We start from the raw sequence: 288,358 nt of genomic DNA on the forward strand, positions 1-288,358 counted from the left end.
TGTTGTTTCATCTAATTTGTGAGTTGTCACAGCACAACACTGAATAATGTGAACGTCATTATGAGTATTGAAGCAAAAAATGTAAAAACGAATGATACCTTACTAAGTAAGCTGTTACTTTTATAATGCAGTTACCTTTAGTAGCTCAGTTTCTGAAAATTGTTTTTAATTATTGCTTCTGTGCATACATTACCCAAAATGCAACGTGATCACTGAAAGTGTTGTTTGAGATATAAATATGCTAGCACCAGCTACGTAGCACTAGCCTTAAGAAGAGACAAATTCAGTTCACTTATCAGACTTAAGCTTCCTCTGAAGACACAAAATGCCTGAGTAAATGACTTTACATCTGCAGCTCAAACAAAGACATTAATGCTCCTGTGAGGAACTTTTAAGTTTGTGTAAATTTCGGCGAAAGCTGTGAACATAGTAGCATGTCTTATCTCTTTGCTGAATTTGTCAAGTGGTGTATAAGAAGGTATTTATGATGGAAAATCTTGTCCTACATTTTTCCACAGTCAAAGCTGTTCTCCAGAGCAAAGATTCACAGCTTTGTTCCGGAGAATGTCAAAAAAAGACTGCTTGTTAGGTTTTCTATTATCACCTCATCTGACAGCCCATCCCGTCCCCAAGCAATTTAACCCATTCAATTATAATATAGAGATACAAATTCTTCATGCTGGTGGTTGCTGTTGTAGATCTTAAAAAAAGCATTTTTAGTTATCAGTCTGTGTCATAATCAACTATAATCTCCCAACAGGAGCTCTGAATACAGCTCACATCAGAAAAGAGAAGAAAATATGAGATGGTTGTGACTCCACGAGCTGTGCAGCGATGAAGTCCACACAGTGTTGATGGTGGAGAGCTGAAGAGCACTGTCTGAAGATTTGGATGGATGAGGTGTGGTGCAGGACTTTGCTGAGCTCAGGAGAAGGACCCACAGATGCTCGTAAGAGATGAACGAGTAGGAGGAGGAGGTTTGCATCAATCTGTCACTGACATGACAAAGGAGAGCAGAGAAGAGAGGAAGAGTTTAAGCAGGAATGACTGCTTCATAGAGGTTGTCGGGGGGGGAAAATAGTGATAACCTGCTTAAATATCTGGCCTTTGATGGTAAGTTAGAGATTGGTTTGCTTTAGCGCAGATTTTCCCCCCGTTCTTCTTCCTTGTCTCTTCGCCTGATTCTTTCCCTCTCCTCATTGTTTTCCTTTCTGCGTCTCTGCGTTCCCCCTTTCTCGCCTCTCCTCTAAGACTTTTCCCTATTTGACACCTTGCAGAGCGAGTCGAGCTTCCTTCTCATCTGAACAGCGAGATACTCATACCTGCTTTGCTCACATTCTCAGGTTTTCCATTAGCAGCTCCGTCTGGAGTCAAAAATGTATTTCTTGAGGAATGCATCCTGACCTTCTGTGATGTCAAGAAGCATGAACATCACAATAGAAAGCTCTGAGCTTTTGAAGGTTGATGCAACTTAAAGACTTTTCTCATTAAAATGATTTTGCAAAGATTAAATGACCTTCTACTACCTGCATCCAATTTGCAAATAAATGTCTCACTTGTTGCATGTTCACATAAGTTGAAAGAAAGCTAGTGCCGGAGTCCTTGGTGTGTCAGGGCCTTTACATATTCAGGAGTTTGCAAGAGTTCTAATTGCATTTTAAAACATGTATTTTCAATTATGAATGTATTTTTCTTTGATTGGATATTCCCTTAGACTGAGAAGCTTTTAATGAACATTTTTTATTTACACGAAATGTATATCTCAAGATAAACACTTTTCCTTTCCCACTGAAAGTAGAACTATATTGAACAGTCTGTGCACTAACTTTCTAGTTTTACTAAGTTTTAATGTAGATTTCCTTTAACTGTTTAGAGAAATTGCAAACAATTGAAGCAATGCATTCCTATCTATTATACTCTTGTATGTCTAAATATTGACGTAGTTCCAATAGACATCAACATAAACCCCCTACAGTGTGTGCTTGAAGTTATTTAGACCAAACAGTTTTTGAATGAGGCTTTAAACATGTTTGTTTCCGCTGCTTTAGACTTACGAGTATTTTGGAGCTGGCATCAAGAGAACGCTCAAAGAATTGCAACATTTGTACACTTCCACATTTACTTTGCATACCATACCATGCATCCATGTTCACTGCATCTGCTACACTGAGGAACTAACCAGAAATGGAAAAAGTGACAGAAACGGTAGAGAGCCATTCCTCTTAAAGCAATGAACATCTTGACTGTCTTGACCTCATTAACCGAAACTGTAAATCAGCATACAGGGTCTCCATGGACAGTGTATACCGCAGATCAATAGAGCACAATCTACTGCACTGACCTTTGACATGGAAATGGCCCAGAGATGATTTGGCTTGTGTTTCTTTAAAGCCTTTTATAACCAAAAAAGTATTCTCTTCAGTTTTAAAAGACTGTTGATTCTCCTTGAATTGTACACTTAGCATAGAAACTAACCACCCATGGAGGTTAGCAAAAAATAAAGTCTAATTTGAAGCAAGAAGGACCGATGACCGACCTAAATACTCACAATTACCTCTTAAAGCAACGAAAACACACATTTGGTTTAGTGTTGCTTCAGTAAAATGTTGGCTGTATTAATTATTGTATATTATACTATTATTAAATCTACTGAAATGTGATGTATATGAACGCTTTTCCCAACACAATGAATTCTTCATCTTGTTTCTCTTGGAGTACATCTCTATAATGAATTCAATGGATGTTCCCCACTTTATTGGCAATGCTTTAAGAACATCTCTTTCAACATCAGAGATAATCAATGTAAAACAATGAGGTGACAGGTCAAAGGTCAGCCAATCAATAAGAATTTTCTCAATCACTGATTCTTTGTGCTTTCCTTACTGAGCTCTATTTAACGAAGCAATAGAGCCATTAAACCGCCGTAAGTCTTTCTTTAAGGGCGCTTTTTCCTACCAGAAAGTGGAAGAGATTTCTGTTGAAAACCTAGTTTGTCTTGTTCATTACTGCAATTTCCTTCTCTCCTCATTGGGGAAATAACACGACTGCAGCTGAGTGCCCACAAAGTAGCAGTGAAGGCTGTAGAGAATTGATTTGATGAGGTTTGAATTGTGACTCGGTTGTTTACAAGCTGTTTGTTTTCACAGTAAAGAGGAGAGGAGTGATGTATCGGGAGCTGTCAGTTGTGACCTAAAAAAGCAGCTAAAAGTGCACATCAGGGGGAAAATAATCTAAACAGTTTACTCAATGGAAAAGCTTCTTATTTTAAAGTAATAAACAAAACAAATCCATCCGTTTTTTTAAATAATATAGACATTTTACATGCAGAATTACTAATATTTTAATCCATGGAAAACTCCATATAACCTTGTTTGCTTCTATATGAGTAGAAAATGTTTCCTTTTAAATGGAGAGTCAGTAGCTTTCTCCTAAAAAAAATAAAGACTTATGCAAAGGTAATTATGCCCAATCACTTATTGGCTGGCTGACAGCCGCCTCTACATCCTGAGGAGGCTGAGGTCCTTTAACATCTGCAGGATGATGCTGTTCTATGAGTCTGTGGTGGACAGTGCCATCCTGTTTAATGTGGCGTGCTGGGGCAGCAGACTGAGGGCGGCAGACTAATTCACAAGGCCAGCGACATAGTGGGGGTGAAGTTTGACTCTCTAACGACAGTGTCAGAAAGGGAGAATGCCCTCAAAGCTGCTTGGACCCATTATGTGCTCGTCAGGCACAAGAGCACATTCCCCCGAAGTACAACAGAGGGTCGCAGGAGGTCATTCCTACCTGTGGCCATCAAACTCTACAACTCCTCCCTTTAGGAGTCCCACACTCAGACACTGGACTCTTTAATTTAACAATGTGCACTCTGTACAGTGACATTGGGTAACAGTTGACTTTTGACATTGATCTGACACAGAAGGGAAGAAACTCCTGAGAGTAAATAGACATGGGGTAATCAAAAACAGATGAGACTAATGACACAGGTGAAGACTATGAGGAGGGCAATCAACACTGAAGGGAAACACACAGAGGCAGGAATAAAAGACAAGACACAAAGGACAACTAACAAAATCATGAAATACTGAAGACAAAGAGAACTCAAAAATCAACTTGCACATTTAATGTAATTAAGTAAACTGTGGGTCACAAAGTGCTTCATCAACAAAACACAACACACAGATAAAATATCAGAAACAAAAGAGGAGCTCATGATAAAATCCTCTCATGACCAGTTGTTTTCGGAAATAAAAACTGAGCTGCACCTCATCCTCTGTATGTGACGTATTCACCACATGCCCGAAGTGAAAACTTTGTCCTCGCTGGGAGGGATAATTTATCCCCTCGCCGTGACCTTTCACATGTCAGGGTTAAAAGGTTAATGCCACATCATAACTCAGTTCGGTCTGAGGCGCTGAAGGCACTCTGAAGGGGACAGAAGAGAAAGAGACGGGGAATAAACTAAGAGGGGGGGGGGGGGGCAGTACTGAGAGGCATGGATGAGAAGTTGTCGGGGTCAGGGGCTCTGCCTTAACCTCAATGGAATAAAGTATGAAAATAAAGATAGATTAACATACGAGTCATTTGAACAAATGGTGATGGTGAGAAGAGTGCCAGGTAATGATTAATAGAGATGTATGTGTCAGACTTTTAAAGCTACAGTAGGCAAGATTGTTTCACTATTTTATGTTTTTTACAAAAAGGACCATTGCAAATCACTAACAATATTAAATGTGTGTGTCTAATCTGTATTTGTGAGCAGTCGCCCATTTGTATTTATTTATTTTTAAAACTCACTTGTTTTGAATTAAACAACCAATCATTGTCAGCAAGCACGTATCTCACACACAAAGCCAATCACAACATCTCTGCATGAACTAGCATCTTCAAGCATCTACTTATGTTGCGTCAGCCGAGCAACCGCCAGTGTTGATAAATGGAGTCAAAGGATAAGTGCCACAAAATTGCAGTTCTTCCAGTGTCCACTCAAGGCTAGGTCGGAAAGCCTCTGAAGTCCCATTAACTCCCCTGTTAAAACGACGTCACAGTAAAGATAAACACATTCACAGCCCGGTTGATAAACGGTGAATATATATCTTACATCGGGCTTGAAGCGGTCTTGTTAAATTCTTGGTTTCATATCATGGAAATATTGTGCGATTTTTGGACTCTGCCGATATCCTGAGATGACTCCAACATACTTTAAGTTTACCTCATGATATGAAACTTTTAATGTTTAATATCCACGTTTAATGTTGACATCCAGCATTTTAACTCTATGTTTGAGTTAAAAAATGGGAATCAGAATTACAAGTCCACTTTATGCTGCGATCAAGTGAACATGTCTTGGGGTTTTCTTGTCAAAATGCTTCACTCAATCCCCTCACCTCCCTGTCAAGTGGCAAATCTAACCAGCTCACCTTTGCAGTTGCCTCATTGGCTGATAGATAAATCCTAAAAAAAATAATGCAATCCTTATTGTAACTAAAAATTCCACATATTACTTTACCAAAACCACATATCTCCAACCTTGTATCTGGGTTTCTGTGTAACTTAAGTGGCCATGATTTTAAATGAAGGAATTAGAGTAAACGGAGAAGTCCAGGAACTTGAGTTTCCCATGTGTATTTCTGGTCGATGCCCATCCTGATCTCTACAAGTGCATTCAAGACTTTTCAACAAATAGGTAGCTTTTGTTTGACATACAGAATTAGAAGATAAGACATTATTTACAACAAATACTGTACATCCAGATTAGGGTTCCTGAAATAACAGTGTTTGTGGGCAAGCGTGTGCATGAGGTTGTATGAACATGTCTGTCTGCTCTCATTAATTTTAGCTGGAGGCCTACTTGTGGCGAAGCGTTGTTTCTGACACTGATAAGAGTTTATCGGGTGAGAAGTCTGTTTGGGAGTCAAATGCTGCTGTTATAACCAGCTGTTTTTAACGCCTTGCTGTTTTGGCCTGAGGCTTCAGACACAAGAGAAAAGACAGAAAATAGGCCCTGCTGGAGAGACATAAAGAAAAAAAAGGTATGATAAGTGAGCAATGGGGGGTGGGGGGAGCAGAAAGCTGAACTCTACTATACAGTTTAAGTCCTGCTCAGCAGGGAACCAGGTGTCTGAGGATGTTGGAAGATTGTGCACACTGTTGTCAGTATTCTGTTGTCGCCTGCTGTGTTTCATGCAACCGTTAGCTCGGGACAGAAAGGACAAAAACTCATGGGCAAATTGTTGATTTGAATGAATTGGTATTTCTTTTTGAAAACTAGTCATTTATATTTTGACTTAATCCCACTATCTCCCCCTCTTGGTAAAGGAACACAAGCGGCTCACCTAGAGCGTGCCTGAGGAAGGGAAGCAGGCTTTGGTTGCCACGGCAACCAACAGGCAAGCGGCTAGACTTTGCATTTAGGTGGACCTCAGCAGAAAAGGATGCATGTGTGTATTCCCCCAAGGCTGGGCTTCCCATGGCCAAAGAAAAGACAATTAATCTTCATGTCCTTTGGAAATCTGAAAAAAATCAATTAGATACATTTTCTTTCCTGCAAAGGTGTATCTCAATTTGCTATGAATCAATGCCAGAAATGCACATAGGAAAACAAATGTCGTCGTAAAATGTAGATTTTATTTTGAAAAAAAAATACCAGTGCTAGGAAGAAGCAGCTTGTACATGTCATAAGGAAGATAAATTACAATATTTTATCCATGGGAGTTTGCATGATATATAGTCACTCATGCATGAGGTAATGACCCTAACATTGGCATTTTGTTTGTAATTTTCTAGACCAATATTGTTTATAGGCTATCCCAAATGGTTCCTGTGACATTTGCACAAGCATTTCACTGGCTTCCCTCTAAACCAACATCAATGGAGGGTAGGCATTTGATTTTTTTTCCTCTGGTCAGAAGTCGATATGAGCTTCCACCTGACTTTGTTCCATTTTTCTTATAATTCAATTAGTATATATCTGTTAAATATGTTTTACTTTATAAATAATTACCAGGAAGGATATGTGTACTGTACATAATTCAAAACAAAACCTCTTTTTTTTTTAATAATGAACTCTTTGAGCTCTTATTGACAAGAATGGCATTTTAAGTTTAAGTAAATTGTTAAGAATGAAGTTTGAAGGAAAAGAACATAAGGAAGAAACAAACTAATAAAACACAGCAAAAGATCAAAACTCATACTCAAAAGGTATGCATGGTTAAAAATATGGAAAGCAGTTGGGCAAGAAAAGTCAGATAACTTCATGGTTGATTTTAGCATGCAATGTGCATATGGAAAAAGGAATGGAAAGTCCAAAGGCATCTTAGGAGGAAGGATGAGGGCTAATGAAAGTAACCACAAACTTAAAGCTTGGAGCTTAGAGCATAGAGGATCTGGGGATGCAAGCTTACCAAAAAGGGGAACCAAGGAGAGGATTTTAACATACTGTATTTTAGAAATAAAGTATCATATAACATTGGAAAATTAGGTTTGGCTACAGCTATAAAAGGTAAATAGCTGTATCAAACTTACAATGTATAAAATGTTGCTGCTATGAGGGGTAAGGGATAACAATGAGATGTTCTACAGTTGCCACTGTTATTTTTAGAAATACTGAGGGATAACAACAAATAAGCACTTGTCATACTTATTGTTCTGGTTTAATTTTACATATTGTATAAAACAAGTTGCTAGCAATTTATGGTATCCCCCATCAACTGTTCTAAATCACACCTTCAGTGTAACACCAACCCAACCAACCCGTCCTCCCCTTAAGGTGTGAACAAACACCTCTGCTGATGTCATACCACCACTGCACATACCCAATGAAGAGTACAACTGGAGATATTTTCAGCTGTACTCTGCAACAAGAGCCCCAGCTGGCTGACAGCAAACACTGAGACACAATAAGCCAAATGGGAAATTACATTACAACAGCTAAGTTATGCAAATTCCAGGACTGGGATTTAGTATCCAATTCTGTTAGATTGGTCTCGTTTTTCAGGCTCCTAATATTGTGTCTGGTATTCTGCACATAGCTGTCACTATGCACTTGCACAACTCGTGCAAGGTCATCACATACATCGTAAAGAGAAATTCAAGTGAACATACTATTGGTCATCCATGACCCTAATGGCTTCAAATCAATTTAATTTCACCACAAAGACTTTCACACTGAGACAATGAATGATTGTGTTCCTTCTTTTTTTGAAAGGCTGAATAGATTACACTATAGCCTGTAAATAATGTTGCCTTTAGCTAAACATGGATGACAGTTGACGGATTTTGTGATACAAACACTTAAGGTCACTGACAAAGTCACTGAGTCATCTGACTCCGGGACAGTTGGAGTGCTGCCAGTCTTTTTTATTGTCTCTCTTGTTTCTCTGCATGTTTGGCGGCATGCTACATGTTTTAATACATCTCCTACAAGAAAGTGCTGGCCATATTTAAGGGGCACCTCACCCGATTAACACATAATTCTTTGTTTAAAAAAAAACATGTGACTGCTACCTTAGCATCAGCACCATATAACAGGGACGCTTAAAAGTCATTATTAGTCTTTAGATACCGTTTTGGTTTAATTACATGTCACCATGATTCCATTTTGTTGCATGCTGTAATAGAACCAGTTGAACCTTGTCAAGACTAAGGTGACTAAAGCAATAAAGATAGTGATTTAAATGTATGCAGACAATCATGCTGATTAAGAAGGATAAATGTTAATGGTTTGCTGATCCCAATCTTGGTGATTCCACCAACTAGTTGAAGGTTCTATCAATCCCAGAAGTATCTCATCATTCATGTTACATTTTTAGACATTTCCAACGAGAAACTGTGCACAATGGATAAATGGGCATATTGGTTATTTCATTACATTTCTTAGATAAAATTTTCATTGTTAAATTTAAACCTATTTTAGAAACCTGCTTTAAGCTATTAGCATAAATATAAGACGAAGGTAAAAGAGGATGTCATCAAATTAAAGTACAGAACACTGGAACAGTTAGTGGGCTTGTTTTTGCTTGAGCATCTTCCCTCATCATCACTTCTACAGAAGAAAGGACAGTATGGAGGAAAGACTGTGACATACGACCTTGGTTTGTGTTCACATCTTAATGTTTTATTCATGCGATTACGTCTAACCCTGGTAGTCATTAACGAGAGTTCTTAATTAGCAACCTGGAGATGTCGGAGAACAGTCCTGTGCTTCACAAAGTGCTGAGGCCAGCAAGAGGAAAGTCCCTGTACCCTTTTATTCTTTATATCAATACGATTCAGTACAGTATGTGGTCCTTTATCTAATGTTATCAGACTGACCTCAGCACACAGTTTGACTGCAGAACCACTGATAGGAATGTACAGTACAACATTTCAATCAGATATTTTCACTTATCAGCATAAGGGCTGTCAAGAAAAGGGACAGGCCTTAATCATGTCTGAGGTGTGTATGAGGAAAACTGCTATACCTGAACTGTTCTGTAAAAGTGTTAATTACTTTACCCAATTATGCACCAACTATGCTCAAATAAAATCCATTACATGTAATGGTGCTTTCATCTTCATACCATTTTTGCATACTTTATCCACTTTTACACTGAGTTCAAGCAAGATACGTCACCCATTTTATCATTTTGTTAGACAGAATGGTAGAGTCTGCCTTGAAGAAAAAAGCCAAGATAGAAACAGGGCAAGGTAAATGGGGACAAGTCTTGGAAGGATTATGATGAGTATCATTTAAGTGTACAACACACCCATAGTAAACATCCAACTCAATGAAGAAGAAGAATGTGGAACAACATCTGCATTAAATGTTAAAAGAGATTTGGGGGGGGGGTTTGCATGTTTTTACAATGAGAGACATTCTCTTAGGTGGTAACGCTGTTAACAAACTTCACACGTTCATTGCTGGTTTTTATTAGTGTGTGAAGTTTGGCATGTATCATCATGTTGTCATGGTGACCCCTGAGTAGTCTTCCTCTTATCTCTTTTTTTTTTTTCCCCTGGTGTGACATGACAGGTGTGAGGTTGCTAAAACTTGTTCTGAAGTCGTCACTATTCAGTGTAAATGTTGTTCACTGGCTGTTTGAGGGGAGGTGGTGCTACCATAAGGTGATTCTGGGCTCAAATTGTCAAACACGTTTTGGCTTTCCCCTGCTGATTTCTGTGTCGTTACGTATTTCAGACAGGCTGATCAAATATTTATAATCTGACAAATGACAACCATATTATCACTGTAACTGTATGTCTTTTTATGACTTCCTGTTGATCAAACTGTGAGGTCTGTGTATATTTGGCCAAACAGCCGAAGTACTGACTATATTACAGTAGCTGTAAGCTATTTCATAACCTTTGCACTGTCTGTGTGTGGGAGTTTATTTGGCAGCTCTGATCTCAGAACGCAGCCAGAAGTCCAAGTCCTTTATTTATATTGGTCCAGTATCTTCTTTTTCCCCTTCTGGCTTACTAAATGTACATTGATGAAGTCTACTTTAATTAGACAGCTCTGCAAAAAGCATTTTATGTCATTTAAGTCAACATTTTCCCCGACTGCCCTCTTGCTTCATACTTTGAATTCTAATGCATACTTTTTGATTTACCTTCAAAGCTTGTCAGAACACCTCTTTAGACATCCTACTTGTAGTCTGTGTATTTTTCTTCTTATTTTCTGTGCTTGTTTAATATTACAATGAAGTCTTCAAAATTCTTTCATCTGTTGCTCATCTGTCCAGGTAACCATATGAATGTGGTTAGTCTGCCCTGATTGACCCCACCTGTGTCTCATTATTCCCTGATTGTGTCTCCTCAATCTCTGTGTGTACTCCCTAGTGTGTTTTCCCAGTCAGTATCTTAATGTATGACCTTTATCTGCTCCACTGGATTTGTTTGCCTGTCTGTTTTGACTCTCTGTGTATGGAGCCAATAAACCTGTCCGACTGTAGGCTACTTTGAAAGAAAGACACTTTAAATGATTCAAATGCACCACTCCACAGGGGCAGAGGGTGCCTCTCTGAAAAAAAGTAACCTATTGAAATAAGCCGAAACCAAATATTAGTTACATAATAATAATAATAATACATTTTATTTAATGGCGCCTTTCAAGCCACCCAAGGTCGCCTTACAGTGGATAAAAACAATACATTAGGTTAAAACCAAACATAAAAACAAACAAAAGACAGGTGTAGTGTGGAGTGAACAGTTACAGTGAGTATGCCAGTTTAAACAGGTGGGTTTTGAGTTGGGATTTAAAGGTGGAGATGGACTCTGACTGTCGTATGTGGGGGGGGAGGGAGTTCCAAAGTCTGGGTGCCGAGCAGCTGAAGGCTCGGGCACCCATGGTACTGAGGCGTGGTGTGGGGATGACTAGCAGTCCAGCAGAGGTTGAGCGGAGGGTGCGTGAGGGGCTGTAGTGATGGAGGAGGTCGCAGAGGTAAGTGGGGGCTAGCTGGTGAGGAACTTTGTAAGTGAGGAGGAGGTTTTTATAGTTGATGCGAAATTGTACAGGGAGCCAGTGAAGTTGAATGCGAATGGGGGTGATATGATCAGATGATGTGGTGCGAGTAATGATCCGGGCGGCAGAGTTCTGGATGAGTTGCAGTCTGTTGATGAGTTTGGCGGGGAGTCCAGTGAGGAGGGCATTGCAATAGTCGATGCGGGAAGTGACAAATGAGTGAACTAGGATTTCGGTGCTGGACTGGGACAGTGATGGGCGGAGTCTAGAAATGTTACGGAGGTGGAAGAGGGCAGTCCGGGTGATGTTTCTAATGTGGGGAGCAAATGAGAGGGTGCTGTCCAGAATGACGCCGAGGCTTTTGACTTGGGGGGAGAAGGGTACAGGGAAACCGTTGATGATGATGGGTGGTACTGGGGTGTGTTGTGAGTTGGTGAGGGTGGGTTTGGAACCGATGAGCAGGGCCTCGGTTTTGTTGCCGTTGAGTTTTAGGAAGTTCCTGCTCATCCAGTTCCGAATGTCTTCCATGCAGGTGATGAGGGAGGTGGGAGGGGTGGTGGCAGTGGGTTTGGAGGAGATGTAGACCTGTGTGTCGTCGGCGTAACAGTGAAAGTGGATCCCATGATGGCGGAGGATTGTGCCCAGAGGGAGGAGGTAGATGATGAAGAGTAATGGACCCAAGACTGACCCCTGGGGAACACCCAGTGAAACACCCGAACACCCAGACTTGTGGTCCCTTATTTGCACAAATTGTTGGCGGTCAGTGAGGTATGATGTGAACCAGCGGAGTGCAGCACCAGTGATCCCAATGCCAGCCAGGCGGTCCAGGAGTAATGTGTGGGAAATAGTGTCGAATGCTGCGCTGAGGTCGAGGAGGATGAGTATGGTCAGAAGTCCGGAGTCAGCTGCACAGAGGAGGTCATTGGTGATTTTGACTAGGGCCGTTTCAGTGCTGTGTTTTGGATTTATAATATATTTTCTAGCCTTTCATTTCTTACACCATCAAATGTTAAATGTTGATTAATAACAACGCCTGCAGCACAGGTGAGTACACGGGTCTGTGGGAAGTGGAGTGTCGGGGGTATGGGCTAAGACGGATTTGGATTCAGATCTTTATTCTCAAACAATGCCTCAATCAGATATTTACTTCCCTTCATCAGTTTTCATAATTATTTGAATTTGAATTTGTGCGCGTGTGTGTGTTTCTGTGCGTCTTCTGGAAAATGCAGATACAGTTAATTTGGTATTTAAACATTTGGAAGTTTGGCCTGCAAAAGTAAAATGCATATTTGATGTGACCATTGAGAGTTCAGTCAAACATCTGCAAAAATCTGATTACAAATATGATCCATAAAAGTTTCGAAAGTGTTAGACATCCAACACTGAATAAACCTCCGATTAGGTCTCTCAGAGGAGACAGAAGAACCAAAATCGGATTGAAAACTGTAAATTTTTCCACTCGTGAATAACAAACAGTCAGCCTTTCATAGCAATGTTGACTGACCCCTTATTTGTTCTCAAAGACAAGAATCACTACATGATTTCTTTATTGTTTGAGCTCTGGATAATTATTGAACTTAACTCCCCTCTGGCGATGCTCAACAACCTTTCGACTATAATAATGAACGACCAGCAAAATGATCAACTGCAGACAAGTCTTAACACCCGTCAGTCAGCCAGTAATCACCCATGCTCGTCAATATTCTGCCTGCGGACGACACTAATGCCGGGTGTAAACATGCGAACAGCTGCTGTGTGACTTTCCCAATGATAAGTTCACAGATTTATTGGCTTATTTGGAATACATATTAAAAGAAAACCACGCATAATTTAAAGCCCAAATCAGAAGCATTTATAGAACTACGAAATTACAACTTTCTGCAGTGTAAATGTATTTACTCTACTGACATTTGTTCTCCCTTTCAGCCTGGAAATATAGCTGGTGTGTTGAAATAACCTAGATGGATTGCCAGTTGACTCTTACCGTTTACTTTACCAGTGCTCTCCAGGGTCGGACATTTTCTCACAGATGGACCATGATGTAAATCTAAATATGTTAGGTTGATACTAACACATTCTGGAAAATGCCATTAAATGGCTAACAAAATTAGCATTGTGATTTATTATTATTTTTTGTTTGCCCCTGTTCAAATAAATAAATAAACAGTGTACAATATACATTAACCTCAAAAAGGAGAGATGCATTGTAAAAGGTTGTAGCACTTGTGCTAATTTCCACCTGCAGTCCCTGGGCAGGCTGTTGTTAACATACAAAGTATGTACACTCCAAAGCATTACATTGCATTTAAAACTAGACAATTGCTGCAGAAATTGTGAGGGTGGTTGCCGTGTGTGTGTCTGTGTATGCGTTTGTGTGTGAGACTGCAGTAAGAGTGTTTAACTGTAGTCAGCTAACAGCTAAAGGCCGGAAACACCACACATGATGAGAGATCGGGCCAAAACAATCCTGGATTGTGGGAGGAGTAGCGCGGCCCGTTTTGAGGATATAATAAGCGGAATAATAACTAGAAAATTTGCATTTCCCTGCGGAAAATGCGTGTGAATGCTTCCTGCTGAAATGTTGCGGAAACACTGCTGAATGAAGAAAAATCAGCAGAAAAAGAGGAAAATTAGCAGAAGATGAAGAAAAAGTGGAACAAGTAGAAGAAGAGGAAATAGCAGAAGAAAAGTGGAAGAAGAGGAAATAGCAGAAGAAAAGTGGAAGAAGAGGAAATAGCAGAAGAAAAGGGGAAGAAGAGGAAATAGCAGAAGAAAAGTGGAAGAAGAAAAACAGTAGTAAAAGGAGAAAAGGAAGTAGAAGAAAGTGAAAGTATCTGTACAAGAACAAGAAATAGTGATAGAATAAAATGTAGTAAAAGAAGTGGAAGCAGAAAAAGAAGTAAAAGCAGAAGAACAAGAGGTAGAAGAAGAGGAAATAGCAGAAGAAAAGTGGAAGAAGAAAAACAGTAGTAAAAGGAAGTAGAAGAAATTGAAAGTATCTGTACAAGAACAGGACACATCAGACATGTCACTCGCAGGAGCTGGGGATCGAACCCTCAACCTTCCGATTGAGGGGCGACGACTCTACCAACTGAACCACAGCCTCCAACCATGAAAAATAGCATTTACAGTATAAAGTTCAATGCATGTGTGTGCGTGTGTGGAGGGGAGGGTGTTTGTGTGTAAGTGCAATCAAGAGCAACTGCATTCAGCTGGCAGCTTCGACTGAGAAAATGGGGGAACATCTCCCTATTCAGTGCTCATTTTAAGGGGTAAAATGAAGAGTTCGCGGCTGAATGATGATTTTATGAGCACGAGCAGAGATAGCTGAACGCGTTGATGTAATTTTTATGTCTGGCATCCAAGAAATGTTGGAACTACAGCGATTTAAAAACGTAGTCAATTTTTCTTTCATTTGACATTTTTCGTTTCTTTTAACATTATCGCAGATGGAGAGTTTTTTGGACCACCTGCCGCTTTGAAGGTCACAGTGTCCAAACCGTAGCTCCGTTTGTCCTGAAATCTTAATGTGAGCGAGAGGACAAGTTTTCCTACGTTTTGAGGGTAAATTTAGTCATGTGGTGTGAAAATTGTGGTCGCTAGAGCAATTTGTTCGGGAGATTTTGAAATAATCTCACAACTCTGCCGCACTCTTGCGATGATGTCACGCACTCTAGCTCTGAACATTCCACCACATACACACCCATTCAAAAACGTGGAAGACAGCAAAAAACATCACAAAACAGTTGGAAGTATAGTTTAAAAAGTATAAAAGATAGCAAAACAATGTAAATGTAGTAAAAGTAGTGGAGAAACGTGTGAACGTTTTAAAGTAAAAATGAAGTCTCTACGTGGAACACAGCAAAAGTTATAAGGCTGAGAAAAAGGTGGAACAGTGGAAAAAAATCCCATTCATTTCAATGGGGAAAAAATTTGTGAAAATTTGTGGAAAAAGTGAAATAACTTAAAAAGTAAAAGTAGTAAAAACGTGAAAAGTCATAGCCATCATGAGCAGAAAAAGCTGAACAGTATGATAGTTGAACGGTGAAAGTAGCACAAACGGTGCAAAAGTAGAAGAGCGGCAAAAAACGTACGGAAGTAGAAGAATCGGAACTAGACAATTTGCATTTCCCTGCGGAAAATGCGTGTGAATGCTTCCTGCTGAAATGTTGCGGAAACACTGCTGAATGAAGAAGAATTAGCAGAAGATGAAGAAAAACTGGAAGAAGAGGAAATAGCAGAAGACAAATAGAAGACAAAGAGTAAAAGTAGAACGAGAAGCTGAATAAGTTAAATTATCTGTAGAAGAACAAGAAATAGTAATGGAAGAAGAAGATGTAGTAAAAGCAGGAACACAAGAAGCAGAAGAAGAGGAAATAGCAGAAAAAGACAGAAGCAAAACTCAAACAAGAAGCAGAAGAAGTTATCTGCAGAAGAACAAGAAATAGTAATGGAAGAAGAAGATGTAACAAAAGCAGAAAACAAGAAGCAGAAGAGGAAATAGCAGAAAAAGACAGCAGCAAAACTAAAACAAGAAGCAGAAGAAGTAAAAGTATCTGCAGAAGAAGAAGAAATAGTAATGGAAGAAGAAGATGTAGCAAAAGCAGAAATACGAGAAGGAGAAGAAGAGGAAATAGCAGAAAAAGACAGTAGCAAAACTAAAACAAGAAGCAGAAGAAGTAAAAGTATCTGCAGAAGAACAAGAAATAGTAATAGAAGATGTTGCAAAAGCAGAAATACAAAAAGCAGAAGAAGGGGAAATAGCAGAAAAAGACTGTGGCAAAACTAAAACAAGAAGCAAAAGTATCTGCAGAAGAACATTGGACATGTTGCTCGCAGGAGCTGGGGATTGAACCCTCAACCTTCCGATCAAGGGGCGACGACTCTACCAACTGAGCCACAGCCACCAATCATGAAGAAAAGCATTTACAGTATAAAGTTCAATGCATGTGTGTGCGTGTGTGGAGGGGAGGGTGTTTGTGTGTGTAAGTGCAATCAAGAGCAACTGCATTCAGCTGGCAGCTTCGACTGAGAAAATGGGGGAACATCTCCCTATTCAGTGCTCATTTTAAGGGGTAAAATGTTTTTGAGGGTAAATTTAGTCATGTGGTGTGAAAATTGTGGTCGCTAGAGCAATTTGTTCGCGAGATTTTGAAATAATCTCACATCTCTGCCGCACTCTAAGCGATGATGTCACGCACTCTAGCTCTGAACATTCCACCACATAGACACCCATTCAAAAAGGGAGAAAACTGTAAAAAACATCACCAAACATTTGGAGGTATAGTTTAAAAAGTATAAAAGATAGCAAAACAATGTAAATGTAGCAAAAGTAGCAGAAGAACGTGTGAACGTTTTAAAGCAAAAAGGAAGTCTCTACGTTGAACAGAGCAAAAGTTATGAGGCTGAGAAGAAGGTTGAAAAGCTGAAACGTTTCCCATTCATTTCAATGGGGCAGAATTTTCTGGAAAAAGTGAAATAACTTAAAAAGTAAAAGTAGTAAAAACGCGAAAAGTCATAGCCATAATGAGCAGAAAAAGCTGAACAGTATGATAGTTGAACGGTGAAAGTAGCAGAAACGGTTGAAGAGCAGAAGCGAAGCAAAAAACGCACGGAAGTGGAATAATAATAATAAAGATTTGGATAACAATAGTGTGAATGCTTGAAGCATTCACACTAATAATAAAGAACTGGATAACAATAGTGTGAATGCTTTCAAGCATTCACACTAATAATATTAACAATTGTAGTAGTGTGGTTTGCCTTTCAGGCAACCACCCTAAATATCGACAATAGCAGTAGTGTGGTTTGCCTTTCAGGCAACCACCCTAACAATTGTAGTAGTGTGGTTTGCCTTTCAGGCAACCACCCTAACTATCTCATACACACTAATTACATTTCTGGATAAAAGGTGGTACTATCTATCACGAAAAGAGGTACTAACTATCACATACACAAAAGATTAAGGAAACAATCTTTTTGACTGAAAATACCCTACAAACAAACTTACTTAAAGGCAAATGTTTCCTAAATGCTGTGGAGACAAACTTTAAAAAACTGCCAAATTTTGCACGTGTAGCCTACTTTGAATACTAATTTAATAAATGTTATTCAGAGAGGGTGCCGTTTATTTTGTATAATTAAGTTTTCAAAGACATCCCACTCTGCTTGACTTGTGGTCATATTTGGAAGTAAAAGAACAACAACAATAGAATAAGAATTTGTTGTTGTTTTTTGTTGGTCTAATTAAAATAAAATATGATCGTTATCAGTTACAATCTCACTGCCTTAACAACTAAGCTTGTCTGCAGAAGACATTGATGGTTCATCTGGACACAGCGTGATGGAATAAAATCTTTGTTTTGGGGCATTTCGTGAGCCATTGTTGAAAGCTTGATTCTTTTCTGAACAAAAATAAAGTATCCAACTGTTGTTGAATAACATGATGCTGTGGGTTTTGTTTCCTCCTGTCTTTCTCAATAGTTTGACTCACCAGTCACATTACAATCTTCTGTGCTCTTGTGTGACTCATCCCATCTCTGCAGCAGAATGAGTTTCATCCATCTGTTCAGAAATGCCAGCCGAGTGTCAGACTGCCAGCAGCTGCATCAGTCTGCAGAGAAGAATGAGACATCTATAGCTTCTGTTCTTTTTTTATTTTTGACCGGAAGTAATAGATCAAAAACAAACACTGGACATCTAGGAAGCCAATCACAACCATTGGTACCACAATACCAGGACAAAGGACAAAGGGGCAGAAAGCAAGCTTGCATAATAAGTATTCAAAGAGAATAGCAGACTGATTTGTACTGAAAGATGAATTCATTAGCATCCAAAAGGGTTTCTCGACGTGACTGTGAGTCACTTTGGGAGTGTCCTCAGGTAAATCGCTTTCTTATTGTTTAAAGATGAACTTGGCCAAGGTGAGAGGGAGCCCCAGCTCAGGGACGCATCCTAAACATTTTAACAGCTCGGCACGCACAGAAGACTTCTAATGAGGAGGGAGACTGCTGAGTCATTGCTTCTCGTAGTCTGTGTCACTTTGCCTGGCTTCCAGCTCAGTTTCTTCCTCTGCAGCATTTCATGATGTGGCAGAGATATATTTTTTTCCTAATTGTTTTGGCTGTCAGTATTGTTCGGTTAGTATTTGGCACAATGTGTGTTTATTGATTTTTGGAAAATTGATTCTTTGGTTTGGCCATTTCAAGAAACGTTTTGTTTGTAATCTTATATTCCAAGAAATCTGTGAAAGTCAAGTCAGGTTTATTTGTGTGGCAGGTTTAAAAAAGTGCAGCTGACCAACGTGCTTTTCAGACAATGCATTAAAACGTGCATAAAATGAAGGAGAACAATTATAAGAATCCTGTATATACACGTGCACATATACATACATGTACACACACACATAACACAAAAAATAGTTTGAGTATTTGTGTTTGGTCGATTATTTTTTTTTGAAACAAGGCTTCTTGGCAATACATATTTTACCATTGGAAAGTATGTTTATTTCCCACAATGTACATTTGGCAATCAGTAGATTTTGTAGTGGAATTTGCTAGTTGAAGAAGCAAAAGAATTATATGATACACACATGTGCCACGCTTGTTTGTTCTGTTTGTTACTTGTAGTTTGGCTTATGATGGTTGTTTGTTTGATTGAGTTTCATTGATTAACTTGATGTTGCTTTGTTAAATAAATTCTATTATATTTTACAAAGTCGTTGTTTGTGATCACTGTGAATTTGCTTTGTGACTTAGGCTGGGTGAAAGGGCTTTGTGTTCGGATTTCACACCTTCAATTAAATACAGATTATTAATTATTAATGATATTGGTATTTAATTAAATAATTTGAGACTGATATTGGTAATATTTTGGTTGTTCCCTGTTTACAGGGTGGTGCCCCGAGGTTTATTAAACGCAGTTTAATAACAATTATTGATTTAGATTAATAATTAAATAAACTTAATTATTAATTTATTTTGACAATCAAATTTTACTTCATAAAACCCAACATAGCAGTTGGTCAGGTATTCGCTCCTGAAAATTCCCAACACAGTCGCTTGTATCTTGTTCTTTTCGGTCATGACCCAAAGCTCATGACCGTATGTGAAGGTATGAACGAAGATCGACTGGTAAATCGAGAGCCTCGCCTTTCAGCTCAGCTCATACATCACCACAACGGACCGATACAACGACCGCATGACTGCAGGCGCTGCACCGATCTGTCTGTCGATCTCCCTCTCTATCCTCCCCCCACTCCTGAACAAGACCCCGATATACTTAAACTCCTCCACCTGGGGCAAGGACTCCCCACCGACCCGGAAAGGGCAAGTCACCTTTTCCAGTCGGTGTATGTATGAGCATGTAAAAAGTCGGACAGATAGAATTCCTCGTTGGGAAGATCGTTCTTTGTAATGAACACTGTACAGCACCTGCAACGGCATCTGTCAATGTAAGGACCATGTTACCAATGGCAAAACGAGGAGCAGACAATAAAAGGTAGATTCCTCCACCACGCTCTCAATCAATATTGCAATAACAAAAGATGACATCTAGGCTAGTCGGGAATCATGAATCATGGGGTTTCTCTATGCTACATGATGATTAATGTGAGGAAAACATGTTGAAATATGGATTAAATTAAAATGAAATAATCCATTATTTAAACACAATAAAAAGGATGTTCTGTAAACAAGCATTAATGAGGTGAATGCCTGCTAGACATCCCTTCCCCCAGCAGAGTATAGAGGTCCCCTCTTAGACATGTAGATGTCAATCAAGCCGGCAAGTCCCCTCTTAAAAAAAAAAAAAAAAAAAAAAAAAAAAAACTTTGAAATAATATTGTGGTTAAAGACATCATAAGTAAATGTGGTTTTACTTTTTGGTATTTTTAAAATGATCAGAAAGACAAGGCCACACTCGTAAAGTTTAGAATGATAGTCCCCCTTATAGTAATCTGTTTGTGGGTGTGTGTGTGTGTGTGTCTGCGGTGAATGCAGTGATACAGAATTAATGACAGGCGTTTATCTACCTAGAATGAACCATGTCCATCGCCCTCCCCTCAGCCTGCAGCTCACCAACAATGTGTGAGCGTTTGTGTGTCTATATGTAAGTGTTTGTGTAATTAAAGTTTTCTTTTTTTGTACTCTATTGTCAAACAATGGTGTGACAGTGTTAGATAATGGATAGCTTCATGACTTAAATAAAAATAAGTGTCTTCTAGATCTTGTACACTTGTTTGTGTGGTGGTTTATGATCTGTGTTTTGTTGTGATAATGATCCAAAGTCCTCTTGGGGCTACAGACAAGACATTTGTCTTTAACCTGAAGCAACAGCATCTGCAGTCTCAAAAAAAAAAAGTTGTTCTCATATTGAATATCCCAGGGACTAAGCAAAAGATTTGCCCAAAAGCAGTAAAAAATGAATAACATGCAAATCATAGATATTAATTCATTACATGCAGAGCTTTTTAGGATGAGAAAAAAAACATATTTTAGCAGTGAAGGGGTGGGGGATGTCTGAAGCCATGAGGAGGGGTGCACCTTGGACTGGTTTCCAGTCAATCACATGGGTAAAGAGAATACCAGTTGACACCTTTTTTGCAGTGATGCCTAATGGGATAGAAATGAGTTTTTCCCCAAATGAATTCGTAGCCACTTGTTTAAATATATGCGATGAGCATGCTATTTGCTTTGAAGTTTAAGTAGGGTGCATTTAACCCCCTGCATGTGTTTGGTTAATTAGACTACATTTGCACAGGTTAAGGGGGCTAAAAGCTGCACACTGTGTATCAGGCCCTGATGGTGGAAGAACAATGCTACACATTAAGACACAGAACGTAAGCACACTGTGTTAGTAATACGAGTTTTGAAACAGAGCTAAAGACTGATCAGATAGCAATGGATAATGATACACACTTCATGGTGATATCAGTTGTCAGATCTATCCTTTCTATTACACAGTCTTAACACACCAGCAAAGAAAGCTAAGTGGTAGCGCTGAGACACAAATAGTTATCATTAAATGTAAAAATCACATTGAATTTCCTTGTAAAGGAAACAAAGTAATTCATATGCACGTACTCTGAGCCCAGATAGAAGCGCTTGCTCAGTACAGAAGTATTTATCTCTCTGGCCTGCAGACAGTCATATTGATTACAGTTTGGATGAAATGGATTCCCTCATTACTGGGCTATTGACAGCAGTACCAGGACATTACATTAACAACTGCTAATGCTTGTGTTCCCATCCATCTTGTAATGCATTTATCTGTGTTGTTAAAAACACATTGATGTCAGAGATGCTATAGAACTTGCCAAAAGGAACAAATAGGTGCTTGTGTGCCAGGTTGTAGAGCTATTGGGTCAGCACAATATAAGCACTCTGAGGATCACTGAGCTGTCGAGGCCCTTTTTTCTCTCTCACTTTCAGACTGCAGACATAGAGTCACTCAGAATGGTGAGAGGTGTCATTGATCAATTTAAATGCCGTAAAATGTCTGACTTCAGTAAACTGTGTTCCCTCTGTACAATGTAAAACTTAAATGATATCTATTTTCAACTGACACAGCATCTGGGGGGGGGGGGGGGGGGGGGTAGTGAATTGAAGGTCCTGATTGGTCAAATGAGGTGTCATGGTTAGTTAAACTGTCTGGGGACTCACGACAGTCTTGGGACTGTGATCAGTTCATGCGAGTCTGATAAAAGCCACGTTTAAAAAGTAGAGTGAACAGTTCACTGTTTGTTCTTGTTTCCAGCAGGATGGCCATGTTGTTGAGTTTCAAGCGTCAAACTCAATGAAGTTCTCCCTATCCATGTCGCCTAGCATTATTTATTAGGATTTACAATTGTCATACATTTGTATGTCATATTGTAGCTTCACAAAGCATACATGTTGAAACTGAAATGACATTGAAAATGTAACAAAAATGTAAATCAGCTTCAACGTTTCCGAGATTTCTCAGTTCCTATTAGAGTCCTAATATGCCATAAATGTATGAGCTGTTTTCTAATGCAGGAAAGGATTATTAGTTTTCTAGAAATGGAGAAATATTAAAGTGACACACACACACTTTTAGATGCTGACATTGTAAACAAACAGCCACCAGCAATGTACTGATATTGATTGCTTACAGCAGACTCAGTTGCAGTGATGAGTCATTCAGGAGTCAAACCAGGGTGGGAACCCAACATTAATCCACCAGAGCAACAATTCCCAAGTCTATCAGTTTGAAATGGGATTGTACGGCTATGGTGGAGGGAGAAACCGGGATTGTGTGGAGCTGAAGCTGCACCCCCACTGGCCTTCAGTCAGTCTGTTTAAATAGCAGGGAGGCTGAGCCCATCCATCACCATGGGAATCTCATTTCCACCATGTGTCCAATGTAAATGAACAGCGCTTCCAATCAGGGGGCTGTTGTTTTGCCAATAGTGGCAGAGGAGCAGGAGAATGTTAGCTCATCCGTCTTGGCTTTGAGTAAACAAAGCGCTGCTCTGATGAGGGGCTCAATTCACATTTGCATAGTTGAGCTGAGATCTCAGTCACTGTATGCCATTTCGTTTTTTTTGTATGAAAACAATACAGCAGTTTTTCTTCTTGTGCATCTCAAACATTTAGAAACGGAGCGACTGAAGGGTGAAAGTTGAAAGAAGATGGATGTATTACACTGGTGTAGCCCTGCACCAGGAAACCCCAAGAAGAACCATTGGAACTGGAACGCTCTAAAACAAAGCTTTTTTTCCCAAACCTAACGAGTTTTTAGCAACATTATGCAAGGTTATATATTTGTGAACTTTAAAAAAAGACCTGCAGGTTACCTACAGATCACATATTCAAATGGACATTTTGAGAGCAGAAATAAACATGCACGGCCTTGTAAAGAAAATAGTTGTAGTCTGAAAAATATTATCAGCACACACCGAACAGGGGTGAACTTCTTTTTATAACTTACCTATTTAGATTTGATGAAGGATATGAGTAATGCATCATTTCAGTAGGGAAATGACAGATCTGACTGCAAGTGGCTGTGTGTTGGCTGTTAGTCAGGAGGCTTCAGGCCCAAGTCGTCACTGCAGCTCTTTGGCTGTCTTTATGTTTACCGGAAGTTTGAAAGAGTCAGCATTTCAAAAATGGCAACTGAACAGGCCTTTAGAAATCAAGGTGAAAACAACTCACGCTTCCTCCATGTTTATTTAGTACAATGCTTAAATCCCCATGTGTTGTTTCTCTACCATTCGTTTAAAAGTCTGTTGACATTTTATCATATATAACAGCATGCAAAATCAGGTATTTTGTTAGATATTAGCCTAAATGTCTCTGATGCGATAGAGTAAAATTCAGCAGATAGCTTAAGCAGATAAGTGAAACTGGTGGGAAGCTATCCCTGTGTTTGGAGCGTGCAGCATGTGTTTAGAATCATTTCCATGACCTGCAGGTTTCATTTGCACTGACTTTCTTGAGAACAATAGGGGACTTACTTCTCTCTGCATCTCTCTCTCTCTCTCTTTCCTCATCATGCTCCCAATGCTGCAGAGCAGCGTCACAGATTGTGATCTGATTCCTTAAACACCGTCCTGCTCATATATCCTCTCACACACACACACAGAGTTTAAAGTGTTGCTGCTGAGGGATCTAGACTGGAGAATTGCAAGACAGTGGCGGCCCCGGCTGACACTGAAGGATGAGAAAGCAATAAAGCCACTGAGACACTTTTTCATTCTCTCTCTCTCTCCGTCTGTCTCTCACACAGATACACAACACGTAACTATATTGGATTTTTGTCTCAGCCTTTTGCCCACTCGTGCACAATACTAGCAAACTCTTAAAGGGTTACCATGATTCTCTGAAGTATTTTAGCGATGGAAGAGATGGTAACAGATATATATTAAGTAAGTAAGAAGAGAAAAAACTAAGCTTCAGTCTTCCTTGCAGGTTAACATCCACACTAAATGTGGTTACATAATGCTCTGGTTGATATGCCAGTTTAACCTGACACAGTTAACTAATATCTCCAACCTTATAGATTAAAACATTGCCTAAACTGCATCAGGTTGCCAGTCTTTCATGTACTGTCGTTTACTTCAGGGTCATAGAGCAGCATTAGGTAGTAGTCACTGATCGGAGCTCGAGCCCCAACTTGTGATGGCTACAAGCTCTGGTGTGCTTGGTAGTTTGAAAGCAAACCCAACCAAATGAAAAATTCAACAGTCTTGCAACTTAACCGCCCATCAGCAAAAGTGACCTTGGTTGTTAAAATAATTTATTTTTAATGGTGCAGGGAAGTTTTTTGTACAGTACACTACATGCAGGACAAAAAGTGCAGGGTATCCATATTTTGAAGTGCAAAAGCTCAGTGTCAGAAAGAGAGAGTCCCTCCTGTGGCAGAAGCAGATGAGCTTGCAGGAGATTGTTTGTTTTGTCTGATTTATTTCTGCCTTGATCCAACACAGCAAGAAAAAAAAAAAAAACATTATACCCTGCACTTGAGGATTGAAAACAGAACATCATTCATTGTTGTAGAGTGTATTTCACCATGAAGAGTTTTAATCATTTTTAATTACATAACTAGTATAATTTTTACTGACAAATGTCATGTGGGATTACAACTCACACCACGATTGGCATTAATAGTACAAATAAGATATGCATGTTACAGGTTAGGAAGAACCAGCTTACATTTTAATATAGTCAGACTCTTGATTTCACAACCAGTTACAGTACACATGTCCCTATGTCCCAGTGTGTGATGTCAGTAATTGCTCTAATCATTTCTTGATAATACGTCTTCAGTGTTGCCTTTTCTATTGTCAGGGGGTGCCACTTATAGCCCTGAGCTACTAGAATGAAGATTAGCCTTTGCCAGGAATAATCTCTCAATGGAGAGCTAATGAAGTAAGAGGCTGAAGTGCTTTGTTGAATCTATGTGTGTGTGCGCTGCGAGGTTTCTCACACGTCGATTTTAATGTTCTATGTGAAGGATGGATAAGATGGGGGGAGGCCCCAGTGGGCAGTGACTGGGAAGCTGGGTTAAACATTAAACATGTTTCCTTTTTTTAATTGGCAGAAAAGATGAGACTAGTGGGGATGTCATCATGTTTGTGTTTTTTTTAGGCACAAATGAAAGTTTCGTTCTTTGAATGATGCCGATTAATTTAAACCATCAAGTACCAATGACATACTGGCACGCAATGATCCATAATTATTCAGTTGCCATGAAATCACTGCTCACTCATTTGTAAAATATTTCAGGAAAGGTCTGTCGAACAAGATTCACGTGTTAGCATCTGATCTTTGTTTGGTCATTGACCTCCAGTTATGTGCGTATTAACTCAGTCTGTCGTCCTTGTCTAAAAACTTTTCTGTAGGGCCACATCATGGGTCATCATGGAATACATTAGCTTGAGAAGCCAAAACTTGTAGCTGTGTGTAAAAAGGGGCACCTGTTTGAGGAAATTGGCGTCAAAACCATGGTGACTCTTTTTTTAATCGCGCTTTTGTCAAGTCAATTGTATCTTTTTGTTGTGTCTTGGTTTAGCTTGCTCCCACATTATGCAATATTATGCCTTTTTTGGGGTTTATACATCTATTATGTGCCTAATAAAGAACATTCACTATTGTTAATGTTTGAAAAAAGTGTCTGTTTTCATGTACTGCCGCTCCATGCAGGCTCTCTCCTCTGCCTGTATTTCTAGCGCTCAGAATCCCCAATGAAGAGAAATTTTTTTTTTTTTTAAAAGGGTACCCATGTGTATCAAGCCAATCTGCTCTCTCTGAATTGGTCAGTTGTTCTGCTTTGTTCGCGGATATGTCCCGCCCCTTTTACCATATTGGGAATGCTACAGTCAGTCCGAGTACATTTTCAATGAGGGGGTCTAGAGACCTAATGTTTAATGCAGCTATTGCTACTGCTAACCGGAGGACGTAGGAGAAGCAGCGTATACGCAGAATTAGATTTTTTTTACAATAGATGTGCCTAAACATGCACAATACACCTGGAAAATCAACTAAAACTCAATTTAAACCAGGAAAGGCACAATATGTGACCTTTAAAGCTTGTAACCCACATTCAAACTGTCTCAATACCAGTGGGTTAATATGGACTCTCAAGTCAGGCGGCTTCTTTTGAGTTATTCAGGAGACTTTCTTGATGCTCTTTTTTTTTTTTTGATGAGCTCAAATCACAAATACATGTTCAATCTTCTTCAATTGTTGTTCAAGATTCAGAGGTTAAAACCTTCCTCTTTAGTCAAAGCTTGTGGCTTTTCAGCAGCCACATCGTGCGATCTAAACTGTCTTTTGGGCATTCATCTGATCAATTCTTTTTTGAAATGCTAAACCATTAAAGACACAGTATGTAGACTACGCCTCCAGGGGCTGTCAATCAATTATACAATAACGAAAGATGACATGTCGAGTCTTGCGGGAATCATGGGACCACACCTCAGTTATGCTGTTGTTTTGAGATATTAAGCATGTTGAATAAAGACATTTGAAGAGGAATTACCCTGTTCATACTTTTATTCATGAAACAGAAAAACCCAATAAGCCTTGTTAACACAAAAGGATCACACAAACAAGTGGCAACATGAGGGTAGAAACACCGATTAAAGACACTGACAATCATGGATTAACAAGACGTATGGTGGGTTCAATCGGAGTGGGACTTAAACACAAACCATATAACATTAGGGGCAGGATTTAGAAGACAGACACTGGATGATTTCAAATACCAATAGTATTTACTAAAGTGGACAAAAGGGCAGTGTGCCAGAAAAACAACAACATACATGTACTGATTCAGGGAAAAATCTACAGTATGCATCAGACCAGTCTCCCTTGCGTATTGTTTCCTATACTGCAAACTGCCAGGTCAGAGATCAAAATGATGGACAGTGACAGCCATCATGACAGAAAATAATCACAATCAGACCCAATTATATTTTTTTGATTTTCAAAGTTCAATATAAATCATTCGTCAGATTTTTTTAGGATGTAAGTGAATGCTACACTGTAGCAGCCTTTGCCGTCAGCTGGGCTGTTGTTTACCTCTGCATTATAGAAACCAGTTTCTGCAGTTGTTTTCAAAAGCACATACTCCATACCATTGAACTCAGAATGCAGCATTTACAGCTGTTACTTTAACAGTAGTATGTACTGTAGGAAGATTGACAGTCAGTGGTTATTTTGCAGTATGCCAGGCTAAGCTTTGGCAGTCTAACAGTTGTTGTCTAACAACTGTATGCATGCTAATCTGCTTAGCACTGTTGGCCTATCTCATAGAGCTTTACTGCGATTAATGGAGAGATGGTAGCATTACTTTTTTCCTTCTTATACGTCATGCCAAGACTGTTTATCTGATGATGGGTTTGTCAATGGAAACACTTAGAACGCCCTGTAGCATTAGTGTTTCAGAATCGTTTTTTTATGTTGCCAAGTACATTGACATAAGGAATTTGCCTTGGTGTAAAAACAGTTAACATGCGAATAAGGCTAAATAGCAAGTACTTAAATAAAATAGAATATAAGAAATAGTTACTGATATATAAAATAGAATTTAAAAAACATCAAATATAGAGAATAAAAACAAACAAACTGGACTTTAAATTTATTTCCTCTCATCCACCCATAGTACCGTGAGTGTTAATGTAACGTATAAAAAAACAAAAAAAAAACAGTTTCAGCCTTCATATTACGGTAATGTTTCCTGACTGTGGGGCTGATGAGAGTCTGTGTTATGTGGGAGGAGGGCAGAGAAAAGGGTGGAATAGGAACCCTTCTCAATACAGTGCTGAGAGAGCAAGTAATTAAAAAAAAAAAATATATATAGAAACATACAGGAATGAAGTCAGAATATCTGTGCCTGGGTAAAATATGCCGTCTTATGTGCCTTTCTAAAACCGTTCTGAAAATGTTTTTCAGGAATTATATGATCTTTTTTTTTTATTTGCAATGTGCAAGTATTTAAATGCATTGATTGTTATTCTAAGAACTATGGCTGGTGATTACAGTAGTTTAAAGTATTAAATGCCTGGTAGCTTATCAGGGTAGACTTCTGATACAAAGTTGTCTTTCACCCTCCTGCTCAACAGTCCCACTCACATGGAATACATTTAATGACACTCCATTAAGCTGAGAAGCTGACTTGCATCATAGCTGGCTGCTCGCTCTGAAGACATGATGAGCGGAAGGAGCACGCCACATCTCATATTGCATAATGCAAAGTGATGTCACTATTATGCAGTCCAGTATGAGGTATATTCAGAATACAAAATGGCACAGTGGATCATGTTGACTCTCAGTTTATTTGTATCACAAAAAAAATCCTGTTTCCCAGCCAACTTGGAGCAGGGCGCCTGAAGTGACTACTGGGAAATGAGTTTTCACAATCCAGGATTAGTGGACCCAGTAACTGAGACTAAACCAGTGGAAGCACTCATAATCCCATCACGGCATGGGAGGAGGGTTTAGGTCTGTTACCATCGTGACGTGGCTCTGCTAGCCAGAAGTTGTTCACGACTCAGCAGATAATTATGTAAGAACAAGCAGGCTCAATGAGGCAGAAGGGAGCGTCCTTCTGTGTGTGTGCGTGCACACATGCCAGTGATTTGATGGACTCGTGCACAGGATGCATGCCCACATTTAGCTTGACTATTTGCCTCACTGCTTCTTGCTCACTTATGACTGCCCATTCATAACAGCAAGAGATACAAACAAAGATGATTTTAGATGACTTCAAACTGCCCACTTCTCCAGTTCTCTTTGCCAAAAACAAAAATAGGCCCTCAGCCTCGGGCTGGCAGTGGGATGGCAAAGCAAACTCATGACTTACTTAGACTGTAAAATAAAGTAGAATTGAATCAATCTCATAAGAATTAGCGTGGCTCAGTTCACCATTATAACATTATATTGAGTTTTCTATCCAATCATGTAAACAAGCCATTAGGGTTTATGCATTTTTAATACAAGTTATGATGTTTATGATTTTTATAAAACACTGGGGCTGTATGGTGGTGCAGTTGCTAGCACTGATGCCTCACAGTGAGGAGGTTTCTGGTTTGAATCCCTTTCACACAGGAGCTTTTCTGTGTGAAGTTTCCATCTTCCCCCCAGTGCATATGTGGGTTTCCTCCAGGTACTCCTGCTTGCGGGAGTGCACCCTGCCTCCCGCCCAATGACGGTTGGAATCTGGAAAATCATTGATTGGAGGATCGGGCACAAATCTGAGAAATGGCCATGTATTAAAATGGTTATTTACTTCTGGTACTTCACGAGCAAAGCCTCAATTAGACACTTGAAAAACTGCAGGATCTTGCGTTTGCATATTGGTTTCCTTCACTACTCCCACCCCTTTACACCTCCACAACATTTAGAATGAAGGCGAAACATCACAGGGACCTAAATATTGCACCTTGAAACAAGGCAGATTTCAGAATAGCTGATTCAAGCTTAAAATGTGAAAGTCCAAAACACTTATAGCCTTACTCTGTCTGCTGTCTGTCCTCTCAGCGACTAAGATGAATACCAGGAGGCCTTTAACTGAGTTATTAGAAATCCTAAAATCTGTATGAGGGCATTAGGGCGTTATTAGACGAGGGGGCCAGAGTGAGACAGACGAGCATGGTGACTCACCAGAACAGACATTCACCAACGAACTGGGACATGCTCGCTGGCATGCTGACAGAAACACCAGGAGCCCAACACTGCTGCATTGCAGAGTGAGGCTATGGATACTGTATATACACTGTATGTGTAGGTGAGAGGGAGAGTTTGTGTTATGCTTACAGTGAAACACATTAATAAAAAAAGAAATCCCTCCATTGTGTCTGTGTGGGAGAGGGGAGGAGGGAGGCAGTTAGAGAGACTGATGGGACGAGCTAAGGTACATTATGATGCGTGTATTTACAGTGTGTGTGTGTACTGTATGAGCCCTGCGTAGGTGGCTCCTATTCAAATTTGTTTGATCCTTTGCCATCACAGCTGATAAATAATGGGAGACCATTTCCTTTGGCAGCCAGCCAGCCATCTGTTCCCCGTGCGCACACACACAAAAGAGAAATGCACATATACCACTGCTTTAATTGAATAAAATAAATAAAGGACATCTGATAATATAATATGCATACTATTCACAAAACACATAGCAAGTAATGTTATTGAGGCGCACCATAAATAAAGTGTGCAGCAACAGAGCAGAGAGCGCTCGCCATAAACAACCAGCAAACAAACGGCAGCAGTGGATTCAGACCTGATCACAGGGCTGCCTTGTGATACTGGGGCCATTACTGACAGTGAAGTTTTTGAAGTCTTGTAATTTGACACATTTAGTGCATAAAATATTAAAGAGGTCCCAGATTATACTTTTTTTTTCTGGTTAACATGCTCTTTAGTGTGGTTTCCAGGTGTCTTGTCCAGGTGTGCATGTTTAGGCACATCTATTTGCAACAAATTCAAAGATTCTCTTACCTCTGCCTGTTAGCTGTATATATATATATATACCCCAAAAAGGGCATAATATGGGACCTTTAAGCAACTTTACTTAATTTTTATCAGAAACAAAAAGTAGGGAAAACCAGTAAGCGTGCGCTCAGTATAGCTCATTTATGGCCTGTGTCCACAGACAGCGCTGGCAGTGCTTGCCTTCAATACGAAACACATGTACATCTGCGTTTCCATGCGCAAAAATCCCTTGGCGTCAGCTGTTTTTTGTCGCTGCGCTCACAGCCCTCTTAGTCGAAAACAGTTTACATTTTGGAACAACTCTCTTCGCCTCTCGCTCACTGACCAATCGGATTCAAGACATGGCTGGACAGACAACATCAGGCAAGGTGTTGAGATCAATGTATGAAATTATACCCGTCTACATATCCTGTAAAGACCAATCAGGACGATCTGAAATGAGGCAGTCAGGTGAATGGAGGACACCCTGTGTGTCGCGACCCAGCCTTACCCTTTCCCAATCTGCTGCCCCTGTCGCCTCAGCAAGCTGAACAGCGATACAACTAAATGTATCGGGCAGTAATGGACCCAATCGCAGCGCGACAGAAAACTGGCATATATACAGTCACACACACTAATTTATAGCATCAGTTGATACAAATGCAAACACGGGTAATAAAGGTCCAAAACGAGCAATGTCTCTGATAGCTGGCTGGTAAATGTCGCCACTGATGGCGCAGGAAAACAGTCCAGAGCTGATCATGCAGAACAAACAGGAAGACTCACTTCAAACTGACAAAACAGGTAATCCACACTCAGCCCAGAAAACAGGCAAACAGGAACCATAAGACACTGAAGCAACAGTCGTGCTCGGGGACAGAAGGTTGAGGTAATTACCGGGGTTTTGACAGAGGAGGCGAGTCCAAGGCAGGCAGGGTCGGTACCAGGAGATCAGTCCAAGGGGAAACGCTGGAAAGACAGGCATGAAGGCGATGATCTGGCAATGACAATGTTTGGAGCAGCAGCTTATGTAGTGGTTTAATTACTAATCAGCTGCAGCTGAGTGAGCTGATGAGCTGAGTGAGCTGATGAGGTGGGTGTGTCTGACAGGTATAATGAGGGAAGACAGTGTGAATGGAGTACTCAGAGGCAGAACAGAGCTGTGACACCAAAGTTGTGTAATTTAGACAACTTGATGTTTGCTGGGGATGCACTGGATGAGACCTTTTTTTGATGGGGAAACAAGGATTCACCGGTTGGCTGCTTTTAATACGAATGTATTTGATGTACTGCTGTGACGTTATCTCCGAAGAATGCTGTGTGTGTGTGCTCTGTGGGACATAGCCTGTAGGTGTGCCTCTGACAGTATTTCTGGATGCTGTTGCTTAGCTCAGTGGTTCCCAACCAATTTCCTTGGCGCCCCTTGGAGTGTCTTATCATTGAGTTAATTGATGGAACTATTTGTCCTTCACACTTTGAATAACAATTTATTCAGAGATAGGACCAGCTTCATCCTTTTTCTCACACATTAGATCTGCATGATGGTAAACTTGTAAATGAAATGAAACTCTCCTTTTACAATACAACTCACACCGATGGCAGTGTGTGTTTAAGTTCACATAATAAGAAAATGAATAGACGTATTGGATATGACAGCTGCACTTTACGGAAAATTGATTTTCTTTCCCTGTGGTTTGACCGATTTGCCTGGCTTGGAGGAGATCGATATCACAAATGACTTAATCCTGCAGACCCCCCCACCACACAGGTCGCCAAATGAGGGTAAACAATAGGCTTGAGGAATTCATCTATTGTGTGTGGCTGGGTCAACGACCTCAGTTCGAAAGCTGCATTGAATGACTACTGTCTTGTTTTTACTCAGATCAGTACTGCAGCATCACTTGCACACAGCATCTGTGAGCTTTTTCACCCATACATGTCACGACTTTTGGGACTTGAAAGTAATTTCTTGCTCTTTCAGTTTCAACTTGTTGACATAAACAGCAGCATTAAACTCTGGCCTTTGGATAGCGCTGAAGTCACTTCCTGCCGCCCATCTGGAGCTCTCCCTTGTGACATGACGTCGTCTGAAAACATCCTATAATCAATATAATGAGAGGGATTTCTTCATGCACACACTCATTTAATTTATTAAAAAGATTGTCTGTAGTTATTTTCATAACTACAAAAAGTATTACTTTTATATTTATACCAAGGGAGACTATGAGTCCTGAACTATTTTGAAGAAAACAGGCAAATCTACATTATTAGAGATTAGCTGAAATGTGTTCAACTGTAAAATTGGCAAAAGTACATAGTTTACAGATGAATTCATCTCTACTACAACTTGTCAATGCTTTGTTTGCTGTTACTTTTTTTATATGCCTCATACAACACAAATACAAGACAAATTAACACAATTGACTGAAGTTGTGTTAAGATAGAGCCTGTGTCTGGATGTGGTTAGCCTAGCTTAATCTGAAATCAAATGAGGGGAAGAAACAACAACCAGGTTTACAAAATGACACAATCTTTACCCTGAACAGGCAAACTATTTTAGCTATTTTAAAAATGTCTCATCTCAATCGAAGACAGCGACCAAGTAAAGATAAATTTTTCAGCCTACAAAACACAAGAACACGCAAAATAAAGACTCAATGAGCAATCTGCAAAGGAGTCATTTTTACATAAAGACACTTTATTAGCTTATACGTACATCTCTGGTTATAATAATTAGTTATATAATACCAAGAAGTCAAAAATAATAACTGTAGTTATATATTTATAAAACTAAGCAGATATACTACTCTTGACCTTTAAAAACATAATATGTCTTTGATAATATATCATAGTTCTTGTATTGATGAATCAGTCACAAAATCTAGAAAAGAAACTCACAGGATGAAGAGGTTATAGATCATGGATTCAGGATAAATGTTATGTCTGTATGTGTATATCATTGTGAGCCACTGTCTGTGTGTGTTATGTCTCATTTTCCACACATCCAGATATCTCGACAAGATTAACACATCCTAATTATTTCATTGAAGAGAGTATATTCTGTGAATACTCGGCTCTGAAATGGCAAGTAAACATTTAAGGATAAGTTACTGCTCATATTTTTGAAAGGACAGACATCTCTGGAGATGTCATTAGCACTGATGCTAATCCTGCTGAATCTAAGCTTAGCTGTCACTAATCATATCCGCTGTGTTGGCTCTCTGATGGATACTGAAAAACAACATTTTCAATATCAACTTTGAGTTTGTTTTGTCATAGTCAGTTTTTGTTTTGTTTATTTGTCTGACCTTGGATTGTTTGTGTGGTTATGGTTTCAGTGAATTCTAGTTTCTGCTTCAAAACAAAGTACAAAACAGAGTTCAGGGAGAAAGGACCTCTTCAGGATTTCTTCAGCTTGAGTATGATATGTGTATGCTTATGTGTCACTCAAAAATGTTTCAAACTCGGATTTTTGAGGCATAATGGCATTCGAGTTTCACGGAGTACCAACAGACCAAACAGCAGAAAATACTTTTTTTAGTCTGAAATACTTGTGAGAAATAAGATCTGAATAAACTTTGGGCTGCATGTCTGAATAAAGATCATTCATTTGGGTGGGGGTGTGTGCTGAGGGACAGCTTTGTTTTATGTTATATAGCACCTGCCCATCAGTCAAATCAGCTTTGTCTGGATACCTGGGAGTGTGGAAAATGACAAACACACACAGCACCATATATACTGTATGACTGAACGCTGACACAAGGTTAAGTTTACTATAACACTGTTGGTATAGGAACGGACCTTTCCACAAAATCTGAAAAAGCAGGAAATTAGTGAACAGTTTCTCCATACTGGATAGGAAAATATGAATATTTTCCCAAAACACACCCTTACAGTATATGTTCTCTCTGTAACCCTACAATGTACAGCACCCTAGTTGAATGCCTGATAACAACACAGAAGCTACACCGACTTCTGAATATGGCAACTGTGACACGTTTACTTCTCTGTTAGCTTATTCCTATCTAGAGGTAAATGCTAGCTGTGCTGGTAACTCCTGTTTCAAATTTGATTCATGAAAATATCCCCATTGTTTTATTTCCACCCAGACAGTATGCTCAGAGAAAAGCCTGGAAGTTTCTTTAAAGAATAATTTGTCTTCATCACAACTTGTGACTCATTTTGAACACTTGTAGTAACATTGTACTCATCAAGTCATTTGTTGATTTTATTTGTCAAATATTTGACTGCATCTGAAAAAATTGGTAAAAAGGCTATTAAAGTTAGATGTATAAAATGTCACATATAACTGTCAGGGATAATGCAACATTGAGAATGAACTTTCTCCACGTTTTTTGCTTGAAAATCAAACAATTATTAAATAATGAAAAAAAGTTAGTAATTTGCCTTTGATTTGTTTGAACTCTAGTTAATAAAAGCAAAAAAGTCCAAGAGGGTAATAAACACGAGACCTAGATAGTCAAATTGTCCACCATTATGGCGTAATGCTTGTTTTACATTTTGCAATAATACCTTTCCAATCTGTTTAAAAAAATAATCTTTGATATCCACAAACTGCTGAAAGGTAGGGCAAAGTATAGCCACTACGAAATAACACCACACACTTTGATTTTTGATGCTCAGATGATGGTTTTCTCAATCGAGACATTTGTTTTAAAAAATCTGTAAAGCCAATGACTTGAACCCACTGAGTGTATGCGGTCCTGAAATACAGTATGTGGTTTTGTCAGACCAATGCAACGGGACAACTAATTCATTAACGGACATGTGCACAGCTATGATAACTGGGATATGCACCGTCAATACCAATGCAAGTGTAAGCCTCGTGTGCAACTTGGCCCACCACCAAATGCACGCAACCTGACGTGATCAAAAACGTGCCCCCTTGATTGTGTATTGAAAGCTCTCACTATGCAGCGTTCTGAGATACAAAGTGAAGACAGATCAGGCTAACAGCTTATATCAGCTCCATTTTTAGGCCATAATCATGCATTTAAACTGCCCATTATGTACTTTTTAGACTCGGAGGAATCAGATGGAAATTGTCTTGCAGACAGACTGCTAAACTTCTCCCCCAAACAGACTCTGTCTTGTATGCAATTAATATTCAAGACTCTACGCCAAGAAAAAGTACTAATGTTGAAATGAAACTAAAGTCAAAGATTACCACGTCAAAGCTTAAAATACACCAAGAGCTGAAAATATTTTGAAAAAACCAAGACAACTGTTAATGTATCATCTCCAGCCTCAATCTTAACTCCTGAATACTTCATGGATTGGCTCCCAAATCAATTGGTTGATATAATAGAGCTAAACTACTTTGTTTATAGCCTGTCTGATCGGCTAACCTCTTGTGTTTCTTACCCAGTTGGACTTTGTTGCATCTATGTTGCTGTTTTCCCAAATTTTTGAGTTCAGTGTTACCACAAATGCAAGAAAAACAACAGCGACCACTGCTAAACAAAACATCAATATTTTTGCTTTCTTTTGTTAGCAACTTATTTTGTGCTTTTATTTCAGGGACACAAATGTGTTTGTTAAAGTAGTTACCATTGTCTCTTGGTTGGGCATTAGGTTTGAATATTCACGGGTGTTGTAGTTGTGTAGAGTGGCTGTAACCTCCAATGTTGGCGTGAGAAGATACTCTTCCATGTTTAGTTTCATTCATCCAAAAGGTGTCTGTCTTTCCAAAGAGGTAGGACTATTTTGTTGGCAACTTCTCGGCTGTCTTTTTTTTATCTTCTCCTCTTCATTTTGGCAATGCAGGGATGAGCCTCTGCCTGTCCGAACAATGACATTCTGTCTTTTCTGGTGGTCCACAGTAAATGCATAGCAGCAGCAACAGCAGCAGAAAACAGGGCAAAGACTGTTTCAGAGGTTCTTCCTCTTTGTTTCCTTCTTGCACATATCTGCATTCTCATTCTTCACTGCTTGACTTATAATTCCATGATCATTTATCCATCCAGTTATGCATCGATTGAATCGTCTATCCATCCTGCTAATAACCCTCTCCTTCTCTCTCCAGGGCTTGTGTTGTCAAAGCAGCATCTGATCAAGAGGCATGTCATGGTCAGGAGGCATCAAAGCTGAAAGACAAGAAAGGAATGGTGAAACTGCTGCATGCAGATGCATGTATTTGCGTGTGTCTCTTTGTCTGTGTGTGTGTGTTGAGCCTGTGCTCAGCAGAATGCCAGGATCTGTCGTCTCCAGGTAAAGATGGAGACTGATTTATTCCACCATTAGGAACTGCTTCATCATTAAATATTAAGCCAGCGCCATCACTCACCCTGCGGCCAGTGCATTAAAGCAGGGGTCACACCAGGCTGACCTCTCATACTCTCACGCGCACAAACCTACACAAACCTACACACACACACACACACACAGACACACACACATTTGCCTTTTTCCTTACTGCACGCCACATTCAACAAAAAATTGCTTTTTGTGTCAGGTCAGTAGACACCACTGAGGACATTTGGCTCATATCCTCAGGGGATTCTGGGAATTTGAGTTTTTTCCAACCAAGCATACTAGTTGTAGTTCTGGCGGCACAAAATGGCCCAACACCTCCCTGAGACACTATCACTGTTTTTTTTTCTTTATCTTTTACAGATACATATATTTGAAATCAGATTTTCAGTGATGTTGTGGTTGACTTTGCTATTTTCAAACACTATCTATACTGCTCTAAGAAATACAGTGTCTTGCTGCAGCAGGAAGTGAATGAACAATAAATCTTTGTTGAACACAGAGAATTATGCCTGCCAAGCAACAAAGAGAGAAAGCAGTTTGTATAGAGAGCACATACCTTCCTCGAGGGTTGATGGAGAATGAAACAGAGCTACATAAATATTGGACTCACACTCGGCAGGAGGACACAGAGTGAGACAATTCATTCCTAGGTTAGTTAGGTCTAATCATGTCTGAGAAAAACTGTGATAATAATGTTCAACGTTAGTAACAATATGAGATATGATAAGTAAAAAAAAACATGCCAATTAGCTATATAATCCACTGCAATAATGTAGATAGGTTGTTCTTGATGTTTCCTTATTGACTCTAAAACATGGACATAGTCTCAGTGATGTCACCCATTGGTCTTTTTTTTTTTATTTCTGCTGTAAAAAGGGACTGCAGGTTGTTGCAATGGCCATGGTTTTAAACTCGAGGTTATCAAAGAGTTTATCTGAAATGGTACATTTCAGCTGTTGTCTCTTTAAGGCCCCCCTCCTGATGTGCCTACTTATCCTCCGGCCAGCTCTGTTTGCAGTCAAGGGAGAACTTGAGTGAGCTTCTGGGTGGGAGTGTCTTTGACAGAGCTGTCTGGTAGGGCATCTACTGTGCTCTAATACATCGACAGAACATGATGTCAGTTTCTGACAAACTCTTGCAAAGTTCTTGTAACACTGTATGTTCAGAGCAGCAGGAAACAACGTCTGGGGATTGTGCTAACTGTGTATCTTTTATTTAAAAAAAATGCTGCTGAGGTTAGTATGGAGAGCCAACATTGTAACATGGTAAATATGTCTTTAAAGATGGACCATAAGAATAGCTTTAAACTTTCAATTGAAATACTGTACATTCAATAGCAATAAATACTAGGTGACAACATTGCGAATATTTCACTTTGTGGCTTTTTTGGGCCAATATGAAATTTTAGTTATCTTACAAAATGTGTGTTTTTTGAATGCGTGTGTTCTTGTGACTCACCTGTCCCAGAGCTGTACACTTCTACAGGAGTTGGTGCAGCAACCAGCCGAAATCAGAGCTGCAAAGACACACATAGAAAATAATTAATAATAAAAACTGTGGCAGCACTGTGTGAGTATATTATGAGTGGCTGTTTGAGTAATCACCTTAGCCAAATTTCTTTCAGATATTCCCAACACGCTCACAGTAAAAGGTGGATCTCCTCACTCTGATCTGCTTCACTGACTCTACAGCACAACACTTTCTCTTTCTGTCAATCCACTCTAATGCCTGTCTTGGATTGGCAGCCACTGGCAGCACTTCCTGTTACCCATCATCCTCTCCTGTCGGTTCATTTTGTGACAGTTACTATAAATATGTCAGCATGTCTGAATCTGTTCTTGCTGCAAAATGTCTTTTTGAAATGCTATGCCTTCAGCTAAGAGAGGAGCATGATTTGGAAATAAATGATTTTAAAAGTGAACTGTCAATTAAAAATGCGTCTGCCATGATGACAAGGACGGAGTGGAAGCTGATTTTTAATCTGTCTCCAGTTGTGACCTTTACAGTATCACAGCAGCACCTTCCGCTGAATAATGTGGCAGGTCTTAGAAAAGGAGCCAAACACGCCAAACAGTGTCACTTCATACCACACACATGATTACACTGTCATCTAAGTATCTTGTGATTTCTGCTGTTTCACTGCCAGCAGCAGTTTTTGTGACCTCAGAGGGAGACATGAGTGTCAGCCGAACACTTCTGTGTTTTACACATCCCACAAAGATTTCTATTAACGTCCATATGCAATGGGAAATGTATATTTGATTTATTCAGACTGGATTTATGATGCTTCTGCTGTTTCCCAGCAGGAGTCTTCTCTTTTTGTCAGATTTATGCATATATGGATACACCATGGATTACCATAGAGTGTTTTCTGTGAGCCATATGTCATGTTTACAACAGGGATAGGCTCTAGTTTAGGGATGGTCCTAGCAACTCATTTCTCAGCCGATAAAATACAATTAAATGGTAAAATGTTTGCATATCTGAGTAAATGGTAAATTCTTAAAATTAAGAAAATCCTCAGAAAACAGAAGAAAAATTGAAGAAAAGTACAGTCTTGATCCTGAAGTGGCACATTTAATTCACGTTACCTTTTGGATATTGTCTTTATGTTTGAAAATTTATAATTTAAAACTTTTCCCTAAATTTTAAGATTTGTTCTTTTCTGAACTCTAAGAAATCATTTTAGCAGAAACTTGAGGTGAACACACTGCATTAGACTAACCAGCTGCTTCCACCAGTTTACCACGCTTTGACTCCAGGCCTGCGGTACATGTTGTCCAACTCCAAGTGAGCATGTGGCGCAGCAGCTGGAGAGGAAGGGAGGCTGACCACTGAATGTGGTCATTTATCAACCATCAAACACAGCTTTAACCACGTGTGTGTGTGTGTGTGTGCGTGTGTGCATATGGGTGTGTGAGAAAGAGAGAGAGAGAGAGAGTGAAGGAGTAGGATATCCTAATTCAAGCAAACTCAGATAAATCTTCGGATCAACCTGCTTAGCTCCACCTCTGTAGAACAGTCACACTGCCCTCGATCTTATGTTGACCTGTTTACGCCTCTTGTGTTGTCTCAGTGGGCCAGGCTGTCAAAGACACACACTCACACGCACAAACACACGCGCACACAAACGGGCAAAGAAGCACAGGCCTCTGGGTTTGTTCACAGCTGTGTTCTCTGACTCGCTTCAATGCTCCTCGCTGTGTGTCAGAGTGATGGACAGAGGAAGGAAGAGACAGGGAAAGAGAGGAGTGTGGGGAAGCAAAAGAATGGAGGGTAGTAGGTTGTGTCTTTATGTGTGTGTGCCTCTTTTCATGATAATTCTTTGTCTTCCTTTCCTTTTGTTGAGAAGAGACAAACCTAAAAGAAGAGAGACGGAGGATCTCTTTGAACAGGAGAACAGACCTCCTGTCCACCATCAAAGTGAAGACACACACACACACACACACACACACACACACACACACACAAAAGGTGGTGCAGGGACACAGCGGCAGCTTTTCTGAATTCAAAAAGAGTCTAATTTCTGTTGTGCACAATCATAACCGCCTACGCTAAAATACACGCACACACATGCAGGCTGAATACATAGCACATAAAGAAGGCTTTTAGCAGACACCTGGGCACTTGTATTTTACATTTCTTCTACAAAGAGATGCTAATATGTGTGAGTTCATGCGTGTACTTATGTGTACACGTGTGTGATGGGCAGTGTTCTAAAATCTGAGCTCCATTTAAATGCAAAATGTTTCCGTGTTGTGTGGTAATAATAGGAGAAAAGGGCTTCAAAGCTGACTGGAGCTGAATTGCCAGGGAAGCAGCTGTTGGCCTAGTTAGACGGCCTGTCCTTAACACATGCAGGACCTCTGATCGCACACATACACACAGTGGAAGAGACACACACACACACACACACACACACACCCAGCCTCAAATAAGACAAATTCAAACACAATGACACACAAGCGGCACTCGCCCTCGCCCACACAAGCTGCCATACTCATCACACTTTGCCACAGACCTTTGCTGACCTCTCTGCCTGTGTCATCACTGAGTGTGTGTTTGTGTGTGTGTCACTTGCAACAGTTAGACTCTTGTGAAAGTCTGTCTCCCTGGTTATGCTGCTCTATAGCCTCCCATAATCCACCAAGGCCCTCAGGTCAACATTAATGACTTTCCTGCTCAATATCCCAAGGCTCCGCCACCTTCCTGACCCACTTGATCATAAAAAGAGGCGTCACATTACATGTAATATACAATAAACCTGCAGCAGGCAATATCTTTATGTTGAATTCAGCCAACACCATAAAACAAGAAGCTGAAAAAGAGAGGAGTCTCATTTCAACAGGGATACTAAAGATTTCCTGTGTGCTCCAAATTATGGTTTCTTATAAGGTTAGTAGAGATGAAACAACACTTTAAAATACAATCTAAAATGTATACAAATATAGACAATGGCAAAAAATATATAATGCAATACTGGGAGTGCTTTCTGCTGTTAGCGTGCATTTTTTGACGTTAGTTTCTTCTTCAGGCTTTGCTGAAGAAGAAAAGCCTCTCAGGATTTTGAGGTTTAAAATACCTGTTGTTTGAAAGCAGGTGTAGACGCGAGCTGACTAGATAACGGAATAGACAAACGATTTTTCCAAATCTGATTCAAACCACATTCGCAGGTGTTTTCGAATGCGATTCAAATCGGATTCCTACAGTTCAGATCCAATTCAATGTGAATGTCTCGGTCGCCTCAATGTGTCTACTGCGCCACTCGCAACGTGACACCATCGACCACAACAACACCAACGTAGATCGGGCAAGCCGTAAGTTACTTCAAGGCGCATTATATGGTGGAAGAAAACAGCAAAACAACAGTGGTGTTTCTTACTGTGTGGCAGAGCTGATTGTAGACTCTAAACAGAGAGGTTGACAATGTCGCACAATAAGACAAAACCTAATGAGTGAAGGAGGCAGCAGTAGTTCAGCCACTCCCATGTTCTGTACGATCAGAAAACCATCTCCGTTAGGGGCTGGTGGATTCAAAGAGATTTAGACTGCAGTTTCTGGGTTTAAGAAAAACCGGATTACAACATACCATAGGTCCATTTTTGATTAAATTATTTGCTGAAAGTTTCTTAAAATTGGATCAAGTCATCCCTTAACCTGCAGCAATATACAGCCATGTCTTGGCTGGTTGCTCAAATTATCTACTTGAATAATACCAAAACAGAACTTTGTAGGTTAATAAATTACGAATCAGGTTATCATTACAATGGTGATGTGCGCATGTGCAATGTCATATCGCATGACGTACAATTTCAACAATGTGACCTGAAGCTCATTTATGTGAGGCTGACTTAAAATGAGGGTATTTCCGCTATTGTTCTGTTCGAAATGGTCTCTTTTTTTGTTTTAAAAAAATCACAAAATTGCATCCATCCATCCACAACCTATTCTGCTTTTCCCATTCAGGGTTGTGGGGGCTTGGGTCTAATGGCGTGGTACACCCTGGACTGGCCACCAGTCGATCACAGAGCTGACACACAGAGAAGGATAACCAGCGACATTTACATTCACACCTACGGGCGACTTCAGAGTCAGCAACAAAACCAACAAGCATGTCTCTGGACTGAGGGAGGACGCCGTGGTACCTGGAGAGAACCCATGCATGCACGGGGCGAACAACCTCCATATATATACTTTATTCAAGTTTTGTTCAGCCCTAATGAGTAGATATGGATTTTTGCATGGGGACTATTTGACAGCAGGGACTGATGATGATGAATACACTACCTGGAGGCTTTTGGTGTCATACAAAGGACAAACTGGTCTCAAATCCCCAAACTTTGTAATAATGACACATTTCCAACTCATGCCAGAGGTTACTTTTAAAAATATCAGAAAAGCAAGTTAAAGGCAATCATAATATGGTAAAGTAAGGAGTGAGGTACGAGAAACCAGGCCTTGCATCACCTGCTTGCAGTTTTCTACATGTAGTAACTGAGGTTGTTGTAGCAGCTGAGGTGTGTGAAAAAAACAGTAAAGTAGACTGTGATGGTGGCTTCCCTGACACTTACACAAATAAATGTTTTCCTGTACCACAGAGCCTACAAACACACATGTTCAAGACTAAGAAAGTATCAAGCCCAGCCAATGGCTTTGTTACATTTATAAATGTTCTCCTACAATCCATATAATGTTGTGGCTTTATGCATTAGGCTAATAATTAGGACCACAAATTAACACAAGCGATGTTAACTTACCTCAGACTGGCATCTAAAGAGACAAGAGTTTATACTCAAAGGCTGAATAGCTTGAAACCAAAACATAACTGCTATATGAACCTTCAGACAAAGTTGCTGACAAGAGCAAAAACATTTGACACTGGGGGTGGAGATGAAATGTATCACAGTGAGTGCTTGAGTCCACTGAGGATCATCATTCGTCTCTCTCCTCACAATATGGCTTGAAATAGTCTCGTATGGACCGAGTTAAACTGAGGTGAATAAGTCCCACTGGAGAATTCATGAATGTAAACCATAAACACAAACAAAGTGAGCCGGAAAATGAAGCGTCATGTCATGAATATATGCTGTATATATATATATATATATATATATATATACATATATATATACAGTTGTGTGCGAAAGTCAGGGCACCCCTTTAAAAACAGCATATTTTATATATTTAAAAATTTATATTCATATTTATTGTCTCTCTGGTATATGGGAAATAAAGGCAATATTGTCAGGAAACATTAATGCATAGTTACATTTTATTTTATAAATTGAACAAAATTACAAAAATGAAAAACATAATTTTGGCATGTGCAAAAGTCGGGGCACTCTACAGCATCAGTACCTTCAGTACTTAGTAACACCCCCTCTGGCAGATATCACAGCTTGTAAACGCTTTTTATAGCCAACAACAAGTTTCTGGATTCTATTATTTGGGATTTTTCCCCATTCTTCCTTGCAAAAGGCTTCCAGTTCTGCAATATTCTTAGGACGTCTTGCATGCACAGCTCTTTTAAGATCTACCCACAGATTTTCGATGATGTTTAAGTCGGGAGACTGTGAAGGCCATTCCAAAACCTTCAGCTTGCGTTTCTTGAGGTAGTCCATGGTGGATTTGGAGGTATGTTTAGGATCATTATCCTGTTGTAGAAGCCATCCTCTTTTCAGCTTTAGCTTTTTTACAGATGCTGTGATATTTGCCTCCAGAATTTGCTGGTATTTAATTGAATCCATTCTTCCCTCCACCCGAGCAATGTTTCCTGTCCCACTGGCTGCAACACAACCCCAAAGCATGATGGATCCACCCCCATATTTAACAGTTGGCAAGGTGTTCTTTTCATGAAATGCTGCTCCTTTTTTTCTCCAAACATACCTTTGCTTATTGTGGCCAAAGAGTTCTATTTTAACTTCATCAGTCCACAGCACTTGTTTCCAAAAGTCATCAGGCTTCTGTAGATGTTCTGTTGCATATTTTTGACGTTGTATTTTATGATGAGGTCGTAGATAAGGTTTTTTTCTGCAGACTCTTCCATGAAGGTCTTGTTTGTGCAAGTATCGGCGCACAGTGGAAGGGTGCACCACCACTCCTGAGTCTGCTAAATCTTCCTGGAGGTCTTTTGAAGTCAAATGTGGGTTTTGGTTTACCTTTCTGACCAGACTACGAGCTGTTCTCTCCGAGAGTTTCCTTGGTTTTCCAGATCTCTTCTTGACCTCCACAGTTCCCCTCACCTGCCATCTCTTAATTATGCCTCGCACTGTGGAAACTGCAAGCTGAAAACGCTTTGCTATCTTCTTGTAGCCCTCCCCGGCATTGTGGGCATCAATTACTTTCATTTTTTCTGTCTTACACAGCTTCTTAGAGGAACCCATGGTTGCTGAGTGTTTGTACAAGGTTTGTGGAGTCGCCGTATTTAAGAAACCCTCAAATTGGCACCAGCTGGCACTCCCTAATGACAATTGTTGACACATGCTTCAGGACCAATGAGCTGGTAGAGGTCTGAGCTTGTAAAAAGAATCTGACACTTTGAAACTCTCAGGGTGCCCCGACTTTTGCACATGCCAAAATTATGTTTTTAATTTTTGTAATTTTGTTCAATTTATAAAATAAAATGTAACTATGCATTAATGTTTCCTGACAATATTGTCTTTTTTCCCATATACCAGAGAGACAGTAAATATGAATATAAATTTTTAAATATATAAAATATGCTGTTTTTAAAGGGGTGCCCTGACTTTCGCACACAACTATATATATATATAGGCAACCAGTCAATTGCTGGTTGGGAGCTGGTCGGGAGCTGTATATTGGCACTCATTGCCCCTTGTATGTAATAAGCCCTACAAACGAGCAGGCTGAAATTTGGCCCGACTCCAAAAAATTCTTGCACGACTCAAATCAGCCAAAAATTGGGGAAAAATCTCAGTGTATGCCCGCCTTAAGCTGGATCAAATGATCTATCTTCTAATTGAGAGTGTGCCCTTCCTCTAAACCACAGAGACTCTTTTTACATATATGATTGTAACCTTCTGCAAACACACTTGAAAGGGTAATATTTTGATGCAGGTAAGAGGTGGTGAGGTTTCGATTGGAAGATAAAAACACTAGGAGGCACAAAGTATTGACCTGTTTGACAGCTGATTTTGCTGTTGCCTAGCAACAAAAGAAGGACACTTTTCGGCTTTGGCACTTCTTGTCAAACTTACCTGCCACACTTTGTGTGATAGTGATGTTGTAAACTATCCTCATGTCAAAGGCCTTGTATGCTCATATTACTGTGAAATACTTGCACTGAGTATGGGGTGGTTTCATCTGTTTTTCAAGAGAGAAACACGATTCATTCATTCTCCATGCAGCTCATTCATCTGTGCTTAGCGCTGACACACCTACAACACAGAAGCTCACTGACAGTAAGAGCAGGAAGTACAAGGTGTGCGAACCCTTCCCCCACACGTCCCTGTTTCACCGCTTTCCCACTTCAGCCAGGCTCCGAAGACGAGCCTCAAAAATACCCTGACGCTATGCAGAGTCTGAACCCTAGAGAATAAAGTAAACACACACAGGAACATACGCAGATGCATCCACTCGCTCTCTGCCTGTCACTCACACCCTCTGCTTGTGCCTCCATCTCTGAGGGGGCTGCAGGCGGCGCAGGGAGCAGATGCAGGTGTATTTAACCCTTTCAGGCCACAGTTACATCATGTTCCAGGACAATTATCTCTACATTAAGCACACATGGCAACAACACAGGCCATGTCATCGGAAAAATTAAAGAGGAAGTATTTTCTGATGTTTCACTTTTATTATAAACTTTCTCAAAATCCATAAAAAATATGTTTCTCCTCATATTCCTACTGCAGCACATACGTAAGGTCAACATGTCAATTACTTAAAAAAAGGCAGAAATAAACTCTCAGTTGGAAACTTTTTATGATGTTAAAACAAGTTGATATATCGTGTCTGTCCGACTAAAACTGGACTTTAAAAAAAATGTTAAGCCGACTGAAATGATACTGCAGCTATGTGCAGATTAACTCTTGCATATAATACACCTACATTGATGCATTTGATTGACGTGTACCGAGCTTTGACCTAAAAGTCGAACAATATGAATATTTAGTAGTCCAGTTCAATGACAAGCTATAAATACAATACGCTGGACTTAATTCAGAAACGGGTTTTATTGCCACGTGCAAGAAATGTTCTTGATGTATGATGCAAAAATGGTTAAAAAGGGAAAAGGGAGCCAAAATAGCAAGCAATTACATATACAATAGAATTTAAAAATGTTAAAACTGCAGTAGGAACAGGTTAGTGTTTTTTTGTGTGTTTCTTAACCAGTTGATGTGTGTGTGACTAAAATCTGTCTTTAGAGCAGAGGAGTGGCAATAAGGAGAATACGATTAGTATTGAGGGGGGAATAAAGAACTAAAATGATGTGAGAAGAAAGAAGGTGTGTGTGTGTGTGTGTGTGTGTGTGCGGGGGGGGGGGGGGGGTGGCGTGCTTCAAGAGTTACTCACTGTGCTTCCTGAAAGACACGGCGACCTTCAGCTTGGCTCACAGCTGTTATGACACATCACCAAGGTAAATACTCACTATTTTTCACACACACACACACACACACTCACAGCCGTCGTCAACCTGCGTCACACACACTGTGGTCCCACAGTCTTTTCAGTAACATTTAATCCAAAAAATCTCCGAGGTGAAGTACGCTGGCATTTTCTGTCTCTCTTGGTAAAATAAGGACACTCTGTCTTCTGCCTGAAATCACACAGTTTCATATTGAGACACATGCAATTTCATTTCCGGTTTTCTATCACAGACATACACAGAAACACCAGTTGTCTCTAGCTAAGGGAACAGATTGTATGGAGGGTTAGCTGGCCTTGAGGGTCATGAACGTCTGTCCCAATCTAGCCTGCCAGGGATTCAAACCGGGATACGAGCCAGTGAACTGTCCCTTTATTCTGCCCTATTGGACCTTCATACTTACAAACCAATGTTGCATGAGTGAACACACGCACATAGTGGAGAAGAGATGAGATCAGATGTGAGTTTAATGATGCCCACGGGGGAAATTTCATTATTGCTGCAGAGGATTTGAAATACAACTCTGAGGGGAATTAATAAACTGGGGAAGAGAATTAGATGAGGTGAAAATATGAAATCAGCATCGACCCTTTTCCCAGCTTATTTGTACATAATTTGCACAACTCATTTTCCATGCCAATTTATCCAATTATCACATTTCAAGCATTGCTTTACCACCATTGGAATTTAATTGGTGTGATTCCAATGCTTGTTTTCACACACGTTAACTGCACAGCTTTAGTGTCTGAGACTAAGTGAGCCTTGATGCTTCATTCATTTTGCAAAGTTATTCGAGTTTCATTAAAGAGGATGGATGTCATGAAATATCAAACTATCCTTTCTGGTAAGTTGCAGTTCTGCGTGATGCTACTCCAACTGAAGAGAGAAGAAGGTCAGTATTTGATGTCCTAATAGCTAAAGGCCCTTGCTTTTGAAATATTTTCATCCGTCCTTGGGTTTCCAAAATGTTCCATTTGAACATCTTTATCGGCCCTGTTGACGAATATCAGCCCATCAGAAAATAATGTGGCATGCATGGATGTCAGTGACGATTTTTGTCTGGTGCAATGCATCAACTTTATGGTGGCGAGCTGGTTCAGCTAAGTGCTGATTCAGAGGAGATGTTTCATACCGTGCAGAAGAAGAAGTCACCTGCTGGACAAATTCTGATTGGTTTTCATGGTCAAAATTGAAACGAATGTGACAGTGTGTTTGCACTGTCTCTGGAAAGGATCTGCTACGTGCAGTTGGGAGACATTTTCAAGATGAGGGGCTACTAACAACCATTCAGTGCATCTCTATTGTTACTCAAAATATCCTTTCTGTCACATCAGAATCCAATGTTATAAACATTTCCACAGCACTGTAAAAAGACAGTAGTGTAAAACACACTAATCTGAGTTTGCTTAACTGTAAAAACTGCTATCGGACTATTCTTTCCAGTTACTTCTTAGATGTAATTATTGTGAATATTTCCTACACCTTGCTCATTGCTTCTCTGTAGCACGCTCTACAAGGGTTGGCCTCGCCAGGCGTAGGGCGAAATGGGTAGCGAAGCAACTCTTGAAAATGGATTGGCCACACGTTAAACCGTATACTCAAGGATATAAAATCGATGAGACACTTAAGTCTAAACATTTCACGTTGATATGATGAGTGTATATAGAAAAGGTAACTAAATTTCTGTTTGTGATTTAGTGACCATTTCGTTTCAATCAGGCATGACAAAGAAGGGTTGAGATCCATTGAATATGCTCAAGAAGAGAGGAAAAGGTGTTTGATGAAGACTTGGTAAAAAAATAATAATAATTACCGTAAATTCCGGACTATAAGCCGCTACTTTTTTCTCACACTTCGAGCACTGCGGCTTCTACTCCGGTGTGGCTTATTTATGGATTTTTTATGGGGGACAATGAGCTTCTGCAAAAAAAAAACTTTTGACTTCGTCACGTCGGATCTTAATATCAGTCATTTTGCGCTTCATGCACGCACCCTCATCATGGAAAACACACGGAGAAATGCATATGATGTAGCTTTCAAGTTAAAGGCGATCGACCTGGCTGTCAAAGAAGCTAACAGAGCTGCTGCACGTTAAGATGACACTGACAGCGACAACAGAGACTGAGGAAGTGAGTAATGAAGTCATTCTGAGGCAGTGAATGGATGGACTTTTTCTTGTGAAATATATTACGGTCATCTTTTTCATCAGCCGTGTTACAGACACCGTCGGCTAGGCTTCGTATTGTAACGGTTCATGTTGTAAAGTCAGTAGTTGATAATGTGTTCATAATTCCGATTATGTGGAGAGTCAGTGAATGCACCAGCGAGAACGTGTTGAGTGGCTGTATGAGAGAACGCTGGGGGAGAGAGTTGGATTGTTACGGCAAGTTATGTGTTGCTCTCTGCTGTAAACGGCGTGGTCACGGCCGACAGTGATCGGGTTATTAAAAGTTATTATTTGAACGCTCTCGTCGTCCTTTAACGTCCGTACGGACGCTACAGTATTTGCGGATGTTACCGGTAGCCTACGTCTGTGTAAATAGCTCTTGTTATAGCGTGGACACCTGCGGCTTATAATCAAGTGCGGCTTATATATGTACAAATACATTTATTTACTTATTTTTAGCCGGTGCGGCTTATATCCAGGTGCGCTCAATAGTACGGAATTTACGGTAATTTAAAAATAATTCACAACATGTCAAATAATTTGAGAAAGCTAATAGCTGTGTGCACATTGTGCGGTCTGCATCTGTGCCATCGTGAAGTTCTGCTGCCTTTGTGCCCTTGAACTTATATATTATATCTACAACACCATGATGTTGGTGACCCAGTGATTTCACATTACATTAAGATATTGCAGAAGCCCGAGGGGAGCTTCACATAATGTACACACTCAGTTATGGAAACACAGAGTGCTGCAACGTTACATGTGCCACCTTCTTCACCCCAATACAACTATCGATGTCTAAGCACCAGATGTTACGGACAGGTACTCTTGATTAGTCCAAACAGCAGTAAGACATGAACTATAATGCACATTTCCTTACATACATAGTTCATGTTTGTGCAAGTCATTTCATCATCACGATACAGATCAATGTATTTTCATGCACATTGCTTTTGTGCAGGTCCGTGACTCTGATGTAGTTCTGGGGAGTTGTACTAGTATCTCACCGGTAAACACATCATGGTCACATTGTAATTCTAGGAGTTTAAAAGCTCCATCAAATAGTTACAAATACAGATTGCTCCAAAGTATTGCAGAAAAAGACAGACAACCTCAATGAAATTACATAAGCCATTCAATAAAGATTGTCCATCTTGGAATCCAGACTTTCTCCCTTCAAACTCAGCCTCCTCACTGTCAGACTACTATCTAAATCCTGAAGGACAAAATCCTTGTCTCTTATTATAGCATGATTGAAAAGATATCATTTGGAATGTGGTGGGGGAACGAGATGTCTCCGAGGAACTTAAATAAATCTCCCATCCCTGGCAAATTAGGATCATTTGATTATTGAGGGATATAGCTTTGGAGTCTTTGTGGTGATTCAATTTAAACAGCTAAAGTCTTTTAGCGGGGGCTTCGATGTAGAGTTAAAAACCAACCCACGGAGACAGGAATCGATTATGGAGGAAAGGTCAGCAATGAATCATTACCTTTGAAAATGATTTGCGTTTATTGTTTGTATTCTCCTCATGACCAAAAAATATTAAAACGTTTCTTAAAGGATATAAGAACCCTAAGAGCATAAACTATGTGTGTGTCTCGTTTTTGCATGCATCTATTGTATTAGGTCAAATGTGAAGGTGAAAATACCAAAGTGAAACTTGAAAGTAAAAAAAACAGCATTGCAAGACTGAAGAAGAACCAGCATGTCAGAGTCAGAGACAGACAATAACGAGAGAAAAACAGAGCTCATTGTGTGAGATATCTCTTGCTTGGTATTTTGTCTAGATTCAGTGAATTGGTAACATCTAGACAGAACATATCACAGGAGTGAAGATTTTATTTTTCCTCTACCTTCAACTTAGATTATAGGTTATACATCGTTCAACGCCTCCAATAAAATATTTGATCAAATAAAACCTTGTATAAATTACTCTGCATGAACTTTAAAAATCAGACATATTCTGCCTCATGAATGTGATGTAACCTATTTCGTGCTTCCCCCTGCTTTTAAAGGTTGAGTGTCATAAGATATGTTGGTTATGCTCCACCTCTATATAAGCAAAATAGATTGATTGGTGGGTATAAGGCTGTGCGGGCTAAAAATGGAAGTGTTAACTTAACTTTTGCCCCAGAGAGCTGGTGATATCTGCACTGCCTTTGACTGATGTTACATACTGACCATGCTTCATCTTGTTCTCCTGTCCTCTACTGATGTCTTTGTTCTTGTCTTTTTACATTGTGTTTGTCTATTGATGCATTTTATTTAGTGAAATAGGACAGTGCAGTGCTTATAAATATCACCATTACAAATCTATGTAAATGTGCTTGAATTTGCTAAATAGCTAAACGCTATGAGCACAAAAGCTGGGTCGATCAAAAGAGTGATCAAAAGATTGTTCAACCACATTAAAATGGATAATTTCTGTCAGATCCTAAAGGTCTGGCTGATACGACTGGCGACTCAGGAGGCGTACATGATGAGTGCTTTGTCAAACTGTCACTGGGAATGTTTCTATCGCAGAAAGTGTTTCAGTGCAAAATGATTTATAAAGTATGTTTGATTTCAAGTAAACTCAATGTTCTTCCAAGTGTGCACAGCGAGGTCTGTAGATTATGTAGAGCACTGGGTCCCGAAGGGAGTGATGCAGCACTCTGGGGTGTGTTGCGATTTTGCTCAGAGTGCCACAAGGTATGTTCATTACCATTTTGTACTGCAATAAGATTTGTTTTTGTGTTCAATTAAAATTCTAATTCAACAGATGTCCATGGTGTCATTTTAGTTCAGAAAGTAGCTCTTGTATGATTGATGTTAGCATGTGGAATTACCGTATATGGAAAATGTACATCAGTGGTTCTCAAACTATGGTACACGTACCACTGGTGGTACGTGGGCTCTGTCCAGTCGTATGCAAAGGAATCTCCACAATGTAAAAAAAAACTATTTCAGCATAAAACAACTTGTTTTGTTGTAGCCTACTCTTATGTGATCTGTCTTGTATCTATTAGCTTTGTATTTATATCAAATGTGGTCCCCCTCTGAATCAAAATAGTTTTTGCAACAAACAACTTTAATCAGCATGAACATTTTTTAAACGAAGCATGAGAAGCTTCCGTTTTGATGAATTTACAAGAGAGTACAGACGGTGGACCTTATCGCTTCCTGTCTCTTGCTTTCTGAAGCCAATGTGATTCTGTTCTATTTTGTTATCTTATCTCTCTGCAGGAGTCCAGAAGTAAAGGAGTTTTGCTGTGTTGAACGCAGAACCTTATAATAGAGGTCCTCTTGTGGGTATAAAGTTATAGTCTTTATTGTTAAAGAGGCAAGTGTCAGAGTTGTTTGGAGTTTAGGTCGCAGTTCTAGGACTAGCCCTTAGATGGCCTACAGTGTGGGTACCAACAGCCAACAATAAATAATATTCTTTTATGAATACATTTTCCTGCTGGATGAAATGTGCTTAGACATAGGACTACACTGTATTTTAACGACTTCCATAATGGTGGTACTTGAAGAAGCAAATATTTTCAGAGGTGGTACGCAATTTAAAAAGTTTGACAACTACTAATGTATAAAAGGGAAATGAAAGTAAAAATATACTCTGTTTAATGATAGGGGTACAACTGTGTTCATGCATGACAAATAGATTGAATGGGGTGTTGTGTTTGAATCCAACCTCTCCAACCAATGCTGATGAAGGCCTTGTGCCGAAACGCGTCCGTTGCTGTGGTTTTGCTGTTCTTACGCGGATAAAGGAAACCTGAAGGACATTTGTGTGCTGTCTTTTCTGTCTCTTTCAAATCCAACCTATCTCCTACCGTATGCTGAATGTCATTCCCACACTCTGCTCCCAACATTTCCTGTTGTTAGTGTCACATTTCAGTCTTCTGTGACCACAGCAAAATTATCTTTAAACGTGTAAAAGCTGCCCATCATTTAGTGACGACAGTCAGACAGTAAGAGGTAATAACACAGATACCTACATGAATAATGGACATTTCTTTGAAATGTTAGGATTATATCTTAAATAGAGGGCAAAGTAAAGAAGGATCTTCTTAAGTGGTTCAATTGGTCTGAAAATCCAAATGTGTTTGTACTTAGGTTTATCTAAGTGACAGCAAAAAAGCTGCAGGTGTTTAGAAGTATGTGGATTATGTTTATTAATAGCAGCATCAGTGATATTCTGTGTGCCCCCTTGAGTGGAATTCTGTGATTGACTGTGAGCATCTTCAGTTCACCAGGAGGACACTTTCTGCTTATGCACAGTAATTTGATCTCAGGCCAGCCTGACAAAAACTGCTGTGTTTTCAGTTGCACCTCGGACACTCACACACACACACACACACACACACTCACACACACACACACACACACACACACACACACACACACACACACACACACACACACACAGAATCTAATGAACACACATGAACACATTCATGCAGGCCATCTGTTGCAGTGAACACTGGACCTGACCCTTTTAAACAAACAACAGTGCTCCAAAATGCAAGCACTATTTGCACTTATACCGCACACGCCTTTTTACTCCTCTACACACATGCAAACACACACACAAACACAGGCACACACAGATAGCCAATAATTAATTAAGGCAGGTAATCTTGCAACTGCGCACAATGTGAGGGTTCAGCAAAGGTCTGGTGCCAGTCAAATCCATGTGGTGCCACATCAGTGAAACTGTGTAAAGTGTGTTTAAACAGAAACAGTTCATTTCTCTGGGACTTTAGGCTCAGCAGTAAAGGTAATCAGAGGCCATTGTGGAGGATTATGCCTGTTTTAGTCTGGGTCCATTAGCAGATGAATGATGACAAAAGAGGTCTTTCTCATCTCCTTAATCGCCTGTCAAAGTGATACTGCCTGGGTGTGATGTAAGAGCCACAAATCCTCTGAGCCATTTGCTAAAATTTTAGATAGGAAGGGATGTAATGAAATAAGAGCTATTTCTTTATAAATCACAAGCGTTTGGTGACCTCACTTTGCCTGCTCACTGAGGCTCAGAGATGTGCAGCTTTTGTAGCTGTGGGCAACAGACACAAACCTAATCAGTGACAAAGGCAGAAAGAAAAAGGAAATGAATTCCTCTAAAACTCCTTTCTTCTGGGGTTTGGCAACCTTTTTCTTTTTTTTTTTACAAATGTTGAGAGAAAAATAGACTTTTGCTTAATTGACTTATTGCACTCTCTCAGAGAAAGTAATCATGGGAATAAAACAGCCAATCAGACAGAGGTTTGTTAGCTAAGGATGAACATGGAAGGAGAGATGAGCAGGATGGGAAATTTAGATAATGAAGAAGGTGAGCTTCCCAAACAACAACAATACCAAGAAGAATAGCCAAAAGCTACAAAGATTGCTGAGGTCCAAGCACATTGCAAACATTTTGATGTTCCTATTCAACTGACTGTAGGAAACACTGTTTTACTCCAGATCGTCATGGCAGGATGACAAAAGGACAAGATTTAAAAATAATATATATATCGTTTTGGGTTTTTTAAGAGCGGAATATCTTTGGGCTAAAATTCAGGGGAATTGGAGATTAGAATATTGCAGTTTAAAAAAACCCAAACTTTATTGTGAAGATTTAATTTGTGTGCAAATTCTGTGACTCATCAACACAACAAACAGCCGCTCATGAAAGTAAATCCTTGGAAACTAAACAGCACAAGAGATGAAAGAGAGCGAGACACGGGGAAAGGAAAGGGGAGTTGATGGATATGAAAGAAGAGGAAATGACAGGAGGAGGAGACAAGAGTGAGAGGAGGAGGTTTTGAGGAGGATGGAAAATGTCAGCGTGTGGATGGAAGAACACAGAGCCGCCCTCCCTCAAACAGTCAGGATCTCTGGAGGGCACAAATTACATTCTAGTTTGACACCAAAGCAGCCGAGGTTCACGCTGTGCTTCAACACACCCGAAATACACACACACAGAGACACACACTCCTCGCAAATCACACTCATTTCAGTCTGGAGCAGACAAATTCAATTAGACCAGCGTGGACTAAATGGGCTTATCTGAACCGCGCAAGCTTGTTACATGGAGCCCTTTATCAGCTCTTTGTGTGTGTGTGTGCATGCATGTGCGTGCGTGCGTGCGTGTGTGCGTGCGTGCGTGTGTGTGTGTGTGTGTGTGCGTGTGTGTGCGTGTGCGTCCAGAAAACCAGAACTGGCATGAGACCACACAGTGTGTCAAATCTCAAGCACTAATTGAAATCCATGACTGCAGAATGATTCTGTCCATTAACACATCACAGCTAACTGACAGACAGACTGAGGAGTTCGACAGCAGGGCTCAGAATACAGATAACCCCTCTTCTTGGTAAGAGGGCCATGATGGTGCCAAAACACCATCATGGCTGGTTGTAGATGTTAAAGATGCACGATGCATTCATACAAAAGATTGTACGGTTAAAGTTGCTTTAGCACAAATACAAATACTGAATACGCCTCATTGGAATAAAAGCATGATCAATGTCATGCAGACTGTGTTCACTCGTTTCTTCTTGTACCCATCAACAGTGACAAACGAGAGGTTTTTAAGACTCTTATGTCGATTTTGACGTTTGCACGAAAGGCACAAGATTTTTACCTACATATGCGTTAAACCCATTCTCTGTTATATTAGACATTCCCAAGAGACAGTTCCAGAAGTCATTTGGTGAAGACAGTAAGTTTTACATAGTGTTGCAGTGAAGAGCCTGTTCAAATAAATCAACCAAGGCCACATTTTGAAGGCATTTGTTTTGATACACGTTGGCAGCCACGAAGAGCCTCTCATATAGTAACTGCACTTCAAAATGCCATTTAAAACAATTGACATCGCAAGCTTGACTACTGTTTCAGAAAGGGACAGCTGCAATTCTCCCTGTTGAAAGCAATCCCAGCCAGAATAATTTAGCCTACAGGGCACTAACTTTTAACATATGAAACAACTTGAATGCTACAAACTTGACAAACATAATATCTCTAAAATGAAATGATTTTATAAAGAACATAAATGTTAAGAAAAAGGATTGTTTCTTCTGTTAAAATTACTGCAGTCTGCAAACTGCTAATTATGTTAGCCCAATAATGGAGATTTCTATGTTGTACGAGCATCAAGCTAAAGCACGAAGAAGAATATCCTGGTCAATCTCTGGGAAACTGTAGCCCCCTTGGAGACTAATGCACCAGCTGCCTCTGAGTTAAGGCATAATTCTGCCAAGGAATGAACTATATAGATAATAGTAGCAGCATTCATTATATCCCACATTGCACATTATGTTTTTCCCCTTTTAATTAAATGGTATTAAGTGGTGCATGTTAACTGCTATGCATGCATGATGATCTTGATAAGGATTAAGACTGTTTCAGTCTGGGTCAAAACACTTTTTTTTTTTGCAGTTGTACATTGTTCACACAATAAGTGTCAAGTGTTTAAAAAAGGACCACCTCAGGTCCACTTAAAAGCAGGATAAACAAGCTGCCTGAATTGCCGAAATTCATCCTTCTCCAAAAACAGTCTTTTTACTCACAGCTTGATACTGTATATGTGAGGGTGTTGAATTCCCCTCACATCAGTTTATATATCCTCAGACTTTATTTAAATTTGCTGAAAAAGCATATTCACTGTTCATAAAAAAAAACTGCTCTCTCCAGTTTCACAGCAGTGACAGAGAGGTGATGATATTGCAAAGAGCTGCAGACACACTCAAATGACTCCTCTTCCTCGTGGCATGGGACGAACAGTCACAGAGAGTCACAACCTATCACACCTTCACCCATTTAATGAGCACCCTCACTGTGTTATGGTGCCCATCCTCTCGTCCCCCTAAGGCCAAGTTGTTAGACTTTAAGAGTGTGTCAGGGTACTGTGTGTATACTATAATGGCCTCTTTGCAAGACCATGTGTTTTTGCTGCTGTCAGTGGAATCGAATGTGAATTAAAGTGTTGGTTTCTTAATAAGCCATAAATGTCTGTGTTTATGTGCATGTGTGTGTGTGTGTCTCTGTGTGTGTGTGTGGGTGGGTGTGTGCTATACAGTATGTGGGTATGTGTGTCATTAGCTCTGCCAATGCAAGCTTCAATCAAGAGAGATGTTGGGCTCCAAATGAAGCGAGGAGAATCTTCTGTTGTCCTCCTCTTTTACGAACAAAGAAAAATCAACAGTCTTTATACTGGAGCCTGCTTTGGGTTCGGGCTGCGTGAGAAGCCTAATGAGTTTTGCACGCTAATTCTCCCAATCTGATTCAGCACATATCCTCGGCGGGCTGGCAACAGCATCAGCTGAGCTCAGGAGAACAGTGTCAAAAAGAGGCAAACTAGACATTCAGCAGGGGTGCTGCAAAATAGAATGCTGAATTTGTCGGCATGTTGCCTGCAATATATAAGGGAAAGTGACTCTTCGCTTTCCCAGACAATTTTTTCAATTGTAAAACACGTGTGGAAGTTTTTTGGGGGGAGTTTTGTTTCACATTGGTCATCTTGGTTGTCATGGGTAAGTGGTCATAAAAGCTCTGTCTCTGATTCATCTATCGTTAGCCTTTCTCATTATGATGATAAAATGAAACCAAACCTCTTAAATCATGCAGAAATGGAGAGGCATGTACAATGCTGCCTTTTGTGAGTCTCATGCAGCCACAACTAGAGAGTGAGGTGTAGTTTTGGGAATGTGTCAGATTTTAAGCCTCGCTCATGCTGTGAAACAACTTTTACATAGAGTGTGTGTAAAGTAGGTAAATTAACATCTATGGACCAGATGGTGCAGAGAAAATACTTATTAACAATTACAGACTGTCCCAAAAGAAAACTGCCTGTCAGCAAGCGTTTTTTTCTGCACCAGCTGAAAAGCAAAGGCTTCACTTACAGTCGGGAAACACACTCCAATTTGTTTTCTATGGTCTGCCAATCATACTGTGCATGTTTGTCTTCAAATTCCTTTTTTTAAATTGACAAGTGATGGTAACATCACATTCAGTCTCACAGCTGTCGTTTGTTGTGTTGGCCTGTTGTCCAGCTTAACAAACATCTCCATCCACAAAAATGAATTGGAGCATATCTCCGGGCACCATTTTCATTTATTAGCAAGCTAATCTTCTCTGCTCTGGTATCATCACAATGGCACACGCTAAAGGCTAGCAAATGTCTTTGCATTTCTGTGATATGCAAGTTTAACCCCACATATCTTTTATGATAAATTACTTTCAGACTGGACTTTTTCTGGACACAGCCGACATGATGCATGTAACTCCAAGTGAGTTGAACTATTGCAGCTTAACCGGTGTGTTTAGGCTGTGTCTAGGTGTGCGAGTAGTGTAATTCAATTAAAATAACCTTATTTGTCCCCGGGATGCAATTAAAGGTCACACAGAGCAGTAAATGAACGACAGTGCAGGTAGACTAAAATTTGACCAAAGTTAAAGTGTCAACAAAAGAATAAAGTTTCAGAATGTGAGTTAAAAACCAAATGTTACTAGGATAATGGTATGGAAAAAAAAAAAAAAAAACTTGAGTCATCGTATTCATCTCTAATTCACAGACTCACAGAAAAACAGCCACATAGCAAACTCTATTTAAAAACTGCAGATACAATATGAGTCTTAAACTCGAGCAACCTAGGAGAGACAGAGACGGTCTACTTCGTGAAGTATGCACGAAACACAAATTGAACAAAATGAACTTGGGGGGAAGTCAAATATAAAACAGAAAAAAGGTCCATTAGCAAATGGACTGGAATGACATTAGCTAAATGGGGCTCGAACCAAAACCTTCTGATTGAGAGAAGGTCGACTCTCCCACTGAACCACAGCCACCCTTCATGAATGGACAAACTTCCTCTTAATCCCATTCAGAACTTGACAGACCGCCTGAGGTCCCCATTTATTGATATTACCAATGCTACTATAAAAAGGAAAATCACACAGAGCCTTTTCAATTATTTAGCACACAAAGGCGGCAGTGCAGAATGACCACTGAAGGTAATGACCTCGATTTGTAAAAGTGCCGGCCTTTGATGGAGGCAGCTTAATGAAGATTTACACCGGCTGTGTGCAGGGCAGCAACAAGATCTGCAGAGCAGCGAAGAAAAGGTATTACATGCTGCGGCTACGGTCCGGAGGCAGGGGACGTTAACAGGAAGGAAATGGAAGCAGAATGAATGAAAGTTAGAGGAGATGGATGAGGCTGAGAGGGAAGATGAGACTGGACCTGGGAGGACCCAAGGAGAGCGACAGGCTGAAGAGAGTGTTCAGGATTACAGACACATTCAGGGTAGATAAACGGGATTGTGTAAATTAATATAAATAGTTGGATTAACTGTTTGAATTCAAACAAAAAAAGAAAAAAAAACAGATTTTGAAAAGCAGTCAGTTGCAGGTTCTGTAAACTTACAAGTAGATATTGATTATTTTTTTCTACCAACAGTCCAGAACTAAAGGATTGTAAAATCAAAATCAAACTAAAGAGCAAATCTTAACATTTGAGGAGTTCGCCCCAGCAAATGTGTTTTGCTTAAGGGTCACATATCGCATTTTTTAACAAGTTTAAATAATGAAATTAAATTTTTGATTCTGTATTTTGATGACGTCTGTTAACCTATCTATTTCAGTGCTGCTCAGAACAAGTTGTTTCTGTGTCTGTAGCTTTAAATGCAAATGAGCTGTGTTTAACCACGCCCCTTTGGAAGGGTTTGGGTGGCTTCGGCTTTCCTGCATCATGCCTCATTGTTTACAAGGGAGAAGGCAGACTCAAAGGGCAGAACAAATACCAAGATGTGGGTGTGTCACCCATCTGGGGGAGGGGTTACTTCCCTTTGTGATGTCATGAAGGGAAAATCTCCATACAGCGCCTGTGAGAACATTTTCTGAAAACTGGAGCAGGCAAAAGAGAATAGACTTTTTCCATAAGTGGGGGTTTGATGACAGGCCACGGACACACAGTTAGAAAAACATGGTAACATGTGTTTTGCATAACTTGTGACCTTTGGTAAACAAGTTGCGTGCTCATGAAATGTTTTGAATAATTGTATGGGTTTCTATCAATTGTTTGGATAATAATGATTGTAAGTCAAAATAATAAGCCTGTGAATACATTTCATAACAGACAGGACTTAAATATAACAGAAACATTGGACATTATCATTTTAGCAGGAGGACAGAAATATCTTTGCTCTGTAATACCCCTCTATTATGTGCTCAATGGAGAGGTTAATACACTGTCAGATGCAATGGTTCATTAACACTGCAGCCTGTGCAAACTGTTTGTTTCTACTCAACTATTCCAACCATTTGTTAAGCAGCCAGGCATTTTTACCACCTTCATTATTTTTCATTGTGTAAGGCTGCCTAAGAGCTTTGTGGAAATGTTCTTTTCGTCATCATTATAACAATCTCACTTCACCTGGAAGGCTAATTCATAGACAGTGACACATCTCATTATAGTAGATTAAGTTGAATGTTTCGGCCACCCACAGTTCCCTTGAAAATGTTAATTTTGTCCTTCGTAGCCACTTTTCCAGCTCCATGACGTACAACATTGAAATGCAACCATTCAAATCCAAACTGTTCCCTGTGTCAGCAGAAATCTGAGTCATCTGCTCCTTTATGAATCAGCGTTTCACTGATCTGTTTTCTTGCAAGCGGGTCAGTGTGTAATGTAAAGCCAAAAAATTCAAAAGAGGATTTACTGAACTTTAAAACACAGAGTCTGTTATATTTGTCATTTAGATGTATCTGAGTGTGCGGTATAGTACAACCAGCCACCATTGTTTCCTGGTAGCAGCTGAGTCAGCAATACTGCAAGCTACAAAACTATTTCCTATGGCATCAGCTGTACAAAGAGCACTTCTACTCAGCACTATAGAAATCATTACTGCAGCCATAGTACAGCAACAACACAGTCATATTACAGGAAAGAGCAATAGATAAACACAGCCTGTGATGCATAGTGAAATATAAAGGCATGTGGCCGTAACTGTGGCCGAGTGTTAATCATAACAAGGAGTTTCAGTTTGCTGACTTCTCAACAAAAAATTGTCAGCTCAAGCCATTAATTGACCGTCACGTCGTCCCTTCGTATATTTTATTTCCAAGTATGAGACAGACTATTTAACAACGTTAACTTCAATATGATACTGTTTTCGATACCAAAGAAACAAAAATATAGAAGCCCTGGGGGCACTGGTGGTCAAGTGATTAGCTGACGTTCCAGAAACGGACATATGTGTGTTTAAGGCGTAATTCTCAAACCCATGAGGAGAATGCACATCACTGCAGTATGTCCAGGGTACATCCTTGTGATGTGCATTTATTTACTAATCAATCAAACTACATCACAAGATCTACGAGAGCTCCGTTTAAGAAAGCTTGGCCTGAAACACTGCAGAGATGTTTAGCAGATTTCTGGACAGATGTTGAGGGTATTCCCTCCACCTATTAACCTATGAACACTGATCAACAATCACTCTTAGTCGACCGATGGCTAGGTCAAGTTTTTGACAACAGTCCTGATTATAATATCACATTAACTTAATGTCGAACTCTATCTTCCTGCTATGTGTTCTTAGCTACTGTGCAGTCAGCAGCTGGTTGATTTATGCTCGACTGTTTTGTGAGTGCACATTTGGTTTTTCCCAACAGGGAGCTCTGCAGTATAACAGCCCCTTTAAGCACTGCATACAGCATAAAGCATCACATATGAACAGCCAATGCTCATACACAAAAACCTGCATGAACACAGAAACACAGAACGCAGATACACCACTCTTACCATGTTTAGTCCATATGACTTCATTCCTGAGTTGGAGAACTGTAAATTGCTTCAGGGATTTTGTTGCTGTTTCATTGTTTTTTTTTTCTTTGTGAGCTAACACGGTATGCAGAATGGGAACCAGTTCATAACTTTGACACCGGTCCATAGATAGGTTTGTAGTATGTTTTACCTTTGATAACTCAGGGTACTAATTCACTCAACATTTTAACGTTAAAACACCTCTATGGAAGGGAAACTTTCCAAAAGTCTGCCCATCTGGATGCTATTCAGAAAAATGATTAAATACAAGGACAGAATGTTAAATCTCAACTGCATAGATGATTTGAAACATCATTCTATAGTTCAACATATCGTCTGTACTGGTATTGTGGCCCCTTGAGAATGAAATTGGATCGAGAGATGAGCACCCATATTTTATACCCTTCTGTGTGACAACAGCCTGGAGTTTATTCACTTCAGTTCCCCAGTTCAAAGGATGGGTAAAGAGTCGAGATGCTCCCTAATCAGGGATGCTCATGAGGACAACATGTTTATGTGTCGTACTCAAAGTTAACACTCAGAAAAAACCCCAGAAAGAAACAACCAGAACCACCTCAAGGGAGCTCTTTGGAAAATGTGAAAGCAAACAAATGAAGCCAGGCTCAAAAGCAGAGTAAATGTATTCCACGTCTCCTTTGTCTTTTCAGAGCATGACGTGTGTCCCTCTGCTGTCAGAAAGCAGCCTTTTATAGCCTTTCAATATGAACATTTCAGACGGGTTGAGTAACTGTCACACGTGAGCTAATTAGAATGTGAAGACAGCTACACACACTGCATCCATTAAGCACATGTTCACACATGTTAAAGACTCTCTTTCATGTGTTTTTAAAAACAGTCTATCTTCACTTGCTTTCCTAAAATGTGACTGTGATGTATGTGTGTGGCACAGGACACACATCTAAGTTACCTGTGTGACCTGTACACCTTGGAGAGGTACATCGACCACAATCCCCTGCTTACAAACACATGCAGATGAGTACACATCTCCCTCACTCTCTCACCTCTGATGCGACATATAGTGAATCCTTATGGGCTGTCTGTGGTTGTGTGTGTGCTTATCTGCATGTGTTTGATTCTAAGTCCAGCTGCAATGCATTGCTGGGTCAAAGCTTACTTGAGCCCCCTTTGTGTGTGGTGAACTTGACCTTGAGTTGCCTTCTGAACATTAATACAAGGTCATCAATGATGTGGCTCAAAGCAGACAGGCTTACCCAACCTATCAAGTATTTACACACACTTTAGATCTATGTGACATTTCATGTGCGTAAAATCAGCAAACAGCCGCGTACACCCATCAGTGTAACTCTGGCAAGGACTTGGGATATGTATTGAAAATATCTGAAGAAGCAAATTACCCTGAAAATGCCCCAGTCGGAGACACATGAAACAGAAGGGGTTTTAGCATATTCTTTTATAGGAACAAAATACCAGAGAACGTCTCTATCTCTGTTTCTCTGCAAAGCCTGCGATTGTATTTAGACACTCAACAGCTAAATTAATATGTGTGCAAGGTGTACACTGAGTGGAGACTGTCCACTGATTGATTGGACTACAGCATTCTCTACACAGACAGAAAAATAAAACTACAACAATCTGTTTTTCAAATGTTCTGAAAGTGTCGCTAGAAAAAGCTTTACTGAGAACAGGACAGATGTGAGGTCACAGCAACCCTTTCACTTAAAACATCAATATTATCGGCTAATGCAACAAAATGAGACAATAATAATGGCCTGAAATGTAATTTCTACAACAGTCTTTTGACCTTTAACCTTTTGGGTTAAAACAGGTCAAAGGGGCACAGCATGGCTCAATCCATATAGGGATTTTCGACCTGGTGGGTCTTTCTAGTAGTCCCAGTACAGAAGTTGGGGCCTGGTTGCAGGAGAGGTACCAGTTCTCTTTCTGAGCAAAGCGCACAGGTGCCCTGAGGCAAAGTACCAAGCCCCCAAACTGCTCATTGTGCTTTTTTGTGTCAAGCCTCATTAAACCTCATGTTAAAAATGTGCATTTCAACAACAGAATTAAATGTGTTCACAGCCTGGTAAAAAAGTGTTTTAGTCATAATTGTTTCCTTATTCATACAGTACCCAGTGTTCAGGGGGAGAATTCACATGTGATTCATATTTGATTTTACGGTTGGTTAAGAGTTATCCATCCATCTGCTTAACTAGCTACGTGGCTGTCTTAACTGACAGGTGGGCATGTTCTCTTTGCTTGTTGCTACATTGCTCGAAAGTTAGGTAGAGATATATACTACTTCAGCTGTGACTAAGACTATGTTTAATACCATATGTCCATTAGTGCATGTCCATAGTGTTATGTTTGTGTGTGGATAAAGAGTTAAAGACAAACTTTCTCTTCTGGATTGATGAAGTATGTTGAAGAAGTCTCATCTGTTCATGTATTAGAGGTCATCATGAATGTTTTCTGTAACTTGAAACCTACTGTACATGTATTCTCATGATGCCATGTTCATGAGAATCGGATGAAAATGATGGAAAACTGTAAAATATAAGCTCTCGGGCCAGGAGTGTTGGTGTACTGTAGGTTGTTGTGTGACACAGGCACTAAAAAATATCTGCTTGTGATTTTACAGTGAGGTTGTGTACGGGATCTTTTTTATTTTGTCTGGGCCTGGGCACGATGACTTAATAATGTGTCTGATGGGTACATGTGAACCTATGATGAGTTTGGATTATTTAAGTGTTACTGTATAAACTCTTTCGACAGCTGAGCGTGACAATTGTTGCCGGACAGCAGCAACAAAGACTGAGCATGTTAAGGGTGGCAAAAGGATTAAGGCGCTATAGTCCATCCTTGGTGATATGGTAAGAAAAGAAAGTGTCTGCAAAGTAGCTGCCATCCCTTTTTTCATTCAACTGAATTGTATTTAATTTCTGGAAAAGCCTCTTAAAATACACACCTATCTGTATGTAATCTTTATAGACAACAGTGTAAACTGTGTCCTATAATAAATGTTCCTGAGAGGAACAGTGTAATCATTCAAACTGATGTTCTTGCTGTATTGTGCAATGGGGTATAAACAGTTATGAATTGAAATACAAGAAAAGAGTTACCCTGTGCCTACCGTTGTACAGACTCTGGTGGTGGGGGGTCATCTCGTCTCCTGCTGCCGCCCTCCTCTGACCTCCATCCCTGCTGGGGGAGCCACTGCTATACCTCCCGTGCTCCCCACCAGGGCTGTGCTGATAGTGATGGTGGTGCCTTATGGACTCAGGGCTACCCACAATCACCCGTCCTTTCCGAAGATGCTCAGGTGTCACCATGGCTGCATGTTTGACCTCGGGACTCCCACAGCCGCCCCCTGCCATGTGAACCTGCCTGTGTCTCTGACTCAGCTCCGGGCTGGACTTGGCTGATCCCTTCCCACAGCCTGGTGATGCCTGTCCTGACATTAAGAGCTGTTTCTGGGCGAGTAAGTCAGAGCTGCAGGGTTGGTGGTGGGACTCGCAAGGTAGTCTGGTGGGGGACTTGTGTTTCTCTGGGCTGTGACCTCTTAGTCCACGAGGATCCAAGTTGGTGAGGGATCCCCCACGGGGACGGCAAGACTGAGGGAAGGTGTGGTACTCTGGGGTGGAGCTATGTCTCCTTCCTGTGGAATCACACACCTCCCCAGGTTTGTGGTGGTGCTCTGTGGAGCCACACCTTGACCCAGATCCGGGCATGGTGTTGGAACCCATTGGAGGGGGTTTAAGGTGGGGGTTATCAGGGCTATCGGTACTCCCTGCGCTAGAGGTGCTGCTCCCATCACCGACGTCCCGTAGCAGGCCAGGTCCCGGGACACCTCCACCCACAGACAAGCTGCTCTGACTGTCAGTGGAGCTCCTGCGGCCAGGGCCTGCCTGCCCAACCCCGCCCCCTCCCGTCACAGCCGCAGCCCTCTCCTCCTCCAGCATTAAACACACCTCCTTTAGCTCCAGGTTCTCCCGGATCACCTCTATCTGCCGCTGCTCCAGCTCCTTCAGCTTCTGCAGGTAGATGGCCACCTCCTTTCTCATCAGCCCGGCGCTGTAGCGTCCCAAACGCTGCCACTCCCGAGACACCTTCTTCCCTTTCTGACGGTCATCGTCTAGGAAGCAGCATAGGTCCCGCAGCTCCTGGTTATCCTCCTGCAGCTTCTGGTTCACATCCTGGTTTACAAAAGAACACACACACACACACACACACACACACACACACACACACACACACACAAAGTAGCACAGTTAGGGATTACACGCATAATGCTTTTGGGAGTGATAATTCTATAAGGAGAAAAAAATTTAGCCACCATGCGTTTTGTGTTTGAGCTAACATTAGTTGATTAAAAGAACATTAAAACCATTTTGATTACTGTTTGATTGCTTGTTCAGTAAAATACCATCAGCTTAAATATCTTTACGTTTTCACTTATGATGAGCTGAAACAAACCATTCAAAAATTGGCACACTTGGCTCTCAGGTATCAAAGACATTGAATGTTCAACTTGTGCTTAAAAATGGCTTTTGTTATACAGCCAGATGCCTGTTAAAATGAATTTGAAGGGCCAAGTCCTCCATTCGTCTTACAATAACATACAACAGATTGTTTTACGTTTTGGTTGAACCTAAATTATACTTTTGACTAATGACACAGCAGTATGGTCACAGACTGTCAAGATTTTATTAAGTATATTTTAAGTAAAAATTACCTAGATCACGTTGCTAAGGCTGCTAGACCTTTCATGGAAATTCAATAACATGTTTGCATCTAGCTAACAAACTAAGATATGCTAGTCTGCTGGTAAGAAATTACACCCTCCCTGAAGAATAATGCACCAGCCACCACTGATCAATGCATCAATGAGTTCAGCTCTAGTTCAATAAGAGTTCCACGCAGTCTTGTTTTCTGAACAATGAAAAGTGATTTGTATGAATTCACGTCTAAGTCTGCCTGATAAATACACAAAATATAATCATAAACAATGTATACATTTGTAATGACATGCAGACAAAGAGACAACTTGAATCTTTAAAATTGTATATATATTTGTTCATAATGTCTCAGCAGTCGTCGGAGTTGCGGTCCATTGAAATCTCTGACTTTTCTTGGTGAAATAAACATTCAATATGCAATATGTCCTAAAGTAATCGTCAAAAAATGACTGTGACTTACATATGCTGAAAGTGTTGCAGAACTTGTGATTGTCATCTAGTTATTTATAAGATATAAATATTAGGGCATTAATTTATTAATTTATCTGAATATGAAATCATCTATCATAACTAATGTAGTTTTGAATCACTATTTAATTCTGTCAATCCCGTATGCAACAGGTTTATGATTATGAGTATTGAGTACTTAACTGGCAAGCATGCTCTAAATTTCAACAAAACGCGCCAGATCCAAATCAGCTCAGTCACACCAGCCTAAATACACCAGAGTTAAAACCCAGGGGAAACTCCGACAACGATTTCAGGTGGATTCAGGTGTTCCCACTCATCTCACCTTCAAACTCCGGATCTCGTTCAGGTGCTGTTGGAGTCTCCGGTTCACCTCCCGCATCAGATTTCCGTGCTCCACAATAACGCCCCTCTTCTCCGCCTCTGCCCTCCGCAGGCGCCGCACCAGCTCCTCTTTGCCCCACTTCAGCAGCTCCTCGTCGGTTATTTTGGAGATGTCGTCCGCCGGACCCTCTGCGCTTTTGGGCAGCTGCTGCTGCTGTGCGCCTTTCTCCATCCTTTTGAACTCCAGTGGAGGTTGCAGGAAAAAAAGTACTGTGTTTGCTAAATTTGTGCTAACAAGACACCAAGCCCTCCCAATACACCCGGGACACTCTGATCCAACACGACTCGGGTTCCCCCCACCCACCCTCCTTATGCCATTGGAATCACATCGCTCTCATTAAGGCTGCGCCTCTCTCCCACGCCCATGCTGCAGCTCCGTATCCACCCGGTGATCTGCTGCTTTATCCCCGCTGTTAGAGCATCGCCCTGCACGCCGCTGTGTCTCCGGCTGAGCCTTTAGTCGGCTTGGCGGGGCGGTTTCTCTCCAGGTGCATGCCGGCCGCCTTGCGCACTCCCGCAGCTCAGTGCGCACTACTGCCGTCCGACAGCAGGGGAGGAGGACAGAGGCAGGAAGAGGAGGAGGAGGACTGCAAGGAGAGGCTGCAGGTGCACAGCCAGGAGAGCCAGGATGCTTAGGTGCGATAGTAAGGAGAACAGACTCTCTCTCTCTCCTCTCTCACACTCAATCCTACACCCGCTCTTCCTCCAGACGCCTCTTTGTGTCATTGCGCCATCTGCTGTTTAAGTTCTTACAAACTACTACTTCCACGATGCCTTGACATTACCACTTCTATGTCCATTCTAACTCATCGATAAGATGCAACCATGAACTGTTCTGTCTGTTATGAATATCCGTAAACAGTTTATCTGGGTGTTAGTTCCATCTGTTGCAAGTCATTTCATTTTTATTTTTTTATTCTACTTATTTGGGTTAGGGTTAATTACATTGTTTGGATCAATCGACACTCAGGCTACTCAAATATATGTTCAAAAACCCTGTAAAAATGAGATTTTCAAAATATCTCCCCTTAAAATTAGGTCAGTAGCCTACCTCTGAGATGTAGTTAATTTAGCCTGTAGAGTTGCATGGAAATAGAAATAAAGCAGTAGTTATCTAAATGCTTGGTTGTGGTTTAATTTCAAGCCTAAACAGAGACTGGCACGTGTAGGTTGATGTGAAAAACGGTTTATTAAACAAAGAGAGGATAAAAGAAAAGTTAGTGGAGCCAGGGAGCTGCTGGCCTGTAGAATTATCTTGGAGATTAGACAAGGATGAAACAACCCAGACACTGAGACTGATAAAGCAATGAAGCACACCAGAATACACGAGTACTTAAAAAAAAAAAAAAAGTAAAGTTAAAGACTAAAATCTCAAGAGCCACATAAACAAAGTAGGCAGCGCAACAACATTAGATTAGTTGCTACAGGAAACATAAAGAGAGTACTCAAGAGCACTACTGAACAAGAAGGAATTATCTGACAGAGTAGCAGAGAGAAGACCAGGGCCCATATTCAGAAAGCCTCTTAAGAACTAAAAGTTGCTCCTAGTGACACATATTCTACAAACTTTCCCTCAAAGTTCAGACTAGATCCTTGTAAAGATGAAAGCTATTAACTTAGCATCTTAGCCCATAAGGCGTCAAACTGTTAGGAGTGCTGAAGAGAACTTCTAACAGCCGTCAGACTTTCTCAGGCTGAGAAGAAAAGAGACAAAGGTTCTCTCTTCACTTATTTTGGACTCATAGCTGGACCGAACAGACTTAAAATGATTTGTGCAGACATTTCGATAAATCAATCACTTTTTTCAGTACAAAGTGAGACATGTATGTTGAGTTTCTCAACGTGCACTCACCTCCACATGTGTATCTAATCACTAATTAAGGCTCTTTACCTGCTGATGTAACGATCAGCAGGTGAAGAAGCTGCTGCACAAGTGGGCAGGTGATTTCAAACGTCTTGTAGGCTGTTAACTTTTAATGGACGACTTACAAGCGATCAGATTCCTGTTAATTTCACAGTGTTCATTATTTCACAGTGCATGACTAAATTCTGTGATTGACTTTTTTGGGGGGATAAACCGATCACAGCTTCTGTGATATATAGTGCCTAGCAACGAGGTCAACCACACTTCACAAAGATAGACGTTTCTGTCTCTACCTCACTCAAAGTTGGTCTGAGATTGTTCCTAAATCCCTCCTTCAAAATCTTCGATATTATTTTTTAAGCTACATAAGTAGCTCTCAGAGAGGATTCCATTTATAGACAATAAGTTGAAAGAAAACAGCAATTACAATGGGCAGATCGGTTTACAGATAAAGTGCATAGTCGTGATCACAGATTAGAAACACAGGCACTGTCCAATTGTCTCGTGTTTTTTGTCTTTTAAGTTTGAGCCGAAGGCTTCAAGTGATGAAGCGATGAGGTTTAAGTAATTCTGGAGAAATTTCCAAACAGAGGGAGCAACAAAACTGAATGCTCTTTTTCCGAGCTCAGTGCAGACACATGGAACAGACAGTTTAAAAACATTGCAGCAACACAAGGCATATTGGCTTCTGGTTCTTTGAATGTATTCACATAAATAAGAAGCAACCACACCAAGAAGAGCTTTATAACTAAGACTCAGCCAGTATACACTTTCATCTACAAGGATGAATTAGGATAAATCTCTACAAGAGATTTAGTGTACAAGTCACAGTGATGGGTAAAGCGTCTAAAGCCATTCTCAAATCTCAACACAGTGATACACTGTGGTATCTAATGACTGTAAACATTTGGCCGAGGCATCCATACAGCACATCTTTATAATCCAACACAGGAAAAAGGGTTGATGACACAAGAAGTGTCCTCGCTCCGAGGGAAAAGCAGGATTCATTTCTATAATAAAATCCTAACTTTATCTGCATGAACTCAAGAGCTTGTGCAACAGATGTTGATTTTCAGAATTTTTGTGAATATGCGTTCTAAGGAAAATATTGAACTGGAACCCAGTTACAGGAAAGAAAAATAATTCTTTATTTAATCAAAAAGGTATATATTTACTAAATTAAATTTTAAAAAAAAAGTCCAATGAAAATTCCCAAACTGGGAGTCACTAGGAAGCAGAGGTAAGGTCAAAATCTGACAATGAGCCAACACATAACACAAAGGTCCTTTCTGAAAAGCTCAGTTCAGTTTGCAGTGTGGACTTTCTGAATGAATCCTCATTTTATGGATCCACCTCAATACACTGAACATTTCAGAATGGATGCTAACTTCCAGGTTTTGTGATGTATGGATCAGATGCATCCTTTCAGGAAATGAATTGTATTTTACCACCCACCAATCCGTTTTTAATCTAGAATTAAAATCCCTCCTGACATCACTGCTTTTAATTAACAACAAAAATGTATCAAATGTCTGCATTACTATAAAAACCTTTCCCCGTCTGTGTAAATAACGATTATTTAAGTTTCTTTATTGGTTTACTCCACTTTATATATTTTATATTACTGTTACATTCCCCAGATTTCTGGTTGTGGAGAGCAACAATAATTAATAAACTTGGATCATTAAAAATAGAGACTGTGATCAAAATTTAGTCATAATAATAAATCAGTAACAAAAAACAAACTCTGTCGAATATTAGCCGACAAACGGACGTGAATCTAAAAACAAGAAACCAACAACTAAACTCCAGAACAAAGCAATGGCGACGCTTTTCACGAAGATGAACAGCTTTCACTCCTGCAGCATGAAGATCCAGCCGCACTGCACTTTTCCTCCTGCTGCATGCAGGGCCTGATTAACACAGGTGAGACCAATTAGCCACTCACTGAGAGAGCTGGGCGGAACAGCTACCAGTAACAGAGAGCGAGGGGAGAGACATTCATTCAGAACTTTCCTGTATGAACTGCATGTTATTTTATTATTTAATCGGTGTTTTACTTCTCACCTGTGCGCCGACGCGAGTGGCCGCACATTCAGTATATCTATCTAAAAAAAAAAACTAAAAAAAAAAACTTGAATTTCCCTCGGGATCAATAAAGTATCTATCTATCTATCTATCTATCTATCTATCTATCTATCTATCTATCTATCTATCTATCTATCTATCTATCTATCTATCTATCTATCTATCTATCTATCTATCTATCTATCTATCTATCTATCTATCTATCTATCTATCTATCTATCTATCTATCTATCTATCTATCTATCTATCTATCTATCTATCTATCTATCTATCTATCTATCTATCTATCATTTACTTTGTGATATATATATATATATGCTTGATTAAAGCTTTAATAATGCATGCGGCTGGTTTGGGTAATGCAAATGACACCACACCTCCGCACAAGGGGTAATCAAACACAATCAAAATGAGAGGGAAACACACAGAGGCAGGAAGAAATACAAGAATGAAAGAAGAACTCACTACTAAATAAACACTAAGCTGTTAAAGAAGTGGTTCTTACTGTGTAATGTGAATGTTCAGGGACATGTTGTGAACACATAAAGAAAAACAAAAGATAGAGAGTGACACTACAGATTACTGAGAGTGTTGACAATGACGCTAATCATGTCTGAGATGATTTCCTGTTAATCACTGACTGTACACCCTCCAGTGTAAACCAGCCTGGATATATCAGTGCATGTGCAATAAACTAAGATATCAGTCAGAAAAAATCAAATCAAGTATCATTGGCAAAAGAACTGAGTGTGAAGATATTGAGGGAAAACAAACAATGACGGAGTGTCCTTTTGACCTGATAAACTGATACATCTGCATCATCACTCTTTTAAAATCAGGCGCACTGTGTCTGCAGAATTACTTTGAAGAGCTGCTGGAAGGATGGAGGAACCACTGTTCCTGCTGGTCTCTCTTCTCCTGGTGTGGCTCTGCAGTGGGCAAGAGCTTTGTCATGACAAAAATTGTCCTCACTTCACATCTGTTGAAAAAAACAATGTAAGTTTGAAAGCAATTTTTTTTGCACACACATAAACGCATATTATGCTCAGTGTGCTCTTTTTCCAGAGTGTAGAAAAAACTGTTTCTGTTGTCTGCAGGATTATGAGGAGCGTTTGTATGAGGCCACTGATTGGCTCACCACCAAGGTAGAACATAATGATTTATTTGCGGCACATTTGAAGCTGAAGGACTACTACAAGAGACAGACTGAAGCAGGTGCGTCGACATCCACAAAATACTTCTACAGAGGCAAAGTTATGTGATACTCATAGATGATTTGAACAGAATACCATCACTATTCATATGCTTTGATTATAAATGATACATGGGGATAATAAAATAGCCATTAGAAAAAAAACAGCTTTATTTTTTCATGCTCAAGAAAAATGAACAAATACAAGAATCAATCAGTCTTTATTTGTGTAGTAACAAGTGTAATCTAAAGAAACTGTAACAAAAGAGCTGGCCTACATCTTACTCCTTTTTATATTATTTGCAAAAACCAAACATGAATCCACAAGGAACACAGAACATAGTAACGTCTTACACATGCACAGCACACATTAACAAAGATCTGAGATGTACTTCTTTTACCAAAGGGGGCGACATCATCGACACAAAAGGTTCCCCTCAAGAGCTTTAAATGTCCTTTAAATGTTCCATGAATCTTCTAAAAAATATGTTTGACAATGAACGAGGAGGAAGGCCTTGGCTTGTTCCGTTTGCTTGGCAAATTACTGAGAGACCCAGAACTCAATGAGCTGCCCTCATCGGTTGCTAAAAAGCAGATGTTAATTGTCTGTGAGGCAGACACATCTGGCTGTAGATGTTCTTCCTGAAATATTTACAATTGAAGTCAGTCTTGACAAGTATTAGCTGTTTTACTTGTTATTTAATGTATTTCAATGTATTCATATGTATTTTTTTAAAGCACTGCAAGTTGTTTGTCTGAAACTTTGTTTCCTGTGCGGCTGTCTGTCTCGACCAGGACATTTTGGAAAAACTTCCTGGTTAAATAGATGTTAAATAAAAAATACTCAATGACATTTTTGTGAAAGTACAGTATGTTAAAAGTTCATTGTATAGTTTTTTTTTTTTGATCATTTCGAACCCTGGTTGTCTCATCCAGGTTTTAAGTTCCCTGTTGACTGTTGGCCAGTAATGGTCACAGAAGATTCAAATGGCAGCAACCTGTCCTGGTTTGTTCCTCCTCGCACAAGGAAACCTGAAATTCCTGACGCATTAGCCACACTGCAGACCAGACCAGCTGGGACTGTCTATGTCAGGTAACTGTGATCTTTCACTTTTTTGCTCAGGGTTTGTATACATGTTAATTAAAAGTACTTTGGTACAGTAACTAAACTACCGAAGAGAAATGTAACAAAAGTGACACACAGCTACATCATAACTAACTATATTTGATCTTCACTGGGGTCAAAATTAAATCTGTTTAAGAAAGGAGATTCAAGCTTTTAGAAAATGTTGCTTATCAATATTACATTCAAGCTACACAAAACAAAGAAGAAAATATTCCTAAAGATCTCACTTAATGAGGACTATGACTACATTTTTGATGTTCATTGTTCTCTTCTCTTGTTGTTTTTTTACATGACGTAAAGGGTCTTCAGCGGTATGCCAAGCTTGGAGAAGGCTGAAGAAAACAAAAAGTTGCTTCGTAAAGCCTTGGATTATGCTAAGAAAGATTATGATCACCACAGCTGCTCTGGAGCTACCTATGAACCGCTTTTATATCCTGTTCACCACAATGAGATCTGGATCAACGCTGCCAACATTAATCAAACTAAATCATTTGTACATTAAGTAAGGAAAGTGGCTCTAGAGTCTTTTGGGCCCATAGGCAAAAATCAGTGTGTTGGTCCTGAAACCAGCATCATCATCACCATTCTGTTCTCCAGTCTCCCATGACTTACTCCTCCTTCCATTTTTTCCTGTTAATTTTTTCTCTCTTATAAAAACACAATTTCTCTTGAACTGCTCTTCTTCATTGACTTTCATTGACAAACTTTGGTTTCACAGCAATAATGCATGCAACGCTTAGCAGGGCAATGATGGGTGAGGGCTGTCAGATTGGGCCCCCTTAGGGAGGTTTCCTCCTGTCAATACAAAATGTGCACATTTATGGCCACTGCTGTAGTTTAAAGTTTGTGAGCCCTCAGAGTCCAAACTCATTAACCTACAATTCTTGATATTCTGTTTCGCTGTCCTTCACCAGTCCACACGAGGTCACTGTCTGTTCAATTCCATATGCGATTCCAAATATTTACAGTGAGTCAGGAAAATACACATTTTAAATAATTGAGTGAAAGCATAGTTCACAGTGTTACACAACAAATAAATCTTTAAAAGCTATATAACAGTGGTGAGATGTTAATGTGAAATATCCTGTCAATGCTTGAGAGCCTTTTGTCAACCATAACCAAGCATGCCAAATCATCTCGTTTTTAATGCAAATTTTATAAAACATAATATATTTAAAATTCTTTTCAGACTTGTTTTTAATTGTCATTGTTGTCCCCTTTTTTTTTTTGGTGAAACATCTTAAAACAGAGAAGAGAATAAATAAGGAGAGAAACGGGGGAAGTGTGTCATACTTTCCTGTTTTTCAACAGTAATATTTTTTTTAAAAATCTTTCAAAAATGAGAAGGGAGCTGTAGAATCTTCTAGTACATTAAGTTATAATTAAATATACCAAACAATGTCAAGTCACAGCTCAGTGGGTTGTGATGTCTAACATTGAACACACGATGGTGCTGTAGGCTTGGCTAATGTAACTTTGTTTACCTTTAAAAACATACAAAGTGCTTTGACAGACAGCAAGGAAGATATATTTTTTATATAATTTTTGTTTTCCTACAAATGCAGATAAATCCAAATAATCAAATCGTCCCATATTTTGGTGGGCTGACAATGTTTGGGGGAATGTTCACTCAATGCTTAAAGCCAAAAAAGTGCTTCACGAGATTAGATGTGTATTAGAGTATAGATTTTACTTTACTAGAAGCTGTATCCCATTGACTATAGACACCTATAATTCACTAAGCAGACACTTTTTTCCCAATGCGACGTGCATCAGAGAGTACAACACAAGTAAGGATCTAAATCCCTCTAAGGGTATTGAGTGTGTGAGTACAGGCAGGTTATTGCGTTGTCATTTGGAGTATGAGTCATTGCAATAATCCTTCAGAATCTGCAGAAAGCCCTGGATGAAGTGTTTTCTGTGCAGCTACAGCTCTAAAGCAGGTTTCTATAAGGGAACCGGAAGTAACCTTGAACCAGGGCAACATAACAGTGAACCTCACCGCAAGACCCTCAACCACTTACAGGACTCACTCTGTCACCACAGCAACCGATTCTAGTGGGAAGGTAGTGCGTAATCACAAGCTAGAGTAAAGGTAGAAGAGCATAACTGACTCCGACTTCATAACCGCTTACTTGCCCATCTCTCGTTTTACATGCCTAACTTCAAACAACCCCTATATGTGATCTCAAAGCCATAACAACTTTGCAGCAATAGTCAATAAATCAATCGTCATAGAATGCATACAAACTCCAGGAATGATCTATAGTTAGTAAAATGCAATAAAGGGATGTGAATTCACATCGATGGTGAAGAAGATGAATGAAAGGAGCTCAATATTTCAAGTCCTCATCGTATTTTCTAGGAGACACTTGACTAACTATAAACCCTGTGAAGGTATTTTTGTTCAACCCTTATGTCCGTCGCAGCAGTAAAGATAAACCTGTTACTCAGATATTATTAGTAGCATTATTATAAGACCGTATAGCAGGCTCTGTTGCTTTGTCCACCACTTCCCCGATGTTATTTTTACTTCATGTCTTGCATCGGGAGACGCCCCCTGCACCTCCTCCTCCCACCTGAGACGGATAGTCACCAGCTGTGAGGTGTGTCAGCAGCAAGATCAGGGAGATTTTAGGTGCAGTCTTTCTGAGTACATATGTGGAATAATTTGATTCAGTAAACAACCATATTGAGGACCAAAAAGTGTTCTTGGTTATATGAACAACGGATTATGGTTTAAGAGGGGAACGGTCTAAATGATTTTTGAAAAAAATAAGTTCCTTTAGCAATACTATAAATATTATGTTGAAAATCTTGAAATATTCTAAATTAAGCTCGCCACACACAATAATTTTTTCAACTTTTTTTTTAAAACATGGGAGACCACAGACAAATAGTTTCAAATGATGTTATAATCTTCTGAACACACAAACACTAGACCACTCAGCAAGTCTGTGAGACCACACACCTGCAATCATGTATGGATATGTGCGTGTATGTCGGCGCTTGGGTTTTTTTGTGTGTAAGTTTCCCCTTATAGGCCGAGGTACCTGAAAAGAGAAGTCGTCAGCCCTTAAAGGAAAGATCCTCCAAGCTTTTTAGAAGTCCCTGTTTGTGTGTACATGCACGTGTTTCTTTGCGAGAGCCCTTAGAGGACATGTAGCTACATCTTACACAATACTCCAGTTTCCTTTGATAAAGAAGAATTTTTATCTGTTTTCTCAAGATCACAAGTTATTTTTCTCGCTCTCTCAGGATCGCAATTGTTTTCTTGTCATAACCAATAAATTACAGTTGTGTTCTGTACTACAAACAGAAACAGTCAGTACATTTATATGATGCTGATAAAGTCAATCAATCAATTCATTCAATTTCTTGGATTCAAACTAAAACACATAGACAATGGGGTCATCTTACTGTTGCAACCTCATACCCAAACTGTGCTAGGTGCCTTGTTCACAATTCCCATGTCAGGCTTTGATCTGAAATGAACTCCGTAGAAGAAAGCCAGGAATAGAACAAGATAAATAAATGAACATGGTGAGTGCCATAGCAAGAACTATGCATTTTTGGATATTGGAGGAGACACCGTTTACGTCGTGTCTGCTGAAGTATTTAGCATACTAAATGCATGGATGGATGGCAATTTGAAAAATTAGCCTGTGATGTGGTTTGGTGTTCGATCCCCAGCTCCTTGGGAAAAACACTGAACCCCATTTGCTCCCACTGCAAAGCAAGCAGCTCATGGAATGAATGGAATAGTACTGTTGTGCAGCTGGGCACTTAATGTAGCAGCTTCTGCCATCAGTGTATGAATGTGGTGTGAATGGGTGAATGTGACACGTAATGAAAAAGCACGCTAACAATCTTTCATGTCTCTGGGAGCAAATTTGTGGTGCAATTTTGTCTTTGGCAGTGGAAGCAGTGCATCAGATGGTGCTGGAGGAGGTGAAGATGGAGTCAGTGATGGAGGTGTAGGAATGCACTATCAATGACTTTGGGAGGTTGAATTTCTTCAGCTGCTGCAAGAATACATCATCTGCTCTGCTTTCTTGGTGAGCAATCTGCCGTTTGTTTGTCTTGAGATCCAGGGTGAACATGAGTTTAAGGATGGAGGTGTAGTAATTTATGAAATTCATAATTATGTCCACTATATTTGGAGTAGATCAATGAGTTCCCCCAAACAGATCATCCATCCATCTATCTATCTATCTATCTATCTATCTATCTATCTATCTATCTATCTATCTATCTATCTATCTATCTATCTATCTATCTATCTATCTATCTATCTATCTATCTATCTATCTATCTATCTATACATGGCTATGGAACAAGACTTGTTTGGATGCATTTGTCTTTCCAGTGATACTAGACAGCCTTTACACTGGACATTCAGCACTTGAAATGATCCTAAAGCAGTTTATGTCACTGATGTCACATTGTAAATGTACAGTGTTGATGTGGACCCGCAAGGATTATAAAGCATTAGTTTGCCCACACTGGCTTTTGTGCAGGATTAGTCAAGTCACTTGTGTGGTAGGGCAGATTTTCTCAGTCATACATCATACTGTACCCCCCCCCCCCCCACGCACACACACACACACACACACACACACACACACCTTCTGCTCTGTCCCCCTCTCCCTCTTAGTATATGTCCATCTCACTGCCATGTGCACACACACACTACTGTAACACACAGTTCTCTTCCTCTGAATGTACATTACAAACACAACTCGTGTTTGAAATGTAATGTAAAAAAAAAAAACGTGCTGTGCTATACATACGTACACACAGATGATATTATACATATATGACTGTGTGTGTATAAGAGAGGCAGAGAGAGAAATAGTGTGTGTGATAGCAGGTGTGTTACACAGCCAATGAACTTTTAATTGTATGTTGCAGAGAACATTACAGGTATGTGCACCCACATATTCATACATAAGCAGCTCGTACATTCTGTACATTTCTACAGGCATACATAGAGTTTTTACATATTTAAACTATATTAAAGATATGTCCGTATTTAGCATCCTTCCCTCCTCATAGCAACAGAAATCATTCAGCTATGCATTCTTGGTTGTACTGCTGGGATTATGAGAACGCTAATATAAGTGTGTGTGATCGCTATGGCAAAAGAAGACCTAATGTATGTATCACTTCTTTATGATCACATTGATTCACCTTCTACCAGCTGGAGCACAAGATCCCTGATTTTCCAATACTTGATGCATCTTTGAAAAAAAAAAAAAAGGAAAGGCCTGGATCAACACTGAACATTTATAAACACCTGGAGATGTCAGAGTCGCTGGAAGCTGCCATGCAGTTTGTGTCGGTGATGTGTTTGAGAAAGTGCGTAACCCACAGTTTGTCCTCCTGCTGCGTTTTGGCTCATTCCTCTGCAGTCTGTTATGAAGCTGTTGTCACGTTGTATTAGAAGAGGATATAGGAAGGGTCACCCAGACAGATTTGCCTGACAGTAAATGAGATGATTTATTCAAACAACTTCTTTTTTTTCTGGCAACTCTTCATCCTGTTTGTCCAGGTGTCTCATCCAGATGGCAGATTTCAACTTGCTGTCCCATGTGAGCTAGAAAAAAGAATTACATTAACTCAGTTTTCCCAATTAAGCCCTTAAAAAACAAGATAAAAAGGGCAATGAGATTTCAAAGCAGAATTACATATTTTTCATCTCTAGTGTAGATAGATAGATAGATAGATAGATAGATAGATAGATAGATAGATAGATAGATAGATAGATAGATAGATAGATAGATAGATAGATAGATAGATAGATAGATAGATAGATAGATAGATAGATAGATAGATAGATAGATAGATAGATAGATAGATACTTTATTGATCCCGAAGGAAATTCAAGTTTTTTATTTTTTATTTTTTATTTTTTAGATAGATAATAGTGTAGATCTAAAAGCCCCCTCCCACATGGAAATGTCTTGGGTTTTCACTATTTGTTTTTAAGAAACAAAGAGGCCCAAAAAGTCGCTAAATACATCAAGAACTGAGTAGTTGGAGACACTGCTAACTGTCACCTGTAGGTTCATAGGGAAAAAAGTTGTGGATGGATCTTGTCAGTCAAGCATGATAAAACTTTGACCAATGCCACGAGGAACTGTCATCACCTGGCTCGTGGGTAGTGACAAACAATGGAGTCAAAATTTTGCAACAAAAACCAATAATTTATTACACACCTGCAGCAAGCTCATTTTCTTTACCTGTTACTTGGTTGACCTAACCTTAGTTTGATGCATCATTTCTAGTATAGCAACTGCCATTAATGGGCTTCAAAACTCTCCTCAGACTCAATGGGTAAGGTCACTCAGACCAAGTCAGTGTTTTATACAGTCTTTAGTTTATACTTGATGCTTCCCTGCATCTTTTAATGCATGCATAATTCAAGACTATTTTTAGTGACAATATGCAAAGCACTTCATGCTCATTAAAAATCGAAAAGCATGCTTCAAGCTAACTTATCTTCAGTATCATTGCAATGTTTCACCAATTTCTCTTCAATGTCAGTAAAATGTATTGGAAAAATCAAACTGAACTGAATTGGATCTTAAAATTGCTCTTAAATCACACTAAAAACACTCTTTTGATTTTATTCCTTGCCCTTCACATCTCCTCTCCTCAGTGCTTGACTTTGTTGTCCTTCATCGCACCTGCTTTTTCATTTCGTTTGGCTCTTTGTCCTCTGAATGACTTTGTAAACAGATCTCTTCTAAAAATAGAAGAAGAAGAATCAACCCGTCACAACTGGAATAGCCCAGAGAGTAGAGGCATTAGTGTTGTGGAGAATCCCCAAAGGGAAAGCCTAGCTTCAGAGCAGAGCTGGAGAAAAGCAGAGCAGCCACAAACACTATTGATCTGCCAGGAGGACCAAGTACTCCTCTAGAGTACACAGACACATGACACAGAGAGCCGAATGTCCTCCTGGTGTCCACTGGTTGAAGAAAACGTGTCTAACATTGTTTTCCTATAACCTGTACAGTATACAGTGGGTTTCTGAAACAGCAGTACACAATATTAATCGATACAAGAAAACATCTTAGACATATTTTATACAAAAGGGGGAAGAGACAGAACAGGGGGACTATGTTAGTAAAACATACACTCAAAAATAAAAGAAGAATGCTTAAACAAAATATATAAGATGACATGACTATCAATAAATCAATATTCTATTGTTTTGATGAGCAGTGACAAATGAAACGTTTTGATCTAAATGTTATTAGAAGGTTTCAGATATTTCATGCGTAACAATAGAATGCTGCTTCTCCGTGTTTAGATTTCACTCTTGGGACATTTATCTATACTTTATCTATACTAATGCTTTTGATTTAATCCTAAAAGCCAAGCCAGGGACAGGGGTCGCAAAAAAAAAAAAGCATTACAAACCTGTTTGCAGGTTGTGTGTGTGTGTGTGTGTGTGTGTGTGTGTGCATATTAGTGGGTTGAGGGGAAAAAACGTGAATCTGCACTCTTTCCAAGTATACCACTTGTGTGCACTCAGGGTCTACCTTTCCCCATGTGTCTGCCTGTAAGCATGTGTCTGTTTCCACTGTGTGTGTTTGTGAGTGTGTGTTAACATGTGTGCACACATCTGTGTGAATATAAACATAAAACCTGAACAAAAAAACTGCATAATCTTCTTAAAGAGGACAGGATTATTCATCCAGAGGGCAGGCAGGACTTGTTTCCGCTGTGAACAAGCTGTAACTTCAGTGTACACTGTTATACACTGTGGTAGAAACCCAAGATTTAATAAAAGAATGTAGTTCATCTGAGGTTAATACAGCTCAATGGTAGCTCTGAACAGAAACCAAAGTTGGAATATTCTCCAGTGACAAATAGAAGTTTTGTTTGCATTGCATAAATATAACACAAAAAAAGACTCACCGAATAAAACAAACAAGCTGATAATAATACTTCTTGGCTCTTATCATAAGTTGAGCTAAAATTATAAAATTCTGTCAGTTAAAGGGAACATATTATGAAAAATATTTATTTAGGTAACCTGAGTGTCTATTGGCCCACAGAATTTGAAATAAACTCGTCCAGTCCGTTGTTTCTTGTCTGCACAAGACTTTCAACACAGAGAAAATTGCTTCGTTTCAAATTTTCTCAACTTGTGACATCACAAGTTGTATTATGGTAAAAAAAAAAATAAAAAAAATTGCCCTTTCCTGGTATCCCCACTCATGGACTCCACTCCCAGCCTGTAGAGAAACCTTTTTGCACAGGCCATTTTTATCTTCACTACAGAGGAGTGATGTCTACTGGGAAAACTCAGTAGGGGCTCATTGCATTAAAAGAGACACACACTGAAATGGAGTTTCTGAGAGAGCTGTTTATATAGGGTCACAAACCTCCTCTGGTACACAGCACAGATGTTTATTTTAGAACCCAGGGGACTGTTTGAAAAGGGGAGAAAGGGTATATAATATGTCCCCTTTAATTTAATTATCTTCTTAAACAATGTATCCTTGGGGAATAAAGACAGTTGAACTAAATAATGTCCAATAAGTCAGGGCTATTGGGCCAATGGCATCACAACCTTGACAACAACAAGCGTTTGGTTCGGCTGCCTTTGAATACCACTTTCTTTGAAAGTGAGCATGCAGGTCTGAATTAAGTAAATTGATTTACCTGGTTGTATCAATAGAAGACCACAGCTCCAAACACAATGAGATTACTAATGGAGTACCACAAGGATCAATGTTCAGACTGTTACTTTTTCATTCTGACTCGTAACCCCTGGGTGATGTCATCAGGAGGCATGGCATCTCTTTCCACAGCTATGCTGATGACACTCAGCTCTATGTGCCTGTGTCTCCCAATGACTCAGGACAAATTGACTCGATTTAAAAACCTGAATGCTGGAATGTTGTTCAGCTGGACTAGTACAAAACTGAAGTTTTAATTATTATGTGATCTTTTCTTCTAAACTTCAATTTCAAATTCAGCTGCAGGGTGTGACAACATTTTACCATGTGAACATCATTGCCATTTTCCTTTCTCTACGCCAAGCAGAGACTAATGTACAATTTCATAACTAACAGGCTAGACTACTGTAACGCTCTCTTTTCTGGTTTAATAAAAGTACAAAAAAAAAAAATTAGCAACAGTTAATAAAAAACTCCTCTGCAGGAATGTCGACAAAGTCCAAAGGGAGAGCACACGACTGGTTGGCAGCGAGTTTCTCTGATGGTGTTAGAATTAAAGCAATATTAAATGTATAAAACACTACATAGCCTTGCACTAGACTCATGAGTCTTCACCTTTGGAATAGACAAATGGAAGGAGCACTTTTCTGTCATTTCTGTCATTAAGACATGGGGTTGTTTATCGTGAATATTTGTGTGGTTTATGGTCCAACAGTGTTTAAGTCAGCAGGGGTGGGACAGGCCACTGTTGTGAGACACACTATGCATTTCAAACACGTCTAATCAGCCTTTTGTGAGAAAGGAAAAATCCTTTTAACTGTTCCAACCAAATCCCTGATGATCAAAAGAGGCAAAGAGAAGCTTCAATGGTCTGTGCAAAAAGGAATAAACATGGAATCCTGGAATGATTTACAGGACAATGCCTGGACTAACAACACATCAAAGGTAGGTGTAACATCGACACACATTGCACTACAAACACTGTGTGTGCACGTATGTGTGTGTGCAAGATTTTGTGAGTGTTTCTATGTGATAGTTCCGTGAGAGAGAGAGAGAGCAATCATTATGTGTGATTTAGACGGAGGCAAAACTGAAATTTACGATGTACTTCTGATCTTATTCTCTTCATGTTTTCACTTTAAATCCGAGAGGCAAACAAACCAATGTGGTCTGAAACCATGACTTAGAGGTAGGAGAGGAGACAGCTTCAAAGTGCTTCATCTGTGAAACAGTGTTGATTCATGCTGTATATTTTGAGAGAATAACACAGTCACATAAAAAGACAGTGTAAAGTGCATGAACAAATTGACATGCGATGATCACCAGTTAATGTTACAGGAGTTAGACTTGAGGTGCTTTTTCTGTTTATTAAAGGCCCCGGACCTGTGGAACTACTTTCTCTGAAATAGTAAGGCAAAGAACTTGTCACATGATGCCAACTGGACGACGTCGTTTAGATCCGAGCCTTCCATAATGTTTACCCACCTGCAGCCACTTGCCATCAATTTTGAAAGCGCTGAATTTAACTTCTTTGATTTGGTTTCCTCCACAGGTCTGTGGCGGCTCACACACTCCAAAGTGCTCTGCCGACGCTTTTCCTCGCTAGCATCTGTTATCGCATAGGTGGAAGCTTAAACTCAAAGTAACTCTGGGATATTTACATTTCATTTGACATGAGGTGCATATTACTTTCAACTTGTTAATTGGGTTTTTTTAAGTGAAAGTCAAAGGCACAGCATTATCATTTTGTTTCTATCACTGCAGTAGCAGGAAGATGCTGCAGTGGCTTAACTACGGACCACCAAAAGGGACAAAACAGAATGTGATCAAAGACAATCTGTGTGCCCGTCTGTTGCTTTACCTCTACTAGGAAGAAAAAAGTCGGAAGGACACATTATTATAGGCTCAATGAACTATCATTTTTAACAATTATAATCATGATTAATACATTCAAGAAGTATAAATATTTCTTCAAATGTTTTAAAACAATGTTTAGAAAATGTCAAGAAGATTTCATACATTCAAGAACATACTGAATAATGAGCAGGGGGAAAAAATACATTTCATAAACGTTTCTGTAACTTAACAACTTTGAGATGTTTTTGTAATTTTTTAGTTCTTCTTTAAAGTCACTTACTTTTATTCATGTATTTTTTATGTTTCAGGGGACGTTTTATGCCTCTATTAGAGAGACAGGGTAGGAGATAGAGAGTGGGAAATGACATGCGAGAAATTCAATTCCAGGACTCCCACTTGGAGGACCACAGAATCCTTACATGGGGTGCGTATTTTAAACATAAGGCGAGCGGCGCCCTATCATTTTCTGTGTTCATTAAGTATTTTTGGTAGAATATAATGAGTCTCCAAAGAATCTGAAGAAAAATCAAATTTGCAAATCATGAATTTGAAACTTGATTTGCACAGTTTCCATAATTATGCACACTGATTTCCTAACCGTGGGCACGGTTTCGTAAACAGATTTGCATTGTCTTCTCAGGTTTGTACACTGCTGTTTAATGCAAAGGGACATAGACTGTATTAAACTTCAAGGAAACACGCTATGACATGAAACAAATTATGAAAATGTTGAAGGAACTATAAGGGACATTGGCCTCATGCTGCACAGAAGCAGAGCAAATAGTTTTTAAAGACCACATGTGAAACACAAAATGCAGCTCTGTTTGGAGAGTTTACTCAAAGGATGGAGGGTAAAAATCCCTCGCTGACTCCTAATCCTGCACACTCGATATGTCATTGTCATTGTCTCCAATCACGGCTGTCAGACGCTATTGCTCAGGATGAGGATTATGCTCAATCCGTCATGAAGGAAGTATGTGTGTGCGTGCGTGTGTGTGTAAAAGCATGGGCCAAGGGGCTGTGGGTATAATCTGGGAGCTCATTCGCTAATGCCGCACTGCTTTCTATCCCTCCAGTTTCCGTCCTTCCTGTGATGTCATCATTACAGTACGACACCTCTGAAGGAAAGAAATAAAAGGGATTTTTGCAAACACCTTAAGAATAACATAAGACAGATCAGTGCAGGCAGAAAATGTGTTTCACAGCACAATAAAGCTTAACATGACCGCTTCATATCAGAGGACTGTCTCAGGAGCCTAACTGTTGCACTGACACTATTGTTTCCGTGTTTCCTATTGCTGTTCAGCCCCTGCAATAAAAGCTTGTCTGTTGTTTCACTATAGAGGGGTCAGAGGGGTTGACCTTGGACCCCAATCATCTGGAGTGCCTGTAAGTGTATGAGTGTGTTGTCAAGGTTGAAAGATCAATCTCATTGTTTTTAACGGTAATGCATATATGAGCATTCTCTTTCAAAACGGCTTTTGTGAAACCATCATTACACAGAATTTCCTCATCATAGCTGCACTTTAAATCCCCAGAGAGTCATTTTCTACAAATCAACTCTGACTCTAATTGAAATAAAAAGGACAACAGTCCATTGCTTATCTACGCAACCAATTGATGACATTTTTAAAACTCCAGAATAATAACGTGACAATGTTAAGATTACTGAGATTTACAACAAAAGAAATGGGCAAGTCATCAGGCTACAAGTAAATTGGGATTTTATGACTGGGATTCATGAGGAAAAATGATGAGTAATTTCAAAATGTTATCATTCATTATAAGTGTAAATACTGTAAAATAAGCATTTCATAAATGGATTCATTTATGGGTTAAAAAGTTCCACTATCACTGATCCCTCCAATCAGAAACAAACATGATAGGGGCTTTTGTAAATTGTCTGAACACTGGACACTATTGTTTTTCTCCAAATAATCTCTGAGTGACAGAAAAAACAAACAAACAAAAAAAACACCAACTGTGTCTTCCTCCACTCATGTCACTTCAATTCGTACAGATCAGTCTAACTTCATGTATTTCACTGACAAGTAGCCTTGGTGAGATGAAATGCTCTTCATTTCAGACCCAGGTGGCATCCCCTGTACACAAGCATGTGTACACAAACAAGCACGTGTACACACACAAGCACGTACACCTCCTTCATCTTTCTCCAGATCTGAATCACAAAGTGACAAACATGGGTCCGGAAAAAACGTGCTTCTTGAACATCTACGCCGTCGCCGAGAAACCCATCTCCTGTCCGGGGTCGTAAAGCCAAGAGGTCCGCCCCCTTACACTGAAAACAGATGAGACGCACTTATCACTAAGTGGAAGTTGGATTTCAAAATAAGAGCACACAATTGTACACTGATTCGAAATAAGCTTTTTCACCGTTCGATGAGAAAAATGTATTTAGATCTAGGCCTTCATTATTCTTATACAGTGAATGGTTTTCACGTCTGCATGCTGTGCATATTGCCCACATCAATATCTTCCTATTATTCCTATAACAGGACTTTTAGCATTTGGTAAATAACTACAATTATCTTCATGTCTGAATAATTCAGATTCTATCTATTCTAAAATAATATGCCATGATTACTATAGCCCAATTAATGAGTTTCACTCTCAGCTGTTTGATTATTTCTGTATTATTTCCCACATTTCAAACTAAAGGCAGTAAGAATTATATATTTTTACCTTAAATAGATGAGGAATTTTGTGGTTTTGATATAACTATGATAATAAAGACAACATTATTGACACATTTATTTAATAGGTTTTTTTTGCATGTTATTTAAAGACTTGCAATGTTACACAGATTTGGACTTAACATATGCAGCTGTGACATTAATACAAGGCTTTATTTTAATTTGTGTAAGGTTACTGAGAATTCACGACATGACAAATAAATCTCAGAGATATTTTTTGTCATGAATTATAAAATATTGCCGTCTGTTTTAACCTTGGTGCATGCAATAGGCTGGAAGCTAAACGACCGTGATTTGTTTTGAAACGAAACACCGGAAGTCGTACTCTTTACACTGTGGTTAACTTTACAAAGCCATCGACGAGCTCGTCATATCACCTCTCGTCGAGGAACTTGCGCGCTCACACAGCACATCTCTCCATCTCTTCGTCCACGCTTCAGTTTCTCATACCTTTGCGCCACCACCGGGGGGTTCCCTCCACGCTCGCGGAGAGAAGAGCGCCATGGCCCGCGTGGTGGTTGAAGGGATGCCGGAGACGGCCGTCGGAGGAGGAATGATGCTGAACCGACGGACGAGCAAAGCCCGGCGGAGAAAGCGAAAGGAGTTGTTCGCCTTCCAGATGTGCTTCGCGGGGGTACTGCTGGGGCTCGTCGTGGGGTTCCAGTCTCTGGCACAGAAAGCAGGTGAGGGGCAGTTTACACGTCTCTGTGTGTCACTGTCAACCAACATCAAATAGATGTTAATGTAGCCTATTAAAAAAAAACAAAAAACAAAAAAAAAAACAGCTTTCTTCAGGAGTTTGTGACAAGCAGGAACAACAGGCACTTTGGATCAGAGAGGGTGGTTGTGTCTATTTAGGCTATACGTTTGCTCATATATGCTTTTACAACATTTTGAATTCCAACATCAAAAATCACGCCTGTCCCTCCTTCTGTGATGCTTTTAGTGTGGGCATGTTCAGGTAATGTGTGGAAGAAAATAGCATTTGCATTATTTTCAAATATAGAATTTTGAATGTCACTCCACTTGAGCAACGATGATATTGATTAATGAACAACACAGGCACTTACATGAAGTATACACAAAAGTGATTGCTTCAGCTACAGTAAGTACAGTACCGAGTCTTAAAAGTCCTCAGTGAACAAGCTGTTTAAGATGTAAAACACAATAGATTCCCTTGAACTAAGCTCACATAAATCAGATTGATTTCCTTGTTTGGCTGAAGCTTGTCCTGTATTGATGCACACACATTAACAATCACTGTAAAAAAAAAACCCACAACAACAACAACGTGCCTTCTTGGAGCTCAACATCTGTAACTAATAATCCCCTGGAAATGGTAGTGTACTGTGCTGCTCTGCGTGCATGCATTACTTAACAGAAATCTACTTTTTTTCAACCATTTCCTCTGAGCTCCAGTAGGTTAAGAATAAGCTGCGTGTAAGATGTGTACTTCTTGTTACATGTCTTATTTCTAATTCTGTGAAAAAAAAAAAAAAAAGATGCCAAATCAATTCAATGAGTTCAGCATTCTTTTAACTGGAAATAGAATTGAAATAGCATGCTGGCAAGTTTAACAGGGATTTTTTTATTATGGACTGGAATAATCTAGTGGAGCTCATCAGCCATGTGGTGTCAGTTGCAACATTTGAACCGTTTGTACACAAGCTTGATCCAGACTTTTTTTTTTTTTTTGCGGAAGATTGCCAAAGTTGAGCTCAGTGAATGTTTTGGTGTCCTTTGCCAAATCGGTATAAATGGTCAAGTCAGCAGCCGAGTATGTTAGTGACTCAATTCAGCACCGGTGATGTCATTATGTCAATAAAACATCTGTTGCAGCTGTATCGGAACACTCCAAACACCAGATTTGTTGTGTATTAGTTTTTTTAATTGAGTGCTGACTGTTCATGAAGTTAGAAGTGTTATGTGTGGAAGCTTTTTACCTTGTGTGGCTACATAAAAGATGAGACTAACAGAGGCCGTGTGAGGCAACCTGCTCTCAAGTAGGTCTGCACGACATGGACGAAGAATCAAAGCTTGATATTTTTTAACTGAATCATGATACACAATATACATATAGATGTTTTCAGGTAAATGGCGATACATGGCCTATATGTCAATATGTTTTTATCAGCAAAAACAAAGTTAGTTCTAAGTCATAGAAAAATAAATTACACGTCTGTGAAGAAGTTAAGATTTAAACCTCATTTTCTGCAGTAAAAATACAAACAACTGTGTTTTCTTCATGCATGCATGCATGCTTTTTTTGCTTCATGAGGCCGATCAGGGTGATGATGCAGACAGACAGGAGAAACAGACAAAGTGTCAGCTGTAAAGAGGAAACATATCTGGTTATTCCAAAGAAATATATTGATATATCTTGATTTATTTATCAAGCCCTAGTCTCAGGGCAGATTGTAAAATTGTTAAAGAATTACAACATATTCAATCTCATAACAATTCTTATTGTATTTTATTATAAAACACAGTTTCTCCCTTTTGGAATTTGCTGCGTTTTACTAAAAAAGGAAAGCTACCTACAGCGGGTCAGCATTTTTCTCAGTAAATATATTTCCGATGGGGATGAAATGTTCACCACATGTCAGCCACAACCCAAGTAACCAACACAAAGAAATCAAAACAGGTTTGTCCTTAAAACGTTCTGTGTAATGAAGTGAAATGAAAGTGGGGATAAATATTGAACACAAAAGGAAGAGCAAAAAGCATGGGAAGCCAAGAAACCTGAAATCAGTATAGGAAGCCATCCTGCCCCCTATCAGTGCAAATAACTATCAGCGGGATTAGTCCTAATTGATGGCCAATAATAAGGTTTCTCATTACCAAGGTGTGAAAGCTGTCCCAAGACCTTCACAAGCTTATTGTAGCAAAACATAAGGATGGCATTGGTTAGAGGAAGTGGAAAGAACATCATTACACCATTAACCGGCCGCGACCAAGTGCTCCTCGAAACATTTCTGACAGAAAAGACAAAGAATAATTAGAAAAGTTGTCCAAGAACCAAGAACCGCTCGCGGAGAGCTTGAGAAAGAAGTGGAATCAGCAGGTACAGTTTCAAAGAAAACAGTAATGCACTCAACCGCCATGGCCTTTATGGACGCTCACCATGCAAGACACGTGTGGAAGCTCGTTAAACTTTGCTGCACAACACTCTGAGGTACTGGGATAATATAATCTGCTCACATGGCACTCATTGGCTGTCATAGCATACACCATGTTTGGAGGAGAAATGGCCCTGCACATCACCCTTAAATACCCCATACAGTACCAACAGTGAAGTTTGGAGGTGGGAGCATCATGGTGAGGAGCATCTGGCGCTGGCAGACTTCATATAATAGAAGGAAGGATGAATGGAGAAATGTACCAATGCATTCTTGATCTGCTGCCATTCACCAGGATGCTAAAGATGAAACGATTGTGAACATTCTCAGCAAGACAATGATGCCAAACACACAGCCAAAGAAACTCTCAACTGGTTTCAGAGAAAGGAAATAAAGCTGTTCCAATATCCGAGTCAATCACCCGACTTGAATCCAACTGAAAATCTCTGGAAAGAAATGGAGGTCCGAGTTCATAGAAGATGCCCTCGGAACCTTCAAGATTTGAAGACAGCTTGTGTGGAAGAATGATCAACAATCACAGCTGAGCAAAATGTGTGACTAGTCCTATCCTGCCACGAGGTCAGGATGGAATGCACCAATCAAATGCCTCCTTTTTTCTCCTTGTTCAAACTTTACCCATGCCATGCACCAGCCCACAGTCAAAGGATGTCCCTGCCATTATTTTTGTTGCATTTAGTTTAATCAGCATGTTTTTTTATATCCCTGAATGAGATTTGGGATAAGGCAGTTGATGCAGAACCATAAGCTTAGATGGTTAGATTCAAAGGAGTCCCAGGAGGAAGATGTGAAAAAGGTCTGAGGAGATGCTACTTTCAATTCTGGTAAATTTTTCAGAATTACCAACCATGCATCTAAGTTGTCTAAACCAACAAAGCTGACCATTTATTCACCAAACTTATCTGGCATTACCTTGAACTATGAATTTCATTAACACCTGTCTCCTTAAATGGCCTTGTCTTGTGATACCATTAATCATGTTTAAACGATTCAAAGAGGTACAATCATTTCCTGATACTTGTCCCAAAATCAAACTGCTAAATACTATTTGGTTCTGGCTGTAAAGATGCACGTGTTAATGGTGACAGATGAACTCAGCCCAAAGACATTACAGTCCACTTTCTTGCTTTTTTTCCTCCAGAGCTTTCAATCACATCTCATGTTACAAGTACAGTTCGCTATATCTCTATGGCAACTGTTAAAGCGGCATGTTCAGCTGTGAGAGCTCTGATCAGGGCGCTCCATGTCGAAAGACGTGGAGTCATGACGTAAGATCCCTTTCCTATGGTACATACTATAATTAGTCCAATGCAGAGCTCTATATTGTCACTGAGAAATAAATCATTTCCTGTGTAGAAGTGATAAAAGTGCAAGGACACCAGTGAGCCTTTACAGACGGATGGCTCGATGAGGAAGGCTCACTGGAACCAGACTGATTTTGAAATGGTTTTTTTCAGTACTGTGGCAAAATTAAAGGTTTAAAGGACCATCTCTTGAGAATCTGAGACTTCAGTCAGATTAAAATCTTAATCGAAGATTGAGTGCCTGATTCCCAATAGGATTGCTTTGCTTTCGCTGCTGCTAAGTCTGTGCCAATAAGTCAAAAAGACAGTGACACATTTTTAACAAAAAACACTCAAACACCCCCGAAATTCACAGAAGAATAAACACTGTCTATTTGCAGCGATGCTCTTTGGTTGGAATTCCATGAAGCACTTATTATTTTACAGAAAAATGTACCCCTCTCTATCCAAAGTCTCCTTGCAAATAATTTCTAGGTGGTCATTGCACCACAGTTTAAGAGATGTCATGTGACAACTTGCCCGTAATCAGGAAAACGATTCCGTAGACGTATGACTTCAAAATAAATGATCTAGATTTATGTTTTATGCCTTTTATGTAGAAATCCAGAAATCCCAGGGGGAGAATGAGGTGGGAAAGGCGCCACAGGGCAGATTCAAACTCAGACTACCCGCTTGGGGACTGTAGCCTCAGAACATGGGCTGTGCAAACTAATCACTTGGTCACCAGTGCCTCTGGCATGTCTTTTTTTAATATATTCAAAGGTTAAGTTATTGCGGAGCTGCCGGCCAAACTTCATCCACATGTGTGGCGAGGTCTAACGCCGTCGTGCAAGAGTTGTTTCGTCTTTCAGTAGTCCTTGCTTGCTTCTTTTATTGGTTTGTTTTAAATGTTGACACTCAGACAAGCTTTCTAAGTCTGTTCATGGGGCCTTAGGCAAAACTGAACCCTCCAACCGGCGTCCAGCAGGACAGCAAGAGTGAGATCTGTCAGATGGGAACCCCCTTAGGTAGGTTTCCTGTGGTTGCTAAATTTGCACATGTTTGTCTGCTGCTTTTGGGGCCATTAAAAAGTCTAAGGGCCCCAAGTTGTTTCCTGCATTGCCTGTTGACAAGCAGCACCTCCGCTGCTCTCACAAAACACTTTCCCCTCCCCTTCTAGCTAATGATCCTCAAGACAGCGCAATGAGTGCAGGTGCTGATAGATCCTCACAAATAAGAGCAAACTGCATGGAGCAAGAACACTTCATGGGCTTGTTTGTGCCTGAATCTCATTAGAGATATATACGCTTTGGGTAGTAGACCTTGAGACAGAGTGAAGATCACAGATAGGGTTTAATTTAATATTACATTTATGGTGATATTACTGACTGCCCCTGTTGACTTTAATAGGGGAATGTGGATTTAAATATTAGAAATTAGATCATAAATGGCTGACTAGATTCTATAATAAATTATAAATTATACTCATCACAGTCAAAAACCAAAGGTAATCAAAGTTGCAAAGCGGTGATTATAAACTTTAGTAGCTTCGATTCAAAAATGAACATTATGAATCAAATTTTGAAAGCAACCCTGACCACCTCTGCCACTAAAGACCTGTTACAGTGAAATCATTACAGCACATCATTAGACTGCACTGTCAGCGCTGACCTCCCAAGATGGAGAAATGTGTTCTGACTCGGGTGCTAATTGACAGCATTTTCACATGGGAGACCCAGACCTCCTGTCATATCGGTAAGAGTTTCCCCTCGGGCCACACCGAGGCTTCCAGGGTCTTGGATGCACACGCACACACACACACACACATTCATGTGTGGAGGTGTGTGTGTAGTCATCCTTGTCTTGGCTGCTCTGCAGACAGGCACGTGGATTTACCCGCACCTCTTCTCGTTTCTCTTTGTCCTCCATCTGTCCTTGTTGCAAAAAACAACCCTCGAAGCTTCATCCGTCAATCCGTCCATGTATACCTTCTGAAAACACAAGGAAAAAGCGAGACTCTGGACAAAAGCTCTAGAAAGGAGGATTACTTGTGCAAACACATGTTGCTTTCACTCGAGGTTTTAATATCATTGAGCTCGATCTGTGACAAACCTAAAGCACGTTTGAACAGGGCAGACAAATGGTTATGCTATAAGGAAGGGACTAATGGCTGTTGCTTGTATATCTGGTATATAGCATTAGTCTCCAGATGATCTGATTACATAACTTAAAGCTCTTGTTGGTGGATCCCCTTCTCTTCGCACGCTACCACAGAACAGGAGTGGGGGGGGGGGGAGGCAGACGGAGCACTTTGCGCTGACAAAGCCCCGGGACACGGTGCTGAATTAGACAAAAAGTAAAAGAGACATGAGTGGAGGGAAAAAGATGAGGGGGGTGATGTGAAGAGAGAAGTGGGACCAAGTGAGGACAGCAGTAGCAGTGATGGATCAAGGAGATGCTGAAGGAATTAGACTAAAGGGGAGGGAGGTAGATGTAGTGGTTCAGATGGAGTCCAAGGTGGCGGGCGGAAGGAAAGTAAAAGAATGGGGGACACGTCAAGGTGCTTAAAGTGACGATAAAAGAAAGGGAAGGCAGGAAGCAAGTGGAGAAAAAGGACGACAGATGGAGAAAGGTCGAGTTCAATGGAGATGGCAATGAAGACTGGGATTTGAAGTTTGTCTTCCATCAGTGTGTATGTCTCTGTGGAGAGCACGGCCTTTTCTTAAACAGTCCAAACTAATCATTCATTCAGCTGCTGTTTTACTAATGACTGCATCAGTTTACAAAACCCATTTTCGTGGATCAACCACTGACTGTATGAAACATGGACTCAGTGACAGCACCCATTGGTGTCGAAAGAGGACTGTTGAAGGCCATCAATTGCAGTTGCCATATAGGAAATGTTGTCTCAAATGAACTTTTGGTCAACCCAGTGACAGGGAAAGAGCTGAGCTGAAACTGGTCTCTATATCATGGTTTAGTATTGTTTTAGTTTTAGTTTTTTACCATGACACAGCCACAGGTTGCACTTTTGCATTGGCTTGAGACAGCATTTAGAACAGCTTGAGTGAATGAACAGAACAAAAACACAATTGAAATAACAAAAGGAAGCTGCTCAACAACAACAGTCTCAAAAATAAATCCACTGTAAAGAATGGCAGAGTGGGTAACCTTTACGTCATGATGACCTTTAACCAGGCAGGAAATCTTCCATTGCTTTTGTCTTGACATATGTTTTTTTTTCTTGTTTTGTAACATGATGTTTACTTGGGTGTAATATAACCTGAAAGAATACTCATAAAATACAGAGGGTCCACCAGCGCTGGTTTTAAGAGGTGCAAAACACAAGTTGTAAGAAACAAAAAAAAAAAACACTCAGAGAATAGTCAAAATTAAGCAAAAAACGACTAAACAAGGATTCACAGTGTCCGCGAGTAATCAGTGTCAAATATTTTTGCCGAGCGTGGCCAATCTAATGTCAACGTCCATGTGATTACATGCCAGTTTAACCTGGCACAGCATACATCTTTATCTTCCTTTTCTAGATCCAAATGCTTCCAAAGTAAACAGTAAACTAGCTGTTAAACAGACGTACCTGTTAGCATTATGGCAGTATGGGAGTTGCTATCAATCCAGACACAGCCCCATCTAGTGGCAGCTGGCTGCTTAGAAACAACAATTAACTGGGACTGCAGGCCTGTATGAATAAAAATATGTTTTTTCAACTACTAACTCTGGTACCAACTAGCGAGGATGAAGGCGTGTAATCATGAAGCTAATTGTTCACATCAAGCGGAAAAACTGCGCTCAGCGTCAAAGACGTTACCGTCCAGCTCGCTGAACGCTCACAAACTGTTCCCTCTTTTTGCAGTTTACATTTCCAAGATGCGGCTGGTGGGTGGAGTGGACAGATTTTGCAATTTGCGTTAATGTTTTCATTTCAGGAGTGCAGCGCATGGTAGAAAGGGGCTTATGTTTTTTAACATGTACGTGTTTGTCAGCACGTCGTAGCGCCATTAAGAGACATAAACAAGGCTGTAACCTTCAAAAACAGAGAGACATCTGCTTGGAACACTCTGTCACTATTCATGCCTTTCTACCTCCAGCTCTTTAGCGCTCGCCTCATACCTACGCTGCCATCATCAAACACACACACACACACACTCATGCACAGTGTACACACACCTCCACACAGGTCTGTGTCTAATTCAGCTGCATCTGGGTCAGCCTGTGTGATCAGAGAGCAACACTCCCCCCCCCATCTGAGACAGACACAAACAACCTCTCCTTTTTCCGTCCATTCCTCCCTCCTCTGTACTCTCTCAGTCCGCCCCTCCATCTACGCTCTCACCTCGTCCCTATCTCCCTCCATTTTAGTGGCACTCTGCTGTCATTTTGGTATTTCCCCCTCTAGCTGTAACCTGCGTGCCCTTCGCAGCTCCTCAGCCGTGCAGCAGCTCCACTTTTCCTCTCCTTGGCTTGTCTTATCCAGCCTTGCTCACTGCTCTTGTCTGTTTCATCAGCATGCTGTTTGGTAAGCATGTTGCTCAAGCGCAGACTATAGTTCAGTTATTCATTTGTGGTTTTGAATCATTCCATCCTGATGTCGTCTTCATCACGAGCTACCACTAGCTTGACTTTCTGCCTCCAGTCGGGCTCTGCCCACGTCACCACTGTGTACAAACACAAAAAGGCTTCAAATTTAACTTAAAAATTAGTCATTTAAGTGGTGGCACTAATGGCTTAGCGGTTAGGTACTGAGGCAATGTCCATTAAGCAGGTGAACCAGGTTCAAGTCCATTCTGCAGCTCCTTTTTCACATGTGCTTGTCTACTCTATCCACTGTCCTATCTGACTTAAAGACAACAAGCGCGTGAATAAATCTTTATGCAAAGAATGACTTTACTATGTGAAATTACATGTGACTCTAAACAACATTATCTTTCATTTCCTATGTCCCCATGCCCAAAAGAAGTCCAATATTCACTTTCCTTTTAGCTCTGTTTTGGTCTACACCAACTAAACATGATGATTACTGCTACATGCTCCACTACAATATGTTTGACGATGAATCACTGAAGTGGTTTTTACACGGAAATTAGATTGACGGTGCTGAAACTAAACCAAAACTAACACAATGTGGATAATTAGATCAAAACAATGTACCTGTGTAAAATGTACGGACAAGGATGTCTAAAAAGGGACGGGAATCAATCGAGTCAATAGAAGAAGTAAATGTCCCTTTAAACAAAGAAGAGCAAAAAGAGATAAATAGCTAAAGTTAAAGAAGGAATGTTTAATAAACTACCACAGCAGACTAAAATAATCATTTCAGTACAAAATTAAACATTTTAAAATCCTTCTTAGTGTCTAAAAATGTGCTTTGATTTAGCATTGTGCTTTTATCTGAAAATAAAGGTATTTACTGATAATTGTTTCCCCTCATAATGCTGGGAATGAAACATTCTGCTTATTTTGTACTTTTAATGTTTGTAATAATATCCTATTGAGGTGTTTAAGAAAGTCTTAACAAGTCTTTCAAAGATATGTTCCTTTGATTCAAGATGTTTTTCTTACTCAGGCTTTACTTTCTGCAGTGGATGCTCCACAGTTACATCATTCTCTGTGGGTGTTTTCAGGTATTATAAAAATGAAAATCTGCACGATTTCAGCTTCATCCAATCAGGTAAAACCAATTCAAGTTACGTATACTCAAGGAGAAAAAAGTGCACCGCTGTGAGTCTATACATGTGTGATTGAACAGACAGGCAAACATGAGAGCATCACACAGATTAACCTCTCCACTCTGCTGCGAGTGACTGTGCTAAGCACGGATGAACTGACCTTCATATGCGCTCGTGTGCAATTTAATACATTACACATCGTGGTTATTCCACACACAGCCTTTTCAGAGTGTTCCTCACAGGAGACATTACTGTGCAATGTGCTGCAGCGATTTCAAGAGGGCACGGTAACTACACGACGGAAGGGAAATGTGTGCGCGCGCGCAAATCTGTGAATGAAACAGCCAGAACATGAGGTGCAAATGGCCTGCTGGTGTTCATCAGGGACTACAATATATGGATCTCTCTCTCTCTATGTCTCATTTGCTTTTTATCGATGCGACTTTATTCTCTCTCCCTCTCTCCCTTTTATCCCGCTCTCTTTTGTCACCCTTGTCAGTTCTCTGTTACACAGCCCTCTTGATCTGATGGCCGTGCAGCACTTCATTATTGGAGCTCCTTTTTGTGAGCTTTGTGACAGCGGGTCCCGGTTTTGATAGACGGCTGTGTGTTATTGTAACAAGCTGAGCACCTAATGGGCCTTGTCTGAGAATCATACTGTCCTCTTCTCTGACTGAATGATGGACAAAAACACATTCAATCAGGTCAAGTAAAGCACTGTTTAAAGTATTGGCTGTGATCACTTCTTCTGCAAATCTGAATGGGTTGAGAAGATGAAATGCTACACATGACAATTGTTTCAATAAGTGACGTGACATCTGTGAAATAAATCCAAAAGCGGTCTGATTCTGGAGGTTTCACAAAGACGAAAAAGGTTCAAACCTCCTTGCTATGTGACGATCTCTATTCCTTTGAGTGAAGTTTACAGGGTGCAGTTTATCTTCAGCTGTGTTGCTCTTTTACTGCCATCTATTTGTCACTCGAAGGAGTTGTATTCCTACTAGCTGCAGTACATTTGTTAAGCTCTCAGCCGCCGGTGAAAGTTGTTAAGTAGACAGATCTCTGTCCTTCGAGTCAGCCTGCTCACCTCCACTGGTCAATCGTGGATTTTAATTGAGGGATCTTTCTGTCAAATCACAAGCTGTGCTTACTGAACTCTACCACTGTTTGCTTTATATGCTCCACTACGAGCTCATGACAGAAAACGGATGGTACAAAGTGGCACTGCCAGCCTCGACAGCGTCGAAATACAGAATAAAGTGGAATGAATTTTCAGTTGGGTCATGATGCGTGCAGTGTGTGATGGTGTGGGTTCCTGCTGATGACACACGTTCGCATGATATCGATTTCAATTTGAAAAAAACAAAACAAAAACATGGCTGATTCTGAATTTTGTGGAAAACAACTACAGCACCCACAATCCTTGAGCCTAACAGCGACGTCTCTGATTGTTTTACCCTTTAGAAATTTCCCTGCAAAAAAGATGTATGTGGAGTGATGGTCTGAGTTAGAAAGAAACATGCTAAACTGTTTTTTTTTTTTCGGGTCTCATTGGGATTGCATTGGATTGTGGGATGTGTAGTTAATTCAGTCCCCCAAAATGTATTGACATTGTCCTTTTGCCTTTTCCTTGTTTTCTGATTTTTTTTGCGCTGAATCAAATGTTTTAGAGTCAGAAGTATTCAGTCGCTGGTTGGCTTGTTTCCTGGATAGATGTTTTGAAGAACGAGGATTTTCTGAAGTATTAATGGAGGACTTTAATAGGGAAATATAACTGGCCACTGGTGCACAACACCTACCATATAGGACTATAAACATGAACATGGTATTAGTATGAGTTGGTCTGTCAAACGGGGGGTCTACAGGGTCTGCAGACTGGCTGTAAAATGCCATTGTGAGCTGGATGAAATGTCAGCACTTAACTTTGTTCACTCTCTTTTTTTAAACAATGTACCTTTGGCAGACCAATGAGCTGCAGGTGTGAGTCACTCAAAGCCTCCATTCTCACCATTGTATGACTGTGTGGGTGACAGAGCCACACTTTTGTAATAGAGGAGCAGGCATTAACACTGCAGGAGGCCCCTGAACACACGCTCATACAGACACGTGCACTCAAAGCTCTCCGACACATGTTGATTGCTCTTGATTTGTCGCCTTCAAACAAGAAATTATACTGATGGATAACGCTCATATTTTTTATTAGATGTATTTTTTACATCACATCTACATTTGTAGAGCCGTTACCGTAGACTGTAAGTCTGTAACTGAAGGGAGCTTCTGAGTCTTTGCTTCATCTGCAACTACTGTCTCAGCCTAACTTTTAGTCAACCTAAAGACAGGCTGAGAACTGGAGGTCAGTCAGGTTTGAAGTCTCTTGACAAACTGTTACATCGAACACTCCTCTTGTGTTGTGAAAAAATACCCCCCCCCCCCCCCCCCCAAAAAAAAAGATAAATAAAATGAGTGCGTAAGGCCCCATTTGTTTAAAACACATTTTTTTTAAAAAGGCTTTCTGGAATGGGTTTTTGACTCCCAGTGCTTCTGCAGGCAGCCTCAAGCGAACACTCGATGAACTGCTGCATTTTTCTCTGAGTGAAATGAAGGAATCATTTATTGTCCGTCTGTTGGATACTGGCTGGGAGGTCTGAGGTAAGAGAGCTGCTTTCTGGTGTTTCACTCTTCAGTGTAACCTCAGTCAGAGGCAGTGGAGCAGCAGAGGTGAGGTCGTGGAATATACAAAACTTTAGGTATAGAAATCTGGACACTGTGAAAAGATGAGATTATTAAAGCAAACCTTATGTTTAGAAAACCAATCCTGGCTCCAGATACCACAGTGGGTAAACGGACACTCTGACGTCAAATGGAAGACTGATGCTGTGGAGTGTGTAGATAGGTTGATTGCCAATGAGCAGCAGGTTTGCAGGCTGGATTAGTGGCAAGGTGTGTGGATCCACACCCAGCTCTCTCACACACACACACACACACACACACACACACACACACACACACACAGGACAAGCAAGAAAAATGTTCTGTGTGGCCCATAAAAGTCACTCAGAATGTTTCTCACAATTTGCAGCATAAACACAAACAGTTTCTCCCAGGCCAACTAATGAGGTTATCACAAGACTCCTGTTGATTCCATGAAAGTCCCTACCTATGTTTAATTTAATCCTGTATATAAATAATAAATCCACAGCAGAGTGGATCCGGTGTGAAACATCATGAGTCGACTGCATGACACTTTGAACTGCGGGGAAAGACTCGGGATTGCATGCAGCAGCTCGGTGTGTTGGATCATGTGGTGACGCCGCTCCGTCAGTCTGCTGGGAGTCAGGACACTGTGATGTACAGCCGCTTGCATTTCAAAGCAGAATGAGGAGAAGGTAATGGTTACATAAGCAAGCCGGGAATCATTTCACACTGTTCTCTGAATTATGAGACAGAGAGGCAGAGAAGAGGAGCGTGTCGAGTGTGTACATGTGTGCACTTCACATAAAACATTCTGGTGTTGAGCTGATAATGAAGTGGCCACTTGGCTCACCCGGCAGCAGCCGAATCTCTCTTTGCTTTCAGGCTGCATTAGTTCCACATCGTACAACAGTTAGAGGTGAGCAGTATGACTTGAAATATCAATCACAGTATTTGTTTTGCTTTATTCCGTTAAAGGTTAAAATGAAAAATGATAGCCCACCTGAATGTGAATGTTCCCTCACTATGACCTTCTTTCTCCCTCTCAAACAAACTTGCGATGCCTCATTTCACTCGTATGTGTGCATGAGACCAGAGACAGACATGAAAGGTCGCTGTGTGATCATTTACTGTTGCAGCTTGGAACTGAATCTGTGTGGTTGGAAGTTTCGTTTCGCTTCTGTGTAAAGTTGCTGATGAAGACCCAGTTCCTGAAATGGTCCCTTTACTGATGACATAGTAAGCAGGAAGTGGAACTGCGAAGAGTTTGCTGGAAAATATTGTTGTTGTTTTTTATCACTTAATAACTGGGCTTTAGAGTAGCTGACGAATCCGAGCTGCAGCCAGCTTCTTAAAATCATCTCGGACTGAAGACAAACAAGTCATCAGTTGAAACACAACATTTTTCAGCAAGCAGACACTAAACACTGACACCCGCTCTGACACAGGCGGTGCAGTTTGATCAGTGAGCGTTTAGGTGTGACTGTTTTTTGCTCTTAAAACAATCAGAAGACCTTGGGACTCAATCTGAGCTGACACAAATCAGTTCGCTCCTTCTTTTATTGACCCGCCACTGCAGCTGCCAGTGTTGCCTCGTGTATGAGATAGATGGATGGAAGGATGGACAGACAGATCCATACTTTATTGATCCCGAGGGAATTTCAAGACAGTATGTGATGGTACTGAAACCGGTTTGCAGTTGGATAACTACATCTGATTGGACCAAAGGCATGCCATGAGTGCTGATATCACTGAGATGTTACATTTTTCCTTTCACTCTTTCTTTTCGTTTTTTTAATCATCATGCAAGAAATAAGAATTTTGTCTTCTGCATTCTCATTCAACATGATATCCCAATCACCCTGAATTCACCGGCAAAGCGTTTCTTTTTGTTTGTTTTTTTCTTAGTATTCAGTGTCTTTTTTCTGTTGCTTTCAATGGGTAGTGAGTGTAACAGCAGAAAGCAGATGGCGGGATAAAAAGCGGGGGGCACACGGCCCACTTTAGGAACCACAGGACTACACAATGACATCTAGTACAGTCAGGTATACAGTATTAGATTAATATAGAACCTGGCCGATTAATTAGAAGGACAATAATTTTGGCAGATGTTAAGATATCAAGTGTTCATGTGTGCACCGATAATGCCAGTTTATTTCACCAGACACACCTTTCATTTGAGTATCTATACTATATGGACTACAACAAGCGCGATCACTCTGCAGTGTCATGCTGTGATGCACGCATGTAGAGTGATTAGCTTGTTTTCAATATATATCTTTGATTACTGTATTTTAAGGGTCAACCAATAACCGTGTATATATCTGTCTCTACAGATCGAATGTAAGTACAAGAAAGATAACAGCCCAAAAAATCCAACATCAGTCAGGCCCTGTTTCAAGCTCAAGTCCATTTACCTTTCACCAAGTCCATGTTATGTTATAGTAAAGAGACACACACACACACACACACACACACACACACTCGTGATTAAAGGCTTGTTTTGATGGATGAGCAAATCTAAACAAGGGTCACCGGGTTTGTCTTTGGGCTCTGTTCTGTATTAGATCAAGCTGTGATGAAACATTAGGAGCTATTTTCTATCTCTCACTGTTGCTGTGTCTCTCTCTCTCTCTCTCCGTCCCTTTCTCTCTCATTTTCTCTCGCTCCCTTGCTCCCCAAATATGCCTTGGCTAATTCATCACCCAGCCAAAAGCCTATTTTAGCAACCCGCCATGTGTATTCTGGGATCCTCGCACAGCTCGGAGAGACAGATGAAAGCAAGAAGAGTTGAGGAGAGGTCCATCCCTGAGGAGGAGTGTGACCATTGTTTAAGATTCTGTAGACCTTCTGTTGTCTTTTACCTCTCTTTCCTTTCCCTTCTGCGTCCATGTCGTTTCATCTTTTCTCTTTTTCAATTCTAACCTCATGTTCCTTCTCAGTGTCTGTTTTATTGTTATACAGATTGCTGGTCTTCACAATCGACAAAAGGCTCATTTGAGGCTTAGCACTATCATCCATTGTTGAAATCTCCAGTTGTTTTCAGGGACTGGATTCCAGGCTCCAAAGCAAAGTCCATCCAAAGCAATAAGCTGAGTTTTTAAAGGTCAAAAGTTGTTTTTCAGTACAAAACTTTTTCTCCTAAATGTTTTTTTTCTGGGTGTTGGACATGCTTTCTTTGTAATCACCATCTTCATTTGTCAAGTGCCTCATTTCTGTGAGTGCATTTAGAAATACATTTGAACTTTACCACTTTACAATGATACAATAATAGACATTTATCTATATTATAATAATAATATTTAATATATGTGTCACTGTACTAGACTTTATACTTTGATATGATATTATCCAAAGACATGGAAACTTGTTTTGATAGCACAGGGACTAAAATAGAAGTCCTTGGCACCCAGTATTGACTAATTGCTGCTTTTAAAAAACAAAATGTTAAATCACAAGACAGGTGTCTTAGAGAGGAATGAATCCTTCAAAAATTGTAGGCAAACTCGTGCACAAAAATTGCAAATACAAATTGGCTACATCTTTGTCGTTCTTGGACAATTAGGACACTTGTAGAAGTGTGACTGCAAATTTTAATTTATTTTTCCTTGCACCTGTCATTTATTTAATTTTTTAAAGTTTTGGTATCTATCATTACAAAAATAGAGATTTTTAAACAGGTGGTATTTCAAAGACATATACAGTAGGCTCATTAAAATGGACTCAAAGTGGACTAGGATGTCATACACATCTAGTCTAAAAACTTTTCAAAGATCAGAGGAAATGGCAACTAAATTTCCCCATGGTCTGATCGTCTAATCTGATGTTCTGCAGAAGATTGAAAAGGAAATAAACAAATCATGCCTTTCTGCTGACTTTTAGACCTTGCAGGTAAATATAAAAGTATGGTAAAAGTCTTTTTTTCAGACATATGATTGTAGAGCTCAGCAAAAAGCTACAATACCTCACACCTCTCCATTACATTCTACTGGAGTCTGTCCCTGGACATTGGAGATATTCCGACAGTATTACTTACGTTAACATCTAGTAATTAATGTTCATGCTGTATTTGGGATCATACACTTTGGTGTTTATATTCAGTTGTTTCTTTAGTTAAGTTGTCAGAGATTTTGTAAAAATGATTTTGCTACGTCAGAAACTTGCTGTTGAACAATTCTGTGATGAATTGATGGCTGTTGATGGAAGCGGGCAAGCAAAAATTCTCCCCAAACTGAACAGCCTCTGCATTTTTTTATACGCTACTCTACTAGGAACGTGGTGAAACTAAGATAAATATAGAAGATGTTTTGGAAAAATGGAGAGATTAGAACACAGAAAGGTTGTAGAGTTGGCTAAACACTGAAGCTTCAGTGTCCAAGACATAGCAACCCGGATGTGCATCAAGTCTAGGGGGAGAAGGGGACAGGGCCCGAGACTTCTTCATCCAATGTTTTGAATTTCCAGTACCTATTTAAAATGCTTCACATCAGAGTTCTCTCTTAAGGCATTGTTATAGCCAGGATCTTATCTTTGCTCAACTGCAAGGTTGGACTGCTTTCAGTCTTTTTCTTTATTTATTGAATGCTCAATGTAACGCCTATTCTTTGTTCATTTCAACTTGAAGCAACTGTGTCTGAAAGTGCCATGACAACAGCGGGTATGCCTGTTTGATGCATCTTCCCCCTCATATCAAGACAGATGATGAAAGGGAGACTTTTTGACAGGGTAAAGCTGTGCACCTCCAGCAGCACAGGATTATCTGTTATGATATGGCTTGCAAGCTAATTTCTAGCCGAGTGAATGTGCATGAACGAGAGGGAGAGCGTTAGTGTTTTCATTTGAGCCCTATATGAGAGTCTAGGAGTTTTGAATGGAAACTTTATTGACAATTGTCAATGCTATAGTAACAATTGTACTTGTACGATTGTAACACATACAATGTGAGCCCTCAGGTTGGACTTGACAGCGGGACTGTACAGTGTGAGCACATGAGCTCCTGTTGTACATCCTAAACATTTTACTTGTACAGTGTGAGATGACGTTCGACCTCGACTTCGAAAACAATCTTACGTGAATGCCTAATGTGGGCCTTATACGTCCCACAGACGTTTCAAGGGATTTCAAAGTCGCAGACAAATTTCCAAGCAGAATGTAAATCTTGAGCTGTTTTAAGGCAGTCTTTAGGTGTTTAAAAATTGTAGTTCCACCCATAGTTCAAACATTTCTAAATTCATTTTTCCTTCCTTGGAGACAGCCTGCTACTACCTTACATGTACTGACCTGTCTCTAACCTGAAGTCCTATGACTTAGAAGAAGGAAAATACCATGTTTAACCAGTATTCTCTCCGGATGCTCGAGTTGGCACTTGTTGGCTGATGATGACACAGCCAGATGTGTGATTGAGCTTTCCATGCAGCACTTAGCCTGCAGGGCCCTTCTGTTACCAAGACCAATGCAAACACAATCACAATGCTATTCAGCTACATTTAGCTGGGCCACAGGAACCCAGTATGCTTTTAATTACTCCTATCAGATTAATCACACTGTCAGATGAGTCTGAATGAAATGGAACAATCTGTGTTTGTGTGAGTGAGTGTGTGTGTGTCTATCAGTGTGCCTGTCTGTGTGTGTCAGACAGTCGGGGAGAAGCCTATTATAGTAGAGATTAGAAAAGCCCTTTTCTATTGAAAAGACAAATATGCTGGGGATATTAATCTCCTCACTGGAAGGATAATGAGTGAAACTGTCTTCTTATCTTCGGCCTGCTCTTTAGTGAGAGAACGCACTGTTTAACAGGCAGTCTGGCTGCCAGAAGCCATGATATTAAAGTCTGGATGTTATGTACTAAATGACAGGAGAATAGACTTTGAGAAATAGACTTACTGAGGCATTCAGAACTCCATCAACATGTAGAAGTTGTCCAAGAAGTCTCAACATTAGATTGAGCAACAACACGTTGGTTGTCTCCAACTCAACCACAATGCAGACAGGTGCTCCATGATGTTTAAAGATAGGCAAACAGAACCATTGTCTTCGACAGCCTTCAAGGCCTATCAAACATCCGAACAAAAAAACCCTCCTAAGATAAAAAAGAGTGAGTCTGCACACCAGAAGAAGCTCCATTTAAAAGACATTTATATGGACATATCACCACATGTAACATCTCAATGTAAATGGACACACCTCCAGGTATATCCAACCCCTGAAGTCCCCTGACAGGTCATGTGATACAAAACCAGGAACAATATACATAATGCATATATTTTCATATGCTTAAAAATGCAAATGCAGACACTACAAATACACATATGTGAATACAATTTCAGCAGGAAAAAGCATACAGGGACTTGGATTAGGACGAATTGATGTCACAGCACTGTGTGTCTTACAACAGTGCAGGTGAATTTAAAAACCTTTGGTGGGCGCCAAAGTACACCAAACCAAATTCCGACATGATGCCGCTGAGAGAGCAGAAATAGGGGAGGTACAGCACGCTTGGTGTAGTGTGAGCTGTGTTGATCATACCGCCGTCGTGTTCTTTGGGGTTATGCAGGAAAACAATCTTTGTAGAGTGGTGGAGGATTTGTAGACGTGCGTCAAGACCGCCAGACTCTCAGGTAATACTTGTCCTGTTTGAATGGAGCTTTGAACTCGTACCTGTAGAGAACATGAAATACTCCTGACCGCCTTTAATCATGTTGAGTTTCTTTCAATAAGATGTAGGCCTAGAACACACACACACACACACACACACACACACACACACAGTGATCCCCATAGTCTTCCCAGAGTCCATTTTTGGACGATTTAGTCAAATACACCCAGATTACATAACTATCTTATCTGAAGTAATTTATGCGTTTAACAGACAATTTGTGCTGAACCTGTGTGTGTGTGTGTGTATGTGTGTGTTTTTGTGTGTCTGGTCTCTACACATAAAACATCTCCACGGCTGTAATCTTCCCCTCTCTCACATCCACACACTCTTCTTCTTTGCCGGTCTCGAGCTCGTCCATTATTCTGTGTGTTTTGCAGTGAAGAGCAGGATTGATGTGTTTATAGAGAGGAAGTGAAATCTCTTCAGAAAGTGGACGTGGAGGCTTTTCTGCATCATATGTTGATGTGACTGACACGGGGAACATGACACTTATGTAATGCATTCACACACTGTGCCATAGGTGACATCACAGGGACATCCTGTGGGTTATTACATGTGACATGTATACTGGATGAGCTGCTCATCCAAAGAGACGTGGATCTCCTCGGGGGCCGGGGAGAAAGGAGAGATTTGGTTCACTCGTCTGAAGGAAAGGTCAGAGGAGTCAAACAAAAATAGAATCAGAATCCGAGTAAAAATAACTTGGTATCCACATTTGTCTCCAAATGTCAGTGTTTCCTAAATGTGAAACTTCTCTGGCTCTTTCCATGATAACAATCCTTTTTGCTTCTTCAATGATTATCCCCTTCGTACCTGTGTAGATAATGAGTCTTTTAGTCCTTCTTTCACTTATATGACGTTTAGGAATATACGCCTATGTGTTGGAAATACGTAAAAGGTCAATGGACTTGAGCTCTATTTAAGTCTTCTGACTAGACGTGGATGATATGACTAAATATGTTACCACGATAAAAACGTTCATATCAGTCAATGTTGAGGATTTTCACGATGAACGTTAAATCAGACATTCTTTCAAATTAAAAAGCTGATTTTTGCTCCTGAGTGAAAGTGGAAGAAACCTGTTGGTTAATTATGGTGTCATTATTCTTTTTTGTCAAACTAGAATTTAACAGGGTCATGTCACCATCATAAGCCCAGAGCTGGAAACGCTGCTTTCAATGACACAAATCATTCTTGTAAAACTCGTTATTATTGCAACATGTTAGCGTTAGCCCAACATCCCACAGACCGGGATGGTTAACGACTCGTAACTGGGTCAACGACTCGGCTAACCACTCTCATGTGAGTCATCCTTGAGATCATTAGCATGCAAATGATCCACAGAGGCTCTGTCCACCAGTCAACGGTAGAAGTGAAGAAGCCTTTCGGAGGAGCTGTAAAACATCTTTACTATCTTCAACCAAGTCCAGTTGCCCTTGGATCAAGCTCTGAAGACTCCATGACCTAGATTACTGAGGACCTACAAAGACAACGTCATCTTTCTATTTCATGGCACGTATGCTTACACAGTCTTGAGACAGCTTGCCAGTTTATTTGAGTCTATTGTGGTGACAGTGCAGAAGGTACTACAGCCTGATGGTAGATAAGAACTCATCCCTAATCCTTCTCCAGGTGAAATCAGAATCTTGACAGATTCCCTGCAGGCACAAACACATGATAGTACATGCCTTGGATTTGCTGCAGGTAGTTTCATCATGACAACCAGTAAAAAAGTTTGAAAAAGAGAAATAGAGCCAATGGAGTGAACCCCCTTAAAAAACATTGGGCTGACATATACACATTTGAAAGATATAGAAACAATACAAATATATCCTCCAACATTTAAGAAATAATGGTAATGGAAATTGATTGGTATCGATTGTCTGCCAAGGATTCCATCTCAGTTTCATTCCCCATCCAGTCAGGCAAACTGTTGCTCTCCGTAAGTAGAGCTGTGTGAGGAGGACGTCACGTCGAACCTGGGTTCGTCAAAAAATAAAAAAGTTACACAGGTAAAACAGATTGACAGTGAATGTGTCATTTCTCAGTCTCAGTTAACTGTTCTCTTACTAATGGCCGATAGAACGCGACTGAATTAAGTGAAAAACTTACATGCTGCCCCTTTAATTGTAAAAAAAAACAATTTCCCTTTTTCACAGCATTCATATGTTTCCCAAAGAGAAAGAAAGAGGTCCACTGTCCATATTATGTCCATGTTAAAACACTGATTGAGATGCAGTGATCCTGTCAGGTGAACACTGAAGCTTCCCAGGCCTTGGTTCAGTGTTTTTTCTGCTGCGGCCGATGTGATTCTGCTCTCTCCTGCTTCTGCTGCGTCTTGATAACGAGCCTCTCTACACAAGGCTCACCTGTTACGACAATGGAGATGCAAGAGAAACTTTTTTTTTTTTTTAAGACAGAAGTTTTCCGGAAGTCTCAATTAAGAAATAATGAAACGCTTATTGCAAATCCGTATTTACAAAATGTTGGCACAGTTCATTAATTTGTGTAAAATCTGTGCGCTGGCTACAGTTTGCAAATACGTTCGCTCAGTGTCGTCTGGACTTTGGCAATTATTTGTCAGCATCTAAGCGCTCGCTTGCTCTCTCTCTCTCTCTCTTTATCTCTCCCTCACCTTCGATGGTGCACGAGTGCCTGTCGTCTATCCCGACCTCTCTTCAAACAAGATGGGGAAAAAAACAACAGAGAATAATCACATTCTGGATCATCTTTAAATATCATATTGTCTGACATTCTTCAGAGGGCACACAATAAACACACTGTCATACTCAATTGTGTAACAGCAACAAATACAATAGGCTACATTTGTAGCTGTTAGCTTTAGACATTCTGCAGGGCAGGAATAGAGCAGAAAAACCATAAACCTCTAGTGCAAATGTATTTGAAAGTGTTCTCTTGAATGCTTTCTTCATTGTGTGTCTGATGAACACTGAGAGACATTTGAAGAACCCACAAAAGAGGACAAAAAGGAGGATTAGGATTACAAAGTTGTGCAGAAAATGAACAAATTGGTGCATTCAAATTGATCAGACTGCAGGAAGCGACATGTTTGATTCTTGACTCCAGACACCGTTTTATTCTGTTTAAAGTTGATCTGAAAAGAAAAATCGGGAGTCTCACATTTTCCCAAAGATGGTGCAGTCGTACTGCAGAGTTCAGACAAGTGTGGACAGGAGGGGCGTGATGATGGTTGTGTCCCCACCACTTCATGCCTGGGTCACGTCTTCAGACGGAAAGAGAGATGAGAATGTGAGGATAAGAGAAAGTCTCTCAGATGACTGCACCCTCACACTCACAGCGGGAACGGCATCTGATAGTGTCATCTAATGAGACTATTAACGAGCTGTCACATTCATTACGCAACAGTTATAGAATCTCTTTGACAACATCTTGGACTTTAATTTCACTGAATCTTCTCCACTCACTTATTCGATGACGTAAGAAAATACACACATGAAAACACTGTACACGTGAGAAGATTCATCTAACTCCTCTCGGACATCATCTGCAGAGATGTATACTGTCTTTCTTTAAGACACAAGGGGCCCGTGTCATCTGAACTCACTCAAAGTCATATTGATTTATTGATGGTAAATCACACAGCAGGTCTGAGCTGTGTGTGTGTGCGTGTGAGGTGTACAGTTCACAGCAGTCTTCTCACTTTTACGCCGCTCTTGCTCTTAACCATGGAGTGGATGTAGCTGAGCACACAGATAGTGTGTCTCTGAATTTTGGTTGGCAGTGTGACAGTCGGGATTTGCCACAGCACATTGACTGCTTGACTATGTGGAAAAGTAAATTCTGCACGAGGAAGTGCTGCCACAGAGAGCTGAAACTTCCGCTGCTTTGGCAGGAGTAGACTTTGATTTTATTCATGTCTACACATAGAAAAAAGTTCAGTGTTTCTGAAGTTGAAATCAGAGGCCTCAACTGGTGAATAAATGCATGGTGTGATGGTGCAAGGTTTAAGGTTACATTCACACTGCAGGAAAGAGTGACCCCAGAAGTGTCTTCTTTTTTTTTTTTTTTTTTTTTTTTTTTGCACATAGGCGATGTGCTTCAGATCCAGTTCTTGTTTTCTGACATTTTGAAGGACACACGTGACACGTCACATGGGATCTGAACTTTTCAAATCCGGTTTGGTCCAGTTTCATTTTCCATACGTGATCTTTTACAATGCGAGCCCTGTCTGAACAGTCGGTCGGAATACATGGACGTCATTCGTCAGAGTTGATCACCGAGGGGAGGAATGGGAGCTTATACTATGATTACCCAGGCTTTCATAAGCAGACCGTCAAAAATATTCAAGTCAGAGTAATCGATGATTTTAGAAAAAAAAAAACATGATCAAGACAGCTGCAGTGAAAAATGTAGAGAGAAGAAAAGACAGGAAAACAAAGTCAATGACTGTGACTGTGCTAATGAAGTGCCATATCGATGTGATCTAATAATTCCAGTTTCTTCCCCTTAACTCTTTTCTCATTTGGTGTTTCTGACAGTCAAAGACGTGGGCCAATAGTTCAGCTGCTGATCTCATGGTATAAGGAGCGCTGTGAGCCTTATAAAGATATAGAGCGTAGTTGAAAGCAGTACGCTTATTTCTTATTGGTACAAAACATAAAAGGCTTCATGCTTTGTTTAGTCCCTGCTGTCGGATGAGCACTGTAAAGCTTTTACACATATTTCACCGTGACAAGGGTTTCGTCAGTCTCTCTCTCTCTCTCTTTCTCTCTCTCTCTCTCTCCCCTAATCAGCTCACAGACCTCTAATAAATAAAAGGTCGGATATAAAAATCCTCTAGACTTAGCTGAGCGTGCCGGTGTCGTCTGTGTGGGAATCACTGCAGCTTGTTCGGAATGCAGAGAGAAATGGGACGTGAATCACCATCATGTAAACTTGAGATCCCATTCAGGTGAGAACTCGGATCATGATTTCTTCACGATTAATCAGCCCTCGCTGGGTTGCACTCTCGATCATCAATGCTGCAACTCCCACTGGAATTATCACCGTAAATTAATCTTTTTTTAAAATGATTTCCATGTTGTGGCTGGATTAACAACCAGCATGTTTTTATATAATTAAATATTATCATGAATAATACAAACAATTCTGTTTTAGATGCAAATTATTGAAGTTCCTTGTGTGAAAGCTGCAAGTTACATTCCCTCTGTTTGGATACTGTTGTTGTCATTATAAGCAGTAACTGTATTTATTGTGTACACTTGTGGCTGTGCTGCTAATTGTGAGTTGGGACATCAAAATTCTGACCTGCACTCCCAACATCAAACACAAAAGATGAGTTAGATCAGCAGAGGGCCTTGTGCACAGTGCTTTTTTAATGAGTACTAATATTGTGCATGTACATTGAAGTATGTTTAATGTATAGATTGTGTAATATCACATACAAAAGAGTAACCTAGATAGTGCATGTCCAATGATGAGAGGCCAAGGATGTTGGCATCACGTGTCCTATGTTGTATAGTAGGAGTGCATGGTGAGAAGCACATGCTCATGGCCTGATTCTGTTCTCTCCAGGGGACAAGGTTGTGGCTCGCTATCACACATGTACACACACACACACACACACACACACACACACACACACACACACACACACACAGGCACACACACATTTGTGAAATACACACTGTGCATGGTATGCATAGAAAAATACAGTGCCTCACCAATCCTAACGATTCACATGTGTCCTCATTGGCAGAGAATGTGCACCAACGTATGCACCCTCACACACACACACACACACACACACACACACACACACACACACACACAGACATGCCTGCCTGCCAAGGGACACTAATGAAGATGAAGTAGCTAATTAAACATGACAGTGAGGAGCGATGAGAAAGCATGGCATGTGACGTTATGGGGGCGGCTTGGACCTATAGACATTGGCCGATATGTGATACTGTGTTAATGAGAGGTGGATCGACGGCAGGAGAAATATGTATCGAAGTATATCATCTTGTGGAATGTATTTGTGGCCCATTCCACCAAACCCCAGAGTGTTTAAGATTCCCTGAGGTATACCTTTTTATATATACACACACACACACACACACACACACACACACACACACACACACACATCACACACACACACACACACACTCACACACACACTCACACACACACATATCACACACACACATATCACACACACACACACACACACACACACACACACTCACACACACACTCACACACACACACACACACACACACACATATCACACACACACACACACACACACACACACTCACACACACACACACACACACACACACACATATCACACACACACATTGCTGGCCTAGATCTATGCACATGTATGATTCCTCCAGGTACAGTAGCCCGTACTCTGTGAAATCTGAAGGGAAATTCATCCACACACAGAAAATGTACACTCACTTAACCTATTTTTTTTTCCACATTTGTCTTGATGTTATTATCTTTTTCTCTCACTTCCTTGGACTGACCTTGTGTTCTACTTATTTCACATGAGCAAAGGATCAAGTGACTGCTTGTAACATGAAAGGAGCAGACCAATGAGAGTCCAGTGCCGAGCTTACAGCTTCCTTCAGCTCTACGCAGTCTCTTGCCATCTTTCAGCTTCCCTGTTTTGGTTGTTCTTCTCAGAGCATTAATGTTTGGTGAGGATTCATAGACGTGGCAACCAGTCAATCACCAGCCACGCTACAAAACAAGGAGCATGACAGACCTTCACTGACCCACTAACTTTTGTGAAACTGTTTCAATGCTTGTTTCAAAAGTGAAGGGGCTGATGGACAATTGAGTACTTAGAGAACATCCTTTAACAAAAAGTTCTGTTGTTTGACATGGGACTCCAGATTATTTCTTTCAGGAATATACAGATATTCCATTTCAAGACACTGTTCCATGGACCAGAGTTGGTGTGGTGTGGATTTTGAGTCAGCAGAAACATTAGGATACCCTATTAAAGGACCTATGTTTGGACCTTAGTGAAAATAGTGAAAACGAATGGGCAAAACAGACCTGATTAAGAAAATATGACGAAGTATCCAAATACATGGTGTTTTTATCACAGCAGCACGTACAGCAACAATACGGCAGCTTCAAGTAGCAATTCCCGCTTCCTTACGCAGCGGTCTTTGACGTAACATCTGATGTTTCCACTGCAATGATGAAGAAGGTGCGTCTGTCATGGCGGCCGCAAAAAGACACGTCCCCTTTCAACTATGGAATTAGAGATTTCTCTGGCTTTGATATCTATTGGAAACATTTAAGGTAATGTATGTACTCAACAAAAACTATACAGTTTAACAAATACTTAGTCCACTTTTAATTAAGTTAGATATATGAGTGTAACATTAAACATAATTTAAGTTTAAAAATCACCACTACCAGGGTAAAAATGAAAGCCAATCAAAGGTCCTTTTTGAGAGTTCTGTTGGCTGAAAGCTTGTCTTGGATCTGTTACAGACAGAATTCATTACAAACGTTTGAGGGAGAAAAATGTTCAGTTCTGAAAAAGGAGTCAGCAGTAGTCTTGAAACATTCAAAAAGAAGGAACATGACAACCTTCTGTCCTCCTTTACTCTTCCAACCACGTCGATCATCTTGGCTCACATTTTTCTCCGTCATGTAAAACTGCCATGAAAGAAATTCCTTTGTCTGCCGATGCGTTTGTGACGCACTCTGTGTAAGTGTGCTAATAGTGGGTAACGCATGGGTGTGTGTGTCTGTTGCGTGTGTGCGAGTGTGTTACTCAGTGTTATGTCATGCATCTCCCTGGGTCTTAATCATGACGTCACGTCACCATGGCAACCACGGCATCAATGATGCATTCTGCTTCACTGGACCACAAGCAGACCTACAACACTCAACAAGGTCTGCTTGTGATTGCGTGTGTTTGTGCGTGTGCACACAACTCACACAGACGACGTGTGTGAGTCTCTGTGCTTTTTGTGTGTATTATAGAGCAAAGACTTGAAGGAATGACCGCAGATAGGGAGGATTCCTGTGGAGAGTGTTGGCTGTTTCAAACTGTACAATTGTCAGTTTTTCTCCAATGTCATATACGTACGCACAAACAAGCACGCTGGCACATACACACACATACACAGACTCTTTGGCTCTGGGGAAGAGCATACAGTATGGGGGAGAAAGGCGTCACAGCTGTGGAGAATCTTGCCGATGATGCATCTCGGCAGATTTCACCCTTCAGTTCTCTTCATAGAAAAATATGGTGAGCATGTGCAGTTATGGATTGTGTTGCACGTTTCTTTTCAAAGGCGACATCAAGAGTGATTCACCTTGCATTGCATCTGGTGTTGGAAATGATTTCATTTGTTTTCGGTTCTAAGATTGCAAACTCTGAAATTATTGATGACAAGCACAGATGTGGGAGAAATGAGGCAGCCATGATGCCCATGTGTACAGTAATAGGCGAATGAGTAAGATTTTCCCTTAAAAAGAATTTATATAGTGAGCACAAATAAAAACACTATTGCCATAAAGCTCTCTATCTCACTGAACAACACTGGAGCAAGAGTCATGTCCTAGACGTGTTATAAATAGCAAGACCAATTAATCAGCCATCCAAAATGATCGGATCCAGTGACTATCAGTGTCGGCTAATTTGACCACAGATATTACTAGATTTATTTTCCAGTCAAATAGCATTTAATATTAGAGCTGACTGAAACGATTATTTGTCAAACCGCTACTTTTTTCTCACACTTCGAGCACTGCGGCTTCTACTCCGGTGCGGCTTATTTATGGATTTTTTATGGGGGACAATGAGCTTGTGCCGCAAAAACATTTTTCCTCGTCACATCGGATCTTAATATCAGTCATTTTGCGCTTCATGCACGCACCCTCATCATGGAAAACACACGGAGAAATGCATATGATGCAGCTTTCAAGTTAAAGGCGATCGACCTGGCTGTCAAAGAAGCTAACAGAGCTGCTGCACGTTAAGATGACACTGACAGCGACAACAGAGACTGAGGAAGTGAGTAATGAAGTCATTCTGAGGCAGTGAATGGATGGACTTTTTCTTGTGAAATGTATTACAGTAATCTTTTTCTTCAGCCGTGTTACAGACACTGTTTGATAAAGGATTTCCACTAGGCTTCGTATTTGCGGATGTTACCGGTAGTACTGTAGCGTCCGTACGGACGTTAAAGGACGACGAGAGCGTTCAAATAATAACTTTTAATAACCTGGTCACTGTCGGCCGTGACCACGCCGTTTACAGCAGAGAACAACACATAACTTGCCGCAACAATCCAACTCTCTCCCCCAGCGTTCTCTCATACAGCCACTCAACACGTTCTCGCTGGTGCATTCACTGACTCTCCACATAATCGGAATTATGAACACATTATCAACTACTGACTTTACAACATGAACCGTTACAGTACGCATTTAATTAAAAGTTAAACAAATGTTTTTATGTCACGTCTTTCTGTGTAAATAGCTCTGTTATAACGTGGACACCTGCGGCTTATAATCAAGTGCGGCTTATATATGTACAAATATTTTTTTTAACTTATTTTTAGCCGGTGCGGCTTATATCCAGGTGCGCTCAATAGTCCGGAATTTACGGTATACATTTTTCAGTCATCGATTATTTCACATCACTTGATCAGTGCAACTATTCACACAACACGTTTTGCTGCCATCCTGACACAGAGCTCCCGGATGTTTTCTCACCTCTACACCTCCACACTGCAAAAAACTTAACATTCATGTCTAAAAGTGGGGTCTTAAAAAGGATTTCAGTATAACACTGTTTTTATCACAAAGAATCACCTCCAAAGACCTGAACTCTGTTTTCAGTGTCAATAGCAGCCTGAACCGCTTTGTGTCTGTCACACCACTAACAATGTTACGCTTAAGGAAATGTGTTTGTGTTCACATCCATAAGCTAAGCACATACTACGTCAAGCTCCAAGCATCACTCCAACGCGTCCTGTTCAAGCTCCCTGCTGGCTTTATTTTTCTTCTCTCCGCGACGTCGCTGTTTTGCAGAATGATGCAAACAGTGTGCCTTTTGATAAATATAGCCGAGCGCTGTGTTATTTATAGAAGACCCTGTCATGCTCTTTACCTAAGTCAGGGCCTGTTGCATGGTGGGAGAGGAGATGGGTCGGAGGTGGGGCGCTTGAGGAGACTGTGACCCAGATGACTGAGCTGGAATGATTGGCCCGGCGGTGCTCAGCGTGCTGCCGTACTAATGCTCCCGCAGGAACATAATGACACAAGATGCATGTCTCATCTGCCTTTGTTCTGCAGGGAGAGCGGAGCTTTGGAGGGTTCAGAGACGTCGATTATTGTTGGAACTAAGAGCTGCTGGGACATTTCCAGTGAGCATTAAAATACTGTAAGAATAAAAAAAAGGTTACGTTGGTATGTCGGAAAACAAGACGTATAGAGATGCTTGGTCCTTTTTTTTTAAATATAAAAAACAGAGTTCGTTGAATATATGCGATGTGTTCAAGGCCATTTAACAACCCAGCTGCCCTCATCATTTTGTTGCGCGAGTATTGTCTTTACCAAACTCTCTGAACCTTTTGTCTGACTCTCATAGGATACCATGTCTCAAACTCCATGGTGAATGAGGAGGCGAGATGGGAGAGTCGTCACCTACTACAAGAAGTCTACGACAACGAATCCAAGCTCTTCACTGAGCCTGAAAAAAACTGTACTGAACCAGGTAAGAAGAGCTAGAATGCTTCTTTTTTTTTCTTTTTTTAAATATAAGAGAAAAGCCACCACAGGAACATGTTGGGTGGTTTGAAGTCACACCATGTGTGGGGAAAGAAAGGAGGAGGAATTCTTCTCTGAATCTCCAAATGAAAACACGTGTGTGAGAACAAATGATACTTGATACTGTAGTGTGCTACTGTGAAGCTTCACATCTCTCCTGTGGCCAAAGCTCAAGACTTGATAGTGTAACTGTATTCTAATCTGCATGATTTCCTGTATATCATTCCTGGTTTCATTCTTTCACGGACCTTGCTAAAGAGGATTCATCACAATTATTTAACTCCCTCTGTACATACATGAGTCATGAACTGGGTAATGTCTTTTCTAAAGAGGTCCGAGATTATTAAATTTGTATTTTAGGTCAGTGTCAGTTGTTCATTGTGTTGGATATTTGAACCCAAACCCTGACTCCTCTTGAAGTCTCCTGGTTCCTAATGTGGTATTTAGCATTTGGTTATTCTACTTATTCCATATATGAATGTTAATGGTGTTTGCACTGCCATTAAATGATACGGTTTACTGATTGTAAATGCACTGTATGTTATATTTGTTGACACATGTGGATCAGGAGTGTTTCATAGGCGACATGTTCTGAGTGACAGCGACTTCTTTCAGCTTATGTGTCACTCAGAGTCTGACAAATGTTTCAGATGGTTCCCTCCCTGTTGAGCAGTTAGCCCTGCCCACTCAGGATTGCTGTTCGTAAAGGCAAGATGTCATTGCTGGAGTACAACTTAATGAAAACCAAAGAAAAGACTTTGGCAGTGTTGTTTTAGTCTGAGAGACAGACGTTTAAGAGGCGTGAGACATTGACTGGGTTGAAAGTTGCACATTTTATCTTCAGACTTGGAGATATGTTCTGAAGTGACGGCATGTTGTTTGGAGTTTTATGCTTGTATGTAATCTAAATGACATTTTACTCAGCTGATAGATGGCTGATAGAACTGTCTCATAAGTCATGGTATTCCTCTGGGAAGCAAACTGGTACCACCAATTATGTTATTTTAGAAGTTCCTTCACAGATTGTGATTTTGATAATCAGATATATTATCACTCAAATGTAAGAAAACATTGGCAAAATATTTACTATGAAATGATGAATTATTTGGCTTTCACTTCATGATTATTTTTCTGAGTAAGCCATTAACCTGGAGTCATTGCTATTTCGTTTTTCATTACGGTAGAATTTTCCTTTTTTAAAATGTATCTGGTTCTTGAATTTGTAGGGTAAGGTAAGGATCCTGTGGGGATCTCTGACACCCCACTTTCACTTCACCTTTGCACACACACACACACACACACACACCACTCTCATGGCTTGGGAGATCTGGCAACAGAGGAGCTGAGCTGTAGATGAAAAATGAACAGCACTCCCTCTGGTGAAAAGAGAGAGAGAGAAAGTGAGGGGGAAGTTGACATGACGATGAAAGCTGATGAAAAAACACAAACTTTCTCCCAGGTATGAATTCTTTCTGCTCCTCTCGAGCCTGAGAGGCTGCCAGCATCGCTGCGTGTGTGTGTGTGTGTGTGTGTGTGTGTGTCTGCTCCTCTGTGTGTACCAAAAGCTCTCATGCCGTATGTTTGTTTTCTCTGTGGGCTCGTCTGTGTGAGTGTGTGTGTTTTTTCCCTGTGGCTCGGAGTGCATGAGTGTTTTCCATGTGGGATCCTGGGGCTTTACAAGCCTGACGTCCTGCCAAGCATTCTCTTGATCTCATCGTAAACAAACCGCCCCCATCTAATGCACGCATGCACTCCCATGTAAATTTGTGCACACATGCTCCACCCGCCTGCAGTTTGAGGATGCAGAGATCCTGCAGTCTGACTGAATCAGTAGGACGAGTTGTGTTTAGCGCATAGTTTATAGCTGGTTTCTGTTTAATTACGTGTTTGCCTCCTGAAACAATAATTACCTTAATCGGGATTGTTCTTGCTTTCTTGCACTAAAAGGAGTCTTCATAACTCACTCCTCACGCCTCGCTCACTATCTCTCTGTCTCTGTTGTCCTTCATCTGTTTAGCTCTTTTTTTCCTTTAGAGAGCTTGCTGTCTGTTGCTTTTTTTAAATGTTCTTTCTGTCTCTCTCTCTCTCTCTCTCTCTGTCTGTCTCCCTCTCTCTCTCTCTCTCTCTCTCTCTCTGTCTCTCTCTCTCTCTCTGACTCTCTCTCTCCTGGGTCTCTTTCATGTGAAGATACAATCACCAGTTCAATTTCGGATCACAGAGCATCCCCGTCGTGCACAAAGTCAGAAAAGTGTCTGCCCACATACGGCACTAAAAACATACGAAACACAGAGTAGACTGAGAAGATAAATGCACGTCTTTTGGATGCTGATGATATGGTAAAATGTGCATGAGGTTATCTCTCGTGTGTTACATTGCTCTCCAAAAAGTGAGAATTTCTGCCATGGTGGTTAATTGGATTTGTTTTGTTTGCATGACTTTCTGCAAGATTAGATCCAAAACCAAATGGCAATGTCTCAAAATAAAAAGATTAGCTTCGGCTTGTGTTAGGTTGAATCACTTGATAAACAAGTCACTTTTTAATCCTCTTTTGCAGAGAAAAAAAAAGTGTAAATGGAGTGGATTGGAAAATGTTAGACATACAGTTTTTCACTGTTTATTTCAAAGCATAAAAAAACAAACAAAAAAATTGGGAATAAGGGAAGTTTAATATTTGCTGTATTTGCTCAGGATCCCATCATGAGGGCGAAGCAGCCTTTGCAATTTGTGTCAGCAACAGTTTTGGGAAATGGCATTGGTCCTATTTTTAGTGGCTTCCACTTGACAGCCTCGCTGCAGATACGCAACAATGAAGCTATAACACGTGACGGCACATTCCCCAAAATAATGTAGCTCCTTCTGCTGTCGGCTCGGGCCAGCTGGGGTCTGCGACACTTCCTCAAGTGAACAAATCAATTGAACCGCAGAGCTGGATTCAGCCTCTTTGATGGAGGTATGTGCCTCACTCTTAAGATCTATGTGAACAGTATATTATCAGCCTTTTGGCTCAGATATGAAATATGGTAAATGACTTTAGCGTCTGATCTGTAGATTGTTTAGTAGAACTAAGTTCAACATGTGTTTGTTTTTCTAATACTTCCCTGCCTTTCACCAGAACTTGAATGGGAAACATGACTTCATAATAAATGGACACAAGCACATACAATGTTGGGTATGGCTTAATCATTGGTTTATCAACGTTTGTCTAAGAGCTTGTTTTCTCCTGACAGGCTCAGATTGTTAATCTTGGTGTCTGACAAGACTATGGAAATTATTGCAATAATCATCGCTTTAGCTATAGGTAATATATATATATATATATATATATATATATATATATATATATATATATATATATATAAATATATAGGACCATCTTCCCCTGCAGATGTTGTTTCTTTGTAGTTATGTGATTTTTGTGGGGGTAGAAACCCCCCCAAAATTAACCCATTTAGCCCATTGTCTGCATGTCTGCATATTTAGGTCATATTGCCACTTATTGAGGAATTGATCAAGACTTGACTCCATACAATAAGACTCCTTAGACTCATGTTGATGAACGTTTCTACATCAGATGAACACTGCAGGAGACATGATTCAACATCACACTTGTGGTTTGGCGTCATGCTCAAACTTAACTGCCAGACGCTTCCAAAGACTCTGCATATATTCAAAAGGAAGACTGAAAAAGAATCATTATCAGGGTTGCCTCACATCGACCCACCTAGAATAATCTATGACGTCGAGGAGCCTGGAGCGAACAACAAGTCTTCCCAAACATCCCTGCAGATATCAGGAAGAGCTGCCTGACATCAGCAACAGTGAATTAACATTACACACAAGTCATCACAGAAATTCTACAACACCACTCATGGTTGGTTAATCTTTAAGTAGGGACAAGGTGTATCAAGTAGACCAGCACCTTCTGTGTTCAAACCTACACCTGTCTAACCTCTGCATTGTCAGTACAGGTGTTAGCACAGTGGCTAAAACAACAACGACTTGGACAAATGAATCCATAGAGTGACTGAGCAATAAATCCCAGCAATGCTTCAAAAAATGTTTTTTAGACTTGTCAACTACTTGGATATACATGTCGCATTTCGACATCTGAAATGATTGTCTTGCTTAAGTGGTCATGTTATGCCAAAGTAACCCATAGTTAATCTGCTATGGTATCGAACAGATGAAAGCCACTTCTTGCGTTGGAGAACATTACACCAGTTGTGGTTCTTTTGGTCATTAATTAGACTTATGGTTACATTTACATTTTCTCAAAACCCCTGTTTTTACAATTAAACCTATCCTTTTTTTTTTTTTTTTTTTTTTTAAAGATTTATTTTTGGCGTTTTTATGCCTTTATTATAGAGGGAGGAAAGTGGATAGAGTCGGAAAGGGGGAGAGAGTGGGGAGAGACATGCGGGAAATGGGCCACAGGCCGGACGCGAACTCGGGCCGCCCGCGCGCGAGGACTGAGCCTCAATACATGGGATCGCGCGCACTGCCGCTGCGCCACCGGCGACCCCACAATTAAACCTATCCTGTTAGATTAAGCCGGCTAAGAGGACATCCCAGGTGCTTGGAGAATGATTGTAGTTGTAGAAAGCAAATTGACAAAGCAGTAGATCATTTAATTAAGATGTCAAAGTTTACTTCTTTCAGTTTTACCTGCTTTGATCACCTTTATAGTTGAACATTAACACTGACAGCTTTCCCTACCACATCTGAGACACAGTCAGCGTTTGGTCTTAAACTGCCTCTCAGTGCTCACAGCTGCAGACAGAGCTGAGAAAAGTCTCCTCTAATCCATCAAAAGAAATGTTTGTATACATTTCTATGGCGCTGACTGTCTCTGCAGCACTCTGCCTGTGTTGTAATTGGTCGGATCAATGACACTTACTTCCTCTCATCTCGGCACACACAGGATACAGACAGCACGATCGTATCCATACCCCCAAAAAAACGAAGGACAACAAACGTACACAGACAGGCTGTGAAAGGCGAATAGACACTGGAGGCCATATATATATATATATATATATATATATATATATATATATATATATATATATATCATATATCATATACAAACACACATACATTGTTTGTCTTTGTCTTGTTGGCTCATGTTTGGCATTGCTGCAACTTTTTTTTTTTTTGGTCATTTTCCATCCCTCTAAGGTCACGCAAACACACACACACTTTTGCAAACACACACACACGCACCCATCCTGCTATGATTACGCATTATAGCAGTGGAGTGTGTTGGATTAGAGATAATCATGTTTACAATAGCCGACTTTCTCCTCTCCGCTCATGCACTGCAAACAACAACCTCTGCCTCATTACAATGTGGGAATTTATTTTCTGTTGGCGCGTGTGCATGTGTGTGTGTGTGTGTGTGTGTGTGAGTGTGTGTGTGTGTGTGTGTCTGTGTGTGTACGGTGGAAGCAGTGACCTCGGTCTGTCGTTTCCCTCCGAGACTCTTATCTCTTCTGATTTTGTTCAATCTCACCTCATCATAAGAAGCAGGGCAGACAGACATGGGGATCTGTGAATGTGTTCAGCAGACTCTTGAGCTGCTTTATCATTTACACTGTCGCTCATTCACATCCATCAAATGTTAATCAACCATTAATAATGATGTGTGGCAGTGTAATTAAATTCATGTTACACTTGTGACAAACTCACTCTGCTAGTTTAATTTACTGCAATTTGTATTTAAAACGTTGAATAATCGACATCAGTGTTTGTCTGCAGACTGTCAGCTCTCGAGTTTTAGTCTTGCTCTTTGACGTCAATGTTTAACACTGTGTCCTAACAGCGTGCTAGCGTCAGATTATTTCAGTACATTGGATTATATGAAATAACATTGAACACTTTTTGTTCATGCTTCAGCCATTAAATATGAAAATTAGAACAAACCACTTATCTGCTTGGTGTGTGTTGTCCAATCCAAGAGTTCCTCCTGGAGGTTTGATTAAACTGGTACCTTGATGGGTTTCAGTGACCCTAATGTTCTTGTGATGGACTTCTGGCAGATTTTCACAACATTTTAAACATTTTTTTTTTAAATAAATGAGATTATTATTATTGGTTGGCATATTTTGTGACTCTTTTCTTATCCATCAACAGGCTAAAACTCACCGGTTTTACTAAACAAATTATATATTGATTATTATTAATATTTTACTGTCATAAAAATACAGAAGATATTCTTTTCTTCCTCCAGTAAGGGCACTCCACACACTTTCTTCTAGTACTTTAGTACCATCCAAATGGTTAGCTTGCAACAACTGATATGTGCAACAACAATATACCATCTCCAATCCATATTTGATCATACGAGGTTGAAAAAAAAAGCCATAATACATTTTGAGTAGCATCAAGCACAAGGCTTTTGGGTGACCTCTGATCTCATACTGTACAGCAATAAGCATCGAGTAGGATAGGGAACATTTTCAAAGCATGTTTAAGTTCCCATTGGAGCAACCTTTTGTTCCATTTGACCTCATAGCACCATCTGCAGACTTGAACTGTGTCTGTTTCCGATCATAAACCATAAAAGTTTGTTGTTTGTTCCTTTCAACACATCCACATTACTGTATGTGCTTTAATGAACCAAAGTTGCTGCTGCATTTAGGGGCTGCCATTAGGGCTTAAGATGTTTACATTTGGATTTTATACGAGGTTCTTATTGTTATGTCCTACTGCAGATTCACCTCATCCCTCAAATAGTTTTATAAAGAACACAGGAGAAACCACACTATGGAGATTTACAGCATTGCTTGATAAACAGCATGTGCACTGCAGGTTTCTCTAACATGCAGCTAATTACCAGCTTAATGGGACCATTTTCTCTTTTTTCCATGACTGCACACTGAGACAAAGTGAACCTTAAAGGCAGAGTGAGAGTCTTTTTGGAGACCGTTTTGGCAGAGGAAACTCCAATGTGTTCAAATCGGATTCCTGAAAGCATTTAGAGCCTTAGGAACTTGTCATAAACAATAACAAAAAAAGGAAAACAACAAGAGATGGTAGGATTAAGATAAGTAAACCACATCATCCATTACATCTCATGGAATGAAGATTTGCCTTTGGCGTTTTGGCAAACCAGATAAAACACTTGGCCAATATCAACTTAAATACATAAACTACATTTTCAGCAGCAGAGCTTCTCATAATCCTCTGAGCTCGGGGGATTGCATTATGTCTCAGTCTTTGTACTGTTAAGTGTTGCATTTTAAAGGTGGAGTATTGGGGGAAAAAACAAGTCGGAAAGTACCGTTTTGGCTGATTCTGGCATTTTAACCATGTTATCATGAGTTTGAGTCATTTGAAATGTCCCCTTCCTAGATAAACTGAATTGAATGGTAAACCATCATCCTAGCTGGGGGAACAGTAATGGTTGGTTTCCATTGATTACGTTCAGACTGTTCTCTCAATCATTGAATGGATTGCCATGTCATTAAAAAGAATCCTAAAACACTATGGGGGATGTTGATTTTATTTTATCGAATGGCATTCCCATGAGCATCAGCTGTACTTCATACAGCATATTACGAACGAGTTAAAGAAAGATTAGTAAAAATGGTAAACATATATCAGGCGGCTGTGGCAAAGCTGGAAGAGTCGGCCATCTCTCAACTGGAAGGTCGGGGTTCGAACAGCAGCTCTTACAGCCACATATCCGATGTGTCTATTAGTAAGACACTTAACCCCAAGTTGCTCCCACCGCTGAATTGGCACCTTATGATTAGTTAATTGAGATGAGCACTTAACATAGCATCCTCAGCCATCAGGTTCGAATGGATGTGAATGTGTAGGTTTGACCTGTGGGGTGCAAACACTTTTAATAATTATAAGACTAGAAAAGCACTATACAAGCTCAAGTCCATTTACCACAATGAGCTTACAGTGGCTGGCTGTTCTCTTGGTGTCATTCAGAGAAACTTTGGATCTACCATTGGGTCTCCTCCAGGTTGGGCGTGCCCGGAAAACCTCCTAATAGAGGTGTCCAGGAGGCATCCTTATCACATCTCCTGATGTGTATTGCTGCTTATTGTCAGAAGCTTTCTTGACTGTGTTGATTCCTGTCTTGGTCAGGAAACTCTTGAAAACCAATAGTGACTGTGACCATTATGGGATGCCTCACAATGACTCTGAGTGGTGATGCGATATATGTCAAAGTGATTACTTGAAGGTAAATACCTAAATTGATGTCAGATGAAAATATAGGGGTAAGGATTTTAGTTTGACAGAATAATGTTCACTACTTCTTCCCATCCAATGTTGAGAGAACTTAAACAATTGTGTCCTTCATTAACCTACGGATTCTGCAGTAATGTCACGGTGCAGCATTCTCATCTCATCAGATGCAGGAAATACTTTCTGATTCCAGAGTTGAAACATCTACAGCTTTATTTTTTAAGTCAAGTCCCTGCATCAGATTTCGTTAGACATTATAGTCCGCCCTTGTCCTTCCTAGCTGTTGCTGTTGTGTTGCCTGTGGTGGTCGCAGGACAGAAGAACAAACAGGTTGTGAAAGGCAGGCAGGTCATGTACCCCCATGTGTGTGGAGCCCCGTGGTTATAGCTCTGAACACAGACTGTGGGTGTAGGCAGGGAGAGAGGGCACGATGCCAGCTCCATGTAGGGCGAAAGATCGTGTGCTGATGTGGGGACGATTAAATGTGTCTCGCCCTCATGTGGGTGTGTATGTAAGTGTACCTTTGTGTGTGTGTGTGTGTGTGTGTGTGTTTGTGATTATATGAGAATGTTTACCAAGTTTTCCCCTCCTTACCCGTACTCCATCTGTCACTCCAGGAAAGCTCACTCGTCATGTCAGATTCTGTGGGCCAGCTGGAAGGGTGTGTGTGTGTGTGTGTGTGTGTGTGTTTGTTGGTGGTGGAGGGGTCGTCTGATTTCTGTCACTTCACATCGCATTGTTTCCTGTGAAGAAATCCCACCAGCACGAATCAGTCTGATGACTGAAAGAGGAGATTTGAGACATCTTAAGCGAGGAGAACATAAAAATGTACATTCTGTGATACCCAATGCCCTCCACAACACATCCCTTTGCAGCGTTTGAACTGTCAAACAATAGAAAAACAAAGACTGACCAAGGTAAAAAAAAAAAAAAAAAAGATATGCCCTGCAGAGCTCAAGTGTGCTGTGAAATACAGACGTGTTGAGCTCTCTTCTGTTGATTTACTGGCATAAAACAAAGGCATGAAACGCAACTCTGAAAACGAATATTGCAACAATCAAATATACACTACAACAAAATATTGTAGAGTAAACAAAGAGAATTAAAACTCTCTCTGGATTTGTTGTGCTTGTTGTTTCTTCAGCCTGTTTATGTTTCACTCAGAGGCTCATACCTGTACCTGTTTTTATTCAAAGAGCTCCTTCCCTTTCTAAACATTATTCCTGCCACCACATGGGGGAAGAGAGACGGCCCCGCCCCCTCACACAAGCTGTTTCTATAGCAACTATAGCAGAGTCATCGGACGAGTACAACGTAAAGGACTGTGTCCGACCAGTGTTTTGATTGAGAAAAGAAAAAGATATTCATAGTTACCCGTTTTGTCCTCAACAAGAACATGTAGAAAACACAGGCACATAAAGTCAGACAGCAGAAACATCATAAAAGTGTTCAATACAATGAGTAACATCAACAATACATAAACCATTCATAAAACCAAAATAAAACCCGGCATCAGTCATCAGGGTCGTCGTTCGAGGTCAGTGGTTTGATGTCCTGAGTTATAAAATACTTAAAACCTGTTGGACTTAATCTTTGGTAATCTGATTGTCTGAGGGCAGATGCTAAACTCACCAAAGAGAGGAGGTGGAGGACACTGCAGGAAACCTTGAGCTTTAGTTGTTGCTCTCTTACTAACAGTGACAGACAGATCAGGTTATTTTATCCCAATTCAAAAGATAAATTCCAACAATTCTTGTCTACTATTGAGAGATGACTGAACCAGATGATGTAGCCAAAAGGTAAGGACAGACTTCAGCATGGAGCAGCTTTTATGTCTGAGCATCCCCTACATTTACACCCTGTAGAGCTCAGGTGTGCTGATGTAAACCAGCAGAGCTCAGGTGTGCTAACGTTAATTTAAAAAAAAAAAAAAAAAAATGTTTTGGCTACTGTTCTTGGCAGCAGAGTTTTCCTACAGGAAAAATAATATTCAGCCACATTGTGCAAGCCTGAAGTTGATTAAATCAGCAAATAGAGCTTTAGACTGAAGCTGGACAGATAATACCACCAGTTAAGGCATTATCTATCAAGCATACCTTCAATAATGTAACAAGAACTTTTTGACTAATGGCCTGTACTGATCTCTACTAGTTCACCTTACTCATGAGCAGCCTGAGTGACTTATATAGAAGTACTTTGTCATATTTTGGTCATATGGACTGAAAGAGTGGGTCGTATCTCTAGCAGAAGGTTAGGGGTTCGATCCCCAGCTCCTGCAGCTACATGTCTGATGTGTCCTTGGGTAAGACAATGAACCCGGTATATATGCATGTGTATGGATGGCATTAGTTACTTCTGGCGTTCACTTACAACAGCAGCCTCTGCCATCAGTGTGTGAAAGTGTTGGTGTGACCTGCGGCGTAAACACACTTTGAGCAGTCAGAAGGTTAGAAGAATAGTGCTAAACAAGATCAAGGCCATTTCCCATTTCCCATGATGAGCTTACAGTGGCTGGCTTTGGGGTTCATGTGGTGTCACTTCGACAAACAAAACAAGAGAAAAAGCAGAAAAGCAACATGCTGTGATGGAAAGCATCAACGCGCTCACCTGCAGAATCCTTCAACTGTGAGATTTTTTAAAAACGTTTTGGCAGTATGTGGCTTCATCCTCGTGGTCACAGCTGTGCTTTTCTGCATAATGGTGTAATATTATGAATAGTCTGCCACTGCATTGACTTTTCTTCTGCATGGGGAAATGTTAACACACACAAACCCAACCTCAGACACATATGGAGATTAACGCTTAAATGTCATATTACTCAGCGGTGTAATGGTGAGATCAGCTTCATATAAGAGGTGTCGGATTTATCAGCATCTCTGAGGTGTGTGTGTGTGTGTGTCTGTGTGTGTGTGTGTGTGTGTGTGTGTGTGTGTTTAACTGCATGTCTGCTTGCTTATTTTCGATCATCGAGCAGAATCTGGTTTCGGAGCCCCGAGCTGCTCTCTGCTCTGTCTTCTGCTGAACCAGGTCGTCCAGCAGAGAAAGTGTCTGGTAAATGTTATAGAAGCTATTTAAGTGTGGCTGTGATTAAAAGGGTTTTCTATGTATACTCACTTTCTAATTCATTTGCTTTTCAACCACAACATAGAACACCTGTATAAGAAGTGAGAGTTGTGCATTTCTTTTAAATCTTGAAAATAAAAATAGATGTGAGAAAAAAAAATCTACTTTAGGATATGATTAATTCAATTTATTCAACATGTGATTCATAAGAAATATCAAATTATAAGAAGTTTGTACATTTTGGCAAATACCAAAAATTGGATTCATTTTTAAAAGTCTTCCCCATTAGTCACTTTGCAAATTAAAGCAATTAATTTCAAACAGTTAAAAAAAGACATGGCAAACACCTTGTGTTTAAGGTATCTACATGGACTGAATATTGGAACTGGACTGAAGCTAAACCTTGATTTCATTAGTCAAAAAAGTATGCAATCTATGTGAACAGCATCAATAATTTAAAAATGAATACATAAATAAAAGTGTTAATTTTCTTGATTGGTCACATTCATAAAGTTCTGCAGAAAGAAAAACAAATTAATGCATAAATTATTGTTTAAAGAAAGCAGGAAAAAAAAGAGAATCATTTTTTATTGCCAAGTACATTTACATAAATGAGGAATTTGTCTTGGTGTATTGGTGCAAAAAACAAACAAACAAACAAAAAAACAGTTAACATGGCTAAAATAATATTTGGTGAAATGTTTGGTGCTTAGGATTCAGAGCCTTTACCTGATGGAGCGCGCTCCTTCTGTCAAATAACAAATGTGTCTTTGACTCAAAGTGCTGCCTATCAGCTGATTCCACTAGAATCAATAAATAAAAGTAATAGAAAACACACCACATATAAACAGAAAATACCAATGCAAGAGCATAGGGTGCACATTACCCATGTTGCACAATTCTGCAAAAACAGAGCATGATAGGCAAGAGAATGTAAAGACATGGAACCCCATGACATTGCTGCACAGACCACACAAAAGAGTTTCTACAGTAGTTCAGTTTACATCGGAGGACTCTGTATCGTATACTGGAGGATGTGAGAGGGGTCAAACAACACTCTCTGTGAAAGTCTGAGAACAGACTGCTCACGTATTGGCCGTAGTCCTCTCTGTCACCTTCAAGCTTAGATTTGAACTGAACACAGAGAAAATCGTACCACGCTGACTTCCTGTACCTGAGGATACTCTCCAACATGGCCCGATGAAACAACAGTGTGGATCCGGAAACTAAAATCCCATTAATTTTCTCTGTAGGAGATTTGATTATGAGCCCTGATGTCATAACCATCCAAGGTAGACTGACCAGGAGCGAGCAGAGTGTGAAATGACACTTTATGCCCCTGTAGGAGGCACACATTTGTAAGATATCAACCTCATTTAAAGAAAACGAGATTTAATCTCTATATCGGGGCAAGAAACTACTCTACCCACAATCATAGTGTCACAGCGGCGTGACTCTGATTGGTTGAGCTTGCTGTTACCTTTTCTTTTCCATTTTGTGAAGCACCTTGTAAAAAAAGTTACACTTAAGAAGGAGTGATAAATGTTGTGCGATGCGTAGTTTCTCTATGCCCTTTTGGCACAGAACGAAATGCACTATGGTCTCAAGTGTTGGGGCAGCTGGTGGTCTTAGTTCCAGACGTTAATCTTTTGATTTAAAGGTTTTGTATAACATTGATGGAGGGTTTGAATGGGGAAATCTATACTGGAACCAGAGCCACCTTAAATGTGGGCAGGCAACAATCCCAATTTAATCCCACATCGTTACTCACTACCTCTTAAGATGCAATCATTTTTGACACTTTATATTTAAAGTAGCTCAGGGTATTCTGATTATAATGTGTTTGATCTCATTCTATGATATCATCTGGGATATTGATTTCCACCCACCCTGAATACAATGTAGCGTGAGATGAGCTCGTTAATATCCACTTACGGTGGATATAAGCACGTGATTTCATTTAACACTCTGTGACGTTGATTGACATGATACAATTAATAACCATTTTCAATAGCAGCATGTCGGTTTGAGCGTCCAGTGTGACTGATGGATGACAGCAGCGATGGATGTCCAGAGGCTGAATTCATGCTAAATGAAGGAAAGGTTGCAGAAATGGAAATGTGAGTGATCACAATGATGTCGAACCCCACAGAGGGTTGGGGTGGTGATAACCCCCCCACCCCCATGTACACACACCAGCTCCACGCATGAAATGTATACACACTATACTAGCACACTCTGGTAGTGCATCAGTGATTGGCTTTTCTCTCCTCCACCGAGAAAAAAGAAATCGATGTTAATTGACTGTCGCTGTGTTTTAAGAAGACATCTCACTGTTTGAAAAAGATGAATGTCCTCGGCTGTGATGTGACTCTCTGTGCAGTGTTTGTGTGCTCTCTGCAAGGTCAAAGGTAGGAGTTTGTCCCTCGAGTTCTTCGACGAGACACACGTTCGTTTCATCCTCGTCAAGTGAATACACCACCTCGGCCTATCCCGACCTCCAGACCTGCACATGCAAACGCAACAGAGTTTCTCTTATCAGTGTGTCATCCTCTGAGGAAATTACAGAGGAGCTGAACATCCCCTGTGACTTTGATCAGTTATTAGTGACCATACACAAACCTTCAACTGTAGGATGACCTTTGACCTTCTTTGTTTCACAGCACTTCTTTCAACGAGAACAAAAAACAAAGCTTGTTGGTTATGGTGACAGTTTTTCAATAAGCCTTATATTCTTATCCTTAAACACCATAACTGAAGCAGAAGCTTCTCAAAGGGCTTTGTTGGTTTAAGGTGCACTATGGAGATCACCGTAGTGCACCTTCAAGCTTGTCAAAATGTGTACACCCTGTTTTGTTGACATTATTTTAAAACAATATAATCTGTAATCTTTCCCTCAGTTTGATCATTTTTTATGCACAATTTTAAAGGTTTTGAACGTTTCTCTCGGGCTCATTACAAGATCCAAGATGTAAACCTAAACTGTGCAAACCATGCAGACAGTGAACTGTTTCTCACTCTCAAACAGTTGCACAGACCCGGTATGGAGTTGTCTTTACGGACTCACTCTTAAGTTTTGTTTTCATTTTCGCCGCTCTGGAGCAAAGAGGAGGGGGAGATGCGTCTGTGTGGGAGCATGAACTGCAGCATGAATAAACACGTACGCCCGGTTGTCCGACGTCTTTGCTTTCCTTCAAGATCTAAGATTGTTATATTGCGTTGTGTTGGGGGGGATTTCTCTCGTTTCTTAATCTTCTGCTAATCACATCCCTGAGACTTGTCCAATTAGCCAGGTTGAGTAAAAACAAGGACACACACTGCTGTAATTATACCACATTATTACGAGCAGACTCTTAAACTAAGAGTGGAATTCCCCTTTAACACCAGGATTGTGTTACAGACATAGCAGATGCCCTCACAGCCCCACAGATCTGCAGCCAGCAAAACAAACTCTCATGGGAGAGCAGAAACATGGCACCCACACTGTTACCTGGCATACTACTCTGTGTGTGTGTGTGTGTGTGTGTGTGTGTGTGTGTGCACATGCGATAGAGGTGTGTGCACTCTTTGAGTCCATTCTGCAGCTCAGGCAAATCAGCAAATTTTTCGCTGTTAGGAATAGACCCACCTCTCCTTGCTGCCATGGCAACCAGTGAACTGTGTGACCTGCCAGTGGATTTTGTGTATTTGTGTGTCTGTGTGTGTGTGTGTGTGTGCGTGCGCGTGTGCTCATACAGTTGTGTGTGATTTACAAAACCGCAGAATTAGCTGGAAGAGGACACACACCATGTCCAAATCGTAATTCAATATTGCAGCTTTTCTAATCTCTGTCCCTGAGCATGTCAGCTTCATACCTGCAAACACCCACCTCCCCTCTCGCTCTCTTTGCACCACACTTGACAGCTTCCTGCCAGTGCACAATGCCAGTTTCTTGGCATACCAGAGGCTTTGCAGAAGTTCTTGGCTGTCTCTGGTGTCTCCGCGTGCCGCTCTGCATTCCTCAGCTCTGCAGGGGATGTTTACATTTCAAAACTCTTCTAGTGGAAACTAAAGATCTGGAGTGACTCAGTGGGTAGGAAGAGAGAGGGGGGGATGAAAGCAAGAATAGTGAACAGAATAGAGAGATTAAGTCACACAGATTTACTTGGATGTTTCTTTTTGGAAATAATACTTGTTACACTGCTTGCATAGATTCTCTCTCTCTGGTTTAATGACGTATATATTTGCATGACAATAAAAAAGGAAGTGCTGTTGCCTCACAGCAAGAAGGTTCCTGGTTCGAATCCCCTTCAGATAGGGCCTCTCTGATTGGAGCATGTTCTCCTCGTGCCTGCACGGTTTACTCCGGCTTCCTCCCACAGTCCAAAGAAAATGCTCGCTAAGTCAACTGGTGACTCTAAAACCAGCTGTGGGTGTGAATGTGACTGTGAGTGTGGTTGGTTGTCTGTCTCCATGTCAGCCATGTGATTGACTGGCGAACAGTCTAAGGTGTGGCCCGCCTCTCGGCCAATGACAGCTGGGGTTGGTTTCAGCCCACCTGCAACCCGAAACTGGAAAAGTGGAATTGATAATGGATGGCTGGATAACAATCTTACTGCAGCTATATGACTAATTATCCATCAATATTGTACATTAAATGAGCAGCTAATGGGGATCCTAATACAACAATAAAAACAATACAATTCATTTAGCTGATGCTTTGATCCAAAGCGCCTGTGTTACCTATAATATCGTTCAACCAGAAAGACTATGCTGCTGCTGCTCCAAACTTGACCTCTCTGAAAAATTAACTTCTGCAGACACATCAGCATCTTTTCTTCTGCCGATTTATCACGTTGGTTTGAGAGAGGAGCTAAAATTTGAACAAACCCAAGTGACCTCTTTTCACCTGTCAGTGCGCATCAGAGCACGGGGAGGCGACGGGCAAGAACACAAAAGGGCACTAGAGCGCAGACATTCACTTGCATGTAGAGCAGCGTTCATGTTGTAATTTCTAGTTTGTAAAGGCAACCTGACGAGCCCTTTATCAGACGTTAACATGACGGGATGGGTAAAGTGATCTTTTAAAGGTGTATTATGGAGTTTTTACACTTAAATCTGTAAATTCAATCTTCATTTGTATAGCGTCAGGTGTTATCTCGAGACACTTTACAAAAGCAGGTAAAGGACCTTACTGTTTGTCTGTTAACATTAACAAAAGAGCAGGTAAACAGACCATGCTCATTGTTATGTTTACAAAAAGCAGGTAAAGGACCTTACTGATGGCTATATTACAAGAGCCCAGCTTAATCCGTCATAGCGTGGCAAGAAAAAAAAACTTCCCTTTAACAGGCAGAAATCTTCAGCAGACCCGGGCTCATGACGGAACAGCCATCTGCTAAACTATGCTGGGCTTGAAAATGGGATGGGGGAGATGGGATAAGATGCAGAAAGAAGGGTATTATATAATGGGGGGTGGGGGGGGGGGGGGGGGGGGGGGGGGGGGTTGTTTGGGCAGGCCATCCTCAACAGTCCCAAGGAACCTAAGAGAGCTCAGGAGCTCCCAGAAAAAGGAGAAGTTGGTAAATTAAAGAAACATGGACTAACTCTGTTATATTGTTTCTGTTCGTTGAGTACTTACGTTACCTCAAATATGTCTAACACTTCAAAGCCAGAGAAATACTCCATTTTATCGTTGTAATGGTTGTCTTTTGTGGAAGCCGCCGTGACGGATCCGACATATTTATTGTTGCCATGGAAACTTTGCATGTCACGTCAAAGACTGCTCGTCTTGAATGAGGTAAACTGGGGGTTAATTCTCATCGGGGGTGGGGTTTAAGAGCAACTCACTTCTGCCAGCCTCAACATCATCTTGTCATGATTTAGTTTTGATTTCCTGTCTTGTCTTTAGTTCTCATGTTTAACCCGAGTGTTTCCCTGTGTGTGTTTTCTGATTTATATTTAGTAGTCTTTAGTGTGTTTCCCTTTATCCTTGTGTCCTTCTATGTTGTCTGTAAGCTTGTTTCCTGTGTTACTTGTGTTTTAAGGTTCTCAGTTTGGTGTTTAATGTTTCTTAGTCTAGTGTTTCTTGTCTTATTTTGTATTATCTGGTTTTGGTTGTGTTTTCGGTGTCAGGTTTTACTTTGTCGTTGTCCTCAGTGTTCTGGTCTTGTGTTCTTTGCTCTCTGTTTCCCTCCTGACTTGATTACCCTGATTGTCCTCACCTGTCTGATTAGTCTCACCTGTGTCTGATTACCCCATCGGTTCATTGTCCTTTGTGTCCTGAAGCCTGCAGTGGAATATGTGGATGTTCTCTGTTCCTCGTTTTTGGATTTAGTTTTGAGTTAAGTTTTTGGCCTTTTATTTTGAATAAATCTTTTTGTTTTTCTGCATCTGGGTCCTCCTCCTTGTTTTCTACCTGTCATACGCCCATGAATCGTGACACATCTTCTCTTTTTGGTTTGATTGAGAGCCCCCTGGTGGTGGAAGCTACATACTGTGAGTTTAGTATAATTTTTGTATGTTAATCAATATAATTCATAATTTGTAGTCAGTGTCTCTGTGGTCGTTACTTCTTAAAAACTTAACATTGCACTTAATTTTTAATTTTTCAAATGCGATGTCCTTAATATTAAGTTAATGATTTAATTAATTCCTGATATTAAATATAATATTTCCTGTTAAGTACTGTAGTTCATGGATGAGGAAGTGAACAGAAACTGTCTGTAAGTTGTTCTGCATGCATCAGGCTGCATCAGTAAACAATCCAGCAGCATTGCTGCCTTGTTTTACCTGCCTCGTGAACTTTATAAAGTCCTTCTGAGCTCTTCCCTCTGCTGTGATTCGTCCAAACAGCTTCTTATGACAGCTCTCCTCTCTTTCTCCTCCTCTCTGCTTCTCCTCTTCACTCATCGGCGCTCCTCTTTACTCATTATCTTCTCCTCTCCTCAGCTCCCCTCGCCTCCTCTCATCCATTCTCTAACTTGGTTTATTTTTGGAGTCTATGCTCAAATGTCTTTCATGCTCTAAATCAGTATGCTGTCTGCACTTTTTTTTCCCACAATGTTATTGCAGTATTGCGGTTGTCATCCATTTGAGGCCAGAAATGGAGGATTTGGAAGGATACAGCTCAGCAGAGACATGCAGACAGACACAACCTGCATATCTTTACCTTATGTAGTTCCTGTAACGAAGGATGTTCCCAGGTGACTAATTAGTTGGTGAAATTGTGTGTCGAATTTTGTTCAATCTTAGACATACCGACTAATCTCAAGGAAACAGTCAAAATCAAGCTCAACTTATATTAAGGGCAGGTAAACGATGGAATTTAGTTTGCTGATATTGGCTAACGTTAGCAGTGCTACCACCGCTAGCATCCCTGCGGGCTAACCTCCACATACCTCTGCTAAATGTGGTCACACACTTCAGCAGTTGATATGCCTATTTTTTTATTTGATATATTTTGCAAAATTCTGGTTTGCAATTTGTTATTATAGAGACATGCTTCTCACACACACACACACACACACACACACACACAGGCACGAGCAGGACCTGTGGACATGCATTAATGGAGCGATGTCAGAGTGTGGCGGCTGCCACAGGGGAATAAATGCGAGAGATAAGGAAGTGCACAGTCATACATCACATATTAGTGACCTTTCCTGGGTTTACAGAGTGATGTCATGAGTTTCAAAAGAGAGAGGATGTCAGGGACTGAAAAGAACATGAAGTAATATGAGTGTGTGTGATGGGATTAATATCAGGCCCATCTGTTTCTATAGGCTGCCAAGTGTATGATAAAGTACAGGCTAATGTGTGTGAACAGTCAATGTGGACGGACAATACATGTTGCCATCAGTTTGGGCGGGGCTGCGGCTTTTAGGAGCTCTCCGGACGGTAATGGCATAAAGAGGATAGTGAGCTCCATGTCAGAGGGCACATGCTAAAGAGAGGGCATATGTAATCTCCCTGTTGGTCAGTGGGAGGATTGTGCGGTTGATTTCATGGTATTAACTCATGAGCAGAGCATGGAGAGAGAGACGGCACAGGACTCGACAACATGCAGCAGAAGCTAAAAGGTTAGAAAAGAGATGCGATGAGAGTTGGATGTAAATAACTGTTTATATAATGTTCCAAAACTGAATCTTACTAATGTTATGTCGTATTCTGGCTTCAGTGTCTCGTAGTAGTGGATGTCAGTATAACCCATTATTGTACAAACTCAAAGTATGCTATTAGAGTAATTACAAATAAACTTTACAGAGACATGTTTTCCATTATCAAAGAGGAATGTTCTCTTAATTAGGGTTCCATTTCTTGTAATTACACAGACACATGATTATGAGGTACTAACTTGTAATTAAGACATACAGGAAAAAATGAAGCTGCATTTTCTTTTTGTTTGTGTGTAAGTGCTCAGGAAGATGTTATAATCACATGGTTAACCAAGCACCAGACTTCCTCCAGACATCATACTGTACATAAATACACCTCCCCTCCCCCGTCGCGAGCTAGAGCCGATCCCAGCTGTCATTGGGCGAGAGGCGGGTCACACCCCGGACTGTTCACCAGTCAATCACAGGGCTGACATATGGAGACTGACACGCGGTCACACTCACATTCACACCTACGGGTGATTTCCAGTCACCAGTTAAGCTAACGAGCTTGTCTCTGGACTGTGAGAGGAAGAAAGGCTCATTTCATAATTTATATTCCCCTCTTAACTAAAGTGGATGGAATATAGGGTATGCTTTTGGGCGTCTGCAAGGATCAATGCATATCCAACCTCACCTACAAGGGTGGTCACATAGTCCGTGCACAAAACAAATAAAAAGAAGGCGATGACCAAAATGTCAAAGTTAAGGGTAAATGTTTGATTCATTGATTGAGTAGATGAAAGAAAAACTTGAGCTCAAACTTCAACCTGTTTAACCAGCTTGCACCCCAATGCAAATTTGAAGCAGCCTTAAGGCTGGTTCACACGGCAGGATTTTAAAATTGTCGGCCGATTTCCCAAGTCTTAGAGACCACACACACGGCGAAGAATAATTCAAGTCTTCATAGTGTTGGTCATGCAGTGCGTGGTGTGCAGCCACATGGCAACGAACCGATTTCACTTGCGAACGTCCCCCGATCAGACGGGAAATCTCGCCAAACCTCTTGAGATCAAATGTGATTCCAAAGTCAAGAAACGGACAAAGAGTTTGAATTTTATTTTATTTTATTTTTTCAATTTAAAAGAAGAGGCCTTGGTCAAGTGGAGACAACGGGAGCATGGACTGTACTTGCTACATGTTGATATGGAGGTGAGTTGTTGTTGTTTTGCACCCGGTGTTTCCTCGCCACTACGTCACCTCGCTTTCTGATTGGCTACGCGTCACAGTCAACAGGCTCGTGCTCGTTTTCCCTTCGGGAGAAAACACCACACAAGATGAGAAATCGGGGCCCAAACAATCCAACATGTTGAACATCCCCGATTTGAGATCGGAGTGGTCCCGACATTCTTCCGATCAGACGAGAGCAGTCTTAACACACCACACATGGCAGGATTATTTTACAAGATTATTTTATGATAATCGGGGCGTCTTTAAGATTATCGGAAGGGGAGAATCAGGGCCAAAATCGGCCTCATTATCCTGCCGTGTGAACCAGCTTTTAGATTGTAACAGGACGTCTGCCTGTTGCGGACACATTTGAACATGAAAAAAGCTCTTGCATATGTGAATGATGTATATTTTTGGGAACTAGAAGAATGAGTCTGTTAATGAAACTTTAAATGACACCTACTAAGCACTTAACATTCTCATTATGATATTTTTACAAAAAGCAAAGATTAGCAAAACTTTTTGCTCGACACGATGACTCCTGTACTTCTGGTCCTAGCAAGAGCATCCATGTTGAAAATATTTGTCAAGTAATGTCTGCACATAGAGAGCCGCAGTATCATGACATAATGACAGCTACATCATGCATGTGGCGAATGTATGTGTTCAGCTGTTACCATGGCACCTATAGACTGAGGCTTAGTGGCTTCATTGAAGAGGGTGAGGGCATTTCTCGCTGCCAAAATTACACGACAAACATCGGGACGTGCCGTAGACATGGAGACACTCCATTCACCCTGTTGAAAGATAAATAATAATGCACATGATCATTTTCCACAGTTAGAACACTTTCACATGTGCAATCATCAATAATGTAATAATCTCTCTGCCTCTTTTTTTTTTTTTTTGTTAATGTTCTATATATCTGCAGATCTGTTTCTCTATCACTCACAAAAAAGTCTGTGGTTCTGTGAGAAGCTGCAGAGGGAAACCTCGGCAGCAGAGCATTAACACCACTTATTAGCACAGCAACAAGTGATGAAGCAGTACTGGCCAACCTGAGTCACTGTGTGCGTGTGTGTGTGTGTGTGTCTCTGTGTGTGTGTGTGTGTGTGTGTGTGTGTGTGTGTGTGTGTGCGTGCGTGTGTGTGATGCGTTTACAGCTCAGTACTTTCAATAAGAATACACAATCGAAACCAAAATGGATAAGTTCTTTCTCTCGCTCCTCACAGTTTGTAATCTAACACACAGATACTGAAGCCACATCAAACACAACTCTTGTGGTTTAAAAAGAAACACAGATCAGCAACATCTCCAGAAAGTGAAATAAAACTTTAATGAAAGCAAAAAGTATTAACAAAAAAATGCTGCTTGAGCTTACTCTAAAATAACAGATTTGCTGCACAGAAAAATGGATGCAAAATCTGAAAGAAAAGACAAAGTTTGCTTAAAATCCGGCATCTGGTCAAATTAATATCCCGTTTGTACGTGTGTTTGGATGCTTCATGCTAAAATTGTAATCGCTGATATGGCCACATCCTGGTTAACCATGGAAACAGGAGGTGCAAACACACCTGGAGCAGCTGCATCTGGCAGACATACATCATTGGAACACTTTGTTTGTCTGTTTACGCTGCAGCCAAACAAACTCAACATGATGCTGGCTCAATCAACAGCTCACTTCCTCCTCTCCATTTCTCCGGTTCCAAAATGCATCAGATGTCCCCTCACAGGCAGACAGAATGACAACAGAGGAGCAAAGAGGTTTAACAAATAAATAAAATAAGACAATAAATAGAAGTCCAAATTAGGATTGTAGCGGTCTAAATCCATTTGTGATTCTACTACTTTTTAAATTGTGATATATTCATGAAAATCTCATCTTTTTAATTCCAATTTTAGTGGTTACTTTACTTCCGGTTTGGATACAATCCCGCTTTCATTTTGAAATAAAGTTATGAACTTCCGGTAGATCCAAGGTTACTAATTAACTGAACCACGGAAAAAATAATTAATTACAGATGAAAAAGTAAAAGTAATCAGCTAAAGGGAGCGGTGTCAAAGGGAAGTTCTTATCATCACACAGTGGATGTTGTATTTGACGTTTCAACTGACCTGTCTGTTATTTTCAGATAAAGCTTCTGCTAAGTGAAATGCAGAATTGTATTTTGAAGTCAAATGAGCCATTCAAAGGCTCAGATTGGTCGGTCTTTACAGGGAGACACTGCGGTGGTTCACCATTGGTGGAGGCAACATAGCACATAAAAAATGTGATAAAAAAAAAGGGAATACCTGAATCTCATCACTGTGAATGTGTTCACATTGACTGTTTTTTTTTTTTTATGAACGAATACTGACTTGAACAAATTGATTCAGCAGCTGAAAGAAAAACCATGAAAGGATCCTCTTCACTCAGTCAGTCACCTCTTCTTCTTTGTTTCCAAAGACTGTCTTACAAGCCTTTCATTTAGCAAGTATTCCACCTCCGCAAATGTGTTTGTAATTAAGCAGCAGGCTCACACTCACATGCTGTCAGAGCAACGATTACACCGGCTCAGTGGATTGTAAATGAGAAGTCCAGCTACAGACTGCCATTATTTTTTCTATTTGTTTTCTATTGTCGGTCCTCAGCTTGAAACGTACTGCATAAATGACTCATACTGTCGAGGAATACAATTTATAATTTGTAATTCACTACCTGTCTCCTGACTATGACGGACACATGGACATGTGACTGCAGCAGCTGGGGATTGATACCCAGCATTCTGGTTGGGACTTTACCATCTGATCCACAGCTTCCATATACAGTTGGGGGATTACAGACTGGAGTCTCTCAGACCAAGAATAAAGGACGAGAGAAAAAACAAGCCTATCAGCAAAAGAAGTCTTCACCTACAACTTCTTCAAGTTTTATTTCTCAGGGAATTAATGGCTGAATGTGCAACATTTTACAAACCAATACAGCCAAAATGTAGTAAAACATGACTGTCTACAATGAGTTTGACACCTGAGTCCCGCTGTCCGAGCTCTTACTACACCGTGTTCACATGGACGGGACAGCCAGCCGGCTCATTCCCTTGCATATCTAAGTGTTTCATTGAGGGACTAGAGAACAGAAGACCAACATACTGTATTTACTGCTTCTTTAAAAGTCACATGAGCGTTTTTAGATTATGGTCATTTCGTGTAAATTTACATGCAATGTGAAGCCACGAGCTAACTCAAGACATTAGCTAACATTAGCCTGCTCGCACAAGAATGAAGCTCAAGTTGTTTTCATGGTGGTGCTCAAAGGGTGACATCTTCTGGATCAACAAAGTTTTTTTTTAAGGAATTATTTCAGGAAAGCTGTAAAATGTATGTCTTCTGTATCACTGTCCAAATGACTGACAGATTATTTGTGTTTTGTTTTAGTAGACATTACTTTAAAAATAACACTTTTGTAAGTTTCAGGTCATTTGGATAGAAAAAGGAAAAATAGAAAATATGGTCAGTAGATACTTAGGCGGCTGTACCTAAGTATCTATACCCAGGAGGTCTTCCCAGGTATGTCTAAAATATGTGAAGTAAATTGGTAGTACTTAGACCTCTGTTGTTCAGACTCAGATGTCTCCTCTAAGCAGCCTTAAGGATGACTGCTTTTATTGGTTGTCAAGGATCAGCTTAACTAGGACCTTATGTCTTCACCATTCTGATGAATGCATTCTTTTAACATCTCAGTCCTGAGCATTTTTTTCTCCTTCAAATTGAACAAAGCCGTCTTTAATTAATGAGAACATTCACCACTCACTCTACTCTAACATGTGATTTTTCTTCAACTGCAAGAAGGGTCTCCTGACTATTAAATGACCTTACATGATGGACACAGAGATAACCACTGGTATGATGTCATTCCTGTAAATGAATTGTGTTGTTATTCTCAATGTTTAACATTTCATATTCTAACAAATGGGCTGCACGGTGGTAAAGTTGGCTAGCGTTGTTGCTTCACAGTAGGGAGGTTCCTGGTTCAGATCCCGACAGTGTGACAGGAGCCTTTCTGTGTGGAGTTTTCAATTTATGTGGGTTCTCTCCGGATACTCCAGCTTCCTCTCACAGTCCAAAGACAAGCTTGTTAGGTTGATTGGTGACTCTAAGTTGCTGGTAGGTGTGACTGGAGTGTGGCTGGTTGTTTGTTTCTGTGATTGACTGGCAAACAGTCCACGGTTTACCCCACTGCTTAACCATTAACAGCTGTGAACAGCTCCAGAACCCCGGCAACGCCTAATTGGAAAAGTGGTATCGACAATGAATGGATGGATGGATTGCTCCATGTATCTTCAGAATAAAAATGTACCATCCATCCAGGCTAGTTATATTGTCAGTATGTGGCAAACAGTTGGATAGAAGTTATTTGCAACTTGACAGGCATTCAAGAAGCAGTCATTGTAGTTCTTTTTATATTTCCACTCCTGTAACACATGCAGGCTGTTTCATCATGTAGTTGAGACCTGCTGTAAATGGACAAATGTACCTTTAAAGATAACTTCAGACACATTTTAGATGGAACATGGATTAAAAATAAAGATCAAAAACATTTTGGGACTGAAAAGATGACAGAAAATGCTGAAAGGACCAGAAAACTAAATGAAGAAATCCATTGAACCCATACGATACACATTCTGTCATCCACAGGTGAGAATGTAAATAAACATCATATTGATTTTTCTCTCCTGTATAATGTAAGTCCCAGGTCAGTGCAGGTCATAATCTGATTTCTTGCTGCCCACGTTTGCTGCCTCACTGATTAAATGCCAGTATTACCATGTAACCTTTAGCTGGAAAGTCAGTCACCCACACACACACACACACACACACAACCAACAAGTTTGCAGTGTGTGCATCTGTCCATTGGCAACACAAAACAGCTCTCCCTGTCATTCATCGGCCTCAGTTGGAACACACAGACCGGAAAACACACATCTACCCTCCATCCTTCTATCCCTTTTTCTATCTCCCTGTTCACATACAATTGCCTGTTGAGCCAGAGGTGACCCCGTGAAACAATAAATCTCCCCTCTGTGTTCCATTTATTTCCTTTCTCCTCCTGCTATCGCTTCACTTGGCTCCAGAAGTTGGTAATAGACACATTCCCATGAATATAACATCTCCCTCGGGGGGGAGACGACACATTGTGTTCGCTCTGCGCCCGCACAGAACAGACACAGAGGGAGTGACTATTTCTGCTAGGGCTCGTTAAAAGCCTGTCATAGCGGTCAGCTTGTCATGGCGGAGAGAAGAAAGTGATTGAGCGGGAATGTATCCTCACAACCAAAGACAGAAGTTGTTTATCTTTGAAATTAAACTCAAAAAGCTAATAAATCACATGTCATAAGAACTAGAGTTGGGACAACACGTCAACACAACATATTCATGTCGATGAATTTATGTTGTCAATTACGTTGACGCGTCGTCCCAAACAACTTTTTTGCACTTCTGAATCTGCTTTATATTTTTAGCACAGGTTACTGCTCGGGATAGAGCTGCTTAAGGCTTCACTTGAAATACCTTCAGTAACCAGTCAATAACAGCCTCCATTATTACCTAGAAAGTTGCATTACAGGTAAATTATTGTTTGACTTAATTTGTACATTGTAATGCTAGCTAAAACAAGGACAATGTCCGCAATCTGTGTCTTCTAGCCAATAACATGTTTTTCCATGTTGCATGATACTTCGCGAGCGAATGATAATGTCTTCATATTTGTAAGATATTTGAGAAGAATGTGCAAATGTTGAGAGGAACTGAAGTTTTCAGTTTCCTTTCAGTGAAAGGAAAGAAATATTAAAGATATGTTATTTAATCTACATTGTGACAGTGGAAAAAAAATACAGGTAACTGAAATTGGTACCATTAAAGAATAGACAAAGCTGTTCAACTTTTTCCAAGAGCCAGGCCAAAAATAGAAACAGATATAAAACTTCATCCAAGAAATAAGCTCCATGCTAACGAGCAGGGCAGTTCTGGGGTGTGCTGCCCTGCTACTGTAGCTGAGGGGTTTGGCTTGTGTGAACATCACACCCATTGAGTCACCTCTGGTGCTAATTGTGGCCTCAGGCTTCAGAGAAACCATTTATGGAGGATCATGGTGGAGGACGGCTCAACCTGCACTGCTGCTTCTCCTCCTCACTTCTCTTTTTTTCTTAGCTCTGTTTATCAACTTTTTATTAACCAGCACTCCTTTCTACCTTGCGTTTTTAAAAAGCCTTCATGAAGACATGTTTATCTGTTTTCATTAAACACTGATGATCGTGGCTGATTTGCAGGGAAGTGTTGTTGATAGAGCCGACCTTGCGTCGTGCTTTCCCCTTGTTTTCTTGATTTTTTTTTCACGTTTTATACCTCTGATGAATGTCCGACGTGTTAGGTAATACCACCCACTTATTCGTAAGCACTTGTGGCAGAAAATAAATGTAACCACATGCTGCAGTGTGTGCGCGTAGTTGCATGCTTTCTTATGCACTCAACTGTTCAACACGAGCAGGCCAAAGGTTCTAGCATTTTATATCCTTACATCCTATTTTCCTCATGTATGAGTTGCTGTATGTGCTGTGCTGACTGTGTCTGTCATAAGCCTCTCAGTCCAGAGCATAAAAACATGAGGCGAGGATATTTTGATCCACACAAAGAACATAGATACATGACAGTGACAGAAAGTTACTTCTGCTTTTGGTCAAACCTCATTGCATTCAGAAGCCATCTTTAGAATGAGGACAGATGAGGTAGTGTACCGCCTCTCTCACTGATGGTGGCTGTAAAAACTCCTTTTTATAATGTTTTTAAGCCGTCATTTTAAGCTTCAGTTTTCTGATGAAAACAGAGGGGCTGTGGATTAGTGAGTCGGCGGTCCTTCAAACAGCAGGTTAGGTGTTCAATCTCCAGCTCCTGCAGTCATATATTTCCTCAGGCAAAACACTTAACCCCAAGTTTTTCCCACTGCATCATGTAAAAAGCGCTTTGAGTGCAATACAAGCATTTATTAATGAGGCCATTACTGTTTCAGTCTCTCAACATACCATGAAATCACATCTCTTGTTCAGTCTGCTTTAGAATCACACAGATCATCCTTCAAGGTTCAACTACAAAAGCACACAGCACTTCTCACTGTGGAGCTACAGTAATAGTTCGGTTTGGCTAACTTGTGCTTTGGCTTGCGCATGCTAATCTAACTACTCAACTGTGCTGCCTGTATGCTAGCGCTAGCTCGCACATCATCGTTTGCTCACAGCCAGACTGTAGGCTTTGTCTGTGGTTACCTTTAGCTGTTGTTAGCACCAGCTCAATACTATAAGCATCTGTCTGACCACAACTTTGGACCGATTGTGGTCAGAATCAGCCTTAATGGCCAGGTATGCTTACACACACAAGTGAAACAGTCAACACTAGGGAATAAATGAAAACTAAAACAAGAACTAGAAATCTAAACTCTGAAATATAACTGAACAAGACAGAACCATGACAGTCTGTACCCAAACCTTATGTGTGTGTTAGCTTGCGCAAGTTATTTTATGTGTTGTGTTGTTTGTTTTCTCTTCTGTTGCTGTTCATTTACTGACCTGTAAAGTAAACTGAGACTCTCCCAGGGGCAGCATAATTTAAAGTTCAAGCTGAAGTTGAAAAAGAGAAAACTCCTAATACAGAAACAAACAAAAAATGAAAAAGCCAAAAATATTATCATTTCACAGACGATTGTTTCAATGGTATAATAGCACAGGTGTGTTGTATTTTTTTCTCACAGCACTATCTCTCTATACATATTTGTGTGTGATATGTGATTCCATGCATCTCAACAGATGCTGAGCACGCTTTTGTCAGAGATGGGGGGGAAAGCCATCTGTCATCTGCATAAAGCAGCTTCTTTTCTGCTGCTCTTAAAACACAGCGGCCTTTGGAGATCCCTTTAATGATGTATAGGATTATTCTCTCTCTCTCTCTCTCTCTCTCTCTCTCTCTCTCTCTCTCTTTCTGGGAGTCTTTGTCTCTATTTGAGCTGCAGAGCTCTTACGTAACTCTTTGTGGCATTACGTAAGTGTTGGGGGTGGCAGCAGCCTGAGTTGGGGTTGGGGGGTCGACTGTTGTTTCTCTGCCCCTGGAGTGACGAGCTGTCCGTCTCTGCTCGGGTCAATCCACATTGATCTCACACAGCTCAGGGATTTGACAAGTAAATGTGTGTACATTTGTGTGTCTGTGTGTGTGTATCTCGGGCTTAAGCTTTGGCTTTGTATCATTCTCATGAATATCCAAAACTGCAGCAATAATTTATCATACAAAATTTACAGTATTTATTGATGAACATTTAGTACTTGAACAGTACTTAAACATGTGTTTAATGAGCGCATAGTTTTTTGGGTAAACAAGTCAGTCTGCCTAAACAAGGACCAGGATTGGTTTATCCAAAACAACAAAAGAAATAAAATGAAGGAATCCGTTTTTGTTTGTTTGTTTGTTTTGTAGTACACAGGTAATGTTTGCTGTTTTTTCCCACTTGATATCCCAGACAAGCCCCCATTTGTTAGAACCAGCTCATCGAGGCTATAACAGACAAGGGAAGCTCCACACAGTAAACATGCTTTTTTAGGTTTTATTGTATTCAATGACAAACCTTGATATGACAGAAGGTTGTCTGTCTTGGCTGTCTAAAGAGAGAGAGAAAGAAAGCTGTGAAAGCCTGGTGTATGTATTCTTCCACTCAGGTGCAATCACAGGTAGGTGGATGACCCCATCCACCTACCTGTAATTGCACCTGAGGAACCAGTAGGCATGACATTAGCACCCACCATAGGAAGCCAAAACTCAAAAAACACAAAACAACAAGAGCAGTACCAAGCAGAACACCGTGGCCAGGGCTGTCACACACTCAAGAAATATTATCTGAAGACTTGTAATTATTTCATCAAATCTGTCAAGCCATATCTGTGCAGCAGCTTACAAACAAATGTGATACATGTATGGATAGCAATAGATATCCATGATTACAAGCAGTAAAAATAACAATAAAAATGCATTTAAGCAATACCACAAAATGTCGCAACGGCGCTTGTATAATTATGGGAGGGGGCGTGGCTTTTGAGGGAGAATAAAGGGGAGATGGTTGGTGTTGAAGGAACACTGAGGTTTTGTTATTTTTAAAGTCATGCTGATCTTTAAAAATTACCAACCCTGCCTATATATAAGTAAATAAAACAAAATAGAATAAAATAAAACATTAAAAGTAATTGTAAAATAATCACACAATTAATATTATACAATTTAGAGACTCTGAAATATTATTTGTTTGAGTTTAATATAAAAAGTGTTGAAATGTTATGTCAACATGTTCTTTACGTGATTTGCATCAAAGCTTTTAATTTAAAATCTGTGTGCCAGGTTAATCTCCTTGGTAGACCAACGCAGGCTGATAAGACCCCTTCTATGACCCCAATTATTTGGGCATTAACTCTTTGGCTCTACTATTAGCTTTTTCATACTAGTTGAGTTTCATCCCTCTTATTGGTTCATGAGTTCTGATTCATTCTGCCCCTGCTAGAAATGAGATTAAATAAAGGCCAACTTCCATTAAGATATTTCCTCATGAGGAAATATTTCTGGAAAGCTGGACACACAGAACTGCCTCTGGAAAAGTCATAAAAATACAAATAAAGAAACCTGTTAACAAAGCAGCACATTAATCACAACCACAAGTACACAAGTTAATCATTTTCAACATGCAACACAGTGCCAGAATCTTTTTGCCATTGGTGTAGAAGATTTGGCATGGTTTTTAACGCTCATCTTACAAATGCATGTTCCTTTGAAATGTAGCAATTTGTGTTTAAAAGGGAAAAAAAACAGGCTTTCTGAAGCTATATGAAGCATTGCCCAGACACATTGTTAGAACAAAGAAATAATCTACCAAACACAAATGTCCTTACATTTTGTGCAAATGTTTTAGTTTGTTAACTAGTCCAAGCTACCAAACACTAGGGTTTCTGTTTATTAAAGGTTGCATAATATAGACTATATTGTTACCAAATACTTGACCTTCAGTTATCTGATGTTAACCACATTTTTAAGTGCCACATGTCTAAAATCTGCGTGTTTGCTCGCAGCTGACAGCTAACTGAACTGCTGATTTTGCACTTTGGGCTCACCCAGGGGGGGAAGATAAAGGTGAAAGACATACTGTAAGTTTGAACCTTGACATACACATGTAGAACCTTAGACAGAGGTATCATCTCTGAATTAATTATTATTGAGCCATGGAGCAACTTTCTAACTTTTAAAAACAGTGTTTGTTTTCACATTGCTACTTACAAGGCATCTGCAAACCAGCAACAATAGTTGCCGCTCAGATATCAGATATTTATGTTGTCTGGTGGATTGTAGAAACTTTTATGATAAGCTAGATATGTATGTCAACAAAAAATCTATAATTATTGTATAAAAATGACATTTTCTTGGGAGGGTTTATCTTCGTCCATGCATTTTGTAAACTTTATACTTTGTCAGGAACTTAACAACATCATGTGACAGGAAATATTCAGAAACTTGTTTTTTTCATCTTAAAACTGTTTTCTAAGGTGTCTACTTGCATACAATTGATATATTAAACGTTTTTTATACTTAGCTCTATTTTAGTAAGTGGAGTTGAGAATGCATGCACCACAGCAACTATTGTTGTTGCTGCAGTCTGCACTTAAACAGACAAAATGTCAGCAGACTCAGATTATACCTTAATGCATCCGTTCCTGTAAATCTTTTTTTTCTCTAAATCTGCAGATTATGCAACTCTTTAGTCTTTCTCTCTTTATGACATTCCCTTTTTTATACAGAATACTTAACAAGATTTGTAGAGTAAGAGAGGGTGACGTCAACACAGTGAGGATGTTGGGCCCATTCAGACCAGCAGTAGCAGCCATATGGGTTTATTTAATCCTAAATCAGGATGGATGCTCACATAGAGCTGATTGTTTTTGATTTGACGAAGCATTTTGACATTTACATTTCAAGTGCTTAGCCGAAGCTTTTATCCACTGTGTCAGAGGACAACATAAACATAAATCCTGTGTGACATCTGTACAATGCACGCAGCATGCATAGCATGTAACCAAAGCCACTAGAGGGTCAACAGTACAACAGTGAACAAATGGACCTCATAGAGGAGGAGCAGGTGCCACTAGTGAAAATGATGATACACAAATGTAATGTCAAGTTACTTACAATAACATTCTTCCCTTTTAAATAAGTTGTTCCTGCGTGACTGGTCTTCAACCTACTTAAAAGAGAACATGTTGGTTTCACTCCACTGGCTCAAAGTTTCTGCTCCCAGTCAAATCTAAAACTCCGCTGCTTGCTTTTAAATCTATACTCCCTTCCGCCCGCTAAGCTCTGCCAATAAAAAAAGGCGTCTGATCCGTTCTTCACAACAGAACCTAAATCTACAACTAAACTCGCCTCTTCTGTCGCCCCCCCGTGGTGGAATGAAAAACCAAACTGCATTCAATCTACAGAGTCCCTTTGCACCTTTAAGAAAAAAACCCTCCTGAAAAACAAACTTCGGCACTTGTGCATGATATGAGGGGCAGGGCTTTTGAGGGAGAGGGGTTGGTTGCAGAAGGAGCACTGAGGGAATGCTACTTTTAAAAGCTAGTTTTTGAAAATGACCAACCCTGCCTTTATTTTTTAAAGCATAAAAAAGGACACTGATTACTTAAGGACACTAAATTTATACATATTGTATAATAGTACAAATTGTACAATTTGTTCATTTTCATTAAAGATACAATAAAGGAGAGGTATGAAAGTGTGTCTAGATTATTAAAACGTGTTAGCCAGTCTTCTCCTGGGAAGGCGTTTAGATCAGTGCAAGGTTTAGGTGTAAGGAAGGTTTGTCACTAAAGTCCTGCCTACATAAAGTGAAAGACATACACACTTAGAATTACACACACTCACACACGCCACACATCTCTGGTAGGCATCCAGTTGGCCTGTATCCACACCGGCACTGGTTCAGTGAGCCTCTAATCTGTGAATTAAAGCACAAAGACTCCTCAGATGCTCCAGAAGAACGAGTCACGACAGCAGACCAGGACTGTTGTTGTGGTTATTTTTGGGGCTGTGGAGTTGGCTGAAGACACGTCTCATCAGTATGCACAGAGACCTCTGTGTATGTGTGGTGACAGTGTGTATTTGGGTTTTTGTCATTTTAAGGAGGAATACAATATTTGTCAGATGTGAGACGATACAGAGACTGAACTTAATTGTTTTCTTCCCTCCATCCTGTGACTCTGTTTGGATCCATGTTTTGTTCCTGTGTGTGTGTGTGTGTGTGTGTGTGTGTGTGTGTTTGTGTATTTCACTTAAAGAAACTCGAGCAGTTACTTTCTCACAGATTATTTCCAACAGCAAAGAAAATAGGAAAGATGATAGGCACATTTCTAACCGACTGACTCATTTCTAACTTTCCTACATGAGCTAAACTCCTGAAAATCTTCCGACATTTTCCTCCTAGTTCCCTTGTAAAATATCTGCCTGAAGTTGAGATGAGCCAATAAGGGAATGTAGCAGGTAACAGTATGGAACATTCAGTGCAAGGAAACGGGTGAGATTGGGGTTTGGTGGTGACGTTTTGCTGTTTTTGACTGTTTCATTGCTCATATTAGTTGTCGTTATATTGTTTTCTTCTACTATCTGTCTGTTTTGTGGAAACATCCTCATGATTGTTGTTGTGATAAAAACCTAAAAAAGAAGGTCAGAGCTGTGAAGGACTCCTCCTGTTGCTCCCCACGCTCGCTCTGACCAACTGCCCACCCTCCTGACTCAAACAGCACACTGTGTGTGTCCGACAACAGACTATCTCCCTCTGTGATTGAAGGTCACTTCCTGAAAATATCAGAGCCTGAATGTCCTCAAATTATCAAGAAAATGTCACATTTGAAAGAGGCTTATGTTTGACATCTGTGGTGTTCAGGTGATGCTGTTATAGAACCGGACTAAGTTAAGAGCAGAAGTTTTCGCCGTTGTTGTTGTTGGACAATCCCTAAACCCAAGGCACTTGTGTCCTAATGAAAGGATAAGTATCCCCCTATATGCTCTACTGATAAGTTACATAATCTACCTCATCACATTTCTACCTTCATCAGTCCAAGGCTCCTTTTTTTCTGAGCGAGCTATTTACATCCCCAAAACTACCTACCCCATGGCCCTTATTGGCCCCTACTACTGAACCCTGACTGACATAACCAGGCAATCATAGAACAGATCAATCCTCTGTAATTGTGTATTTGAAAAATGTCAGGAGGTACAAATGGTCACAGCGTGGACACACAAGCATGTGATAGTCTAACAGATTGTGAAGCTAAACATTTTTACATCTGGTTATTTTGTCCTGACCTGTCCCCCAGCTTGATGTCCTCAACCTGGGTCTCACTATGTGTGCTAATGTGTGCATTTAGTCCACTTAATGACTAAACATGCTCAGCATCGCTAATTTCCACCGGAATTACCAGCTGTAGAAACTAACTATGTATATTTGTATTAATTCAGGCATGAAAAGCCGGTCAAATGATGTGTGTTAGCCTCTGCCTCAAGGTGGGGCGGTAGTTCTGTTTAAAGAGCATATTGCAGGTTAAAAAAATTTTTTAATTAATATTTTATATAGTCTGTTAATGGCTGTAAAATAAGTAGGTTATTTTTTTAATATGTTCTACAACACATAAGTGCTCTAATTTAGAGGAGAAAGTGGCTGTTTTAGCATAGCCGTTTAGAACGTGCTTTTTTTTCAACAACGCGTCATATGACGTAACATGAGGGAGTCCCGTTCTCTGACTCTGCTTTGATCGGCTTTATGCGTCCGTGTATGAATGAATGAATGAAGCCTTTATTGCCCCTGGGGGAACTTGTCTTGCACCGAGAGCATCAAACACTTTACAAACAAACATTTAGAAGGCAGCACAAAAGAATTAAAGCACAAAAAAACAGGCTAAAACATGATTAAAGAGGAGTAATGATACGTGGTAGTGAGTGAGAACAGACAGGATGCCTCCCTGCTATAGTTTGTAACTTGAGCGGCGCACATTCAGGTGCACAGTGTAAGTGGCTTGATTATTCATAGTGTGTTTTGGTGAATTATTCTCACAACCTCAGAAACGATCGAACAGACACGTTGAATATTTCGGCATCAGACACAAAAACGTTTCCTTATTAATGATTTAAATCTCTGGCTGTTTAACATAAAATATTATATACGCAGACAGAAAGCGTTTAATGATTTGATCTGCTGGAATCCTCTGTATATTCTCTAGTGTGAGCGTAATAGACACCGGACAGTCTGTTTTAATATATGTAGTCATACGATTTATTATAAATCCAACTCTGTTACAAGAGAGCGCGTGTGTGTGTGTGCGCGTGTGTGTGTGTGTGTGTGTGTGTGTGTGTTTGTGTGTGTGCGCAGTGGGGAAAGACGGAACGCGCAGTTTGGAAACGAAACGAAACACAACCTTTACTTCTGTCGGTCCTTTATCCCATTAAAACTTTAAACTTTTTGTAGTAGCCTAATATATGTGCACGCATTAAACTGTGGAGTGTGTGTGTGTGTGTGTGTGTGTGTGTGTGTGTGTGTGTGTGTGTGTGTTTGTGTGTGCGCAGTGGGAAAAGACGGAACGCGCGGTTTGGAAACAAACAGAAACACAAGCTTTACGTCGGTCCTCTATCCAATTAAAACTTTAAACTTTTTGTAGTAGCCTAATATATGTGCACGCATTAAACTGTGGAGTGTGTGCGCTGTTGTGCATGTTTGTGTGGATTACGTGCGCCGTGATCCTGCACCATACACTGTATTTTCTATAACAACGTGAGCACTGGGCTGCATGAGGAATAAACAATTAAGACATGGTGCTGCATTTGCACAGGCCGTGTAATCGGGTTCTATGTCTGTCTGTCTGTCTCTCTCTCTCTCTCTCTCTCTCTCTCTCGCTCTCTCTCTCGCGCGCGCACAGCGCGGCACCGTAATACGTTGTACAGATTTGCCGTTTTTACAAGCAGCTCCCATACAATGTAAAGGTGAATGATCGTCACTTGCACCTTCTACAAATAGTTTTTTAATTGATTGAATGTGATTACAAACTTTACATATGCTGATGTGAACACAGCACTCGCCCATATATGGCGAGCTGACACCTGTCACTCAGCAGGACGCCTGCTCCGGGTCTCTCCTCACACCACAGCTTCACTTCTCTCCTGAGGCCGTTATTCCTTTAATCCTGCCTGTTTCTGCTCTCTATCACATCTAACAGGTTCAGAATAATAAGCCAGTGGACCATTATATGTAAAGGAATACATGTCTTCTTCCTCTTTATTGACGGGAGTGACACTCGGATCCATGATTTTCTATGTTAAACAGACGGGGATTCAGCGGGACTCCCTTATGTTACGTCACAGCCGAATGCGGAAGTAAAAAGCAAAGACGTGCGAAAACGTACTAAAACGTCTCCAGGAGACCCTGTGGGTTATTAATTTCAGAATTTCTTTAAAAACAGTATTGTTAACGTATTTTCCTATGATTAGTTAAGTTTTGTCTTTAACCTGCAATATGCGCTTTAAAGGGCCTGCTCTCCCTGCTCTACTACCCTGATGTAAAGCAGTTCAGGCGACCAGATTACCTCTCAAAAAGGCATTGGATAGCCTAGCATGTTATGTTGTGCACCACAGGTACAGAGACTTTAATTTAAATTAATCAAATTATTCATAACAGCAGCAACACATCATGTCATCATTTAAAAAAAAAAGATTTATGTACAGTAGGCCTTTATTGTCAGTGGCAATTCTACAGTCTCTCGGGGCTCTTGGGAAAAATCAATTTGCAGGGACCTCCAGCTAGCTTTCATCACCATCATGCCTGGAGTGTCCTGACAATTACTCCTCTTCCTCTTTTGTCCTGTTTCTTTTTTTTTTTCTCTCCAAAAGACCTATAATTCTTCCTTTTCATCGGTTGACTTCATTGACAAACTTTTGTCTGCACACCAATGATGCAATCAACGTATCGCACGGGAAGAGAGTAAGCGCCATCAGATGGTGACCCGTAAGGGAGGTTTCCTACTGTTGTTGGAAAAAATGCACTTTTTGGGCCAATTGCTTTTGTTCAAGTGTGTGAGTCCCCAGGGGGTCCACTGGTCAGTTGCCTGCCTTGCCTGTTGACAAGCAGTGTCTCTGTTTATTGTAGAGACAGCGGATAGAGATAGTGGGGAATGGCATGGAGGAAAGGAACCCGGGTTGGCCACTTTGAGGACTGTGGCCTCCATACAGAGTGTACGCACACAAATCACCGGGCTACCAGCGCCCCATCACGATTTTGTCTCAGTTTTCATTTCCCTTCCTACCACTTTTATATCTCCCCCCACCTCTCTCTCTCTCTCTCTCTCTCTGCGCTGCTGTCACATCCTATGAGCCGGCAGGCCCGTGTTGTGTTTTGGCCACACAGGGCAGGCTGAGGCTGAAGCCGCCTGACTCACAACCTCACGGCTGTTGAGAGACAGAATGTCACTGCACATTGGGCTGCCTTCATGTTACACTGGCTGCAAACAAACATACAGAGGGAAAGTACACACACGCAGATACAACACACTTAGAGCTAGCCAAGCAGATCTGAAATACACACACACGTAGACACACATGTTGGGCAGAGGCTATTTTTAGCCTGGCCAGTCGTGTGCAGACTCATATGCAACAGCAAATGCACATGATGGCTGTGAATAAATGTGTGTCATATTTTGATTGGCCGTGCTGTCTGACAGTGATGGATTCATGTTGTCACCTCTGTCAGGTTGAGGATGGAGGAACAGAGTGGTGTCAAAGTGATATCTCACTCCCGGCTGCTTCACATTGAACATGTGCAAATCACTTGATTCAAACTGCAACACGTGTCTTCCTTTTGTTCAGGTGTTGGGCAGAGCACTGCAGGGCCATGCTACCTGACCATGACTGAAGCCAAATCATTTCTCATTTGGTCCATGAAAATGAAGTTTGAACAAACGCTTAAATAGGGCAACGATACCAAGCAGTTTCTTTCATGACAGCAGCATTCAACATCCTGTGAGCTTCAAATAACTTCACTTCTCTCATACATTATTTGACTTTTTACCGTCAACTAATGAATGGACTTTAGCTTGTATAGCTCACAGCACAAAGCTCGTTTTACAACGAATGTCACATTTATCCATACACATACGGATGGTAGAGGATGCTATGTGACCTCCAGGAAAAAAGTGCTTTAGATTCATGCATGAATGGATGGATAGATCAGTATGGTTTACAATGTAAAGTCCAGTCAAGCAGTTTTGTGCTGCTTAAGCTGTTCATGTCTTTTTCTTTCCTTTGCCTTGGGATGTTTATATATATTTGGCATTAAGAGAGCTTAATTGAAGATCACTCACAGGCAAAAGCTGTTAAAAGTCAAAAGATAAAACAAACGGATCATAAGAAATGTGGCTCCGTTTATGCTGCCTTGTCTTGTGTATGTATCTTTGGATCAGGACTATTCATGCCCTACTTTTCATCCTGTGCCTTCTTACTGGATATTAAATTCAGTTGTCCATTTGACTCAAGTTTGTTCAGGTGACCTTGATTACGTTCTTCTTGTTTATTTATTTGTTCTGTTTGTTTGATTGAATGAGTCCCTCAGGAAATCTTCCTCTCTCATCTGAAGTTCATTTTTTCTTATTTGGATTTGTGTGTGTGTTTTTTCTCTGCAGCAATCCACGAGTTCCCCAGGGATTATTTCACCAACCAGGAGCGCGTTGATGGAGCAGTGGGCCTGCACGTCCTCTGTGTGAGTCTCACCTGCAGCACTGTTTTAAATACACACTGTTAGTAGAAGGTTCCAGTGTTAGTTATGTAGCCCTTGCTTTCTTCATGTGGGAATGTTCAAACGTATTATACAACATTGTGAGGCATTACAAAACGCTTCTGTGGAGGATATAAGCAAGCTGAAGTTCCAAAAAAGTGTATTCATTCAACTGGGATTTAATGACACATATTATGTAAAAAGTTTTTCTGACACGAATATGTTTTATGAGATTTTCCTTTTATGACATCACAAAGGGCAGTAGCCCCTCCCCCTGGTGGGTGACACTCCCACAGGTGTTTGTTTTGCCCTCTGAGTTGGCCTTCTCACCATAAATGATCAATCATGATACGAGAATAATAAAATAATAATATGTATAATAATATAATATGAGACCTTCAAAGCCTGCTTTATGCAACAATTAGCCAGCAATATGAACATATATAAACACAACACATGACAATGCTTTTTTTTACTGCTGTGAAAAAACTCACTTGTTATCATATGATGTTATAATCAACAAAGCATGGTGCCCCCTCATCCAGTCACATATAGCTAGACGTCTCTTAATGTCTGTGCACGTTGAACCTCAACGGGAATACAGGGGCTGTGTTGAAATGTGGTTCAGTATTTCAGATTTTGGATTTTTATTGCTTTAAATTCTTAACATTATTAATGTTTCTTCACATAACAATCCAGTAAATCATGGATTTTGAAGAAGTCTTTCATGCAGGGATGTTATAGGAAAGTCTTCCTCATACAATAACCTAAACTAGCTATAATTGTCTGGGCTGCCTGGAAATATTATGTTGACTGGATTTGAGCTGGTAAGTTGGCATAAAGTTGTATTCAATAATAAGACACTCACATTCCTTCTGGTCAAATTTAACTATGTGTAATCCTTCAATAACAAGACACATATTTCTTAGTGAGTGTTTTAGTCAACACTTTGCCAGGTTGCAGCTATAAATTAAACAGGATTAAAACCAAAGACCTACTGACTGTGAGGCGTGAACATGGTGCATGTTTTTAGTTTACTATAAAAGAAAACAGCACCGGTAAATGGTTTATGGACTTTGAGTGGTTGACTAGAAAAGCTTTTCTTTTCACCATAGGTCACACTTCATTCACACCCATCCACACACAGATGGCAGAGACTGCTATGCAACGTTTGTGTCTGCATTAACTAATCCACTCGCACACGTTCACATGCTGCTGACGAAGCAGCTGCAGCAATTTGGGGTAAACAAGATGTGGCCGTAGAAGCTGTGGATCAAACCCACAACCTTCCGGATGAGAGACGACCGACTCTACCACTGAGCCACAGCCGCCCCACATCGTAAACTTCAACTTGCCTTTGTAACAGATTAAAAGATAATTAAATGTATCAATCTGTATAAAACTGGTAATGACAGAAATAGATTTTGCAAGGCGCGGAGGACCTGGCTCTGCATTCCAAAGTCTGGGAGCTTTGGCCTGGTAATCACCATGGGTTTTTAGGTTTGCATGAGGAACAGAGAGCAGTAGTGCTTTTGACCTGAGGGGTTGAGTTGTCTGATGGGAGTAAATGATATGAGCCAGATTATCTTGAGCCTGGCCGTGTAGGGATCTGTAAGTAAGTCTGAATTTAAACTGGATTTTGAACGTAACAGGGGAGCCAGTGAATGGATTTAAGTACAGGAGTGATGTGGGACCTTTCGTTTGGCCTTTTTAGTTACTCTGGCTACAGCCTTTTGTCCTGAGTGCAAACTAAGAGAGGTGAAGAATGATGTGACAGTAATAAATGAGCGTTTCAATCTCTGTTCTCCGATCTCAGTTTACTTATGTTGTAGATGGAATAAACATGATTTGGTGAGATGTTTAATGTGAAGTTCTGTCGGCATGAAATTATTAAATCAATCGAATGTTGTTCGTGAAATCTGTTAAAAGAGGTAAACAAATCCAAACACAATTAAAAAGTAGTAGCCTTCCAATGTTAGAAAGATCTTTAAATGAAGGTTCCTGTGCTCACCAACTGAGAGAAGAACCTGTTATAGCAGTCCACAGCAAAACCTCCACCATGCCCTGACAGACGGGGAGTCCCAATGAAAGAACAGTATGAGGGGCACACATCTTTTGAATGAATGGATTCCATGTCTCTTTGCCAGGTTTCAGTCAGGAAAAGGAAGGTCAACCTTTCCCTTGTACAAAGTAATTTAAGATGTTTTATTTATTTCATTTTATAAACTTCATTAATCGCTGAGAGTTCACACTCTGTTATTATAGAGACATGCTTCTCACACACACACACACATAGGCCTGAATCACACACATGCACAAGCAGGACCTGTGGACATGCATTAATGGAGAGGCACCCACTGGAAGCTCCCCTCGAGCTGGTGGGGGTTCGGTGCATTCGGTACCTCGGCAGTTCTCGAGAAGTGGTCTGGCACCTCTCCAGCTACCAGACCAACTTCTATATTTTGGTGCCTTATTCACAGTCTGTACATTAATGAGACACACCGTAATAGATGCCTTGGTCCTGGTAACTATAACAGAAACTGTAACTCATTTTGGCTGTGTAGCTGTAGAGGACCTTTAATGAGGTTGATGTAAGAGCTTGCAACCCTCAAAACTGTGAAAGGTTTTCTTATTTTTGTAGTGACATTTTTTTCAAGTTGTCCAAAATCGTTGAGCTCCAGTGACAAAGTAGGTCAGAAATAAGCAGTTTTAATGTTATTTGCTCAGATTTACTGATTAGTTTTTGAATTATTTTATAAAATCTTGTGACTTTTATGCAAGACAATTTGTCGTAGCTTTCCTCCAATCGTGGATTGCTAGCTGGTGTAAATAAACTAACTGGCAAACTGTCATTTAAGTTAGAGATTAAAAGTAATACAAATCTCTCAGCAGTAAAAGGTGTTTGTTGTTTTCAATTGAGATTATACTGTTGACCATTTATAGCTTTAAATGGAGTAACCATCAGAAGTCTTTAACCATATTCCTACACATTCATAGACCACCAACAAAGCAGCGGGGGCAGTTCGGGGTTAAGTGTCTTAGGACACATTGGACATGTTGCTACAGGAGCTGGGGATCGAACCCCAAACCCTGGTTGAGAACTCAACCAACTGAACCACAGCAGCCCCATTAGACACTGGTGTGCTCTTTTTCTACAACTGCAACCTTATTTTGTCTGTTCAGAATATTTCCCTTTCATTTTTTTAAATCTTAATTCAGAATCATTTAGGTTAAAGTGAGAGTTGGACAATGTGAAGGCGAGAGAAAGAAGCTTTTACTTTCCATGAAATATTAGCCAAATATTAAACTGTTGATTTTCAACAGTGAGCAGGATGACTCTCGTTTGTGTTTTGGTGTTCAGAGCAGTGAGTTCTCTCACATTGTTCATTTACAGTTTGTACAAAATACGCACGAAAAGATATTTCTGTATATGCCTACAGCCCACACACATAACAAATCCATATTTAACTCCTGCCTGTCTCTATTATAAACCTGTGATGGACTCAGAAGTATGGGGGAAATATGAGGCACAGTCGTACTTTATGAAACACACACATACACCACAAACAGCATACATTAAAGTGTAGCCGCCCACTGAGCCTTGCTGCCAGGGCGCTGTAATGCAGAAGTGTTTGGCAGATGTTGAGCAGAGGCTTATGTGTAATGCTAGGACACTCTGACAGACTGTCTAAAGATTCAGACACCAAACAAAGGTTACGTAACTCCCCAAAATTATATTGAAGCCGGTTATGCTCACCTGGAAACTGCACTCATGTAAACAGAATGTACTGATGGCAAAGAAACAATTTGAGACATGGGGTTCATTTGATTGTTGACCCTAAGCATTGTTTTATTGTGTTTTACCCCTTCCATCGATGTGATACCTGATGATATCTTTACAAAAACTGCATTTGTATTCTGAAAAAAGAAGCTTGACCTGGCCCTTATCACAGCTCCTTAATAAAGAGCAACAATTTATACTGTACCCTCCCAGGGTATGCATTTATTTACAGCTGTAATGCACCTGCTGTTACTTCTGCTCTATGTTATATATAACTCCTCTGAGAGCTTGATTATGGACTTTTAGTCCGACAGCCAGCTGTGTTAGCTTGTATGTAGAGAATAGAAAGTTATTATGCAGCAAGCTAAGCGAACATACAAATTGGAGTCGAGCATGCTACTATTATTGCAGTAATTACCAGAATTGCTCATGTTCTCCAAAGAAGGTTGTTTGAATTAAATGATATCCATGATGTTATTTCATGTATAAACTTAAAATGAAGAGAGAACTTGTGAAAAGTTACTTTTTCCTGTCTTTATTTTCCAGAAGCAAAATCCTGTATTACATTAAGAGCAGGCTTTTCATAGCTTTATTCTATTGGTTTAAATAAATGTGTCATGCCTAGGTGACACCTTGCTATAAGCTTCGTTTATAGCCTATTCTTAAAAGCAGAGAGGGTGTCAGCCTCTTGGCCCCTGTTGATTCCAAAAGAGAGATGCCTGGTAACTGACTGTAGCACTTTTAGAAACAGCAGGTATCACATGAAGGCCTGCATCCTGGGAGTGTAATGTTCTAAAGGCAATATGGCACTATGAGCTCCTTAAGTTAACGTGGTGCCTAACCATTAAGGGCTTTTTAAGTGAGAACCATTAACATAATATTCTAGATTGTATTTGGAGCCAATACAGAGACCCTAATATAGATGTAATGTCCTAGTCCAAACCAGTACTAGGGTTGCAATAGGAGGTGGAAAGTTTCAGGTAAATGTCTTGAAATGTGACGTTAAGCTTGGGAATTTTGGCAATATTCCAAATCCAACACTCTCCAATATAAATTCCATAAATGGGATTTGATGTGAATATTAAGGGTAATTTAACTAAACCGTATCAGATCCAAGTACAAGTATTTCATGAAGTTTTGTCCTAAGCAGACCTCCATGCAAAATAATACAATATAAAACAGATTTACATAACGTTTTAAAAATACATTACCCCATAATAACCTACTTCACTTCATATGTTCCAAGGGATTAAATATGTGGTTTCAGTGGTCTTGATCTCGGGGCTCAAAGTGAGGTACAGGGTTCTAGAAATCTTGAGTGCTCAGTGCATGTAGGGGGCGTGGCCTCACTAGCCCTGCAGTAAGCAGTGTGTTTTAATGTTGTTTTAATCAAGATCATACTAAAAAATATTTCCCAACTGTATTTTAAGTTCCCTTTTAAGGGATTTAGTAAATTCTTGGCTTATTCCCCTTGATTGCCATGAATTCCCGTTAATTCCCATGGAAAGACTCCCAGAAAATTCCCAGAATTTTGCAACGCTAATCAGTACACTTGCTGTAGCATTTTTGGTCTTTTCTATTCCGGCTCGCCTGTATTGTTTTTTCATTGTGCCTTGTAACCTGCGCACCCCTTACATATAGTCTCATAGCCATCAAACAGACACATGAAGAGGTCTCTGCCTTATTTGAAAATGTAGCGCGCTGTCTGCAAACATAACGACTTTCCCGAAAGAATAAAGTTCACTTTTGTATTGGTTTATTTTTGTGTCCAATTGATTTCACTACTCAATTCTTCTTTTAGCGCTTGTCAGGTAAACAAAAGTCGAATCAATGATTCGGCTGTAAACAGAAAATGGATTACCAATGTTTTTTGCCGGGGTTGTTTTGGCAAGTCGCAGATGTATTGTTCCTCACCATTGTGTGTGTATGTGTGTGTGTGTGTGTCTATATTTGTCTATGTCTTTGGCCCCTGCAGGCAGTCTACATGTTCTATGCCCTGGCTTTGGTGTGTGATGACTACTTTGTCCCCTCGCTGGAGAAGATATGTGAGGTAAAAAACACCCCAGGTTATAAATGCACTTCAACTGAGGTTACATCAGCTCACAGAAACTCTCAAAGTAATGCTCTCTCTCTCTCTCTCTCTCTCTCTCTCTCTCTTTTCTCACCCAGCGTGTTCAGCTGAGTGAGGACGTTGCAGGAGCTACCTTCATGGCAGCGGGCAGCTCAGCTCCCGAGCTGTTCACCTCTGTCATAGGTGAGACACACACATGCTCCCTGTCAGAGCCCGAAATGTAACAACGACGCAAAATGTAACAAACCCATAATATTATAACTGTGCAATAATGTAACAACATGCTGAGCCCACAACATAAGAACTTTTTGCCAAAAATGTAACATGTTCTTACATTATGAGGAGGAAAATATGTTGTCTGCCCCAAAATGTAATAACAAAAAAAAATGACTGTTTTGGGCTTAATATTTTGATTCATTATCGACCAGTTTTAACATTTTGGGTTTGTCACATTGTTTTTTATCACATTTTCGGGTAGTTGTTACATTTCGGGCTCTAACACACCCTCACACACACAACCTCTCCTGCTGGATATGGTCTGTTCTCAAATAAACACAAAAAAAAGTTAACATATTTTGAAACAGCTTTGATTTTCCTGCCCAATCTGCAGTCGGTTCATCGTTTTTCTAAACACAATTAGCACATCTGTCTGATGTGGAAAACATGAACATGTTTTCACAGGTCCAGTTGTCAAATTTATCTTTGAATACAAGCTAATGAAATGACAACATTTTGGATCTTTCTTTGTTATTGCACTCTGAATGATGTCATATCTAGAAATATGGGTTATTGCAATGCATGGCTGTTATGTATTCTCAAGATTGCAAGATGAGTGTTTTAGAAAGGGATGCAGTAATAAATAAAGCAATGTGTCCTTATGGCCTCTCCTGGGGGGTTACGTCCTTTAACCGGAGCTTAAAGTAGTTGAAGATGTCAAAGCTTACTATCGGAACAAATAAAACTCTCTCTTTGGACACACCTCCTTCAGCATCACTCAGCTTCCTGCTTCTCATGACACGAGACAGACAGAGTACGAAAACAAGACTGGTCCGTCAAGTGACGATAAGCATCTGCAAGCTGAAAGAAGTGTGATTCTGCTACTGCAGACAAAGAGCTGAGAACAACAAACCCAAAGGGTGTTTGCCTTCACTCTCTTGTTTTAAAGATATCAACCTGAAACTATAAATGAATAAACAAATCTATCCAGCGACCATAAGCAGCCATTTTGGATCAGCCGGCTCCTTGACTGCACTCCCACCATGTCAACACCAAACAGGATGAAGCCTGAATGTTGCAGTAAACAAATGGTCAGGCTCTGTGTTTGTGTATCCGCTGTGCAGGAGTTTTCATCACTAAAGGTGACGTCGGGGTCGGCACCATCGTGGGCTCGGCAGTGTTCAACATCCTCTGCATTATTGGAGTGTGTGGGATATTCGCTGTGCAGGTAAAGTACAGACTGTGTTGACTGGTCTGTCATTTCAACATCCTTTCAAACCATGAGCAACTCTACAGTGTCCCCCTGTAGTCTCTCAAAAAACATGTAAACAGTTGTCCAGTCCAAATCACCATCACCCTTATACAGTAAACATGACTTTTTACTGTTCACTTTATTTAAATACATAACATGTTTTTTTTGGTTTTTTGGTTTTTTTCGTGGTTGACTCAATGTTGTTACTTTTGATTTACCAGAAGGTAGGGCTTTCCTTTGTTTCAAAATAAAAGCATAGCTGAATTTAAACAGCAAGTTAAGGACTCTCGCTTAAGACACTAAAACATTTAAAAAAATGCCGGTAATGCAGGTAACTATTTCCTATTTGTGATTAATCATGATTGAAACAAGTTGTTGTATGAGAGCTCTAGTATTCATCCGTGCAAACAATGACAGTAAAAGCTCCAACTAAACTCTAATAAATGGAGAAATGGCTACATGAATGTATAGAGCAGATAAATGTTACAAAGTGTGTTGACCTTTTTTGTGTCTCAAACTAATAAATAATCTGCAGTTTTCAGTTCATACATCACATTAAAAACCTTAACTCTCTCTGTAGGCATTTGTTTTGCAGCACCGGAGAGCGAATGTTATCCATCCTGTTCACTGCTGTAATCCCACAAGGAAAACGAGAAACATTACTTGAAAGATTTTTTTTCCTAGTTAGATTACATGTTATGTAAGGCCAAAACAGACACGCACACACGCTCACTCACTGAGCTCAGTTTATCTTGTTTGTGGTGCGCAGCAGCAACTACCTTGTGGGATGTGTTACTCAAGAGGACAAAAAATAAGTTTCAGCTCGGCCTTACTCCTTTGTCTCTCTCTCTCTCTCTCTCTCTCTCTCTCTCTCTCTCTCTCTCTCTCTCTCTCTCTCTCTCTCTCTCTCTCTCTCTCTCTCTCTCTCTCTCTCTCTCTCTCTCTCTCTCTCTCTCTCTCTCTCTCTCTCTCTCTCTCTCTCTCTCTCTCTCTCTCTCTCTCTCTCCTCTCTCTCCCGCAGACAATACGTCTCTCCCGCTGGCCTCTGATGAGAGATTCTGTCTACTACACCTTATCTATCTCTGCTCTTATCGTGGTAAGGGAAAAAAGTCATGATACATCATGTTACATACTTCTACCTTATAAGGGCCACATTAAGCAAACGTAGTAAGATTCTAATTCATATTTAACAATATATAACTAACTTACTATGAACAAGCAGTCATTAGGAGGTGTTGAGGGTTGTTACATATATCCAGGTAGAATAAGGTACGAATAAGTGCTCATGACTAAAAAGCAGCCAGTATGCTACTATTAGCATGCTAATTAGCATCCAGTAAAAGGTAAAGGGTTGTGGCCTTGTTTTAAAGTGTTACCAAGGTATTTGGGGGAATAGGTGCAGTCTTCTAGAACATAAATAACAGCCCTTGTGTACCGATGTTTTCCAGAATGTAGGATTTCAACAGCTGAATGGATTACATGTTGATGAAGTCAATGATTTTCACTTCTCTTTCATTCCTCTGTTTTTATTACAGTTCATATACGACGAGAAAGTGGTCTGGTAAGCCTATTCCTTTTCAGTATTGACCTTTTGAAATGAATTCACTGAGTAACGTTGTAAAATAATTCCAATGGTTGTTTTAACTAAACTGTGATTTCCAGGTGGGAAGCTCTCACGTTGATCCTGATGTACTTCGTCTACATTTTAATCATGAAGTAAGCGCACAGATTTACTTCTCTGACAACACAGTGAAAACATGCTGCGGCTTTTTCTTAAACAGTCATTAACATAATGGGGATACTTATATACTCCCCAGACTATTGAACGCTTTTAACCTGCGAAGGGAAAGTCTGACGTTCAGTCAAAAAGCTATCTTTAAACTGTGTTACATTAGTACTTATGTGAAGCAATCCATTGCTGCTATTCTTGTTTTCATATTAAAGGTTTTGCAAAGAACAATCATACAGAGGTTTTTTTTGTAACTACCTTAGCTACAAGAAAAATGTTGTGGTCTGTGGAATCCATTGTGTGTATTATATTTCATAACCACATGCATTTTACTTGACGTATGTTTCAGGTGTAACTCCCATGTTGTTCGTTTTCTGGAGAGGCGGAAGAAGAACTCGTCTGGTTTGAGGAATGGAGCTGCCAGTAACGCTGAATTAGACGACGGCTGTGATGCTACGGCTGTTCTGCTAAAGAAAGGTACATTTGGGGGGTGGGGGTTAACAGAGATTTAAGAGCCATATGGAGAAACTGAGGATGTATAAACTAGTTTTTGACACAAAAATCTACCTGAGGCTCCTTTCCCACGTGTTGTTCCCCACTCTCTCTCCCCGATTTCCAACTCTCTCCACTGTCTTATCTTTGAAGTGCTGTCTAAAAAAACTAAGAAAGGAAGCAGCCGCCTAAGTACCTTACTTAGATTTATTGATGCAAAATGTGTCCTCAAATCATTCAATCAATCAGTCATTTTAATTCCAGCTCAAACATATTAGTTATTTTTGTCTTCTAAAGTCAGTCAGTGTTTTACTTTTTTTTTTTTATTCTACAATGGTCTGTTTCACTTACACTTTGTATTTTCTATTTTGAGATTTCACATCCAATCTTAAGTACAGAGTAGAATGATTAGCTGTAAAACATTGTCCTGTGTTTTATCACTGTAAAGAGTGTTAACATCCTGCTATACACTCCATATATGTATAAGTTTCTCACAAAGATATTAGTTATAAAATACAGGGGAACGACTTGTTCTCTTCCACTCATAGATGTGTGTGTTATAACATGTCTCTGTATATATGTGTGTGTGTGTGTGTGTGTGTGTGTGTGTGTGGGTGGGTGTGTGTGTCCCACAGCGAACCACCACAGGAAGCCTTCAGTGCTGATGGTGGACGAGCTGTTGTCAGCGTATCCCCACCAGCTCTCCTTCTCTGAGGCCGGCATGAGAATCATGATCACCAGCCACTTCTCCCCGAGAACTCGCCTCACCATGGCCTCGCGAATGCTCATCACCGAGGTAAGGATTCACACATGTGCTCTAAAACTGCACCTTTGATTGGAAAAAAACAAGACAATTGCTGTCATTTCCAATTTGTGGTAGACTGCAATGTGTATTTCTCAGAGGGGAAAGGTGTTCCAGACGGCTTCTTTAACTAGGTAGAGGCACAGCGTAGAGGCCACAGCCTGCAAATCAACTTTCAGTGTTCTTGTGCATTTCCCAAAGGACTGGTCAAGATGTAGACACCTAGGTCAAAATTACAATTCATCATTTGGCATTTCACACTTGTGGATTAAATAGAGTCTCTTTAATTCACACAAAGCCACGTTGTTGCAGCTGAATTCACTCTCTCCCTCCTCTTTGGTCCTTTTCAAATAACGTGTCCCTGCTCTGGCATACAAACAGTTGATTTGATTTAGGATCCCATGCTGTATATGCGAGAGATTTTTGGAAATATTGCACATTTCTCTGGGTTTCAGAATTGTACCGTTGTCAGTGCTAACTCCACTCACAGTTCAGCGAGTTTTCCTCATAGACATAATCCTTTACAGGGAACCATTCAGATCATTATTTCTTAAACTTGTTTACAAGCTGTAATCCGTTTTGGAATGAGATTTCCATGAACACAGTATATGAAAAACAGACAATGACAAAGTGATGATCCAGCAGACAGCTCTGCTAGGTAGCTTAGCTAACGCCTAGCTTTACAGACAACATAAGATAATCTGTAGTCTTAATGATGGCTGTTTACGTTCAAAGCATCTAGGGAAGTAAGGGGGAGAATTGCAATCAGTGACAACCCACTGCAAACCCACTGTTTCCACAAACCCACTTGATCGATCCACAGATCAAGTTGGTAGGCACATGACCTCCAGAACAGCCCGTTTACATTGTTGAAGTAGATGCTAACAGGGCTACCTCCAGCCTGTATGGGCAGAAATGTATGGTAACTCTAATCTAATAGAAACTTTGAAACAATGATATCATGTTTTTTTTCAAGCTGACAGTTTCCAGCTGTCATTTTCAATCTGCACCTGCCAAGGTTTCTTTGTTTTGTTGTCCGTCACAGAAGCACAGCCGAGGCGAAGTTATTGCCTATTCTCTATTCTCTTCACTCTTTTTTTTTTGCTGCACTTGAAATAAAAAAAGACACTCTTTTACATTGACAATGTTTTTTTAATAATGATAAAAAAAAAACATGTTTGGCCCTAGATTTACAAACTTAACAAAGAGCCACTGAATCTGTTGTGAAAGCCATGAAGTTAGTCAACGTTTGATTTTCTAACATCATCAATCAGATTCTAAAAGTTTTTTTCAGAATCGATCATTGTGTTTTCCTTTTGTCCTTAAACTATCCCACCAATCACATGTGAACACAGTTACTAACATACGTTGGATTGGACTGAGTAATTGTCTTACCCTAAGATAGAAAGGGAAAAAAAATCCAATAACCAGTGTCGCTTCTACACTAAAACTAGTTCTCAATTCAGATTTTGAAGGTGAAAGGTGTCAGGCATTTTCAGGCTATGTCCAGCATGAACACGCTGTGTGTGTGTGTGTGTGTGTGTGTGTGTGTGTGTGTGTGTGTGTGTGTGTGTGTGTGTGTTCACAGAGGCAGCGTCTGATCAACACACGGACTTTGACCAACGGTGACTCTGATGTCCCAGTGAAAGGAGGAAGTAGGCGGGGCATAGAAAATGGCCTGTCTGGAGCAGAGAGGGCTGTCAGTGGTCGCCATGACGACCGAGAGGGAGGCAACGAGACAGAGAACGAGGACAACGAGAACAACGAGAATGATGAAGAGGAAGAGGAGGATGATGGAGAGGGACCATTGGTTCCCTTCCAGTGCCCAGGTACCTTCTGGAAACAGCTCTGTGTTGACATGTTATCTCTCTCTCCTTTAATGCTTCACAGTTCACAGTGTGTGATGTCATTGTCATCACTCCCACTGGCTGAATTTTGGATGGATACATTTCCGGCTGCGTTTGTGTCATCCTCCATCTTGCCTTATTAAAATACTCTTTCATTCGTTTGTGTCACACTTTGCAATGATACACATCCTGTTGATCAGATGCTGTAACTACACGTATATTACTCATGCATGCAATTCAAATGCATCTGTTATCTGCATAAACAATGGAGTAAAAATGTTTTTACATTTTAAAGCTACAAAGTGGGAAATAGAAAACTAGTCTGGTCATCGATAGACAACAAAGTTTACTGTCAGAGGACGTAATTATCTGTCTCTTTGCTCTTCTTTCTGTTTACTAGGACAATATATCTCAGTCTTGACACTGTGTCTTGCGCTGTCTGTTTTTTCACAGCCGGTGCATGCAACAAGCTAAAGTGGCTTCTAGCCTGGCCTCTGTGCCTGCTGCTGTACTTCACCGTCCCTAACTGCTCCAAGCCCCGCTGGGAGAACTGGTTCATGCTGTCCTTCGTAGCCTCCACCCTGTGGATCGCCGGCTTTTCCTACATCATGGTCTGGATGGTAAGAGATGAATAGAGGCAAACCATGTCGAGAGATATAAAAGACACTTTTTGATCTTAAACGATGATATGTTGGGCCCGAGATTAAGATGAAGATTTAGTAAAGATAAAACCCTTTTCCAAATGATGCTCCACGGCCCGAGCCTTTGTGATTTTACTCTTTTATACCAACCAAGAAAACCATAAGGAAACTTTATCAGAGGGACACATTGAAGATCTGACAATAAACTGACAACAAGAGGGGATGGAACACTGACACTAAATAGACACAGGCGTAATAAATCACAGGTGAAGACAATCAGGGTGAATCAGGGGAGAGAAACCAGAGAAATGGAGGGAGATCAAACAATAAACACTGGTCACAAGAAATACAAAACTAAACAATTTGAAATGTTTAATGCGGCAGCAGAACACAGTTTGTGTTTGGCATCGAGACTCCTACATCAACACTCCTCACGGATTATTTTACATGCAGAAATTTGAGGAGTGATGACATCCGGAGAAAAATAAATTAAAATACAGTCGAATGAAATTACACATTTCTGTGCCCTGTAGTCATTCATACCCAAAAGCATGCAAAGAAGAGCTTATGGATAGATAAGGTTTGTAAATGCAAAAACCAATCCCCTTTGAAGGTTCCCTCTGGAGTTTCAGAATACTGAGCTCGTCTCCGTATGAGTGTCTCTCCTCATTCTGTTTATCTCTTGCTTTATAAGATGGCACGTCGTGTCACACGAGGACACAAAACTCTCTGTGCGTCTGTTCTGTCAGGTAACAGTGATAGGCTTCACGCTCGGTATCCCAGATGTCATCATGGGCATTACCTTCCTGGCAGCCGGCACCAGTGTCCCCGACTGCATGGCCAGCCTGATAGTGGCAAGACAAGGTAATCACTCTCACATGAAATGACAGGCTACAGTTGTCATTTTACACAAACAAACACACACAGACACAGAGATGGAAGATAAACAACAGAATGAAAGTGGAGCCACGATCCGAGAGGGGAGGAGACGACAGCGATAGAGATGGGGTGGAAAGCAGTGATGGGGGGGGGGGGACAAAGATTGTGGGCCTGTTATGTTTTTTTTTCTCTGTCCCTCATCCATCCGCTTGGTGAGGCAGTAAAAGAAGACAACCCAACAGGGTCCCTTTCCATCCTTTCATCTGTGTTTATTCTTGCTCCTGTCATCAAATATTTAAACGCCACTGTCTGTGTGTGGGGGCTCGCTTGGAAACTCACCACCACAGTTTACTCCTCTATCCTTTGCTTTGTTGCTTTACCACCTTCTGTGGGCGTCAAATGGAAAGATAGCTCTACTGATCGTCCCACCTATGTTTTAACCTGTTGCCGTTTCATCCCACGACTTCTTGTGCATTCATTGCCTACTTGTTTTATTTATCTCTCTGCACCTTCCTCTGTCTTTCTCTGTTCTTTCTCACCTCTCGTTATAAGCTGGGGTTTTGGGGGTTTTTTGGTGTTTTTTTTTTTGCTTTTGTAACGTTTACACTCTGTGGGTCTGCTCAGGAATGGGAGACATGGCGGTGTCCAACTCCATCGGCAGTAACGTGTTTGACATCTTGGTGGGCCTCGGTCTCCCGTGGGCCCTGCAGACTCTGGCTATCAACTATGGCTCTGATGTAAGTACTGTACCACACTCCTTCTCCTTCTCGGGTTCACACTGGAACATGTACAGTAAATGTCACACCTAAAGGCAGCTTACTCTATCCAGTGGTCGTGCTAATAAATACCTTTATTTCGAAAACACAGAGAACAAAAACAGGTACCTCCAACGACATATTTGGACTTTCTTTCACTTTCAGCAGTTACACAGGACCTAGATGGAGGTGATATACCAGCTCTCTGTTCTTACATTTAAGAAACACCACATCAGCCACAATTCAATAGTTTTCACGTGACGTCACACACTTATGGAACTGTCCACCTGGCAGGCAAGTCTTCTTAGTGCTGTATGCTACTAAAGTTGTCACCCACATGTTGTTTTTTTTCATAAAATATCTATTGCACTGTCCGACTTAGGACACTGACATGGGTTGTATTTCTACAGAACTGAATGTGAGAAAGAATCCCCAGAGAGGAGGAGATTGTACTAAGCTTATTCTTATGGACAGTTAACAATCCTGTGCTGCAGCTCCGCGGCGTGTTCAGTGGTGATTGCTACGTCCCTATGATCTCTATGGCCTTTCAAGCCTTCACACCGTTCCTGTGAATGAGAGCTATTAATATGCCAAACACAAAACGCGATGCAAGTGTGCTTCAAATGACAGCATTATGACAGTCTGCAGGAGTCAACGTGGGCATTTTGCAGCTGCGTAGGCACCTTTAAAAATAACAGGTATGCATAACACCTCCAATAAGCTGATTCAAACGTCTCTATGGTAGGGTCAGAACAGCATGCTTTGATTCCAACAACCACATGTTGGCTCCTTAAAATAAACAAATCCACATCAAATCGCCCCCATACAACTCTTTGTCATCTGGGTCACACACACAAAAACACAGAAACACCATTTCAATGCACTTTATTGAAGCTATACTAGGGAGCTAGTTTTTTAGCTGTGAAGCACTCGTAAGGCTTTAAAGGCGTAGAGCTTTGGGGAGTGGAAAGCATCAAGTTTTCATAGGTAAACTTATTTGAACTTAAGTCCCAGCTCTTACATGTCTACTCAGAGCAGTCAGCTCTGCAAAAAGGTTCTTACCAATCAACATCTCTAGAGTCAGTGTGTGCAGCCATGGGGTTTGTGCATTCTGCATCTTTATCTCTGCTGAATACAGACTACAGGAAGTAGTTACTCTGTAATCATACTGGAAAGTTCTTCAAATGCTTTATTTGAGACTTGGTTCTGACAGTATTGCGGTTTAATGCTGTCTCCCCCATAACAACAGGGGTTTTATCCTTAAAACACTGACAAGCTTCTCCATCCATTCATTTATTATCCAACACCCTGCACCATTACTCTTTCATTCTTAACACAAAGTGCTCTTAATCCATCTGTTCCCACTCACCTGTCAAATGTTGAGAAGCCTAATGACACTTTATGACAGTCTGTCTTATTTGCCCAGGAAGTGAGATCTTTTTTTCTTTACCCATTGCTTCAGAGCTGAATTAAGTTTTCTTTTGGAAATTACATCTGATAATAGCTACATTTAGCTACATCAGTACATTTAAAAGTGATCTTGATGAACACTGATTTAATGTCAGTCTTTCTTTAATGCTTTTATCACTTGGGGCTTTTTTTAGGCAAACTGGGAACCACAAGCAATTTCACACACACCATCATCTCTTAATGTGAAATCCTCATTCACGTCTAAAGTTAAAAAAAAAAGAAAAAGTTCCGTCAAACTGTGTTTTTCAACTCAGCCCTCATTTTGCGGCTGAACAGATAAGATGCATATCATTTCTCCTCTACTTGAAGTTTTTGTTTTGTGTTTGAACACAGCAGCTAAAAGCAAAAGAAAAGGAAGATGGTGTGATTGAAACATAAAAGATTCCCTGTGGCGTATTTGAGATTGTAAAACCAGCAGCCTTTATAAGTCTCCCCACAAACGGCAGATACCCAGCATCAATTTGAACACAAGATAGAAATCGACAAGTGTTTGTGAAAAAAAGCATGACCGGAGACTGTCATGGAAGATGGTGAACAACGCTACCAAAATTTATCGACAAAAAAAAACGTAAGATTTGTGCTTTAGTCTTCTAAAGAAAAAACTCGGTGGAATTCAAGCGCTCTTAGCTAAATTGCTGTTATTTGTTCGTTCATCTGAAATGAGTTAATTGGTAGTTTTTGAACAGAAGCGTAATTGTCAGTGACCTAAAGTACCTCAGAGACGTACAGTAGTTTCACTGCGATGTACAGCATACTCGCTCACTTCCTGCAGTCGATGTTTGGCAAGACCCAAAGTTGTTTCAACTGCTTCGCCGGTTGCGTATGAATGTTTACAAATGGGATTAGTTACTTCTGATGGTCACTTTACATAGCAGCGTCTGTCATGAGTGTGTGAATGTGCAGGTGTGACATGTGGCGTAAAAGTGCTCAAGTCCATTTACCATTTAAGCTGTGTACTCAAAGAAACCACTTTAGTGATGTAGTTTGATTCATCGCTAAAGGGCATTGTCTGATATTTATTAAGGCCAAAGTGCATTTACAAAAATGACATTTCCAATTCCAACTCACCTCTTCTTCACCGTCTTTATTGCATTCAGAGGGAGCAATAAAACCTGCCAAATATCTGTCAACCCGTTTGTTCTCTTGACTTTTACTTGAAATGTTGAATAATGCTGAACCTTCCATTGCTTGTGTGTGCCCAGTCTTACACAATGTCCTTTAGAAATCCTGCTGCCATGTGCTGAACATGTTCTATTTAATATCCAAGATGGCCGTCACTGTTAGTGAGAAGTAGCCCATGGATATCCTATCCTTGTTGTCAAAGCACTTTGAGTAGTCAAAAGACTGAACCAGCGCTATACAAGCTCAAGTCCATTTACCATTCCCTGATCTGGCGAGCTAAATTAGAATTAAATAATGTTTTGTGTTAGTTTGTGTAGGACACGAAAGTCATGTGACCCAGCTGTAATCGACTGACAGTCTGCTGAATTAGTGCTTCTCATCACTCAGTAACCAATCACATCTCATTGTCACAACAAGGCGGTCCATTTAACCACGACTTCCTTCTCACTGGTCCCTGCCACACCGATGCTGCTCACACTGGATAACTGCTGCTGGCTCAGTTTTGCCTCCACCAACACCACAGCCTCCTCCTTTTCTAGCCTTAAGCTTTTGGAGCATCAGCGCCAAGTTCAACACTGTTTCTGTTTAATATATGATGAGTGTTCCCGACTGACTTGATTTGATTGAATATGTTTTGATTTAGCTGTTTCCAAATCACTAACTTGCTGAGATTAAATAGTCATAATTACATTTTTTTGAGTTGTACATTTATTGTGTCTTTGCTCCTTTTTTATTCTTTATTGAGAATTCAAACTACTGACGGATTATGTCGACGCGTTTTTCTTGTTGTAGATCAAACTCAACAGCAAAGGACTGATCTTCTCTGTCGGCCTCCTGCTGGCCTCCGTGTTTATGACTGTGAGTACACAACAACATGTCAGATTTCAGAGTTCTCTCTACATGTTTGTCTCAATCCGTCTATTGATCTGTTTGTCTGCCCGTCTCTCTACCTTCTTGCTCATCCTGTCTTCCTCTTTCCTCCAGGTCCTGGGAGTTCACCTGAACAAGTGGACATTGGACAAGCGTTTGGGCTTCATGTGTCTCTTACTCTACGCGGTCTTCCTGTGTTTCTCCTGCCTCATCGAGTACAACATCTTTACCTTCGTCAACCTGCCGACCTGCCGTGACGAATGAGACACACAAACACGGTCACATACACACACACTGATGCACACACTCGCATGAGAAGTGGCGGTTGCGAGGAAGGGACGTGAAGTGAGGCATTAAATAGATGATGGTATTTGATGGTAGAATGAGAACAAGAAGGTCAAATTCTTAAAATGTGTAAAACAGCAGAAATGATTTTGTGAGAAATTTTTTTTTCCTGCTTTCATTTCTTTTGTGAGACGAGATCTGGTTCTGCTCTTTTTCTTTTTCGTCTTGATCTCCGTCTTTCTGCACAGTGCAATATGAAGCTGCTCTGGTGTTTGCTCACAACCAGAGTGTGGCATTGATTTCGGGCGCAGAGATAGAAATGACTGACTGTTTCGAAGCCTTCCCAAAGGACTGCACTGAGGACAACAACAACAAACACTTGTTTACCGACTACTGCTTGCTTCTGACGCGAGGACCTTTTTTTTTTTTCCCCACAGTGTTTCGGTGTGAAAGATGTATTGTTTACCAGCTGCTAAACCTTTCCTGAGAGGAAAGAGGAATCATATAGATATTGAGAGTTATATATTGATAAAAGCTATGATGTAAAGGGATCAGGAGGGGGGAGGGAGGGAGTGTCGTGTGGTGTGGTGTTGGAGATAATGAGCATTCATTTCAGACAAGAACGTAATTTGGCACATTTTGTCCCACTCCATTGTCTTGTTGTGACTTTTTCCAATAATGTTCACAGCACTTTCAGACATACAGCAAATCAGAACTGCACAATCTCGTCCTACGACCACAGGATTATCCAGTCCCCCTTTTTATAAATTAACTGGAATAGCCTCACAGCTGTAGCTTCTGTCTTTTGTACTGAGAGTTTATTAGATTTATGGAGAGTTTGTATTTCTTTTCTCTTGTGTAAATAGCCCACCTGTGTAAATACCCCCAGATGTGATATGTATTATTTATTCATGTCAAACGCACATTTCTCCTCTGGAGGTCACAAAACACCCAGGCAGGTTTTATTTATGGATCCAGGGGTAGCTTAAGTCCACGCCTAAGACCACCTATACAGAAGACCACTGGTGTTGAAGCAAGCACAAATTTTCTCCTCTGGAGCTGGATTTAATTTATAACGTGTTTTAGTTTTGTGACAATGTTAAATTAAAGTCAAACTTGCACTGAAGAGCTTAAACAGGCTTCACAGGGAGACCGGAAGTGTTCCTCCTCCTAATGCACGCTGATTACAAGGACGGCCTCCTTGTAAAATGAAGCAGTGTTTGTGAGTTTATGGTAGTGATGATTTAAGATGTTGTGTTTCAGCAGGTTGTCATGGGTTCATGCACTGCTGATTTTTTTTTTTTATTTTTTTTTTGCAAAGAAACTGACCAAATAGACTTAAAAACAGTGGCAGCATTATGATCAGCCAAGCAAGTTGGACGAGGCTGTCCTCAGTGTTGGATGGATGTCCTGGGTTCTTACTCCTTTGTCGTCCCAAAGAGGGAGTGAGACATGTTAGTTGTGTTACTGTAGGAGTAGAGTAAAGATGCAATATAAAGCATCAGGACTTTAGTCCCAGCTCTGAATATTTAAAAGTTGGGATGTTTATTTTTTTCCAGGAGTTCTTTGTATTTTGTAATGCCTAATGTCTAACTTTTGTCCAGCTATGGTAGGTTTGTGGTACATAAATATTCCTACTAGTTTTTAGAAGCATGTACAACGTGGTTTGTGAATCCTACATGACGATTTTTTTTTTAATTTGAAATTTACGAGCGACAATGCACGCCAGGGAAGTCACATTTTTCCTCAAAGACTTCCGCCCCTGCAGAAGTTACCGTTCGTCCTTCAGGGCTGGTTGATTCTCACACAGAATGCATCCAAATGTCAGCTTTTCCTCCACAAAGGTTCATTTGAAATGTCAAGTGCCCCACTCTCTTTTCCTGTTGAGGGAATGCAAGGGTCGAAACAAAGTCGAACTTCTTTTGCAGGTATATTTAATTTATTGATCAGACATATAAGATATCAAATCTGAGAGGTATTGTTGTTTGAATGTACAAATAATTAATGTGCTTTTGTGTTTATATTTCATACCTATTTATTTCTTTTAGTGACACAGGTAGAGAACTCTGTGCTATGACCGGGAAACAGGGTTTACATGTCTTTTGAATCTTATGTGATGCAATAATAATATGACCTTACAAATATGTAAATATGCTTTAACGATCAAAGATGAATTTATAAGAGTTTAAAAAGATGTATTCAAATTGTAAATTAAGTTTTCTCTATATGTGACACTGTAAGAGCTCGTCATTCCAGATGAAATTATTTATTAATGACTTTACAACAAATCCAAACTGGACTGTTATGAACATAATGAGCCCATCAGCATGGCCAGCACTACCACACGGCACCATCAGATTACCAGTTAGCAGAATTACTGAAAGCATCATGCTGTTAATGTTTGGCTGCAGTTAGGAAATACCATGCAGTGAACAAAGACGGACATTTTTACAAATTCATGATTTAAGGTCCCGTCTTTCTCACTATTTCACAAAACACGTCCCTGAAGAAATGAAGTAACGTGAAAGTCGCCTGATTCTAATTGATGTTAAGATTTAATATTCTGAGACAGGGAACAAACAAACGAAAAGTAAGAAATGTATGACGGAACAAAGTGAAGGAACAAGACAATCTTATGTTTAACAGGACTTCATAGACTTATTACACATTTTTTTCAAGTCACATAGCGACCCAATAAAATGGGCTCCACGACGCGTCCCACAAGTGGAGAACTAATGGTCTAGATCATGGTGTGACTTTTTATTAACTTCTGTAGAAAAGAATAAACAATAGATTTAATGTGAAAAATAGTTAGCAAAACAATTATGACATTTGAACTCACAAGCTTTACTTACTAAACTGAGATTTTACAAATTAAACATGAGATTGTATGTCAAATTTAGGATAAAAAAAAAAAGAAGCAATCATATCTCTGACTTAGTGTCACATATTTTACAGTAAATATCTAAATAATCATTTCACCTTAACTTAAAACATTTAAAGGTAGGGTTGGTCTAATCATACTGGTAAAACGATCTTTAGACCCCAGCAGCAGGAAGCACATTAAATGTGACTGGTGTTAAGCACAGGGAGATAACGAGGCATTTGATTGGTACTTTACATCTGGACCTTAAGGCACTGATAGGTGGGAGTTTGTACAGGTCCTTTTTTTCTGAGCACATGATTAATTTTGACTTATACTAGAGGAAAGGACCACTGTCATTGTTAGACATAACTGCTTACTAATGTTACCTTTCAAAGCTTGCAAACTTTACATAATTACCAAGTTTTAAAACACCTTGGTGTTTTAAATGTTCCCAAACGTCTTGTTCTTCCTATGGCTGAAATACTGCCATTCCTTCTCATAACTGTTACTATGACAACTGATAGTGCGGAGCCCCTGAAGTCCCCAAAAATGTCTTGTGCACACAAGATATTGATTTTTTTTTTTAACTTTTTGGGACTTCAGGGGCTCAGTACTACCAGTTGTCATGGTAGCAGTTCTGAAAATGTATGGCATTTAATTATTTAGTTAATAACTTGTGCGCATAAGATTTTTCTCTTTTCTTTTTTTGGACGCCGCATGATAGATCAACCAATGTTATATTTATTTTCTAAATCTCCATTCATTATTTTGTGCTTGGGAAAAGATGTTTTTTTTATTTTTCATTTTTACATATTCCTCTGACCTTTTCCCCTCAAACTGGAAATGATCTTGTCTAATTATCCATATAAAACCAACAACAGTTTCCAGGGATTTTCCTTTCTCAGAATCTACAATTACACATCATTCTTTGTGAGAAGACATATGGTTAATTAAACAGTGTTATTTCAATTTGAACTGTTCCAAAATCACAATGACTGTTGGTCAGCTGTTAACATCAACATGGGACCTTTAAATGTGTGTATTGTAGTATTGCTGGCACTAACTAGTCTCTATGACTAGGATCAGGTCTTGATAGGTTGACTAATAGAGCAATGAAGTCTTTCTGTCGGACATGATAATCACTGACTACATGGCACAGATTGTCATCTAATTGCTTCAGTTTTATCAATATCTTTACAATCCAGGGCATTTTTTCTCCAGTTTTTTCATATTGTGCACTTTATTGTTTTACAACTGACTATATATAAATTATTTGGTTCATTACCTTCTGTGCTGCTATTCACAACATGGACCTAACACCTGAACATGGGGGTACCATGTCCTTAAAACCAATCAAACAACCACAAAAAAAAACGCTCACATTGATAAGTAAAGAAGCATCTTGTAGAGGAGATTTCTTATAAATTTGTGATATTCACATGGGTGATATTGCTAGTGTACAAATGTATATAGATAGGTGTAAATGTATTTATATATTTTTTGTCTCAATCTGTATATCTGTTGAATATATTTTCATAGATACTAGGTCTCCCTTGTATTCCCTTTGTTTTGATGTGTTTGAGACCTCTGAAACTAATGTCCTTTGTTTACTCGCATGGAGATATTTCAATATGATGAATTATTTATGGGAAATCTTAATGTCATTCGGGATGAGAGTCCATTGTGTTTTAGATGGCACTGGATTAAGTTCAAACTGGATGTCCTAGATGACTGCATGCTGTTGCTAGCATAGGATATTCGAGAGTGAGAGTGTTTGCAGACGATACAATTTTCTTCGTGTCCAAGCGTTACCTCTTTCTACACAAGAAACTTTTCAATAGAATGGTTTACTTTGTGTTTAAGTGTTTCAAATGTACTTTTAGAGATAACTATGCTACCTGAGCATTAATAAAGTTGTCTTTGTTTAAGGTAATAAAAGCCTTGTTTGTTTTTTCTTGAATCTGTGTACTCATAAATTCATGCGGAAAGTTGTCCATAAAAAGGATCTTGTACTTCACAAAAGTAATGTGATTTGCTAATGTTTGAAATTATAATAGCATCCTAGCTGCATGGAAAACATGCTGCACTCTATACTTCTGAATGTCAGGCAGTGTGAGTGGAAATAATTTAACAATCAATTGTAGATTTGTCCGTTGAAACTGAAATATAGCTTTAAATGCAGGAATCTATGTGTGTGTGTGTCTGTGTGTTTGTTAGTTGTGTTTCTACACAACCATTCATCCGATGGACGTCAGACTTGGTGGCTGGATTGATGGGGACCCAAGGAAGTGCAGTGCTGATTGTGAAGTTCAGATGAGCTCATATTGTTGCTAAAACGTTTCAAATAGTGTTGCTGTGGCGCATTATGATGGAATCAAAACCTACTGGAAAATCAGTACGAGTGGAACCAACACATGTTGATGCACAGAAGGAGACTCGCCCGAGGCAATGATATTTAGGTCACTGAGCGGACTGGACGAGATATTTCAACGTGAGTTTACCTTTTTATTTTGCTAAGTGGAGGCTACCTTTATCATTAAATACGGTCAATAAACAACACATGGTGCACGTGCAGAAGGAGACAATGTTATTTATGTACACACTAGCTAAACATAAACACATGTCGGTTTAAATTCCTTGTTTAAAAGCTCATTTTGGCACCATGGCTGAACAACATGTTGCCCTTAGCCAATCCTGACCAGCCACAATCTCACCAAACACATTACAAACAAGCACACACTCCACAGGTAGTGCACTCGTTTCTTTCAACAGAAACACTGACCCTTCACAAAATGACACATCCCCAGTCTGCTGAGCTCACAGACATTAAATACCATGTTACCTATTCACTTGGGCCAATCAGAGAGGAGCTTCAATCAGTGCCAGTTTCACTCCAGGTGTAATTAATCTCACCTCCCCTGGAGTTAATGAGACTCAAGCAGCGTGACGAATCAAATTTAAAAAAAAAAACAAACGCCCTTTCTTAGGTCCAAACGTATCAAAGAAAAATAAAACCTAAATATTCAGTTGTCTTTCATCATAGATAAGAAAAAAACATGTTTAATTCACAAATTCGTTTGACTCATTTTAAGTACTTTTAGTGAAAGAAACACAGACATTGACTCTTGAGCTAAAGGAATGTGCACCTTCCTCAGCCTAGAACATCAAAATCTATCAAACTCATTTTTGCACTGGAGATGGCATGCCCCATAACAAGCTCAAAAAAGGCATGGATTCTCTGAGCAGCTCCGTCAGTGACAGACTGCTCCACCTGCTGTATTTTAATAAGCTACTGCAGGAAGTACTCTCTGGCTGCGCTCTTCAGTGGATACTCAGCGACCTCAGACAATCATCCAGTACACAACTAAACTTTTCTTATTACAATCATTGTATTCTAAGATATACACTTTGCAGACAGCACTGTTAGAAAGAAAACTATTGCAGCAAAAACTAAGACTTTAGAGAGTGAAATCATCCTTCTTGTATATTTTCCTTTTTTTTTGGGATGGCAAAAGTAGTATTTTGGTTTTATATACATAAAATAAAGTTCCGTGTTCCTATCAGATTCACCCAGCACAAGCTTTGGATTTCATTATTTAAATCCTCATCTTGTCATTTTCTGGATATTTTGTTTCCAAACATCAGGTTCAGGTTACTTTATTTGTGCCCCTAGTTACATGTGGTTGCAGGGCGAGTCACTTAATAAAAGAGACAATACATAAAACATACAAAGTGCCAATGCACAGTATATGGGTACAAGTGCAGTGGTGCATACAGTGCACAGGTTCCAACCGTAAAGTTGATAGAACAAGTTTATCCGTAAAAGTTACAGAGCCGAGAACACAAAACCAAGCATGATGACAGCATCCCAGCCTGCGATCTCCGTCCCTCCAATTCTAAGTCAGTAAATTCTGTGTGATTTCAATATTTGAGTCTTGAATGTATTAATTTCACTGACAAAGTACGGTGGACGACAGGGTTTGTGGCTTTGAAAGAGTATTTTAAATGGTCACAATAATGATCATTTAGTTGATAAAATTAATCTAAAAAACATTTAGTTTTTTTTTTTTTAAATCTCATTTTTATTTAGCAGTGAGAGGTTTATTTGTGTTGAGTCATAAAATGAGAAGAGTTTCTGCAACGAGTGCGGTCAGCAGCAGAACGCTATGGGGTGAAAATGTGGGCTGTAAGCACCCTCTAGTGGTGAAACACAGAAACAAGTGTTGACAGAAGAACCAAGTCAGGCATGCGATTTCATTTCCAACATTTATTAAGTGCAAAAGGATATATATGAAATCATTCAATGACACATCATAAACTGTTTGCCTGGATGAAGTTGATATCTTGACACTGTAAAGAATAGTACAGACACGGAAAAGCCATCTGTGAAAAATCCCCGCACAGAGACACATAAATACTCAGCTTGCTAAATCAATGAAAAGTTATTTTTCTGAAAACATCACACCATGAGTCGATTCAAGCTGGGAAAACTTGGCACCCAGATAAACACATGTTGAGCTTGTCACCCGTTGCATCCAGACGATACATGATGTCATCCTGCGACACAACCGCCTTGAAAAAAAAACCTCGGATTCGCTTAGAAGGGGATTCCACTCATTTAGATCAGGGTCCTCGGTTTGAGAACTACAACACTACTTCGAAGAACGTGATGTGTCAGACGTTTCCTCGGACTTTCACAATTCATTCTATCCCTGTACAGCTGGCTTCTGTTATTTAATCAGACCAGAAAGAACACACTGGCGCCATTGCAGCCCGTCTTTCAGCTCAAATGAACACCCAGAATACGATGAAGGACCCGGATGAAAATAAATACTGGAATTCCCTTTTAAGCAGCAGAGCTTTTCGCTACCCTCTTCAACTTCACTTTACATACCTCACCACACTTTAAAACAGGAATGAATGGAGTGTTACAGTTCAAGACAGTCATTAAACAGCATATAGACTTGATTTTGAAACGGCTGGTATCTTGACATGACACTTTCCAATGTTTGATTTGTTGACTGTCCTGTCGTCTGCATCGCTGACTGAACCTGTCTCAGTAACATCTCTTCTCCTGTACACAGAGTCCTCACATACTTTAGTCTTTCTGAGTATCTACGAGCCGTACAGCACGTTCCTGTGTGTGTGACCTCAGACCAGCATTGAAGTCCACAAAACCTGTTTAGATTAAAACCGACCATATACGTACATTTTATAAAAACCTTTATCATTCGTCAGTAGTACAAAGACTTGTCTGTAATTGGAATATGGCAGCTAGTCACAGTTGTTCCTCGGCCACATCATGTCAATCTGAATGTGAAAGGCACCCATAAACAAGCAATAGATCATGTAAGACAATATCTTTGATATCACCAGGATAATCAGTAAACATGAATGAATGTTACGTTTTCTAAACACTGGCAGACGAGCCTGTTTCTAAAATTACACTGTAAGACAAAACTACATGCAAGAAGGTTTTTTTTTTGTACACATTCTGAAAAGTTCATCTTTTAGTTGTGACATAAAAAAAGGCAGTATCATACATGATAATCTTCCACTGATAATGCCAGGGTCTACCTGCATACATGCAGCTGAGTGCAGAGGACGTTCTGCGTGTTGAAGGCAGAGGAGAAAACGAGGCTGTGGTTGTAAACACTGGCCCGGTCACCACAGCAGCATAGATTTGATGGAAAAGTACAATTTTATGACACCCACTTCCCATTTCAAGACACAAGAGAGAAGGAGGCAGTTCGGGTCTCGTGTTCCAACAACTATGGAAAGAAGAAACTTCTCGTCTCCTTGGCTCCACAGTTTTGTTTTGTTTTCCCGTTTTTTTTTCCAACAGATTTCTACTTCTGCAAACTCTTTAAATTACATTATAATTTAAAGAGTGTGGGAACTCTCATGGGTTGGTAATGTTGTCATATTATGAGTAAATACATAGACAGCCTTTCTGTTTTTACACACTGCTACATCTCTTGTTAGATATTTTCCATCAAACTCTTATTTCCCCTGACGAGTTTCTCTTCTTTTTAATATTTGCATAAAGTTGCTTGTGGAAGATATCAAATTGCAATATTCACCAGCCACCACTAGGTGTCACTAAAAACACAAAAAAAACATATTCACTATCAGAAGGATTAACAGTTTCAAACCAAACACAAAATATAAAATACAGTTTACCAGCAACTGTAACACACAAGTCTTAGTTATATCTATCACCTACATAAAATATCTGTTTCATATCTAAAGTGATTGATCAGAAACGAGTGAGATGAGATCATGTTTACACTAAGAACAGCTGACCCTGAATCAGCACCATGACACCAGTATTAAGGCAGGACTGTCAACACATTGTCGTGTTTATGTCATCTTTACACTTAATATTACCTCCCACATCTCTCTCTAAACCTTGTGTTTAGATGTTAAGAGCTGTGTTTGATGCCAAATCGAGACGCAAGGAAGTAAAAAAAAAAAAAAAAAAAAGCTCCATCTTTCTCACTTCCTTCCTTCCTTCCTTTTTTCTTTTCCTCTTTCACGTGTCTGTCAGACAAAACATTCCAGCGAGGGGATGTTGACTGAGACGACACGTGTCATCCAAAAGGAGAAGTCAGGCTTTGTAAAAACTGGCACGATGTGGCGTTCAGCCCAGTGGAAGCTCGTCGACGTGCCGGCTCTTTAAGGTCTAATCGAAATAAAGGGCGATGCTGTCACAACTTGGAGGACAAAGACCCCATTCACACTCTCAGTCATATTGATATGGAGTTCCCATTGAGGTGACTGGGCGGCAGGCTGAGGCTCAGATGGGGACTGAGGCCGAGGCTGAGATTTGGCCGGAGGGAGGGGTCCAACAGCTCCACGTCGAGGTCGTTCAAATTGTCCCTGTGGTCAGAGGTCGCAGCGAGGTCGTTCAAGTTGGGTGTAGTATCGAGTGGAGCTGATGATGAGGTGTCGCTGCCGGCCACACGGCGGAACACAAAGTGGAAGGGAGTGGCCTGCGAGCGGCTGTGGAGCTCAGCCTTGATCTTTTGAGGGTGTGTGTCGGGCGCCAGCTGCTGGCTGCTGCCTTCCATCAGCAGGAACAGGCCGTAGTTCTCAGGATCGGACACTTTGAACTTATGAGCGCACAGCTGACAGACCTCCTCCACCGTGGCGTACGGCCGGACCTGCAGAGTCTTGGCAGTACAGCCGCTGTCCAGCTCCTGCAGCGCCACCCTCAGGTAGTTCTGAAGAACAGCAGGGAGAGAAATACAAGCTCTGTCAGTCACTGAACATGATCTCTGCGCAGCCTGAGAAGTGATGAAGACATAGGAGGACAACCCTCCAAGGTCTCTTATCACATTATGGGACTGTGTCCACACACAGCGCAGTGATTGTTGTTCAATGAAAACAAAAGTGGAGTTCTGTATTTTCAGCGCTCCGCACCCTGAGCACAAAAAAAACCCATCCTCGCCAACATTGTTTAGTGTCGCCGCGCTCAAACGGCTTAATGTCGCTTCACCCTCAATGACCAATCAGAATGGGGCGGGACATTAGACTTTGCCAACAACAATGGCAAAGGAGATGCTAGTCTGACTCGTCTTTTCGAGGGAACCGTTTCCAGGTCGGGCAACAGCTGAGGCCTGGACACGACTCGTACGCACTGTTTTCACCTTTGCTTGCTAATCAATCTTTAAATTAAAGCAAATATTAACAACACAACTCGAATTAAAGTCATGAGCGCTGTCTGTGGACACAAGCCTTAAAATCTGTTCATTTAAACCAGTTAACTAAATAAGCCAAAGGCTGCAACAGCTTTAACTGCAGCAGGTTAACCTTTCTGGGAAAGTGCCCTTGAGCAAAGTATGCACTGTAAAAAAGTTGTTTTCTCCCCATAAGGAGCTAAACTTGTTCTTCGAACACATAAGAGAAGAGATGGACTTTTTGTTAGGATAGATTTGTTTTCCATCTCTTCACACAGCATAAAGTCAGACAGCAGAGAGACGGAGGACAGTTCCAAGGGAATGTCTCCGCTAACACCCACTCGTCTTTTTACCTGGAAGTCATCAAACGATGGAGCAGATCGCTGCATGGTGCGTCGGCGGTGCCACTGGTGGAGTGTGTCCCGGGTTTCGGAGCTCAGCACTCTGGCTGCCTGCTCCTCCTGGAAGTTTTTGATCAGGGACATGGCTCCGTAGGCGCTGGTCAGGTAGTAGCCACCTGGAAATCAATAAACAGAAGCGAGACTGTCAACAATGCGTGCATATCACAACTATTCCCCCACACTCTCCTTAGTGTTTTTACTGAAAGAAGGTTTATATGGGGATTGTTGAAGCAAACAGACCTTCTCCATGGAGCAGTGAGGGGTCCAGCAGCTCCATCATGTACAGTATTTCGTTGTCCAGCTGGGGCATGTCACACTGAGCCAACACGTAGGTCAGCATGGGCAGGAAGTCATCGGCACCGTACAGACGACCTGCGAGGCAGAGAGATCACAGACGTTAGGACCTTTTGACTTCATCAGTCGTGACTGTTTCTCCCACATGACCCTGCTGCTGCTCCCACGTTCACCTGAATTGTCCTCCATGATGGTGTAGATGAGTTTGCAGACTCGCAGCAACATGGTGACCTTCTTCTCAGGGGAGTACAGCTTACTCATGTTGTGGAACTTGTGCTTGATCTTCTCTATGGCCACGGGGTCCGGGGGCAGCGTGTCGGCCACGCCCATTTCCTGAGGCTGCCTGGCCTTGGCCAATGACAGGTTCTCCTTCAGCTCCTGCCACTCACCATTACGCACCTGGAACTCCCGCAGGGCTGCGCTCACTATCGGTTTGAGGGGCTTCAGGACGCATTTGTGCATGGCCTTTTCCAGAACTTGGTCTGAGGAGAAAACAAACAGTTTGTGTTTACAGTCTGGAATGATTTTTTTTTCCTTTTGGGGGGGGGGGGAGGCAGTTATTTCAGATCGAGTAGGAAAACTTTTGATGATACTTTAAATGAGGTTGGAGTGTGATTGAAATGCAGCTTAGATGCGTGTCCTCTGCATCTTTTGTTGGGCCAATCAGCATCTTCTTTAAAAGGTATTTTAAGTCACTCACGCATCACTGTATGCGTGAGTGATGCAGAGATTGTATACCAATCTCTGATGCGTGAGATTGGTATACTTAAGAGCTAATAGAAACCCCTGTGTGTCTTGTGCCGATGTTGAGAAACACGAATAAAGCAGAGGAGGAAGACGATGACTAACCAATCGAATCTGCGATGCAGCTGTAAACAAAGCAGTACAACTGAACTCTGATCTCCTGGACACAGACGTGGACGTAGTGGAAGGAAACACTCTGGCCCTCCTGTGTTAGTCTGCTATCTGCAGGATGACTAAATACAAGCCTCAGATAACAGCCTGCTGGATGTGAATCTCTTCAACAGTCCCACCTCTGACAACGTGCACATTCGTCTTTATGTCTGCTGAAGTGTCTCTGTTCTATAGCCTGTTTGTCTACTTGTCCACTGGGAGTTTATTCTGAAGTCGTTTCATTGCAGAGCAAACATCCCATCGAGGTTTCATTCCTGAACTGTGTTGTTTTGGATTCTTGAGACAAAAGCAAATTAGTCAGGAACTCCAAAGCTGCGTTGACACTGCAGCGTGAAGTCCATCAGGCTCCCGTGTGCGTCAGATCAGAGAGTGAACAGCACAAGTTACGTGAAATCGGATCTTTTCAAATCCGATTTGGGCCTTCGTACAGGCCAAAGATAAAAATCAATGTGAAGAGCCAAACAGAAACAATGAATCCGATGTGAGCGAAAACATCAGAACTGAGCATCGAGGCTTCCCGGAAACTGCCACGCTCAGATCCCGTCCTGTTTCCTGTTTTCTACAAACCAAAGAGTTTAGTATCCGCCATCTTTAAACCTCAGGACCGTTCAGGACACTCTAGGCCATGACTGTGTTGGTCCTGAACAGAGCAGCCCGGGTGTGCATTCACAAATCTACAGTGTCAACATGACTTTTTACAAGCTCAGCTCGTGCAGTCTGACTAACACCAACCATGATATCATAATACAGACAGGATGGACGCAGAGAGGGGAGGGGGGGGGGGGGGGGCAAACCACAGCACTGCTGAATAAGGAGCATGTGTGAGTGTGTGTTTGTTGCTGACTTTCCTCCAGAAAAGGGTGAAGTCAGCAGATTTTCAGCTGAGCACATTAGCAGACACAGATTTGACTTTTCCACCACAGTTGGCTGAAGTTCAGCATCCATCAGTCTGTCAGAAAAGAAGGAGCTGTTGAATTCCTTTCCTGCAAATGTTTTAATTCTTTTTTGTTTTACCATGAAGTTCCAGAGCTCGGGTCAGACCACCGACTGTTTTTGTTCGTAGAGTCTAAAGTCTTTGAATACGGGGATTTAAAGGACATTTCTGGTTTTCAAAGGAATCATGGTGTAGTCGAGATCCGTCTGTCTCAGGAGCACAAACCACTTGTCGAGGCACATTCAGGCCGAGCCCCTTTTAACCCCCCGAGGATAAATTACAACCATTCCAGCGGGGTTGCACTTCCTGCCTGAAGTCACCTACTGAAGCCAAATGGTTTGATCCAACATTTGTACTGAAAACACGATTCAAACTGATCCCATGCTCCTGAATGACACGACACACATTACTGCCACAGGGCCACAGGGCTTTCTCACTTCCTCATTCAAAGACTGCAGACTGACTAACAGTGGCACTAAGTAGGGCACCGAGCATCAGCACGATGAGAGCTGTTTCTTTTGTTTTTCTTCCACCCGCTTTAATTAAAGGTAAAGACTGGGTGGATTTGTTTTTCACTACCTTGTTTCAGTATCGCAGGGACGATGCTTTCCTTAGCCTCATAATCACAAGTTATTTTGGGTGAAAAACACAACCTGTCTGTTGCAGACAGTGAATTCATTTTGTTTGGATGTTCTCTGAGACAACCTGAAAGTGCTGCTGTCGACGTGTGGTTTACATGAGAAGTCAACCCAAAAGACTTTGGTTCAGAAGTTCTTTCACACAAAGTCATTCTGCGCTGAGATTCCTGGCAAACCGGTTCAAGGTTAACACCAAATCCTTGACATAACGTCTCAGTGTGGTTACAACACACATCAGAGCCTAAAAACACTCTTTCACTGCTTTCAGGGTGATAGTTTTTCTTTTTCACACAATGTAACAAACATTCATTGGGGGCCCCTCCAACCAGCGTTCATCACCATGCCGTCTGCTCTCTCCTCTTCTCACCTACTCTTCTTTTTCCTGCGTCTACTTTCATTGATGAACTTTGGTTTTCCCCAACACACACGCATCCACCGAAGGGCCTGGAGAGGGAGCCGCCTGAGTCTACTGCCATTACTAAATGTGCACATTTCAAACCCCTGCTGTTTGTCATCCCCTTGGAGGCCCCCGGTGGTCTGGGGTCCGAAGCACTTTCCTGCCAGACAAACAGATTTTTCTTTTACTTGTATTGATTGACAGCAGGTAAGTTTGTGCCAACCTTCTCCAACTGTGGGCCAGATGTACAGACATTCAAACGATCCCGCTCGAAGCAGAGCAGTGAGTCTATCAGACCTGAGCTAGTGTGACCGTCTTTACCCTGTGGTCATTTGTTTTCCACGCTTCACAGGAACAGCCACAAGTGGTGGCTGACCCTTCTTGGACGTCTATGTCCTGTCCTGGCTCCAAAGTGAAATAGCTTTAAAGCATCACCTCTACAAAAACACAAAAGAGTGCTCGGGCAACTTATCAGCTAAGGACGGCCAAAACAGACGCAAACAAAGTCTCGCACTTCCCACAAACAGGGCGTCTTCCCGCTTGGTATAAACATCCTCCCACCCAACATCCTCCCTGTTGTCCTTGACAGTAGCACAAGGACACGTTATCACTGAAGTTGTAATCTTCACTCACTTCTACCCTTTGCATATGGCCCCCTGCTGTGATGTCCAAGGCTGAAGACACTGATGCTTTAACTCTTGATTTTGGTGTCTGTTTGTTTTTAGCCATCTGAAGTTTGGTGCCACTTTTAAAAGCTACAAAGAGAGGCATGTCAACAAGTGTGTCTCCTTGTAGTTAAGAATAGACTGACGTTATCTGGAGGAGTGTGTCTATCTGTCATGTCACTGAGCTCTCCTCCTGAGACACAGATTGTTGACTTCCTGCGACAATGATAAACACCATCAAAATAACCCGAGTAGCTATCTTTAGATCTCACAAACGAGAAGGCCGAGGGAAAAATGTTCACAAGTCAAAACTGGTTTGTTGTCTTAAATACAGATCGTATCATGTGCCGTGTGTGGTAATGAATATTATGGAACATCCATCTATTATCTTTACTGCTTTTCTTCTTCGGGGGTTGCAGCGGGGCTGGAGCCGATCCCAGCCGTCATTGGACGAGAGGCAGGCTCCACCCTATGGCTGACCTGTCAATCACAGCCACACACATTCATACCTACAGGACGTTTAGAGTCAGCAGCTGACCTAACGAGAGTGTGTTCGAAGTGCAGGAGGACGTCGGAGTGCCCACTGCGGTGGTCATTTAGTCTTGTTTGTTTTTGTTTTGTTTTTTTATGAAGAGGAGTTGCTCATGGTCACAAGAACTCCTTATTGCCTTGTTGAAGGCCTTGTTGAAGAGAGTATCACCCCCCCCCCCCCCCCCCCCCCCCCCCCCCCCCCCCCCCAGTGGTGGCAGGGCTAATGGTTGGAAAGGGAGGGGTTCACTCGAAGTGAAACATCAACAAGCTGAAGGAAGCATCATTATTAAGGGGTTATAAGAAATGCTGAGATTAACACTTCAGAATCCTATTAATGACAAAATAAATGAAAGTCAGCCATCATCCTGAGAGAGCAGTGTCTGGTTTCTTTGAATGAATAAAAAAACATCCAGCAGGATTCCACATCGTGACGAGATCAGCGTTTACAATGAGCCTTTAATGAGGAGAAACGCTTCTTTGTAATGTAAGCATCTTTTCCTGACATGTGAGGGGGCTTTAAGGCTCCAATCTGAGACGTCTTCGCTCGAGGTCTCGGCTCATGAACACTCTGTGAAGCACTGCGAATGAAGCTTCATGACGCTGGCTTGTGTTGGCTGTGGGATGAAAACAAGGAACTCTATTCTGCCCCTTACCACTGTGGCCCCTTACCCCCCCCCCCCCTCTGAACATCCTGAGCCCAAACACACACATGGCTGCGTTACTGGCTGGGTTGTTGAGTGAGTGCAAGACAACAACAACAACAACAACAACAACAACAACAACAACAACAACAACAACAGGAATCACAACAGAAGTATTTCTTATATTTGAAAGGACGAGTGTCCAATCTGAAAACATTGTCTTTTCATTCTGTCCACTCTGAATTGTGATCATTTGCTTAGATTGTATTACTCGTCTTGTATTAAAGAGCTGATTCCTCTGAAGTGAACATACTGAGTGCCTTTTATGATAGTTCATTTAAGCATGGCACATTACTTTAAAGACAGAGGCTCCAAAGAAGTGCATAAATGAAGAAGGTATGCAAATCAAGTGCCGCAAGGGGCTCGTCTCGATCCTCTCACTCTGATTGGAGCTTCGCTTTAAAGGACAGAGTTGTTTCGACTTCCATTCTACAACTTGGCAGACCGTCATGCATCTGGGCTTCTGAGTTTCACGTAAAAAAAAAAAAAAAAAAAAGCCCACTGAAGCTGCCACAACAAAATATTGTGCAACTATTCCAAGAACTCACTCTGCAGCTCAGAACTCATCCCTTTGAAAAACAGACCATTCAAGGAAGAAGAAGAGAGAGAGAAAAAAAAAGGAAGGGGGATGGGTTAACAGCACATGGGACATATAAACATAAATACTGCTGCTGCCTTTCAAACGTCTCCCTTTTCCTTCAGGCGTTGTAAAACGACAGGAACACGTACACCCCGGCTCTTTTGCTTTCTAAGCACCGTCTGATTAACTGGAGCTTTTACAGTTATTCATAAATGTCTGCACTTCCATAGTTTAAATCATCTCACTTCCTGTGGTCCTTCATCGTATTTAGATTCTTTTTTTAGAAATACTCAGTTATAGAAAATATCCAGAGCTCATCATATACAAGCTGTGTTCCTCAGATTTTATTTTTGATTTTCACTGAGGTTTTCCTGATGTTTGGTCCTACGGTATCCCTCATGGGACAGTTTGAATTTACCTTCCTTTTTTTTTGCAAACAAGGATGCATTCATCAAATGTTAAACATACAGTTGACGTTTCAACCTTCCAGTTACTCTTTACAGGGGAATGACCAATGTATCACACCATAAACTGACATTGCCATAATGACAATGATCCAGTAAGTTTAGTATAACCATCAAACATTTAAAGATGGCTAACCTCAGGGGGGGTTCAATAGAAGCCTCTCTGAGAGGTCTCAACATTATATGATGGCTTTTGATACATGAGGATGACGAGTATCATAATTACAGAGCTCTGGTTCCAGACCAGCAGAAACACAAACATCTGAGATACAACGCTCTTTATGCTCTCTGTTTACATGTCGCTCTGTCCAAAGTCAAAGCCAGCTTGACAAGCTTGGCCTTCCTTACTCACAGACAGCTGTTCCAGCAGGTGTGTGTGCCCGTATCTGCCTTCATGGGTGTGTTTGGTTTCACCCTCATGTTGAAGTCTATTGTTCATATATGAAATAAAGGGTGGCTATAAATGGTATCAGTGAAAGGAAAATGCTAATATTTGCACTGCATTGTAATAGACTGACACATAGTTTGAAATGGTGGGACTGATAAAACTCACCTGGTCCTCTTTTTGGTTTCTAAACTGATACTGTCCTTAAAGCACACAGCACGACAGCAAACAACATTATCCTGAGGGCTGTGGCTTTTCCAGGATGTATACACATTAACAAACATGCGCTCATCCAACTGCAAACACGTGAGGAGAACTTTTTCCAATGTCCTCACTTCAGAAAAAATGAAGTGAAACTGCTGTGCCGGCACTAAAAGTGCCTTTTTGTGACATAGCCTTTCCATCTAGAATGACATTTCTCCATTGAAACATCCCTCATTCACACTTCCTAAAAGCAGTCGCCCCATTATTTGTCAAAAACATACAAGCTGACTCCGACCTCCCTTCAGGTGAAGTTCAGGAAGAGGTCAAGATGCCAACAAGGTAGAAATGTTGAGCTGGAGCAATCCCCATCCTGTCGACAGTTTGGAAAACTTTGCTCACAGACACAAGCATCTAACTGATCCCCAACTTAAACATACACAGGATACTGTGCAGACTATGAAGAAAAGCTGGAAGAAGTATTTCTGTAGGCGCTTACCGATCTGGTCTTCAGGAATGAGGCTCTCAATCGGAGGCTCGAGCTCGGAGCTCTGTCGCAGGTAGCTCTTCATCTGAGTGATAAACTGGCGGAGAGTCTGCAGCAGCTCCAGTCCAGAGGCGTAGCCCTGCCAGGCCTGGGTCCCTGCTCCCTCCCCCATGTAGCTCAGGTAGTCCTGCACCAGGCAACCGAAATATGTGCCTCTGTCCCTTGACAATTCCACCACCTTGCGTATCGCCCTCTTCTCGGGCGTCAGCAGCGAGTTGAAAACGCCGCTCATCTTGCGTAGGTGTCCTTTCAGGGCTTTCTGCAAGACCAAAGCGCCCGCACTGGGGCGACGTTTTGTGCGGTGGCCAGGTGGCACCATGGTGAGGTCCTGGTCTTGGTCCTGGTCGCTCTCCAGGCTGACGCCATAGTCAGGCTCCTCCTCATCGTCATCATCGTCATCGTCGTCATCCTCCTCCATACTGCAGTAAGGTAGGTGGGATGGTGGGATGGAGAGGGGGAGATGGGTGTTGAAGTCGGCTATGGTTGGGGGGCTGGGGTCATGAAGAGGAGGGAGGAAAAAGGCCGAACACTGGGAAAAATCGAGGGAGTCAGAGGAATCTGTGGAGAGGCTCATGTCACTCAACCGCTGGCCACCGCCGCTACCTTCCTCGCCTTTTTCTTCTTCGCCTCCGGTCAGTTCTGCCCTCTTACGAGCCGCCAACAGGGACGGGTCTGAAGGACTGCTGGCGTCCTGCTCTGGGGTTTTGGAGGAGCTTTGCTGAGACAGCCTTGCCCTTAAGAGGGCCTTCTCAATCGTTTCTTCCTCGAGCGCCAAGTGGCACTGAGCATCCTCCAAACTGGATGATGGTGAGGCTTTCGTACGACGAGGAGAGGAGGAGAGAGACGACAGAGAAATGGGCAGGGACGGCCGGGGGATGGAAATAGGGGAGCTGATGCTGAGTCTCTTGGGCGGGGAGGAAGAGGGGCTGATGCTTAGAGAGGAGCCCAGACGAGAAAGGAGGCTGCTGCCCCTCTCCCTCTCCTCCGCCTTGTCCTTCGGGACTTTGATCCAGGGGATCTTCTCCGGCATGCTGCGCTGACGGGGAAGAAGGCCTGAGCGGTGCTGTGCAAATTGAGGAGGGGGTGGACGAGGAGGTGGGGACCGTGGAATGTTGTCTGGAGCGCTCTGCTTTTGATCGCTGCTGCTGGTTTCACTGGTATCCTCCTTTACCTTCTTGTTACTGCTCTCCAAGTCGCTTTGACCTGACTGGAAACTGCCACTGTGCTCTGAGCTACAGACCGGAGAACATTGTTGGATTTCACCGTTGTTGGTTTCCTGACTGTTGCCAACAGGCTCCTCCCTCAGGCCAGAGGGATTTGAAGCAGTGATGCGGTCTCCCTCCGGCTGGTGAACCTTTATGAAGAGGGGATTGATGAAGCAAAGAGCCCCATTGGACTGGCAGCACTCAAGCTCAGATGGGGTACGAGTTCGAAGCCGAGGGCTTTCTGGGGAGGTCGTTATGGAGACTGGTCTCGGCGAAGGGGGCGGCGGTCTGCTGGGAGCAGCTAATGCTGCCGAGGACGCTGACACCTTTCTCCTGTGGCAAAACTGAGCCTCCCAGAAACCTGCAGGACACAGTGACAGAAATATTCTTACCATACAGTTTATATTCGAGAATGTCTGACACATACTTTAGGCTCAAGGTTAATTATGTCTTAACAAAAATTGAGCCACATAAAGAAGTGAGGTCAGCCTTTGCTTGGCCAAACCTGTCTTAAAGAGTCTAAATGACTTAAAGAGCCTTCCAGCATTCAGACAACTGGAAGGCAAAACTTCCTCTTCGGTCCAGTCATACGGTCATTGTTTACAGTTTTTGTTTACTGATAGATGATGGTTTCACTGGTTCAAAAATGCCAGGCCTACGAGTTCTGCATTCATATGCAGATATATTTTCTCTCTCTGTGTGTTTCTCTGTGTCTCTCTCTCCGTCTCTCTCTCTCTCTCCGTCTCTCTTTATTATTCTGCAGATTCCTACCGGTCAAAGCAATGACAACTGTGATCTTTATGTGAAGCATTACTAACAAACGGTTGCTCTGTGAATGTCAGATCACTGACTGTATGAACAAATGTTTAGAGGTTTTAATGAAGTTCTCAGCAAAAATTCATATTTTAGCACCAGAACTTTTTTTGTTTGTTTTACCAACAATGAAACATGTCAGTGTTCAGCTAAACCTCTCCTGAGTTCTTTGTATAGATCAAATTAAACAGTGCTTCTCCAGAGTAATGACAGCAAAATGAACTCTGAAAATGATACCTACTGCACTCATCTAAATGATACCTAATGCACTCATCTAAATGATACCTAATGCATTCATCTAAATGATACCTACTGCACTCATCTAAATGATACCTAATGCATTCATCTATTCCAAACAACACAATTCCACTCCTGCTATAACGTCTCCAACAGAACCACTTAAAGCCACTTTGTTCTCAATCAAAGCTGATTGCTTTTTAAATCTTTGAGGATAAGTAGAATGCATTTCTCAAGCAAATGAGATACAAGAAGAAAAAAAAACATGATTGAAAACATATAATGAAGTGTTTGTTAAAGCTGCCAAGCCGTACCAGACAGCGCAAAACAAGACAGACAAGCACCAGCAGAAACAATACCACATGAAGAATAGCAGTGCCAGACACAGGGCAGCTCCTTCACACGACTACACAACTGAAGTGAAAGGGCAACAATACTCACTGTGATCCTCAATAAACACAGAAGAAGTGCCGAGAGCCCGGCTGGTCCCAGTGAGGACAGGTTGCCGTTTCTGCACAAGCTGAAACTCGACTGGCTCGCTCGTGCTCAATCTGTGTTATGACTCACTCCTGCTAATGTGTGTGTGTGTGGGCGGGCTGTTGGCTCAGAATTCCCGCCTCCATCCCTCCCTTCCAGTTAAATTTGCCTGGTCTGACTCTCTGTCCCCATTGTTCTCCCTCTGACACGCAGTCTCTGACATACTTCGATTGAACTTGATCTTCACTCCATCTCTCTCTTTTCTTTTGACATGTCATCATTTTGTGTTACTTTTTCTTAGTGTTTTAGTTTTCACTGTTTTTCAGGATTTCCAGGATTAGCTCTTTTTTTGTGATTCTGTAGCTTCAAAAAACTACTTTAGAATTGAGAAAGAATTATAGACAGCATGTTCACACAAGTACAAGCACAACAAAAAAAAAGCTGCTGTGAAATGTTTCCGCACGCACACACACACACACACACACACACACACAGAAGTCAGAAGAAGACACACTGATGTCAGAAGAGAGGAAGGCGAGGCTAAGTTGGGGGCAACTTGTTGAGAGATACAGCAGCTGAAGTGTAGCTAAACATAGAAAGAGTAGGGGGAAAAGCGGATCCGTCGCTCCACAATGTACGGAGCCTATAGTCCTCCAAACGCAAGTCATTCCCCACTCTCTCTTCAGTTTCCTACTCTATCTACTGTCCTATGAAATGGAAAGTCCCCTTGTTTCATCAGAGGTTTTAGAGTAATTAGAGTCGGGGCAGTAGATTCGGCCTTGCTTTGACTGACACTTTAATCTTCTTCACATGGGCCACCTGTGTTACTATAAATAGCAAACAGGAAAGAAGGACAACATGCATGTTGTTCAAAGGGTGGCTCATCTTTGCATGGTTTCATGAAAAACCTTCTCCCAGCAGTCTTTAATGTTTTTCCTTCTTCTGGCTGATGTTTTCCAGACATCACGAGACTTTTTGAGACCACATAGTAAAAAATGGAACTGTTCATTTCTATCAGCTCGCAATCCTTTGCAGGAAATGGTCTCTGGAAGCTTCATCTGATGCTCAGGTTGAAAGTAAATAACAGCTCAACCTTTGAATTTACATGAATACAATTTGAGCCTCTGACAACTTTCACTTCAAAGACAAAGAAAGGAGAGGAGGGACATTTGAATCTTTAGAGATGCACCAGTCCGACCCGCTTGTCAATTCTTTCATAAACTCAAAGTATCTGCATCCAAATCCTTCATATAGTCACTCATTTATTTCAGGTGGGTGTACAGAAAATTTCTTTGATTTGCCAGTAGCACAGTGGTGAATCTGACCTGTGACTCCTTTTTCTGCACATCATTCCCCCGCTCCATTTGTCTCTCTCTCTTCCCATTTTCTGAGTCTGTCATATCTCAAAAAAAAAAAGTCATAAAACGACCAAAAATAAACTTCAGGAATAATTAGTCTAAAAGATACTGTGAACTAAGGAGACGTATGGCGTAAAAGAATAACAAACGCCAAATCAAGTTCTATGTAAAATGTGACACAAAAGATGACGCAATGTCTCCAGAGCCTGACTGTCATTACAGCTGAGCCACACAGCAGGTAATATGAGACGGTGAGGACGTCAGAAGACGGTGCATTCGTCTCATCTCAACCGCTCATTTATGTTTGAATGTACGTCAGAAAGGTCTCTAAGACCAACTATTCACTGCTGCACAATTAACTTCACAGACACAAAACCCGCCATTGTGTCACCTCGCTAAACAGGAAGGCTCTTATGAATGAATGAAAGAGAGACTTTGAGGAATACAAGAGAGGAAAGAATAGAGTCATTTATGTTGGAGACCACATTAAAGACAAGGTTTCATCAAATCATTGTGTGTCTTCCGGGATATTTAAAAGGGTTTGTCCCGCTGAGGGACACTGGGAGTCTGGTCGAGTCATTCTGAGTACACATGATAGCTCGGATGAGTCAAAGAAACAGTAAATGAATGCACAGAGATGTCACCATGAGCGGGTTTAGAAAAGGGAAGTTCTGTGGATGATGAGTCCAACAACACCTACACATTTTTGAAACTTCTATTTTTGTCTCAGCTATTTAAGTTAGAATTTTTTTTTTTTTTGAAAATGAGGCACAAGTTTCATTAACGTCTGCTCTTTAAAAAAAAAAAAACGGAATTATTGTGTTACCACATTCTTCTGAGAATAATGTGTCAGATAAAATGAATCAAAAAGTTCACATTTTGTGCAAGACTGTGCCTTTCACAACTGTGAGGGTGAAACAATACTCCAGAGGAGCCCAGCTATTGGCTGACTCCATGCCCAGCTGAGCCGTGCAGATCTGGGCCTGGAAGACGCTTGTGTCCCTGGGGCTGAGTCATTAAGCACTGGCATGCCAGTTAATGCTCAGAGCAGAGGGAAATGTGGTCGAGATGGGCTTTACGAGTGTCACGCCTCAGGAAAAAAACCCAGTTTTTTTTTTCTTTTTTACACACAACAGATGGGCCCAATGGAAAACATGCGACTGAATCTGCAAGAAGCTGAGGGAAGAGCAAACATCTCTTCACTCAGCTGGAGATGTTTCCCTGCTGATGCAATGAGGTAGATTTAAAACAAACATAACTCACACACACAAACCTACTCAGTGGTGATTTTGCTGTCTGTTGGGGCCACAGGCACCCTACAAGCTGTCTTTATCACCACGTCTGTCACTCCTCTTCCTCTTTCATCCTGTTCATGTTATCTCTCCTATAGACGGATAATTCTTCATTTTTCTTGCTTTACCGTCATCGAAAAACGTTGGTTTTCACAGCAATAATGCCCACATGGCATCGAGAGTGAATGCCTTTAAATGGGGCTCTCATAGGGAGGTTTCTTACTGTATTGCAAAACGTGCAACACTTTGGGCGGCTGCTGAGGTTTCAAGTTTGTGGGCCCTCAGGGGCCACCAAATGATCTGGGACCCCAAGCAGTTACCTTGCCTGGTGACGAGCAGCCCCTCTGGACCTTCTGTGTTTTTCCTTTGTGCTTTCCATGGATTAGAGGCTCATCTCATTCTGATGATGTCTTCATCTCTTTGACCTACTTAACTTTATTTTGATTACAACTTGTTTTCAGACAACCTTGTCATTTCGTAGATATATGTAAAATATTTGTCCTCTTTTTTTGTGCATACTCTGTGGCTTTCTGCTGCAATAGAACCTCGAAAGGTCGCTCTTCGTATCTCACCTTCAACCTGCCTAAGATTCCCATAATTGCATGCTTGACCCCCAAATAGGTATTCCAAAGAGAGAACAACAAACCTGCTCCAAGTTTAGCAACCTCCTCGAGGTCAGCAGAAGTTCGGGCAGATGCAATGGCCTCTGGAAGCTTCAATGTGAACGGCAGCACATCCCTAAGAAAGAGAGAAAAGGAGAAAGACTCGGTCAACAGACAAAGAATAGAGGAGTAGAAGAGAGTCGGAGTTACTGAGAAACTAATGCTTACAGTGTGTGAGTCACTGAGTTGGGCAAGAGGAGCGTGGCTGGGACTGGGTGTGTGGTGTTGGCTGAACCATATTTTCAACCACACGTTCAGAAGGTCATATGCACCGCCTGCTTTTTAACTTCAAGGCTTTGACATGCTTTCAAACGTTTCTGTCAAGTGAACCTAGATAATCAAAGCCGAAAAACACCCTGATTGATTTAGCTTCATAAAAAAGCACCGGGAAGCTTTGTGGACCAAAGTGCTTTACTGTCAATCTCTGAACCACTTGGCTATGAAGTCAAAACAAATACCTGATAACTGATAGCATTCTGTTAAAATGAGGAAATGAATGATATTTGCGGTGATTTTCCATCCATGCTATCGGGGACAGGTGATGTAACTGTGCCTCGAATAACAATGTTGCACTTCTTGACTTTGTTTCCTCATCTTGATTTCCTTGTCAGTGTTGTTCTTACTCCTTAATGTACGTCGCTTTGAATAAAAAGTTTCTGCTGAATGAATGGCTGGTATTTGTTGTGTGGGATTCAGCCCCTCCTCGCTCCCCACTTTGAAAGCAAGGGGGGAAAGGGGTGATTTCCAGCGAGCCTCGACGTCACCTTTTGTTATTGTAGTCTGGAATGAGAGCACCTGAATCTACATATTGTATCTTTCTTTAGTACCTGTCTCAAAGAAGGAAACCACTGAAGGATATTTTTGGTACTTTCTTCTTCGTGTTAGTTATAACCTCTCACTTTGTAAACTTAAGACACTTTGCCAACCACAATGTAGCTGCAGTGCATCCATTAATTAATAAGTACAGAATAAAAGTATTTGAATGTGCAGAAATACAAATGAATATGTTCGTAGCTATTTCTGATAAACATGTGTTAAGGTGAAAAGGGCTTCAGATGACTTACTGTCATTACCAGTCTTTCTCTTGTGATGAACTCACCTGCTGATGCAGCAAAAAGCGACCAGACGGAAGAGGTCTGCGAAGCTCAGGCCCGATCCCTCCAGAGAGAACGCTGCAGGAGCAGAGATCAGCATGATCACGACACGTCAAACTCCCTCAAGCGTCCCCGGACAATTATCAAACACATTACAAACTACAACATGGAATCACTACACAGCCATACATCATGTTTCTACTTGTTTCACTCGCAAAGGGAAAAGAGGAAAAAGCTGAAGTACAAGTGTCAGGGCACCCAACATATCAAACTGTTGCTCCGTTTGTGAGATCTCCTGCTTTAAAACAGACCACAGACAGTATCACACAGCCTAACACAATAAAAACTACAAGAAATAAAGTCTGACTTTAAAAAAAGAGGACCTATTTAGTAGAAAGAACCAAATGGAATCTTGGCAGTAGCTGGTGCATTGAATTCAAAGTGCTTGTATAGGGAGGAGGATGCTGTGAGAGCAGAACCATTAATGTGTCCGGGAAGTTCCACTTGAGCCCTTTACATGCAGCCTTTTCTCTAAAGTGCTGTAACAGAGCTTAGCGGTCAGCTGGTCTTTGTACTTTGACATGGATCCTACGACGGCCTAATGTTGGTCTCCCAGTCACTGAATTTATATCAGCGTTGTGGGAGCATGGCACAGCAGGGGGCTCCACATACACACAGTCAAACAAACACACAGCACTGCGCCTCTGTTACTACTACAGGAATGATGATCTTTGTCTCCCCCCATCACGCCTCTGTAACATTCAGATTAAAGGTGAAACATCTCAGGAGCGTAAAAAGAAACGGCTGAAAGCAGCAGTCTGAACAGGGCTTCAGGTTCTGTTAGCTTTGCAGTAAGCAGCTTGTTTGGTGCTAGACTGTGATCATCTTCAGCATTTAAGGAACCAATTGAACGTAGGAGTGCCTTTTTTTTTTCTTGGGCGTGAATATTAGCCCGTTCAAACTGAATGGTAACATTGTGTTAGCGGTTACTGAGGGAAAGAAGAGAGTCTGTCTTTGGTTGTTGGCAGGTTCGTCTTTTATATTTCATATTTATAGCTGACATCATTCTCAAGATACCCGAGTGGCTGGGTGTGTGCTTTGCTAATAGCATGGCCAGATTACATTTGTAATCCTTCCAGTTGAAGATGCCCAGAAAACCTTGAAAGATGTGCATGAAAGGCAGACAGGGAGCTGAACATGAGGCCGACACAGTGAGAACTACAACCTCTGAGGGACCTGATCTACTGAGGGAGTTTCACTGGAACCCCAGAGAAAAATGAAATCAGGTTTTGTATCCATGTGGCCAAATCTTAAACTAATTCCTGTAGAATAAAGGAGATGATCCCATACCTATAATTAAAGGCCATGTGCTTGAGTCAGTGAAAACCTATTCTCAGAGTCTTAAACTTTAGCATGAAGCCTGGATTCATTGTGTTATTGTTCTCTACAGGTGCTAGGGGAGACGTCACTGTGGCTTCAGCCTGCACCTTTAGTCATTAGTCAGCAGTAGAGGCTGTGAAGGCTGCCAGAGGCAATGATTCACAAGCATGAAGAAATTCTCTCTTGGCAAGCTTTTGGAAATTGCAGTTTGGAGCTGACAGAGACAAATACCAGCACGCACAGGTACAACATGAGGGCGAAACAATCAGAAGAGTGTCTTTACGGAAAATCCCTGCTTTTCAGCTCACTAAAAAAAAAGAACCCAAAGACAAAAAGACACATTGAACACTTGAGTTCTTCACACAATTATTTGATTTGGGCGATTGAAGGGGCAGAATTCACTTTGAATGAGAAGTCTGCAGGTCACCATACATCTCGAAAAACAGCTTCACTTAACACTTCTCAAAGTATCTTGTACATTTCACGGCACGATGCCACCACTTGTTATTGTTTATTATTATTTATTCAATTATTGTAAACTTGCTCATAGATGTTTTTTTGTTTTTACTTTCATGCTATTGATGCCATTTATATTCCCTGTTTTCCTGTGATTTTGGAGCTGCTGTAACAATCAGTGTTCCCCTTATTCTTTATCCTTTACCTAGTTTAGCTTCATAAAAAAGCACCGGGAAGCTTTGTAGATAAAAGTGCTTTACTGTCAATCTCTGAACTGCTTGGCTATTTGGCAAAACAAATACCTGATAACTGATAGCATTCAGTTGAAATGAGGAAATGAATGATATTTGCTGTGATGTGGGACAGGTGATATAACTGTGCCTGCAATAACAATGTTGCACTTCTTGACTTTGTTTCCTCATCTTTATTTTATTGTTGGTGGAACAGGAACTTATAAGAAGGTAGCAGGACATGAGGCTGAGAAAATGGCAGACGGAGCAGTCGAGTCCAACACTACGATGACAGTTAGTGCCTTTGTCTCACTGCTCCCAGCAGACCACCGCATCTGCATCGAGTCTTTACCAGCCAACCTTTGACATTGGTTTGAAGTTTCCTTTCCCTCCTACTTCCCTGTTTGTACTTTTGTGTATTAAACTTATTTCTTGTTTATTTACCACCTTGCTGTACTTAGTTACTGCTGATGAGCTGTCAGCTTCACCAAACAGCACCACCGTCCTCATTTTAATGTTTTATTCTTGGTGAGTCCAAATAAGGACAAATCTGAGAAACAATCCTTAAAAGTAAAAAATATATTTGATTGTTTGACAGAGCTGATTCTCCTGAAACAAATAAATTCAATCCAAACCTTTTTGAATATAAACATGAGGCCCGGGGAATGTTGGAGTTTCCATTCATCTTGCTCAAATAACAATTCATTACATTTTGAATCCAACAGCTGCATGTGTTTATAATGTATTTAGACTGTAAGTGGGTCAGAAGGATTAAGGCCTGAATCATAATTGCAGGTTGCTGCACATGCTCGTGTGACCACATCAAAAACTTTCTCAGGAAAAAAAAATAAAAAGAAAGAGAAGCTGCATATTTAAAGTAGCCCGGCAATTCCACGAAGAGATCTTTGCCAATTCTGGTCCATGCCAAAAAACCATCACAAAATAAATATATGATGATAACCTGTTGCCTTTTTTCAACTTGCGTGTTGCTTGAGGGTGACCTTGAAACCTTTGATTGCTAGCTTTATTAAGTATAAGAGAAGACAGATTATGCAAATGAAGGATCAGGAAGTTTTCAGATACTTACTGTACTGACTCTCCTTCACAGGAAAGTCTTTGATGGGTACTTCAGAGTCTTTGTCCATGCGCACTGATATTACTTTCCTCTGCAGGCTGGTTGACTTCCTCACCACAAATGTCTGAAAAACATCCAGTTAGAATATTTACTTCTGTGTGTATTTGACCTGAATCATTCTGCATGAACATAAACTGACTCAAATGCCTTTTGTGAAGGATGTGAAATATATTTCAAACTGCTCATGCTCACACACAAAGCCCTCCAACACCTGGCTCCCCCCGGCCTGACTGAGCTCCTCCACTCCACTCGCGCAGAACAAACTATCAATACTTGGGGGACGGAGCCTTCTCCATTGCTGCTCCCCACCCTCTGGAACTCCCACCCGAAAAACATTCCAGACTCCTCGACACTCACCTCCTTCAAGAAATCTTTCAAAACTCACCTCTTCAACATCGCTTACAATAACTAAGTCACATGCTTCCTGCTTACATCCTTACATTAATGTTTACATAAACGTTTATGTTTTGTTTATTGATTGTTGTTTGTTTTTTTGTCAAAGCATCTTTGGGTATTTAGAAAGGCGCTATGTAAAACAAATGCATTATTAATATAATTATTATTATTATTATTATTATTATTATTATTATTATTATAAGGCAAGGAAAGTCAAAAGGAGAGCCCGACTGATTAATCGGCCTGCTGATAATATCAGCTGATATTAGCATATCTAGTGACTATCAGTGTCAGCTAATGTTATCTAATTAATTAATATCAAATATAGACTGTATATTAAATATGACAGCTCTGCACTGACCCCGGTGGGTTGGCTCTGCAGTAAACGTGTGGCATGCTGGTGGTTAAGTCCCAGCTGCAGCCACACAGCATGTGTGTGCACCAGTCTGTCCAGGACACTGAGCCTCCGATGGAGCGAGTCATAGCCCGAGTCTCTCGCCCCAGCCTGTCCTGAACCAATCCCAGCACGCGGCGAAGCCGGCAGGAAGAGACCTCCCACCTCTTCAGCCAGCCTGAAAACAAGACGAGACACAAGAAAATGCACTGAATTTATATCCAAACATTTTCACACAATGACAGGCTAATGTAGCATGGCAGGATGGGGTATTACAAAAAAATCTACCTCCCCACTTTTACAGCTATTTAGTGATGCTAAGAAACAGAGAGTGAAGCATTTCATTTCCTAATAATATCTGACATCTGGTTTGTGTTTGTTCTTTAGTGCTCATGTTTTAAAGGTGTGTTCCTGCTCAATTAAAAGTGATTATTCCCCCTCAGCTTCAAATCAGCTGCCAGAGGAGACACATTTATAATAGACTTCTCTTATTTGTATTCTCCCTTTCCTTCTCTTCATTCACACTGATTTAGACTTCATGTATGCTTTTCATTTGATTACACTCATCTTTCAGAGCCCTGTTTTTAGTTTTCAGTCACCTTGCTTCACTTTGTTGGAGCTGTACTTTCACAATCCCTTTCTTGTTTTTTAGATTTACTGTTTTGAATTTCAAATCTTTCACTGCGCTCGGCTTGCCGTGCTTCTCAATCATCTCATGAAGTTATTTTGATTCTTTAGAAAAGCTATAAACCAACTCTTGGATTATTAGGTCTTTACCAAAATCAGACTGTATTTAAAGGGACAATGTGGGACTGTCTGATCCAGTAGGTGTCGCCCTTGAGCACCATGTATAGAAAATACTCTGTCTTTTAATGTTTTAAGCTGCATGATGGCAACTGATGTGTCTCTGTCTGGTCACCACGTCACACAGTACGAGCGCCCTCTGCTGGTAGTCATAGGGAACAGCAAGACCTTAAATCAAAAGGCTCCACTGGCCCAGACATGAAAAAGTGTGTGTGTGAGGAACGCTTGATCATGTCAACAATCATGACCACCGTTAATATTTGACTGATATCAAGACCACCAATATTAAAGATGATGACTGGTCGATTTAAACATCTGGATCACTTGCATTTATCAAATGTTAACAGTCAACACTTTGAAAAACAAAAAATACATGAAAAAAAAAAAACAGGTGAAACATGTAGATCAAAATATAAAGAAATATGATAAACATGTTCTTGAGGCACTAATTAAGTACTGAACCTGTGAAAAGTCAACCACGCATGATAAAACCTGTTGGACCAAACAAACAGCACAGCATCGTAATGACAAATGTCATTAAAATTCAATGACCTGCAGTGCATGTGCACACACACACTTCCTCTTCACACAGTCAACATTCATTCTCACTCACCCGAGGAGAGGATCAGTCGTGTTGTCTCCTTCTGACTGCTCGCTCTTTTTCCCCATCTCCTTCTTCAGGGTGCCTATTTCCCACGCAAATGAGTCAATGAGCTACAAAGAGACACAAAGAACGACGTGGTGACCGGACGGAAAGCAGAAGGTCACATACAAGGTCAAAATGAACATGAGCGTCTCTGGAGTCAGGTCTTTCTCAGCCTCCAGAAGTGTTTGTAGAGGCTCTTATTTCTGCAAGCTTCAAGTAGTCTGTGTGTGTGTGTGTGTGTGTGTGTGTGTGTGTGTGTGTGTGTGTGTGTGTAAACATTTCACAGCAGCTTTTTTTGTTGTGCTTGTACTTGTGTGAACATGCTGTCTATAATTCTTTCTCAATTCTAAAGTAGTTTTTTGAAGCTACAGAATCACAAAAAAAGAGCTAATCCTGGAAATCCTGAAAAACAGTGAAAACTAAAACACTAAGAAAAAGTAACACAAAATGATGACATGTCAAAAGAAAAGAGTGTGTGGAGTGTGTGTGGCTGCAACACAATGTACCCGCTGCCTGACCATTTCCTATTGACCACACTGAGTTACTAAAGAGGAACACGGGGAGGAAACACAGTCATCACAGTTCAGTAAGTTGTAAAATGTGCCGTCTAAATGTTAGAGGTGTGCGAGTGTGCTTCAAACAAATGGAACTTCCTGTTAATGTGGGCCCGTAATACCAGTTCAAGTTGTGTTTGAAGGAACAATGTGAGGAGCAAAAGTGTCCTTTGCTCCAGCTCTCAGTGCCGGTGTCCTCGCTTCCTATTGGAGGTCTAAATAAGCAGAGAGTACGTTAGTGTCGCTGGTGAGATTCGTGCTTCTCACTCACTGTAGAGAAGAGTCCGGACTCAGAGAGAAATCAAGCTCTGTCAACTTCTCTCTGTGTCTCTGTGTAAAATGTCTCACATTCTGCCTTCCAGCTGATAGTGGCACTGCTCTCCAGTCCCCTCGACCCATGTATCCAAACGGGAGTCTTACAGTGAGCATGAGTCGAGTACTGCAGCACATGGATGGGATTAGTATGTGAAATGTTTCTTTCTACCACCTGTACGTCAGTGTGAGAGTGTTAAACGATGATCAATGAAATTGAAGAGTGTGAGCTTTGGGATGGTTGTTATTGTGTTGCATTAAAATATTAAATGAGTCGAGAAGCTGTTGTAAATGTTAATGTTTCAATGAGTGCAGCAAATATCATGAGACATTTCAACTGTTTTAAAGTGTTAAGATTTGACCGGACAGAGCAACCTTTAGAATTTAATATTAAAAAAATGCGTTTCATTTTTTCATTTGACGTCTTGACGATCCTGGCGGAGTGCCTGCTTATTCAACTTGTTCTTGAAGTTGCGGCGCCGTGTGTCATGCACAGATGAGCGCCACACCCCACCCAGTGGAGACGCACTAATTGGTTCTGCTGCCATGACATCACAACAGGTGTCTGATAAACACTGAAGTACAGACAACCAACCCGACAGGGATCCGAAGTTTAAAAGTATATTTTCAGAATAGACTGGGTGCAGGTACGATAAAGACATGCAGACTCCACCTCCTCAGCAAAACAGCCAAAATAACCTCGACCTGATTCTGTATGACATGAAATCTGATCCATTACTTCTTGATTGAAAAACAGTTTTGTCTGCACTGTAAACTGGTACACCAGTTACTCCTGAGTTGCATCAACAGATCTCAGGAAGCTGCTAATCATGTTATTTAAAACCAAATCCTTTGGACTATAAATGATCGAGCTTTATAAAGTCAATCTTCTTCTACATTTCCGTCTTAACTTCTGGTAATGGAAATAGTTTGAGGGTTTTTTTTTCTTGACTTTGGTTTATTCTGGTGGTGTCTTTTGTTTCATTTCCCAGTTATCCGTCTAGTTGGGTAATTCATCTGTTGGCTAACATCAGATCAGCTCCAGGAATCAATCAGCTCAGCTGTTTAAGAGGAAATCAAAACACCCTGACTCACTGATTCAGAATGATTGAAGCACATTGGGAATGAAGACGGAGCAGCACTGGACACAATCACAGCTGAGTTTAATAATGCCTCCAGTTCTTTTCCTGAAGTCACCATGTAATCAATGTGCTGCATGTGTAAACCTTAACCCAAAAATTCTACAAAGAGTCAGAGGAACAGGCTTTTAAAACTGTGACAGCACAATGTTAAAATCAACTGATAACAAACCTTCATATCTCAAACAGAGAATTTGACTTCTTAGTTTTTTTTAGAAATGTGCTGAGTGTCCATGAGTTGTACATTTTTTCAGAGCATAAACAAAAGAGTGAAACACTTGAAGGCAGCTGAGCAGACTTCTGAGGTCGGCAGCCTCAGACCAGCTCGCTGTACTTCAGTCAATGTTGAGGTCAAAGAGCGATCATGGAACCTCGGCTCAGCAAAAATCTTCACTACCTTTCTGCTATTTAAGCCAGCCTTAAAATGCTTTTCTCCAGACTCGCCTTTCTTTCGCTGACAGATCATTCTCCCAGAGCTCTGACTTTAACTCTCCTGTCGCGGTGATAACTGGTCTCACATCCAGCAAACAGAGGGGAGTCCTAAACCACCGTGTCCTTAAAGCCGCCTCTGTTCTCGGGTTAAAAAACAACAACGGAACATTCTGGACTGAGATCGAAACTCAGGAGGAGGATACACTGCAGAATTTCAACACAGCCCGTTTCCTGTATGTCTGATCATGGTGAGGTCACTTGGTGGTGACTCCTGAACCTTTAACTTCTCTTCAAGGTCCCTGAGAGGACATTTGTTTTGCACTCAGTTAAAACCATAAAACGTAGCCAGAACAGAAGCATGCAGTACTGATATTATTCTATTCTATGTCCAATATTATTATTATTATTTTAGCTTTATTCCCCATGTTAACAGATTTTTGCACCAAGACAAATTCCTCATAGATGTAAATAAAAAAAAAATTCTGATTCATTTCATGTCCATTAACCTGCTGAACATTTTTTTTTTTACCCATAGTACCTTTATAACACTGGAGTGTTCTCTACGTTGAGATTCTTAAACTTACTGATCATCGGCTTCTATTTATAGTTTAAAAAGGAAGTCTGCCCCTTACTTACTCGCTAATCACAAGGTATTTCAATATCGTTTGGACAAACCTGTCTTATTGTACCTAAGGTGGCGTTTAGTGGGACGTGTGATCTCTGAACTCTCTGCTGTGAGGTGTGGTCACGCCACGTGTGTTTAAGGCCAAGGTCTATAATTATGACAGGCTGTAGATAAACAGCAAGAGCAACACTACACTATATTGTGACAGGGAGCAGCTAAGAACAACTTATCAAGCCGAGTGGCTTTTTTTAAACTGCTCCACTAAACAGATACTGTAAAAGGCTAAATCAATGTCATGCTTTGAAATCTGTTCAACACTTGCTGTTTATACAATGATACTTTCTTTAAACTCCCAGAGTTTTCACAGTACAAAGACGTCTTTCTCCTTGGACAACACAACCAGAATAACTTGGCCTGTTGACACTTTTGGAACCAGAGGGTCAGAGGTCAAGACAATGTGGAGGGAACTTCTTCATTGTCTCTTCTGATATTAAACTGAACCATTTCCCACTTTAGTGAGGTTATGAATGGGATCAGATGGTGGAGAGGGACTATGCTTAACGGTAAGTAGGGGTAACAAGTGGCAGCTGTGATTGCAGGCTCGGTAACCTTGACTTCTCTAACATGACCAAGTTTATAAAAAAAAATTATGATCGATTACACTGAAGCACAGTTTGCAGCAAAACACTTCAGAGGGTGAAGTGAGTTGAACTGATTTTTACTCTTCTTCATGTCGGGGTTCAAGTAATCAACCCACTTTAAATTATGTGTTTTATTTGAATGCTGTATTTTTCATTATCATATATGCTGATACATTTGATTATGTTAATATTAACATATTTTGATGCACTTGTATCATTTTCTTTATACAAATAAATACTGCAGGAAGAAGATGCTGTTTTTTGTGATTACAAATGTTCAAAGCAGCTTGATTTGAATTTTAGGATAATTCATTCAAACACCTGATGAGTTAATCAATTTCATCATCCTCATCGGTCAATTGTCATAATCTCATCATGAATGTCAGTCATGACAAGTGAGCTTGTGCTCCTCAAACCTGTCTGAGGCACGAATGACATTTCATTTACAAGAATAATCGGAGCTCGACTTGGTCAATTCCTTTAAACGTCTCTGCTCGACAAAGCAGGAGACGCTGAGTTTGGAGAAAAGCAGCAGAGATGAAAGGCCTGGCAGGTAAAGCACAGAGCTCCACCTCTCTCTCTCTCTCTGTAATCTTTTCCAGGAGCCTGTGATCGGTGTGGAGACACACAGGTACTTATCGGGGTTGTACCTTGAAGAAGCTGCCTCTCTTCTCCTGCTTGCAGGGCGGACTGATGCTGCTGGTGGACATGATGTCTTCTGATGTGCTGAGTTCTCTCTCTGGGCCGAACTGTCTGTGAAGGAACGAGAAGATTAGAGCTACACAAACAAACCAGGAAGTTCATGTTGTCTACTTAAGATCAGTCTAAATGACATGAAGACAGTTTGTTTTTCTCCCACTTCGGACATAATAAAAGAATGGTTGTTACATGATAATAACTATTAAAATAGTCAAAACAACAAAACTAACAACGCTGGACACTGTTTGTGCATTTAAGGGGATCAAAGCGATAAATCTGTCTCTACAGATAACAGAGATCTCACAAAGACATTACACAATCAATAACAGATTTTTTTCAGCCCCAACATCGACATCAGTGTCGGCCCCAAAAATGCAGGGCCCATCAGGCCCAACAGTTCAGTCTGTATAAATGTAAAGAGAATATAAAACATTTTACACAATCTATTTTACTGACAGTTTGTCCTTTTTAGTATCCTGCTTATTTCTATTGAATAAAGTGTTTTGGTTTGCCTCTCTTTTTAACCATTTGGACTTTTTCATCTGAATGTCTCTGTAATTTGTATTAAATGTTTTCATTTAATCCTTTTTACTTCTCTTTTGTCATCCACTGAGTTTAAGTCTTTTCTTTGGATTGGTGTGTTATGACTGAGTTCAGTGCTACTGTCATTAGAGGACAAGCACAAACTCTCTCTAATACATTTCTGATGATGTTTATTTATTCTTCCAGAGCAGCGTGTACAGGCTGTGACTCTTGAGCTGGTCTAAAATGTGACGCTGAACGATTATGTTGTTCTCTAACCAGCTCACCACTTTGAGTTTTCAGAAACTTACAAGACGTTTAAAGTGTGATGACGTCGACTGAGCACTTTTTCATTGTTGCACAATTCAGACAAAATGTACGTGTTTCAAAACTGTGGATTTTAGCATTTGGTATCACAGCATGTGATTTAAAAGACTCACTGTAACATGTCACTTGTTTAAAAGCACTTAAACTGAATGTAAGTCAAAAGGCTATTCTTCATCTGCTGTTCCATACCGGGACAATAAAAGGTCAGGATGACTTGAAATAGGTCACTTAGGGTCAAATCAACAAAGTCGCTTTCGTCCATCATTGTAGTTTGTTGTCATGAGGAAGTCATTTTTACTTTACAGAATGGATTGGATTTAATGTGAAGGAGAACCCATCAGCTGGAGTCCTCTTACATCCTCCCCCTGCTGATAGCATAAAGAAGCTAACCTGCCCCAACAGGAAACTGTCCCCTTTGTTGTCTTTGATGGAGTTCTTAGAGCCGACTCACACTTGTGGTTCATTCACAGCAGAGAGGAACAACACATACATATCCACACACAGGCATGCCTGACCTACATGTTGTGGATTCTGTTTCCGAGTTGATGTGAGCCAGCTGTGTGAAGGCATGCAAACACCTCCCAGAAGTCCCATTTAACAAAGACACATGGGAATGAACCGCCTCAGCATCCATAACAACAAATTCCTCTCTGTGCTGTCAGACACATCCACAACAACACGGGAACAGAAGACTGTTGTGAAAGCATAAATCTCAGGGCTATTGTTAGACTGATTGGAGAGCTTTTTTGACTTTGAGACACTCGGAAGGAAATGTGCTCGACAAAACATGTGCTGTTAGCTCACTGTTGGAATGCTTTAGATCTCAGAGCCAGATATGTGCTCTGAGCATGTCCTATACATGTGCTGGCAGCACTCACTTTCACTTAGATCCAGATAATCTACTGTATACTCCATGCTGCAAGCATGTGTGTCTGAAAAGATGAAATCCAAAGATCTGAAGAGATTCTGTCTCTGGACACCACAGAAAAGCCTAGAAGAGGAGTTTTCCATTCTATCGTTGTGTCATTTTTTTCTAACCTTTATTTATTCAGGAGAAATCCCGTTGAGGTTCAAAACCTCTTTTTCAAGGGAGTCCTGCAAAAGTTAGATTCAAAACATACAGACAGTAATAAAAAATATTTTTAAAAAACAGTAACAAGCAGAGGAGGTGGTCTCATGTGTTCAGCCTGGATTTAAAGGCATTCAAAGCACAGTTATGGTCAAGTCTTTTTGCAGCCGTGTGGATGGTGCGTCGGTGGAATGGGGTTTTGGGATGAGGGGTGGGTTCTTCTGCTAGCAGAGGGAGTAACAGACCCCAATCGAGATGAGTGTAAAAGCAGGAGTCAGCAGGGTGGGTAAAGTGCTGCTTGTGTTTGTGTGTGCTATGTTGCATGCTGTGTTCATTTACAAACGTGACAGGTAATTCAATGTGAAAAGCACTTAGGGTAAGGGTACTCCTCAAAGATCAGCCCACCAGGTCCAAGACTCTGCAGGACTCTTCAGTGGGGGGCTTGATTTCACTCATTAACAGTTTCCCTGTCAATGATTCAGTTCAATCTCATATCACTTGTCTATGACTGAAATAATAACTTCAAGCTTCCCCACAAAGACGTAACTGCATGTCATAAAATAGTCAAGTGCTGCCTTCTCCTTGCAGAAATAACCAAAACTTTGTTGTGCTAGCCTTTAGCGTTCAGCTGTGCTCATCTCAAGATGACCTGAAAATCACCAAACGTACTGCGATGGAGAAACATAGCAGGGCTTGGAATTTCAAGCCAAGATGCTCTGAGCCCTCAGCTTGCAACTTTGAGGAATAGTTGAAAGAATCTAACTGCGGGTGTATGGATGTGAGAGAAGGCTGAGCTTAACTCCAAGAGTCAAGAAAGCTACCGATCTGTAATCTCTTCAACTATTGACATGTGGAAATCAAAGGACAGCAGTGCTCTCCGTTTGATCAAACAACAGTACAACAGGCCTAAAGAGTTTAGCTTTAGGGCACGCTCACACTCGGCCCACACCGTGTTGAAGCACGCTTGCCCCTCCCCCCCCTGCACTCACACTGCTCCAGGACTGACCTGGCCTGAGCACGGTCACCTCTTGTACATGATGTTGATCACAAAGCCTGCTTAGTTTAAGACAGGTAGAATAAAAAAATAGAAAGTTCGAGTCTGCACACTGGAGAAGAACACAGAGAACATGACGGTGCATCATAGCCTCGTGGCTGACAGCCATGACACTGAGATTTCTCGATAATGGAGCTGGGGATCTTCAAGGCTGTACTTCATGTGTACGTTGTGTCCCCGTGCTTGTGCGAGCCACTATTCTGTGCCAAAGCATGCCTCTTCCAACTGTGCCAGGGCCAAGGGAGTGTAGCATGCCTTGAGCACGGAACAGAGCACTCACACTAGTAGAAGAAAGTGGACTTTGAGGGTGAGAGCATGCCTCGGCATGGTACAGAGTGCATAGTGCGAGTGTGCACAGGAGGAGATGGCTGGACTACACTTGTGTGTTTGCGACTAGCACGTGTGTGTGCATACACATTTTAGAAGCAAATGATTTTGAAAGAAGAAAAAAAAGCAGCAGAAAGCGTGTAACCTTGCTGCTCTTTATGTCCTGTCTCTATCACTGCCCCCCTCTTCCTCTTCACATCCCTGGTGGGGCTCTGTGGGGCTCTGTAGGGCCAATCCCCCCACCTCCCTCTTTGTCAAAACAAAGACGTGCTGTGAGCTTTTGGGGTTGTTTTGCCCAGAGCACAACTTGTGTTTGTGCATCACTCACAATCTTGCCGTCACACTTGTGCACAGTCCAGGCCTATAGTAAACAGGAAGGCCCCTGTGGTTTTCAGGCGAGGAAAAACAAACACTATACTTCCAGTTGTCGAGTAATAAACAAAACTGCCCACGACACAGACACAAGTGAAACCATTTCTAAAGGGCTATTTGTTCTCTACAATTTAAGTACAGTCAAAGCTTAACATGGGAAAAAGAAGGGTGTCTGTTTGGATTTATCAGATTTATCAGAGAAAACTTTTCATATGCAGTCTTTACAACCCTTTTAAACGTTCACTATCTGTCTTTAGCCAAACATGGAGGATCTCTTTAATGAGTGGCAGCATAAAACCAACATGTATTCAAGCATTGCCATGTTGTGAAAGGAGAGTTAGGATCCTGTAAGTGCTGTCTCTTTCTAACAAAAGGAAAACCACAAACAAGAATTTAAGCTAAAGCAAAAAGGCACTGCCTGATTCTAAAATCCTGACCCTACTGGATTCTCTCTTCCACTGACCTGCCATCCAAATGTACAGTCACTTCTCAGTCACTCTGCTCTGGTCCTAACTATGCTCAAATATTGATGCTGATAACACGCTGTCGCCTTAGAAGTGTTAGCATAAAGCAATCAGCATATAAGCATTAACCATCCCCAAAACCAAAAGGTATATCAAATAAGACGAAGGTAAGATGAAGAAGCTAAGCTATGACGTTCATATGAAGTTTTACCGCTGCTTTCATGTTTTTCTCTGTTTGCCTCCATCAGCATGAACATAACTCACAGAAACTCCTCTGTGCTGTTTATTCACCTGCTATGTCCATGTGTGCGTCACTGAGTCCAATGTTTTCAAACAGTCTTTAGAGAGCTGGTGTTTTTTTCCGTTATAATCCTGTCGTACAGAACACACACCACTTTCTGAGCCTCACCTCTGGGACAGGAAGTTACTCACAGGGGTTTCCCTTTCAGAGAAAGAGAGGATTTTTGCCCCGTTTCCACACAGCAGTCCGGTACGGATCGGTACAGTTTGGTATGGTTGGGTGCTGAAGCAGTGTGCATGAGGGGATATGGAGGTTAAATAACTTCTCTTTTTTTATTTTTTTTATTTGACCACCATTAAAAGATATTTGCCAAAAGTTCTTTCAGACTTCATGTTTTCTAAACAGTTGTCTCAAACAGGATTTAAAAAGATGAACGCCCACCAAGTGCCAAATGTGCAACATCCACCATAGTTACTAAATGTTTATTCCAAAATATTCATGTAGTCAACCAAAATATGCGGTTATGACCTTGAAACTGTCTCTTGCTCCTCTGCTGTCTACATGTCCACACACACACACACACACTCACACTCACACTCACACAGTTTATTATATGGGCCATCACCCTCATACAGCTAGCGAGTTTAACCATTAGTCAAAGTAAACCTGCCAAATGATTTATTTTATTATGGCTAATGAGAAATGCACTTGGATGACTGATTCTTTCATCCACTTGCCAGCCGGGTCTGGGAGTCCAAAAGGACATTTCAGACGCTTCATGAAAACAGACAAGAAGAAAGGAGAGTACACTGAAAAGCAGTAATCCAAAAGGAAACGGGTTGTTTAGTCCTCTTTCGAAATGGCCAAACACAATAGAGTGAAAGGAAAAATCTCAGACACATTTCTTCTTAATCTGCTGCCTTCAATCAGAAGTCCAGGATGTGTTGGGAACTACAGAGCACAAGCTGGAAAAAGCTGAAAAGCTGAAATGAGACCTCCTGAGCCAGTCGACGGCCACCATTCCTGAGCACCTCTCTGCCGCCTGAGAGGATTTCCTGTGGGCCGTGGTTACACTGGGAGATGGAGGGATTGGATGCTAACTCTTTAGCTTCTTTGGAGAAGAAGTGTCACACATTTCCTCTTACAGCAGCTGGGTGTGTCTGTGCAGAGTTTTATTACATGGAAAAACCAACCACACTAGTGAGAAAAGGCATGCGTATCTTGACTGACAGTGGAGGGAGTTCCCTGCAGCCGCAGCTATCGTAGCATTGCCCTGCTGCACATTTCACGCTGCAGGTCTCCAAGCCAAAGCCTAAAGCATGTCAATAAAAAAATGCTGAACTACACTTGGTGGGGGAAAAAACATACTTCAATAAGAAGAAGCCCAAATTAAGCTTGACTCTTCTCACATAAAACTCAACGAAACATTCAATCTGCAAAGTGTTCAACACATCAGACTTTGCACCATTGAAAAGGAACAATATGATAAGGCAATGATAATACCTGATAATAGGTTCTGTCCAAATAAATCTCTGCATGCTGAGCTCAGAAACATAGTGACTAACCTTCAACGTTACTTAACTATGCTCATCATAAGAAATGCAGGCTGGTGTATGTGAAAGTGAAAAGGTACAGAAACAAAAGTTTGTCGGTGCACGTCTGCAGGCTTTGCTGAGAGAGACAGTCAGACTTAATCCTCCAGTAATCATGTTTTAAACTGCTGCTTGTGTTTCCCTCGTACGTTTAATACACTTCACTGTGTCTTTTAACGAAGATCAGCAGGAATACAAGTTTCATCATTTTAATCAAGTAACTCCACACCTTGATTGATGTTTACAATTTCATGCTTTTTAAGCACTGATACCTCCAAATTGATGATGATATGAGTCTTTTATCAGTCAAGTTACAGCGGCAGGAAAACGTGTTTTTTAATAGGAAGAAACAAGAATCCTGATGACCATACAACAATCAGATGGAGGGTCTGTGGGGGCTTTCTCCACGATCCAGTTATGTTTTTTATGTTCCTTTCTTCTCAGAGGTCAGAGTCATTGGCAACATGTTGGATGTTTGGAAACATCCTGTGGCCAAAAAAGGTTATTTGGTAAAAAGAAAAATCCCACCAAAAAAATCAACCTCTCCGGCTCCTGGCTAAAAAGCTACTCTTTGTGCAACAACAGAGACATATCTGACTCTTTGGATGATGTTGGTTCTTAATCAAATTGTTTGAAGTGTCAATTTGCTTTGTAAAGATAAAAAGTTTGGACTATGACCTTAGGGCAAGCAAAGTTCCTACAACAACATTTCCCTTTATGTTCCTGTGTCTGCCGTCGCATTGTTCACATCACGGCCCCTCACCAGAGCATCTCCCCATGACCTGGCTTGACTCATGCCTCCATCCTCAGCGTGTTGAAAGAGCTGAACTTTCAGGAGCTGGGGAAACAGCACCCACTCTGCAGAATCAAAGCACTCTTGAATTCCTGACGGCTGACTCAGGTTTGAGGAAGAAAAACAGTGCTAGTCTGAGTTGTCCCCAACACTGAGCGCTAAGCACATTAGCAGATTGTTGAGCAGATTGAAAAAACAGTGTTTGGGTCACAGCCAGCATCAGGAAACACACCGGCTCTATTTTCTGTTTCCTCCATGAAAACTGAACACTGAAGGGAGATATGCAACTTGCGAGTAATGTTGTGGTCATAGGTACGGTTACAGTGTGGGAACCCTGACAATGCCTGGCAGCGGCTTTTAAACAGCAGCCGACTTGCCAAGCAAACAATAGATGACACACCAATCTGTGAGCTGGAAGCATTTAGGGGCTAAAGAAAGCCAAGCTTCGAGCTACCAGCTGCAAAACTCCACTGCTGACAGACAAGTGGATTTCAAGGCTGAGCTGAAATATCACACTCCATCAACAGATGCTCCAGGCCAAGGAAAACTTTAGAGATACGCTTTGTTAATGACATGACAATCTAGAGCTTGTTACCTTGTTATTGAGGAATTCCTACTATGCTATAGATCATCTTTTCTCATCCTCATTGTTGATATTAAAAGGACAAAAAAACCACCTTAGCTCAAAAACTGAAATTACAAATCTATATCTGCATCTATCTCTACAGATCAACACAGATCTATGAAAGATATATATTGATCAGATGGGGTTTTTTTCTCTCCCCACTTTCCATACCAGCACTAAAGAAATCCTTCAGCTGTCTGCTGCTCTTCACACAGATGTATGTGTCAACTAAGGTCTACAGACCTACATGACAATATCTTCTGTTTCTGGACTTTCTTAATGGGCTACATCGCAATATAAAAACACGTTTTTGTTCCGAGGCTGATGTTTATTAGTGTGTTTTTTAATGATATTACATTATTTGAATAAGCTTAACAGCATGTGCCTAAATTTGTGATGAAATAATCACCTCCAGGGACAGTGGGGGTCTCCAATCGCTGGCACCCAGTGAGCTGAAAAGTTTGGGAGTCCCTGTAGCCTCTTTGAGTGTAATATAGAACCGTTTAATATTCAAGTCGTCCTGCATCCACCTACCATGGCGAGGCTACAGTCCGAAGCTGAACTGAATATTACTATGTAAACCAATGGACAAATAATCATTTCCCTCTTGGGCATCTTCATGCGTCATTGTTGCGATTCAAGATAAAACGCTGACGTCGCGCGACAGGTGGCGATCATTTCAAACAACGCGTTTCACAGGATTCCTCACACATCGTAGGCTACAGAATGGAAGACCGAACTGTTCACTTTTATCAAAAACAGACAGCTAATTGAAAGTCAACTAACCATAACCGACACAAAGGATAGCCCACCTACCTTTCACGGAGGGAGTTTTAATCCACTTTTGCCATAGGAAAAAGTCAACTGCCGCGACGTGTTAGGAAAAAAGATATTCCAATCATAGTTCCAAGGCGAATCCTGCTCATCATTGAACTAATTTGCAAATATAAATGGACATGACTTAACGTTTTATAATAAAAAAAACACGTAATGAACTCTGTAATACACCGGCTGAATCCATGGTCCTTAACTTCTGAGGAGCCGCTGGTTGGCTGCGTTTTTCCTTGTTGAAATGTTCCACAAAGGGGTTAGACTTCCGTTATAGTTTTCAAAATAAAACATATACACGTTGCACTGTACTATGAAACACATCTTACTGTGAAAAATAACAAGGTGAAGAGCATTCTGATGTAAAATTAATAGATAAACAAAAAACTGGGCTGTGCTGCCATGTTTGGGGGATTATTGTATACACAGGGGAGGGGGACAGCGGGTGTGTAGGCGTATTGTAACTAATGTCTATCTATCTATCTATCTATCTATCTATCATGTGCTTTGCTCCAAGAGTAAAAGCATAGTAAACTCTATAAATTGTACCAATAGATTTACTTTGATGATACTGAGGGAAATCCAAAGTATCAAACAAAAAGAGAAGTTAGAAGGATGGAAACAAATTATACATACATATGTAGTGTTGGCTGGACAATTAAATACTTCATAATTTATTGGCCTGAAGTTTAAATGCGACTTTATTATGTCCTAATAGTTTCTAATCGTCAAAATGCAAGTCAGGCAACTGCTTGGGGCCGCCCTATCTGACAGCTCTCCCTCTTGTTGTTCAGCTGTTTGTTGTATTCCTTTATTTTGAAGGTAACGGTACATTTCTTCCGGATATTTCGTAATTTTGCCGAATACTTTACAATTCCAACTTCTTCCCCTTACAGCTCCGCAGAGGAACACAAACAAACCCTGCTTCTACTTTCAAATCACGTGTTCCATTCTGCGGAATGTTATAGGTCCCCGTCGAAAGACTCGAGTATCGCCAGTTCAGAGGAAAAACAAAACACATACGGTGTTGTGTGAGTAAAACATTTTTGGGATCACAGTGAGGAGTATTTCAAATCTGAAAATATTTTACTTGAAAGAAAGGATAACTTAGTGACTGAAATCTCGTAAGTGGATCAAGGATTTAATTGAGGACATGCTTATTTTCTCTAAAACTTTGTTTATTATAAATGTAATGTACATCTGTGTTCAAACATCACGTACTTAAAGCTAGTATTTCAGATAATCTACTCGCTACAAGTATGCAAGTGTATGATAAACTTATTGAATAATAGTAGTAGTAGTTAAAATTCATTGTGGTCAGTGGTTAATCTTTTGCAATGTCACCAATCAAGACAAGAGAAGCACTTTTGAAAACAAGAATCAGCAGTGTCTCCATTCAAGGTGATCTGATTGAAGTTTGTGAATTCTGAAGTTGTCTTCATATTCTATTTGCCAATGGAACCATCCCAACAAGTAGCACTTACCTCATTCCAAAGTACATGGCTCAAGTCAGGTCCATATCATAGACACAACATGATTCCTTGCAAGCCCTTTTTTATGGCAGCCCTTTCAACCAAACTCCACATTCGTTCTAAGTATCAATGGTCTTGATAATTGGTCGTTTACAATTGGAATACCTGTACATGGAGAAAGCCATCAAGTGAAAAAATGCAATGCATGCATAAAAGGTCACATCAGTGTGTCAACAAACCAAAGTTAGTGTTTATGTTAGCGTAACAATAATGACCAGAGCTAATTATTGCTATTCAAACTGTATGGCATTTAATTGCTACTGATATAACCCGAGTAAACCTTCAGCCAGTCATGCAAAAAGATTTATTTGTTATAGAATCAGTTTCGTAGGCTGATGTAGAACGTCTACTGAAACTTGTTGAGAAAAAAATACTTTGACCAGCTCAGGGATGATGTGTCCACTCTCGGGCGGCTGTGGCTCAGTTGGTAGAGTCGTCGCCCCTCAATCGGAAGGTTGAGGGTTCGATCCCCAGCTCCTACGAGCAACATGTCCGATGTGTCCTTGGGCAAGACACTTAACTCCAAATTGCTCCCCCTGCTGCGTCTGGGGCGTATGAATGTGGCGTGAATGTATAGATACTGGATGGGCTACATATCCAGCCCATCAGTGTGAATGGGTGTGAATGGGTAGGTGTGATGGGTAGGTGTAAAAGCGCTTTGAGTAGTCGGAAGATTAGAAAAGCGCTATACAAGCTCAAGTCCATTTACCATTTACTTTGAAGCTCTTTTCACATCCAAGACAACCACAATAAGAAGCACTTATGAACACAAGAATCATCAGTGTCTCCATTTGGAGTTATCTGAGAGTAATTTGTCCCAAAATCCTTGTGAATCATGTAGTTGATTTTGTCAAATAAAACTACCCCAACAAGTAGCACTTACTGATTCAAATGACAAGCCAATGCTCGAGTTAGGGTAATACTAATGACGGATAATTAAGGATTGAAAGAGCAATTCTCTGAAAAAAAACAAACATGATGTGGTCATCAGCAACATTACCCCAACAAGTAGCACTTACTGGATTCACATTCCAAGTCAGTGCATGTGTTCGGGTATTGTTGGTGACAAATTGATGAATTCAGCCAGTCATGCAAAAAGATCCAAACATTCTCAAAGCTGGTGGTAAATCTGTTGCCATGTCACAATCAAGAAAACCCCAAAGAGAAGCACTTATGAACACAAGAATCATCAGTGTCTCCATTTGGAGTTATCTGAGAGTAATTTGTCCCAAAATCCTTGTGAATCATGTAGTTGATTTTGTCAAATAAAACTACCCCAACAAGTAGCACTTACTGATTCAAATGACAAGCCAATGCTCGAGTTAGGGTAATACTAATGACGGATAATTAAGGATTGAAAGAGCAATTCTCTGAAAAAAAAAACATGATGTGGTGATCAGCAACATTACCCCAACAAGTAGCACTTACTGGATTCACATTCCAAGTCAGTGCATGTGTTCGGGTATTGTTGGTGACAAATTGATGAATTCAGCCAGTCATGCAAAAAGATCCAAACATTCTCAATGCTGGTGGTAAATCTGTTGCCATGTCACAATCAAGACAACCCCAAAGAGAAGCACTTATGAACACAAGAATCATCAGTGTCTCCATTCAAGGTGATCTGAATGATTTGCTGCTGTCCTCATATACAGTCATATTTGCCAATGAAAGCGTCCCAACAAGTAGCACTTACCTGATTCCAAAGTACATGCTCAAGTCAGGTCCATATCACAGACACAACATGATTACTTGCTAGTTTCTCCAGCTCTTTCTTCTTGCATCTTCTGTGTTGAGTCCCTTCTGCAGTAGAAGTTGTGACTGTTTCACATTTTTGCCCATCTTTTATGCTCATTTCAACCAAACTCCGCCTTCATTCTACCAAGTATCAATGGTCTTGATAATTGGTCGTTTACAATTGGAATACCTGTACTTGGAGAGAAAGCCATCAAGTGAAAAACATGCAAGCAATTTGCATGTATAAAAGGTCAATCAGTGTGTCTGATATAACTCTGTTCCACACAAGGGTCTCTGCTTTATCTGCAAAGTTTACAAAAAACAAAAGCAACTTTTGTAAGACTTTAACAAACTGTAAGACAACATTTATAGCTCAGGTTTTCAAGTGCAGCTTTGACTTCCTGAACATGCATTGGCCAGTAAAACTACCCCAACAAAAAGCACTTACTGCATTTACAAACCAAAGTTAGTGTTTATGTTAGGGTAACAATAATGACCAGAGCTAATTATTGATATTCAAACTGTATGGCATTTAATTGCTACTGATATAACCCGAGTTAACCTGCAATTTATTTATTATAGAATCAGTTTCGTAGGCTGATGTAGAACGTCTACTGAAACTTGTTGAGAAAGAAATACTTTGACCAGCTCAGGGATGATGTGTCCACTTTGAAGCTCTTTTCACATCCAAGAAAACCCCAAAGAGAAGCACTTATGAACACAAGAATCATCAGTGTCTCCATTTGGAGTTATCTGAGAGTAATTTGTCCCAAAATCCTTGTGAATCATGTAGTTGATTTTGTCAAATAAAACTGCCCCAACAAGTAGCACTTACTGATTCAAATGACAAGCCAATGCTCGAGTTAGGGTAATACTAATGACGGATAATTAAGGATTGAAAGAGCAATTCTCTGAAAAAAAAAACATGATGTGGTGATCAGCAACATTACCCCAACAAGTAGCACTTACTGGATTCACATTCCAAGTCAGTGCATGTGTTCGGGTATTGTTGGTGACAAATTGATGAATTCAGCCAGTCATGCAAAAAGATCCAAACATTCTCAATGCTGGTGGTAAATCTGTTGCCATGTCACAATCAAGACAACCCCAAAGAGAAGCACTTATGAACACAAGAATCATCAGTGTCTCCATTCAAGGTGATCTGAATGATTTGCTGCTGTCCTCATATACAGTCATATTTGCCAATGAAAGCGTCCCAACAAGTAGCACTTACCTGATTCCAAAGTACATGCTCAAGTCAGGTCCATATCACAGACACAACATGATTACTTGCTAGTTTCTCCAGCTCTTTCTTCTTGCATCTTCTGTGTTGAGTCCCTTCTGCAGTAGAAGTTGTGACTGTTTCACATTTTTGCCCATCTTTTATGCTCATTTCAACCAAACTCCGCCTTCATTCTACCAAGTATCAATGGTCTTGATAATTGGTCGTTTACAATTGGAATACCTGTACTTGGAGAGAAAGCCATCAAGTGAAAAACATGCAAGCAATTTGCATGTATAAAAGGTCAATCAGTGTGTCTGATATAACTCTGATCCACACAAGGGTCTCTGCTTTATCTGCAAAGTTTACAAAAAACAAAAGCAACTTTCAAGTACAAATTTTGTAAGACTTTAACAAACTGTAAGACAACATTTATAGCTCAGGTTTTCAAGTGCAGCTTTGACTTCCTGAACATGCATTGGCCAGTAAAACTACCCCAACAAAAAGCACTTACTGCATTTACAAACCAAAGTTAGTGTTTATGTTAGGGTAACAATAATGACCAGAGCTAATTATTGATATTCAAACTGTATGGCATTTAATTGCTACTGATATAACCCGAGTTAACCTGCAATTTATTTATTATAGAATCAGTTTCGTAGGCTGATGTAGAACGTCTACTGAAACTTGTTGAGAAAGAAATACTTTGACCAGCTCAGGGATGATGTGTCCACTTTGAAGCTCTTTTCACATCCAAGAAAACCCCAAAGAGAAGCACTTATGAACACAAGAATCATCAGTGTCTCCATTTGGAGTTATCTGAGAGTAATTTGTCCCAAAATCCTTGTGAATCATGTAGTTGATTTTGTCAAATAAAACTGCCCCAACAAGTAGCACTTACTGATTCAAATGACAAGCCAATGCTCGAGTTAGGGTAATACTAATGACGGATAATTAAGGATTGAAAGAGCAATTCTCTGAAAAAAAACAAACATGATGTGGTGATCCTTGAAAGGTGAATCTGTGTGATTTGGTGATCAGCAACATTACCCCAACAAGTAGCACTTACTGGATTCACATTCCAAGTCAGTGCATGTGTTCGGGTATTGTTGGTGACAAATTGATGAATTCAGCCAGTCATGCAAAAAGATCCAAACATTCTCAATGCTGGTGGTAAATCTGTTGCCATGTCACAATCAAGACAACCCCAAAGAGAAGCACTTATGAACACAAGAATCATCAGTGTCTCCATTCAAGGTGATCTGAATGATTTGCTGCTGTCCTCATATACAGTCATATTTGCCAATGAAAGCGTCCCAACAAGTAGCACTTACCTGATTCCAAAGTACATGCTCAAGTCAGGTCCATATCACAGACACAACATGATTACTTGCTAGTTTCTCCAGCTCTTTCTTCTTGCATCTTCTGTGTTGAGTCCCTTCTGCAGTAGAAGTTGTGACTGTTTCACATTTTTGCCCATCTTTTATGCTCATTTCAACCAAACTCCGCCTTCATTCTACCAAGTATCAATGGTCTTGATAATTGGTCGTTTACAATTGGAATACCTGTACTTGGAGAGAAAGCCATCAAGTGAAAAACATGCAAGCAATTTGCATGTATAAAAGGTCAATCAGTGTGTCTGATATAACTCTGATCCACACAAGGGTCTCTGCTTTATCTGCAAAGTTTACAAAAAACAAAAGCAACTTTCAAGTACAAATTTTGTAAGACTTTAACAAACTGTAAGACAACATTTATAGCTCAGGTTTTCAAGTGCAGCTTTGACTTCCTGAACATGCATTGGCCAGTAAAACTACCCCAACAAAAAGCACTTACTGCATTTACAAACCAAAGTTAGTGTTTATGTTAGGGTAACAATAATGACCAGAGCTAATTATTGATATTCAAACTGTATGGCATTTAATTGCTACTGATATAACCCGAGTTAACCTGCAATTTATTTATTATAGAATCAGTTTCGTAGGCTGATGTAGAACGTCTACTGAAACTTGTTGAGAAAGAAATACTTTGACCAGCTCAGGGATGATGTGTCCACTTTGAAGCTCTTTTCACATCCAAGAAAACCCCAAAGAGAAGCACTTATGAACACAAGAATCATCAGTGTCTCCATTTGGAGTTATCTGAGAGTAATTTGTCCCAAAATCCTTGTGAATCATGTAGTTGATTTTGTCAAATAAAACTACCCCAACAAGTAGCACTTACTGATTCAAATGACAAGCCAATGCTCGAGTTAGGGTAATACTAATGACGGATAATTAAGGATTGAAAGAGCTATTCTCTGAAAAAAAACAAATATGATGTGGTGATCCTTGAAAGGTGAATCTGTGTGTTTTGGTGGTCAGCAACATTACCCCAACAAGTAGCACTTACTGGATTCACATTCCAAGTCAGTGCATGTGTTCGGGTATTGTTGGTGACAAATTGATGAATTCAGCCAGTCATGCAAAAAGATCCAAACATTCTCAAAGCTGGTGGTAAATCTGTTGCCATGTCACAATCAAGAAAACCCCAAAGAGAAGCACTTATGAACACAAGAATCATCAGTGTCTCCATTTGGAGTTATCTGAGAGTAATTTGTCCCAAAATCCTTGTGAATCATGTAGTTGATTTTGTCAAATAAAACTACCCCAACAAGTAGCACTTACTGATTCAAATGACAAGCCAATGCTCGAGTTAGGGTAATACTAATGACGGATAATTAAGGATTGAAAGAGCAATTCTCTGAAAAAAAAAACATGATGTGGTGATCAGCAACATTACCCCAACAAGTAGCACTTACTGGATTCACATTCCAAGTCAGTGCATGTGTTCGGGTATTGTTGGTGACAAATTGATGAATTCAGCCAGTCATGCAAAAAGATCCAAACATTCTCAATGCTGGTGGTAAATCTGTTGCCATGTCACAATCAAGACAACCCCAAAGAGAAGCACTTATGAACACAAGAATCATCAGTGTCTCCATTCAAGGTGATCTGAATGATTTGCTGCTGTCCTCATATACAGTCATATTTGCCAATGAAAGCGTCCCAACAAGTAGCACTTACCTGATTCCAAAGTACATGCTCAAGTCAGGTCCATATCACAGACACAACATGATTACTTGCTAGTTTCTCCAGCTCTTTCTTCTTGCATCTTCTGTGTTGAGTCCCTTCTGCAGTAGAAGTTGTGACTGTTTCACATTTTTGCCCATCTTTTATGCTCATTTCAACCAAACTCCGCCTTCATTCTACCAAGTATCAATGGTCTTGATAATTGGTCGTTTACAATTGGAATACCTGTACTTGGAGAGAAAGCCATCAAGTGAAAAACATGCAAGCAATTTGCATGTATAAAAGGTCAATCAGTGTGTCTGATATAACTCTGTTCCACACAAGGGTCTCTGCTTTATCTGCAAAGTTTACAAAAAACAAAAGCAACTTTTGTAAGACTTTAACAAACTGTAAGACAACATTTATAGCTCAGGTTTTCAAGTGCAGCTTTGACTTCCTGAACATGCATTGGCCAGTAAAACTACCCCAACAAAAAGCACTTACTGCATTTACAAACCAAAGTTAGTGTTTATGTTAGGGTAACAATAATGACCAGAGCTAATTATTGATATTCAAACTGTATGGCATTTAATTGCTACTGATATAACCCGAGTTAACCTGCAATTTATTTATTATAGAATCAGTTTCGTAGGCTGATGTAGAACGTCTACTGAAACTTGTTGAGAAAGAAATACTTTGACCAGCTCAGGGATGATGTGTCCACTTTGAAGCTCTTTTCACATCCAAGAAAACCCCAAAGAGAAGCACTTATGAACACAAGAATCATCAGTGTCTCCATTTGGAGTTATCTGAGAGTAATTTGTCCCAAAATCCTTGTGAATCATGTAGTTGATTTTGTCAAATAAAACTGCCCCAACAAGTAGCACTTACTGATTCAAATGACAAGCCAATGCTCGAGTTAGGGTAATACTAATGACGGATAATTAAGGATTGAAAGAGCAATTCTCTGAAAAAAAACAAACATGATGTGGTGATCCTTGAAAGGTGAATCTGTGTGATTTGGTGATCAGCAACATTACCCCAACAAGTAGCACTTACTGGATTCACATTCCAAGTCAGTGCATGTGTTCGGGTATTGTTGGTGACAAATTGATGAATTCAGCCAGTCATGCAAAAAGATCCAAACATTCTCAATGCTGGTGGTAAATCTGTTGCCATGTCACAATCAAGACAACCCCAAAGAGAAGCACTTATGAACACAAGAATCATCAGTGTCTCCATTCAAGGTGATCTGAATGATTTGCTGCTGTCCTCATATACAGTCATATTTGCCAATGAAAGCGTCCCAACAAGTAGCACTTACCTGATTCCAAAGTACATGCTCAAGTCAGGTCCATATCACAGACACAACATGATTACTTGCTAGTTTCTCCAGCTCTTTCTTCTTGCATCTTCTGTGTTGAGTCCCTTCTGCAGTAGAAGTTGTGACTGTTTCACATTTTTGCCCATCTTTTATGCTCATTTCAACCAAACTCCGCCTTCATTCTACCAAGTATCAATGGTCTTGATAATTGGTCGTTTACAATTGGAATACCTGTACTTGGAGAGAAAGCCATCAAGTGAAAAACATGCAAGCAATTTGCATGTATAAAAGGTCAATCAGTGTGTCTGATATAACTCTGATCCACACAAGGGTCTCTGCTTTATCTGCAAAGTTTACAAAAAACAAAAGCAACTTTCAAGTACAAATTTTGTAAGACTTTAACAAACTGTAAGACAACATTTATAGCTCAGGTTTTCAAGTGCAGCTTTGACTTCCTGAACATGCATTGGCCAGTAAAACTACCCCAACAAAAAGCACTTACTGCATTTACAAACCAAAGTTAGTGTTTATGTTAGGGTAACAATAATGACCAGAGCTAATTATTGATATTCAAACTGTATGGCATTTAATTGCTACTGATATAACCCGAGTTAACCTGCAATTTATTTATTATAGAATCAGTTTCGTAGGCTGATGTAGAACGTCTACTGAAACTTGTTGAGAAAGAAATACTTTGACCAGCTCAGGGATGATGTGTCCACTTTGAAGCTCTTTTCACATCCAAGAAAACCCCAAAGAGAAGCACTTATGAACACAAGAATCATCAGTGTCTCCATTTGGAGTTATCTGAGAGTAATTTGTCCCAAAATCCTTGTGAATCATGTAGTTGATTTTGTCAAATAAAACTACCCCAACAAGTAGCACTTACTGATTCAAATGACAAGCCAATGCTCGAGTTAGGGTAATACTAATGACGGATAATTAAGGATTGAAAGAGCTATTCTCTGAAAAAAAACAAATATGATGTGGTGATCCTTGAAAGGTGAATCTGTGTGTTTTGGTGGTCAGCAACATTACCCCAACAAGTAGCACTTACTGGATTCACATTCCAAGTCAGTGCATGTGTTCGGGTATTGTTGGTGACAAATTGATGAATTCAGCCAGTCATGCAAAAAGATCCAAACATTCTCAAAGCTGGTGGTAAATCTGTTGCCATGTCACAATCAAGAAAACCCCAAAGAGAAGCACTTATGAACACAAGAATCATCAGTGTCTCCATTTGGAGTTATCTGAGAGTAATTTGTCCCAAAATCCTTGTGAATCATGTAGTTGATTTTGTCAAATAAAACTGCCCCAACAAGTAGCACTTACTGATTCAAATGACAAGCCAATGCTCGAGTTAGGGTAATACTAATGACGGATAATTAAGGATTGAAAGAGCAATTCTCTGAAAAAAAACAAACATGATGTGGTGATCCTTGAAAGGTGAATCTGTGTGATTTGGTGATCAGCAACATTACCCCAACAAGTAGCACTTACTGGATTCACATTCCAAGTCAGTGCATGTGTTCGGGTATTGTTGGTGACAAATTGATGAATTCAGCCAGTCATGCAAAAAGATCCAAACATTCTCAATGCTGGTGGTAAATCTGTTGCCATGTCACAATCAAGACAACCCCAAAGAGAAGCACTTATGAACACAAGAATCATCAGTGTCTCCATTCAAGGTGATCTGAATGATTTGCTGCTGTCCTCATATACAGTCATATTTGCCAATGAAAGCGTCCCAACAAGTAGCACTTACCTGATTCCAAAGTACATGCTCAAGTCAGGTCCATATCACAGACACAACATGATTACTTGCTAGTTTCTCCAGCTCTTTCTTCTTGCATCTTCTGTGTTGAGTCCCTTCTGCAGTAGAAGTTGTGACTGTTTCACATTTTTGCCCATCTTTTATGCTCATTTCAACCAAACTCCGCCTTCATTCTACCAAGTATCAATGGTCTTGATAATTGGTCGTTTACAATTGGAATACCTGTACTTGGAGAGAAAGCCATCAAGTGAAAAACATGCAAGCAATTTGCATGTATAAAAGGTCAATCAGTGTGTCTGATATAACTCTGATCCACACAAGGGTCTCTGCTTTATCTGCAAAGTTTACAAAAAACAAAAGCAACTTTCAAGTACAAATTTTGTAAGACTTTAACAAACTGTAAGACAACATTTATAGCTCAGGTTTTCAAGTGCAGCTTTGACTTCCTGAACATGCATTGGCCAGTAAAACTACCCCAACAAAAAGCACTTACTGCATTTACAAACCAAAGTTAGTGTTTATGTTAGGGTAACAATAATGACCAGAGCTAATTATTGATATTCAAACTGTATGGCATTTAATTGCTACTGATATAACCCGAGTTAACCTGCAATTTATTTATTATAGAATCAGTTTCGTAGGCTGATGTAGAACGTCTACTGAAACTTGTTGAGAAAGAAATACTTTGACCAGCTCAGGGATGATGTGTCCACTTTGAAGCTCTTTTCACATCCAAGAAAACCCCAAAGAGAAGCACTTATGAACACAAGAATCATCAGTGTCTCCATTTGGAGTTATCTGAGAGTAATTTGTCCCAAAATCCTTGTGAATCATGTAGTTGATTTTGTCAAATAAAACTACCCCAACAAGTAGCACTTACTGATTCAAATGACAAGCCAATGCTCGAGTTAGGGTAATACTAATGACGGATAATTAAGGATTGAAAGAGCTATTCTCTGAAAAAAAACAAATATGATGTGGTGATCCTTGAAAGGTGAATCTGTGTGTTTTGGTGGTCAGCAACATTACCCCAACAAGTAGCACTTACTGGATTCACATTCCAAGTCAGTGCATGTGTTCGGGTATTGTTGGTGACAAATTGATGAATTCAGCCAGTCATGCAAAAAGATCCAAACATTCTCAAAGCTGGTGGTAAATCTGTTGCCATGTCACAATCAAGAAAACCCCAAAGAGAAGCACTTATGAACACAAGAATCATCAGTGTCTCCATTTGGAGTTATCTGAGAGTAATTTGTCCCAAAATCCTTGTGAATCATGTAGTTGATTTTGTCAAATAAAACTGCCCCAACAAGTAGCACTTACTGATTCAAATGACAAGCCAATGCTCGAGTTAGGGTAATACTAATGACGGATAATTAAGGATTGAAAGAGCAATTCTCTGAAAAAAAACAAACATGATGTGGTGATCCTTGAAAGGTGAATCTGTGTGATTTGGTGATCAGCAACATTACCCCAACAAGTAGCACTTACTGGATTCACATTCCAAGTCAGTGCATGTGTTCGGGTATTGTTGGTGACAAATTGATGAATTCAGCCAGTCATGCAAAAAGATCCAAACATTCTCAATGCTGGTGGTAAATCTGTTGCCATGTCACAATCAAGACAACCCCAAAGAGAAGCACTTATGAACACAAGAATCATCAGTGTCTCCATTCAAGGTGATCTGAATGATTTGCTGCTGTCCTCATATACAGTCATATTTGCCAATGAAAGCGTCCCAACAAGTAGCACTTACCTGATTCCAAAGTACATGCTCAAGTCAGGTCCATATCACAGACACAACATGATTACTTGCTAGTTTCTCCAGCTCTTTCTTCTTGCATCTTCTGTGTTGAGTCCCTTCTGCAGTAGAAGTTGTGACTGTTTCACATTTTTGCCCATCTTTTATGCTCATTTCAACCAAACTCCGCCTTCATTCTACCAAGTATCAATGGTCTTGATAATTGGTCGTTTACAATTGGAATACCTGTACTTGGAGAGAAAGCCATCAAGTGAAAAACATGCAAGCAATTTGCATGTATAAAAGGTCAATCAGTGTGTCTGATATAACTCTGATCCACACAAGGGTCTCTGCTTTATCTGCAAAGTTTACAAAAAACAAAAGCAACTTTCAAGTACAAATTTTGTAAGACTTTAACAAACTGTAAGACAACATTTATAGCTCAGGTTTTCAAGTGCAGCTTTGACTTCCTGAACATGCATTGGCCAGTAAAACTACCCCAACAAAAAGCACTTACTGCATTTACAAACCAAAGTTAGTGTTTATGTTAGGGTAACAATAATGACCAGAGCTAATTATTGATATTCAAACTGTATGGCATTTAATTGCTACTGATATAACCCGAGTTAACCTGCAATTTATTTATTATAGAATCAGTTTCGTAGGCTGATGTAGAACGTCTACTGAAACTTGTTGAGAAAGAAATACTTTGACCAGCTCAGGGATGATGTGTCCACTTTGAAGCTCTTTTCACATCCAAGAAAACCCCAAAGAGAAGCACTTATGAACACAAGAATCATCAGTGTCTCCATTTGGAGTTATCTGAGAGTAATTTGTCCCAAAATCCTTGTGAATCATGTAGTTGATTTTGTCAAATAAAACTACCCCAACAAGTAGCACTTACTGATTCAAATGACAAGCCAATGCTCGAGTTAGGGTAATACTAATGACGGATAATTAAGGATTGAAAGAGCTATTCTCTGAAAAAAAACAAATATGATGTGGTGATCCTTGAAAGGTGAATCTGTGTGTTTTGGTGGTCAGCAACATTACCCCAACAAGTAGCACTTACTGGATTCACATTCCAAGTCAGTGCATGTGTTCGGGTATTGTTGGTGACAAATTGATGAATTCAGCCAGTCATGCAAAAAGATCCAAACATTCTCAAAGCTGGTGGTAAATCTGTTGCCATGTCACAATCAAGAAAACCCCAAAGAGAAGCACTTATGAACACAAGAATCATCAGTGTCTCCATTTGGAGTTATCTGAGAGTAATTTGTCCCAAAATCCTTGTGAATCATGTAGTTGATTTTGTCAAATAAAACTGCCCCAACAAGTAGCACTTACTGATTCAAATGACAAGCCAATGCTCGAGTTAGGGTAATACTAATGACGGATAATTAAGGATTGAAAGAGCAATTCTCTGAAAAAAAACAAACATGATGTGGTGATCCTTGAAAGGTGAATCTGTGTGATTTGGTGATCAGCAACATTACCCCAACAAGTAGCACTTACTGGATTCACATTCCAAGTCAGTGCATGTGTTCGGGTATTGTTGGTGACAAATTGATGAATTCAGCCAGTCATGCAAAAAGATCCAAACATTCTCAATGCTGGTGGTAAATCTGTTGCCATGTCACAATCAAGACAACCCCAAAGAGAAGCACTTATGAACACAAGAATCATCAGTGTCTCCATTCAAGGTGATCTGAATGATTTGCTGCTGTCCTCATATACAGTCATATTTGCCAATGAAAGCGTCCCAACAAGTAGCACTTACCTGATTCCAAAGTACATGCTCAAGTCAGGTCCATATCACAGACACAACATGATTACTTGCTAGTTTCTCCAGCTCTTTCTTCTTGCATCTTCTGTGTTGAGTCCCTTCTGCAGTAGAAGTTGTGACTGTTTCACATTTTTGCCCATCTTTTATGCTCATTTCAACCAAACTCCGCCTTCATTCTACCAAGTATCAATGGTCTTGATAATTGGTCGTTTACAATTGGAATACCTGTACTTGGAGAGAAAGCCATCAAGTGAAAAACATGCAAGCAATTTGCATGTATAAAAGGTCAATCAGTGTGTCTGATATAACTCTGATCCACACAAGGGTCTCTGCTTTATCTGCAAAGTTTACAAAAAACAAAAGCAACTTTCAAGTACAAATTTTGTAAGACTTTAACAAACTGTAAGACAACATTTATAGCTCAGGTTTTCAAGTGCAGCTTTGACTTCCTGAACATGCATTGGCCAGTAAAACTACCCCAACAAAAAGCACTTACTGCATTTACAAACCAAAGTTAGTGTTTATGTTAGGGTAACAACAATGACCAGAGCTAATTATTGATATTCAAACTGTATGGCATTTAATTGCTACTGATATAACCCGAGTTAACCTGCAATTTATTTATTATAGAATCAGTTTCGTAGGCTGATGTAGAACGTCTACTGAAACTTGTTGAGAAAGAAATACTTTGACCAGCTCAGGGATGATGTGTCCACTTTGAAGCTCTTTTCACATCCAAGAAAACCCCAAAGAGAAGCACTTATGAACACAAGAATCATCAGTGTCTCCATTTGGAGTTATCTGAGAGTAATTTGTCCCAAAATCCTTGTGAATCATGTAGTTGATTTTGTCAAATAAAACTACCCCAACAAGTAGCACTTACTGATTCAAATGACAAGCCAATGCTCGAGTTAGGGTAATACTAATGACGGATAATTAAGGATTGAAAGAGCAATTCTCTGAAAAAAAACAAATATGATGTGGTGATCCTTGAAAGGTGAATCTGTGTGTTTTGGTGGTCAGCAACATTACCCCAACAAGTAGCACTTACTGGATTCACATTCCAAGTCAGTGCATGTGTTCGGGTATTGTTGGTGACAAATTGATGAATTCAGCCAGTCATGCAAAAAGATCCAAACATTCTCAAAGCTGGTGGTAAATCTGTTGCCATGTCACAATCAAGAAAACCCCAAAGAGAAGCACTTATGAACACAAGAATCATCAGTGTCTCCATTTGGAGTTATCTGAGAGTAATTTGTCCCAAAATCCTTGTGAATCATGTAGTTGATTTTGTCAAATAAAACTGCCCCAACAAGTAGCACTTACTGATTCAAATGACAAGCCAATGCTCGAGTTAGGGTAATACTAATGACGGATAATTAAGGATTGAAAGAGCAATTCTCTGAAAAAAAACAAACATGATGTGGTGATCCTTGAAAGGTGAATCTGTGTGATTTGGTGATCAGCAACATTACCCCAACAAGTAGCACTTACTGGATTCACATTCCAAGTCAGTGCATGTGTTCGGGTATTGTTGGTGACAAATTGATGAATTCAGCCAGTCATGCAAAAAGATCCAAACATTCTCAATGCTGGTGGTAAATCTGTTGCCATGTCACAATCAAGACAACCCCAAAGAGAAGCACTTATGAACACAAGAATCATCAGTGTCTCCATTCAAGGTGATCTGAATGATTTGCTGCTGTCCTCATATACAGTCATATTTGCCAATGAAAGCGTCCCAACAAGTAGCACTTACCTGATTCATAAGTACATGCTCAAGTCAGGTCCATATCACAGACACAACATGATTACTTGCTAGTTTCTCCAGCTCTTTCTTCTTGCATCTTCTGTGTTGAGTCCCTTCTGCAGTAGAAGTTGTGACTGTTTCACATTTTTGCCCATCTTTTATGCTCATTTCAACCAAACTCCGCCTTCATTCTACCAAGTATCAATGGTCTTGATAATTGGTCGTTTACAATTGGAATACCTGTACTTGGAGAGAAAGCCATCAAGTGAAAAACATGCAAGCAATTTGCATGTATAAAAGGTCAATCAGTGTGTCTGATATAACTCTGATCCACACAAGGGTCTCTGCTTTATCTGCAAAGTTTACAAAAAACAAAAGCAACTTTCAAGTACAAATTTTGTAAGACTTTAACAAACTGTAAGACAACATTTATAGCTCAGGTTTTCAAGTGCAGCTTTGACTTCCTGAACATGCATTGGCCAGTAAAACTACCCCAACAAAAAGCACTTACTGCATTTACAAACCAAAGTTAGTGTTTATGTTAGGGTAACAACAATGACCAGAGCTAATTATTGATATTCAAACTGTATGGCATTTAATTGCTACTGATATAACCCGAGTTAACCTGCAATTTATTTATTATAGAATCAGTTTCGTAGGCTGATGTAGAACGTCTACTGAAACTTGTTGAGAAAGAAATACTTTGACCAGCTCAGGGATGATGTGTCCACTTTGAAGCTCTTTTCACATCCAAGAAAACCCCAAAGAGAAGCACTTATGAACACAAGAATCATCAGTGTCTCCATTTGGAGTTATCTGAGAGTAATTTGTCCCAAAATCCTTGTGAATCATGTAGTTGATTTTGTCAAATAAAACTACCCCAACAAGTAGCACTTACTGATTCAAATGACAAGCCAATGCTCGAGTTAGGGTAATACTAATGACGGATAATTAAGGATTGAAAGAGCAATTCTCTGAAAAAAAACAAATATGATGTGGTGATCCTTGAAAGGTGAATCTGTGTGTTTTGGTGGTCAGCAACATTACCCCAACAAGTAGCACTTACTGGATTCACATTCCAAGTCAGTGCATGTGTTCGGGTATTGTTGGTGACAAATTGATGAATTCAGCCAGTCATGCAAAAAGATCCAAACATTCTCAAAGCTGGTGGTAAATCTGTTGCCATGTCACAATCAAGAAAACCCCAAAGAGAAGCACTTATGAACACAAGAATCATCAGTGTCTCCATTTGGAGTTATCTGAGAGTAATTTGTCCCAAAATCCTTGTGAATCATGTAGTTGATTTTGTCAAATAAAACTGCCCCAACAAGTAGCACTTACTGATTCAAATGACAAGCCAATGCTCGAGTTAGGGTAATACTAATGACGGATAATTAAGGATTGAAAGAGCAATTCTCTGAAAAAAAACAAACATGATGTGGTGATCCTTGAAAGGTGAATCTGTGTGATTTGGTGATCAGCAACATTACCCCAACAAGTAGCACTTACTGGATTCACATTCCAAGTCAGTGCATGTGTTCGGGTATTGTTGGTGACAAATTGATGAATTCAGCCAGTCATGCAAAAAGATCCAAACATTCTCAATGCTGGTGGTAAATCTGTTGCCATGTCACAATCAAGACAACCCCAAAGAGAAGCACTTATGAACACAAGAATCATCAGTGTCTCCATTCAAGGTGATCTGAATGATTTGCTGCTGTCCTCATATACAGTCATATTTGCCAATGAAAGCGTCCCAACAAGTAGCACTTACCTGATTCATAAGTACATGCTCAAGTCAGGTCCATATCACAGACACAACATGATTACTTGCTAGTTTCTCCAGCTCTTTCTTCTTGCATCTTCTGTGTTGAGTCCCTTCTGCAGTAGAAGTTGTGACTGTTTCACATTTTTGCCCATCTTTTATGCTCATTTCAACCAAACTCCGCCTTCATTCTACCAAGTATCAATGGTCTTGATAATTGGTCGTTTACAATTGGAATACCTGTACTTGGAGAGAAAGCCATCAAGTGAAAAACATGCAAGCAATTTGCATGTATAAAAGGTCAATCAGTGTGTCTGATATAACTCTGATCCACACAAGGGTCTCTGCTTTATCTGCAAAGTTTACAAAAAACAAAAGCAACTTTCAAGTACAAATTTTGTAAGACTTTAACAAACTGTAAGACAACATTTATAGCTCAGGTTTTCAAGTGCAGCTTTGACTTCCTGAACATGCATTGGCCAGTAAAACTACCCCAACAAAAAGCACTTACTGCATTTACAAACCAAAGTTAGTGTTTATGTTAGGGTAACAACAATGACCAGAGCTAATTATTGATATTCAAACTGTATGGCATTTAATTGCTACTGATATAACCCGAGTTAACCTGCAATTTATTTATTATAGAATCAGTTTCGTAGGCTGATGTAGAACGTCTACTGAAACTTGTTGAGAAAGAAATACTTTGACCAGCTCAGGGATGATGTGTCCACTTTGAAGCTCTTTTCACATCCAAGAAAACCCCAAAGAGAAGCACTTATGAACACAAGAATCATCAGTGTCTCCATTTGGAGTTATCTGAGAGTAATTTGTCCCAAAATCCTTGTGAATCATGTAGTTGATTTTGTCAAATAAAACTACCCCAACAAGTAGCACTTACTGATTCAAATGACAAGCCAATGCTCGAGTTAGGGTAATACTAATGACGGATAATTAAGGATTGAAAGAGCAATTCTCTGAAAAAAAACAAATATGATGTGGTGATCCTTGAAAGGTGAATCTGTGTGTTTTGGTGGTCAGCAACATTACCCCAACAAGTAGCACTTACTGGATTCACATTCCAAGTCAGTGCATGTGTTCGGGTATTGTTGGTGACAAATTGATGAATTCAGCCAGTCATGCAAAAAGATCCAAACATTCTCAAAGCTGGTGGTAAATCTGTTGCCATGTCACAATCAAGAAAACCCCAAAGAGAAGCACTTATGAACACAAGAATCATCAGTGTCTCCATTTGGAGTTATCTGAGAGTAATTTGTCCCAAAATCCTTGTGAATCATGTAGTTGATTTTGTCAAATAAAACTGCCCCAACAAGTAGCACTTACTGATTCAAATGACAAGCCAATGCTCGAGTTAGGGTAATACTAATGACGGATAATTAAGGATTGAAAGAGCAATTCTCTGAAAAAAAACAAACATGATGTGGTGATCCTTGAAAGGTGAATCTGTGTGATTTGGTGATCAGCAACATTACCCCAACAAGTAGCACTTACTGGATTCACATTCCAAGTCAGTGCATGTGTTCGGGTATTGTTGGTGACAAATTGATGAATTCAGCCAGTCATGCAAAAAGATCCAAACATTCTCAATGCTGGTGGTAAATCTGTTGCCATGTCACAATCAAGACAACCCCAAAGAGAAGCACTTATGAACACAAGAATCATCAGTGTCTCCATTCAAGGTGATCTGAATGATTTGCTGCTGTCCTCATATACAGTCATATTTGCCAATGAAAGCGTCCCAACAAGTAGCACTTACCTGATTCATAAGTACATGCTCAAGTCAGGTCCATATCACAGACACAACATGATTACTTGCTAGTTTCTCCAGCTCTTTCTTCTTGCATCTTCTGTGTTGAGTCCCTTCTGCAGTAGAAGTTGTGACTGTTTCACATTTTTGCCCATCTTTTATGCTCATTTCAACCAAACTCCGCCTTCATTCTACCAAGTATCAATGGTCTTGATAATTGGTCGTTTACAATTGGAATACCTGTACTTGGAGAGAAAGCCATCAAGTGAAAAACATGCAAGCAATTTGCATGTGTAAAAGGTCAATCAGTGTGTCTGATATAACTCTGATCCACACAAGGGTCTCTGCTTTATCTGCAAAGTTTACAAAAAACAAAAGCAACTTTCAAGTACAAATTTTGTAAGACTTTAACAAACTGTAAGACAACATTTATAGCTCAGGTTTTCAAGTGCAGCTTTGACTTCCTGAACATGCATTGGCCAGTAAAACTACCCCAACAAAAAGCACTTACTGCATTTACAAACCAAAGTTAGTGTTTATGTTAGGGTAACAATAATGACCAGAGCTAATTATTGATATTCAAACTGTATGGCATTTAATTGCTACTGATATAACCCGAGTTAACCTGCAATTTATTTATTATAGAATCAGTTTCGTAGGCTGATGTAGAACGTCTACTGAAACTTGTTGAGAAAGAAATACTTTGACCAGCTCAGGGATGATGTGTCCACTTTGAAGCTCTTTTCACATCCAAGAAAACCCCAAAGAGAAGCACTTATGAACACAAGAATCATCAGTGTCTCCATTTGGAGTTATCTGAGAGTAATTTGTCCCAAAATCCTTGTGAATCATGTAGTTGATTTTGTCAAATAAAACTGCCCCAACAAGTAGCACTTACTGATTCAAATGACAAGCCAATGCTCGAGTTAGGGTAATACTAATGACGGATAATTAAGGATTGAAAGAGCAATTCTCTGAAAAAAAACAAATATGATGTGGTGATCCTTGAAAGGTGAATCTGTGTGTTTTGGTGGTCAGCAACATTACCCCAACAAGTAGCACTTACTGGATTCACATTCCAAGTCAGTGCATGTGTTCGGGTATTGTTGGTGACAAATTGATGAATTCAGCCAGTCATGCAAAAAGATCCAAACATTCTCAAAGCTGGTGGTAAATCTGTTGCCATGTCACAATCAAGAAAACCCCAAAGAGAAGCACTTATGAACACAAGAATCATCAGTGTCTCCATTTGGAGTTATCTGAGAGTAATTTGTCCCAAAATCCTTGTGAATCATGTAGTTGATTTTGTCAAATAAAACTGCCCCAACAAGTAGCACTTACTGATTCAAATGACAAGCCAATGCTCGAGTTAGGGTAATACTAATGACGGATAATTAAGGATTGAAAGAGCAATTCTCTGAAAAAAAACAAACATGATGTGGTGATCCTTGAAAGGTGAATCTGTGTGATTTGGTGATCAGCAACATTACCCCAACAAGTAGCACTTACTGGATTCACATTCCAAGTCAGTGCATGTGTTCGGGTATTGTTGGTGACAAATTGATGAATTCAGCCAGTCATGCAAAAAGATCCAAACATTCTCAATGCTGGTGGTAAATCTGTTGCCATGTCACAATCAAGACAACCCCAAAGAGAAGCACTTATGAACACAAGAATCATCAGTGTCTCCATTCAAGGTGATCTGAATGATTTGCTGCTGTCCTCATATACAGTCATATTTGCCAATGAAAGCGTCCCAACAAGTAGCACTTACCTGATTCCAAAGTACATGCTCAAGTCAGGTCCATATCACAGACACAACATGATTACTTGCTAGTTTCTCCAGCTCTTTCTTCTTGCATCTTCTGTGTTGAGTCCCTTCTGCAGTAGAAGTTGTGACTGTTTCACATTTTTGCCCATCTTTTATGCTCATTTCAACCAAACTCCGCCTTCATTCTACCAAGTATCAATGGTCTTGATAATTGGTCGTTTACAATTGGAATACCTGTACTTGGAGAGAAAGCCATCAAGTGAAAAACATGCAAGCAATTTGCATGTGTAAAAGGTCAATCAGTGTGTCTGATATAACTCTGATCCACACAAGGGTCTCTGCTTTATCTGCAAAGTTTACAAAAAACAAAAGCAACTTTCAAGTACAAATTTTGTAAGACTTTAACAAACTGTAAGACAACATTTATAGCTCAGGTTTTCAAGTGCAGCTTTGACTTCCTGAACATGCATTGGCCAGTAAAACTACCCCAACAAAAAGCACTTACTGCATTTACAAACCAAAGTTAGTGTTTATGTTAGGGTAACAACAATGACCAGAGCTAATTATTGATATTCAAACTGTATGGCATTTAATTGCTACTGATATAACCCGAGTTAACCTGCAATTTATTTATTATAGAATCAGTTTCGTAGGCTGATGTAGAACGTCTACTGAAACTTGTTGAGAAAGAAATACTTTGACCAGCTCAGGGATGATGTGTCCACTTTGAAGCTCTTTTCACATCCAAGAAAACCCCAAAGAGAAGCACTTATGAACACAAGAATCATCAGTGTCTCCATTTGGAGTTATCTGAGAGTAATTTGTCCCAAAATCCTTGTGAATCATGTAGTTGATTTTGTCAAATAAAACTACCCCAACAAGTAGCACTTACTGATTCAAATGACAAGCCAATGCTCGAGTTAGGGTAATACTAATGACGGATAATTAAGGATTGAAAGAGCAATTCTCTGAAAAAAACCAAATATGATGTGGTGATCCTTGAAAGGTGAATCTGTGTGTTTTGGTGGTCAGCAACATTACCCCAACAAGTAGCACTTACTGGATTCACATTCCAAGTCAGTGCATGTGTTCGGGTATTGTTGGTGACAAATTGATGAATTCAGCCAGTCATGCAAAAAGATCCAAACATTCTCAAAGCTGGTGGTAAATCTGTTGCCATGTCACAATCAAGAAAACCCCAAAGAGAAGCACTTATGAACACAAGAATCATCAGTGTCTCCATTTGGAGTTATCTGAGAGTAATTTGTCCCAAAATCCTTGTGAATCATGTAGTTGATTTTGTCAAATAAAACTGCCCCAACAAGTAGCACTTACTGATTCAAATGACAAGCCAATGCTCGAGTTAGGGTAATACTAATGACGGATAATTAAGGATTGAAAGAGCAATTCTCTGAAAAAAAACAAACATGATGTGGTGATCCTTGAAAGGTGAATCTGTGTGATTTGGTGATCAGCAACATTACCCCAACAAGTAGCACTTACTGGATTCACATTCCAAGTCAGTGCATGTGTTCGGGTATTGTTGGTGACAAATTGATGAATTCAGCCAGTCATGCAAAAAGATCCAAACATTCTCAATGCTGGTGGTAAATCTGTTGCCATGTCACAATCAAGACAACCCCAAAGAGAAGCACTTATGAACACAAGAATCATCAGTGTCTCCATTCAAGGTGATCTGAATGATTTGCTGCTGTCCTCATATACAGTCATATTTGCCAATGAAAGCGTCCCAACAAGTAGCACTTACCTGATTCATAAGTACATGCTCAAGTCAGGTCCATATCACAGACACAACATGATTACTTGCTAGTTTCTCCAGCTCTTTCTTGCATCTTCTGTGTTGAGTCCCTTCTGCAGTAGAAGTTGTGACTGTTTCACATTTTTGCCCATCTTTTATGCTCATTTCAACCAAACTCCGCCTTCATTCTACCAAGTATCAATGGTCTTGATAATTGGTCGTTTACAATTGGAATACCTGTACTTGGAGAGAAAGCCATCAAGTGAAAAACATGCAAGCAATTTGCATGTGTAAAAGGTCAATCAGTGTGTCTGATATAACTCTGATCCACACAAGGGTCTCTGCTTTATCTGCAAAGTTTACAAAAAACAAAAGCAACTTTCAAGTACAAATTTTGTAAGACTTTAACAAACTGTAAGACAACATTTATAGCTCAGGTTTTCAAGTGCAGCTTTGACTTCCTGAACATGCATTGGCCAGTAAAACTACCCCAACAAAAAGCACTTACTGCATTTACAAACCAAAGTTAGTGTTTATGTTAGGGTAACAATAATGACCAGAGCTAATTATTGATATTCAAACTGTATGGCATTTAATTGCTACTGATATAACCCGAGTTAACCTGCAATTTATTTATTATAGAATCAGTTTCGTAGGCTGATGTAGAACGTCTACTGAAACTTGTTGAGAAAGAAATACTTTGACCAGCTCAGGGATGATGTGTCCACTTTGAAGCTCTTTTCACATCCAAGAAAACCCCAAAGAGAAGCACTTATGAACACAAGAATCATCAGTGTCTCCATTTGGAGTTATCTGAGAGTAATTTGTCCCAAAATCCTTGTGAATCATGTAGTTGATTTTGTCAAATAAAACTACCCCAACAAGTAGCACTTACTGATTCAAATGACAAGCCAATGCTCGAGTTAGGGTAATACTAATGACGGATAATTAAGGATTGAAAGAGCTATTCTCTGAAAAAAAACAAATATGATGTGGTGATCCTTGAAAGGTGAATCTGTGTGTTTTGGTGGTCAGCAACATTACCCCAACAAGTAGCACTTACTGGATTCACATTCCAAGTCAGTGCATGTGTTCGGGTATTGTTGGTGACAAATTGATGAATTCAGCCAGTCATGCAAAAAGATCCAAACATTCTCAAAGCTGGTGGTAAATCTGTTGCCATGTCACAATCAAGAAAACCCCAAAGAGAAGCACTTATGAACACAAGAATCATCAGTGTCTCCATTTGGAGTTATCTGAGAGTAATTTGTCCCAAAATCCTTGTGAATCATGTAGTTGATTTTGTCAAATAAAACTGCCCCAACAAGTAGCACTTACTGATTCAAATGACAAGCCAATGCTCGAGTTAGGGTAATACTAATGACGGATAATTAAGGATTGAAAGAGCAATTCTCTGAAAAAAAACAAACATGATGTGGTGATCCTTGAAAGGTGAATCTGTGTGATTTGGTGATCAGCAACATTACCCCAACAAGTAGCACTTACTGGATTCACATTCCAAGTCAGTGCATGTGTTCGGGTATTGTTGGTGACAAATTGATGAATTCAGCCAGTCATGCAAAAAGATCCAAACATTCTCAATGCTGGTGGTAAATCTGTTGCCATGTCACAATCAAGACAACCCCAAAGAGAAGCACTTATGAACACAAGAATCATCAGTGTCTCCATTCAAGGTGATCTGAATGATTTGCTGCTGTCCTCATATACAGTCATATTTGCCAATGAAAGCGTCCCAACAAGTAGCACTTACCTGATTCCAAAGTACATGCTCAAGTCAGGTCCATATCACAGACACAACATGATTACTTGCTAGTTTCTCCAGCTCTTTCTTCTTGCATCTTCTGTGTTGAGTCCCTTCTGCAGTAGAAGTTGTGACTGTTTCACATTTTTGCCCATCTTTTATGCTCATTTCAACCAAACTCCGCCTTCATTCTACCAAGTATCAATGGTCTTGATAATTGGTCGTTTACAATTGGAATACCTGTACTTGGAGAGAAAGCCATCAAGTGAAAAACATGCAAGCAATTTGCATGTGTAAAAGGTCAATCAGTGTGTCTGATATAACTCTGATCCACACAAGGGTCTCTGCTTTATCTGCAAAGTTTACAAAAAACAAAAGCAACTTTCAAGTACAAATTTTGTAAGACTTTAACAAACTGTAAGACAACATTTATAGCTCAGGTTTTCAAGTGCAGCTTTGACTTCCTGAACATGCATTGGCCAGTAAAACTACCCCAACAAAAAGCACTTACTGCATTTACAAACCAAAGTTAGTGTTTATGTTAGGGTAACAATAATGACCAGAGCTAATTATTGATATTCAAACTGTATGGCATTTAATTGCTACTGATATAACCCGAGTTAACCTGCAATTTATTTATTATAGAATCAGTTTCGTAGGCTGATGTAGAACGTCTACTGAAACTTGTTGAGAAAGAAATACTTTGACCAGCTCAGGGATGATGTGTCCACTTTGAAGCTCTTTTCACATCCAAGAAAACCCCAAAGAGAAGCACTTATGAACACAAGAATCATCAGTGTCTCCATTTGGAGTTATCTGAGAGTAATTTGTCCCAAAATCCTTGTGAATCATGTAGTTGATTTTGTCAAATAAAACTACCCCAACAAGTAGCACTTACTGATTCAAATGACAAGCCAATGCTCGAGTTAGGGTAATACTAATGACGGATAATTAAGGATTGAAAGAGCAATTCTCTGAAAAAAACCAAATATGATGTGGTGATCCTTGAAAGGTGAATCTGTGTGTTTTGGTGGTCAGCAACATTACCCCAACAAGTAGCACTTACTGGATTCACATTCCAAGTCAGTGCATGTGTTCGGGTATTGTTGGTGACAAATTGATGAATTCAGCCAGTCATGCAAAAAGATCCAAACATTCTCAATGCTGGTGGTAAATCTGTTGCCATGTCACAATCAAGAAAACCCCAAAGAGAAGCACTTATGAACACAAGAATCATCAGTGTCTCCATTTGGAGTTATCTGAGAGTAATTTGTCCCAAAATCCTTGTGAATCATGTAGTTGATTTTGTCAAATAAAACTGCCCCAACAAGTAGCACTTACTGATTCAAATGACAAGCCAATGCTCGAGTTAGGGTAATACTAATGACGGATAATTAAGGATTGAAAGAGCAATTCTCTGAAAAAAAAAATCATGATGTGGTGATCAGCAACATTACCCCAACAAGTAGCACTTACTGGATTCACATTCCAAGTCAGTGCATGTGTTCGGGTATTGTTGGTGACAAATTGATGAATTCAGCCAGTCATGCAAAAAGATCCAAACATTCTCAAAGCTGGTGGTAAATCTGCTGCCATGTCACAATCAAGACAACCCCAAAGAGAAGCATTTATGAACACAAGAATCATCAGTGTCTCCATTCAAGGTGATCTGAATGATTTGCTGCTGTCCTCATATACAGTCATATTTGCCAATGAAAGCGTCCCAACAAGTAGCACTTACCTGATTCCAAAGTACATGCTCAAGTCAGGTCCATATCACAGACACAACATGATTACTTGCTAGTTTCTCCAGCTCTTTCTTCTTGCATCTTCTGTGTTGAGTCCCTTCTGCAGTAGAAATTGTGACTGTTTCACATTTTTGCCCATCTTTTATGCTCATTTCAACCAAACTCCGCCTTCATTCTACCAAGTATCAATGGTCTTGATAATTGGTTGTTTACAATTGGAATACCTGTACTTGGAGAGAAAGCCATCAAGTGAAAAACATGCAAGCAATTTGCATGTATAAAAGGTCAATCAGTGTGTCTGATATAACTCTGATCCACACAAGGGTCTCTGCTTTATCTGCAAAGTTTACAAAAAACAAAAGCAACTTTCAAGTACAAATTTTGTAAGACTTTAACAAACTGTAAGACAACATTTATAGCTCAGGTTTTCAAGTGCAGCTTTGATTTCCTGAACATGCATTGGCCAGTAAAACTACCCCAACAAAAAGCACTTACTGCATTTACAAACCAAAGTTAGTGTTTATGTTAGGGTAACAATAATGACCAGAGCTAATTATTGATATTCAAACTGTATGGCATTTAATTGCTACTGATATAACCCGAGTTAACCTGCAATTTATTTATTATAGAATCAGTTTCGTAGGCTGATGTAGAACGTCTACTGAAACTTGTTGAGAAAAAATACTTTGACCAGCTCAGGGATGATGTGTCCACTTTGAAGCTCTTTTCACATCCAAGACAACCCCAAAGAGAAGCACTTATGAACACAAGAATCATCAGTGTCTCCATTTGGAGTTATCTGAGAGTAATTTGTCCCAAAATCCTTGTGAATCATGTAGTTGATTTTGTCAAATAAAACTACCCCAACAAGTAGCACTTACTGATTCAAATGACAAGCCAATGCTCGAGTTAGGGTAATACTAATGACGGATAATTAAGGATTGAAAGAGCAATTCTCTGAAAAAAACCAAACATGATGTGGTGATCCTTGAAAGGTGAATCTGTGTGTTTTGGTGGTCAGCAACATTACCCCAACAAGTAGCACTTACTGGATTCACATTCCAAGTCAGTGCATGTGTTCGGGTATTGTTGGTGACAAATTGATGAATTCAGCCAGTCATGCAAAAAGATCCAAACATTCTCAAAGCTGGTGGTAAATCTGTTGCCATGTCACAATCAAGAAAACCCCAAAGAGAAGCACTTATGAACACAAGAATCATCAGTGTCTCCATTTGGAGTTATCTGAGAGTAATTTGTCCCAAAATCCTTGTGAATCATGTAGTTGATTTTGTCAAATAAAACTGCCCCAACAAGTAGCACTTACTGATTCAAATGACAAGCCAATGCTCGAGTTAGGGTAATACTAATGACGGATAATTAAGGATTGAAAGAGCAATTCTCTGAAAAAAACAAACATGATGTGGTGATCCTTGAAAGGTGAATCTGTGTGATTTGGTGATCAGCAACATTACCCCAACAAGTAGCACTTACTGGATTCACATTCCAAGTCAGTGCATGTGTTCGGGTATTGTTGGTGACAAATTGATGAATTCAGCCAGTCATGCAAAAAGATCCAAACATTCTCAATGCTGGTGGTAAATCTGCTGCCATGTCACAATCAAGACAACCCCAAAGAGAAGCACTTATGAACACAAGAATCATCAGTGTCTCCATTCAAGTTGATCTGAATGATTTGCTGCTGTCCTCATATACAGTCATATTTGCCAATGAAAGCGTCCCAACAAGTAGCACTTACCTGATTCCAAAGTACATGCTCAAGTCAGGTCCATATCACAGACACAACATGATTACTTGCTAGTTTCTCCAGCTCTTTCTTCTTGCATCTTCTGTGTTGAGTCCCTTCTGCAGTAGAAGTTGTGACTGTTTCACATTTTTGCCCATCTTTTATGCTCATTTCAACCAAACTCCGCCTTCATTCTACCAAGTATCAATGGTCTTGATAATTGGTCGTTTACAATTGGAATACCTGTACTTGGAGAGAAAGCCATCAAGTGAAAAACATGCAAGCAATTTGCATGTATAAAAGGTCAATCAGTGTGTCTGATATAACTCTGTTCCACACAAGGGTCTCTGCTTTATCTGCAAAGTTTACAAAAAACAAAAGCAACTTTCAAGTACAAATTTTGTAAGACTTTAACAAACTGTAAGACAACATTTATAGCTCAGGTTTTCAAGTGCAGCTTTGACTTCCTGAACATGCATTGGCCAGTAAAACTACCCCAACAAAAAGCACTTACTGCATTTACAAACCAAAGTTAGTGTTTATGTTAGGGTAACAATAATGACCAGAGCTAATTATTGATATTCAAACTGTATGGCATTTAATTGCTACTGATATAACCCGAGTTAACCTGCAATTTATTTATTATAGAATCAGTTTCGTAGGCTGATGTAGAACGTCTACTGAAACTTGTTGAGAAAGAAATACTTTGACCAGCTCAGGGATGATGTGTCCACTTTGAAGCTCTTTTCACATCCAAGAAAACCCCAAAGAGAAGCACTTATGAACACAAGAATCATCAGTGTCTCCATTTGGAGTTATCTGAGAGTAATTTGTCCCAAAATCCTTGTGAATCATGTAGTTGATTTTGTCAAATAAAACTACCCCAACAAGTAGCACTTACTGATTCAAATGACAAGCCAATGCTCGAGTTAGGGTAATACTAATGACGGATAATTAAGGATTGAAAGAGCAATTCTCTGAAAAAAACCAAATATGATGTGGTGATCCTTGAAAGGTGAATCTGTGTGTTTTGGTGGTCAGCAACATTACCCCAACAAGTAGCACTTACTGGATTCACATTCCAAGTCAGTGCATGTGTTCGGGTATTGTTGGTGACAAATTGATGAATTCAGCCAGTCATGCAAAAAGATCCAAACATTCTCAAAGCTGGTGGTAAATCTGTTGCCATGTCACAATCAAGAAAACCCCAAAGAGAAGCACTTATGAACACAAGAATCATCAGTGTCTCCATTTGGAGTTATCTGAGAGTAATTTGTCCCAAAATCCTTGTGAATCATGTAGTTGATTTTGTCAAATAAAACTGCCCCAACAAGTAGCACTTACTGATTCAAATGACAAGCCAATGCTCGAGTTAGGGTAATACTAATGACGGATAATTAAGGATTGAAAGAGCAATTCTCTGAAAAAAAACAAACATGATGTGGTGATCCTTGAAAGGTGAATCTGTGTGATTTGGTGATCAGCAACATTACCCCAACAAGTAGCACTTACTGGATTCACATTCCAAGTCAGTGCATGTGTTCGGGTATTGTTGGTGACAAATTGATGAATTCAGCCAGTCATGCAAAAAGATCCAAACATTCTCAATGCTGGTGGTAAATCTGTTGCCATGTCACAATCAAGACAACCCCAAAGAGAAGCACTTATGAACACAAGAATCATCAGTGTCTCCATTCAAGGTGATCTGAATGATTTGCTGCTGTCCTCATATACAGTCATATTTGCCAATGAAAGCGTCCCAACAAGTAGCACTTACCTGATTCATAAGTACATGCTCAAGTCAGGTCCATATCACAGACACAACATGATTACTTGCTAGTTTCTCCAGCTCTTTCTTCTTGCATCTTCTGTGTTGAGTCCCTTCTGCAGTAGAAGTTGTGACTGTTTCACATTTTTGCCCATCTTTTATGCTCATTTCAACCAAACTCCGCCTTCATTCTACCAAGTATCAATGGTCTTGATAATTGGTCGTTTACAATTGGAATACCTGTACTTGGAGAGAAAGCCATCAAGTGAAAAACATGCAAGCAATTTGCATGTGTAAAAGGTCAATCAGTGTGTCTGATATAACTCTGATCCACACAAGGGTCTCTGCTTTATCTGCAAAGTTTACAAAAAACAAAAGCAACTTTCAAGTACAAATTTTGTAAGACTTTAACAAACTGTAAGACAACATTTATAGCTCAGGTTTTCAAGTGCAGCTTTGACTTCCTGAACATGCATTGGCCAGTAAAACTACCCCAACAAAAAGCACTTACTGCATTTACAAACCAAAGTTAGTGTTTATGTTAGGGTAACAATAATGACCAGAGCTAATTATTGATATTCAAACTGTATGGCATTTAATTGCTACTGATATAACCCGAGTTAACCTGCAATTTATTTATTATAGAATCAGTTTCGTAGGCTGATGTAGAACGTCTACTGAAACTTGTTGAGAAAGAAATACTTTGACCAGCTCAGGGATGATGTGTCCACTTTGAAGCTCTTTTCACATCCAAGAAAACCCCAAAGAGAAGCACTTATGAACACAAGAATCATCAGTGTCTCCATTTGGAGTTATCTGAGAGTAATTTGTCCCAAAATCCTTGTGAATCATGTAGTTGATTTTGTCAAATAAAACTACCCCAACAAGTAGCACTTACTGATTCAAATGACAAGCCAATGCTCGAGTTAGGGTAATACTAATGACGGATAATTAAGGATTGAAAGAGCTATTCTCTGAAAAAAAACAAATATGATGTGGTGATCCTTGAAAGGTGAATCTGTGTGTTTTGGTGGTCAGCAACATTACCCCAACAAGTAGCACTTACTGGATTCACATTCCAAGTCAGTGCATGTGTTCGGGTATTGTTGGTGACAAATTGATGAATTCAGCCAGTCATGCAAAAAGATCCAAACATTCTCAAAGCTGGTGGTAAATCTGTTGCCATGTCACAATCAAGAAAACCCCAAAGAGAAGCACTTATGAACACAAGAATCATCAGTGTCTCCATTTGGAGTTATCTGAGAGTAATTTGTCCCAAAATCCTTGTGAATCATGTAGTTGATTTTGTCAAATAAAACTGCCCCAACAAGTAGCACTTACTGATTCAAATGACAAGCCAATGCTCGAGTTAGGGTAATACTAATGACGGATAATTAAGGATTGAAAGAGCAATTCTCTGAAAAAAAACAAACATGATGTGGTGATCCTTGAAAGGTGAATCTGTGTGATTTGGTGATCAGCAACATTACCCCAACAAGTAGCACTTACTGGATTCACATTCCAAGTCAGTGCATGTGTTCGGGTATTGTTGGTGACAAATTGATGAATTCAGCCAGTCATGCAAAAAGATCCAAACATTCTCAATGCTGGTGGTAAATCTGTTGCCATGTCACAATCAAGACAACCCCAAAGAGAAGCACTTATGAACACAAGAATCATCAGTGTCTCCATTCAAGGTGATCTGAATGATTTGCTGCTGTCCTCATATACAGTCATATTTGCCAATGAAAGCGTCCCAACAAGTAGCACTTACCTGATTCCAAAGTACATGCTCAAGTCAGGTCCATATCACAGACACAACATGATTACTTGCTAGTTTCTCCAGCTCTTTCTTCTTGCATCTTCTGTGTTGAGTCCCTTCTGCAGTAGAAGTTGTGACTGTTTCACATTTTTGCCCATCTTTTATGCTCATTTCAACCAAACTCCGCCTTCATTCTACCAAGTATCAATGGTCTTGATAATTGGTCGTTTACAATTGGAATACCTGTACTTGGAGAGAAAGCCATCAAGTGAAAAACATGCAAGCAATTTGCATGTGTAAAAGGTCAATCAGTGTGTCTGATATAACTCTGATCCACACAAGGGTCTCTGCTTTATCTGCAAAGTTTACAAAAAACAAAAGCAACTTTCAAGTACAAATTTTGTAAGACTTTAACAAACTGTAAGACAACATTTATAGCTCAGGTTTTCAAGTGCAGCTTTGACTTCCTGAACATGCATTGGCCAGTAAAACTACCCCAACAAAAAGCACTTACTGCATTTACAAACCAAAGTTAGTGTTTATGTTAGGGTAACAATAATGACCAGAGCTAATTATTGATATTCAAACTGTATGGCATTTAATTGCTACTGATATAACCCGAGTTAACCTGCAATTTATTTATTATAGAATCAGTTTCGTAGGCTGATGTAGAACGTCTACTGAAACTTGTTGAGAAAGAAATACTTTGACCAGCTCAGGGATGATGTGTCCACTTTGAAGCTCTTTTCACATCCAAGAAAACCCCAAAGAGAAGCACTTATGAACACAAGAATCATCAGTGTCTCCATTTGGAGTTATCTGAGAGTAATTTGTCCCAAAATCCTTGTGAATCATGTAGTTGATTTTGTCAAATAAAACTGCCCCAACAAGTAGCACTTACTGATTCAAATGACAAGCCAATGCTCGAGTTAGGGTAATACTAATGACGGATAATTAAGGATTGAAAGAGCAATTCTCTGAAAAAAACAAACATGATGTGGTGATCCTTGAAAGGTGAATCTGTGTGATTTGGTGATCAGCAACATTACCCCAACAAGTAGCACTTACTGGATTCACATTCCAAGTCAGTGCATGTGTTCGGGTATTGTTGGTGACAAATTGATGAATTCAGCCAGTCATGCAAAAAGATCCAAACATTCTCAATGCTGGTGGTAAATCTGCTGCCATGTCACAATCAAGACAACCCCAAAGAGAAGCACTTATGAACACAAGAATCATCAGTGTCTCCATTCAAGTTGATCTGAATGATTTGCTGCTGTCCTCATATACAGTCATATTTGCCAATGAAAGCGTCCCAACAAGTAGCACTTACCTGATTCCAAAGTACATGCTCAAGTCAGGTCCATATCACAGACACAACATGATTACTTGCTAGTTTCTCCAGCTCTTTCTTCTTGCATCTTCTGTGTTGAGTCCCTTCTGCAGTAGAAGTTGTGACTGTTTCACATTTTTGCCCATCTTTTATGCTCATTTCAACCAAACTCCGCCTTCATTCTACCAAGTATCAATGGTCTTGATAATTGGTCGTTTACAATTGGAATACCTGTACTTGGAGAGAAAGCCATCAAGTGAAAAACATGCAAGCAATTTGCATGTATAAAAGGTCAATCAGTGTGTCTGATATAACTCTGTTCCACACAAGGGTCTCTGCTTTATCTGCAAAGTTTACAAAAAACAAAAGCAACTTTCAAGTACAAATTTTGTAAGACTTTAACAAACTGTAAGACAACATTTATAGCTCAGGTTTTCAAGTGCAGCTTTGACTTCCTGAACATGCATTGGCCAGTAAAACTACCCCAACAAAAAGCACTTACTGCATTTACAAACCAAAGTTAGTGTTTATGTTAGGGTAACAATAATGACCAGAGCTAATTATTGATATTCAAACTGTATGGCATTTAATTGCTACTGATATAACCCGAGTTAACCTGCAATTTATTTATTATAGAATCAGTTTCGTAGGCTGATGTAGAACGTCTACTGAAACTTGTTGAGAAAGAAATACTTTGACCAGCTCAGGGATGATGTGTCCACTTTGAAGCTCTTTTCACATCCAAGAAAACCCCAAAGAGAAGCACTTATGAACACAAGAATCATCAGTGTCTCCATTTGGAGTTATCTGAGAGTAATTTGTCCCAAAATCCTTGTGAATCATGTAGTTGATTTTGTCAAATAAAACTACCCCAACAAGTAGCACTTACTGATTCAAATGACAAGCCAATGCTCGAGTTAGGGTAATACTAATGACGGATAATTAAGGATTGAAAGAGCAATTCTCTGAAAAAAACCAAATATGATGTGGTGATCCTTGAAAGGTGAATCTGTGTGTTTTGGTGGTCAGCAACATTACCCCAACAAGTAGCACTTACTGGATTCACATTCCAAGTCAGTGCATGTGTTCGGGTATTGTTGGTGACAAATTGATGAATTCAGCCAGTCATGCAAAAAGATCCAAACATTCTCAAAGCTGGTGGTAAATCTGTTGCCATGTCACAATCAAGAAAACCCCAAAGAGAAGCACTTATGAACACAAGAATCATCAGTGTCTCCATTTGGAGTTATCTGAGAGTAATTTGTCCCAAAATCCTTGTGAATCATGTAGTTGATTTTGTCAAATAAAACTGCCCCAACAAGTAGCACTTACTGATTCAAATGACAAGCCAATGCTCGAGTTAGGGTAATACTAATGACGGATAATTAAGGATTGAAAGAGCAATTCTCTGAAAAAAAACAAACATGATGTGGTGATCCTTGAAAGGTGAATCTGTGTGATTTGGTGATCAGCAACATTACCCCAACAAGTAGCACTTACTGGATTCACATTCCAAGTCAGTGCATGTGTTCGGGTATTGTTGGTGACAAATTGATGAATTCAGCCAGTCATGCAAAAAGATCCAAACATTCTCAATGCTGGTGGTAAATCTGTTGCCATGTCACAATCAAGACAACCCCAAAGAGAAGCACTTATGAACACAAGAATCATCAGTGTCTCCATTCAAGGTGATCTGAATGATTTGCTGCTGTCCTCATATACAGTCATATTTGCCAATGAAAGCGTCCCAACAAGTAGCACTTACCTGATTCATAAGTACATGCTCAAGTCAGGTCCATATCACAGACACAACATGATTACTTGCTAGTTTCTCCAGCTCTTTCTTCTTGCATCTTCTGTGTTGAGTCCCTTCTGCAGTAGAAGTTGTGACTGTTTCACATTTTTGCCCATCTTTTATGCTCATTTCAACCAAACTCCGCCTTCATTCTACCAAGTATCAATGGTCTTGATAATTGGTCGTTTACAATTGGAATACCTGTACTTGGAGAGAAAGCCATCAAGTGAAAAACATGCAAGCAATTTGCATGTGTAAAAGGTCAATCAGTGTGTCTGATATAACTCTGATCCACACAAGGGTCTCTGCTTTATCTGCAAAGTTTACAAAAAACAAAAGCAACTTTCAAGTACAAATTTTGTAAGACTTTAACAAACTGTAAGACAACATTTATAGCTCAGGTTTTCAAGTGCAGCTTTGACTTCCTGAACATGCATTGGCCAGTAAAACTACCCCAACAAAAAGCACTTACTGCATTTACAAACCAAAGTTAGTGTTTATGTTAGGGTAACAATAATGACCAGAGCTAATTATTGATATTCAAACTGTATGGCATTTAATTGCTACTGATATAACCCGAGTTAACCTGCAATTTATTTATTATAGAATCAGTTTCGTAGGCTGATGTAGAACGTCTACTGAAACTTGTTGAGAAAGAAATACTTTGACCAGCTCAGGGATGATGTGTCCACTTTGAAGCTCTTTTCACATCCAAGAAAACCCCAAAGAGAAGCACTTATGAACACAAGAATCATCAGTGTCTCCATTTGGAGTTATCTGAGAGTAATTTGTCCCAAAATCCTTGTGAATCATGTAGTTGATTTTGTCAAATAAAACTACCCCAACAAGTAGCACTTACTGATTCAAATGACAAGCCAATGCTCGAGTTAGGGTAATACTAATGACGGATAATTAAGGATTGAAAGAGCTATTCTCTGAAAAAAAACAAATATGATGTGGTGATCCTTGAAAGGTGAATCTGTGTGTTTTGGTGGTCAGCAACATTACCCCAACAAGTAGCACTTACTGGATTCACATTCCAAGTCAGTGCATGTGTTCGGGTATTGTTGGTGACAAATTGATGAATTCAGCCAGTCATGCAAAAAGATCCAAACATTCTCAAAGCTGGTGGTAAATCTGTTGCCATGTCACAATCAAGAAAACCCCAAAGAGAAGCACTTATGAACACAAGAATCATCAGTGTCTCCATTTGGAGTTATCTGAGAGTAATTTGTCCCAAAATCCTTGTGAATCATGTAGTTGATTTTGTCAAATAAAACTGCCCCAACAAGTAGCACTTACTGATTCAAATGACAAGCCAATGCTCGAGTTAGGGTAATACTAATGACGGATAATTAAGGATTGAAAGAGCAATTCTCTGAAAAAAAACAAACATGATGTGGTGATCCTTGAAAGGTGAATCTGTGTGATTTGGTGATCAGCAACATTACCCCAACAAGTAGCACTTACTGGATTCACATTCCAAGTCAGTGCATGTGTTCGGGTATTGTTGGTGACAAATTGATGAATTCAGCCAGTCATGCAAAAAGATCCAAACATTCTCAATGCTGGTGGTAAATCTGTTGCCATGTCACAATCAAGACAACCCCAAAGAGAAGCACTTATGAACACAAGAATCATCAGTGTCTCCATTCAAGGTGATCTGAATGATTTGCTGCTGTCCTCATATACAGTCATATTTGCCAATGAAAGCGTCCCAACAAGTAGCACTTACCTGATTCCAAAGTACATGCTCAAGTCAGGTCCATATCACAGACACAACATGATTACTTGCTAGTTTCTCCAGCTCTTTCTTCTTGCATCTTCTGTGTTGAGTCCCTTCTGCAGTAGAAGTTGTGACTGTTTCACATTTTTGCCCATCTTTTATGCTCATTTCAACCAAACTCCGCCTTCATTCTACCAAGTATCAATGGTCTTGATAATTGGTCGTTTACAATTGGAATACCTGTACTTGGAGAGAAAGCCATCAAGTGAAAAACATGCAAGCAATTTGCATGTGTAAAAGGTCAATCAGTGTGTCTGATATAACTCTGATCCACACAAGGGTCTCTGCTTTATCTGCAAAGTTTACAAAAAACAAAAGCAACTTTCAAGTACAAATTTTGTAAGACTTTAACAAACTGTAAGACAACATTTATAGCTCAGGTTTTCAAGTGCAGCTTTGACTTCCTGAACATGCATTGGCCAGTAAAACTACCCCAACAAAAAGCACTTACTGCATTTACAAACCAAAGTTAGTGTTTATGTTAGGGTAACAATAATGACCAGAGCTAATTATTGATATTCAAACTGTATGGCATTTAATTGCTACTGATATAACCCGAGTTAACCTGCAATTTATTTATTATAGAATCAGTTTCGTAGGCTGATGTAGAACGTCTACTGAAACTTGTTGAGAAAGAAATACTTTGACCAGCTCAGGGATGATGTGTCCACTTTGAAGCTCTTTTCACATCCAAGAAAACCCCAAAGAGAAGCACTTATGAACACAAGAATCATCAGTGTCTCCATTTGGAGTTATCTGAGAGTAATTTGTCCCAAAATCCTTGTGAATCATGTAGTTGATTTTGTCAAATAAAACTACCCCAACAAGTAGCACTTACTGATTCAAATGACAAGCCAATGCTCGAGTTAGGGTAATACTAATGACGGATAATTAAGGATTGAAAGAGCAATTCTCTGAAAAAAACCAAATATGATGTGGTGATCCTTGAAAGGTGAATCTGTGTGTTTTGGTGGTCAGCAACATTACCCCAACAAGTAGCACTTACTGGATTCACATTCCAAGTCAGTGCATGTGTTCGGGTATTGTTGGTGACAAATTGATGAATTCAGCCAGTCATGCAAAAAGATCCAAACATTCTCAATGCTGGTGGTAAATCTGTTGCCATGTCACAATCAAGAAAACCCCAAAGAGAAGCACTTATGAACACAAGAATCATCAGTGTCTCCATTTGGAGTTATCTGAGAGTAATTTGTCCCAAAATCCTTGTGAATCATGTAGTTGATTTTGTCAAATAAAACTGCCCCAACAAGTAGCACTTACTGATTCAAATGACAAGCCAATGCTCGAGTTAGGGTAATACTAATGACGGATAATTAAGGATTGAAAGAGCAATTCTCTGAAAAAAAAAATCATGATGTGGTGATCAGCAACATTACCCCAACAAGTAGCACTTACTGGATTCACATTCCAAGTCAGTGCATGTGTTCGGGTATTGTTGGTGACAAATTGATGAATTCAGCCAGTCATGCAAAAAGATCCAAACATTCTCAAAGCTGGTGGTAAATCTGCTGCCATGTCACAATCAAGACAACCCCAAAGAGAAGCATTTATGAACACAAGAATCATCAGTGTCTCCATTCAAGGTGATCTGAATGATTTGCTGCTGTCCTCATATACAGTCATATTTGCCAATGAAAGCGTCCCAACAAGTAGCACTTACCTGATTCCAAAGTACATGCTCAAGTCAGGTCCATATCACAGACACAACATGATTACTTGCTAGTTTCTCCAGCTCTTTCTTCTTGCATCTTCTGTGTTGAGTCCCTTCTGCAGTAGAAATTGTGACTGTTTCACATTTTTGCCCATCTTTTATGCTCATTTCAACCAAACTCCGCCTTCATTCTACCAAGTATCAATGGTCTTGATAATTGGTTGTTTACAATTGGAATACCTGTACTTGGAGAGAAAGCCATCAAGTGAAAAACATGCAAGCAATTTGCATGTATAAAAGGTCAATCAGTGTGTCTGATATAACTCTGATCCACACAAGGGTCTCTGCTTTATCTGCAAAGTTTACAAAAAACAAAAGCAACTTTCAAGTACAAATTTTGTAAGACTTTAACAAACTGTAAGACAACATTTATAGCTCAGGTTTTCAAGTGCAGCTTTGATTTCCTGAACATGCATTGGCCAGTAAAACTACCCCAACAAAAAGCACTTACTGCATTTACAAACCAAAGTTAGTGTTTATGTTAGGGTAACAATAATGACCAGAGCTAATTATTGATATTCAAACTGTATGGCATTTAATTGCTACTGATATAACCCGAGTTAACCTGCAATTTATTTATTATAGAATCAGTTTCGTAGGCTGATGTAGAACGTCTACTGAAACTTGTTGAGAAAAAATACTTTGACCAGCTCAGGGATGATGTGTCCACTTTGAAGCTCTTTTCACATCCAAGACAACCCCAAAGAGAAGCACTTATGAACACAAGAATCATCAGTGTCTCCATTTGGAGTTATCTGAGAGTAATTTGTCCCAAAATCCTTGTGAATCATGTAGTTGATTTTGTCAAATAAAACTACCCCAACAAGTAGCACTTACTGATTCAAATGACAAGCCAATGCTCGAGTTAGGGTAATACTAATGACGGATAATTAAGGATTGAAAGAGCAATTCTCTGAAAAAAACCAAACATGATGTGGTGATCCTTGAAAGGTGAATCTGTGTGTTTTGGTGGTCAGCAACATTACCCCAACAAGTAGCACTTACTGGATTCACATTCCAAGTCAGTGCATGTGTTCGGGTATTGTTGGTGACAAATTGATGAATTCAGCCAGTCATGCAAAAAGATCCAAACATTCTCAAAGCTGGTGGTAAATCTGTTGCCATGTCACAATCAAGAAAACCCCAAAGAGAAGCACTTATGAACACAAGAATCATCAGTGTCTCCATTTGGAGTTATCTGAGAGTAATTTGTCCCAAAATCCTTGTGAATCATGTAGTTGATTTTGTCAAATAAAACTGCCCCAACAAGTAGCACTTACTGATTCAAATGACAAGCCAATGCTCGAGTTAGGGTAATACTAATGACGGATAATTAAGGATTGAAAGAGCAATTCTCTGAAAAAAAACAAATATGATGTGGTGATCCTTGAAAGGTGAATCTGTGTGTTTTGGTGGTCAGCAACATTACCCCAACAAGTAGCACTTACTGGATTCACATTCCAAGTCAGTGCATGTGTTCGGGTATTGTTGGTGACAAATTGATGAATTCAGCCAGTCATGCAAAAAGATCCAAACATTCTCAAAGCTGGTGGTAAATCTGTTGCCATGTCACAATCAAGAAAACCCCAAAGAGAAGCACTTATGAACACAAGAATCATCAGTGTTTCCATTTGGAGTTATCTGAGAGTAATTTGTCCCAAAATCCTTGTGAATCATGTAGTTGATTTTGTCAAATAAAACTGCCCCAACAAGTAGCACTTACTGATTCAAATGACAAGCCAATGCTCGAGTTAGGGTAATACTAATGACGGATAATTAAGGATTGAAAGAGCAATTCTCTGAAAAAAAACAAACATGATGTGGTGATCCTTGAAAGGTGAATCTGTGTGATTTGGTGATCAGCAACATTACCCCAACAAGTAGCACTTACTGGATTCACATTCCAAGTCAGTGCATGTGTTCGGGTATTGTTGGTGACAAATTGATGAATTCAGCCAGTCATGCAAAAAGATCCAAACATTCTCAATGCTGGTGGTAAATCTGTTGCCATGTCACAATCAAGACAACCCCAAAGAGAAGCACTTATGAACACAAGAATCATCAGTGTCTCCATTCAAGGTGATCTGAATGATTTGCTGCTGTCCTCATATACAGTCATATTTGCCAATGAAAGCGTCCCAACAAGTAGCACTTACCTGATTCCAAAGTACATGCTCAAGTCAGGTCCATATCACAGACACAACATGATTACTTGCTAGTTTCTCCAGCTCTTTCTTCTTGCATCTTCTGTGTTGAGTCCCTTCTGCAGTAGAAGTTGTGACTGTTTCACATTTTTGCCCATCTTTTATGCTCATTTCAACCAAACTCCGCCTTCATTCTACCAAGTATCAATGGTCTTGATAATTGGTCGTTTACAATTGGAATACCTGTACTTGGAGAGAAAGCCATCAAGTGAAAAACATGCAAGCAATTTGCATGTATAAAAGGTCAATCAGTGTGTCTGATATAACTCTGATCCACACAAGGGTCTCTGCTTTATCTGCAAAGTTTACAAAAAACAAAAGCAACTTTCAAGTACAAATTTTGTAAGACTTTAACAAACTGTAAGACAACATTTATAGCTCAGGTTTTCAAGTGCAGCTTTGACTTCCTGAACATGCATTGGCCAGTAAAACTACCCCAACAAAAAGCACTTACTGCATTTACAAACCAAAGTTAGTGTTTATGTTAGGGTAACAATAATGACCAGAGCTAATTATTGATATTCAAACTGTATGGCATTTAATTGCTACTGATATAACCCGAGTTAACCTGCAATTTATTTATTATAGAATCAGTTTCGTAGGCTGATGTAGAACGTCTACTGAAACTTGTTGAGAAAGAAATACTTTGACCAGCTCAGGGATGATGTGTCCACTTTGAAGCTCTTTTCACATCCAAGAAAACCCCAAAGAGAAGCACTTATGAACACAAGAATCATCAGTGTCTCCATTTGGAGTTATCTGAGAGTAATTTGTCCCAAAATCCTTGTGAATCATGTAGTTGATTTTGTCAAATAAAACTACCCCAACAAGTAGCACTTACTGATTCAAATGACAAGCCAATGCTCGAGTTAGGGTAATACTAATGACGGATAATTAAGGATTGAAAGAGCTATTCTCTGAAAAAAAACAAATATGATGTGGTGATCCTTGAAAGGTGAATCTGTGTGTTTTGGTGGTCAGCAACATTACCCCAACAAGTAGCACTTACTGGATTCACATTCCAAGTCAGTGCATGTGTTCGGGTATTGTTGGTGACAAATTGATGAATTCAGCCAGTCATGCAAAAAGATCCAAACATTCTCAAAGCTGGTGGTAAATCTGTTGCCATGTCACAATCAAGAAAACCCCAAAGAGAAGCACTTATGAACACAAGAATCATCAGTGTCTCCATTTGGAGTTATCTGAGAGTAATTTGTCCCAAAATCCTTGTGAATCATGTAGTTGATTTTGTCAAATAAAACTGCCCCAACAAGTAGCACTTACTGATTCAAATGACAAGCCAATGCTCGAGTTAGGGTAATACTAATGACGGATAATTAAGGATTGAAAGAGCAATTCTCTGAAAAAAAACAAACATGATGTGGTGATCCTTGAAAGGTGAATCTGTGTGATTTGGTGATCAGCAACATTACCCCAACAAGTAGCACTTACTGGATTCACATTCCAAGTCAGTGCATGTGTTCGGGTATTGTTGGTGACAAATTGATGAATTCAGCCAGTCATGCAAAAAGATCCAAACATTCTCAATGCTGGTGGTAAATCTGTTGCCATGTCACAATCAAGACAAGCCCAAAGAGAAGCACTTATGAACACAAGAATCATCAGTGTCTCCATTCAAGGTGATCTGAATGATTTGCTGCTGTCCTCATATACAGTCATATTTGCCAATGAAAGCGTCCCAACAAGTAGCACTTACCTGATTCATAAGTACATGCTCAAGTCAGGTCCATATCACAGACACAACATGATTACTTGCTAGTTTCTCCAGCTCTTTCTTCTTGCATCTTCTGTGTTGAGTCCCTTCTGCAGTAGAAGTTGTGACTGTTTCACATTTTTGCCCATCTTTTATGCTCATTTCAACCAAACTCCGCCTTCATTCTACCAAGTATCAATGGTCTTGATAATTGGTCGTTTACAATTGGAATACCTGTACTTGGAGAGAAAGCCATCAAGTGAAAAACATGCAAGCAATTTGCATGTATAAAAGGTCAATCAGTGTGTCTGATATAACTCTGATCCACACAAGGGTCTCTGCTTTATCTGCAAAGTTTACAAAAAACAAAAGCAACTTTCAAGTACAAATTTTGTAAGACTTTAACAAACTGTAAGACAACATTTATAGCTCAGGTTTTCAAGTGCAGCTTTGACTTCCTGAACATGCATTGGCCAGTAAAACTACCCCAACAAAAAGCACTTACTGCATTTACAAACCAAAGTTAGTGTTTATGTTAGGGTAACAACAATGACCAGAGCTAATTATTGATATTCAAACTGTATGGCATTTAATTGCTACTGATATAACCCGAGTTAACCTGCAATTTATTTATTATAGAATCAGTTTCGTAGGCTGATGTAGAACGTCTACTGAAACTTGTTGAGAAAGAAATACTTTGACCAGCTCAGGGATGATGTGTCCACTTTGAAGCTCTTTTCACATCCAAGAAAACCCCAAAGAGAAGCACTTATGAACACAAGAATCATCAGTGTCTCCATTTGGAGTTATCTGAGAGTAATTTGTCCCAAAATCCTTGTGAATCATGTAGTTGATTTTGTCAAATAAAACTACCCCAACAAGTAGCACTTACTGATTCAAATGACAAGCCAATGCTCGAGTTAGGGTAATACTAATGACGGATAATTAAGGATTGAAAGAGCAATTCTCTGAAAAAAAACAAATATGATGTGGTGATCCTTGAAAGGTGAATCTGTGTGTTTTGGTGGTCAGCAACATTACCCCAACAAGTAGCACTTACTGGATTCACATTCCAAGTCAGTGCATGTGTTCGGGTATTGTTGGTGACAAATTGATGAATTCAGCCAGTCATGCAAAAAGATCCAAACATTCTCAAAGCTGGTGGTAAATCTGTTGCCATGTCACAATCAAGAAAACCCCAAAGAGAAGCACTTATGAACACAAGAATCATCAGTGTCTCCATTTGGAGTTATCTGAGAGTAATTTGTCCCAAAATCCTTGTGAATCATGTAGTTGATTTTGTCAAATAAAACTGCCCCAACAAGTAGCACTTACTGATTCAAATGACAAGCCAATGCTCGAGTTAGGGTAATACTAATGACGGATAATTAAGGATTGAAAGAGCAATTCTCTGAAAAAAAACAAACATGATGTGGTGATCCTTGAAAGGTGAATCTGTGTGATTTGGTGATCAGCAACATTACCCCAACAAGTAGCACTTACTGGATTCACATTCCAAGTCAGTGCATGTGTTCGGGTATTGTTGGTGACAAATTGATGAATTCAGCCAGTCATGCAAAAAGATCCAAACATTCTCAATGCTGGTGGTAAATCTGTTGCCATGTCACAATCAAGACAACCCCAAAGAGAAGCACTTATGAACACAAGAATCATCAGTGTCTCCATTCAAGGTGATCTGAATGATTTGCTGCTGTCCTCATATACAGTCATATTTGCCAATGAAAGCGTCCCAACAAGTAGCACTTACCTGATTCATAAGTACATGCTCAAGTCAGGTCCATATCACAGACACAACATGATTACTTGCTAGTTTCTCCAGCTCTTTCTTCTTGCATCTTCTGTGTTGAGTCCCTTCTGCAGTAGAAGTTGTGACTGTTTCACATTTTTGCCCATCTTTTATGCTCATTTCAACCAAACTCCGCCTTCATTCTACCAAGTATCAATGGTCTTGATAATTGGTCGTTTACAATTGGAATACCTGTACTTGGAGAGAAAGCCATCAAGTGAAAAACATGCAAGCAATTTGCATGTATAAAAGGTCAATCAGTGTGTCTGATATAACTCTGATCCACACAAGGGTCTCTGCTTTATCTGCAAAGTTTACAAAAAACAAAAGCAACTTTCAAGTACAAATTTTGTAAGACTTTAACAAACTGTAAGACAACATTTATAGCTCAGGTTTTCAAGTGCAGCTTTGACTTCCTGAACATGCATTGGCCAGTAAAACTACCCCAACAAAAAGCACTTACTGCATTTACAAACCAAAGTTAGTGTTTATGTTAGGGTAACAACAATGACCAGAGCTAATTATTGATATTCAAACTGTATGGCATTTAATTGCTACTGATATAACCCGAGTTAACCTGCAATTTATTTATTATAGAATCAGTTTCGTAGGCTGATGTAGAACGTCTACTGAAACTTGTTGAGAAAGAAATACTTTGACCAGCTCAGGGATGATGTGTCCACTTTGAAGCTCTTTTCACATCCAAGAAAACCCCAAAGAGAAGCACTTATGAACACAAGAATCATCAGTGTCTCCATTTGGAGTTATCTGAGAGTAATTTGTCCCAAAATCCTTGTGAATCATGTAGTTGATTTTGTCAAATAAAACTACCCCAACAAGTAGCACTTACTGATTCAAATGACAAGCCAATGCTCGAGTTAGGGTAATACTAATGACGGATAATTAAGGATTGAAAGAGCAATTCTCTGGAAAAAAAACAAATATGATGTGGTGATCCTTGAAAGGTGAATCTGTGTGTTTTGGTGGTCAGCAACATTACCCCAACAAGTAGCACTTACTGGATTCACATTCCAAGTCAGTGCATGTGTTCGGGTATTGTTGGTGACAAATTGATGAATTCAGCCAGTCATGCAAAAAGATCCAAACATTCTCAAAGCTGGTGGTAAATCTGTTGCCATGTCACAATCAAGAAAACCCCAAAGAGAAGCACTTATGAACACAAGAATCATCAGTGTCTCCATTTGGAGTTATCTGAGAGTAATTTGTCCCAAAATCCTTGTGAATCATGTAGTTGATTTTGTCAAATAAAACTGCCCCAACAAGTAGCACTTACTGATTCAAATGACAAGCCAATGCTCGAGTTAGGGTAATACTAATGACGGATAATTAAGGATTGAAAGAGCAATTCTCTGAAAAAAAACAAACATGATGTGGTGATCCTTGAAAGGTGAATCTGTGTGATTTGGTGATCAGCAACATTACCCCAACAAGTAGCACTTACTGGATTCACATTCCAAGTCAGTGCATGTGTTCGGGTATTGTTGGTGACAAATTGATGAATTCAGCCAGTCATGCAAAAAGATCCAAACATTCTCAATGCTGGTGGTAAATCTGTTGCCATGTCACAATCAAGACAAGCCCAAAGAGAAGCACTTATGAACACAAGAATCATCAGTGTCTCCATTCAAGGTGATCTGAATGATTTGCTGCTGTCCTCATATACAGTCATATTTGCCAATGAAAGCGTCCCAACAAGTAGCACTTACCTGATTCATAAGTACATGCTCAAGTCAGGTCCATATCACAGACACAACATGATTACTTGCTAGTTTCTCCAGCTCTTTCTTCTTGCATCTTCTGTGTTGAGTCCCTTCTGCAGTAGAAGTTGTGACTGTTTCACATTTTTGCCCATCTTTTATGCTCATTTCAACCAAACTCCGCCTTCATTCTACCAAGTATCAATGGTCTTGATAATTGGTCGTTTACAATTGGAATACCTGTACTTGGAGAGAAAGCCATCAAGTGAAAAACATGCAAGCAATTTGCATGTATAAAAGGTCAATCAGTGTGTCTGATATAACTCTGATCCACACAAGGGTCTCTGCTTTATCTGCAAAGTTTACAAAAAACAAAAGCAACTTTCAAGTACAAATTTTGTAAGACTTTAACAAACTGTAAGACAACATTTATAGCTCAGGTTTTCAAGTGCAGCTTTGACTTCCTGAACATGCATTGGCCAGTAAAACTACCCCAACAAAAAGCACTTACTGCATTTACAAACCAAAGTTAGTGTTTATGTTAGGGTAACAACAATGACCAGAGCTAATTATTGATATTCAAACTGTATGGCATTTAATTGCTACTGATATAACCCGAGTTAACCTGCAATTTATTTATTATAGAATCAGTTTCGTAGGCTGATGTAGAACGTCTACTGAAACTTGTTGAGAAAGAAATACTTTGACCAGCTCAGGGATGATGTGTCCACTTTGAAGCTCTTTTCACATCCAAGAAAACCCCAAAGAGAAGCACTTATGAACACAAGAATCATCAGTGTCTCCATTTGGAGTTATCTGAGAGTAATTTGTCCCAAAATCCTTGTGAATCATGTAGTTGATTTTGTCAAATAAAACTACCCCAACAAGTAGCACTTACTGATTCAAATGACAAGCCAATGCTCGAGTTAGGGTAATACTAATGACGGATAATTAAGGATTGAAAGAGCAATTCTCTGGAAAAAAAACAAATATGATGTGGTGATCCTTGAAAGGTGAATCTGTGTGTTTTGGTGGTCAGCAACATTACCCCAACAAGTAGCACTTACTGGATTCACATTCCAAGTCAGTGCATGTGTTCGGGTATTGTTGGTGACAAATTGATGAATTCAGCCAGTCATGCAAAAAGATCCAAACATTCTCAAAGCTGGTGGTAAATCTGTTGCCATGTCACAATCAAGAAAACCCCAAAGAGAAGCACTTATGAACACAAGAATCATCAGTGTCTCCATTTGGAGTTATCTGAGAGTAATTTGTCCCAAAATCCTTGTGAATCATGTAGTTGATTTTGTCAAATAAAACTACCCCAACAAGTAGCACTTACTGATTCAAATGACAAGCCAATGCTCGAGTTAGGGTAATACTAATGACGGATAATTAAGGATTGAAAGAGCAATTCTCTGAAAAAAAACAAATATGATGTGGTGATCCTTGAAAGGTGAATCTGTGTGTTTTGGTGGTCAGCAACATTACCCCAACAAGTAGCACTTACTGGATTCACATTCCAAGTCAGTGCATGTGTTCGGGTATTGTTGGTGACAAATTGATGAATTCAGCCAGTCATGCAAAAAGATCCAAACATTCTCAAAGCTGGTGGTAAATCTGTTGCCATGTCACAATCAAGAAAACCCCAAAGAGAAGCACTTATGAACACAAGAATCATCAGTGTCTCCATTTGGAGTTATCTGAGAGTAATTTGTCCCAAAATCCTTGTGAATCATGTAGTTGATTTTGTCAAATAAAACTGCCCCAACAAGTAGCACTTACTGATTCAAATGACAAGCCAATGCTCGAGTTAGGGTAATACTAATGACGGATAATTAAGGATTGAAAGAGCAATTCTCTGAAAAAAAACAAACATGATGTGGTGATCCTTGAAAGGTGAATCTGTGTGATTTGGTGATCAGCAACATTACCCCAACAAGTAGCACTTACTGGATTCACATTCCAAGTCAGTGCATGTGTTCGGGTATTGTTGGTGACAAATTGATGAATTCAGCCAGTCATGCAAAAAGATCCAAACATTCTCAATGCTGGTGGTAAATCTGTTGCCATGTCACAATCAAGACAACCCCAAAGAGAAGCACTTATGAACACAAGAATCATCAGTGTCTCCATTCAAGGTGATCTGAATGATTTGCTGCTGTCCTCATATACAGTCATATTTGCCAATGAAAGCGTCCCAACAAGTAGCACTTACCTGATTCATAAGTACATGCTCAAGTCAGGTCCATATCACAGACACAACATGATTACTTGCTAGTTTCTCCAGCTCTTTCTTCTTGCATCTTCTGTGTTGAGTCCCTTCTGCAGTAGAAGTTGTGACTGTTTCACATTTTTGCCCATCTTTTATGCTCATTTCAACCAAACTCCGCCTTCATTCTACCAAGTATCAATGGTCTTGATAATTGGTCGTTTACAATTGGAATACCTGTACTTGGAGAGAAAGCCATCAAGTGAAAAACATGCAAGCAATTTGCATGTATAAAAGGTCAATCAGTGTGTCTGATATAACTCTGATCCACACAAGGGTCTCTGCTTTATCTGCAAAGTTTACAAAAAACAAAAGCAACTTTCAAGTACAAATTTTGTAAGACTTTAACAAACTGTAAGACAACATTTATAGCTCAGGTTTTCAAGTGCAGCTTTGACTTCCTGAACATGCATTGGCCAGTAAAACTACCCCAACAAAAAGCACTTACTGCATTTACAAACCAAAGTTAGTGTTTATGTTAGGGTAACAACAATGACCAGAGCTAATTATTGATATTCAAACTGTATGGCATTTAATTGCTACTGATATAACCCGAGTTAACCTGCAATTTATTTATTATAGAATCAGTTTCGTAGGCTGATGTAGAACGTCTACTGAAACTTGTTGAGAAAGAAATACTTTGACCAGCTCAGGGATGATGTGTCCACTTTGAAGCTCTTTTCACATCCAAGAAAACCCCAAAGAGAAGCACTTATGAACACAAGAATCATCAGTGTCTCCATTTGGAGTTATCTGAGAGTAATTTGTCCCAAAATCCTTGTGAATCATGTAGTTGATTTTGTCAAATAAAACTACCCCAACAAGTAGCACTTACTGATTCAAATGACAAGCCAATGCTCGAGTTAGGGTAATACTAATGACGGATAATTAAGGATTGAAAGAGCAATTCTCTGAAAAAAAACAAATATGATGTGGTGATCCTTGAAAGGTGAATCTGTGTGTTTTGGTGGTCAGCAACATTACCCCAACAAGTAGCACTTACTGGATTCACATTCCAAGTCAGTGCATGTGTTCGGGTATTGTTGGTGACAAATTGATGAATTCAGCCAGTCATGCAAAAAGATCCAAACATTCTCAAAGCTGGTGGTAAATCTGTTGCCATGTCACAATCAAGAAAACCCCAAAGAGAAGCACTTATGAACACAAGAATCATCAGTGTCTCCATTTGGAGTTATCTGAGAGTAATTTGTCCCAAAATCCTTGTGAATCATGTAGTTGATTTTGTCAAATAAAACTGCCCCAACAAGTAGCACTTACTGATTCAAATGACAAGCCAATGCTCGAGTTAGGGTAATACTAATGACGGATAATTAAGGATTGAAAGAGCAATTCTCTGAAAAAAAACAAACATGATGTGGTGATCCTTGAAAGGTGAATCTGTGTGATTTGGTGATCAGCAACATTACCCCAACAAGTAGCACTTACTGGATTCACATTCCAAGTCAGTGCATGTGTTCGGGTATTGTTGGTGACAAATTGATGAATTCAGCCAGTCATGCAAAAAGATCCAAACATTCTCAATGCTGGTGGTAAATCTGTTGCCATGTCACAATCAAGACAACCCCAAAGAGAAGCACTTATGAACACAAGAATCATCAGTGTCTCCATTCAAGGTGATCTGAATGATTTGCTGCTGTCCTCATATACAGTCATATTTGCCAATGAAAGCGTCCCAACAAGTAGCACTTACCTGATTCCAAAGTACATGCTCAAGTCAGGTCCATATCACAGACACAACATGATTACTTGCTAGTTTCTCCAGCTCTTTCTTCTTGCATCTTCTGTGTTGAGTCCCTTCTGCAGTAGAAGTTGTGACTGTTTCACATTTTTGCCCATCTTTTATGCTCATTTCAACCAAACTCCGCCTTCATTCTACCAAGTATCAATGGTCTTGATAATTGGTCGTTTACAATTGGAATACCTGTACTTGGAGAGAAAGCCATCAAGTGAAAAACATGCAAGCAATTTGCATGTGTAAAAGGTCAATCAGTGTGTCTGATATAACTCTGATCCACACAAGGGTCTCTGCTTTATCTGCAAAGTTTACAAAAAACAAAAGCAACTTTCAAGTACAAATTTTGTAAGACTTTAACAAACTGTAAGACAACATTTATAGCTCAGGTTTTCAAGTGCAGCTTTGACTTCCTGAACATGCATTGGCCAGTAAAACTACCCCAACAAAAAGCACTTACTGCATTTACAAACCAAAGTTAGTGTTTATGTTAGGGTAACAACAATGACCAGAGCTAATTATTGATATTCAAACTGTATGGCATTTAATTGCTACTGATATAACCCGAGTTAACCTGCAATTTATTTATTATAGAATCAGTTTCGTAGGCTGATGTAGAACGTCTACTGAAACTTGTTGAGAAAGAAATACTTTGACCAGCTCAGGGATGATGTGTCCACTTTGAAGCTCTTTTCACATCCAAGAAAACCCCAAAGAGAAGCACTTATGAACACAAGAATCATCAGTGTCTCCATTTGGAGTTATCTGAGAGTAATTTGTCCCAAAATCCTTGTGAATCATGTAGTTGATTTTGTCAAATAAAACTACCCCAACAAGTAGCACTTACTGATTCAAATGACAAGCCAATGCTCGAGTTAGGGTAATACTAATGACGGATAATTAAGGATTGAAAGAGCTATTCTCTGAAAAAAAACAAATATGATGTGGTGATCCTTGAAAGGTGAATCTGTGTGTTTTGGTGGTCAGCAACATTACCCCAACAAGTAGCACTTACTGGATTCACATTCCAAGTCAGTGCATGTGTTCGGGTATTGTTGGTGACAAATTGATGAATTCAGCCAGTCATGCAAAAAGATCCAAACATTCTCAAAGCTGGTGGTAAATCTGTTGCCATGTCACAATCAAGAAAACCCCAAAGAGAAGCACTTATGAACACAAGAATCATCAGTGTCTCCATTTGGAGTTATCTGAGAGTAATTTGTCCCAAAATCCTTGTGAATCATGTAGTTGATTTTGTCAAATAAAACTGCCCCAACAAGTAGCACTTACTGATTCAAATGACAAGCCAATGCTCGAGTTAGGGTAATACTAATGACGGATAATTAAGGATTGAAAGAGCAATTCTCTGAAAAAAAACAAACATGATGTGGTGATCCTTGAAAGGTGAATCTGTGTGATTTGGTGATCAGCAACATTACCCCAACAAGTAGCACTTACTGGATTCACATTCCAAGTCAGTGCATGTGTTCGGGTATTGTTGGTGACAAATTGATGAATTCAGCCAGTCATGCAAAAAGATCCAAACATTCTCAATGCTGGTGGTAAATCTGTTGCCATGTCACAATCAAGACAACCCCAAAGAGAAGCACTTATGAACACAAGAATCATCAGTGTCTCCATTCAAGGTGATCTGAATGATTTGCTGCTGTCCTCATATACAGTCATATTTGCCAATGAAAGCGTCCCAACAAGTAGCACTTACCTGATTCCAAAGTACATGCTCAAGTCAGGTCCATATCACAGACACAACATGATTACTTGCTAGTTTCTCCAGCTCTTTCTTCTTGCATCTTCTGTGTTGAGTCCCTTCTGCAGTAGAAGTTGTGACTGTTTCACATTTTTGCCCATCTTTTATGCTCATTTCAACCAAACTCCGCCTTCATTCTACCAAGTATCAATGGTCTTGATAATTGGTCGTTTACAATTGGAATACCTGTACTTGGAGAGAAAGCCATCAAGTGAAAAACATGCAAGCAATTTGCATGTGTAAAAGGTCAATCAGTGTGTCTGATATAACTCTGATCCACACAAGGGTCTCTGCTTTATCTGCAAAGTTTACAAAAAACAAAAGCAACTTTCAAGTACAAATTTTGTAAGACTTTAACAAACTGTAAGACAACATTTATAGCTCAGGTTTTCAAGTGCAGCTTTGACTTCCTGAACATGCATTGGCCAGTAAAACTACCCCAACAAAAAGCACTTACTGCATTTACAAACCAAAGTTAGTGTTTATGTTAGGGTAACAATAATGACCAGAGCTAATTATTGATATTCAAACTGTATGGCATTTAATTGCTACTGATATAACCCGAGTTAACCTGCAATTTATTTATTATAGAATCAGTTTCGTAGGCTGATGTAGAACGTCTACTGAAACTTGTTGAGAAAGAAATACTTTGACCAGCTCAGGGATGATGTGTCCACTTTGAAGCTCTTTTCACATCCAAGAAAACCCCAAAGAGAAGCACTTATGAACACAAGAATCATCAGTGTCTCCATTTGGAGTTATCTGAGAGTAATTTGTCCCAAAATCCTTGTGAATCATGTAGTTGATTTTGTCAAATAAAACTACCCCAACAAGTAGCACTTACTGATTCAAATGACAAGCCAATGCTCGAGTTAGGGTAATACTAATGACGGATAATTAAGGATTGAAAGAGCAATTCTCTGAAAAAAACCAAATATGATGTGGTGATCCTTGAAAGGTGAATCTGTGTGTTTTGGTGGTCAGCAACATTACCCCAACAAGTAGCACTTACTGGATTCACATTCCAAGTCAGTGCATGTGTTCGGGTATTGTTGGTGACAAATTGATGAATTCAGCCAGTCATGCAAAAAGATCCAAACATTCTCAATGCTGGTGGTAAATCTGTTGCCATGTCACAATCAAGAAAACCCCAAAGAGAAGCACTTATGAACACAAGAATCATCAGTGTCTCCATTTGGAGTTATCTGAGAGTAATTTGTCCCAAAATCCTTGTGAATCATGTAGTTGATTTTGTCAAATAAAACTGCCCCAACAAGTAGCACTTACTGATTCAAATGACAAGCCAATGCTCGAGTTAGGGTAATACTAATGACGGATAATTAAGGATTGAAAGAGCAATTCTCTGAAAAAAAAAATCATGATGTGGTGATCAGCAACATTACCCCAACAAGTAGCACTTACTGGATTCACATTCCAAGTCAGTGCATGTGTTCGGGTATTGTTGGTGACAAATTGATGAATTCAGCCAGTCATGCAAAAAGATCCAAACATTCTCAAAGCTGGTGGTAAATCTGCTGCCATGTCACAATCAAGACAACCCCAAAGAGAAGCATTTATGAACACAAGAATCATCAGTGTCTCCATTCAAGGTGATCTGAATGATTTGCTGCTGTCCTCATATACAGTCATATTTGCCAATGAAAGCGTCCCAACAAGTAGCACTTACCTGATTCCAAAGTACATGCTCAAGTCAGGTCCATATCACAGACACAACATGATTACTTGCTAGTTTCTCCAGCTCTTTCTTCTTGCATCTTCTGTGTTGAGTCCCTTCTGCAGTAGAAATTGTGACTGTTTCACATTTTTGCCCATCTTTTATGCTCATTTCAACCAAACTCCGCCTTCATTCTACCAAGTATCAATGGTCTTGATAATTGGTTGTTTACAATTGGAATACCTGTACTTGGAGAGAAAGCCATCAAGTGAAAAACATGCAAGCAATTTGCATGTATAAAAGGTCAATCAGTGTGTCTGATATAACTCTGATCCACACAAGGGTCTCTGCTTTATCTGCAAAGTTTACAAAAAACAAAAGCAACTTTCAAGTACAAATTTTGTAAGACTTTAACAAACTGTAAGACAACATTTATAGCTCAGGTTTTCAAGTGCAGCTTTGATTTCCTGAACATGCATTGGCCAGTAAAACTACCCCAACAAAAAGCACTTACTGCATTTACAAACCAAAGTTAGTGTTTATGTTAGGGTAACAATAATGACCAGAGCTAATTATTGATATTCAAACTGTATGGCATTTAATTGCTACTGATATAACCCGAGTTAACCTGCAATTTATTTATTATAGAATCAGTTTCGTAGGCTGATGTAGAACGTCTACTGAAACTTGTTGAGAAAAAATACTTTGACCAGCTCAGGGATGATGTGTCCACTTTGAAGCTCTTTTCACATCCAAGACAACCCCAAAGAGAAGCACTTATGAACACAAGAATCATCAGTGTCTCCATTTGGAGTTATCTGAGAGTAATTTGTCCCAAAATCCTTGTGAATCATGTAGTTGATTTTGTCAAATAAAACTACCCCAACAAGTAGCACTTACTGATTCAAATGACAAGCCAATGCTCGAGTTAGGGTAATACTAATGACGGATAATTAAGGATTGAAAGAGCAATTCTCTGAAAAAAACCAAACATGATGTGGTGATCCTTGAAAGGTGAATCTGTGTGTTTTGGTGGTCAGCAACATTACCCCAACAAGTAGCACTTACTGGATTCACATTCCAAGTCAGTGCATGTGTTCGGGTATTGTTGGTGACAAATTGATGAATTCAGCCAGTCATGCAAAAAGATCCAAACATTCTCAAAGCTGGTGGTAAATCTGTTGCCATGTCACAATCAAGAAAACCCCAAAGAGAAGCACTTATGAACACAAGAATCATCAGTGTCTCCATTTGGAGTTATCTGAGAGTAATTTGTCCCAAAATCCTTGTGAATCATGTAGTTGATTTTGTCAAATAAAACTGCCCCAACAAGTAGCACTTACTGATTCAAATGACAAGCCAATGCTCGAGTTAGGGTAATACTAATGACGGATAATTAAGGATTGAAAGAGCAATTCTCTGAAAAAAACAAACATGATGTGGTGATCCTTGAAAGGTGAATCTGTGTGATTTGGTGATCAGCAACATTACCCCAACAAGTAGCACTTACTGGATTCACATTCCAAGTCAGTGCATGTGTTCGGGTATTGTTGGTGACAAATTGATGAATTCAGCCAGTCATGCAAAAAGATCCAAACATTCTCAATGCTGGTGGTAAATCTGCTGCCATGTCACAATCAAGACAACCCCAAAGAGAAGCACTTATGAACACAAGAATCATCAGTGTCTCCATTCAAGTTGATCTGAATGATTTGCTGCTGTCCTCATATACAGTCATATTTGCCAATGAAAGCGTCCCAACAAGTAGCACTTACCTGATTCCAAAGTACATGCTCAAGTCAGGTCCATATCACAGACACAACATGATTACTTGCTAGTTTCTCCAGCTCTTTCTTCTTGCATCTTCTGTGTTGAGTCCCTTCTGCAGTAGAAGTTGTGACTGTTTCACATTTTTGCCCATCTTTTATGCTCATTTCAACCAAACTCCGCCTTCATTCTACCAAGTATCAATGGTCTTGATAATTGGTCGTTTACAATTGGAATACCTGTACTTGGAGAGAAAGCCATCAAGTGAAAAACATGCAAGCAATTTGCATGTATAAAAGGTCAATCAGTGTGTCTGATATAACTCTGTTCCACACAAGGGTCTCTGCTTTATCTGCAAAGTTTACAAAAAACAAAAGCAACTTTCAAGTACAAATTTTGTAAGACTTTAACAAACTGTAAGACAACATTTATAGCTCAGGTTTTCAAGTGCAGCTTTGACTTCCTGAACATGCATTGGCCAGTAAAACTACCCCAACAAAAAGCACTTACTGCATTTACAAACCAAAGTTAGTGTTTATGTTAGGGTAACAATAATGACCAGAGCTAATTATTGATATTCAAACTGTATGGCATTTAATTGCTACTGATATAACCCGAGTTAACCTGCAATTTATTTATTATAGAATCAGTTTCGTAGGCTGATGTAGAACGTCTACTGAAACTTGTTGAGAAAGAAATACTTTGACCAGCTCAGGGATGATGTGTCCACTTTGAAGCTCTTTTCACATCCAAGAAAACCCCAAAGAGAAGCACTTATGAACACAAGAATCATCAGTGTCTCCATTTGGAGTTATCTGAGAGTAATTTGTCCCAAAATCCTTGTGAATCATGTAGTTGATTTTGTCAAATAAAACTACCCCAACAAGTAGCACTTACTGATTCAAATGACAAGCCAATGCTCGAGTTAGGGTAATACTAATGACGGATAATTAAGGATTGAAAGAGCAATTCTCTGGAAAAAAAACAAATATGATGTGGTGATCCTTGAAAGGTGAATCTGTGTGTTTTGGTGGTCAGCAACATTACCCCAACAAGTAGCACTTACTGGATTCACATTCCAAGTCAGTGCATGTGTTCGGGTATTGTTGGTGACAAATTGATGAATTCAGCCAGTCATGCAAAAAGATCCAAACATTCTCAAAGCTGGTGGTAAATCTGTTGCCATGTCACAATCAAGAAAACCCCAAAGAGAAGCACTTATGAACACAAGAATCATCAGTGTCTCCATTTGGAGTTATCTGAGAGTAATTTGTCCCAAAATCCTTGTGAATCATGTAGTTGATTTTGTCAAATAAAACTACCCCAACAAGTAGCACTTACTGATTCAAATGACAAGCCAATGCTCGAGTTAGGGTAATACTAATGACGGATAATTAAGGATTGAAAGAGCAATTCTCTTAAAAAAACAAATATGATGTGGTGATCCTTGAAAGGTGAATCTGTGTGTTTTGGTGGTCAGCAACATTACCCCAACAAGTAGCACTTACTGGATTCACATTCCAAGTCAGTGCATGTGTTCGGGTATTGTTGGTGACAAATTGATGAATTCAGCCAGTCATGCAAAAAGATCCAAACATTCTCAAAGCTGGTGGTAAATCTGTTGCCATGTCACAATCAAGAAAACCCCAAAGAGAAGCACTTATGAACACAAGAATCATCAGTGTTTCCATTTGGAGTTATCTGAGAGTAATTTGTCCCAAAATCCTTGTGAATCATGTAGTTGATTTTGTCAAATAAAACTGCCCCAACAAGTAGCACTTACTGATTCAAATGACAAGCCAATGCTCGAGTTAGGGTAATACTAATGACGGATAATTAAGGATTGAAAGAGCAATTCTCTGAAAAAAAACAAACATGATGTGGTGATCAGCAACATTACCCCAACAAGTAGCACTTACTGGATTCACATTCCAAGTCAGTGCATGTGTTCGGGTATTGTTGGTGACAAATTGATGAATTCAGCCAGTCATGCAAAAAGATCCAAACATTCTCAATGCTGGTGGTAAATCTGCTGCCATGTCACAATCAAGACAACCCCAAAGAGAAGCACGTATGAACACAAGAATCATCAGTGTCTCCATTCAAGGTGATCTGAATGATTTGCTGCTGTCCTCATATACAGTCATATTTGCCAATGAAAGCGTCCCAACAAGTAGCACTTACCTGATTCCAAAGTACATGCTCAAGTCAGGTCCATATCACAGACACAACATGATTACTTGCTAGTTTCTCCAGCTCTTTCTTCTTGCATCTTCTGTGTTGAGTCCCTTCTGCAGTAGAAGTTGTGACTGTTTCACATTTTTTCCCATCTTTTATGCTCATTTCAACCAAACTCCGCCTTCATTCTACCAAGTATCAATGGTCTTGATAATTGGTCGTTTACAATTGGAATACCTGTACTTGGAGAGAAAGCCATCAAGTGAAAAACATGCAAGCAATTTGCATGTATAAAAGGTCAATCAGTGTGTCTGATATAACTCTGTTCCACACAAGGGTCTCTGCTTTATCTGCAAAGTTTACAAAAAACAAAAGCAACTTTCAAGTACAAATTTTGTAAGACTTTAACAAACTGTAAGACAACATTTATAGCTCAGGTTTTCAAGTGCAGCTTTGACTTCCTGAACATGCATTGGTCAGTAAAACTACCCCAACAAAAAGCACTTACTGCATTTACAAACCAAAGTTAGTGTTTATGTTAGGGTAACAATAATGACCAGAGCTAATTATTGATATTCAAACTGTATGGCATTTAATTGCTACTGATATAACCCGAGTTAACCTGCAATTTATTTATTATAGAATCAGTTTCGTAGGCTGATGTAGAACGTCTACTGAAACTTGTTGAGAAAGAAATACTTTGACCAGCTCAGGGATGATGTGTCCACTTTGAAGCTCTTTTCACATCCAAGAAAACCCCAAAGAGAAGCACTTATGAACACAAGAATCATCAGTGTCTCCATTTGGAGTTATCTGAGAGTAATTTGTCCCAAAATCCTTGTGAATCATGTAGTTGATTTTGTCAAATAAAACTACCCCAACAAGTAGCACTTACTGATTCAAATGACAAGCCAATGCTCGAGTTAGGGTAATACTAATGACGGATAATTAAGGATTGAAAGAGCAATTCTCTGAAAAAAAACAAATATGATGTGGTGATCCTTGAAAGGTGAATCTGTGTGTTTTGGTGGTCAGCAACATTACCCCAACAAGTAGCACTTACTGGATTCACATTCCAAGTCAGTGCATGTGTTCGGGTATTGTTGGTGACAAATTGATGAATTCAGCCAGTCATGCAAAAAGATCTTTAACAAACTGTAAGACAACATTCTCAATGCTGGTGGTAAATCTGCTGCCATGTCACAATCAAGACAACCCCAAAGAGAAGCACTTATGAACACAAGAATCATCAGTGTCTCCATTCAAGGTGATCTGAATGATTTGCTGCTGTCCTCATATACAGTCATATTTGCCAATGAAAGCGTCCCAACAAGTAGCACTTACCTGATTCCAAAGTACATGCTCAAGTCAGGTCCATATCACAGACACAACATGATTACTTGCTAGTTTCTCCAGCTCTTTCTTCTTGCATCTTCTGTGTTGAGTCCCTTCTGCAGTAGAAGTTGTGACTGTTTCACATTTTTGCCCATCTTTTATGCTCATTTCAACCAAACTCCGCCTTCATCCTACCAAGTATCAATGGTCTTGATAATTGGTCGTTTACAATTGGAATACCTGTACTTGGAGAGAAAGCCATCAAGTGAAAAACATGCAAGCAATTTGCATGTATAAAAGGTCAATCAGTGTGTCTGATATAACTCTGTTCCACACAAGGGTCTCTGCATTTACAAACCAAAGTTAGTGTTTATGTTAGGGTAACAATAATGACCAGAGCTAATTATTGATATTCAAACTGTATGGCATTTAATTGCTACTGATATAACCCGAGTTAACCTGCAATTTATTTATTATAGAATCAGTTTCGTAGGCTGATGTAGAACGTCTACTGAAACTTGTTGAGAAAAAATACTTTGACCAGCTCAGGGATGATGTGTCCACTTTGAAGCTCTTTTCACATCCAAGACAACCCCAAAGAGAAGCACTTATGAACACAAGAATCATCAGTGTCTCCATTTGGAGTTATCTGAGAGTAATTTGTCCCAAAATCCTTGTGAATCATGTAGTTGATTTTGTCAAATAAAACTGCCCCAACAAGTAGCACTTACTGATTCAAATGACAAGCCAATGCTCGAGTTAGGGTAATACTAATGACGGATAATTAAGGATTGAAAGAGCAATTCTCTGAAAAAAAACAAACATGATGTGGTGATCAGCAACATTACCCCAACAAGTAGCACTTACTGGATTCACATTCCAAGTCAGTGCATGTGTTCGGGTATTGTTGGTGACAAATTGATGAATTCAGCCAGTCATGCAAAAAGATCCAAACATTCTCAATGCTGGTGGTAAATCTGCTGCCATGTCACAATCAAGACAACCCCAAAGAGAAGCACTTATGAACACAAGAATCATCAGTGTCTCCATTCAAGGTGATCTGAATGATTTGCTGCTGTCCTCATATACAGTCATATTTGCCAATGAAAGCGTCCCAACAAGTAGCACTTACCTGATTCCAAAGTACATGCTCAAGTCAGGTCCATATCACAGACACAACATGATTACTTGCTAGTTTCTCCAGCTCTTTCTTCTTGCATCTTCTGTGTTGAGTCCCTTCTGCAGTAGAAGTTGTGACTGTTTCACATTTTTGCCCATCTTTTATGCTCATTTCAACCAAACTCCGCCTTCATCCTACCAAGTATCAATGGTCTTGATAATTGGTCGTTTACAATTGGAATACCTGTACTTGGAGAGAAAGCCATCAAGTGAAAAACATGCAAGCAATTTGCATGTATAAAAGGTCAATCAGTGTGTCTGATATAACTCTGTTCCACACAAGGGTCTCTGCTTTATCTGCAAAGTTTACAAAAAACAAAAGCAACTTTCAAGTACAAATTTTGTAAGACTTTAACAAACTGTAAGACAACATTTATAGCTCAGGTTTTCAAGTGCAGCTTTGACTTCCTGAACATGCATTGGTCAGTAAAACTACCCCAACAAAAAGCACTTACTGCATTTACAAACCAAAGTTAGTGTTTATGTTAGGGTAACAATAATGACCAGAGCTAATTATTGATATTCAAACTGTATGGCATTTAATTGCTACTGATATAACCCGAGTTAACCTGCAATTTATTTATTATAGAATCAGTTTCGTAGGCTGATGTAGAACGTCTACTGAAACTTGTTGAGAAAGAAATACTTTGACCAGCTCAGGGATGATGTGTCCACTTTGAAGCTCTTTTCACATCCAAGAAAACCCCAAAGAGAAGCACTTATGAACACAAGAATCATCAGTGTCTCCATTTGGAGTTATCTGAGAGTAATTTGTCCCAAAATCCTTGTGAATCATGTAGTTGATTTTGTCAAATAAAACTACCCCAACAAGTAGCACTTACTGATTCAAATGACAAGCCAATGCTCGAGTTAGGGTAATACTAATGACGGATAATTAAGGATTGAAAGAGCAATTCTCTGAAAAAAAACAAACATGATGTGGTGATCAGCAACATTACCCCAACAAGTAGCACTTACTGGATTCACATTCCAAGTCAGTGCATGTGTTCGGGTATTGTTGGTGACAAATTGATGAATTCAGCCAGTCATGCAAAAAGATCCAAACATTCTCAATGCTGGTGGTAAATCTGCTGCCATGTCACAATCAAGACAACCCCAAAGAGAAGCACTTATGAACACAAGAATCATCAGTGTCTCCATTCAAGGTGATCTGAATGATTTGCTGCTGTCCTCATATACAGTCATATTTGCCAATGAAAGCGTCCCAACAAGTAGCACTTACCTGATTCCAAAGTACATGCTCAAGTCAGGTCCATATCACAGACACAACATGATTACTTGCTAGTTTCTCCAGCTCTTTCTTCTTGCATCTTCTGTGTTGAGTCCCTTCTGCAGTAGAAGTTGTGACTGTTTCACATTTTTGCCCATCTTTTATGCTCATTTCAACCAAACTCCGCCTTCATCCTACCAAGTATCAATGGTCTTGATAATTGGTCGTTTACAATTGGAATACCTGTACTTGGAGAGAAAGCCATCAAGTGAAAAACATGCAAGCAATTTGCATGTATAAAAGGTCAATCAGTGTGTCTGATATAACTCTGTTCCACACAAGGGTCTCTGCTTTATCTGCAAAGTTTACAAAAAACAAAAGCAACTTTCAAGTACAAATTTTGTAAGACTTTAACAAACTGTAAGACAACATTTATAGCTCAGGTTTTCAAGTGCAGCTTTGACTTCCTGAACATGCATTGGTCAGTAAAACTACCCCAACAAAAAGCACTTACTGCATTTACAAACCAAAGTTAGTGTTTATGTTAGGGTAACAATAATGACCAGAGCTAATTATTGATATTCAAACTGTATGGCATTTAATTGCTACTGATATAACCCGAGTTAACCTGCAATTTATTTATTATAGAATCAGTTTCGTAGGCTGATGTAGAACGTCTACTGAAACTTGTTGAGAAAGAAATACTTTGACCAGCTCAGGGATGATGTGTCCACTTTGAAGCTCTTTTCACATCCAAGAAAACCCCAAAGAGAAGCACTTATGAACACAAGAATCATCAGTGTCTCCATTTGGAGTTATCTGAGAGTAATTTGTCCCAAAATCCTTGTGAATCATGTAGTTGATTTTGTCAAATAAAACTACCCCAACAAGTAGCACTTACTGATTCAAATGACAAGCCAATGCTCGAGTTAGGGTAATACTAATGACGGATAATTAAGGATTGAAAGAGCAATTCTCTGAAAAAAAACAAATATGATGTGGTGATCCTTGAAAGGTGAATCTGTGTGTTTTGGTGGTCAGCAACATTACCCCAACAAGTAGCACTTACTGGATTCACATTCCAAGTCAGTGCATGTGTTCGGGTATTGTTGGTGACAAATTGATGAATTCAGCCAGTCATGCAAAAAGATCTTTAACAAACTGTAAGACAACATTCTCAATGCTGGTGGTAAATCTGCTGCCATGTCACAATCAAGACAACCCCAAAGAGAAGCACTTATGAACACAAGAATCATCAGTGTCTCCATTCAAGTTGATCTGAATGATTTGCTGCTGTCCTCATATACAGTCATATTTGCCAATGAAAGCGTCCCAACAAGTAGCACTTACCTGATTCCAAAGTACATGCTCAAGTCAGGTCCATATCACAGACACAACATGATTACTTGCTAGTTTCTCCAGCTCTTTCTTCTTGCATCTTCTGTGTTGAGTCCCTTCTGCAGTAGAAGTTGTGACTGTTTCACATTTTTGCCCATCTTTTATGCTCATTTCAACCAAACTCCGCCTTCATTCTACCAAGTATCAATGGTCTTGATAATTGGTCGTTTACAATTGAATACCTGTACTTGGAGAGAAAGCCATCAAGTGAAAAACATGCAAGCAATTTGCATGTATAAAAGGTCAATCAGTGTGTCTGATATAACTCTGTTCCACACAAGGGTCTCTGCTTTATCTGCAAAGTTTACAAAAAACAAAAGCAACTTTCAAGTACAAATTTTGTAAGACTTTAACAAACTGTAAGACAACATTTATAGCTCAGGTTTTCAAGTGCAGCTTTGACTTCCTGAACATGCATTGGCCAGTAAAACTACCCCAACAAAAAGCACTTACTGCATTTACAAACCAAAGTTAGTGTTTATGTTAGGGTAACAATAATGACCAGAGCTAATTATTGATATTCAAACTGTATGGCATTTAATTGCTACTGATATAACCCGAGTTAACCTGCAATTTATTTATTATAGAATCAGTTTCGTAGGCTGATGTAGAACGTCTACTGAAACTTGTTGAGAAAGAAATACTTTGACCAGCTCAGGGATGATGTGTCCACTTTGAAGCTCTTTTCACATCCAAGAAAACCCCAAAGAGAAGCACTTATGAACACAAGAATCATCAGTGTCTCCATTTGGAGTTATCTGAGAGTAATTTGTCCCAAAATCCTTGTGAATCATGTAGTTGATTTTGTCAAATAAAACTACCCCAACAAGTAGCACTTACTGATTCAAATGACAAGCCAATGCTCGAGTTAGGGTAATACTAATGACGGATAATTAAGGATTGAAAGAGCAATTCTCTGAAAAAAAACAAATATGATGTGGTGATCCTTGAAAGGTGAATCTGTGTGTTTTGGTGGTCAGCAACATTACCCCAACAAGTAGCACTTACTGGATTCACATTCCAAGTCAGTGCATGTGTTCGGGTATTGTTGGTGACAAATTGATGAATTCAGCCAGTCATGCAAAAAGATCTTTAACAAACTGTAAGACAACATTCTCAATGCTGGTGGTAAATCTGCTGCCATGTCACAATCAAGACAACCCCAAAGAGAAGCACTTATGAACACAAGAATCATCAGTGTCTCCATTCAAGTTGATCTGAATGATTTGCTGCTGTCCTCATATACAGTCATATTTGCCAATGAAAGCGTCCCAACAAGTAGCACTTACCTGATTCCAAAGTACATGCTCAAGTCAGGTCCATATCACAGACACAACATGATTACTTGCTAGTTTCTCCAGCTCTTTCTTCTTGCATCTTCTGTGTTGAGTCCCTTCTGCAGTAGAAGTTGTGACTGTTTCACATTTTTGCCCATCTTTTATGCTCATTTCAACCAAACTCCGCCTTCATTCTACCAAGTATCAATGGTCTTGATAATTGGTCGTTTACAATTGAATACCTGTACTTGGAGAGAAAGCCATCAAGTGAAAAACATGCAAGCAATTTGCATGTATAAAAGGTCAATCAGTGTGTCTGATATAACTCTGTTCCACACAAGGGTCTCTGCTTTATCTGCAAAGTTTACAAAAAACAAAAGCAACTTTCAAGTACAAATTTTGTAAGACTTTAACAAACTGTAAGACAACATTTATAGCTCAGGTTTTCAAGTGCAGCTTTGACTTCCTGAACATGCATTGGCCAGTAAAACTACCCCAACAAAAAGCACTTACTGCATTTACAAACCAAAGTTAGTGTTTATGTTAGGGTAACAATAATGACCAGAGCTAATTATTGATATTCAAACTGTATGGCATTTAATTGCTACTGATATAACCCGAGTTAACCTGCAATTTATTTATTATAGAATCAGTTTCGTAGGCTGATGTAGAACGTCTACTGAAACTTGTTGAGAAAAAATACTTTGACCAGCTCAGGGATGATGTGTCCACTTTGAAGCTCTTTTCACATCCAAGACAACCCCAAAGAGAAGCACTTATGAACACAAGAATCATCAGTGTCTCCATTTGGAGTTATCTGAGAGTAATTTGTCCCAAAATCCTTGTGAATCATGTAGTTGATTTTGTCAAATAAAACTGCCCCAACAAGTAGCACTTACTGATTCAAATGACAAGCCAATGCTCGAGTTAGGGTAATACTAATGACGGATAATTAAGGATTGAAAGAGCAATTCTCTGAAAAAAAACAAACATGATGTGGTGATCAGCAACATTACCCCAACAAGTAGCACTTACTGGATTCACATTCCAAGTCAGTGCATGTGTTCGGGTATTGTTGGTGACAAATTGATGAATTCAGCCAGTCATGCAAAAAGATCCAAACATTCTCAATGCTGGTGGTAAATCTGCTGCCATGTCACAATCAAGACAACCCCAAAGAGAAGCACTTATGAACACAAGAATCATCAGTGTCTCCATTCAAGGTGATCTGAATGATTTGCTGCTGTCCTCATATACAGTCATATTTGCCAATGAAAGCGTCCCAACAAGTAGCACTTACCTGATTCCAAAGTACATGCTCAAGTCAGGTCCATATCACAGACACAACATGATTACTTGCTAGTTTCTCCAGCTCTTTCTTCTTGCATCTTCTGTGTTGAGTCCCTTCTGCAGTAGAAGTTGTGACTGTTTCACATTTTTGCCCATCTTTTATGCTCATTTCAACCAAACTCCGCCTTCATTCTACCAAGTATCAATGGTCTTGATAATTGGTCGTTTACAATTGGAATACCTGTACTTGGAGAGAAAGCCATCAAGTGAAAAACATGCAAGCAATTTGCATGTATAAAAGGTCAATCAGTGTGTCTGATATAACTCTGTTCCACACAAGGGTCTCTGCTTTATCTGCAAAGTTTACAAAAAACAAAAGCAACTTTCAAGTACAAATTATGTAAGACTTTAACAAACTGTAAGACAACATTTATAGCTCAGGTTTTCAAGTGCAGCTTTGACTTCCTGAACATGCATTGGCCAGTAAAACTACCCCAACAAAAAGCACTTACTGCATTTACAAACCAAAGTTAGTGTTTATGTTAGGGTAACAATAATGACCAGAGCTAATTATTGATATTCAAACTGTATGGCATTTAATTGCTACTGATATAACCCGAGTTAACCTGCAATTTATCAAGGTTCAAGGTTCAAGGTTCTTTATTTGTCAAATATGCCACATGTTAAACATACAGCACAGATGAAATTGCATTCCCCCCCCCCCCCCAGTGCAAACCTGCAGTGCATAAAAGAGCACTAAAGAAAAACTAGCAATACTGTACAACAAATAACTTAACTAAAGACATTTGGACAACAAATAACGAACAACAGACAACAAATAACTTAACTAAAGACATTTGGACAACAAATAACGAACAACAGACAATAGACAGACAAGGGCACTTGTGAGTGTTACGCTTTGAGGTAGAATGTGGATAAATTACTATGAGGTAGATAAATTACAGTATTAACAATATAGACAGAGTGCAGATTAAAATACGAGGTTAAAGTTAGGTAGTGTGCAATAGTGCAAGTGCAAGTAGCAAAATTACTATGAGGTAGATAGATTTCAGTATTAACAATATAACCAGAGTGCAGATTAAAAATACAACGTTAAAGTGAGGTAGTGTGCAATAGTGCAATAGCATAGTCAATACAGTTCAATAACGGCTGTGCAGAGTTTTTAGGGTGCGTGAATTATTGGAGCATGCGGGGGGTGGAGGAGGGGGGTGATGCCAGGTCCTGTAGGGGCAGACTGTGGCAGGATGAAGGGGGGGGGGGGGGGGGATGGGGGGCAGAGGGGGCAGAGGGGTGAGGGAGGGTAGTGATGGGGATGGAGGGCAGAGGGGGCAGAGGGATGAAGGAGGGTAGAGAACTGAGGGCAGAGGGTGGAGGAGGCGGAGGGGGGATGGGGGCAGGGGCAGGAAAGGGGATGAGTGGACGAAAGGGGGGGAGGGCAGGGAGGGAGTTGAGACTCCTGACAGCCTGGTGGAATAGACTGTTCTTGAGCCTGCTGGTTCGAGCACGGAGACTCCGCAGTCTCTTCCCAGATGGCAGCAGGCTGAAGAGGCTGTAGGACGGGTGGGTGGGGTCACCTGCAATCCTGGTGGCTTTGCGGGTGAGACGTGTGTTGTAAATGTCCAGAAGGGGGGGAAGAGAGACACCAATGATCTTCTCAGCTACTCTCACGATGCGCTGCAGAGTCTTACGGCAGGACACGGTGCAGGCGCCGTACCACACAGTGATGCAGCTGGACATGATGCTCTCAATGGTGCCTCTGTAGAATGTGTGCATGATGGAGGATGGGGCTCTTGCTCTCCTCAGTTTGCGGAGGAAGTAAAGGCGCTGATTAGCTTTTTTGGCCAGTGATGCAGAGTTCAGGCTCCAGGACAGGTCTTCGGAGATGTGCACACCCAGGAACTTGGTGCTGCTCACCCTCTCCACTGCAGCACCGTCGATGGTCAGAGGAGCATGCTGGGTGTGCGTTCTCCTGAAGTCCACAACAATCTCCTTCGTCTTCTCCACGTTCAGATGGAGATTATTGTCCTTGCACCACGAGGCCAGCCTGCTCACCTCACTCCTGTAGATTGACTCATCGTTGTTGTTGATGAGACCCACCACAGTCGTGTCGTCCGCAAACTTAACAAAGAGGTTGGAGCTGGAAGATGGGGCGCAGTCATGGGTCAGCAGAGTGAAGAGGAGGGGGCTCAGCACACATCCTTGGGGGGCCCCCGTGTTCATCATGATGGTGCTGGAGGTGTTGCTGCCGACCCGGACTGCCTGTGGTCTCCCTGTCAGGAAGTCTAGCAGCCAGTTGCACATGGAGGTGCTTAGGCCCAGGTTGTCCAGTTTGTGGATGAGCTGCTGCGGGATGATAGTGTTGAATGCTGAGCTGAAGTCGATGAACAGCATTCTGACGTGGGCGTCCTTGGTCTCCAGGTGGGTGAGGGCTGAGTGGAGGGCAGTGGAGAGTATTTATTATAGAATCAGTTTCGTAGGCTGATGTAGAACGTCTACTGAAACTTGTTGAGAAAAAATACTTTGACCAGCTCAGGGATGATGTGTCCACTTTGAAGCTCTTTTCACATCCAAGACAACCCCAAAGAGAAGCACTTATGAACACAAGAATCATCAGTGTCTCCATTTGGAGTTATCTGAGAGTAATTTGTCCCAAAATCCTTGTGAATCATGTAGTTGATTTTGTCAAATAAAACTGCCCCAACAAGTAGCACTTACTGATTCAAATGACAAGCCAATGCTCGAGTTAGGGTAATACTAATGACGGATAATTAAGGATTGAAAGAGCAATTCTCTGAAAAAAAACAAACATGATGTGGTGATCAGCAACATTACCCCAACAAGTAGCACTTACTGGATTCACATTCCAAGTCAGTGCATGTGTTCGGGTATTGTTGGTGACAAATTGATGAATTCAGCCAGTCATGCAAAAAGATCCAAACATTCTCAATGCTGGTGGTAAATCTGCTGCCATGTCACAATCAAGACAACCCCAAAGAGAAGCACTTATGAACACAAGAATCATCAGTGTCTCCATTCAAGGTGATCTGAATGATTTGCTGCTGTCCTCATATACAGTCATATTTGCCAATGAAAGCGTCCCAACAAGTAGCACTTACCTGATTCCAAAGTACATGCTCAAGTCAGGTCCATATCACAGACACAACATGATTACTTGCTAGTTTCTCCAGCTCTTTCTTCTTGCATCTTCTGTGTTGAGTCCCTTCTGCAGTAGAAGTTGTGACTGTTTCACATTTTTGCCCATCTTTTATGCTCATTTCAACCAAACTCCGCCTTCATTCTACCAAGTATCAATGGTCTTGATAATTGGTCGTTTACAATTGGAATACCTGTACTTGGAGAGAAAGCCATCAAGTGAAAAACATGCAAGCAATTTGCATGTATAAAAGGTCAATCAGTGTGTCTGATATAACTCTGTTCCACACAAGGGTCTCTGCTTTATCTGCAAAGTTTACAAAAAACAAAAGCAACTTTCAAGTACAAATTATGTAAGACTTTAACAAACTGTAAGACAACATTTATAGCTCAGGTTTTCAAGTGCAGCTTTGACTTCCTGAACATGCATTGGCCAGTAAAACTACCCCAACAAAAAGCACTTACTGCATTTACAAACCAAAGTTAGTGTTTATGTTAGGGTAACAATAATGACCAGAGCTAATTATTGATATTCAAACTGTATGGCATTTAATTGCTACTGATATAACCCGAGTTAACCTGCAATTTATTTATTATAGAATCAGTTTCGTAGGCTGATGTAGAACGTCTACTGAAACTTGTTGAGAAAAAATACTTTGACCAGCTCAGGGATGATGTGTCCACTTTGAAGCTCTTTTCACATCCAAGACAACCCCAAAGAGAAGCACTTATGAACACAAGAATCATCAGTGTCTCCATTTGGAGTTATCTGAGAGTAATTTGTCCCAAAATCCTTGTGAATCATGTAGTTGATTTTGTCAAATAAAACTGCCCCAACAAGTAGCACTTACTGATTCAAATGACAAGCCAATGCTCGAGTTAGGGTAATACTAATGACGGATAATTAAGGATTGAAAGAGCAATTCTCTGAAAAAAAACAAACATGATGTGGTGATCAGCAACATTACCCCAACAAGTAGCACTTACTGGATTCACATTCCAAGTCAGTGCATGTGTTCGGGTATTGTTGGTGACAAATTGATGAATTCAGCCAGTCATGCAAAAAGATCCAAACATTCTCAATGCTGGTGGTAAATCTGCTGCCATGTCACAATCAAGACAACCCCAAAGAGAAGCACTTATGAACACAAGAATCATCAGTGTCTCCATTCAAGGTGATCTGAATGATTTGCTGCTGTCCTCATATACAGTCATATTTGCCAATGAAAGCGTCCCAACAAGTAGCACTTACCTGATTCCAAAGTACATGCTCAAGTCAGGTCCATATCACAGACACAACATGATTACTTGCTAGTTTCTCCAGCTCTTTCTTCTTGCATCTTCTGTGTTGAGTCCCTTCTGCAGTAGAAGTTGTGACTGTTTCACATTTTTGCCCATCTTTTATGCTCATTTCAACCAAACTCCGCCTTCATTCTACCAAGTATCAATGGTCTTGATAATTGGTCGTTTACAATTGGAATACCTGTACTTGGAGAGAAAGCCATCAAGTGAAAAACATGCAAGCAATTTGCATGTATAAAAGGTCAATCAGTGTGTCTGATATAACTCTGTTCCACACAAGGGTCTCTGCTTTATCTGCAAAGTTTACAAAAAACAAAAGCAACTTTCAAGTACAAATTATGTAAGACTTTAACAAACTGTAAGACAACATTTATAGCTCAGGTTTTCAAGTGCAGCTTTGACTTCCTGAACATGCATTGGCCAGTAAAACTACCCCAACAAAAAGCACTTACTGCATTTACAAACCAAAGTTAGTGTTTATGTTAGGGTAACAATAATGACCAGAGCTAATTATTGATATTCAAACTGTATGGCATTTAATTGCTACTGATATAACCCGAGTTAACCTGCAATTTATTTATTATAGAATCAGTTTCGTAGGCTGATGTAGAACGTCTACTGAAACTTGTTGAGAAAAAATACTTTGACCAGCTCAGGGATGATGTGTCCACTTTGAAGCTCTTTTCACATCCAAGACAACCCCAAAGAGAAGCACTTATGAACACAAGAATCATCAGTGTCTCCATTTGGAGTTATCTGAGAGTAATTTGTCCCAAAATCCTTGTGAATCATGTAGTTGATTTTGTCAAATAAAACTGCCCCAACAAGTAGCACTTACTGATTCAAATGACAAGCCAATGCTCGAGTTAGGGTAATACTAATGACGGATAATTAAGGATTGAAAGAGCAATTCTCTGAAAAAAAACAAACATGATGTGGTGATCCTTGAAAGGTGAATCTGTGTGATTTGGTGATCAGCAACATTACCCCAACAAGTAGCACTTACTGGATTCACATTCCAAGTCAGTGCATGTGTTCGGGTATTGTTGGTGACAAATTGATGAATTCAGCCAGTCATGCAAAAAGATCCAAACATTCTCAATGCTGGTGGTAAATCTGCTGCCATGTCACAATCAAGACAACCCCAAAGAGAAGCACTTATGAACACAAGAATCATCAGTGTCTCCATTCAAGGTGATCTGAATGATTTGCTGCTGTCCTCATATACAGTCATATTTGCCAATGAAAGCGTCCCAACAAGTAGCACTTACCTGATTCCAAAGTACATGCTCAAGTCAGGTCCATATC

General features: G+C 40.2%; 4 protein-coding genes and 1 long non-coding RNA gene across 9 annotated transcripts; 2 read left to right on the forward strand and 3 right to left on the reverse strand.

Annotated features, from left to right (window-relative positions):
- Positions 1–373: 373 nt before the first annotated feature.
- On the reverse strand, positions 374–31,864 carry LOC306836294. The gene is made up of 3 exons (XR_013780757.1): positions 31,774–31,864; positions 17,937–18,056; positions 374–995 (listed from the first exon to the last, which is right to left on the reverse strand). It is a non-coding gene; the product is annotated as an uncharacterized lncRNA (long non-coding RNA).
- A 2,884-nt stretch (positions 31,865–34,748) lies between these two features.
- ccdc85a (coiled-coil domain containing 85A) lies at positions 34,749–69,571 on the reverse strand. 2 transcript variants are annotated; one of them, XM_079362777.1, is made up of 4 exons: positions 67,718–69,568; positions 65,319–66,381; positions 38,611–38,668; positions 34,749–36,983 (listed from the first exon to the last, which is right to left on the reverse strand). In XM_079362777.1, the coding sequence occupies exons 1-4, from the start codon at positions 67,946–67,948 to the stop codon at positions 36,968–36,970; spliced, it is 1,368 nt and encodes a 455-aa protein (XP_079218903.1). In that variant the 5' UTR covers positions 67,949–69,568; the 3' UTR covers positions 34,749–36,967. The 2 variants fall into 2 exon arrangements, 1 of the variants encoding a protein (XP_079218903.1); XR_013780717.1 differs by having other exon boundaries at positions 36,957–36,983; positions 65,308–66,381; positions 67,718–69,571.
- Positions 69,572–72,572: 3,001 nt separating this feature from the next.
- On the forward strand, positions 72,573–74,719 carry LOC306836274 (uncharacterized protein). Its single transcript, XM_079363272.1, has 4 exons — positions 72,573–72,724; positions 72,826–72,943; positions 73,857–74,013; positions 74,347–74,719. Exons 1-4 carry the CDS (start codon positions 72,611–72,613, stop codon positions 74,546–74,548), a joined length of 591 nt encoding a protein of 196 aa, XP_079219398.1. The 5' UTR covers positions 72,573–72,610; the 3' UTR covers positions 74,549–74,719.
- A 12,920-nt stretch (positions 74,720–87,639) lies between these two features.
- On the forward strand, positions 87,640–177,496 carry slc24a3 (solute carrier family 24 member 3). Of its 2 annotated transcripts, XM_079362341.1 has the most exons (17): positions 87,640–87,996; positions 117,389–117,514; positions 155,906–155,982; positions 161,754–161,828; positions 161,948–162,032; positions 163,190–163,293; positions 164,339–164,413; positions 164,853–164,878; positions 164,980–165,033; positions 165,396–165,523; positions 166,174–166,334; positions 167,929–168,169; positions 168,641–168,807; positions 169,578–169,692; positions 170,332–170,444; positions 173,847–173,912; positions 174,039–177,496. In XM_079362341.1, exons 1-17 carry the CDS (start codon positions 87,816–87,818, stop codon positions 174,186–174,188), a joined length of 1,944 nt encoding a protein of 647 aa, XP_079218467.1. In that variant the 5' UTR covers positions 87,640–87,815; the 3' UTR covers positions 174,189–177,496. The 2 variants fall into 2 exon arrangements, with proteins under 2 accessions (XP_079218467.1, XP_079218468.1); XM_079362342.1 differs by lacking the exons at positions 87,640–87,996; positions 117,389–117,514 and adding an exon at positions 134,943–135,312.
- Positions 177,497–181,327: 3,831 nt separating this feature from the next.
- Positions 181,328–217,927, reverse strand: rin2a (Ras and Rab interactor 2a). 3 transcript variants are annotated; one of them, XM_079362773.1, is made up of 12 exons: positions 217,594–217,927; positions 209,343–209,445; positions 204,957–205,057; positions 203,507–203,717; positions 202,702–202,813; positions 199,554–199,626; positions 198,439–198,530; positions 192,363–193,976; positions 185,626–185,934; positions 185,399–185,530; positions 185,111–185,274; positions 181,328–184,301 (listed from the first exon to the last, which is right to left on the reverse strand). In XM_079362773.1, the coding sequence occupies exons 2-12, from the start codon at positions 209,400–209,402 to the stop codon at positions 183,825–183,827; spliced, it is 3,345 nt and encodes a 1,114-aa protein (XP_079218899.1). In that variant the 5' UTR covers positions 209,403–209,445; positions 217,594–217,927; the 3' UTR covers positions 181,328–183,824. The 3 variants fall into 3 exon arrangements, with proteins under 3 accessions (XP_079218899.1, XP_079218900.1, XP_079218901.1); XM_079362774.1 differs by lacking the exon at positions 217,594–217,927 and adding an exon at positions 217,312–217,572; XM_079362775.1 differs by lacking the exon at positions 217,594–217,927 and adding an exon at positions 213,936–214,045.
- Positions 217,928–288,358: the final 70,431 nt, after the last annotated feature.

This window comes from Symphodus melops, assembly GCF_947650265.1.
Source record: "Symphodus melops genome assembly, chromosome: 15".
In the NCBI taxonomy this organism is placed as follows: Eukaryota; Metazoa; Chordata; class Actinopteri; order Labriformes; family Labridae; genus Symphodus; species Symphodus melops.

Bases quoted from the DNA above. Each gene is read 5' to 3' on its own strand.
- ccdc85a (XM_079362777.1), bottom strand. From the start codon at position 67,948: ATGGAGAAAGGCGCACAGCAGCAGCAGCTGCCCAAAAGCGCAGAGGGT. The intron at 66,382-67,717 runs GTGAGATGAGTG...TTTGTAAACCAG, and splicing joins ACGAGATCCGGAGTTTGAAG to GATGTGAACCAGAAGCTGCA. The intron at 38,669-65,318 runs GTAGGCACAGGG...GTGTCTTTGCAG, and splicing joins CCACCAGAGTCTGTACAACG to CTCTGATTTCGGCTGGTTGC.
- LOC306836274 (XM_079363272.1), top strand. From the start codon at position 72,611: ATGGAGGAACCACTGTTCCTGCTGGTCTCTCTTCTCCTGGTGTGGCTC. The intron at 72,944-73,856 runs GTGCGTCGACAT...TGTCTCATCCAG, and splicing joins CAAGAGACAGACTGAAGCAG to GTTTTAAGTTCCCTGTTGAC. The intron at 74,014-74,346 runs GTAACTGTGATC...CATGACGTAAAG, and splicing joins GCTGGGACTGTCTATGTCAG to GGTCTTCAGCGGTATGCCAA.
- slc24a3 (XM_079362341.1), top strand. From the start codon at position 87,816: ATGGCCCGCGTGGTGGTTGAAGGGATGCCGGAGACGGCCGTCGGAGGA. The intron at 164,879-164,979 runs GTAAGCCTATTC...TGTGATTTCCAG, and splicing joins TACGACGAGAAAGTGGTCTG to GTGGGAAGCTCTCACGTTGA. The intron at 165,034-165,395 runs GTAAGCGCACAG...CGTATGTTTCAG, and splicing joins GTCTACATTTTAATCATGAA to GTGTAACTCCCATGTTGTTC.
- rin2a (XM_079362773.1), bottom strand. From the start codon at position 209,402: ATGTCCACCAGCAGCATCAGTCCGCCCTGCAAGCAGGAGAAGAGAGGC. The intron at 203,718-204,956 runs GTGAGTGAGAAT...TCTTGTTTTCAG, and splicing joins ACGACTGATCCTCTCCTCGG to GCTGGCTGAAGAGGTGGGAG. The intron at 185,531-185,625 runs GTGAACGTGGGA...TCTGCCTCGCAG, and splicing joins CATCATGGAGGACAATTCAG to GTCGTCTGTACGGTGCCGAT.